Here is a 238341-nt window from a genome sequence, read left to right as displayed (position 1 = left end):
ACTAAGAAAACTGCATATAATGTCTGTTGGAATAACTGAAGCCTTTGACCTCTGACTTCCTGTCTGGTAACACTTGAGTTCTGTAATCAAATCTGCCAGCTCACACACCTCACTATCACCTCTTTCACTGAGAAGCCCATGCAGCTTCTCCCTCTGGTGATTGACAATTCAATTCAATCCAAGTAGCTTTATTGACAGACCATAATCACATACAGTATTGCCAGTATTGCCTTTCGACAATTACGACATCTATACATAAATATACATTTTGAATGTACTGTTGTGGTCATCGTACATTGTGCGTTAATTACGTGCCTGGCAGGATATGCTGTTTGTGTTTTTTGTCCTGCTCTTTTCTCTTCTCCCCCTTTTTTTACTGCAGGTAGCCTAATCAGCAGCTGATCAGTACCTGCCTGTGCACCAGAGACTGATGACTGATTGGATCCCCTCACCCTCATCTGGCCTATCAGCAGCCATGGCTGATAATAAAGGAGGCAATCCAGGAAGCCTTCATTCTTCAGATTTAGAGCTAGGCCTTATTTTGTTACAGTTCTTACTTTCATTTGGCACAATCTCATTTGACTCTTCCTCCACCCCCTCACTTAAAGAACATTTGTTGGCATTTTTTTTGGTAGGAATAAATACACGTGTTCACTTTCACCCAGACTCGCTCAATTGTATTGGTTGTTGTGTGTTACTGTCTCCATTTTCCCCTAGACCTTATTAGGGACATAACATTCATAAACTAACTAGGTAACAAATACAAAGTTAAGGTGGATGTCTAGCTCCCTCTGGTGCTGTTGATGACTGTAACAGGCTCCCCTGTTACAGTCATAACATTGTATGTATGGGACATAACATTCATAAACGAACTAGAAAATAAAATACACATGACAGTAGGAAAAGTTAAGGTGGTTGTCTCCCTCTGGTGTTCTTGATAGGCTATAGTATTGTGCTCTGTGACTTATTGGTTCTACAACATTTCAGCAATATGTACTGGCATTTAGAAAACCATTTCGTGGCCGATGTAGGTCTAATGTGAATGTTTAGAGTAAATGTCAATAGTAGAGTCAGAGAAAAAAAAAAAAAAAAACACTGGACAGCGCCCGTGGTTTCGATCCCGCGGAGGGACAGAGAGCATTTTCAGATGAGAAAGTTGTTCGAAGTAACCACTGAGCTAAACCAGCGCGAATGACAAGGCAGGAAATGAGCTATATAAACATGACTCTCGCGATGTTTCTGCCTTGTTTCCCTGGAAAGTATAAGATATGCATTACAGTTTAGCTTATTTTTAAACATTTTACACGATTCTCAACCGTTGGACTCAATTCTGTACATTTCAACGGTGCTATTGAAGAGTGGATAAGGATACATTAAGTGTTGGTTTAGCTCTTTTCAACTCCCACACGATAGGCTAGAGTCTAGACCATTGTCTTTATTAAGCTTATAAAACCACTGTTGCAGCATATTAGAGCGGTTCTTCAATAAAATACCGTGTTAAATGTGGAGACTACAAAGCAGACAAGGGCCGCCTTCATAATGTTAGTTTCCTACAATTGCACTCGCGCTGGTTTAGCTCAGTGGTTACTTCGTACCATAATCGTCAGATGCCGGTTCTGTCCCTCCGCGGGATCAAACCACGGGCGCTGTCCAGTGTTATTTCTCTTCCACTGAACTGCTGTCTTTCTCAGTGAATCGGCCTCAGATCAGTCTTCCCTGATACTACGACTTTTTAACTGAACCGCTAAATCAATAGAGCACCACATTAGCCGCAATGGTTTGACTGTAACAGGGCTGGAATATCATGCAGTGAACATTAGCAGATGACCACCAGAGAGAAAAGCTGGGTTTTTCAGTGAAAGAGGTGATGGTGATGTTGGTGAACTGGCTCTTCATGCAACCACCCATTGTACTGGTCAGGAAGTCAGAGATCAAAGGTTTGACTGTTCCCCACAGATTGTAGTTTTCTCTGTCTAATCTTCTTTCACGTTGCTGACTATTATCCAAACTGTATCTACACATTTATTTCTAACATAGCCTGATTAACAATAACAGTTACACAGCTGTTGGGTGACTTCATGTCACTCCTGGTTTTCAAATTCAAGCAGCTCTGCTTTGATTGATTGCTTATGGTCATCCCTCTCTGGTACTAAGATAAAAAAAAAAAGGTAAGAAGTACTTTATTAATCCCAAACTGGAAAGACATTTTTATTGTGTTTGAATTGAAAAAACCATCGCGAGAGTCCTGTTTTATAGCTTGTTTCCTGCTGAAACTGTCGCGCTGGTCTAGCTCAGTGGTTACTTCGAACAACTTTCTCATATGAAAATGCTCTCTGTCCCTCCGCGGGATCGAAACCACGGGCGCTGTCCAGTGTTTTTTTTTCTCTGACCTTAATTATTGTCGTCTAGTCTAACAATGCACAGTATACCTTCATCGACCACAGAATGGTTTTCTAAATGCAAGTACATATTTCTGAACTGTTTGTTTGTTGTGTTCAATTCATTCCAACATCAATCAACTCATTAGTAGGCCTATGGGAGAAGTGCATGGGTCAGAGCTGAAGTTGTGCAAAGATAGAATTCAGCTAGTATTTTCTTTATTCTGATCACATTAAACACCTGATCTCTGTAAAGTGCCTCCATAAGCATTCATCTGTTTGCAACTTGCAACTTTATATAGCTAATTTCCTGCCTTGTCATTCGCGCTGGTTTAGCTCAGTGGTTACTTCGAACAACTTTCTCATTTGAAAATGCTCTCTGTCCCTCCGAGGGATCGAAACCACGGGCGCTGTCCAGTGTTTTTTTTTCTCTGACCTTAATTATTGTCGTCTAGTCTAACAATGCACAGTATACCTTCATCGACCACAGAATGGTTTTCTAAATGCAAGTACATATTTCTGAACTGTTTGTTTGTTGTGTTCAATTCATTCCAACATCAATCAACTCATTAGTAGGCCTATGGGAGAAGTGCATGGGTCAGAGCTGAAGTTGTGCAAAGATAGAATTCAGCTAGTATTTTCTTTATTCTGATCACATTAAACACCTGATCTCTGTAAAGTGCCTCCATAAGCATTCATCTGTTTGCAACTTGCAACTTTATATAGCTAATTTCCTGCCTTGTCATTCGCGCTGGTTTAGCTCAGTGGTTACTTCGAACAACTTTCTCATTTGAAAATGCTCTCTGTCCCTCCGAGGGATCGAAACCACGGGCGCTGTCCAGTGTTTTTCTTTCTCTGACCTGAATTACTGTCGTCTAGTCTAAAAATGCACAGTATACCTTCATCGACCACAGAATGGTTTTCTAAATGCAAGTACATATTTCTGAACTGTTTGTTTGTTGTGTTCAATTCATTCCAACATCAATCAACTCATTAGTATGGGAGAAGTGCATGGGTCAGAGCTGAAGTTGTGCATAGATAGAATTCAGCTAGTATTTTCTTTATTCTGATCACATTAAACACCTGATCTCTGTAAAGTGCCTCCATAAGCATTCATCTGTTTGCAACTTGCAATTTATGTAATTTTTAAAAGTTATCACTGTAATAAACAATATTTAGTTTCATCTTAATGTACATTATTTCATTTTACATTCTGTTCTTGTATCGTGTCCTATTTACATGAACAGTATATCATATTCTTCTTGCACAACAAAACTATGTTTTAAATGTTTTGTTTTTATTGTATTTATTGTTACATTGTTAGAGGAGCTTCGGGATTTTTAGTTCCATTTCTACACTGTGCTTGTGTGCAAATGAAATTACCTTTGTATCTTTGAAAAAAACATTGCAGCAAGGAGGATGTTCAAACCGCCCTTGATCCAGTTGCCATCATGACTTATATTGTTATTCTGAAGTTGTTGAGTGACATTTGAAGGACTTGAACACAATTGAAAACCTCTGGTATGTGATCAATATTAAAAGGAATAAAGGAAGTCATCAAACAACTTGGGCTTTTTGAATTTTTGTCACCAGGAGTGACGCAACAGCAATGAGTTGATTGCAGATGGAAATTAGCAAACTGCTATACTCTGGTACAAGCATCGTATCTCTTTGATATTTATGTTCTTTATTCTTATTTTTTTCCAGGGCTGTAGCCAATTACCTTTTGCTCATACTCTTCATGCAGTATTCAGTAGTTTTCACCATAATATATCTTAAATTCTATAGGGTGCTGAAGTAACAGAAAGTTGCTTATAGGAATTTGAAACACACATTTCAAAACAAACAAAAAAATGATAACAATGTTGTTAAACATTGTTCACAATTATTGGTACATAAATGAGTTCATTACTGATGCATACATGATTCTAATTCAAATATATCTTTTTATTGGGAAATAAGCAGGGGTGAAAGTAGTTTTCATTTCTTACAGGTGCTACAATGTCCGGTGTGTCACTCACTGTATTATTTTTTAACTCCGTCTTACCCGGGGGGGGTATTCTTAACTACTTCACATTCTTGTGGGCCTACCTAAGTGTTCTATGTGAAAAAATGACATTACAAAATATTTCAGTTTGTAAATATTTTACTGTGAGTACTTTATTTTCAGTACATTTGGAACTGGACTGAAAAATGCAAAATGATGGAAAAAACTAAAAAAAATATTTTAAAAAATCAAAGTAGGCCTAATTGTCTTCTTCAGGGTGCTGGTGAGCCATGCCACATGAACAATTCAAAATGGTGGATTCCCTCCATCCAAACATATTAAAAACACATTCCAGATTAGTAACTTGACTGAAAAATACAAAATGGTAGAAACAAAAAAATCTATATAAAAAATCCAAGTAGGCCTAGTTGTCATCTTCAGGTTGCTGGTGAGCCATGCCACATAACATGCAAAATGGTGGATTCCCTCCATCCAAACAAAATATTTAAAACAAATTCCAAACAGGGCTGAAGTAGTTGTCCTCTTCAGGGTGCTGGCGAGCCATGCCAGATGTGGAATGTGCTGCTCTTCTCCCTTTGGCAAGCCAGGTCTTCACATATGGCAAAGGATTCCACTGGTTGGTTGGGGGGCCAACTGTACTGATGAAGAGAAGGTTTGCAGCATTTCTGGTCGTCAGTTTGCTCCTGTACTCAGTAATGATATTGTTCATCGCGCTGAACCCCCTCTCACAGTCTGCATTACTTGCTGAGAGGGTGTCTACTGCTATGCACAACTTTTTCATGTTGCTTGGAATGCTTCTCCCCCCACTTGCCTTATATTCAACAAATCCAAGGTGTGTTGTTTTCTCATTTACATGTAGAGTATGACACAAAGCCCTCACCTCATCCTCTCCATGTCTGGGATTGGCATGATCCCATTTCTTTGGGTCAAGGGCTGCCATTTGGTTCATCAGTGTGGTGTAACTTTCTTTTCTTTGAGCTGCAACACTGGCCTGTGCTCTGTTGGCTGTGGTTGTGAAGAGCCTCTCATTCAAACTGTATGCCACTGCTTGCATGAACTTTGATGCATCAATGATGGGGGACCTGCCGACTTTTAAATCTTCTTCCTTGAATTTCATGTCTTTCTCGGCCTGACTTGCCTCAACTGCATGCTGTCCTGGGTATGTGATAAGGCTTCCTATCCTCTTGGTGTATGTTAGCATGATGTCATGAGCTTTGGGCAGAGTGATCCCCCTGTTCTGAAGTATCTCAGAGAGATTCTTCAGTTCCATCAGGACATCAGCCATCAGAGCAAGATTTTTCACAAAGTTGATGGAGCACAACTTAGAGAGCAAGCCTTGAAATTTGGCCCTCTCTCTGCCATCTTTTGTGCGGTCTTCTGATGCTTCACGGAAGTGCTGTGCCAGTGCTCCATAGGAATACCAGACTGCATTAACAGCTCGCCATGAGGAGGCCACCCATCGGACATTGAAGACTCTTCCGATTCTTCTCAATGTGATATGGAGATTGTGGGCGCACTCACTCAGCTCCCGCATGCTTTTTGGGGACTGGCTGTATAATGTGTACAGGGCATCAAGGAACGCCTGGAAGTCCTTTGTCCCTCCAGTGGCTTCCAATGCCTGAGCCACCGCCAGCTCCAGCCTATGATTCAGGCAGTGCCATAGAACTATATTTGGGAAGTCATCTTGGAGCAGCTTCCCAACGCCTGACTTCACTCCCAGCATCACATTGGCCCCATCACTGCAAAATCCAATAAGCATCTCCTGCAGGAGCTCCATTGTGAAGCCATTGTTGAGGAGACAGTGCATTATCTTGCCTTTGATGTGAGCAGCAGACAAATTGTCCAGCTCAATCAAATCTAAGGGAAAAGCAATGGGCTCCATCTCGCCGTCAATGCTGGCCTTTAAAAACACAATCAGTGTCGATTTGTGCCCCACACTGGTTGACTCATCAGCCAACACAGTAATTTTACTTTTATTTTCAATTATCCTCCTCACAATTTGATGTTTCATTTGAGTTGATACATGGTCAATTATGTCAACACAGACTGTCTTGCTGTGCAGAATGCGACCTAAATTGAGTGAATTTGCTTCTTGAAGATCAATTAATTTCTCAAAATCTGTAAAAGGCTTGTCATGTTTGGCAACAAAATAAGCGGTCCTGAACACTTTGGCAGTGGCCTCAAACGCAGACTCCTGGCTGGTGGCATTCATGTTTAAAAGGATCTCTTTCTGTGCAGTTTTAAGAATCTTAACAGCTTCATTGTGGGCTGCAGATTCTCTGTGCTCATGAATTTTTTTGCGGAGAGATGACAGCTGCACGGTCCTTGAATGGCCACATGGGGCGATATTCCCCTCTGCCCAATTGCTTACGATATTAACACCTCGAGATGCGCTGACACCAAGGCCCTTAACATCACGGCATGAGATGCAGCCAAGCATGCCATTTTGGGCATACAACCATTCGTTTTTTGTTCTGAACTGTTCAAATTGCTCCTTTGACCAAACAGGGGGGTAAGCGGTAGACCTACTTGCAGCAGGCCCAGCATCACTTGTTGACGGTCCTGCACCTGCAACGTTACTCTCATTCGCACTTGCGTTCTCATTCACTTCCTTCGCGCAAGGGACTGCATGCACCGAGCCATCTGTTTTTCTGACTTTTTCCTGATTTTCATTTTCAATAACTCGGTCCTTTCTTTTAAATAGCTCGGTTATTCTTTTCTGCATTCTTTTATCTCTCCGTATCACAATGCTTTTCTTCACAGCACGCACTTCCTCAATCAGCTTCTGAAAACATTCCCATATATTGGCTGTCTAGTTGATACACTGTAGGCCTAAATATTTTAACACGTGATAATGTAAATATTACAGGGAGTGAGAGGGCTCATATGAATACTTTTTAGGGTGTCAGGAAAACGCTTGCTTACTTTACAAAGCATGCTCACATTTAAATCACAAGCTTACGGTCCTGTAGCCCACTAAAGCGGACGCTCTGCTCAGCTGTGCCCCCGTTACAAACAGCGTGAACAGCCTATTTGAAGAAGAGTAATTTATTATTTGTCCGAGTAGAAGACATGTCTCAGTATGCCACCCAATCACAAAAACATGAAGTTTTTGAAAAGCCGATATAACATTTCGCTGACACAGTTTTAAAGACGAGAGTCGAGACGACTTCATTCACTAGAACTAACTGCGGAGCAAGCGCGGGCAGGAGATGGAATCAAACGGAACGCAAGCTCCAGAAAGGCACCAACAGAAAGACCAAAATATATGGGATATTTGCAGACGTTTTGAAAACTGATTAGCCTACCATAGGCTACTGGATGGCTTTCCCATTAGTACAATTTAGTACCATTATTTCCAAATATTTTTTGTTGGGGTCTGAATAGGGGTGGATTTGAAAGCGTCAGTCGATGCAATTGGAAGCTGCGCACGCAGGAGATCCTTTGACTAATGACTATTTTAAGCAAGCCAAGCTGTTATCTTCATCGGAGCTGGTCAAAAATGACATATTGTGGGTAGCCTAGATATGTTTTCTTCTTAAAAGGCATGCGTTACTGCATTTTTTGGATTTAAAAAAAAAAAAAAAAAATGTATTCAACATAATAAACCCTTATCAAATCTTACCGGTGCGCCGCACCGCCGCGAAATCTTTTACAGGAACGCAGCACCGCCTCGCACCGGCTTACTTTCACCCCTGGAAATAAGCCATTTTGCGTAATGAGTACCGTCAATTTTGTACTTTAAAAACATTTTAAATGCATGACTTTATACTTGTAACAGTTGGGTCATTCTCCAAAAACGGTGGATATTGCTGTCACACACTTTTGTAGACTCCAAAACTGCCAAAGTTGTCCTGATAATCACATACATTATATATATTCAATTAATAAAGACTGTTTTGGTAATATAAAAATAAACTCTATTGGTCTAATGATTAATATTTAATTTTATCAACTTATTTAAAATGGCACATTCATAGAATCGCTGTGTCACAATTACAATACATGGAAGTGGAAGTGTATAATTTCATTTAAAAATACATTTTTTAATTAAATTAATCAAATTTATATGTTCATTAACATTACATACAATGACTAGGACATATAAATAGTTAAGAAATAGTTAAATATTATTAATAATATCAAATAAATATCTGTCACCCAAAATTATGTCATTGGTGTTATCGCTACACAAAACACTTTATTTTGAAATTTGCATGTCACTTCTTTGGACTTCCTTCGGGTCAAGAGGTAATTTCCTGTGGTCAAGTGGTCAAGCACATGAGGTAAGTCAGATGTCTTGCTTCATTTTTTAAAAAATGTCATGATTTCTTCTAGATTTGTATATGAAGCTGTGAAGCCCGTCATTGGTGTTACTCAGTTTATAGCCATGGGGTTGAGAAAAATTAAAATAAAACTTGAATACATCAAATAAATTTAAGTTTTTGATAACACTGAAAGCATGTGGTCTCACACACAGCAGCCATTTTGTTTTAATTGTAGTTTTTTCCCCAAACTGTCATTGGTGTTACTATCATTGGTGTTACTCTTCTTCCTGGCTAAACTGGTAACACCAATGACATTCCTGTATAAAAGGTCCAACAAAAACATCAAGTGGAGAAAAAAACTTTACCAAAACAGTTTAATTATTTTATAGTTATTTGTATTGTATAGTTATTGTATAGTTATTTTGTTTTGCTATTGTACTTTTCAATATTTCAGGTATGGCCAAATTGAGTGCTGCTGAAAAGCAGAAACTATACAGGCAGCGGAGAGATACAGACCCTGTACGTAGGGCAGAGTACTTGAAGAAACGGCGTGAGGGTTATGTCAGTGATATTGTCAACAAAAAAAGGAAGAATGTAGGAGAGTTAAGTGAAAGAGAGAGGAGAGCTCAGCGAAAGGCATGGCATGTGTACCAAGCCAGATGCAGGCAGCGAATGAGGGTAGTCCAGGCAGTCTTGACCCCAACCTCTTCTCCAGACAGATCACCAAGCATCCGCTCTGTGGACAGATTTCAATGCTAATGTTTTCTAAGAGAAGATCCCTTTAGTTTCCTTTCTCCAGACATCCTGAAGTCTGATGTCTGACTGCATGATGGGCAGCCATATCCTGGCATTATCCTGATGGTGGAGAACCATAATATCCAGATCAAATGCATGCACAGGTCAGGCAGGTATGACCTGAATAAGTTCTACTGGCCATCTCCAATTGAGGATGTGAACTGGTACGAAGATCATCAAATAATGTGCCTCATGCCAGAGCCAGTCGCTGCCAACAAGAGGTACATTGAGTTGGATGAAAAGATTTGGGCGTTCATCAAGGAAGAGCTGGGATGTTGAAGTGAGGAATGGAGAAAAGAGTTTATCAAGTTCAGGAAATGAGTTTATGATATGCAAATGAGTTCATGAAATGAGTTTAGGAAATGAAAATGAGCGTTATGAAATGAGTTTATGAAATGAACGTGTGTTTATGAAATGATTTTAAATGAGTTTATGAAATGAACGTGTGTTTATGAAATGATTTTAAATGAGTTTATGAAATGAACGTGTGTTTATGAAATGATTTTAAATGAGTTTATGAAATTTTTTTTTTTTAATGAAAATGAGTTTATGAAATGATTGTAAGAAATGAAAATGAAATAAGTTTCTGAAATGAAATGAGTTTATGAAATGACTTTATAAATTAGTTTATGAAATAAAAATGAGTTTATTTCCAAAAAAGTAGTCATTGTTGTTATTTGATGTTATTGCATCATTGGTGTTATGGCACGTCATTGGTGTTACTTAATGTTTTTTTCAGTGATCGCCTGGTACACATGGATTATTGTTATTGATCACCAACATTTTCTTTTTCATCATTTATTTATTCATGAGGTGGTATGTTTAAGTAAGTATCCAAAAACTTATATGCATATTCTTCAACTGATTTTTGTTTTATAACGAAAACATTGAAGGCGCAAGTGAAATGGATGTCCATAATGCTGATTCTGCACTTTTTTAAATTAAGTTTCATAGGTTAAATCAAATATTTTTTTTGTTTTATTGTTCCAAGTGTTTTCTTTTAATGGAATATTCAAGTTTTAGGGAAAAAATATTTTTTAGAAATATGCAGTATTGTTTGCATTATAGGTAACACCAATGACAAAAAAAACAACAGATGAATTATTTATTGAAATTTTTCAAAATAATAAAAATGCATTAAGGTGGACCTGGTTTGGATTAGTCAAGTTTAGATGTTATATATTGATATTAAAGAAGTTTCAAGTGTATTAGAAGGAATAATTTTCATCAGAAATATTTTTCCCAAATTCAACCTTTCCTGGAGAATGACCCAGTTACCATTATTTTAGAAGGTCAAAAGATGAACTATCTTTGTGGCAGACAAAGCAATGCGGAAAAGAAGATAAGGTATAAAACCTCAAAAAACATGTTTGACTGCTTCAGGAAACAAGTTATTACTTGATAAGAAAAGTAACACCAAAAGAGATCTGCCTTTCCTTGTAAGAGATAAAACTGGAAAGGCACATTTGTTCTGTAAGCCCATGTGGCTATGGACAATATGCCATACTGGCAAAGCATGACCCAAAACAAAATCAACAACTTTTATTATATTATTTATTTTCAGTACTAAATATTACAAAGGAATAGAGTGGAATGTAACTAAGTACATCATTTTAGTACTGTACCTATACGTGCATTTTTTATATAATTGTGCTTTATTTATCATTCAATATTCTTTATAGTAAATTATAACTGCATTACATTTTCCTAGCTTTAGTTATTTGTTACTTTTGACAATAAAGAATTGTGGTGTGTGTGTGACTGCGTAATTGAGTATAATCCCAAAGTGTAAATATATTATAATTAAATGTACTACTTTTGGACTTTTATAATGTTTTGATGCTTATAATATGTACTTTTACTTCAGTAATATTTTTTGAATGAACGACTTTTACTTGTATATAGTATTTCTAAACTCAGATATTGTTGAGAAATTTCCACCTGTGTCGGATCCCCTGTTAAAAGCATATTGGTGTTGTTTTTTTAGCCCATTGAATTTTAATTTGAAGGTGAGACCGGAAGTCAAGGTTGGCTCGACACGGGCGTGTAACAATTTGACCTGGCTAGTGTCGTAGTGGATGTGGACAGCAGCGCCGCAGACTGAAAAAGGACCAAACCTGCTTAGTTGTATTGCACTTGTTCTCCTACATTTACTGTAGAGTCTAGCATTCCTGAAAAACTAGCGCACAAGCTAACAGCTGTGGACTGATGGCGGCTGTGAGGAGTATGAACAAACTGTATGGAGTATGTTTCCATGCTGTTCGTCGAACGGCAGGACTGAAGGCATCACGGCTGCTTCAACACAGAGCCTTCAGAGTCGGTGTAAGTAAAAAAAGGAATGCAACAATGCTTGCGATGTAGCTGGCGTTATCTTAACAACAGGAAAGGTCGCTTTAGCAACCCTAAGATTGTTGGAAGAAGGGATCTCATTGTGGCTTAAAAGGTCAAACAGAGGATGCTAAGTTCAAATGTCCCCACGAGATATCTAAATCTAGGTAAAACGTGTGAAGTTGTTATTGTTAGGTTAGGATTTATTTGAGCTGTTTGACTTGAGTTGGGGAATGCATCAAGGATTCACCAAACGAGTTGCGTGACTTCTTCAGTTATCGCGATACGTTGTGTGGCAGCTAACTTTAGCTTAGCTGACAACCTTGCGGGAGCTAACACTGCGTAGGTTTGACAAAGTTACCCTCTCTCCAACGCAGTCATACGAAGTCAAACTAAAGGTTCCAATATGTCTGTTTGTTAAAAAGTAATCTGCAGCTTGACTGGGACGGTGCACCTTGTGTTTGGTGTTTTGACTGTGAAGCAGCTAGCCAGCCAGCTAGTTGAATTCTTATTGGTCGAACAAAGGGGAGTGAGGAGAGAGCTTCCGTCATGAAGTTCAGCTTGAAGTAGAAATAGATGTTACTAAAACCCAAGTAAAATTAAATCTGGTATTATCTGCTCCTATGGAATACAAAAAAACACAAACATTGGCTGGTCTTAATTGTGGTGACTTGTCAATCTGGTCTCAATGCCCAATGTCAATTACTTTTATTTTTCTATTCCTGACCATTTATGATAATCTGATTTATTCATAAAAACATGTTGTCTAGTGAACCGTTATTTAAGTGTTAAAATCGAACCTGCGTGCCACTACTATACTAGATTAACACAGGACATTTAGCTATTTCCAATGAAGTCACTTTGTATCATCTTGACATCATGTGAAACTTCAGTTACCTCTTAAGTCACAACAAAGCATCTTTTACAAAGCAGCTGCTTTTTCCAGCTGGGTGCCATTATTAAGAAAAATATACATCCCCTTTTTTGGTTTCTATTTAAAAGAGAGCCTTGCTTTGCCACATACTTAGTGGTGTTTTTTCATAAATATGGCTTGTATTCACTCTTTCAGGTTGTGCACCGTCAGCAGCCCTTTGACTCATCCCTGGAAAAACCACAGTTCCCTGGAGCCTCAGCAGAGTTTGTGGATAAGCTTGAGTTCATCCAGCCCAATGTCATCTCCGGAATCCCAGTGTACCGGGTGATGGACAGGCAGGGCAACATCATTGACCCCTCTCAAGACCCTCAGGTACAGACACAGCCCTGGTTAATAAAAGTGGCACTATGACCTCCACTCAGTTAACTGTTGGTTCTTCGTGTGCTTCTTCCCGACGAAGCTCTCCAAAGAGCAAGTTCTGAACTTTTATCAGAAGATGACTCTACTGAACACGATGGACCGCATTCTTTATGAGTCCCAGAGACAGGTAAGTGTTTCCTCTTGCATTTCCTCATGGAACAGCTGAAGAACATTCTTGTTGATTTTATTTCTCTTACAGGGTAGGATTTCTTTCTACATGACCAACTATGGTGAGGAGGGGACACATATTGGTAGTGCTGCTGCTCTTGACCCAAGCGACATAGTCTTCGGTCAATACAGAGAAGCTGGTAAGAATCAGACAGCATTTTTTGAAAGATCAAGGGAAACTTAAAACATTTTTTTTAGAGAGATCATAGCAATCGACCTACGTTAATTCACCTTTTGCATGTTGGTATGGTAGTTACACTACTGTAATAACCATCAGTTGCCCAGTTTTTCTCTTGTCTTGTGAGTTACCGTATTATAATTCTTCTGCCCTGCAGGAGTGCTGATGTACCGTGGTTTTCCTCTGGATATGTTCATGGCTCAGTGCTACGCCAATGCTGATGACCTTGGCAAGGGCCGTCAGATGCCTGTCCACTATGGATCAAAAGACCTGAACTTCGTCACCATCTCCTCTCCTCTGGCCACTCAGATTCCACAGGGTGAGCTCTGTACACCTGTTCAACTTTTGTCTGTTAGTGCATACATATACCTGTAAATGTTTATTAATGTCAGACATGTCCGTTTCAGCGGCCGGAGCTGCATACGCTCTAAAGAGGGAGAACATGAACCGTGCTGTGATCTGTTATTTTGGTGAGGGAGCGGCCAGCGAAGGGGACGCACATGCAGGCTTCAACTTCTCCGCCACCCTGGAGTGCCCAATAATATTTTTCTGTCGCAACAATGGCTACGCCATATCTACCCCCACCAACGAGCAGTACAGGGGAGACGGCATCGGTAAAAAGCCTTGATGTGGTTTACTGAGTTATCCGACTTGAATTACTTGGCAGCTCTTATTTACATATGTTTTATTCTTTCTGTTTGACCAGCTGCTCGTGGTCCTGGTTATGGCATGCTGTCCATCCGTGTCGATGGTAACGATGTGTTTGCTGTGTACAATGCTACAAAAGAGGCGCGCCGCAGAGCCGTGGCTGAGAACCAGCCCTTCCTCATTGAAGCAATGACCTACAGGTTAGTTATTGTTGGAACTATCTGAAACCATTCTGTATTTTGAAGTGTTTTTTTTTTGTCATTACTTTGGTTATTAGACTTTTTTATTTTTGCTACCTAAATGTGTAGGCATATTACACAATGCTACAAAAGATGTAAAATATTACGATAGTAAATACATATTTAGTCAGGGTCCTTTTTCTTACAAAAACAGAAATCACATTTGTCTTTTTAATCCAGGCATTCTTTATCCATATAGAAACCTGCTGTCTGCATTTCCCATAATGCAGAACTGCTGTTTGATTGGAGTTTTGGGTGTGTTTAGTCTAGTGACAATTTCTGTAGCCTTATGCTAGCTTGAAGCAGAAATTAGGTTACAGATGTTTGGAAAACATACTTCTTAGCTCGCTTTGGTGCCACAAAAGGCTTTATAAAGTGTAGTGAAAGTGAATACACAAACTTACAGAAGTTGAGTATTTACAGGAGACATCAAAGACATCTTTAATTTTTCAAATTAAGAGATAAAACAAGCTGTTTGAATCCTCACCACAATCCCACACACAAACCAAATACAAGACTTGATAGAATAGGGGAATAGTGGTTATGGAAATGATTGACAATCTGTGTATCAGATTTAATAATTAAAAACAGGTTTGTTTTTTTTTTCTGTTGTTCCAGCAACAGTTCAAACACACTAACCCGTTAAATGCGAATAAAAGCCTATGTAACTAAAACAATCGTGGTCACCCCTCAGAATCGGCCACCACAGCACCAGCGATGACAGCTCAGCTTACCGCTCCGTGGACGAGGTGAACTACTGGGACAAGCAGGACCATCCCATCTCCAGGTTGAGGCACTACATGACGGCCCGGAACTGGTGGAGCGAGGACGACGAGAAGAGCTGGAGGAAGCAATCCCGCAAGACGGTGATGGAGGCCTTCGAGAGGGCCGAGAAACGCCTGAAGCCGAACCCCGAGCTGATGTTCACCGACGTGTACCAGGAGATGACGCCCAATCTGAACAAGCAGAGAGATTCCATGTGGAGGCACATGAAGCAGTACAAAGAGCACTACCCTTTTGAGCTGTTTGATAAATAACCAGTTTCCCAGGACAAATGGTGTGATTTAATGCTGGAGTGGGTGAGGACTGGCATAAACCACTGCACACCTTCTACTGTATTCATGAAATTATAGATTTGAGGTTTGATTTCTATCTGCACAAAGAAGGAGAAAGATTGTGTTTTAAAACTAAATTGTATTTCATGCCTCTGGGTTTGGTGCCTTAAGTTAATAGATTTACTGCCGGTAGTAAAGCTCTTCTCAAAATGCTAAATCACTCGTTTCAGTTATTCTTCAGTCTTCATGTACTTTTTAAGTGCAGAAAAAACACCTGGTGCAGTTTGAATGCAGAAATATTAAATCGAGCATTAAATGGTGAGGTTTAACCCCTGTTGTTTTCACTCTCCTGTTACTGGTTTTTCCAGTGATCAATGCATTTACCATGGTTCCTTCTGTATCACTGGTGACTTGACTAACCTGTGTTAAAAAATTCCTTCTTTCTTTGGTGTACACTCATATTTTAGATGGGACTGTATGGGGTGATGCTGTTACACAATATACTAAATCCTTGAAATGTAAACTCATGTGACATTTGTGTTTTGCGTAAAATAAACGTTCAGAAGTCTTTGTTGAATTGTTTTATTTGAATTCAACAGCTCAATATGAACATTTGGTTAACAACACAATTAGAAAGTGTTCATTTTACTTGGCAGTGAAAAATCTCGAAGGGTCGATGGCTTGTCCCTGCAGTCAATGTTTCCTCTTTGTGCCTCTCCTTTTTGCTCATCATTCCTGTTCAACAAGTCAACAATGGGCTGTGAATGCCCCTCCACAGCTTCTTTATCTGCTGTGGGGAACGCTGGTGAATCAGAAACAGATCTTTATGAACACACAGATTCTCGCGATCCTGCTCCTTGACGTCGAATGTCTGAAAGCGCTTGTTTGCCTCTGGAGAAACCCCCAGAGCTTTAAAGCACATCCCAGCGTAGACGTCGTCGATGGGGAAAAACGGGATGACGTGTGAAACTGAATGTAGGGGTTGCATCAACGCTCCAGAGATAAGAAAACCGCCTCCGCCGGCGTAAGCAGGGTATGAGCCGTCATAGAAGCTAAGAGGAATGTAGTATTTGCTTCTCGGGTCCCTGAGGGGATTTGCTGTGCTTATGACATGTCCAACATACAACTGAGAGGCCTTGGATGGCTCCAGTGACTGCATGTAGTCGAGTAACCCTGGCGTGTTGACGAACACGTCGTCATCTCCGCTAAAGACGAAGGAGGAATTAGGACAGTATTTCAGTGTCCACTGGAAAAGCAGGTTCAATTTGAGCGTCAGGTTCAAGAGGGATTCATGGAAGTCCCACTGCACAACGTCCCCAAAGTGCCTCGCTTCAAACGAAAGCAGTTGGCTGAGGTCAGGACCCTCTGGAAGGGAGCTGCCCAGCAGAAACACAGTGCGTACTCTCAGTCCGCCCTTGACCGTCCCCTCTCGCCCCCAGGTCTCGCGCACCGCCTGCCTCCGCTCAAAGTTTCCTGGAGCCGATTTGATGGCAAAAAGCAGGAAAGTCTGGTTGTCTTCACCAGAGGGGCACTTGTTGGGTTGATTGAGCAGGACAGGAGGTGTCATGCAGTTCATGGCCTGCAAAAAGTCCTGGAATAAGACGGGGTAGGAGGTGAAGTCGTGCACATTGGTTTGCAGGAGCTCTTGATTTGTCTCCTTGCAGCGAGACCAATCGAGGTCATGGCTGATAAGGTTTTCTCCCTTGTCCAGATTCCTGAGGGCTGACCACAGCAGGCGGTTCCAGTACGCGCCGTTCTGTGGGACGCTTTTTCTGAAATCTTCACAGACAGATACATTGAGAACACTAGGATGAGGTGTGGTTAAGCTCTCCTGCTTGGAGGGTTGTGTTTTCACATCGCTTTCAAGGACATGGAGACCGGGATGCGTCAGGAGTTCCTCTGGTGCAGCCCTGCGACTGTAGGTTGTCTCCAGGTGTAGGGTTGAGTAGAAAAAGATTAGAAATAAAGACATGAGGAGAACCATAGCACTTAAGCTTCGAATATGTGCCATTGGTCTGACGTGAGTAAACAAAGCTTAATGGTGTTTTGTTCTTAGAAATGGATCATCTTTCAGTGGAGATGTTTCTGGGGCCTTGGATGTTATTGTATTCACGTTACACAGCAGGTGCCTCCTGCCAAGAGAACACAACAGAACACCATAATGTTAATGTACACATCAAACATCACAGCCTCAGTACAATGTACTTGTCACTTCAACAATGAATGAATGTTTTTGAAATCCTCATCCCGGACTTTTACCACATGTTTTTAATACTGAGAAAATAAAAAAAACATCTCCAGGATGACAGTGACATAATCAAGTAACATGCCTAAAAAACCGAATTGAAGTTAAATTGAATTATTTAAAGGTTGCAATGTGAGCAGCATTGATTTAAGTCTGACTTGTGAAATGTTGGCATTTATACTGTACATTTAACTGCATATTCTCATTTAAACTATTCCTGCATTTTTCCAGAAATAATTATTAACAAAGGTATACACATTGTATTTTCCCAGATGTATTGTTCTTGTATATGTTGTAGTTCAATGTACACATTTTTGCACAACTATTTCCCATAAGTCTATGTTTATATGCAGAGGTGGGAGAAGTACTTAGGTAAAAGTACAAGATAAGACAAGATAAGTTAAGATGTACCTTTATAAATTCCAGAAGGGAAATTCAGGAGTTTAAGCAGCAACAGAGTGCGAAAGAAAAACAGTACAGATTCACAAAAGGATAATAAAATAAAAATGATATACACGTAACTGTTCAAAACAAACTGTTAAAACAAAAAAGTAATTAAATGAACATATATACATTTTGAAATCCGTATTGTTAAATATATTTGCATGTATGTGTGCAGAAAATAAGTGCAAGTCAAAGTAAAAAGTGTAGGAATACTAGGCTACAAGTAAAAGTCCTGCAATCGAAATGATACTCAGGTAAAAGTATAAAAGCATTGGCATCAAAATATACTTAAAGTACCAAAAAGAAAAAGCACTCATTATGCAAATAGGGCCTTTTCAGAATAATATGTTTTGATTATAATTATCGATGCATTACAGTGTTATCAAAGCTGGTAAAGGTGCAGCTAGTTTTTAGACTTTGTATACTGCAGGGTAGCTTGTGAATTTACTCCTGGTGTAACTAACGTCTGATTTAAGTGTTGATTATATTTCACATCCTTAATCTGTAAAGTCACTACAGGTATTAAATAAATGTAGAGGAGTAAAGGTACACGATTTACCTCTGAATATAGTGGAGAAATAGTACAAAGTAGCATAAAATTAAATTACCTAAGTACCTCAAAATTGTTATTAATAGCAGTACTTAGTTACTTTACACTACTGTTTATACAGCTCCGGAAAAATTAAAAGATGCCACTGCAGCACTGTCAGTTTCTCTGGTTTTACTATTTGTAGGTATGTCTGAGTTAAAAAAATTTTTAAAAGTTTTTTGATTGTGTTCTATAAACTACTGACAACATTTCTCTGTGTTGGAATTCAACAGAAACTGGAATGGTTGCCAGACATGTAGAGATAAAGATTTAAGAACAATTTGGAGTGGTCTCTTAATTCTTTCTGGAGCTGTATGTTGGTCATTCCAGAATTGGAGGACATTTTGACATCACAACTTTTTTTTTTTAAATGAATCCTTTATTTTCGATTTTCTTTTGTTATGTATTTTATAAAAACAGGTAGTAAAGCATCACAATAAATGATTTGGCCAGCTCAGGCATCAATGGTACACTTTCTATTAGATATTTTATTTGTTGCTTTTCAACAGCGCTCAATGGGGGCTAGAACTTTAAAATCAATAGCAATCAACTTTAAATAAATAAAAAAAGGAATTCATAATCTGGGAAAAATTTAACACATGTAGATTATGCTGAATTATATGTAAAAAATATAAATTGTACTACTATTGCCAACCCTGTGTCTGCCATTTCCTATTGATTGATTGAATTATAGTAACAGGGTTGCCAATCAATTCTTATTTAAGCTTTATCATTTAGGAATTCATGCTAGCTGCAGAAGGTAATGCTACTTTCAAGGCAAGAACAAACTTAGTTATTTACATAAAGAAGGTTAACTTTGAATTCAATTTGTCTTATTGTGATAATATGAGTAACAGGGTTGAGTGGGTAAGAGTGCCAAAGTTGTGCTAGACTGAAAGAATACGATAAATATGAAAAACTACAAAATGCATTTCCTGCTGAAAATGCGTGCGAATGCTTTAAGCTGCCGAAAATTTGTCGCTGAACTTTGTGGAAAATGCATAAAAAGCTGAATATTTGAATAGCTGAATGGTGACTGTAGCTACAGCCAAATGTATAGCTTCAATGTCCTGAAATAGCTGAATCATTTAATAGTTTAATGGTTTCTGTAGCTGAAGGAGTTAGATATTAAATGTAAGTAGTAGTGAATGAATCTGTATAAAGAAGAGAAAAGAAAGTAAAAACGCTTTGGAAAAGCAGCAGAATATTTTAACAGCATGCTTTTGAATGAAAACCATACGTCACCAATAATGTATACAATATATGGAACATGTTGAAGTTCAGTATGAAGTCTCCATCAGACAGGATAGAATAGGCTGAGACAGTCTGTTAAACTCCAGTCTGAGCAGCTAATCAAAACGTGTGTGTGTGTGTGTGTGTGTGTGTGTGTGTGTGTGTGTGTGTGTGTGTGTGTGTGTGTGTGTGTGTGTGTGTGTGTGTGTGTGTGCCCAGAGATCAAAGGTTTCCATGGAGATCTCATCGATCAGTGAAAGGAGAGTCATTCCATTGATCTGAATGAGAAATAAACCTCTTACATTTTTAACTATTGTTGGAAAACGTTAGCAGCTATCGGTAAAATGTCTGAGATGCTCAGAGCTGATGAGCGGATAGTGTGCTTTTTCTGTATTTTGGGGACAATAAAGTGGCTCATTTGGCAGTTTATCTAAAGTTGTGCGCCTAGTGCTCTGACGAAAGACGAGGCAACATTTACAATGGGACCTAATGGAGACATGTGAAAAGTTTTTGTCACTTGATGCCCTCAAAAGACATTTCTTTCAAGTTCTTTGCTTAAATTTATTTTTCAACCTAAGAGAGGTTTTCCGACAATTCAAGCGTAAAGTTGTGTCCCAGGAGTATAGGGTTTGGGAATTATGGCAGGTTTAAAAGAAAAATCTTAAGGCGAATTTCAAGCTCTCCTCCACCCTAGCTGTGACATCACGCTCTCTAACCGTCAACGAGTTACGCAATATATCTAAGGAAGGCAAAATCTGAAGAAGGCTAAAGACTAAGTTAAATATCCCAAGAAGCAGCATTCCACTGTTGTTCTTCGGTAACAGGGTTCCGCGCATGTTGAGGGAGATTGATGATTTAACAAATTGATTTTACAAATAGAATAGAGATCTATCAACATAATAACAATTTTAAAAAGTTAAACAGCCTATTGTAAGTGTTATATTTGACCTGCAAATCGGTTACCAAAAAGTTGGGACAAAAAATGCCACTGGGGTGTTTTCGATCTATTTTAAATAACATTTTGGAACCACTTTTTCTACAACTTTATGTCCATCTTGTCTCAGGACAAGTATATTTTACACAACAAGTGCATGTTTTAGCATTTTGGGCATGGATTTTTTTAATTTTAACATGGGGGACTTAAAATGTTCTCCGATTCTGGAATGACCCATGTATATTCCTTCTTAAATTAAATAGTTGTAACACAATTTCCCCCAGGGTATCAATGACGTAATTTGGATCTTAATAAAGTAAGCTGATGTGAAGGTATAAATAAAGCTTCGAAACCTTTTTCCATAAAATGACCTGCTTTCAGCACGGGTGCCGTTTGTCTTAAGGTCTGGCAGAAAGGGAGCCTGAACACAGCTGTGTCCCCGGAGTCTAATCAGGAACTAACCAGCTTTGAACAAACACCTCGGTTAAATCCTTAGGGGGCTTCTTTCTTTAAACAGCGTCACAGTAAAGAACAGAGCTGTCCTGTAATCTCAGACAGGAAATGCGAAGAGAATGTACCAACTGTTTGTTTAACGCGTAAGACTCTGTTCACTGGGGAAAGCACAATACAAGGAGTGGTCATGGCAGGTGAGACCTTTGAACTGCCGATAAAACAGGAAGAAACAAGTCATTCAACATTTTTTGAAAAATACTTACTAAATCGAAGATGAATGGCCACCGAGCAGAAGTTGAAGCATGAGTCTAAAGCGGCAGAAGAACAAATATTATCCAGGAGCCGTCAGGTCCTACCGACAGGTACACACAACCGCATCATTTAGCATCCAGCCGCATGTTTTCACTAAAGGAATCGGGCCAGCGATGCAAGCGCATGCAGGTGCAGCTCTCTACCACAGACTGTGTGAAAAGGTGTGTTCATATGCAGGTTGTGATCACTTCACGCTCCACAGCATGCATTAGGAGGCCACGCCCAGTCTACTGAGACAGGTTTATTCAAACGTTTGATAGGAAACATGATGTGCAAATGATTTAAGACCAATTGTATTTTGACAAAATCACCAAGAAGGTTCATGAGCAGTGTTCAGATCAGTAAAGCTCCTGTTTATTTAATGAATTGCATCTCTTGCAGGCTTTTTCCCCCCAGCCTGGTTAGTTATGACAGAAAATAATAAACACAAATTAGACAATCACAAACAATAGAAAACAAAAGAGAAAAAAATCCTATACAATGGAAAAGGCTTGTTTTTTTACTCGTCCTAACCAAACCATGCAAATGTGACAAGCTTTTTTTTTTTAGATAAAAGCACTTTAAATGAAAAAAAAAAAAACAATCAGCAAATTTATGGATAAAGCTTCTAAAGCATGATTTTTTTCTTCCTCGGATTGAGCTGTTCTCGTCCCGAGTACTTTGCGATATAAGGCAAAGTGGGCATTTGCCGTGGCTCAACCTCAGAAACTCTTGGCCTCTCTGCTTGGAGAGGAGCTCTGCAGCTGAGATTTAGTGCGGTTTAATTAGAGGTGCCCTGATATGACCTATACTCGAGCACTCAAAAGTACCAATGTGTGTTCTTCTTGGCGTTTTGGTCAATTAAGTTTATTCCAAAGCATCTTCTGGAAAATATATTTTGTAGATCAAAGTTAATAAATTGGTATCCTCTCATCCATTTTCTAACAGGAGAAACAAAAATAAAACCTTTATTATATAAGTGTGGTATGCTGGTATGAGTTTTTAGAATTTCAGCCCATTATGAATATTTAAACGAATATTGGGCCGATACCCAAACAACAACAGTATACAAGCAACATCATGTGTGCATTGTGCACACGGGGAAAATAAGTCTTCATAGGAAGAGCATCATTTTTAAAGCATTGACTTGAGCGATAAAAGGGCAAGAACAAATACTTCAGATTTGTCGGAAAGAGCACAGAATCTGCGAGGGAATATAAGGGGCTAGAAGTAAAACTATTAAGACTGCTGCTAGAATGGAAGAGAGAGGCTCAAGGCAAAAAGGAGGATGCAAGTCGGCTGCTGAAGGTTTGACGTCACGAGCAGGGAGGGAAGTCAGCGGAGGTCGCTCTCATCGTCCTGTATGGTTTTCTTGATGCGGAGAAGCATGGTGGTGAGCCACTGGTCCAACCGGGAAATGGTGTCGAATTCCTTCACCTGAGAACATGAGCAGGAAATATAATTACTGAATGCAACTTGTATTACATACAGCTCTGGAAAAAATAGATCACTCCACATTTTTCTTAAATCTTTATCTCTACATGTATGGAAGCCATTCCAGTGTTTGTTGAATTTCAACACAGAGAAATGTTGTCAGTAGTTTATAGAATACAATTTAAAAAATCATTTAACTCAAAGACATATCTATACATAATAAAACAACAGAAAATGATAATGCTGAAGTAGTCTCTTATTATTTTCTGGTGCTGTATTTTACATCCCATACTATACTGCACTCTATCATACATTTGTTGTTATTGTTATACTGTCTAACTCAGGGGTCTCTTTTCAAAAGAGGGCCAGATTTGATCATTTGAATATGCCCGGGGGCCAAAAGTCCCTTCTGACATTTTTTAAACGACAATAATACACTGTTATTTAACAGCTTTATTTTCAAAATTATCTTTATTTTTCAATTGGCAATGTAACCAAACATAAGCCAGACACGCAGGCGTGAACAAGTCGAACAAACACAATTGTGACTTTCATTCATATGGAGAGTCAGATAACATTGAACAAACTATATGGAAGACGTTAAACTTTGTAGTGGGTTTGACCTATTTTTTTATAAAGTGGGGTGCCAGTCAGAATCAGGTCTGACAGTTCAGTCCGCTTTAGCAAACTGTCCAGTTGGTTACAATCCCAACATAAGTTCAATCAGGTTCATAGGCCCACAAACAAACCGGATAAAGGAGAAACAAAAGAAACCAGGAAATACCAAAACAAAAATACAGCGTCTTTAACAGAAAAGGCAAACGCAAATATCACTGGCTTAAATTGCCATCGTTACATTTGCCAATTCCCCGTTCTTTCTGTACGTCAACGAGCTAGCAGATCTTAAATAATGCATAATTAGACTGAAGCTGCGGGCTGTATTAAATCTGATTGCGGGCCGTGATTGGCGCCCCCCTCCTGAACTTTGGACATGCCTGGTCTAACTACATAATATACTAAACATGGCACAAAAAGCAAGCACATTTGTGTTTGCTAGATTATTTTTTTGTTGTAACGATGCTTCTTGGCAAAAAATGTTATACCGTTGGAAAACCTGTTTATTGCCTTTTTAATTTATGCCACATTTGTGAGGTACATGCATTTGTGAGGTACATGCATTTGAGAGGGACATGCATTTGTGAGGTACATGCATTTGTGAGGTACATGCATTTGAGAGGGACATGCATTTGTGAGGTACATGCATTTGAGAGGGACATGCATTTGTGAGGTACATGCATTTGAGAGGGACATGCATTTGTGGGATGAGCAGCAGACTATGTGGGTTGCGCCCATGAAACACTTTTAAAAGTGTGTTAGCAAGCTTTTTTTTTTTACTGTTAGATTGCCAATATGTCTTGTTTCATCATACTTCCATCATCCACTCCACCGAACAAAAGTCAACAGCAAAATAAAGCAGATTGGCGGAAAAGATAAAAAAAACAAAAAACGATATTCATCTTTACTACAAAAATGCTTTATAATCCTGACATTTTACTGCAGTCCCACCTTTACTCACAGATTAGACACAATGCAAGACAACGGTGTCAGTCCAGGATTTTTAAAATGTGCTTATGCAGGAACTCCTTTGCTCTGTTGAAAAAAAACCTGTGCACTCACCGAATCAGTATAGGCTTCCAGGTTCTGTTCTTCATAGGCATCTAGAAGTTTCTGGTTGGATAAAAACAATAATACTGAACATCAGGAAGGCTGCTAGACAAATGAAATGAAACTGAGATGCTGAAAACACAAAATAGATTATTACTTATACGCCAGATAGGCTTTATTTCCAATAAAAAACATGTGGGTTGCAGGTTGGTGCTTTTCTTTGTTATTTTTGAGGCAGATTTAGCATTGGGATCATTACAATCCCACTTTTGCTTTCAATTTTTAACACCGTAGAAGTTAGTAAATCATCTACTTTGTCTAGTTGTAAGGTTTATCCCAGCACTTTATCTCCTTTGCCTCTGTATATTTTTTTGTTGGTTTGTGAGTATCAAAGACTTAATAACACCAACGCCTACCTTCAACAGTTTGCATTCTCGAGCGTCTGAAAAAGCCGGGAACATCTCTTCATACTTCTGCACGGCGAGCTGGGAGACAAAGAGCATAATTATGAGGCTCGTGTTACACCTGGTATTGATGGAAACAGGTTCTAGTGTTGTTGCTTACTTTTGCATTGAGCATGTCTACGCAGAAGTGACAAAGCGCTGCCTTGAAGAAGTGATCCTTGGCACTGTATTTCAGGAGTGTACTGTCCATCGCGTGGGTTCCGACCTAAAATCATAAAAGTACAACTCATGTTTGTTTTTGTCACTAAAAGAGGGTAAGGAACTTTTTAAGAGAACGGTTCTGTTGCTGAGCACTTTCTCACCTGTTCATAGATCTCGATGGCTTTCGGGTACTGCTCCAGCTGAGCTGCGTACGTTGCTACTTTCAGAAGGCACTTGTTTGCTGAGCTGAAAAAGGAGATGTTAAGTATTTACAGACATCAAGGGCTCAAAGCAACCATTTGACCCAACTTGTTAATCATAAAACTTAGATGTAAAATAAAACTATAATGCTTTTATTAGGGGGAAAAACATTAAACGATTACACCCTAAAATTAGAGGAAACATCTAAAATAGAGCTGATCTGACACTCACCTGGTGGATTCTTCACCCTTGTAATAATCTGCCGCCTGTTCGTAATGAGCAATGGCCTGGAATCGAAAATACACATAAGATGTTAACCAATTTTTCCCCAAGACATTACAAAATAAGAAGTAAGAACCTACCCAGGAATGAATACAATGAAAGTAATAAAAGTGAAGACTGATATCTGACCTTGTCTATGTCCACCATCTCCGTCTCATATATTTCAGCTATGGTGATGTGGTGCTTGGCTGCGATGGTGAAGCGGCCCTAAAGCCCCGGAAAAACAAAGAAGGAGAGATCGAAGGGTCACATTAAGTAAATATTTGTATTAAAGGAATCATTTAAAGAAACAAAGAAGAGTTTGCACACTCACCATGTCAGTGTAAATCTCAATAGCTCTGTTTAGGCAGTTTATTGCCTCTGTTGAGAAAAAAAAAAGTATTCAAACACAAGAACACATCACTGCAGTGATCTCATGAATTCACACCGATAAAAAATTACTTGTAAAGGTTTAAAATGAATAAGCAACCGGTTGTACGATATGCAAGGCTCAAGGCGAAAGTCAATTGTAATCATCCGTCCACAATCCCATTTCCACACTGCAGCAGAAAGCGGCGTGAATATTGCTGTTAAAGCTCTTCGCCTTGGAGATCTTAACGACATCAGCTGACTTCATGGACATGGTCCCCTGGAACTGGTACAGCAGCCTTTGTGTGAGCTGATCACTCATATACTCCTGAGGGTGGTGATGATGAACAATGATTACCTTGTGGATCTGCTTTTTTGAAGGCGTTCCCTGCATCTATGAAGTTAGTCGCTGCGTCGTGTTTGCTCTGCATCTGGAGGTGGAGGCAAGCGGCCTGGGAGAATGCATTTCCGGCAGCTGAAACAAAAATAGAACATGTTAGCAGGATTGAAGGTTGTCACATACCTAAACAAGGAGGAAAGCAATCAATCCTTTGTCATTCAATCTGAAAAATGTTTTCTTACCACACCAATTTTTGGCCATTTTGTACATGTTTGCCGCCCTCACGAACATGTCACAGGCCTCTTCCAGCTTGGAGGATCCCCTGTGGGTCAACACGTGTTTAGTTAGGCAAGGCTCACACAGAGTATGACTGGGTGACATAAACAATATCAAGTGCCGTAATAGTTTATTACTAGATATTGATAATAAAGACACTTATTAAACTGATAGTTTCATTCCTTGATTGGCTGAGCCGTGTTCGAGGTTGTTGTACATTTTTTATAAACAAACAGCTGTGATATCATTATGAAATTAAGTGTGAAAGAACCACTCACACAAAACTGTCAAAAGACGTTCAGAAAGCTAATAAAAGTAGTACAAATATACAAAATGATGTCTTTATTTTCTTACTAAAAAGACGCGGTGGAAATTGTTTATACAGAGAAAGTCTTTATCATTAAAAAAAACTGTGATAACAAAATGGAATGAGCAAAAATGTAATATCAATACCTTGATATTGATTGAAATGGAATTACCCAGAACCGGCTTTACACATCATATACTGATGCATACAGAACCATTATATCATAACACACATACTCTATTACACATTATTTTTGTTATTATTTTTACTATAGTTTTAATCTATATCTGCACTGTACCATACTATTTTAAGATACTGTTTTACTATGTTATATTTCTATGATGCTATGCTGTTGCTATATTGATACAGTACATACAGAGAGCAATAAGTATCATTATCAAACCTGTACTGTGCAACACCTGTATTTCTCCTCTGGGGGGCTTATTATTGAATCTACCTTTGTGAATGCATGTAAAGTTTCAGAGTAAACAGAGCCTCACTTTAATCATTTAAGCTGATTTGGATTGTTCCATCCATGCTCTGATATGTTAGTGGGTAAGGGTTTCATTTGATTGTGATGCACTCACAACTCCTTCCCAATCTGTTATTGTAAACAAACGTGATGGACATGTGATCTGCACCTACAGACTGAGTGGCATTGCAGGATGTTCCCTGTAGATGACGCTATACCAGCAATATTACAATAATAATCAGTGTAAAATGTGAATTACTTAAAATACTATACGGATGATTTTGATCACTGCGCCTAATATAATACAGACTTGTCATTGTGTAAAGATGTCTCCTCCACTGCTGCACACAGCTACATGTTAAGAGTTCTTCTTTGTTTATCACTGATCTGAACCAAGATAACTCATATTCAGCTAGACAGCAGCGTTAACACCACTTGAATAACATTGACGACAAGAGCTTAGTTTGAGAGAAAGGCAACCAATTGTTACAGTTTTGTTATTTTGTCTACGTCCAACCTTTTACAGCTGGTGATAAATGGTCAGCTAACCATCTTCCGCTTAGCTGGCCTTTAGCTTTGACAGGTTAGCAAAAGCTAGCTGTAAAACTCACCCAAACATCGCTCCGAAAAACGACTGCGAGGATTTCATCTTTTTCTCAGCCTCGGCCATTAAAGCCGTGGCTTCTTTTTCTTTCCCGCTATTGTCCATTTTTCGTGTCACTGCTCTGTGTGCTGAATGGAGAGCGGGGAATTGCGAAAGTCAACAAACTTGCTATGAGTGCTAAGAGCAACGGGTTTGCCTCAGGTTTGCCTCTGTCACGTCACCTGCCGCAAAGTAAACCCTTGTCATAGGACACGTGAGCTGCTGCGTTCAGGTGCTGTGAAGAAAATCGGGCTTCCATCAATCTAAGATTAACAGTGGTGGAACAAGTACTGAGATATTCTTTATGAACTGAGAATAAATACTACGTGAGAAAAGTACAAACATCGTGATAATGGCTAAGTGGGCAAAAAGTCAGTGCATAAAATCCCATTTAAAAATAATGTATAGCCTTTTATTTTATCGCATTATCATTAGTAATGCATTGGTGTGTACGCCAATTCAAATTGGTCAAATAAAAGGACCTTGTTTCACAAACTTTATCTACTGCTAGGTAGCTTGGTGACATAGATCATGTTTTATTGTTGGTAATATTGTATATTATGAATCTGAACCTGAAAAGCAACAATTAAATATAGTTAGGAAATAACAGTAGTGTAAAAAGCTAAATTTGCCACAATATTGTGGAAAATAAATACGGCATAAAGTGGAAATATTTAAGTAAATTAAGTGTTAACATTGTTTAATTACAATACTTAATTTCCACTACTGATAGTGTAACATTGAATCAAAAATATGGGCATGTGGTTACCAATTTACAAAAAAAAAAAGTTAAAAGAGACGTAATAACGTAGCTGGTTAAGGAGTTATTTTTAATTACTCAATATAGTGCTTGGTAGCTAATTCATAATAACATCATTAGTTGATTTATATTTTGTATTTAATATCAAAATATGAAGTTACTAGTAACCAAGGCTAACATGTGATGGACTAAAAAGTGAAGTATTTGCCTCAGATCTGAGATGTTATGGGTTTGAAGTATAAAACTAGAATGGTATTAGGCTACTTTTAATACTTTCCAGTATAACATCTGGCTCAAGATGTCCTGACTACAGCACTATTTCCACCAGAAACAAAGACAGTCTTTTAGTATTTGGATGATTTTAAGCATGAGCATGATAGTCATTATGAGGAAAAGTCCCCAGATTTCCAACGTTCCAAAATGTGTCTAATTTGACAGTGTAATGTTGTGTCATTATTTTGTATTTTGATGCTTTGGCAACATTGTTTCTTTTAACTTTCATGCCAATAAAGCCCCCTTGAATTTAATTGAATAAAAATAGACTTAAAACTGTGCAAGCCTTTAGTCTAAAGTATATATGTGGAAGTATGATCTACTTCTACATCAGTACAGATGCTTAACAAACCAACGAAGCAATAACAACAACAACAACAATAATAATAATAATAATAATAATAATAATAATAATAATAATAATAATAATAACAATCCAGAGACCTCCTATATAATAGTTAAAAAGTGAAAGGGAACATATTACCGCATATTGAAAACATTACTTTTGACGAAGTAGAAGTCGCTTTTAGATCTTTAGCCTAAATACGTTTACCTAAGTAAGGTGTTGAGCGCAGGACTTTTAGTTAAGTACTTTGCTATCGTGATATTTGTACGATTAGTAAGTGATTTACCTGCGCAACACTAAAGAAAGTAAGGTTCATGTCGATAAGACACTCAGAGGAGGCACGGATTTCGATCAGGCAAAACGGAAGTCTCCTGTTTCCTGTCTCTAGTTGGGTCCTGTACAGCAGCCCGTGCGAGGCTGTCCTGGAGACCCCGCGCTGCCTGCACCTCTATCGTCTCGGGTGAGTTTGTTACAAATGTAGAGATTTCTCTATTTATCCGAAAAACCGTATCAACGCTGCAATATTCGGGTACTATAGCGAGTCCGCTAACTGCACAGCTATCACAACCGAAACGCCACATAGCTGCACGGTCATGAAAACATGGTCATTTTCCACCGAATTCCCAAGCATACCCCCTTCATCCCAGAGTATTCCAACATTTACTCATATTTTTCTTGGAAGCAGAGATAGATAGCTCGCTACGCAATTGCGTCCACACTTCTGAGCAAACAGTACTTTCACGTCTCGGTGGAGTTGTCCTGCCGCTGAGCAATGTTATTGTTAAAATAATGTCACTCGGTGGTTTGTTTTGAATGTCAAAGGCTCAAGCTAGCTGTGCGTCTGAATATTGTTGATAGCTGGGTTGGCTTAGCAAGCTAGCTAGCTATGCTAACGAAATTCAACCCTGATGCATCAAAATGCTGGAAATGTAGTTGAAACGAGGTTTTGAAACCAAGCGTTTTATTTAATTAGAGTCTTAAGTAAGTCACGTTGGGCTTTAATGCTGTGCAATGTTAAGAATCGGCAAATTATGCATGCAAAAGCTCTTTGAAAACAGCAGCTAGCTGGTAGCAAGCCGCTTGCAGTGTCTCCATTCATATCCTGCGCACTGGCTGCTCTGACCGAGCAATGGCTACGATCGGCTGCCTTTTTAGAGCGGCAACTGGGGATGTGTTGCTCTCAGCCGCGGTTAAATGGACATTTTGTTTACTTGTTGTTAAGGTGTTACTACAAGTGCTATGCACAGTTGTTTAGACTTGTTTGTAATTTAAGCGATAGCCCGGACTCTTAATCTTTCCAGGCTATGTGAAAACCGCGCGTTTTCAGTTTGTTGTATATTGCAATCCTTCTCGCTGTGTTGCAAACATAATTGCTGCTTGATTTCATGAGTTCATAACAACAGGTTTGTTTAGAATGTTTCTTTTTATTGAGTGAAAATATGAAAACATGACTTTTTACAAGATGAAGATGGGTTTATGTTAACAATCGAAACTTTTGTTTTATTTTTTAAGTTTACAATATTATTCATATAAAAAGGTGTCAGTGTAGTACTTTCCTTGCCTTAAAACAACCACTGCAAGCTCCAAGTGTCTACATTGGGACACTGGTTGAGTTTGAACAATTATTATTTAAACTAATAAACCTGTTATATAACAAAAGCAACTTGAAGGATTCAGAATCAGAAATCCTTTATTAGTCCCACTGGGAATTTTACATTTGGCACAGCAAAAGTGGAATGCCTGGTAAAAAAAAAAGGCATCCAATAACACATAATAAGCTACCATATTACTATATAGAAGAAAAGCATACATTAGTTATTCTAGAAAAAAAAGCATGTACACATCCATGGCTAAAGAAAATGATGAGCAGCAACTTCAGAACTTAGTGACATGTGTAATGTAAGGTGTTGAGACATTTTACAGATTCTGATTGAAGGTGGTGATTATTGCACAGTAGTTCATAACAGTGTCTATATTGCACATTGCCGTTTATTGAACAAGATCTCAACAGTCGGTGTGTGTGGGGGTCAACCGAGGGCCGTGGTGGTTGTATAATCTGACCACTGCAGGAAGGAAGGACCTACGGTATCTCTCTGAGACACCACAGGTGAAGCAGCCTGTCGCTGAAGGAGCTGCACAGTGCAGAAAGGGTGTCCTGGAGGGGGGGATAAATGTAGCATCTCACGTTTTATTAAGAAGATATGATAAAAGTTATTCTAAACAGAAGTTATACATGCTGAAAATCTGTGATAAGAAAATTGTGCAGAACTTATTCCAACAAATTTTATTTTAGGTTTTTGACTATGAAATGATCGTTGGTCATGTTAAACGACAGAAAACGTGTCCTTGACACTCAAGCATTTGAAAGCATTTGAAAAAGGTCATGGAGTTTTATAGTGGATCTTGATCATCTGACCTGGCCAGCTCTGGTCAAAATACAGCTATAAATCAGAAGTTATCCCCCATAACAACCAAATAACTAAATAGGGAGCCAACATTTTACAGAATATTGTATAATAATAATAATAATATAGAAATGTATCTGTTAACACATAGTTCAAAATATTATTGAATTCTTAAAAGTTTTTTTTTTTTAAGTCAAATGCACTTCTTAAAATGACTTCTTACAGAACAAATAGTATCTTTAGGTATATCTCTATTATATATATATATATATATTGTCAAATGTTTAGACTTTACTTTATTTAATATTCCATTCATTCCACTATTATTTACTGTATATAATATCCTGCTTTATATTTTGTTGATTTCAATAGTGTTTACTTGTCTGACAGTTTCATAGTCAACTGTATATATTTATACATATTTTCTCTAAGTCCAGTTTATTTTTATTTCTATTTCTTCTTTGAGGCGTTGACACTTTAGCATTGTTTATTTCTTCTTTTTTATTTCTAATTATTTTCTGTGCCTTGAATTGTATTATGCTGCTGCAACACAAACATTTCCCAGTTTGGCATTAATAAAGTAATTCTTATCTTATTGTATCCTACTGGAGTTAAAACATTTTTCATCTTTAACAGTTGTCATGGATGATGAAGATGGCAGGTGCCTTCTAGATGTAATCTGGTAAGTCGTCACTGACACATTGCAAGATAAGTTTGAGCAGTCACACTCCTTTCATTTAGTCCTGAACTGTGGTTAATAACATTGTTTTCTCCTGCAGTGACCCAGAAGCTCTCAATGACTTTCTTCATGGATCTGAGACCCATGTGAGTATGAGAAAACATGTTTTGGAAAGTGATATAAAGATCAAGAAAAGGGATTTTTAGTTGATGTGATGAGGAGTACTGGTTGTGTGCATTTGAGTTTGAGCTCTCATGACTGTGTACGCAAGTCACTTTCTAATTACACATCTGTGCACCCTGAAACCCTGATCCCTCACTGCTTTCATTTATCCCTTTTTATGGCTTCCTCTGCTTAATCGATGCCCTTGCTTTTTGATTGCACCATTTATGGTTTCAGCCTGCCTTCCCTTTTTATAAGGCTTATTCACAAATTGAGAAATGCTAATACTAACGCTTCCCGACTCCGTGTTACTCCTATCGTTTTGCCCTCTGTCGCTTATCTTTTCACTGGTTCTTTTCAATCTGGGTTTTTCTGGTCTGTCCTTTCCTTGCCCTCCTCCTCTGTTTGATGGTCTGTTTCTCTGTCCTGGTGGCTTTTGCCTGCTGGTTTGGGTGCCTTTGGTTTCTGTCTGTCCTATCCTGGGTGGGTGTGTCTGTAGTTGGACACTGACGACCTATTGGATGGTTCGAGTGACCCCTCCAGCTCGTTCTTCTCTGCCACTGGGGTGAGTAAAATCCCCCAATCCTCCTCCTTCTGTTTCCGATCCATCTATGTAGCATGCATCTCCAAATACCCTCCCTCTCCACTAACATATCCACACTCTACAAGCTTTGATCTGCTGCAACAACACGGTTCTGTGGGGTTTTCAATTCTGCATTTTTGTGTCAACTCAGTGAAACTCCTCGCCATCACATCTAGCAATCAACTGTATCTACCGCCTGGTTTCACTTTTTTCCTGATTTCCTTCAAGGGCCATGTTCCAGAGGTCCAGCCTGCAGTCCAGCTGTTGGCCAATGAGCCGACAGGTCTACCCAGAGTCAGCGTTGACCTGGACTTCCTGGAGGATGATGACATCTTGGGAGGATCCCCAGGTGGTGACGGTGGCAGCAATGGCATTGGGACAAATCACGAGCCATGTGACATCCTGCAGCAGAGCTTGGCTGAAGCCAACATCACAGAGCAAAGCTTACAGGAGGCCGAGGGGGAGCTGGACCTGGGCTCCTTTGGGATTCCAGGCCTTACGCAGGTGGTGCAGACACTACCTGATGCCGGCCTCTCCGGGGCCGGAGGTGCTGCTGTCGGTGTAGGCATAGGTGTTGGGGGAGCGGCAGCGATCTTTCCTGGGTCAGCCCCGAGCACCACTGCTGCACCTCCCAATGCTACAGCTGACATGCTGGGGTCAGTGCTTGCCCAGCAGGGCCTTCAACTCCAATCCCAGGTCATGAACAAGGCCATTAGTGTTCAGCCATTTATGCAGCCTGTTGGCCTGGGAAATGTGACACTTCAACCCATTTCAAGTCTCCAAACTCTTCCTAACGGGAGCCAGCCTGGACATTTGGGTATCGGACAGATTCAGGTTGTGGGTCAGCCCACAGTCATGACTATCAATCAGTCTGGGCAGCCAATCCTGGCTAAAGCCATGGGTGGTTACCAGCTGCACCAGTCTGGGCCAGATGTATCAGGTGCTGGTTCTCAGCCCGGACTTGGAGGCTCCGGGGGTGGACTTCTGATCCAAGGCAACAAAGCCACTTTGGGATCTCCAGCTTTAAATGGGCCAGCTGTTTGTGTCAGCAGCACCAACAGCAGCGGTGGCAGTGCTATGGCTGCTCCTGCTGGGCTTCTGGGCTTCGGCAGCACCACTCTTAGTTCAGGAATTGGTCCCCATACGCAAAATCACGGCCAAATCATGCAGAACGTGATCATCCAGCGCACACCAACACCCATTCAGCCTAAACCCCCTCAGGGGGGAGCCATCCAACCGAAACTTTTCAAACAACAGCAGCAGCAGCCATCTCCCCAATCCCTGCAAAATGATGCTCACAAGGCTCTCGGGCTGCAGCAGATTCCAGTTTCTGCTGCTCAGAATGTAGCCTTTCTAACGGGGAAGCATGGCTCCAATGTGGTCCTGAGTACTCAGACCACAACACCGGGCTCTCAGTTCCAACAAACCCTGTTCAAGCAGCAGGCAGCACAACAGTCTGGCAAGCCCCTCAGCGTACACTTGTTGAACCAACAAGGCAGCATAGTTATTCCCTCTCAGACGGTTCTGCAAGGTCAGAACCACCAGTTTCTCCTGCCACAGCTACAGGCAGGTGGGCAGATCCTGACTCAGCACCCTGGGGGGCACATCATAACCAGCCAGGGCCCCGGTGGACAGCTTATTGCAAACCAGATTTTAACTGCAAACCAGAACATAAACTTGGGTCAGATGTTGACCTCACAGGGCCATCCTGGGGCCCACATCCTCTCTGGATCCATTCAGCTTCAGCCGGGCCAGATGGGCACCCCCACCCTCTTTCAGATGCCTGTCTCATTGGCTCAGAGTGGCCACACGCAGACTCACACTGTCTCTGGTCATGGCCAGACAGTCATACAGGGCATGCCCATCCAGAACTCCCTGACCATGCTCAGTCAGGTGGAGGGGCTGAGCCCCGCGGTCAGCCTTCAGCCGGCCCTGCAGCCTCAGCCGGGGGGGGTCCCCAGCAGCGCAGGAGCAGCAACCATGGCTCAAGGCCAGCCTGGAGAGTGTGTCACTGTGCTGGGTAGCTCAACGGACCAGGCGGCTCATCCCGCTCAGCAGCATGCACCGCAGTCCTCCATCCTCGCCATGCAACCAGTGTCCACGGTTACCACAATTCCCTCGTCTTCTCCGTCCATGTCCGTGTCCACCTCTTCCCCTGTCACAGCAGTGGGGCTGGTCCCCCATCAGGCTCAGCACAGTCCAGGGAGGTTACTGTTCACCAACCAGGGCTCCAGCATGATCCTGAGCCAGGAATCCCTGCAGATGTTCCTGCAGCAGGTCAGTGTCCTCCGCTCTGTGTTCACTAAAGAATAAATAACATGCACGGCGTGATATCCTGGTCTGACCTCTTTGGTTTCCTATTTTATCCCCCCTTCCCTCCAATCCCCTCCCCCCCCCCCCCCTCCTTCGTCCTGAAATGGTAAATGTACTCCTATCAGGAGCAGCACCACCAAACAGAAAATGAGTCAACCCCCTCTGTGGGAGTACCAGCGTCCGTTATCGTCAGCAGCAACAGCGTCACTGCTCCGGCCCCCGCTGTCCATGACAGCCAATTAACTGACTCATGGGTGGGTCAGAGCCACAGCCCTTCCCCCGGCCCCTCCCACATGACAGCAGTGGTAAAGCAGGTAGAAATGCCCCTATATGTAAGCCCCGCCCACTTGTTGCTGCTGCTGCCGCCACAGTGTTAGGGTCTCTTCCCTTTCCCCGTCACTGCTCTGTTCCTCTTCTGCATTACTCACCGCTTCCATAGCTCTCACGGATGCAATGCAATTACTAAGCTCAGAAAATGACTTGCTTGCCGCCTTTTGTGTGTCTCTAGCATCGCTTCGTTTCATGTAAAGGCATGATCATTCCATTTGTCCATTTGTACTTTGTGCTTTTTTAATGCTAAGCTGTATGCATCTCTAAAGATTGTGGGACTGGCCAAAGAGCCCTTTTTCTTCCTACCTAAATTCGTTCAACTAATTACGTTTGTTTTCATCCATTCTACCCTATGTATTTTGTAACAGAATACAGAAACCATGCTCATGCTTTTAACAAAGACCAAGGTGCCAGGGGCCCTCGTTCCCCTCTTTACTAACCCTCAGCTAGAATCAACCAGCTCACCTTCATCTGCTGCATTCCTGACCAATAACACCTCATCCCTCAGCCCTGCACTTATCCTTTAGAAACCTCATGTGCTTACAGTGCCCCTACCCCTTGTTACCCGCAGTCTGACCAGCGTAATGACCCCCACATGGTAATTCATGCTCCCCAGACCCCAGTCCCTGAAGTCTTCAGATCACCCCCTCCTCCTCCATCACAGGCCCGCAGATCTAGACTCCTTGCTTCTTGTCAACTGTTTCCTTTTTGCCTCGCCAAATGATCATTGCTCCTTTTGTACGTTTAATTTTCCTTAAACGCTAGAACAAATTTGTAGGCTTTTACGACTTTTACTTCACCAACTACTGGTTGTGAAAGTTTAACTCTTTGCTTTTGTATCGTTTGGTGTTGTTTTACCCATGTTTGTGTCATTTTGTATCGGGGTTGGGCGATAATTCCATCTTATTGTATTATTAAGTGTGTGTGTGTGTGTGTGTGTGTGTGTGTGTGTGTGTGTGTGTGTGTGTGTGTGTGTGTGTGTGTGTGTGGTTTCCTTCTGTGTATTCTTGATTTAAATAAGCATATCCAAATGTTGTGATCCCACTTCTTTAGGTACCCTCCAGTGGACATCAGCAGTCCCTAAAGATCCAGGGCATGTCCCCCTCACCGGCCTTGACCACTCACGCCACAGCGCCCCCCGTGGCCGTCAGCCCCCAACCTTCCCACTCTCCTCTCACTCTGAGCCAGCAGATCCAGTCCCCGCACCACCACCAACAGCAACAGCAGTCGCGCCCTCCCTCTCAGCCTCAGCCCCAGTCTCTCACACCCTCTCGCTCGTGCACACCCTCGCCTCACCCTCAGCTCTTTATCGTCCACAACCAAATGGCAGAGTCCCCCCAACCCGCTCCACAGGGCCAGCTGCAGCAGGCACATATTCAAGTTCAGCTCCAGCCTCAGCCCCGACCTGCCTCTCAGCCTGCCCCCTACCAACAAGATATGCCTCCTCTGTCACAGTCTCCCAAGCCTCCTCCTCCCCCCGCACCCCCTGCGCAGCACCAGTTCACGGCTCTTCCTGTCAGCACTTCTGCCCCTGCTGTGGTTAAAGCCCAGGTTCCCATCCAGGGCCTGACAGCGGAGCAGCAGCATCACTTGCAGTTAGTCGGAGCGCAGATTCAGACCCTGTCAGGCATCGCCCAGCCCTCCCCACAGCAGAAGCAGCTGCTGGACAAACTACACCAGGTATTCTCCTAGTTCCCCTCCACCTTTCCTTTTGAAAGGATGTTATGGAATCTGTATCTTATATTTTGCATTTCTGCTACTTTTTCTCATGTAGAAAATGTGCGATTTAAAAATGTTAGCTTGTTTGCTGCATTTAGACAATCTACTCTAATATAAAATATAAATATATAAAATAATTTTACTGTAGTGTTTTTATAGTAGAATGTTATACATTATATGGTTGTGATTATTTTCTAAAATCAAAATGTATTTAATATACCGAAAAAGCGCAAAAACATCCAATAAGTTGTTTTTTAGGTGAATACATCTGATATGCTTCCAGGCTCCTACACACTGTTTGTCCGAATCCGCTTTATCTACACAAGTGGAAGATAACGGTCCCAATGTGTTTGCAGGTTCAGCAGAACATCCTACTGCAGGCCAAGCAGGCGGCTCAGTCCCAGTCCCAGGCCAGCAGTCAGTTCAGCTCCCAGCAAGACGTGCCTGTCGATAAAGTGGTGATCGCGTCATCAGCTGGCACCGGTTCACCGGCTCAGCTGCTCTCGGTGCTGCAGCCCACATCGGTTCTCGTCAAAACTCCTGCTACAGGTTAGAAAAATGGACACTATTGACGCATACCGACAGGACCCTGAACACACCACCATGTTTTTTTCTGTTTTGTAACACTTGTCTCTCTCTTCTTTTTAGCATCAAGTGACTTACAGGTATTCTCAGGAGCCCAAGGGCCAGCTGGAGCAATGGTGAATCAGACTGTCACTCCTGCCAGCCTTACACAGCCTGCACAGGTACAGCCATCCAGCTTAAAGGGGCCCTGTTATGCCAGTTGGGGTTTTCTCTTTCCTTTAGTGTGTTTTATAGGAATTTGTGTATGTAAATTGTTTGCAAAGGTAAAAATCCTCCAGAGGGGGTTTCTCTCACAGACGCAGACTGGGCTCTGGTTTCAAACAGAGCGTAAAAAGAGGTGCTGAGGCACAGGCAGCATGAGAAAAATAATATAGGTTTTTGAACATTAAATCATGGTCACAGTTCTCCGGGCACATGCATGGTGCATTATGTGGTAGCTGTTTTGCAATTTCAATAAATATGCTTTGTTGTATTTGTATGTATTATTAGAATGTTTTTAAACAGTGTACTCTCTCTGTGTCTAACCCTCCTTTTGATATCCCCCTCAGGTTCAGCCAAAGCCAGGGGTGATCAGCTCAGTCGGAGGGATGACTCTTGGGAAAGGTGGGATGCAGATCCAGGTGATAGGAACTAGTCTGACTCAAATGCCTGCTCCACAGCACCTAGCTCCTGTACAAACTCAGGTAAAGATCGAGAGTCACTGCATGTTAGTGGAGTCCTAACAGACTGCCTCTCATGTTTTAGCTTCAGCTTGGAATCTGTTGTTTTTAAATGTTTATTCACATTGCAGACTCCAACATTGAAGATGCCTTTCAGTGCCGAGCCCAGCAAAGAAGCGAGGTGTGTGCCGCTCGCGTTTTAACGTCCTATTGTCACTGTCTCATACTGTCTTTTTGTTTTAATATTGTTTCTTTTATACTCCTCTCTGCAGGATGCTAGAACAGCTGAGGAAACAGCAGGGCTCAGTGCTTCACCCAAACTACAGCGCTGCTTTTCACTCCTTTGAGGACACACTGCACAGCCTGCTGCCTTACCATCTCTACCAGGGAACCGCCAACTCTTCTCAAGACTATCAGAAAGGTACCCCCCCCGGAGCCTTAGTAGATGCAGTGTACAGTTTAATCTCAGTTTCATGATCTTCACACCTGTCCTGCTTCTTCCGACAGTGGATGATGAGTTTGAGACGGTCTCCTGCAATCTCCTGAAGAGGACTCAGGCCATGCTGGATAAGTATCGCCACCTGCTTTTCGCAGAGTCAAAAGTAAGTTTATAAAGCAGCATCCTCCCCACATGCCTTCTTGCCGCCTCTATGTCATGGATTGATGCTGAACTCATTTCTGGCGTTTGAACCCGAGCAGAGACTGGGGCCCTCGGCAGAGATGGTCATGATCGACCGGATGTTCATCCAGGAGGAGAAGATCGCGCTGAGTCAAGACAGGATTTTGGCCAAGGAGCGACCAGGTACCCTCCCAGTTCCATGGTCCCCTCTCATGGTTGCCTGATGTGAAGTGTGTGTTGATGATACCTTTCTCTTTCTTTCGTTGCAGAGAGTTTGTGGCAAACGCGCGCATGTTGGAGAGTGTCGTTTTATCCCAACAGAAATCATCATCTTCTGCTCCAGCGGGCGGAGGTGTAGCAGCTGCTGTCCCGGCTCCAGCTCCAGCACCTGCAGCTCCGGCCCCTTTGCCAAACATCACCCCGAACCCCCCTTCTGCACCAATCCCAGCTCCTGCTGTAGCTCCAGTTCCTGCTGCAGCTCCAGCACCTCCTCCCGCCCCTTCTGCTTCCCCTTTTCCCCCTACCAAACTAGTCATAAAGCACGGCGGAGGGGGGGCCTCGGTGTCCTGGTCCAGCAGCTGTCCCGCACCCCCGGCTGCAGCAAGCAGGCTCTCCGAACCATCCGGCCACAGCTCGTCCTTCAGCCGCACCCCAGCATCCTCGTCCTCTTTCTCCTCTTCATCCTCCAAAGCTCATGCAGCCGACGACGACGATGCTCTCCCGCAGAGAACCAGCAAGCCGCCGATGAAGACTTACGAGGCTCGCAGGAAGATCGGCTTGAAGCTGAAGATCAAGCAGGATCAGACGGGGTTCAGCAAGGTGGTCCACAACACCGCCTTAGACCCCGTGCACACGCCTCAGCCCAAGCAGAGCAGCCAGTCCACATCCCAGCCGCCGACCCTGCCCCAAGCCGCAGCTGCTGTCCCCCACCCAAAGTCCCACCCTGCTTCTATCCCCCCTCCTTCAGTCATCAAGACTCAGCCGCCCGTTTGCACTGCTTCCACTGCCTCCTCGTTCCCCCCGTCAATAACTCAGTGTAACCCTCTGAGAAGTAACGCTCCCCCCACAGCCTCATCTTCCTCTACGTCTTCCTCTCATACTTGGTCGTCATCCATTTCCTCCTCCTCTTCCTCCTCCTCCGCCACACAAATGAACGGGACGTTGGACAACCACGACCAGGGGCGGGTCAAACACAACTCTGCCTCCACGGCCCCTCCTTCACAGACAACCTGCCGTCTTCCCCTTCGAAAAACCTACCGGGAAAACATCAGTCCCCGAGTCCGACCTGGCGTCCCAGGGGGAGGAGACGAGAACCTGTCATACCCAAAACCCACGCCTTCCCCTCCCACGCGCGAGGCCTCCTCCCCTCCCTCAGAGCGGACAGTTATAGCCAGTGTGAAGGTGGAGAAGAGAGGCAGGGAGACAGAGTCCAGCCACGAGACAAGCCGTTTAGGGAGCGCAATGCAGGGGCTGGAGGAGATGGACGAGGTGTTTAACCGCAGCATCAAAACCACGCAGCACCATCACCTCCAGACGGCCCTGGACAGAGAGGGGGCGAAGGAGAGAGGGGAGGAGCACACAGACCCAGAGACTGATGTAAGTAAATACAAGAGGGCGAGCGGGAAGAATAGACACAGGGCGGGGGGGACATTCAGAATGGACCAGCATGCCCCTGGGCCTCCCTCCCCTGAGTCCTCCTTCACACGGGACTCTTTGCTCCCTGCCAAGCGCTGCAAGTCGGACTCCCCCGACATGGACAACGCCAGCTTCTCCAGCGGCAGCCCCCCCGACGACTCTCTGAATGAGCACCTGCAGTGTGCAATTGACAGCATCCTCAACCTGCAGCAGGAGCCCTCCACCCGCATTAAAGGGGGGGGCAGCAGGTCACACCAAAGCCAGCGCCCGGGGGGCTCGGCATCCTCATCCCACAGACCCTCAGTACCACCCTCCTCCTCCGCTTCCTCGTCCTCCTCCCTGGCCCAGCACCCTCAGGTCGGTGGCCGCGGTCACAATGGCAGCCTGGTGCCGCAGACTCACGGCAGATAACAGCCCCTCAGCCCCAGGCCAGACTGACGGGGGGGGTTCTGAGAGACAGATTTTGGAGGCAGTGAAAACAGTGTCACTGTACTACTCTGCCACGCTGTGTTTGCTTTGTTTGCCCATTTGAATTGTCCCGACATGTCTCTGTCATTCACAGCCCGGTGTAGCGGGGGTCAAAGGTAAAACTGCTCTGTCAAGTGAAGGCGCCAGTATTTTGTATGTGTTATCTCGGCTCTCAAGCTTGAGTAACAAGATGAATTTGTCACAGGATGATGTTCGCTATTTTTCCCTCTCCTTTTACACTTCAGATCTTTTCTTTGTTCTCATTCAGTATCCATGCATTCCTTCCATTCTCTGATTCACATAGTTCGTCTCCTGGTTTGAAAGGTGTCTCAAGCAGCTCATTGAAACAGTTAGAAAGTCCTTTTCATCTTGAAAATTGAGTACATGCATACAAGAAAATTGTCAAAACATGTGCAGTGTCTTGAATTTCTAACTAAGTTTGACTCAGAAAGATAAGGTTGCCCTGCAGATACATAGTGAATTGATGCAGACCACCTCTATTAGAAATACATTTCCTTAGACACAAAGGCTCTGATACACAAGGCAACTACTCCGGAAAAATCAATTGGCCTCCTTGCGTCGATTTAAAGTAAAACATGGTGAGGAAATCAATTTGAAAACAATGTTATAAGATGTGTTCTTATTTTAAATCCCCTAGGGTACAGTCAGACTGTAGATGTTTATGAAAGGTTGTATGGAAACTTTTTTTTCTGTTTCTGATGCCAGTTGATTTTTTCTGGTTTCCTGTTGTCAGAACGCACCTCCACACACACCTGCCTCCCTGTGGCTATGGTTCAGACTTTGTGCATTTCAGTCAGCAGGGGGCGGGCCAGTTTTAAATGTAGTTTTTCTGTCTCCTCAGCCAGTCTGTTTCATCTCCCTGCCACTGTACCTCCCATCTGTGTGTCTTATTTTCTTTCTTTCTTTTTTTTTAAAGCCTGGTGGACAATTCCAACGCAAACACAGCACAAGCATTGAAATGGAAAAAAAGGAACAATAATAATGTACAAAAAGACCGTAAGAGAATTTGAAGTATAGTATTACAGATTAATTTTGTATTGTATTTATTGTGTATAATGACACTTTTTAAAAAGAAATGTACATTTAGTAAAACTGTAAATTAAACCTTGCTTCTTTTATGAAACATTGCAACTTCTCCAGTCATTTGTCCAGCTATCAGCATGACTAATGATGACTGAGCATTATGTATGGTGGCGATAGTGGAGTTCTCAGGCAGCCAGCAGGCGGTGCATGGAAGTGGAAAAGTAGCGCTGGTTTGTGTGCTTCATCGCTTCATGGGGTTCAAAGAAGTTGGGAGGAGAAAGAGGTTCGACTGATGAGAGGAAAATATGTCACATCTGTGAACATGTTACATAGGCATGAAGGAGTTAAGAGAAGTGCAGCAGCAGGTTGTGATAATCAGTCAAAGTATGCATGAGGAGGACACAGGCTATGTCATGTTTTGTTTAAAAAAATTTTAAAAGACACCACCCAAATCATTTATTCACAGCCCCCTCCTCCAGGTCCACGCCCTCTGACCACAGCTCCGCTCATCCCTGCCCCTAGCCTACTGTTGCCCACAGTGTTGCCAGGCATCCCCTGCAAGAGGAGGTGCATTGGAACTTGGTGAAGCAGAGCAGGGGGGAGAGAGGAAAATCGTGTCCCTGTGTGTCTCACTGTTTGCTCCTTCAGCACGCAGAGTAAGGAACCTTTGCCAGATCTGGAGCTCATCTGAAATACATTAAGGTCAGGAGAAGAAGGACTCCACTGTAATCTAGCTGCGTCGACGCTCCGCAGAGGGCTCCTATTCGCTGTCAGAGGTACACCCATACATGTAGCAGCAGCTCCTCGGCAAAAGACTGTTTTTGTCTCCTCAAATATTTTTCCAGCCTCCAGAGGGCAAGACTCCAGAGGGAGATCGAGAAGAAGAAAAAACTTGGTAAATACTTCTTCTTTTTCTTATAACATGGTTTTAATTGTACACTTTTATTTAAACTCCAATAGATCCAGATTGTGTTAGAGTTGTGATAACTTATTCACAGTGGCATTTGAGTGCAATATCACAACTTATGTAAAGTAGGAAACTTTTTGAACAACTTTTTCCATTTCTCCATTAGGGTATTGCAGTACAACTCCCCTGATACTTGTTGCTGCTGCATGTTACATTTCCAAAACTGTGTTGCAATTGTGGTGCCCAAACCCACAAGGTATTTTCCACCATCCCTAAACTTTAGAAATTGATTCCAGATTTCTGAAACCAAGCCTTTTGATTCAGTGAAGCAACTCAGTTCGTTTGTGTGTAATGGCGGTCAAATCCAATTGTAATGTCTCTCCTGATGATCTCCAGGGTTCGCCATTTTGACATGAAGTTTTTTTCCACACACTGGTCTTGTGACATGTCAGGACTGTGTTGCCTATTCTGCTCTGGGCACTTTATTTTTTATCCTAGTTTGAATAGGATTAGGGAGAAGCTCTCCACAGATGAGTGAACGTCTGCTGACACGTGTCTTATCTTTCTACTGATAATAAGTAATGCCTTCAGCTTCTAACACTCTCTGTTTATAGAGACTAAAAGGGAAAAAAAGTAACCTAAATATTTCCTTTTATAGACTTCCCTATGAGATTTTTTTTCCTTAACTTAGCAGGGACACAAAAAGGAATGTCTTACTCATTTCACTGAGAAGAAAATGATGTGTGCCTATGCAAATTCTGACGCAGGGCTGGGTTTGCACGACTCCCAGCCTGAACACTAACTTTTTCCAGGCATGCTCTGACAATGCTTGGCAGACTCCTGGTGTGCTGAAGCGCCCTCCAGATCCTCTCTCCAGGCTGTGGCACACTTACATCACCAGGTGCAAAGAAGACTGGATTCATGTTTTTTTTCTGTCCACATTACAGGCATTAAAAGTGATCAGTTTGGGCCACAGGGGAACATCCAGACTACAAACGACACATCAGCCCTATCGTTCCTCTCGCCGTGTGCAGAGGAGGTTTCAAAGCCAAGTGAGCAGCGTTCACATAAATACAGGAAGCACCTGAAGCTTTTTTCCAAGGTACAGGAAAGACGACAACAGACACACTTGTGCGTAGTTTTGTAAAAATCATCGAGTTAGTCAATAAAGCGAAATGTCACGTTGGGGGAGGAAAAATGTGAAGAAGGCTCCTGAGGTGATCCGCACAGTGACAGAAGGCCTCAAGTCCTTGTATCGTAAGAAGCTGCTGCCTCTGGAGGAGTACTATGGTTTCCATGACTTCCACTCTCTCAGTATGGAGGATGCAGATTTTGATAATAAGCCCATGGTGCTGGTGGTGGGACAGTACTCCACTGGAAAGACAACCTTCATCAAGTAAGACGTTCCAGCCCTGCATCGAACACCTTTAAACTATGTTTGTTAGTTTTCCAGTAATGATAATGACATGTGTGATTGACAGGTATCTTCTGGAGCAGGATATCCCAGGGAGCAGGGTGGGACCTGAACCCACCACCGACTGCTTCACTGCCGTCATGCACGGGGAGGTGGAGGGCGTCATCCCCGGGAACGCCCTTATCGTAGACCCCAACAAGCCTTTCCGAAAACTCAACCCTTTTGGAAACACCTTCCTCAACAGGTGAGAGCGGGGGTGTTTGTTCACACTGTGGGTCTATTCCACACAGTGTTGTGTAATGTTTCCACTGAGGGAGCCAGATAGATATCAGCAGCAAGTGAACAGACTCTGTGAGAGAACCCGTGAAAGGAAAGATAACAGAAAGATTTTCAGCTTTATGGAATTTCAAGCCCTTGTGCCAAATTTCAGAGCAGGGAGGGCACTTTCCTTATTTGTGGAAAAAACGGAGAAAGGGAGCGACATCACTGGAGAGGTCGATGAAAGCTAACATACTCAGACAGGAACTGATATGTACGCAAGTTCAGAGTCGAGGTCAGAGGGCTCCACGGCCCCTCGGGGGGAGATAAATAAATGAAGTCACAGTGTGTGTGAGGCTCAGGAACCTGTAAGAGCAAGCTTACGTTCTTTCCAACACTCTGTTTAGCGTCTGGGCTGCCAGATTTCTGTTTATTTTTCCAAAATTGAAGTCACATGTTTCATAATAAAGTGCAGTTAGAAAGACATACAGTCGTACTATTGATGGTTCCCTTAAAGCTCTGATGCCAGTTTTCCGGAGTCCCACTCTGCCTCTGCAGGGTGTGTTTGTGAACGTATTTGCGTCTCCACTTATGCTTTGACTTCCCGTGTTGGGACCGGTGGGCTCGTTAAGCCCATAAACTACAGGAAGTGGTGTTGTTGTTCTAAGCCACACATCGTTAGCGGGACTTATTGTTTGATTCTGGCAGTGGTGGTCATTTTCCTTCAGGAAGCCCACAGCAATGAGAGGCCTACTGGAACACAATGGTCTGCAGAGGGAGGGGGGGTTTGAGAGGGCTGCTTCCAATCTGCAACTTAGATCACGTTGGCTTCTTTGATAAGAATTAACCATTTTCCACATGATTTAGATCCTTTCCCTTCTGTTCTAAACAAAACTGACCTCTGAACTTATGGTTGTTTATGTCTGCTGCTCAAAAATGAAACAGGTTCCAGTGCGCGCAGATGCCCAACCAAGTCCTGGAGAGTATCAGCATTATTGACACACCAGGGATCCTGTCCGGTGCTAAGCAGAGAGTGAGCCGAGGTGAGGGGCCTTACAAAGGTGAGGAGAGGGGATATGGGGGTCCTGCAGAGACGCACTTCCCTGAACGTCAGCTCACAAACTCATCTCCTTGGCACGCCTCGCCTAACTCATGGGACTAGTTTACTCTGTCACAATAACTCTTGGCTGCAGGGAGAGGAAACTCTCTAAAAGTACGCCAAGCAGCCAAAACAACATAATCAGGAACAGAGATGGTACAGACAAATATTCTGTCAACACATCTGCAGGAATGAACTGTTGAGAAATCATCATCATCATCATCCATACATCCACGCTTTAAGTAACCCCTTATTATCAAGTCAATCTGCATGAGCAACTAACAAGTTTGAACGATCAGTGCATCCAAATAGTGAAAAACAAATTATCTCACTTATAGATCTTGGTGTTATGCAGAAGGTTTTTATCTGCTGAGGAACATCTATGGGATTTCTGCTTCCACCTTAGAGGGGCCCTAAAGATCCCAAAGTTTATCTCCCACAGCACTTCGATTGTAGTCCTTTTTTTACTTCTGTAAACACTGGCTCTTCTATTGGCTTGCGCTCCAACACATTGTACGTGAAAGGCTAACATTCAAAAGAGCCGGTGAGCTAACCAATCAGACTGGGCTCTGGTTTCAGACAGAGGGTAAAAAGAGGTGCTGGCAGGCAGTATTAGAAAAATAAATAACTTTTTGAACATTAAAGCATGTAAACATGTAACAGAAGGAGGAATAAAGTCCAAATATGAGCCTGACGATGAGCGTCATAGGGCCCCTTTAAGTACAATGGAGGTGAATGGAATGTTGCTTGTGGTGCTCACAGCTCTGCAAAATTAAAAAATCAGCATCAACATGTCCTCACTGAGTGAATTCAAGTTTCTCTGAATAATCCAAACTATTTGTTTGGTAAGCAGGAGTTCTAGCACTAACTTATCACAGTGAAGATTGGGGGTTATTCGGGGTCACTGGAACAAAGATGATACTGTTCTCAGAGCACCACAAACAGTAGTCACATTGAGCAAAATCTCAGAGATGGATAACTTAATACCATAAAAACAAAAAGTTGCTATACCATAGGAGGTAAGTGAGAAAATGTGCTTTTATTTGTAATTTGGGTGAACTGACCGTTTTAATATGATCATGTTGACCGCTCAAAAATATGAAAATTGGTTGCCTTACACTTTTACAGTGGTTAAAGAATGATGTATTTTAATTTAGCAAAAGAAACAAAACCAGTGTTTAGATATACACCATTACAAGTAAAAGTCCTGTATTCAAAATCATACTGAAATAAAAGACCAAAAGCATAAAAATCTAGGAAATACAGTATTCAGAATGGGCCATTTTACATTACTGGATGATGATTATTGATAGACGCATGTACATATCACTTATTAATTAATATTAATATTGCAGATATATTTTATATTAGAAATCTGAAGTCAATTAGTAGCTGAAGTCAGCAAATAAATTAGCTAAACTGTAGCCTACTATATTTCCCAGCATAGGACAACAAGTAAAGTACGAGCATCTCAAAATTCTACTTCAGTAAAGTTCTTAGTTAGTTGCCAGCACTGGACTTTTAAACTGATATTTTCCATGTTAAAATTTCAAGAAATATTTTTACATTGTGGTATGTAGCATACACCGACACCCTGGGGTCTGCACATACAGATACGAGGTGTGAAGGGTTTGTGTCTGAGTGGACCTTCTTCCCTCTCCTGGTCTTTTTTTGTTCAGCACATAGCACTTATGTTTCTAAATATCTTAGTTATTAAACAAATTTCTATCTGAACAGGCTATGACTTCCCAGCTGTGCTGCGCTGGTTTGCGGAGCGCGTCGACCGCATCATCCTGCTCTTTGACGCCCATAAACTGGAGATTTCCGACGAGTTCTCTGAGGCCATCGGAGCCCTGAAAGGCAATGAGGACAAGCTCCGAGTGGTGCTCAACAAGGCCGACATGGTGGGCACCCAGCAGCTGATGAGAGTGTACGGTGCTCTCATGTGGTCCCTGGGGAAGGTGTTTGGGACCCCTGAGGTTCTGCGAGTCTATATCGGCTCCTTCTGGTCAGAGCCGCTGATGGTGGCGGACAACCGGAAGCTGTTTGAGCTGGAGGAGGAGGATCTGTTCAATGACATCCAGAACCTTCCTCGCAACGCAGCCTTACGCAAGCTCAATGACTTGGTGAAGAGGGCACGTCTGGTCCGGGTGGGTTTTATTGAGATGTGTTCGCTACATGATTACTGACAGGTTGAGATAACTGCACTTGTTAGGTTTGTTACAATCTTGTGTTTTTCTTAATCCCAGGTCCATGCCCACATCATCAGTTACCTGAAGCAGGAGATGCCCTCAGTCTTCAGGAAGGACAACAAGAAGAAAAATCTGATATACCAGCTGCCGGTTATTTTCTCTAAGATCCAGTTGCAACACAACATTTCTGCGGGAGACTTTCCAGATTGTGCTAAAATGCAGGTTAGTCTCTACTGGGCAAATCTGTTCGACCATGTGAAGACTTCTCTTTAACTAGTTGCTTTTAAATGCCCTGCCTAACATCTTTATCATTCCCCTTTTGAAGGAGCAACTGATGGTCCATGATTTCAGCAAGTTCAAAACCTTGAAGCCCAACCTGATGACAGCCTTGGATGAGCTGCTCTCCTCCGACATAGCCAAACTGATGCCCCTCCTACGGCAGGAGGAGCTGGAAGCAGGCGAGCAGCTCGGCGTTCAGGGTGGAGCCTTCATCGGGAACCGCGCCGGACCCTTCGGAGAGGGCGACCCCTTCGCCGAGGAGAACGGAGAGGGTGGCGAGGACGAGGAAGACGGGTGGGTGGTGACCAAAGATAAGCCCAAATATGATGAAATCTTCTACAACCTCGCACCCAACGAGGGGAAACTGAGCGGCAACAAGGCCAAGGACTGGATGGTGAGCTCCCGCCTGCCCAACTCGGTGCTGGGTCGCATCTGGAAGCTGTCGGACGTGGACCACGACGGCATGCTGGATGACGAAGAGTTCGCCCTGGCCAGCCACCTAATTGAAGTCAAGCTGGAGGGCCACGGTCTGCCCCCTGAGCTGCCTGAACGTCTCATCCCCCCTTCCAAACGCAGGCAGAAGGGTTCTGATATATAGACCCCTGAGCTGAGAGAGACTCTTCTCTATTCGCTGTGCTACTGTTTGTATTTGCTCTTATTTCCCCCCCAGACCCAAGTCAAAATGTTTGTATGTTATGTGTTCGACTTCTCCTGTGATTTGGTTCTTGCACAATGGAACATACTATTAAAGTGTGAGTCAAGCCTTTGAGACTAAGGGCTAACTGCAGATATTAAGAAGTCACATGGGTCTGGGTGCTTCTTCTTCCCTTAAGTTGCCTTTTTATGATGAGCTTTAAAAATATATCTTGTGTTTGCAGAGCAGAAGTTGGCCTCTAAGTGAGCTGTGTTGAGCATATATTTGGCAGCATACAGAAAAGTGTTCTGTAAAATATCCTTTCAATGTAACATTCCTGCGGTGAGTAGAACAGTGTTATCATGGTAATAATTTTGCGGATTATGCCATTCATTTTTCATGTCTGGTATATCCGATGAGGGGAACATCTGCAAGTGTTTTTACAAAGACTTATGTTGCTCATATGATTCGTTTATAGCATTTTTAACTCAAACTGGCAGCACACATCTATGAATAACCTGAATGCATTTCACTTTTTCATGCTTTATATGCCACCATTTTTGTGCATAAACTTGATATATTATTTTTGTAATTGTTGCTGTTTTGTATGTGCAGACCTCGGTTTTGATAAAAGAACATGACATGCTGAGATAAACTTTGGACGATTGACATATTTTCTGACTACTGTACACAGCTCCACCAACTGTTCTTATGTTAACGTTATTGTAATCGAATAAAAAAACCCTGACTGTGTTTTGTCTCTATGGTGACCCTTCTGTAATTTAAAAAAATATACCAACCTTGAAAGAGTTAGTAGAAAATGAGTCATTACAAATTCCTACAATCAAACACAACTATGTGATACAGAGTGGTTAGGTTTTGCACTCTTCTAACAAGATTTTCTTTCTATTTGGTCTCTCAGTGACGGACCAGATAAACAGTGAGTCACACTCTCCACTGCCAAGTCCTCATACCACCATTTTCCGAGGCTCTCCCCCCTCTTATTCCCTCCATCAGAAGCCTTTTCTATTTCAAACACACATATGTATAAACACACCATCCCTGTTCAATACCACATTCACTCCCTCAGTAGCCTCCCTGTGAATGTATTTGGGTTCAATACACTATGCGGTATAAGCACAAATATGTGTTTCACATAAGGCTTTCAAGGTTCGCAGAAGAAGAAGAAGAAGAAGAAGGGGTGGCCTCCCCGCCTCCCTGTTCCACTCCTCCATGGAAAGAAACACAAATGAGAACCAGAAGCAGGCAGCCCTTTCCCCGCTGCTCTCTGGCTCACAGTGACTCACATGTGAAGAATGTGGTGGGTTGGCCAAAGAGTTATTAATATCTCCTTTCCTAGGGTCCGCTAAGTTTCCTCAGGCTCATACACAGGATCTAGACACTGTACCTTTATGAAAGACTTTAACAACATCCCCCTATTAGGAGAATTCCTCAGCTAGACCTGCGGCGCACCACACCTTCTCCTGTGTGTTTGGGGGTGTGTGAGAGAAGAAGAGGGAGGTGATGGGTGGAAATAAGTCAAGTGAGGTGACACAATTCAAAAGGGATGTTCTTATCGACATAGATTGTCGATTAGATATGAACTTGTGATTGCTTCTTGGGGATTTTCAATCACCATAGCAGTCCAAACAATGCCTGCCTGTTAGAAAATTGCCTTGTGCTGAGTCATAAACGATCTCGAACATGTTTACTCGGACTATCACAGCGATGAGGTGAGGCTTGCAGCTGCAGATCAGAGCCCCCACCAACATCAGGAGTCCCCCAACAATGAAGCTTACTCAACGAAACCGGGGTCTCCTCCATACGTCACTCAGTGTTTACATGGGGAATTCCTCACTAGCAAACCTGCCTGTTAAAAAAATAAGGTCACCAGCTCTGGAGAGGGGTGACACCTGGTGGATACTGGACTCCTGACAGCCGTACACTGGAACTTTGTAACAGCATTGAACAACTGTAGAGGGCAGACTGGAGGCAGGCAATAATGCACTGGTTCACGGTCCCTTTTTTATCAATGAGCAAACTGCTTGACCGCTGACTTGATTGAATATTCCTTTAATATCTGGTAGTAAAAGAAACAATTTGGATGATTTTGGAGAAGATGATTTTGAGATTTTCCTTTAGTACTGTACAGTTCCTGTGTTGTTTTATAGCTTAATTTAAATTATCATAAGTAATTTATAGGCTTCATTCTATGCTTCTTACGTTCTGTTGGCTATTGTTTTATTCCCTCTCTTATGTGGTGTATGTGTACTTTCCTAATGCCAGACTTTGAAGATGTTTATCAGAGAGGATATACAGGTGATGTTCAGGTCTAAAATCTTGCACCTACTTGGTCACTTTCAATATTCTCTGCATCATTTGGCTTATTGTACTTCTTTATTTATGTATATAGTTAACTTCATCTGCACTACTTGTAGAATGCTCTAGAAACATAACCTGCAGTATTTTATTATAATTTATCCAACTCGGCTTCATTTTTCACAATTCTTTGTTTTATTTTTGTCTTATGTCCTATATGTTGCATTGTTGAAGGTCGGTACCTAAGATTTTCATTGCCATAACGACACTTTAGCTACTGTGCATATGATAATAAACCCTTGACTCTAAATCCCTTCAGTATTTTACAAAACCAAAACTTTAATGATAATTAAAACATGTTTGATTGTCTTACATTATTTCAGTAACATCCAGAAGGCCTTGCTACCCCCAGATTGTCACTAAAGGATGTTTTCTTTTACATTTTCCCCTAAGTTTGCACATATGAAACACTATTTAATTGTTCCTCCAGTCCAAAGCCCGTAAAGTGATCCATGCTGTGGGTCAAAATCCAAAGACCTCTTTCATCTAAAATATTTTAATGTTAAACTTCATAATGATGTCAGCTGAATTCAGGGATTAATTTATAGTTGCATTTTAAAAGGTTTTCTGTCAGAAGATTAATTACAGCAACTAATTAATTTCGATTTACATTGTGAGAATTGTATAGGGATAAAATTAAAATGTGAACCTATATTTTAACTTTCTTTTTCTGCTTTTTAAAGTCATGTTTTTTGCTTGTAAAACTTAAATGACCAGATATAATGTGTCACAAATGAGTAAAGACGGTACAGACTACTACTTTATTTATAATCCAGAAAGGAATCAAACTATGTTAAAGAGTTCAAAATATTTCCCATTTTCTGGCCTATAAATGACAATTTCTGCTCTAAATAACTGACTTGAACCATAACATTATGAAACATTGACTGAAGACATTAAGGCAAACATATCATATCCCTAATAAGAGACTAACAACATGTAGTATCAAAGGTGAAGATATATGACTGTATATAAAAAAATCATTCAATTCAAATACCCATTCCACACACAGCACGTTCACTCATGACAAAAGCAGCTTCTAATGTCACAAAAAAAGCCTAATTCTTTTTTAGTAGATGAACAAGCATTTGAATTATTTTCCCCATTCGTTTGCAATTCATATTTTGCTACAGCGATTAGAAACTGAAATGGCTTTTGATGTCTTTCATTTGTTTCATCATGTCACCGATTTGCTGTCCCTGTTCTCTGAGGACGTCCTGAACCACCTTCTTCTGCTGGGCGTTGAGCGAGACCGTCGCCCTGTCCACCGGCACGTCTTTGTCCACCTGTCTCTTCTGGTACTCCATCTTCATGTTCACCTGTTTGATGCAGTTGTCCAGGTGCTTCAGTTGATCGCTGATGGTCCTCAGCTCCTTCTTCATCTCCTTCTCGCTGTTTGACAGTATGGGCAGCTGGCTTTGCAGGCTGCCCAGCACTTTTTTAACCCTGTTCATGATGGTTTCCTGTCGATACTTGGCGTCCTCGTACTTGTCAGCCAACCTCTCCGCCGCCTCCCTTAGACTCTTCCTCTCCTCCCTGCACAGAGTCATCTCATCCAGCTGCTTGTTCTTCTGGCTTGTCAGGAGTTTTGCTCTCCTCTGCAGCTCTTCGCGGGCCATGTCCTGCTTGAGAATGTACTCCTCGCGGAACACCTGTGTGGCCCTGCTGAGGAGCTGCAGGCACTCTGGAGGCGGCGGTGATGTGTCCTTGTCCCCAGCCTTGAGAACAAGGGGATTGGTAGAGCTGCGTGCCAAGATGTTGCGGATGTGCTGCTCGAAGGAGTCGTTGGCCAGCCCACGCAGAGGGGAGCTACCGGAGCCTGGGCCTGGATGTGAACAGAGCAGGGGAGGGGAGGGGGGGCGAATGGAACTCAGCAGGGGCAACAGGATGCACTCGTAGGTGCTGGTGATGACGATCATGGTGGCGCCCAAGGAGAGGTCGGACACAATCAAAAAGCCAAGAACTGGAGACGACTGACTGGTTTGGAGGGGTCTGGTACAAAGAATGTGCTCCACGATGCAGCGCTTCTCAGCTGCCAGCTCCTGCAGACTGTCCTTATCTTCCTCGCCAGATCGGAGGAAATTCTGCAGCTTGTTGACCCAGATTAACCCAACACTGTGCACTCCTGCTTCATGGGTGCAGTGGTACCTGTGCTGGCATAGGGGGTCTCTGTGCAGTCTGATAGGGCAGGTGAAATCCAGCTCCTGAGGCTCCTCGTCCTCTGCTGTGGCTACTTTGAGAGTGAGCTCCAGCTCAACACACTCAAACACGTACAGAGCGGGGACAGCATCTGGGCCTCGGATCCACTTCTCCACCGTCCTTGCTTCCTCCTCTTCCTCAGACTCCAGCACCACACAGTGATACAGCGTGCCCGTTTCTGTGGCGATGACCAGGATGCTGGGCACACATGGCAGGCAGAGGATGGCACAAGCATCATAGCCGTAGTTATCCTCTGCTGCGGGGTACATGGGGAGCGGTCCAGCGGGTTTAGTTAGACTCAAACCATTTGCCTGGCTCGTGTAGCTCACATAGGTCTCCCCATTTTCGTAGAGGATGTACAGAGGGTAGACCAGTTGGTCTTTGGAGCCATGTGTACGCCGAAGGGGAGAGGAAATCTGTCCGAAGTCAAACGCCACCGCTATCTCGCCGAGAGAAGCTGCATAGGAGCGGACTGGGCGGTGGCTGGAACTGTCATCTTCAGACTGTGACACTGAAAGTACTTTGCTCGGTGTCTGGGGCGACTTCAAGCCGTAAAACCTTATGGCGTTGTCGGATGTGAGCAGCACCAGGTGTGGCTCGTCGGCCTCGCTGGGGTACCAGGCCGCCTGCCGCAGACTCACCGACGCGGAGCTGGTAAAGAAACGCTCCGCCACCGGGATGGTCTTGCAGTTGACTTCGCTCCGTCCCCCCTCAAACTCGGACCTCTTGCCCCACCGCTGAGGGAGCTCCAGCACCGACACCCCTCGCTGTCCGATGAGCGCCACATGGTGCTGGGTTGGACTGAGCAGCACCTGGCACAGGTCGAAGAGAGGAGGGTTGATGCACAGCAGGGTCTGGTGGTTCCCGCTACCGCGACCCTCATCCGTGTTCAGCTGTCGCAAGTTGGTGGTGTAAAACACGCGGTCTATGTCGTCCCACACGAACAAGTCCCCACCCAAACAAAATGTCAGATTTTTAGCTATCCCTCTTTCATTTGAGTAAGGATCTGAATCCAACTTCCCTCGTATTTTTTGGAAAATAGCATGGTTTGGTAACTCGTTCAACCACCGTTCAGCGCAGAATGCCGCCATCTTGATCTGCCGTCTGTCTACCGGAAAAGAATTCCATGAAAACAAGAAATTCACGACAGTCATTTAACGTATTACGGCGGCCGGTGTCGTACATTTTGCAGAATCACCATGGCGCTGAAAGAGACTGCTGGGCTATACGAGAATCTAAAATCAGAGTGGAATAAGAAAAACCCCAGTCTGAGTAAATGTGGAGACCTTCTGAGCAAACTTAAGGTAAAGTTGCACATGTGTAGGTCTGTTTTTAAGTCTGTTTCTATTAGTCTAATGAGGAGCACGGCTTATTTTGAAGCGTCGCCGTTGTTAGCAAATTAAGCTAAGTTTGCTAACCCTAGCTAGCTAGGCTAACGGTGTGTTTGTGTTTTACATTAGGTTAACTTTAGGGACACAGTTTTACTGTCTGTGTGACGATAACAGTGCGGTTCTATTTAGCTACTATATGGTAGTGTTTGGTTGATAAGGCAATAAATTAGTGTTCTGTTTCGAGAGTCAGGAAACAGTGTGTGTTGCTAACGTAAACCCAGTGTTGGCTGATTCATTCTCATCGACTTGTCATCCAAAATAAACATTTAAATAAAGATACGTTTAGGACGAAATTCCGCTTTGTTTATCATATTGTATGCTTTTTCTTGTTAATATTTACGTAGCAACTCCTCGGTTGAAATTGTACTATTTAGATGTGTTAGTTAGTGGAAGAAGACATATTCAGAACTGACTCAGATATTTTGTTCGAAAGCTTTTTCTTTTAAGTGTATTAAAAGAAAATATCCTGCTTATAGGACTATATAGTACAAACTACAAGAGTCAAAATATACCAGGTATGTCAAAAGTTAAATGACAAATGATAAAGAATGGCCTATTTCTCAATCGTATTATTTTACTTGGTTATAATGAGTGATGCTGGTTATGGTGGGGCTCATTCTAACAACTTGTTTACATACAGCTGGGTAGCGTATTTTCTAATATATCTATTTAGTTGCATTTTACCAATAATGAAAGATAAGTGTCATCGTCCGAGACTATTGTAGACAATATGATTATGACCGAGTAGATGTTAAATTTGACATTCAGTAGAAGATGACACCAACCCTTTTTACAGGTTTCATTACTGGAGCTGAACTTCTTACCTACCACTGGGTCTGCGCTCACCAAGCAGCAGCTCATTTTAGCCCGTGAGTATAGATGGCAAATCAAGCTGACAGATAACATTGATATTAATGATGTATAAGAGTTCGGCATAATACTATTCAGAAGATGGCCTAATAAAGAGATTTTGTGTGTGTCTTTCAGGTGATGTCCTTGAAATCGGAGCATTGTGGAGCATCCTCAAGAAGGACATCCCATCCTTTGAGAGATACATGGCCCAGCTCAAATGCTACTACTTTGATTACAAGTAATGTCACTTTTTAGTTTTTGAATTTGCTACATTGTACAAATGATGTTTCATTTCTAAATGTTCTCTTTCTCTTTTTTATTCAGGGAGGAACTTCCCGAAGCTGCCTACATGCACCAGCTGCTGGGACTGAACTTGCTCTTCCTGCTCTCACAGAACCGCGTCTCTGAGTTTCACACAGAACTTGAGAGACTGAGCGCACGAGATATTCAGACCAACGTATACATCAGACACCCAGTGTCCCTAGAGCAGGTGCTACATTAACCCCATGGAAATTACATTTGTGTTATGCCCTGACTGGGTATAGGGCTGGAATGTTGATATTTGTGTGTCCAATTAGTAATTTGTACCCTCAAATCAATATTTATTTACATAAGTGGTTGTGGATTGTCCATTCAATTAGGAAAGGAACACTCAAAGTTAATGGGATAACAGCTGTGTTTTGGTCTAGTTGTGCCCTCATATTACAAAATGTATCCCCTTAATAATATTATATTAATTGTATTGGTCATTGTCTACTTGAAATTGTCAGTCAACTTAAGTAGGAAAAGCAATATTCTCGTACTATAATAGACTTAAAGTACTCCATGTTTACTTTTGCCTGGCTAGCTTCGACTGCTACCTGCAGGCATGTTTTTAAAAATGATTTGTACAAATCTTATCAAAGACAGTCTTCATGGGTCACCAAGATTTTTAGTTTAATTTTGGTCTGAGATATATATTTGCAAACTAAGATATGATGCACTTTATGATGATGAATTTGTGTACAAATTGCTAATTCTTCTTCTTCTGCAATTCTTTTTTTTTTTAAACATCAAAAAGTGCATGGCTTGGTGGAATTCTGTCATCACATGTAATATGAAGCATGTGTCAATAATAGCCTGCTTGTTTACACCACTGTTTTGTTTTATATCCTCCTCTGACCTGCTCAGTACTTGATGGAAGGAAGCTACAACAAGGTCTTTCTAGCCAAAGGCAACATCCCCGCAGAGAGCTACACCTTTTTTATAGACATTCTGCTCGACACAATTCGGTAAGCATCGATATGGTAACCAAGCCTACAATAACTTCTACACACTTGCAATGATGTAGTCCTTAGTGCTTGATTAATGACCATTTCTTTTGATTTGCTGTAAAATGAATTTGTATATTTCAGTTCAGGTCCTACTAATGTTTTGGTTTAGACATTTTTCCCACGGATGTGAAAAACCTAGCATTCGGCATCATGAAAACCACCGTTAGCATAGGGAAAGTTATCAAAAACCTTTTAGTGTGTGATATATTATGCTGTAGGTGAACACAGCAACAAAGAATATCTAAAGTTTATGCAATCTTACTATGTTACAAATTAAATACAAGAATTTAAATAAATGACAAGGTCTTTTAAACTAAAACACTGATCTATATATTTTTTTATTGCAGTGACGAGATCGCAGGTTGCATAGAGAAAGCCTACGAGCAGATCCAGTTCAACGAAGCCACGCGTGTGCTTTTCTTCAGCACCCCGAAAAAGATGACAGAGTATGCCAAGAAGGTATGTAAAAACTCATTTGGGATTCAAATAAAAACACATGTCGGATTTCAGGTTTTATACAAAAAGGACAAGATGATATTCATCCAGTTTCTCGACTCTAAGCAACTGACTTAATAAAGAGGGTTATCATGGGGCTGGCACCTTAAACACACCAAGACACACAGCATGTAAATAGTAGATTTCTTTGGTCATTTAATTCCTTAAATTGAAACCCTCTTGCCTCTGATCATTTAATTACCAAACAACTCAAACTGATTGTTCCTTGTCATTTCAGAGGGGATGGAGTTTGAGCCCAGATGGCTATTACTCTTTCAGCAGCCAGCAGCAGCGGACAGAGGAGGTGACTATCCCCTCCACGGAGCTGGCACAACAGGTCATCGAATACGCACGACAGCTGGAAATGATTGTGTAATCCGCCCCCAGGAACACACTCAGACATGTACAAACACACTCAGACACACACGCTGCTGATCCAGTGTACACCCAGTCTAATGCTCAAATGCTGTCACCCTGAGGGGTAAGACTTCTTAGAGGGGGTGATTTGTTGCCCGTACTCCTTAAAATGTTTTTTTTTTGTATTTGAGTGATCAGCAGATCATCCTGTCTTGAAATTAGCATTCTTTTTTTAAAGATGGGGATACAAAAGGGATCACAGGTGTATTGCTCCATATCTAACTCTACATTAAACTGAGCGTTTATTGGGTTATTCCCAGCTGGTCACCACTGGGACTCGGCTCGATTACAACTACAGGAATGTGCATACCAAACACGACTCTGTGCTTTTTCTGTCACACATCAACTCAACATTCTCCCCCTTAAATTTAAGCCAACTCTTTTCTTTTTTTTTTGTATACAAAGTTTTTCCTTAGTAGAGCTCACGGAAATGTGTTGCCCTTGCCTTGTATCCTAGCAACTCCCAGAATCACCATTGCAGTTTGAGTGTTTTCTAAATGGTTAAGCCCGTTCCTCCTTACATGGTTTGTAATCCAGTTGATATTACAATGGAAATCTTTCTCTGCAATAAACGATTCAGAAAACAAGTTTTTGAATGACTGCGTGTTTTATTTATATTTTTACACTTGAAGTCTTTTTAAAAATGCCGGTTAAGGAAACATTAGTGAATGCCTTGTCTCATTGAGAGGGATCTTTCTCCTCTGTTTGTTTCAGTGCTATGCAAGCTGCGAGTCTCACTGTTGTGATCCAAGGAGGCTCACACAGCTGGTTTGGGCATTCATAAAACCTATGGAAGCAAAGAACAAAAATACAATACATACAATACAAACAGTTTGAGGTTATTTTCTGATCTTGAAGTTGTGATTAACATTAAAAAGGAAGTTAATCAGATCAGATTAGGTATATCGTGTAGCTCACCACTCCTGGACGTTGGATGGTAAACTGGTCCCCGCGTTATGACAGCGCTCCTTGTGGGAGCAGGACGGATTCACTGTAAACGGGTGCCAGCGACCTCCAGCAGGAACTGCCTTGGGAGCTGCTTCAGAGGTGATGGCTGCCCACTGTTCTTCTCTTTCAACCTGATAATCCAACCAAATCACCCCCCCTTCTGTATCCTGATGTAGCTCTCCTTTGGTATCCCCATGCTTTTCTTTCTCAGGGACATTTCCCGTATGATTTGGTTGGATGTATACTGCTTTGCACCGTTTCTTTGGCTTAACAGCCGGATCTTGAGGTTCCTGCTGGGGTCTGGTGCTTGTCTCTGGAGCTGCAGTTGTTGGGTTACGGATTGCAGCATTATTTTGGGCAGTTGTAGCTGTCCCTTCAACTCCTGGGACCTTTAATACTTGTGCTTTCATTTTATTTTTTTGTATGAACGTATTCCTGTCGGGTTTGGGTTGCTTGTGTGGCTTATTGTGTGTCTTGGTTGTGTTTCCTTCCATGGCAGTGCCACCATGCTGCTGTGAACTCTCTGGGACAGGGATGACCATCCCTCCAGCTGCTTTCTGGATGCATCCAACCAGATCTAGCTTATCCTGTTTCCTCTTAACTAGCTTCCTTCTTAACCGCATTTTGACTGCAATAGCACGACTCCTTTCTGATTTCGCACCTAGGCAAATCTTGAGGTCCTCTTCTTCTTCTGTGGCACCTTTGGGTTCTGCTTTTTTTCCCTTCTTGTTGACCTGAGCTTCTGCTGGCTTTTGTCCTATTGCAAGGCAGGTCAACTTGGAGCTCCCTTTGTTCACAGAACTGAACTTTTGAGCTGGTGATTGGCTGGTCTCTGTTTTGGGTTGTGCCTCTGCTTTTTTGCTGTCTAGGTTGCCAGTAGGTAAACGTCTGACCATCTTCTTGTATATACGCTGTCCAGGTTCTGGCTTTTTAGCGGCCGGAACTTGAAGCGTCATATCTGTTGGGTCCTTACTCCCAAAGCTGGTAAGGGGACACACAAGTTCATATGTTACCAATTGCAGTGCAAATAGTTCTTAAGAGGTGGAGGACAACACTGAATATGTCAGGTTCACTTTGCCAGTGTCATCATTTTATTGTTTTATATAAAACTTTAGTGTTTAATGTTTATGCATAACAAGAAGTCAACTCACCTCCATTCCGTAGGTGGCGTCACTTGGTATGAGGCCAGTGCTGTGGTTTCCTTCACTGTAGATTTGTTATGGTGAATTTCACCAAACTTCCCCGCTGTGTTTCCCTGATGCTGCACAGGTTTTGTCTGACGCTGCACTTGCGATTCTGAAGGTTTTGACTGTGGGCATAATGTACCACGTACAACAAATCCCAGTCCTAGGCCCGTCTTCAAAGCATCTATCCATTTCAGACCCTCGGTCTTATTATCCTTGGGTTTTGCCAGCGATGTGTGTTGTTGAGTCAGTGGTTCAGCTTTGGAAATAAATGGGATATATTTTACGGGGTCAGCATCCTCTGAAAAGTTCTCAGCCTTGTGGGTGCTTTGTTGTCCATTTGAAAGAACATAAGCAGGAAATTGTTCCATCCATGAGAGCATGGCTTCAGCTCCATGGCTTGGTTCCGTTTGATGACTAACAATTTGAACAGGGCCTCGACTGGTGTTGGCAGAGTTGCTGTGGTCTCCAGTAAAGTCATCCTCCTCTTTGGCAGCTTCTTCTTTTGAGGTCTTGTTTAGTTTTTCCTTATTGTATGGATGTTTTTCACTTTCCATCATCCTTTTTGACTTAAATATACCCATACTGCTCATACTGCTGCAAAGAAAAGTGATACAAGAGATGTTATCAGAAAACTCAAAAGTCAAATCTGGAAATATTCAGTTTTATTCAGTTGTCCGCAAATTTTACGAAAACCACACACCACATACTAAATGATCCTACTACAAAGTATGGTCAGTCCAAAGGTTGATATTTCTCTGCCACATATCTCCATTTTGAAATTATTTTTTAAAACACATCAGCCATAGGCAAAATGTCCTTTATTACTATACTAAAGTGACTGCTGCTTGTTTCGGTTAAAGTCATGTTTTGTTTTGAGCTATTTTTAAGAAATACAATAGTGCCTTCGTTTTGGATGTACTGTACATTTTGAATTTGTCATTTACCATAAATTACCAGGGGTGGAAAGTACATTTACTCAAGTAGTTAAGTTTTTTTTTTTACATATTAGTACTTTACTTGAGTATTTCCGTTTATGCTACTTCATACTTATACTTTTTTGAATATTGTACTTTTTATTCCACAACATTTAGTTTATCACTAACAGTTTCTAGTTTTGTACAGCTTTGGACGTAAAAGAAAAACACATGACTTGCTGATATGCTATAATGCATACTGTACTACTAATCTCCTTCTAGTTCTAAAATATTTGTACATCTTACATCATACTGCTGTACTTTATACTATTCTGAAATGAGTCATTGTGCAGAATGAGTACTTTTACTTTTGAGATTTTAAGCATATTTTGATACTAATACTTTTGTACTTTTACTTTGCACATTTACACATTTTACTTGTAGTGGAGTATTTTAAGATCATGGTATTTGTTCTTTTACTCAATTAAAGGATCTGAATGTTTGTTCAAACACTGATAATGATTAAGCTCATGATGGTAATTTAAGGCAAAAAAAGTGTGTATAGCTTAACTAACAATGGTTCACAATTAATTTTACTGACTAAGTGCTAGCAGGAACATAAGTTGTGTTCAGTTGTTCGCTTAAAAAAACACTGATTTTGTTAGAAGTTGTAGGTAGAAATATATACACGTACAATCAGAGGTGGAAGAAGTACTCAGATCTTCTATTCAAGTAAAAGTAGAAGTAGCAGAGTGTAGGAATATTCTGTTACAAGTAAAAGTCCTGTAACCAAAATGTTATTCAAGTAAATGAACAAAAGTATTAGCATCAAAATATACTAAAAGTACCAGAAGTACAAGTATTCATTATGCAGATTTCCGAATAATATATATATAATATGTTTTGTTTAAAATTATTGATGCATTAAAAGTTATTTTACACCTCTGCGTAACATCATGCATGCATCAAGTTGGCTAACGTAACTAAGGTAGGTTTGTTTAATAAAAAAAAAAGTAGTAATAGTAGCGCAACTACTTCACTTATGAAAAATAAACAGACAAAACGGTTATCTAGTTTTAAAAGTTATTCAAGAACACTAACCTGCGGCTGGCTTGCCGGTCTGCATGGACAGTTATCAGAGTCAAGGACACATTCACAAACATATTTTGATTTGAAAAGTTAAAATGTTCTGTCGTCAGTTCTACAGCAACGACCAGTACAAACGCTCAAGTGCTCATGTAGTTTAATTAGTTCCGTCAAATAACTGTGGGGCAGAGTAGGCAACTGTCCCACAGTCCCCAAACGCCTCACAGCTTTACTGCTTGCCAGTTGATTTTATGTCTACGTTATTAGGTAAAATGTGCCCTAATGTGTGACTCAAATCTAGTTTTAACAACCAAATTATTTATTTAGTTAATACTTTTTTTGCATAACTGAATTAAGTTTCCTCAAACTCATTTGTAAAGCCGGAGGGGGGGATCAGATGATAATTCAAAACTTTCGGTTTCTATGTACAACTAATGAAATCGAACTGCCATGTTTATTCTACTGTGTGCGCTGCGTTGATGGGAAATTGGAGGGTAGAGGGTAAAGTTGTGTGCCTTACTGTATTGTGATATAAGGGTTACAATAAAATATTTTTGTTCCATGTGGTCAATAGTTGTTTTTCATAAATAATTGGTTAGTTTCAACAATTCTAATGGGTCGCACTCTCCACCATGTGCCCTCAATGACTATTTTGTAAAAAAAAAAAAAGTTTTAGTAGTATACATTATTATTCATTGATGACGTCCTTATTAATACTTTTTGTATGCATTTTGGAATATTATGATAGGCTACCATGCAACAAGTATCATAATGTTGATATACTTTCTGTCAACAATCTGGGTTTTTTGTTAGTGCATTTGCAAAACGCTGTCCTTGGTGCTGAAATCAAGCTGGCCTTAGGTCCTCTAATTAATGTAAGAGACTATGAGAATTATCAGTTTAATTGGTAGTTTTATTACTTAACTTTCACAACGGGGTTAAATAAAACAAACTGTGCTATTTCGTTGATTCATGTAAGGGATATTTCTGTTTGAATGTTTTGCCTAGGGTCCAAGCCATGGAGCAGCATCCGTAACTAGATCCGGAGTTTTCCGGTATTAGGTAACTATCTCTTCACCATTTGATCATTTTACACAAGCACCCTGTGCAAAGGATCAGTGCAACACACTTCTTCCTGTGTTGCTTTTGCCCTTTTTTAAAATCCAGTTTAAAGCCATGTTATGGTAGACAAAAATTGGGCTCGTCCGGGATTTGAACCCGGGACCTCTCGCACCCTAAGCGAGAATCATACCCCTAGACCAACGAGCCATGTGACCGTGCCATATACTGCAAATTTGTATATGAATACCAAAATAGTTTGAGCAGTAACTTTGTACCACTTTTAACCCGTTGTGCAACATAAAATATCACTCTGGGTTGTAGCCTGTTTAGTTATTCTACGTGTATAGTGTATTTCTGCTACACATATTTTTTCCTATAAGTTTACTATAAGGAGGCGTTCGCTGTCCATTGTGCAAGAGCCTGAAAGTTAAAGCTGCCAATGCAACAATCGTAATCAGTGGTTTAAAGTAACTAAGTACTCTACTTAAGCACACTTTTGAGTACTACTAGTTGAGTACTTTACTTGAGTATTTTAATTGTTTGCAACGTTGTACTTCTTCCCTACTACAATTCAGTGGTAAGTAGTGTATTTTAACTCCAGTAAATGTATTGTATACCTTTAGTTAATTTGCAGATTTGGATGTAAGATATGACATAAAATCAACACTTAAACAAGACTTTAGTTATACCTGGAGTAAATGTAAAAGATAATTATACAACATTCATTGATTAAAATTAGCCGTACCTTTGCCACTTGTGATAAACACATAAATGCATCAATAATTATACTTGAAGTACCAAAAGTAAAAGTACTCATTATGCAGTTTGGCCCATTCCAGAATAATATGTATCATATAATTTCATTGCAATTATTGATGAAATACTGTGTTTAATACAGCTGGTAAAGGTGGAGCCTTGTTTTATTTCCTTCTTAGTGCCAGGTAGCTTGTGAATTTAGCTACTCGAGGTGTAACTAAAGTCTTATTTAAGTGTTGATTATATTTTTAACCTTTGACATAATATATTAAATTCAAGTCACTTTTTTATTGTTTTCATCGTATATTGGAGTAAAAATACATCTGATTTGTAGTGTGGTTACTGTGGTAGAAGTACAATGTAGCAAAGCATTGAAATACTCATGTAAAGTACATGTCTCTCAAAACGAAGTACAGTACTTTAATAAATGTACTTGGTTACTTTATACCACTGGTCAAACCCTATGGGCCACCTAAAGCCAGGATGCTGTCAATGATTGGTGCGGATGTGCTGGCACAGGGCAGGTAGAGAGAGAGAGAGAGAGAGAGAGAGAGAGAGAGAGAGAGAGAGAGAGAGAGAGAGGGGGGGGAGAGAGAGAGAGAGAGAGAGGGGGAGAGAGAGAGAGGGAGAGAGAGAGAGAGAGGGGGGGGGGAGCAAGCGAGGGAGTGATTTGGAGCGAGAGAGAGAGAGAGAGGAGGGAGGGAGGGAGAGAGAGGGAGGATGCTGCCAGCGGAAAATGGCTGCTGCAACCTCAAGCCTATCCTGATACACCGAAACGACATCAAGGTGGAGAGAGAGAGAGTGCAAGAGGAAGAGAGAGGGGAGGAAGAGAGAGGAAGATTAGGAAAATGAGAGCAGATAGAGAGAGGATGTGAGCGAGCCTGAGAGTGTTTCCTGAAAGGAGGATAAAAAGAGAGAGAGAGAGAGGAGAGACCCTGGGGTGGGCTGCTGCAAGCGGCGGGCAACACCGAGCCATGGAGGGCGAGTAAGTCCTTACATTTTCATTTTTAACATTGCACACACACACATATATATGTTCAGCCATCCGCCAGAAATATAGATGATAGAGAGAAAACGCCACCGCCATCAATGTTACACCAACCCAGCATCATGCACTCTTATCACAATCGGTGCTCTACAATTTAGCAGGCTGCCTAGAATAAAAACACCATTACGTAGTCTTGAATCAACAGCATACACCCCATTTCCGATATGCCAATATGTGATAAATGTGAAGCCACCTACATGTGGACCTGTGCTTTTAAAACGGCTGACACACAACCTAGAAAATGACACTGGAATAATAATGTAAAGCATATTAAACAAATAGCTGTGCAACAATTCTGAATTAAATGCGTGGTTCGCGGTTGGTAAAAACAGTCACGAAATGTGTAATATGTAGGGGGGGGGCGGGGGGGGAAAGCGAAATATGGCGAGTTTGGGGCCAGCATCGCGTCATTCAAGACATGGCTACATTGAAACGAGGGAGGGATGGAGGCGTTGTGATTTTTATCAACGTGTCTCGGGGTTTCATTATGATTTTTTAAAGCCAAACTTTATGAATGAAATGTGATTTTTTTTTCTCACTCGCTCGCTCTCCCTCTTCCTCACCCCTCCTCTCCTCCTTCCCTTTTTTCTAATCGGCCCCCTCCCCCCATTTCTCATTTCCTCTCCATCCTCTCACCCACTCGTTCCTTTTGCCTTCCCTTTTTTCACACGCGATCGCATTGTATTTTAGGCCTTGTGCATCTTCCGGGCGAAATATCTAAGACACAGTGAAGCCAGACTAGCTCTATCCCATTCATAAAAATAAATAAAACCTTATATCGGGGTGTGTTAATGAGTGCGTGCAGTAGGGGCGGAATGGAGAAAAGGAGCGTCTGTGAAACCCATTTCAACACTTATAATTTGGTGTGATTTGAGAATTACAAGAATAAACAACGGCTGAGTACGCATTACATTCACATTTTGAGCTGCGGTGCTGAATTATTCAGCCGACTGGCGAGGGCAGAGCTTATTTTTGCAAGAATGCCGGGGCCTCTGATGGCGAATGGGCGCGTTCATTGATACATCTATCTGGGAAACACTCATTCTTTCTCCTCCCTCCTCCCATTTGGCCATGTCTCTCCTCCTCAACGCTGGCTTTCTCTCTATCCACACTTCCTTTATTCTCAGCACAGTCAGCCAGGCCCAGTTTTATTTATCCTCCAGATATGTTTAAAATAACTCATGTTGTTTTACTTTGGTTTACCGTCACCTCATGCTAATTAAATCCGATTTACCTCAATCACGTGATCATAGATTGATACAAAGAAAACTACACTAGCTATTAGTGTGTGATTTGAGCTGTCATGTTGCAACACCAGCTGTCTTCTTGTGTGTTTCATCATTAAATTTCAGTTCACGGGAGTTGGAAACAGTTGCCTTAGCATCATCCTAGTTCTCCATTTTTGTTATTTATTCAGTTGAATCAAGGTGCTTACCATGTTTGCAGGTTTTGGTGTAAATCTGTGTACATCATGATCATTATATCATTCACAAGTTAAGATGGCGTGCATTTACCTGCACATTGGTCAGTTGCAACATTATCTTGCACCATTTTATTTCTGTTATCTTCTTACACAATATTTTATTGTTTATATCTCATCAACAGTATATTTATGTTTCATTGTTGAAGGACCCTGGGACTCATTGCCATAACTACGCTGTAGCTATTGTTAATATGACAATAAGACCTTTGAATATTGAATCAAAATCTTGAATCTTGCATTGTTTAATCAGCTTAGGCCTCTGCTCACTCTCTTGGCTTCCCTGACAGTGTGCGTGTTCGTGCAGTGGTGATGACACGTGATGACTCCAGTGGCGGTTGGGTGCCCCTTGGAGGTGGCGGCCTCAGTCATGTGGTCATATGTAAAGGGCGGAGTCAAGATGGCAGGGGGCGGAGAGAATACATCATACGTGGAGAACGCCTGCGAGATCGAGCAGTGAGTGTGTGCGTGTGTGTAATGGCTGTCACCACCCGAAGACTGTATGTTACGTAGGACCAGCAAACGATACTCCCTGATGAGTAAACTAACTTCCTGGGTTTGCCATTTGTGTCTTTAGCCAGTGTTGGAGTGTGCAGTGCAAAGGGGGTTGGTGTACAACAAGGTGAACCCCATCTTCCATCACTGGCGAGTAGAAGATCGAAAGTTTGGCCTTACGTTCCAGAGTCCTGCGGATGCCATTTCCTTTGAAAAAGGGCTCCAGACTGTCATAGACAAGCTGGACAGAGGTACATATGAGTCACATGTTAAAACTTTCATCAGCTGTACTCAAAGAGGCTTTAGAGAGTATCTAACAGAGCATAAACCCTCTCTATCCATGTCATCAAGGCTCTGACTCGCCCTCGTCCTCCACACCAGAAGAGGCCGACACCGAGGATGATGGACAAGCTGTGAGTATCTGAGCAGTCATTCACATTTATTCTCTATCTTAGTCTGGTTACCATTACCATTGGTCCGCATATGCAGGTACTGTTGTGTCTGACATGTAGCTTCTGCCAGTCTCATACAGGAAGTGAGTCGTCGTCCAACAGCAGAAAGGAGATGCTTCCCAAACCCATCACCATAGTGACGAGCGAGTCGTCGTCTACCTGCTTCGTTCTGTCGGAAGAGTTTAGTTTTGGATCCAGCCATGCTGTCACCACTCAGACGCCTGCTCAGGTAACATCGTCTGCTCAAAGTCCATTATATGTACCTTGCTGGGATAACAAACATGCTTCAATAATCCTAAATTATTCCTCTGTATGTGTTCTGGTCCCAGTTGGGGACAAAGAGCTTAAAGAGGGGTCCTACTTTGATCCAAATTAGATATATTTTAAAGGGGACATATCACGAAAAACTTGCCATATAGATTTGGCTCCCCTTCTTATGTCACACCTAGGCTCATTGGAATAGACCGCCCCCATCTTAATTCTTCTCGTAAGCCAATCAGAGCACACTTTTTGTGAAAGTGTACCTTCAAGAGACAGGCGCCTAAACAGAGCGTTTCAGACACAGGATGCATAAAGGCACACTCAGAGAGACGGTATGAGAAAAATTATGTGTTTTTTAAACATTAAAGCCTGTAAACTAGTAGACACTACAAATGCAAGTATGGACCTAAAAATTAACACAATATGTCCTCTTTAAATCCAAAATTATATATTAGAGCTTAAAATACAGAAGGTGGACTGGTTGGTCCCCCGCGTGTGTCCATACTTAAGTCTGCATCTTCGGATATAAAAAAGGGGAAATTAAAACCCCCCTCGACTGACACTCTTGTTTATATAAAGGTCCTTGATCATCTGTACTCCTGTTTGAGATAACCTCAGGATGATGGCCTCCTGTAAATGCCGCCACAGCACACACTGTTCCTGACTCACTCTGTAACTCTATACCCTCTCCACAGATCCACACCAGGCCGGGACAGCTCTCACAAATGACGACTGTGTTGAATCCGCCAGCGCCTCCACCACCGCCTCCTGCTCCACCTACTCCTCCTGTGGGTCCAGCGGCCTCATCTCCTCTGTCCCCCCTCTCACCCACCATTTCTCTGCTGGAAGAGGGAGACCTGCGCAGTGTGGACCCTTGCAAAGATCTGTGGGGTTCTCGAGGTTATGAGGACTACCGGCGGGCTGGGGCCACTAGGACTATGGTCGGGGGGCTGACCGGGGGTGTGGTTGTCGGTGGAGGAGTGAATCTTCAGGACAAGTCAGAGCTTTGCGTTGTTCGCTTTGAGAAGGATCTGGCAGGGGTGGGGACTGCAGGCTGCGACGTGACGGTGAGTCTGGACAGTAAAGCTGCCCAGCGGCTGTCCTCATCGTCGCCCACCTGCATGTCCATGCCCAACGCCGTGTCAGGTGTGCCCTCACCTGCCGGGTCACCCCAGGAGACCTGCAAAGGGTCGCCCTCCCCCTGCTGCATCCACACCTCACTTGCCACGCCCCGGTCGCGGACTCGTAAGAGAGGAGGAGGGGCCAGCGGTGGCGACCCAGGGGCAATCTCCCCCGATGACGACAGCCCGTGTCCTCAGGGTTCATCTTCATGCTCATCACGTTGTGTGTACTGCCGCTCTGTTTTCAGCGCTTCGGAAAACGGGCGAGGCCGCTGCAGAGACGCCCCGGACCCGGCCCTGCACTGCCTGCGCCAGTGGACCTGTGTGTGGTGTGCAGAGAGTCTACTCTACCACTGCATGTCGGACTCTGAGGGGGAGTTCTGGGAGCCTTGCTCTTGTGAAGACTCGCTGGGAGGCCACCCACACCCCCTGTGCTGTGCCCGCTGGTTGGCCCTCCTGGCCCTGTCCCTCTTCGTGCCCTGCATGTGCTGCTACCTGCCTTTGCACGCCTGCCTGCGGTGTGGGGAGAGGTGTGGCTGCTGTGGGGGAAAGCACAAGGCGGTTCGATGAGGCCAGGCTAGGGGGTAGGGGGGGGGGGTTTCCTGGACCAAGGAGGTTTGGGTGTTCGATGGAGAGAGCATCTGTGGGGACGGAGGAGGTGGAGTAAAGCAGGTGGTTCGAAGCTCTCAGGAGACCCAGACCTCTGACGTGGCCCCCCCAAAGCCCCACGGCCATCCACTGCATTCCGCTCTTTCTCTTTTTCAACCCGAGGCCTTCCTCACTGGCCCCTGCCTGTTGGGGGTGCACCGCACTCAGACCAGGCTCTGTGGGAGTCATCTGGAGCCTTCGTAGTGGATTTACTGAGGGTCAGCTGATCCACAGTCAGCGTGGAGACTTTATCACAGGGAGAGAGTGGCAAAGGCTAAGATGATGTGTACACTGTTTCAAATGTCTGTTTGTTTTTTTATTTATTTAGAAAGGAAAAACACAAAAAACTAAAGATGTTTATATATATGATTGTTATCATTTTAATTGTTATATTTTATTAAATGTAAAACATATTGACAGAATCCCCCGATGGCACACACTATCACGTATTCACAGACATGAGATCTTCTTGGGGAAGCTATTTGTTTCATGTTGGCCTGTTTATCAGTCAGATGAGCAGATGTCACCCTTTACCTCTAATTTTACCTCAGATGTTACTCAGCCCTTGTTAAGGAATGAAAAGAGAAGGGGAGGGAGAGGTTTGGGGGAGGTGAGCAAAAGTGAAGTGCAGTCTTCAGTGTGAACATCTGAGACCACTGGTGTTGGTTAACGTGGGAGACCACAGTGGAGGAAAGGTTATTAAATGCAAAAGGACAATTAATGTTAAGGGAAGTTGCAATGACAACCACAAAGACTTAAAAGTCATAATGTGTTCCATTATGGTCCTTTGTAACCACACAAAAGGTTATTTTTGTTTTATAAAAAAAGTAGAAAAAAAACAAACATTAAAAACTCGCTCACTTTTCACATATTTTTTCATCTTTCCATGTATTTTCAAATATTAATCATAGAGGACATTGCATCCCAACCACTGTACTTGTTGAATCAGTCAAGGTGCTTACAACTGAGGCCTCTGCACGAGTCTATTCTACCTAATGTACACGTACAGTCCCAACCCCAAAGAGAAAGGAAAACAGGACCCCACGCTAACCAATCCGCAGACGTGTCAAGGCCTTCGAATGAGGCGCCACCAAAAACATTAAGTGCAATGAACAATGTATTGAAAGAGTATTTTTGTACCCGTCGCTCACGTTAGGAAAATCAAAAAAGTGTTGGAACTGAAAATTGTAGTGTGTTATTGTGTTCGATATGGAGCAGAAATGATAAAACTGCAGCACGTAGCTCACAGGTGTGTTGCTGTAGACTGTCGACCCTGTGATGAGAAAAGAGGCACATTAAGCTGAAAAAAGAAGAATGGCGGTCGGTCTTTGTTTGGGCACAGTGGCAGATGTGTTTGCTGAATGTTGCTTTAATTATGAAGTTTAAAAAGCTGCTATTTTAAGTCCTGTCCTTATCCTAGTTAAATCCCCCCCCCCCTGCCTCGATGAGGTGTCGCGGCAGAGTCAAACAATCCCTCAAGTTGTTATCCCGCTCGAGGTGCTGAGGAAGTTACATAGGGTACATTTTTGATTTTAGAAATAGATTCAACTCAAGATATTTAAAAAGGAAATGCTGCTGGGGATGAACTTTGCATTTCTGTGTCTATTTTGCTGATTGGCTGTATATTTTTTTACTGACAGTGTATTGCTGGCCATGGTAGATTAAATGCTATGGCTCAGAAACAGAAATATTAATATGTCAACGAATCAAAGAGAAAAGCGCCTTTTTTTCAGCCTCCACTCACTACTGTTGAACTGTCATGCAAGGTAAAATATATTATAAGCGGCAGAGACACTTGCTACTGAAGTTAGCCTCTTTACTAAATTGCGAAAATCAGATTATTTATCACCAAAATAAAACAAACTATATATTACACCTGTTTTTAAAAAAGTTTTCTTGAAAAATCTGGAGGAAATCTGTAGCCTAGATATTGATTCGAAGTAAAAATAGTGAACACCGATATATAGATTACAGCAAATAATATCAAAATAAATCACGAAATGCAGTGATCATCACAGATTGATGATATCCTAACAGTTTGAGGGGAACTGTGGGGGGGTTACTCTCTTTTAAATCCTCTAAAATCAGAAAGACGGGGTTACTCACAGCACGCCGCCTGATAGACCTTGAACTACGGCAGAATGAACCTTTCAGAAGCTTCACCAGATTATTTACACTTTAAGGTTTAGCCAAGAACTCTTATCCAAAGTGACTTAAAGTGAGTGAACAGGCAGTAAGCAGGGTTCAGAGACAGGACACACAACTGCCGATGACCCCTGACCTCTCGGTTATGGGACGGTCATCGGTCCACATGCTGTCACAATGGCAGGAAACACACACAGTCCGTCACTAGACTGCCATTCCCTGATCCTAAATCCCCCTTTGTCCCCCACACACACAATCCTCACAGATCTGCGATGCATAGACCCGCACACCCACACACACACACACACGTTCACTCGATGGTGCAGACACACACAGAACTAGTAAAGCCATTGCACAGTTTGCTACTTCTGTTTCAGAGATGGTGTTAGAGTACAGTTCTGACAGTCATGCGGTCACACTTTGCAGGCCCCATTCTTACATCTTAATAAATGTGCCTTTTGATTTGAGTAATCAATAACTTATGATTTCTAAGTAACTCTGTGTTAAGTACTATTTTACTTTTTGGGGTTATTGATTTCTGCCAATGTGCATATTTTCAAATGTACGTATTTATTAGTTTCAAAGTAATTAATGAGATATTACCTGTTTATTTATTTATTGAGATATTTATTCTGATTCTTTATTTTTTTGAGACAGGTTTTTATCTTCCGTGCTGTCTTACTTCTGACTTTGTGCCAATGTGCTGCTTTGAGGTGTTACATATCGTGGGTTTGTATCATTATTAAACCCTCACTCTATATTTTAAAATCAGCGTCTCTCATGTGTCCTTAAGTCTGTGACTTTCCTAAAACACTGGATGAAAGTTATGTTAAACAAATAATCCTTGAACGAAGCCTTATAATGCTTTTTTTGGGGGGGTTCCCTTTCCTGTAGTGTGTTTATATAGTTGTGTGTGCATGTAAATGGTCTGCAAAGGCTAAAATCCCTGTGTTCCCTCCAGAGGGAGCTTCTCTCATACACACACTCCCCCCTGCCTGAAACGCCTCCAGTGGACTCCTTTGTTTACGTGTTTAAATTGGTTACATCACTACATAACACTTCTATTGTCTGGCTCTCCAACACATTGTACGTGATAGGCTAAGGGGCGGGACAACTTTTAGCTGTTGACCAATCAAAACAGAGTTAACCAATCAGAGCAGACTGGGCTCTGGTTTCAGACAGAGGGTGAAAAGAGGTGCTGCAGCATAGACAGTATGAGAAAAATAAAGAGCTTTTTGAACATTAAAGCGTGGACACATGTCACAATAGAGGCACAACATACAAATATGAACCTGAAAATTAGCATCATAGGACCCCTTTAATGCTATCTAAGGAATTTGAAGAAGCAACATCCTATAACTTTGTTCTTTTGTTGAATACGTTTACATTTTGAGTAATTTTGTGTAGTTAAAATGAAATCCTGCAATATGGATAGCTTGTTTTGCAACACAACTTTGAAGAAGGCTACAGCAAATAAATACAGAGGCTGTTAAAGGGAAGGAATAGCAGTTTAATGAAATTCCTCGAGTAAAAAGGGAAGAAAAACAACAACTTCATTCTATAAACTCAAATATGTCCTTGACAGAATAGACCCGTTGTGATGAGTTGTTGTCCTTAAGAAGATGTTACTTGGTTGAATACATGTGCTGCCTTTTATGTTTGAGGATCTCAGTGGAAGTGAGGGTCAGGTCTTCATCGCAGACATCACAGTGGTAAACTCTGGTGAGACTGGACATGGAGGAGGAGAAGGCTGCCTTGGCTCCTTCTGGCTCTAAAAAACAAAACACACAGTTAGGCTGAAATTATTCATCTCCTAATGAGACAGCTAATGCATGTCTTGAAGTATTGTAATCCCTACAGGTACACAAACATAAATATGAACACAGGCAGGCCCTGACCTTCCTCTGACTGCTGCTGTTCCCCTGCTGGCCTGCAGGAGGCCTCGTGCTGCATGCGCTCCAGTGGAGTGAGAGGCATGTAGAGGTCACAGTTAGGACAGCTCCAGAAGGTGCGTAAACACTCGCTGTACAGATCCTTAGAGTCCTGAAAATCAGAACACAGAAACACACGGATCAGTGACTCTTAGATAAAATGTTTCTAAAGGAGTAGTGAGCGGTGTATTTTATATATGATGAGCTGAACAAGGAAGACTGAAGGATTTAGTTAAAATTGTGAAAAGGTCTCCATACAGAATGGCATCAAAAAGTCATAGTAAAGTTTGTTTTTAACATGTTAGATAGATAGATGTACTTTATTCATCCCAAATTGGGAAATTATTTGGTTCTAGCAGCAGTGTTGTCAAGCATTACAGGACTTTAAAATGTTTAAAACAAACAGTAAGATACAAATATAGTACAAATATGTATAATAACATATAATATTATAATTCAAATTGACCCTAGCAGCAAGTATATACAAATTCACCATAGCAAAGACTTAAATAATACACAATATAACAAAATATTGATTACTTTGTTATAATACTTTACAATATATAGTCTAGGCTACAGGAATATTTAAAAGAAGTAATAAAATGTTAGAGTATTGTGCATTTAAAAGTCATAGTAAAGCATTTCATTAAGAAAGGTAAAAGTTTAGTATGTCATAAAAATGTAAAACAATCTCATAGAATAGTATTCCACTAAAAAGAGCGGTATCTCATCCGATATTTGCCATTAAAATGCATACTACATGTAATGTTATGTCATCAAAAAGTCAAATACCAATTATAGTATAAAATGAAAAATACAGAAACCATAATAAAGTATGTCTTCAACATCTAATAAAACATCATAAAAACACGTTTGGTTCTTGGTAAAGTGGACCTATTCAAATACACAATTTGCCAGCAGTTATTTTTCCTCTCTTTGTAATTTTAATAGAAAGCCACTCTTTCAGACTCACAGCGAGACAGTTGTAGGTAAAGAAGCTGGTGACTCGCAGGCCTCCTTTGATGGGGTCCGGCTTGGCCTCCACTCCTGGAAACAGCGGGTTCCCCTCTGGAGCAGGCTCCTGGGGCCGAGGGCCAATGTACAGGTTCTGAGTCTGGAAAGCTGTGAGGCGCCGCAGGCTGTACGTGATCTGGGAGGTAAGGTAAGACGACACAGGAAGTAAAGAAAGAGTTTATTAAATGAGATTGTGTTCAGCAATACGCGTTTGAGATGTACCATCTTGTTTTCAGTGGACCTCAACGACAATATAACCATAATTAGATTTATAATACTAATAATTACATATTAAATAGGTATTCTTTGAGTGGAAAATGTGATTTGAGCAACTGGAAAGAAAAATAAGCAAAACAATCCAAACAAACTGAAAATCAAGAGTATGTGTTGGAGCTACTTCATGTTTCGCGGAGCATCCTACCTCAGTGTAGAGCAGGAAGCGGACCAGGCCCTCGCTCAGCTTCTCCAGGACTTTGTGGGACACCCCCTGCTCTGCTCCCATGGTGCTCTGTCCCAGCTGGGCCAGCAGGAGGCGCTCCCACTCCCCCCTGAGGGCGAGGGCAGTTGACAGCACCTTCAGGGCCTCCTCCGGCACCCTCAGCTCCAGCTCCAGCCAGCTGTCCACCACCAGACGCGTGCAGTCAGCGTTACTGTCCACACTGTTGGCCACCAGCAGCAGAGCCTGGAGAGCACAAACACACACAGGGAGGTACCACTGATGCATGATGGGTAGAGGGACCCCAGCTGGGTAAAATGAAATAGGAATGATACACTGCCCAGCCTAAAAAAAGGTCACACACTCTAATATTCATTGGACTGCCTTTAGCTTTGATTACGGCACACATTCGCTGTGGCATCGTTTCCACAAGCTTCTGCAATGTCACAACATTTATTTCTGTCTTGCATTAATTTTTCGCCAAGATCTTGTGTTGATGACGGGAGATTCAGACCACTGCGCAAAGTGAAAATGATGTCTCATGCTCCCTGAACCACTCTTTCACAATTTTTTTCCGATTAGCCTCACTGACAAGTGGTTTTCTTACGGCTACAAAGCTGTTTAGTCTCAATCCCTTGAGTTCCCTTCACATTGTGCGTGTGGAAATGCTTTTACTTTTACTGTTAAACATAGCCGTGAGTTCTACTGATGTTTTTCTACGATTTGATTTCACCAAACGTTTAAGTGATCGCCGATCACGATCATTCAAGATTATTTTTTCCGACCACATTCCTTCCTGGAAGAGGATGTTTCCCCACTGTCCTTCCAGTTTTTAAATAATGCGTTGGACAGTTCTTAACCCGATGTTAGTAGTTTCAGCAATCTCCTTAGAAGTTTTCTCTGCCTGATGCATGCCAATAATTTGACCCTTCTGAAACAGATTAATATCTTTTCCACGACCACAGTGGAAGTCTTTCGACATGACTGTTTAACAAATAGGCTACTCACTGGATCAGTTAGTGTTCAATAACTTGTTGCCAGCTGAAACATAATCACCCATGCAGTAATTATCCAATGGGAGGCTCTTACCTATTTGCTTGGTTAAATCCAGGTGGTGACCTTTTTTTGGGCCGGGCAGTGTATATTGGCCGCAATAATGGGTGACACATTAAACAGGTGGGATTTTTCATAATATATAAATATGTGAAGTTGGGTAAATTGTTTTCAAATGAAATACTAGAATAAAATTTGCATAGACTGCTTTTTTTGTTTATCTGTGGAAAATACCTGTTTTGTGGAAAACCTTTTTCTAAACAGGAACCATTGATTATTTTATTGTCCATTATCACACACATTACTGAAATTAATGCGTTTTAATCTGTGAATAATAACTTAAAAACAGAAAACAATAAGCAAAACATTTAAAAAAGCGAACCCACTAACCTGCATGTTTTATCAGAACTGTGTACAGAAGTAATTAATATTCAATACTGGAAGCAGTGAATTAAAAATGTATCACACTATTTAAATAATTTTCCTAGTTCTTTAACTGACTTAGGAATCACATCCACCCAAAAACTGGATCATATAAATAGGTTTATAGGTTAAACATGCCTCTGTTAGCTTACTTTAATATAACAAATAATGTTTTTAGACTCATCCAGAGACTCGCTGTTTTGTAATTCTCAGGGGCATCCCACATGTGGTACTCACTTGCAGTGCTGGAACCCGAACACAGTTGGACAAATACGGCTTGTTGGTCTCCAACAGAGTGACGAAGGCTAGCAGCTGGTGTCTGCTGCTGTCCCTCCGCTCAGGCCCTGTAGGCAGGAGACACATGAGACATGATGAGAGACATGCACAACAAGAGGAGAGGAGGGAACAGACATATGAGGACAACAATACATTTATTAGGGATTTTTAGGAAACGTTATCACAAATAACAGATAGTCCCAGTAAGACACACTTTCATCCTGATTCTTTTTTTCTCTTTACGTCATTTTAAAGAAGTTATTATTGGTTACCCATTTCTCCGTTGTCACCCTCAGGCACTTGTAACACCTCGGGGTCGCTGGCAAACACACTGGTCGGGTGGATCACCACTCCCTGCTTATTCCTTGTGTGGAACACCTAAACAATGTGAAAGTCAGCAGTGTTTCCCCATTATTGTGTTGTTAAAATGTTTGATCTGGGGTGCAGCCTGACCTGCTCTGAGTCCTTGCGGGTGGAGTTGTGGTCATCGGGCAGAGCGAGCTGAGGGTAGAGGCCTCGGCAGAGCAGCAGCTTGAGTAGAGACTGCTGACGGGAGGACATGTCCTGACTGACGCTCGCCGCCTCCTGCAGCTCCGACACGTTGTGACGCAACTTAAACTTCACCTCCTGTTTCAGCAGCACACAGAGAAAGATCACACACAGAAATACAGACATATCTGGCTCTGTAAAGAGAAAAAGCCTGATGCAATATGTGCTGCCCTTTTTCACAGAACATAATAAACTAGTTAATTGCTGCCAAGAATTAAAACGGTTGAAACCAAATTGAAATTTGAAATATTGCAGTTAAAGGAGGCTCAATTTGAGAAGTGTACAAACATTTTTTACATTGTACTCCGACCTTTATGAAGGCATGTCACGATTTCATTTTTTTACATGTATGTTATCCTAGAAATAGTGGCAATAAAGGATATTTTTTTTGACATCAGCTTTATTCTAATACTGATATACAGTGCTGGGCAAGTAACTTCCAAAATGTAATACAGTACATGTTACTTATTACTGTCTTTTTAAAGTAATAAGTTACATTACATTATTACTGTCTCTGAACTTTAATGCGTTACACTACTTTTGCGTTACTTTGAGTTATTTTCACCAAAATAACCGCAAACGTATGGCTTTAAATGCTAAAATGTAGTTTATTGCAGCTCAATAATTAAAGCTATCTATCTATCTGGCAGTACATGCTGAAAATCAGGAAAAGGCTAGAAATTAAACTCATGCTAGAAATTAAACTCATGCTAGAAATTAAACTCATGCTCCGTTTAAGTATGCTAAATAATATTTGATACCGGTAACATTACGTCTCTGTGTGTTATTAATAACATGTTAGTGGAGCCTCTGCACGGCCCCTGTGACCTGCTGTATATGAACGAGTCTCTATGGCAACGTTAGCTCACCTTGTCATTGGTGTGTTAATGAGGATTTTGCTGACAAACTTTCAAAAAGGCGGCGATTCCACAGAGGACAGAGGCTGCATATCTTCAACACTCTGCCACGAGTCTCTCAACTTCTCGGAGTTCAAGCAGCAGAGCCAGAGAAAGTGACCTTCTGTTGCTTCGGCCTGCGCGCACTCCTGTCTTTCTATTTTATTTTCTCCGAGCCTGCAGCTCTGCATTGCGAGCCTGCAGCTCTGCATTGTGAATCTGTTTCTGCAGCTGTCCTAACCAATAGTAAACAGGCTTACTGAGTTACCCGCACAATTGTTTCTCTGTTGTCGGAATGCCCTGCGATAATTGTGAATTCTTAAAAACAAAACACCACATAATTTCTGGTTAAAATGTGTTGTAACTGCGTTAATGAGAATTGTAACGGATATTATATTACCCACATTTCAGAAGAAATGCGTTATATTACTGCGTTACAGCAAAAAGTAATACATTACTGTAACTCCGTTACTTTTGTGACGCGTTACACCCAACACTGTTGATATAAGTAAATATTATATTAAGGCATAATAATGCAAGTACACCCTTGTAAAGAGTATTTTTATACTTTCATTCTTAGGAATATTCAGTAATCGGAAATAGAGTAAGATGTTTTCAATATCCTAAATAAATGTAACACTAATAAAATAAAACCACACAATGACAACAAAGAATAAAATGGACTTTTCCATTCTGTTCACGAAATGTGTAAAGTCTACCCAACATTTAAGTAGGGTGACCAGATTTGAGTTTGTGAAAAAGAGGACACTTCAGCGGGGGTGGGGGTTGGGTCACATATGCCATTAGGGTGACCAGATTTGAGGTGGCGAAAAAGAGGACACTTGCGATTGTTGGGGGGTGGGGGGAAGCGCCAGTCAATTTAAGTACACGCTTAATGGTCCCAACAGTGAAAACCGGACGTATTCATGAATTTATAAAACCCCCTGGACGCTCCGGACAGGACGTAAAAAGAGGAAGTTTGGTCACCCTAATTTAAGTCTTATAACGGAAGGGTAAACACTGCTGTTTATTCTAGCATCAAAGTTCAAAACATGCTTTTGACTCACTGAACCTCTACAACACCCGCCTCACCCGCAAAGCATTGAGGGTGACCTCTCATATCTCTCCAACAGCCTCTTCACTCTCCTGCCTTCAGGGAGAAAGTTCCGCAGTCTGAGGTCGAGCTCCACCCGACTAATAAACAGCTTTTTCCACCAGGCTGTCAGGATGCTGAACTCTCTCCCCTCTCTCCCACTCTCCCTCTACACCCATTGCACCAGGATTTCAACATTATATTGATGGCTCTTAATGTGGGAATTTGTATATACTGTATGTGTCTCTGTTTGATTATATGCAAAAGAATTGTGGATTGTGGGAAACAGCGACTTTGACAGGCCTACCTGTATGTCCACGTTCTGTCCTGCCTCGTTGTCCTTCTTGCCCCTGCCGGCTCCCTCTGTGTCGGATCCGGAGCTGAACTCCTCCTCGCCCTCCTCCAGCCTCAGGACTTTGCGGCGGCTGCTCTCCTGCTGCTCGTGGTCTCTCTTCATCTGATGCAGCTTCTTCCTCTCAGTGAGCCTCAGCCGGCGCTGCCCGCGATCACCACTAGAGGGGGCGCTGCTCTGAGGCTCCAGCAGGCCGTGGCTCCTCAGCAGTTCCTGATAACCAGAGAAGAAGATCAGATTGTAAAACAGTTTTCTAACATCAAAAACTGTTCTTAATGTCTGACCTGCTGCGTGTATCCTACCTTGAACTGTCTCCGTAAGTTGACCATCTCGTAGAGTCGCTGCTCCTCAAGGCCTCTCCTCCTGCACCACTTCCTGGAGCCGCCACCTCTTTCTCCTTTCACCTGTTGGACAGTTTGAAGTATAATGGAGACCGTCTTTTATGAAACGCGTCCATATTAAATGGCTAGAGTCATCATAATTCCATTTCTGACCTCCACCCAGGCATTGAAGGTGTTGAGCAGGGTGAAGGGGTCTCCGTGGTTGCTGTGTAGGGGCTGGCGGGCGGTGGTACAGTCTGGGTTGTGCTGTGCGCTGCGCAGGAAAGGCGACTGAACGCTAAGGGCCGCCGCCACCGTCAACACGGGATCCACCAGGTTAAACAAAGAGCCCAGCACCAGCATCTTCCCTGAACACACACACACACACACACACGCACAAACACACACACACGCTACTGAATGTACAGCACCTTCCAACTTTAAAACATATGCGCAATAATGACACTACAACATGGTTTGGTTTGGAGAACCTTACCTATGACCACATCCACAGGCAGTTGAGCCAGCAAGCTGCCAATAGAGGTCAGTTCAGACCGGCTGTCCAGCGCCCCCTGCTCTTTCAGGTACGTAACTGCAGTCTGGATACTCGCAGCAGGAGGAGGATCAATGAAGACAAAAGAAAGTGGATCTCCAAGACTCATGCTCTTCATCTAAGGAAACACAAAACAGCATAAATAAAGCCAGAATCAGGAATTAAAAAGAGGATTTTCTCTCCTGCTTTCTTCAGGGTGTTGTTACCTGAAGAATGAGCGAGTCCAGAGCCACTCTGTGGATTTCAGGCACAGGATAAGGAGCGAACGCATCATAGTCAGACTCTGCATACAGTCGGTAGCAAACTCCTGGACCTGTACGGCCGGCTCGTCCTTTTCTCTGCTCAGAGCTGGCTCTGCTGATCCAGAACTCCTGCAGACGCTGCATCTTGGCCTTAGGATCAAAACTCATTTCCTTAACCTTCCCTGTAAAAGAATGAATAACAAAACAATAATTTAGATGATTCTTGTTTTACTTTTTGGCCCTGTATTGTTTTTTTTGCTCTTTTTACTACTCAAATGCCTTCAAAGTTAAAAAACATAGACAGCTTTTTGGAATCTTTTGGATCTTCCAAGAGGAATATGTGCTTTTGTGTGTGAATAGGTTTGTATATAAGGTCTATCAATTGTGCTTTATATGTGCTGCAAATGTGCATCAATGGTGCCTATGTGTTAAAAATGTGCACATATGCTTTTGCCTGTGCTTATTTATTTAATGATTTTCATTTTCACGGTCAACTTTTATATTTAACCTTTTTACTTCAGTTTTATCTATTTTGAGATGTTTATATTATATAATTTATTAATTTCAACTGTGTGCAATACTTTGTTTTACTTTGCTTCAACGAAAAAATGTATTCCCAATTTGGGATTAATAATGTACATCTTATCTTATTTGCTCTTGCATGTTTTCTTTTATTGCCGTCAACCTGCCAGAGACTGCAGATGAAAGTTAGCCTCCGTGTCTAAATCGGACCCATTGACATGATGGACTCGAGTGCTCATGTTAATAAATGTGTATTGTCATTTTTAAATCATACAAATTCAAAATAGAGAGATATTGATATGAGATTTTGAACTAAACTTGACTGCACAAAATAAGGTTTGTAAGTATTTTAAAAAGTGAATCCCCATCTATGAGGGTACTTCCAGTGCCATACCTGAGTCTACAACGAAGCGAACTCCATCTATCGTAACGGACGTCTCAGCAATATTGGTAGAGATGATGCACTTTCTCACCCCAGGAGGAGAAATGTCAAACACCTGAAGAATTACACGACACAGAATTAGAACTGATAAACCGTTGCTAGCATATCACATTCTAACGTAATATCTCCACTGTAATCCACTGAGAGGTGACCGTGCCTTATCCTGCTGGGCCAGAGAGAGCGTGCTGTGCAGCGGCAGGACGATCCACCGGCGTGTGTGTGTGGCCAAAACCTGACAGGCCTCCTGGATGGTGGAGATCTCCGCCACACCACTCAGGAACATTAGCAGGTCGCCTCGCTCCTCAGGGGGGTAGCGCTGATCGATGCCCTGCAGGATGCGCAGGTAAGGTCTAGGATCCAGTTTCTCCGAACGCGAGGGTTGCTCATCAGGGGGAATGGGCTGGTAGATCACCTTAATACAAGAAGGAAAACGTCAAAAATAACTTTGTAAAGTTTAATCTAGTGGCTTTTATATTTTACATCTGTGATCAGTGCTCACCTGTATAGGAAACAGCCGGCCTGGGACCTGCAGCACAGGAGCTCTGCTGAAATAGTCAGAGAACAGTTTGATGTTGATGGTGGCGGACATGAGGATGAGACGCAGGTCTGGGTTTTCAGCCAGTAGAGAGCGCAGGACCCCCAGAAGGAAGTCGCAGTGGAGGTGTCTCTCATGGACCTCGTCCACGATCAGCACCTGGTACTGAGCCAGCGACCGGTCCTGCTGGATCTGCCGGAGCAGCAGCCCCTCTGTCAGGAACAGCAGTTTGGTGACCGGGGTCCGAGTGGTCTCGAAGCGGATCTGGTACCCCACCTGCAAAACATGACAGCATTTTGTGATATTTGCATATGTTCTTTGCGCGTTTATGATGAAATTATTGCTGCAAAAAGAGACTTTTTTGACTAAAGCTGCAAATAACAATTTTGTACCTCTGCAATATATATTTTTACATGATTTCTGGCTATAGCCCTCCACAAATAATGAGAGGAGATACCTTCAAATGTCTTACTTGATTGCTTACATGCTTGGAAATAGAAGAGAAATACCCTATTTTGCATGGAAAACAAGGACAGTTTTCTTTGGTTTGTACGTTCAAAATCTACTAGTACTATAAATAGTTAGTATTCCTTGACGTCCCCAAAAATCTGTAGAACTGGTGGGGAGGACAATAATATTGGATTAATGGAAATACTAAGGGCCAGTACTTCTAGTCTATTCTAAATTGAGTGTTTGATTCATGTTCATCGACTGTGTTTTTAACATGCCTGACAGATCAGCTGGTGCTTCAGCTGAAGGTGAGAGCTTGTGATGACAAACCTTAGAGCCATACTGATTGAGACTCTCAAAGCTGACCCTCTTGGCGAGTGATATACAGGCAATCCGTCGAGGCTGAGTGCAGGCAATGTGATTGAAGCCAGCTGCAAGAAGATACTGAGGTACTTGGGTGGATTTCCCACAGCCTGTGTCCCCTGCCACCACAACTACAGGGCTCTGTCGCACCAGCTCCACGATCCTGTCACGGTACTGGAAGATGGGCAGGTTCTTCTGCTCCCGGCGAAGCTTGGCCAGCTTTCCAAAACTCTGTCTCTGGCTGAAGTCCAGGAAGTGCAGCAGAGCCAGGCGGCAGTCTGAGATCTCCTGACTGCCTGGTCCTGAGGATCTCTGGCTGCCTCTGCGCTCTGACTTCCCCAGGCGCTCCTCCACATCCAGGGTGCACACAGACACATTGATCCTGTACCGGGCATCATACTCTTTAGGGAGGCCGAGGTCTACCTTTCCAGAGCCAGTCTTTTTCCTGTCCTCTTTAGCCCCTGGCCCAGACATTTCCTTCCTTGTTTTAAACCTCTGGAAGCGGTCAAAGAAAGCCCAGAACTCTCTGTGCTCCGTGCTGCCGGCCTGGATGTAGTCGTGCCGGCGGAAAAATACCTCATCCAGCTGGGCTCTGCACTGCGGGCTGTCCCAGTCCCAACTCCGGCTGTCCCTCCTCCGGTCTGAGTCCATGTCTAATGGAAGTTACTCGCCCCCAAAACAACCGAAACGATTTACTGCTAATACATTAAATTCCCATTTAAGGCTTTACAAAAGCTAAGTAGTTTATTAAATCTGAGATTATTTAATAATAATGTGCTAAGACTGTAAAACAATTTCAGAAAGTCATTTAAACCAGAAAAACAGAGCTTTCCCTGCCGCGAACACACATGCATGAATTAAGAGAACACCAGGGGGACAATAACACGGTGGGACTGTTTCCGGTCTGCTCGCTGTTAAATATCTTCCGGTGAAAGTAATGTCCTTTCTGTTCTGTTTTCTTTTTTGTTCCAGGACGAGAAAAAAAACTAACCAACAAACATTTAAAGCAGAATGACTCATTCTGTATTTTCATTCTGCACTGTGGAAATCTGAATACAAATATAATCATAAAAAGTATACATATCCTCTTCTCAGATTGCCCAAAGATGAACAAGGGGAAACATATGAAATGCAAAAATATAAATAGCACTAAATATAATGTATGTCTGGACCAGAATTAGCATTACCTTATGGCATCCCAAATGTCTCTATTTTGGTTGTGCCATACACAATCTATACAATTTTATAAAAATAATACATTATTTCTATAAAGGTGAAATAAAATACAACGTAGATGAAATGCATGTCAGACCATGAAAATAAAAAATGCAAAGAATGTCAGGTTTTATTAGAAATATTTTATTTTAAATACCTGCAATAAAACTCACACTTACAATAACATGGGAATAATCACATAATCATATTAAACATGAAAGATTTAACTCCTACTGTTAAGTTGATGTGTTTAATGCAGATAGAAAAGCAATTCACAGCTGTTACAAAGAAATGCTATTCAACATGAGAAGGGTAATGCTTCTGAAAAGGAACAGTCACATCACTAAACTTTGGGGATTTCCTAAAACTTTAAAACAAAATGTGTAATATACCAAGCCATAGGAGGTAAGGTGGAATTAACTTGCTGTCATTTTGTTTTTAATTTATAAAATTCAGAACAAAGACAACAAGGATGGGAAATTCTAATCATATCTACTGATAAAACCCCAGACAGTTCACAAGGACGCACAACTCATGTGTAACAATCACGCTTAAAATCTGTTTCTTGTGTAGCACATAACATTGTTCTCCATCAAAAAAACAAAAAACCCACACAAATAAAACCTTTATTTACATTTTAAAACATTTCATCAACCCCATCCTCATAAAATCACAGTGGACATAACATTATGTTGCAATTGCTCTTCAAGATAACAGTGTTTTTTTCCAGCTGCGACAGGGAGTCAAGGCCACTTCACCACAGTGGTGAAGCAAAGATTATCACTGTGCTACCTGTCATCAGTCCGTGTTCATTTCAATATGGCCTCGTTTCGCCATTTTGCTGTTATTTACACTCCTGTCTTTTCTTTGATCCAGCCACGGAATTTGGTGACTGTTGTGTAGATGCCAGGTTTGTTCCTGCGGGCACAGCCGTCACCCCAGCTGACCACCCCCGCCAGGAAATTGCGACTGCCGGAAGGACTGGTCAGAGGGCCGCCAGAGTCACCCTAATAGAGACAAATGGGTACATGTGTTAGGAAAGTAAACTGGGCATCATGTCTATTTTTCACATTTTTCCTTGTCTCTCTGCTTTCCCCCCCATTTTTTCCTTCTAAATCTTATTTTTTATTTCTTCATTTTCAGATTTTGTTTTTCTGTGTGATCAAATAAATTGTAAGATAATGCAACTGCTTTTCTGAACTAAACAAGCCCAACACTGTAACCAAAATCCTTAAATCAGTACAGTATAACTAGCTAATTTCTAGCAAAATTCTCTTGTTTTTAGAAAATTATGCGAGAAGGCTGTTGTTCAGAGAGAAACAGAAAGAAAGAAAGCAGGGCCGCCTTTGGTTAAAGTGCCTTTTATTACCTGACAAGCATCGACTCCTCCCGTCAGCACTCCGGCACAAAACATCCGAGACGTGATCTGCCCTGCCATCAGATCGTTACACACCGAGGGGTTGATGATACGGACCTGGGCTTTTTGGAGAATTGTTGCAGCAAATCCTGAAGCACAAAGACACAAAAGAGGACACCATTAAGTTTCTGTTTATTTCTAACTGTCATTTCATCAGATTGAGGCTCTAAAAGTCACTCATCTTCCAGTATGGTAGGCCCTCGTCAGAGAAAAGCTATTTTCTATTGGAAGGAGCTCAGTAAATGTGTTTTGTGTGTTAGCAACTACATGATAATTAAAACATATTAGCATATAATTTAATACTGGACCAACTGCAATAAAGTGCTGACATATTTTTCGGCCAAGAGTGACAATGGCCGAAAAATATGAGTAAATATGATGGTTTAACAAGTTTGGTCCTTAGCATATTATAATGTTTCATATTTTACGAAGAAACAGTTAAAGGGTTTATCTTTGAAAAAGGGAAATCTCACCTCCTTCACGAGTTGCACCCCACCCGGTGATCCACACAGTGCTAGCCGTTGGAAAATTGTGTTGGGAAGACGGCAAGCAGATGGGCTGGATGTAATCTGAGTAGGTAACGGGACTGTCCAGCTCCATCAGGGCAATGTCGTTGTCGAAGGTGTATGCGTTGTAGTTGGGGTGGGATATGATCCGCTTCAGGTTCTTCTTCACCACGTCGCTGTCAATCTTCCGCTGGGTGTGAAGGCCAAGGTATGCCTCCCAAGTGCCGGGCTGGGAGTATCTGAGAGAACAAGAACACATTGCAAAGGTCAATCTCAATGCAGGATGATTTTTAATAATTACATCATGTGGCAAAAGCATCACTATTCGAAAATATGTTTGCAATATGTTTCACAGTGTTACGAGAGATGCATTCAATAACACTGAGGGCCTGGAAAGGTTTCATGCAGGCTCAATTATTCACGCACACACCCAAGCATTAAGTTGTCAGTATAAACACAGAGCTCTTAGGTTTCCCTTTACATGTGACCAACTGTTTACACTGCATTTCAAAGTCAAACAACTGAATTGCGTTAGATTTTTTCTAATGATTCAAAGAATTTAAAAGCACTTGAGGCCTGTCAGCAGAGCTGGAGTATCACACCGTTTGGTTTTGTGTAAACACTATATTTAACTGTTATTGAAACTATTAAAAGTAATGAATGATGAACAAATATTTAAAAAAAACACTTGCAGTATTTGGGGAAACAAACTTTTATTGTAGAATATTTGTGTTGAATGTCTTAAAAATAATGTTGCCAGGAATATAATAAAATGATAGAAAACTTTAAAGAATTATTTCCCGGCTGCTGTTTTCATGAATTGTTGTGCCCTATTAAATATATTTTATTCTTATTTTGTGTACATATGTATACTGTATATACACATACATGTATATATTTTGTAATTTTTGGGATGGTTGGAAACGGAATTTCGGTCTCCCTGTTTGTACAACACTCAGCGATGTTGATAGTTAAGTTGACTGACTTTAATGGCATTCTGTATTTGTACTTATTTTTTATGTCTAAGAGCATGTGCTACATATCTGATATTTAAAAAGGGAGATGATCATCAGGAATCTAAAGTTGGTGAGCTGCAAATCAATCTCTCTTACCTATATAGAGCTGTGAGTTTGAGCCCTATATTGTCATGTTTTCAGAAAAATACAGCTTTCAAGGTTGCCAATGAGAACTAGAAGCAAAATGCGTACTTTGTCTTGCCGTCATCCTGCACACAGTGGGCCGCAGTGACCAGCCAGCGTTGACTGATGATGGACGCTCCACACACGTGACCGTAACCTTTGATGTGCAGGCTGACCTGCCAGGGGTACTCCCCTGGCTCTGTATCCTGACCGCCCACGATACGCGACATCTTGAACTTACTCCTCCCGCATTCTGCAAAGAAAACAATCAGTCACCGGGCTGACATGTGGCAACTTGTTGTTGTAGTGCCCTGAAGCGGAAGTTCACATCTGTTTTGGCATGCAAAGTAAACAATGCAGGTGGTGCTAATTATTTAATCTGAGAAAGTACATGCACCCATATGGAGGTATTGATCGTGACATACCGCAGTTCTCCTCGTCTGATCCGTCTTCGCAGTCTGTTGTCCCGTCACATTCTGGGTTCACTTTACTGATGCATTTATTGTTCTTACATTTATATGTGAGTTCAGTGCAGTGAATGTCAGTACCTGCAGAGAGAGAAGGAAAGAAAAAAAACGTATTTACACATTTGCAAACACAGTAACTTTTTGAGAGAGTGTTTTTGAAGCTGCAGTTATTGATTGTTTGATTTCTTGTTGGTAAACATCTCTGACATACTGTAATTCCCCTTTTAAAAGGGTATAATGGCTAACATCCTTTAAACTCAGTTTAGTTCTCCAACAACAAAAGGGATACAATTTGGTAAATTAAGTGTTTCACAGGGCCCCATAATGCTATGCTGTAGTGTGATATGTAGATTTTTATGAATGTAAATAGTCTGCGAAGTCTAAAATCCCAAAGTTCACCCACTCTGTTGATTACTTCTGTAACATAGTGACCATAGACTCCATGTGCTAATAGTGACATTATTATTCAACACTTACACACTCTACAGGCGAGCGTTTCAACACATTGTAAATGATAGGCCAAGGGGCGGGGTATCTCTAAGCAGTTGAAATAAAAATAACAACAGAGCCTGCTAGCTAACCAATGAGAGCATACTGGGCTCTGGTTTCAGACGGAGGGTGAAAAGACAGGCAGTATGAGAAAAGCTAAGCAGCTTTTGAAAGTCGAAGCATGTAAACATGTCACAGTAGAAGCAAAAAATACAAAACTGAAAAAGATCAAATAAGGGACCCTTTAAGAACTTAGTAAATGTGCTGTAGAACCAAAGTAATATGGAAAGATTCCAATACGACCTAAAATACATTAAATATGTGGCAGTGCTCAAGTCCAGTGGCAGTTTATGACTCTCATTTCCTGAAAATACATAAGACGTTAGATTCCGCGACATATGGTTGGTGAAATGTATGCAGTAAAAAAAAGTCTTACTTCTGCTACAGTCGAGCTCATCGGACCCATCACCGCAGTCGTCCCTGCCGTCACAGCGATTCTTCTCCGAAACACATTTGTCGTTCTTACATGTAAATTGTTCAGATTTGCAACCGCCTTGGAAAACAGAATAAACAAAACGGCTTTAGAAAACCGACTGAAAGCCTTTCAGTGTATGTGTGAAATGAATCGTCCATCGGTATCAGCAGGACTCACCACAGTCCAGCTCATCGGTGCCGTCTCCACAGTCATTCACGCCATCACACTTCCAGAACATGGGCTTACACAGGCCATTTTTACATTTGATATCCTTCGCATCACACTCTGGAGGAAGGCACATTAATGTAGAGAGTAATTAGACTTCTAATTTTCACAACTCTTTTAGAATATAATCTGAGTAAATATTACTTACTGCAATTCAGTTCATCACTCATGTCCCCGCAGTCATTCCAGCCATCACACTTGAGCTCTGTTTTGATGCAGCGCTGGGTCTTGCACTGGAACTGCTTTGGACAAGCTGTGGATGACAGGGTTAACATGAGTTACACTCGCATTGTGTCAAAAATTCATTGTTATCTGGGAGAAATCGTGTCCCTTACGGTCTTTGATGTCGATGGCCTCATAGGTTGCTTCGAAACCTCGGTCCACATACGAAGAGTCGGAGGAGAACACCACGCTCATGGTGTTGGTTTGGCTGGTTTCTGTCAGCGTTGCAACCGGATGTTCTCCACACAGCCTGAGGATGAGACGTAGAAGTATTGACATGTCTGTTCTGTTGTGCAACTCTGTGTGATTTTAAGACAGTCAGCGCGGACTCACTTCTTTCCGTTGACCTCCACGTAGTCTTTGCGACAGTCTTTAACCTTTTCCTGCCCAGGCTCAGACAAGAGGAACTTTTTGAACGTCACCTTCACCGCCTTACCAGTAGGGACCTTAACGGTTGACAGAGACGAGAGAAAACGTATTTAAAATGTTGACGTGTGACCCTTTTTGAATCAGGTCGCAACAAAAAGCTGTGTGATCTGCCTGTTCAACAGATGTCTCACCGTGATGGACCACTGGCATGAGGTCTGAGGAGGATAGTAATTTGGGAAGTTGGGAGAAGAAAAGGTGCCTTTACTGCCCGTCAGCTGCCCCCCGCATGTTGTACCTTTAAACATGAGGTTAAAAAGTATGTCAATACATTTCTGACAGGGTTGCTTCAGAGCTATCGGTGCCATTGTCGGTGAGAGCGCCTGCAACCATATCAACTCTCCTGCTGAATGACTTTTCTACGCTTTAGACTGCGGTTTCTGTCTTTTGTTTGTTTTGTAAGGGAGATGTATGAATGTTCTTTTCATGGGGTATAGTAATCAACGACTTTTATGAACATGTACATGATAAAAGCTCTAGTCCACTTACTCAAACGTTTATTTACACTTTCTCTAACTCCACTATAGGCCACGACCAAAGACATTCAAGGACACGAAAGACAATATGGTGTAGACCGCACCAGCGGGAAAACAACATGCAATTAGTAAGCAGCTAATGTGATGAAATCAACTTGTGATAGCAATTGATTATAAGAACTGATCAAATGATCATACAACCACCACCTGCTAAAATCACTCTCATGATTCCTGGCCCACGCAAGTTACATCTACCCAGTGGGATTCATAACTGATGCACATATATCTTGAGCAAAAACTTCCGCAGGAATACCACACGGGGGGTCCATCAGTGAAGAACTGCAGAGAGCTGGTACCAAAGTAACAAGGCTCTCAGAACACACACGCGCCAGGACTTAATATTCTCAGCTGATTCAGACTTATCCACTCCTCTTAAGCGCATCAATAGCCACCAGGGTCTGAGTTTGCTAAGGTCATTTTGCAGTTCCTCAGAACGATGAATTCGAGTGATGACATTGGGTCAGAACTCAAGCTGCCAGGGAAGTTGGGGGGGTAGACTTGTTGGGAAAAACTGACTGTCCCTTTGGAAAATGGTTTGTGGTTGCATCAAAGAAAAACCCTGAGAACAGAAACATATGCTTATGGTCATGTTTTTCTCAAGAAACCAAAAAGGCTTGATCCTGATCAAGGATATATAAAGTAAATTATTCATGAAATCTCGAAATTTGGTGCAAACCTCTTCCTCACACCACTGAAGAATAAGGTGCTGAGCTTAAATGACAATGTTCCACAACGCTAGTTGCAACAGGTTTGTTTCCTAATAAGATCATGTTGGAAGTGTGTTGTCGAACTCACATAGATAAATGTTGGAGATTTAAAGCGAGTTCTGCCTGAAGCACAAAAACATCCGTTTCAAGGGCTGTGGAGGAAGCCAAAAATCACTTAACAGGTTTGAAAAATATTCATTGATCATACCATACTGTTCTTGGTTTATGCCGAAATATGCAAATAACAAATTAGATCATTAAAAAAATATATGTGAATGGTAACTTTTGTAAAAGGCTAAACCATTACGTAAATCTAAAATGTGCTTGAATGTCCTTAAAATAACGGAAGACTAAATGGTTGATTTATAACAAAGTGGCCTTTAGTGGTTTGTTAATAAAAATAAAACAAATTAAAAGAGTATAACGTCAAACATCTCCAGTTGAACAGGAAAGAGTTCAAGTGCTGCCCAAAAGTGACCCCAAACAACACCAAATATCATTTGGAAATGTACGACATGGCAGCATAGTAAAAGTTTGCTGAAGATATACATCACTAAAGCTGAAGGCATATAGTTAACTCAACGACGTGTGGGTTAATGAGACTAAATATGAATACATTGATAGAAGCTGTAGTTCCTACTTTTACTTCCACGTTTGATTTGTGACACTTTTGCTCTGAATCCTGGGTAGTTTTTCTTATCGTTGGAGGCCATCGTCACCAGCATGACATTTCCAGAGGACAGAAAGGTCAATGGTTCACTGGGTGAGTAGTACCCGCACATCCTGCAGGAGAAAAACAACATCATTTAGTAACTGCACAACTCACCAATGTGATGTACAATCTAATTTTGTTTAGATAGCATGTTGATTATACATGAACTGATTCCACAACATCTTATTGTCATTCGATCAACCACCAATGAGGTTTTTCCTGCAAGTAAAGAATCACAATTCTCATGGATTTTTACCTTTGACCGAAACACGGCACATCATGTTACACTCTTACAGTGCTGATTCCTTATTTTTAACTGCCATTGCTAGTGCTATTTCTCTGGCATGAAACTTAACACAGGCAATGTTAGGCAACTGCACCCATCAGTGGATTAAGGGTCCATCAGAGTTACAGATACTGGCCAGTAGAGGGCTTACTTAATGTTCTCTCTATCCAAAGTATGAACAATCTGGCTCTGCATGAAAACAAACACTGCAGGAAGGCATTCAAGTTATTTTTTCTCAGCTTGAATCAGTACTTAAATCACTCACTCTTCCATAACGCGGCTCTCAATAGCCACCAGGGAGTCGTAGAGTTTCACAAAGTCATTCTTGCAGTTCTCTTCCAGATTCATCGTATCGAATTCGAGCTTGATGACGTAGTTGGAGTCTGCTCTCAGCTGCCACTGGATGAAGGTGTTGGGGGGGTACGGACTGTTGGGGAAGCCAGGGGACTGGATCTGTCCCTCTTGATTGGTCCTTGTGTGTTCTGCATACTTGAAAAACCCTGAGACAGAAACAATGACTTATAGTGTTCACTTTCATCTTCAATTCAAGAAACAACAAACATGGCTTGTCATGATCATTGTGTTATATACTAAATGTAAGAATTTACTTTTCTGAACAATCTCGAAAAATGTGTTGCAAACCTTATTAGCCGTCACCCAACTGAATGTAAAAAGTGACTAGCTATGATAATAACATGTTCCAAACGTTAAGTTTTGAACATGGTTTCCGTTTCCTATTTATACAGATCAGTTGTGACAGATGTGTTGTCGTGAACTCTACTAGATTAAATGATGGATGAAAGCTGAGCACTTACTGCTGAATGACGTTGATAACAGTCGTTCATCAAGGGCTGTGAGAGGAAACACAAGACAGATCACTTAGACAGGGCTATTGATAGCAAAACAGAGGGAGTGAGTCCACAACCAGACATAACCTGGCATGCTAAAACAAACCAAAAGCACAGCAGCACAGAGGATGATGGATTGAATCATGTTTGGCATGCAGCTGCTTTGAATTTACCTGAAGACACCACATCCGCCACCACCAGAGAGTTGCCGGGTCGGGACATGGAGCGCTGGAAGTTCTCCACCAGCTTCTCCATCGTTGCCATGGCGTGGTCCACAGACGGCTCTTGGCCCGCAGGGACTTTGAACTCAGACAGGTAGTAGGCAATAACACTGCCTTCACTGAGGGCAAAGAGGAAAGACTTGAACATTGTGAAGGTGGAGTCAAGTTAAAGGAGTCCTACTATGCTTTTGTTTAATATTCCCTTTCCTGTGGTGTGTTATAAAGATTGTTGTGCATGTAAATGGTCTGCAAAGGCTAAAATACCCAAGTTCCCTCCAGAGTTTCCCCATGCCTGAAACGCCACCATTGGACTCCTTTGTTTACTTATTTGAGATGGTGACACTACTACCCTATTCAACACATTTTTAATTGGAGGACAGGGACATCTCTAAGCAGTGGACCAATCACAACAGAACCGGCCAGCTAACCAATCAGAGCAGACTGGGCTGAAAAGGCAGTATGAGAAAATCATTAAAGCATGTAAACGTGTCCCAGTCGAGACACAAAATACAAATGTGAACCTGAAAATGAGCCTATTGGGGCCCCTTTAATCGAGAATTGGAGTAGCTTCACAGTTATTACAGTGATTTAAAAAAAATGTATGATTCATATTTTTTTATTGGTACTACAGCTTTATGGCCAAATTGCCCTCTGGGAATATGGAGCAGACTGACACAATTTTTAACTGAATTAAACAGAAACATTTGGCCACGGAAATCTTCTTAAAAGCAACATCACTGGAATTCAAAAGCAGTTAGTGCATAATGTACACTCCTCTGAACTGGCCATTTAAAAAACTGGAAATGTTGCAAATGCTGCCACTATTAGATCTGCGTGCATGCACACCAAACAACAACACTGGTTCCTTTAACCATAGCCTAGTTCTCAAATTTCAATTTAATCTGTTTGTGAGATCCTCTGCTAACCAACACACAGACACAAGGAAAGGGAACATGAGGCTCTTGGTAGAGCTAATATTAAAAGCCTGGTGTTTACCTGAAAGCCTGAACTGTGGATCCAACGTAGTATTTTTTCAACTGTGGACTTTTGGAATAGATGGATTTAAGCTGAAAGAGATCAAAATCACAACAGAGCATGAATTAATGCTGCTTGAAAACAACAGAAAATTATTGTAGACATGCAGACTAATTTAAATTTTGGCTCGAGCAGCAGTCTCACCTGTGAGGTCACCTGCTTCGCCAGCGCTGTGAACTCGGAGCTGTTGGAATTCTCGTAGGCGTCTTCGAACACCTGGTTGGTGATCCGCATGGAGCCGCTGTACATCCTCCTGTTACGCACATCTTTACGGACTGCGGGAGGGAACACACAAGAGTGATGAAGCACATATGCTATTACAGCAATAAAGTTTACAAACATTTCCCGCTTGTTTTTAAGTTTTAAGCCCTAATGTATATTTGTTCCAAGAAACGTAGCTTTAATCTCTCCTTTTAATTTTCAATTATTTCTATGTGCAAACAATCACAAGACAGAATGAACAGCTTTAAGCTCTAACTTGCCTATGAACGTTTATTATGTATCAAAAATGTGTCGGCTTATGCATTTATTGATATAAATCTAAACACACACGTTCTTTTCTTCTCTTTTGACACACACACACACACACACACACACACACACACACACACACACACACACACACACACACACACACACACACACACACACACACACACACACACACACACACACACACACACACACACACACACACACACACACACACACACACACACACACACACACACACACACACACACCTAAGTGTTTCCGTCTTTCTTTTTTAAGGTTCTTTGTACATTTAAGCTTACATTTTGTGTAAATACTTATCTTTAGCATTTTCTTTTTTAATGCTAAATAGTTTCTAAAAAATACTTCTTTTTATTGTCTTTATATTTTTGACTTTTACAACTTATTTTCTTAGATTGTTTATGCTCGCAAAAACAGACAAAAAAAACCCTAGTATGTGTAAATGTGCCTGGCAATAAACTTGATTCTGATATATATATATATATATATATATATATATATATAATTTATTTTAGGTTTTATACATATATAATTTATTTACATTTTTTGACCTCCTTTAAAAAATGTTTTATTGGATCTATTTAAAAATTATTTTTAAAGTCACAATAATTACTGCAGATTTCAATGAAAAACAACAGGCATTTTAAAGAAGGAAGTCCTTTAATGTAGACCATATAATCCTTGTTAAGAATGTTCTTAATTATTCGAACTATGGTCTCATCATCTACTGAACTTGCTTGAATGAAAGCAATCTGGCACATACACAAAGAACAAACAAATAAAAAACTTAAAACACATAAAAATAAACAAATCACCATACTACAAAAGCAGGACTAAACATTGCATATCTTGGTAGAGAATTCTTTGTCATTGAGATCAGGTTACTTACATTTTACACCCTTTTTTATTTACTGCTTACTATTGTGTTTTATAAATCTATTTAATATTAAGGAAGGGGATCTTACAGTGGAAATGCCAGACCAGCAGTCCGGTCATAAGCGCTACAACGGCTGCGAAGACCACCACACCGATCACAGCCCCGACTTTCCCCGGACCCTTTTTCTTCTCAAGCTTCTTGTTATCCGATGCTGGCAGGAACTGGACATTGGTGTCCCAGTCTTTGTCCTAAAAGACACACAGACAATTGTTAAGGTGAATGAATGGTCAATAAATAGAACTCAAGAGCCTATTTAAAAAATAAAAACCTCATAGTGATAACGACCACCATTTCACAAGAGTGTGAAGACATTTGTTGACGCAAGTGTTTCCCGCAAGATGTTCCTCGAGTGACATTGTAAAATATTAAGAACACAATAGAAGTCGCTGTGTTTTATTTAACCTAGTAGATAATCAACTGAAGATAAGTGAGAGACAGCATGTAAGTACTTGTGTATTTGAGGAATGTCCCTGCCTGTGGTTACATATAGAACCAGATAACTTTGCTCTGAAATATGACTCAATGCTCTCCTTTGACTGTAAGTATTTTAAGGTAAATACATCTGAACATGTTCATTCAAATAAACCCAATAAAACACAGAAAGGACAGTTTCAGGGTCGTGAATTGTGAATGAATTAGAAGAGAAATGTGTGCATGAGTCACAGCCCTGTGGTTAACCTAAAGAGGTGAGAGGGGGGGGGGGGGTTACAAAGGTTTCACCATGCACAATCCTGTCAAACCTGCTGGGAGCAAAGCACGCACAGACCTGAATAGGAACACAACAACTTTCTGTGCATGCTCACTGTGCTGTAGTGGTGAATTAAAAAGGTAGCTGAAAAACTGGGCAACTGCACAAGCAAACTAAATATAATCAAAAAAGGTACTAATGACTCTGATTTATAAAAGGTGCTCACTGCTAGATGGGCTGTAGTGCCAAACTAGGACTCCATTAACGGTTTTTATTAAACAACAAGCTATTCTTTTATGCCCGTTTAAACTTGATACTCCGGCTGGATTACTAGGAATAATTGTTCTGAGGGCAAGCGCTTATTCCTAAAAAGCAGGTTTGACATAGGTCATTAAAAACACATTTAAAAGGCTCATAACAAATTGAGGAACAGATATGCATTGCTTGGTTGTGTTTGTTAAAAACATTTCCACACTTGAGAGATCACACATTTACAGACGGAGGTGTTTTATTTGAGTATCTTACAAGATAAAAATGAGTCTCAACTGAGAAACACTCCATCTCCTTAAAACAAAATTCACCTGGCTACAATTCCTTTTTGAAAATAACCTAACTGTTTACTTTTATAGAGGCCTAAAATTAAAGGATACATTTTTAAGCACTTGTTAACAGTTTCAGGCTCTAATTAATGTAAGTTTAGTCACAAAAGACCATGAAATATTCAGATATATTCCACAAAAATGTAAATACCTGAATTGTCTGCTTTACCAGGAATATATTCATATTCTTCTGAAAATGTAGATCTTCATTTACTTCATTTAAATCATAAAACATTAGAAATGTAACTTAATTATTACCAAGCCTTACTGTCAGTGACCAGAACATGCTTAGCAGAGCAGCTTTGCTACTAAAGACTCCTCATTTCTGTGTCATTCTTCTAAGACTGAAGGGCTTGTTCACATAACGCCTTGTGTTTAGCATCGTACTGTGATGCTGTGGAGTGATATATAAATAAACCAGCTGTTAGTGTACGGAACAAGTCACAACAGGGCAGAGGAACCAAGGAATTCAGCTGTAAATAGCTGACTTGCTCTCTGAAGACCTTCGTTGACGGAGATCGAAAGAGATTAGTCAATATTTTAGAAACATTTTAAAGCAGATTTATTTACTGTATGTAGCAGAGAAAGCAGAGGCCTCAATATGTTTTTTTTCATTGTGCTAACTTCTTGGACATGTGTCAGTGGGTTATCAAAATGCCTGCAACCTTTTCAAGGAAGTTTGGTGAAAAGTCAGACTGTGTGCCAAAGAACATGACACCTATGTTTTTCTCATGACTGTCCTAATTGAAAGGGGAACAAAAATTCTGACATGTATATCTGATATCTGTTTATCACAATGAGATTCATTCTTAATCAGATAACAGATTTTCTTGCATGAAAATAATCCATTTGGGGGGGATAGTGTAGCTATTTATCATCATAAATCTAAATATGCAAAATACTTGGACTTTTTGTTATGTTTTCAACATGGGAATAACAAGTTTAAAACTACTCAGTACGGAACAAGCAGGTTTGCAGAGAAACGAAAGCAGGACTGCTGGATTTGTATTTCACTTGGTAACATGTTCAATGCTCAATAGTGTTTTTGTGAAAAGAGCAGGTCAGTCTGTTGAGATAAAACAAACAGGTAGGGCCACAGTGACATCCTTTCAAAGTATTGTATGCATGTGTGGAATGAAAACACTAAGTGACCTACTACTTCATGTGTGACAGGTTTGCTACGGGAAGGTTCATATAGCTTTAACTATGCATCACTTCCCCATGATTGATATATACATAGATGCTTTGTTCATCCCAAAATGGGAAATTATTTTGTAACAGCAGCATTGTGTTGTGTTCAGGGATTACAATATTTAAAAGGTGAATTAAAAAAGTATAGAAGTAGAGTGGAAAAGTATAAACATATTAAAGTAAACAAACAGCAAATATCTACATATCTACAGTAAAAAAGACACATCACAAGAATACAAAATATTCTAGATACATTTGAATGTTTTATCAATCACTAATATACTACAGCAACAGAAACGTATGTACATATAGTATATAAATTACAGTTGTGCAAGATAGCTGTTTTGCACCAAATATTAGAAAAAGGTGTCATTTAGGGTTACACCTTAACACTTTTATAAAAACACTTCAAAAAAATGTGCATTATCAAGAAGGTAACACAGTAAGAAGTGGCGTGCCTGTGTGTTTCTTACCGACTTTGGGGTGTATCTCGTTCCACTGTCCATGTAATCCATTAGGAGCGAACACGGACTTAAAAATAAAAAACCGACCTTAGAGCCCCTGAACTATTAACTATCTCCTTAAATGATCCTTTTCTTGTTGCTTTCCCGAACTGAAGGTGCTTTCCGAGGTGAACCTGCAGGCCCGGTCGCCAAGAGAAGACTCAACGTATTCAACCTGCGAGCAACAATAAATAAATATATAAATAAATATAAACTACGAAACAGAGAAGCAGGTTACCACGACGAAGTGTAAGGTGGTTTCTTTAAAAAGAAAGCTCCACTCGGGTGAAGTTGTTCACAAACGTCGTTGTGGTCTGAGTATGTCGGACTGCGACGGAGGGAAACTGGACTACACAGGGAAAAAAAAACGTTTTTCCGGGAGCTTCAGGTTTCTGCGGGCGTGTCCCCGCACCTGCAGCGACTTCCTGTTTACCTGCCACAGGTAGGACAAGTGTGTTTTTGTTTGTAGCGTTCAAAAGCAGCTACACCTTATACTTTAATGTGTTTAAGAACTTGTATTTACAATTAAATTCAAACACTATCTATTTTTAAATCTTGATATAGGAAAGCTTACATATGGCCTATTTTTAGTATCAGTCATGTGATTTTTCCGCGCACCTGCTGTTTGTTTTTGGGCAATGATGACTCACTTCTTAATCACCTACATTTGTATGATGAGCCATAAGTTTCAGATTGAGTAAACGGCCTCCCCCTAATCTTTAATGGATAACATGAGTCAATAATACCATTTTGAAAGTTATTTTTCCAGACTGTATTATCCCCTGAAGACAGGCGGATTGATCCAACCAGGCATCAACAGAGGTTGGAGAATTATTTAGATCTTGTACTCAGGTAAAAGTAGAAGTACCAGAGTCTAGGAATACTCTGTTACAAGTAAAAGTCCTACATTCAAAATGTTATTGCTGTAAAAGTACAAAGTATTTGCATCCAAATACACTTAAAGTACCACAAGCAAAAACACTTATTATTCAAATTGGTCAATTTGAGAATTATATATTTGATATGTTTTATCATTTTTTATGCATTAAAGTCTTATCACAGCTGGTAAAGGTGCAGCTAGTTTGAATGACTTTGTATACTTGAATAATATTAAGCTGTTCATAAGTAATATTAAGCTGTTTTAGGCTCCGTTCTGTGACTTTTGCAAATTTCCCCCCTGTGGGACTGATAAACGTATTCTGACTTTGATTGTGATAGTGCAGGGTAGCTTGTGAATTTACTCCAGGTGAAACTAAAATCTTAATCAAGTGTTGATTTTATTTCACATCATTAATCCAAATTTGCAAAGTAACTAAAGGTATTTCATAAATGTAGTGGAGTAAAAGTACACTATGTACCTCTGAATTGTAGTTCAGTAGAAGTACAAAGTAGCATCAATTTGAAATACTTTACACTATTTTAATATTTGACACTTTCCAGTCGGAAATACTGACTTAAGTAAAGTACAAGTATCTCAACATTTTACAGGACAGTACTTAAATGTACATAATAACTACCCACTTCTGGACATCACTTCTTATTTTGTACAAAATATGGCATCTATTATAAAATTCCAATTAAAAAGACTTTTGAATGAAATGAAACAAGAATCAATACCATTTCAATGCAAACACACATGCAGTGACATTTCGAAACGATAACTTGATGAATAAATAAACAGTATACTAATTAAAGTTTCTTGAATGGGAATTGCCTTGTTCGATACTTGAAAAATATTTGTGGGTTTTGGGATTGTCTAGCCAAAAAAAATCTAATGTAAATATGATGAATTGTACAATTATTTCAAACAAATATTGACCTGAAAATAAATGTTATTCAAATGTACTGCAGCCCTTAAATAATGTGTATCTTTAATTTGTCTTGGCACATTACATAATGAAATAATTGAACATTTTGAAAATTCAAAATCAATAAAAAGACGACACATTCATATGGAAGTTGTGAGTTTATTGATGTGTATCCCCCATGTAACCACAAGTCTGTTCCATTGGTGTCAATCAATTTTATTTTTCAAAATCACTAATATACATATTAGTTCCCAGTCCCTTCCCACAATCAAGCAGGCAGTTACAAGATTGAAGCCGTTTGGGTGCATAGTGAGACAGTCACATACAGAGATACTGTCACAGGAAGAGGAAAAAATAGAAAACAAGAAAACAAACTTAAAAATATATATCATATCATTTCATATAAGAACAATGCACACCACAGGTAATCCTCCGGAAAAAAGCCATGATTGCAACATCAACTATACAAGCATACAAAGACAATACTGAGAGAGAGAGAGAGAGAGAGAGGGAGGGAAAGAGAGAGAGAGAGGGAGGGAAAGAGAGAGAGAGAGGGAGGGAAAGAAAGAGAGAGAGAGAGGGAGGGAAAGAGAGAGAGAGAGAGGGAGGGAAAGAGAGAGAGAGAGAGAGAGAGAGAGAGAGAGAGAGAGAGAGAGAGAGAGAGAGAGAGAGAGAGAGAGAGAGAGAGAGAGAGAGAGAGAGAGAGAGAAAAGAAGACTCTAAGATTCAGTACTCGTTTGTGTAATCTCTACCTGTAAAAACACACAAGTTAGCCTTTTATCTTCTTTGTAAAAACCAGCTCTCCAAGCCTTTTCTTTCTGTGTCTCTGTCTGCCTGCACAGCCCTCCAGCTCCAAGTTGACTTCAATTGGCTTTGATCCAGGGCCGGCACAAGCTTTTCTGTGTACCCAAATCTAAAAATCTACATTGTTTATGTTCCCAAAATACTAAAAGTATCCACCAGAATTGTTTCTATCAATCCCCAAATTTGGTATATTCAGGTTCAGGAAACTTCACATAATTAGATTTAGCAACTCCAAATCCACCAAATCCTGTAAGCTACATTTTCTCTCATTGGGGCCCCCCTGGTGACAGATGAGCCCTCTCTGTGGTGCTGCTTGTATTGTTAGTGCCTCTGGGCCGGCCCTGTGTTGATCTATCAGACTGTTACGCTTTATGACCAGCAAAGCCAACAGTTGCTCCAAAATGTGTGTGTACATCATACCTAAATTAGTTTTTTAAGTCATTTTTCTGGTACTTGGTTTTTGCTACAGATAATTTGTGCAAAAAACAAGAACAAACAATATGTCATCGCTCACTGTCACTAAATCAAAGCCACATAGCATGGAGAAAAGGTTCCAGGATACATTCAACTTTGTAACACATGTCAATATTTAATCTACCGATGTATGTTGTTTCCCTATTGATAAATGGTTGTGTTTGTAGGGGGGGGAAATGTTATCACATTCACTTAGTAAGGGTTCAGAGTAGGTTTTGTGTGATGTGTTTGAGCTGGGGGTCTGTGCACACCTTCCCCCTCCCCGACTCTTTCTCACAGTGTGCCTGCAAACACGACTCAGGACCGCTAATCTAAGAACCCCAAATTGACTCATTACCTCTTCCCTGGAAAAACAAAAGGTGAATTAAAAACATCTATTCTTATATATATATATTTAAACTGTATATGTATATTTTGTCTGTTATCATAACAAAGAACGGAAAGTAAATGATTCATGATTTCATTTTTTTTCTCATTTGTTGTTTCACTATACATTTTAATTGGTACAAAGAACCTTCATATACAAGCAATCTACTGAGAGGAAAAAAGAAACAAAAATAAAAACACCAATTATTTTTTGAGAGAAACCATCAGAAACTGCATGGATGACACCCGCATGATGAAAATTGGTACTGTAGTGTCTGGTATGCCGGTTTGATGATGGCCACTCAAATACATTTAAATGTTGCTTGATTTGCCTTTTACTTAAAAAAAAGAAAGAACATGTCTGAAGAAGTGTTAATCATCTTGATCTGAAGAGAGTTGTATTGATAATTACAGCGAAATCTGCAGAATTACATTTTCCGTAATGCAAAAATGGCAGATACATCACCTTTTTAAAAGAAGTATGATCAAAAAGAGCTCTATAGTACAATAGAAGCAGTAGCAGAAGTAGTAACATTATTTAAGGATTGTTTCTAACAAACCAGAAAATGGAGTTTGGATGTACGCAAATGATTTTAACAATAGCATATGTTATTGGTCAGTAGTATGTTCCCCCTCTGCCATGTGGCTCCTGTAGGCTCTGGTTAGATCTGCATCTGCTCCAGGTATTTGTAGGTGGGGTTCTCGTAGCCGTGGTTCTGCATCTTGCTGAGGTGGCGTTCCTCCGGTGTCAGCATTGGGTCCACCTGTGTGACAGACACATTGTCAAGGGCTGGACTTAATAGGGGCACCATCATACCATGCCATTTTCAAAAAGGAGCCCTACTATGCTTTTTGGGATTTTCCCTTTCCTGTAGTGTGTAATATAGGTTTTTGTGCATGTACATAGTCTGCAAAGGCTAAAATAGCAAATTTCCCTCTTGAGGAAGTTCTTCTCCCACACACTCCATGAAACGCCTTGATTGTATTGAATAATGATGAGCTGAAATACTGTGAAACTTTTTTGAAACAAAAAAAAACTATTCAAAAATCCAATTTTAAATGGACTGATGATTTCTGGATAATTTTTTGTCTTTGACGATTTCTTTTTAGGTTTACCTGTAAAGATTATTTGATTAATATTATTTTTATAAAACGAGGCAAATATCACGCCCACTGACAACCATGAACTGAACTCTGTATGACTTTTGACTAGCAATGTTTGCTAGAGGGGGTAGGACTAGAAACGTTTTTATGCTTCTTCTTGCACCTTTCAAACATGAATTTTATTATTTATACTTTCTCAAAAAAATCTTTGTTAACATGTTCAATACATTGACTTGTAGCACTTCTATTGGGTAGCAGTCCAAAACATTTTAGACTAAGGGGAAAGACATCTCTAAGTAGTTGACCAATCACAACACTGCCGGCCAGCTAACCAATCAGAGCAGATTTGGCTCTGGTTTCAGACAGAGAGTGAAAAGAGGTGCTGCAGCACAGGCAGTATGAGAAAAATAAAGAACTTTTTGAGCATGATTTATTCTTTCTCTGCTTGATTGTCTTTTTATTATTGTTAACTTTGTTTTGTTTTTTCGGTTTTGAAATATATAAAAATTGTAATGGAAGACTTAACATAAATGTTCTTAAATAAGATTTCTCCATACTAAAATGTTTATATATTTTTCAATATGAAAAAAAAGTAAAATAACATCATCACTATAATTAATATAAACATTGTAGGAATGGATCAACAAAATCATGTGTAATCAAATGTAAATTTATGTTAACTTGCACTCAAACAAGGTCAGAGTGCACTAACAACATGCTGTGTGGATCGTATGCAAATGCTGCAGGGACAATAATCTAATTTGCTTTGCATCGACCCATACACCATTTACATAACCCCTGACGACTCTATCGAAATCTGACACCAGGAATAAGACTGATCGCACTTCCTTGAGATCCAGGCAACAGGTGGCTTACCTCCACGATGCCGTGACTGATGGTGCCGTATTGCCTCTTCCTCAAAAGCACCAGACTGATCACAATCACGGTTGCTATGGCCACTGCAATCACCAGCAGGCCAATCAGTGCAGTGCTCCCGAAGCTAAAGTCCTCTCCCAGGGGGCGGTAGGACTCCTAACGGGTGAAACAGGTGGGAGAGCAACAACAATAATGTCAGACACAGCAGAGGCAACCACAGTTGTGTTTTATGTAAAAATCCAGACATATCAACATTTATGTGAAGTCTGACTCATATTCTTTTTCTTCTATTATGACCAATGATCATAACAACATGAATATCCACTTGTACTATTTGCAATCTGCTGTCACTAGGAAATACATGATATGAAAATGTAAGGTCACAGCCAAAGTAATCTACATATTATCTTGATTATGATCACATTATGCTTCAATCTCAAATGGCACTAAAACATAATTGGAATCACTTTAGCTTACGTTACGTTACGAAAACCGTTCATAGCATCACATATAGACACATAATAATGCTTAAGGGCCCTCTGTATAAGGAAAAGGATGAATAATTAAAACATATTGCAACTTTGTGAGAGTCGGTTCTGACATAATACATTAGTGTTTTTAAATCAGGTTTTATTTTCCCCTTTTCTTCTATGAAAGCACGCTAGTCAGCTTTTGCAAATCATTCCTGAGGATAATCATAATTATCTCCAAAATGGATATTCCTTATAATCAACTTATTTTATGGGATTTATATCTTGACACGTATTATTTTTCTGTGTTTGCTGCTACTTTTCTAACACGCACAAAGTGGATTTGCAATGCTGTGTAGTTCACTTCAACAGCTACGATAAATGGATTCCCTCTGCACGACTGTCTTTGTTTAATTTCAGTCACAGAGAAGCTTGATTGCTGCGGTGGGTCCGCACTCCTCGGCCGGATCAATATTGTTCTGGCTTGAATCTGTGTTTCCAAATATCTACAGCGAAGGCTATGAGTTAACTGTTCTCAGGATCAATAGTCATAATAGAAAAGAACATAAGAGCAGTACCTATCTCTACACGTACAAGAATTTCCCTTTAAAATATAAGCCAATGTAAGACATGACTGACTCGTGATAGTGTGTACACATGCATGGAATGTGTCTTTGAGGAAGATTCTTTTCCAATTCAGTATAAACACACAACCTACACTCACAATGAAATCTGGCACATATGACACAAACTGATCATATGTAGACAGCCACTGGGGGGTATTTTCTTACTGCTCATTCTCACACATAAACTGAGGACACTCAGTTTGTGTGGATTCACATTCATCATATCATAATCACTAGAGATATTCAATGTGTACATTCCGATACAGTCACATTACAAACATGCACTCATGCAGAAATAACCAAAACATATTAGCCTATACAGAAAAAAAAGGGGATTTGGGATCTTTTCCAAAGCTGTGTCTTTTTTTAATGTATTTTTTACTCAGCTGGTATATTTGCACACTCCCTCCTCCTTCCATCTTCTCCCCACTACTCGTAACTACAGTTCCCCCGAGAGCCCTGTGGAGGGCACCGCTATACTCACCAGCTCATCATCATGCATAACTCTGACTCTCTCTGCGCTGTAAATCACTTCTTTAACATCCAGAGACTCATCAATCACCTGTCAACACAGACAGGGGAGCCCAGGTTACACTCACCGCAAAGTGTGTGTGTGGGAGAGAGAGAGATGGTGAGAGAACGAGGGAGAGATAGGCAGGCGGAGAGTAAGAGGGTGTGAATGTGGAGCGAAGTAAACTGTAGAGATTATCTGTGTTTATGTGATGATACACTCGGAGCTGTCTTGTACAAACTGGGAGGAGAGGGGGAGGGGGGGGGGTTGCAGGCATCAACAACAGACTTTCCCCTCGGCACACAGTTTACTTTCATTATTGAGAGCTCTAGTCTAAAGAAGAAGCGCTGTGAGTGGAAGTGGGTGTGTTTGTAGAGACAGAGCAGTCCAGTTTAGTCGTCAACGCCATTTGTTATTTTTAAAACCTCAGATTGCTCCATCTTAGAAGACTTCCAAAAACATAAAAAAGAAACATGCATGCATTCAAAAACATATTTGCACATACAAACACACAGCTTTGCAGTTGGTGTTGGATTAGCATGCGAAACACAGCATTCTGCAGCCAAGCAGCATTTGAAAATCCACAAGAAAGAAAGGTGTGTCTGGCATATAATAATTTAAAACAGTAGCATGCGATGAGGATAAAGGGTGCCGATGATCGGGATAAGGGTCGGTTTGTGGAGGCCAAAGATAGACATGCAAAAAAAACCCAGTGTGAAGCTGTAACTATGACAACATAGCTACTGGAATAATCAAACTTATTAAAATACTGAGAGAGCTATGTGAAAGCACTGTGTGTACTTTTTCCTGATCTGGTCCTAATCTTAAAATTGACTATTATGAAAATAAAATAAACTGTTATGATATTTAACACAGGAATTACATTTTAATATATGACATTATATCTCCTGCTTTGACAATGCTGCTCTCAGTTTGCGTGTTGTAGAAAAAGCTTCAAAGCACAAACAGAACGACGAAGGGGCAGAGAAGCCCTTACCACATTGTTGCTGATCTTGGGTTTGCTGTTGATGATTCTCTCCTCAGCACCTATCAGACCGTCCAAACCAGACATGGCGGAGCCTGCGGGAGGTAAAGGAGCACCGTCAATAACAGCAGAGCAGCACAAACAAACACACAAACAAACAAACAAATAAACAGGGACGGTGGTACTGACGGTGGACAGCTGCACATGGACATCCAGCTCTATTCTTCACCACTGTCACCACAGTCTCCTCACTGCACTGCTGACAACAAAGCCCTTTCTTCCATTCAGCACAGTGTGAGCACTGTCACGCCATCATGACACTGACCATACTTTTTCTCTAGGGCCCTCCCAAAGTATGGCTTAGCATGTTCTATAAACATCCATTGACTTATTCAAGAGGCCCTATTATGCTAATGTTATGGTTAATATTTATATTGTGTGCCTCTTCTGTGACATGTTTCCCTGCTTTAATGAACAAAAGCTCTTTATTTTTCTCATACTGCCTGTGCTAAAGCACCTCTTTTCACCCTCTGTCTGAAACCAGAGCCCAGTCTACTCTGATCGGTTAGCTGGCCGCCTCTGTTGTGATTGGTCAACTGCTTAGAGAGGTCCCGCCCCTTAACCTATCATGTACATTGGCTCTAGACAATAAAAGCATGAGTGTTACGTAGTGATGTCACTATGTTTCGATAGTTAACAAAAGAATCCAATCGAAGTGTTTCAGGCAGGGGGGGAGTGTGTGGGAGAGAAACTCCCTCTGCAGAGAACTTTGGGATTTTTGCCTTTGCAGACCATTTACAAAAACCTACGCAACACACTACAGGAAAGGGAGAACCCTAAAAGCATAGAAGGGCCTCTTTAAATGAAACTGTTCTGAACAATTTACATCCTGTTTTTTAATATCCCTCACTTATCTCCAATTTCATGGCCAAAACTCAGCATCAATGTAGTTCTCCATCTAGAAGTCCCTTGACATTTTGACAGATGATCATTAGAAAAAAACAACAACTTGGGTTTCTGGAAGTCACTAAACCAAAAACTGGGCCAGATATTGGAATATGCTTGTTAGACTGATTGTCTCTGACTAGGCATGGGATCTATTAATATACACACTAAATACGCCATGAATAAATCAGGAAGTGAGGGAACAGACGTGGCAGTGAGGGCAGCGTCATGAGTGATGTACAGCAGCGATGAGTCCACTGTCTGCTTATTGCCTGCGAGTCAGACGATGCCAAACACTAAAGATTGGTACAGTTGCCTTTGGATTAAGTGAGGAACAATGGTGTGTGGTTACGAGTCTTGCTCAAGCAAGAGTGACGTCTGCAGCTCTGGCAGGTTATCAGATGGTACTGCAGGGTGAACACAATAACACACAGCACAATGGGTGGGACCTCTACGGGAGCAATCGGACTTCTCCTCTTCATGGAATTGAAAAAAGTGCTGAAACAATTAGTCCATTAACTGATCGGTCGATCGTCAGAACAACTGAATCGTCTATCGAACACATGCCATTATTCGCTGTGTTGAAAATCTTGCTGATTTTCTTTCCTATTTTTCTATACTAGTACTAAACTGTACTATAAGGCTGACTGGGATCACACGGTAGAAAAAACACAAATCGATGTGTATAAACATACAATTCACAGATTACCGTTGGGTTTCGTTAATGTAATATCACCTTACTGTTTGTAGCATTTTATCTAAAGGGAATGAGTCTGTGTTACTGAATAGTAGCCTTCATTTTGTGACAGTTTTATACTTTACGGGATTTTCTTAAATTCTGTATCAACTTTAAAAAATGGAGTTATATTTAATCATGTAGTGAGTTTCAAGTTTAAAGGGGCCATATTATTCCCATTTGGTTTTCAATGTCTGCTTTTGGTACAACAGTACATTTATTTTGGTTATTTTTTATATTGAATTGTTTATCCAAAAGCACAGATTTACACATTGATTTATTTCCTACCGTATGACCCCGGAGGAGCTCTGGAGACTATTACAACACAAAAGCAACAGCATTTCTATGGATCAAACAGCAGGGAAGGGTGTGCATCCATTCAAAGAAAATCAATATATATTTTAGATTAAACAATTAGATAAAGGTGTCTTTGTGTTCCCTGAGTCAGGCTGCAAGGTTAAGCCCGGATCAGACAAAACAGGTGACGTAACCAAGTCGCTGTCTCAGACCTTGGAGGACAAATTGGGCCAAATTTAGATGGGGCTGTAGGTCAGCGGCAGAAACACGGAGTCGCAGACAGGGCCACTAAATCACACAGCTCCTGTCAGAAAGAGGCCAACTGATGAGGGGAATGAGTGTGCGGGAGGAGGAATAATTAAGAGGTGGTTTGACAAATGTACTGAGGACGGGCTGACAGCCAGCACACGACTGAAGATCTCTGAGAGGAGAGCTGGCTGGAACCAAATCGACCAGACTTTAGATGTCACTGCTTGACTATTCAGCATGAGGTGATAATCCCAGTATGATGAAAAGCATAAGAGCAACTGAAAAACCCAAACACGCAGCCAGTATGAGTCATCGAAAAAAGAGAAAATTAACTACCAGATGGCATTTGATAAAATATAAATGGTGGTAGAGAGGGGGAGGATACCAGAGCACCAAGGGAAAGGAGAAGAGTGGAACAAAATAGTAAATGAGGAATGAGGAGTAGGTGGAAAAAACAAGACGCAACAGAGGCACCAACCTTTCTTGAAGGCACGTGGGGAGTCTGATAGATCGCCTTGGCATTAGAATGAGCAACAGAAAAAAAAGAAAAGGGGAAGGAGAGAAGAGAGTTAACTTAGGTGAGAAGAGTAAAAGGATTATCAACCTGTGTTAATTGATTTAGGAAGAGAGTTCAGCAGGGAAGTGTCCGAAAATAAATTTTCAGAGAAACCAAAGTCAAAAAGGGAGCCATTTCAAATCTGTCTGGCTCTGTCTAAACCCTCTGGGGTGTTGGCATGTATATTAAATATTCCTCTGGGATTGATTTGTAATGTGCCTTCCATAATGCTGGAAGCTTTCCATCCATCACTTTTTTTTTTCTCTCCTTGAGGATTCATCTTTTGTTTGGCACAAATGTGACAAAGAGAGCCATAACTGCTCATTTTCTTTCCTAAGCTTTTGGCTCCAGCTCAGCACCAAAGCCTGAGGCATTGTGCATTTATCTGAGTTTCAGTAGCGCTGCGTTGAAGGCAAGGCCACGGGGAACTGTGCAGGCACAGATAAGTCCGAACACCATGGCTCCACAGCACATTTGCATCGCCATAAAACACATTGTAGACCTCACTGTGCAACAGTTCTGGCGTGCTTTGTCGCCAATGTCCTTCAGCCTGACTTATGTGTAGGCACTATTGTCCAGCACACAGCCACAGGGCTGTTCTTGATGCTGCTTGTGTCTGAGGCTGGAGCTGCTCACCTTCTGGTTCTGGACGGGAACCCAAGGATGTGACCTGGATGGGCCGGTAGGGTTTGCCCTGGGACATGGGGACCTCCACACTCTCCTCTTCCTCCTCTGACGATACGGTGACATCTGGCTGCGACTCAGAGATGGAGGACAGGAACTGGTCCATGTCGGCTTTCTGCTCCTGGAGAAGCTCGTCTGCAGAAAAAGGGGCAGATAAGAAGACGGCTTGGTACATGTGAATCACCTGTCACCCTGGGACATGCACAAAAAGGCAGACTTTCACTAAATTATTGTTGCTGGAGAAGACTGTTCCCATTCCTGCTAGCGGCTAATAACTAATATTCTGAGAGCTATTTTCCATGTAAATCTGCACATCTCCCCACAGGATGCTGCCATGATGACCCAGTTCTGTCAGTGCACCAGCTTTCCTTTAATCTGCGCTGCAGCATCATCATGCTATGATTCCTTTAATGAACCATAGCAAACAAAAACAGACTTGTAGCACTGGAGATAAATATATCCCAAATACAGGTTCCAGACCTAATAGTAAAAACTAGAGCTGGCGAGCTGAGAATTCTAAGAGTATTATATTTCCCTGCACAAACTCATACTGAGACAAGAGACAATAGACTCTGATAATTGGTTTAGAGACAGCGCTAAAGCCCTTCTACTGGTCTCCTCCTATATTTGTGTTTCATTCTGAACAAAGAGAAAACTCTTTTTTTTTTCTGTTTGCACCAAATATGAGAACAAAATATCACAGAGTCAGAAGAAATGTAATATACTGACTTTATCTTTCTGGCACACGTGTGAATTCCATCAGTGTTTTCATTTCACTTTATTCTTATTACACCGTCGATCCTCAAAGCTGCCTCGGGGCTTTCGACTGAACAAGACTCACCAATTTCATCCTGAATCTCCTCGGCAACATAAGGTACTTTGTAGAGCAGAGATAGACTCTGGTTCATCCGTTCCTCAATCACACGCAGGTGTGTCATCACCTGGGGTCGGAAAAACAGACAAAAATCCGGCTTTAGGAGGCCATCAAAGTGAAACTGCTTTTCTGTATGGAAATGATGTTGGAAAACAAGACTTTTAATGACCATTGTGCAATTTCCCTCCAGAACAGAGGAGTCATTTACGATAAAACAAATATAATTTAGTCTATATAACGCCATTAAATAAGGTCAAACGTCCATTTAAGCTCCTAAAGCCCAGGGTGTTGTCTTGGTTTATCTGGACAGCAGTGATAAACACATTCTAAAGATGTTTGTAATGATATGAATTGATATGAGAAAATCCTTACATTAGAGACGCTGGGATTGTTTTGATTAAATACTTAAAATGAAAAGTCATTCATTAAAATTGATGGATCATTTTATAGCGTTTGACAAATCCATTAAACTGAAAAATCGTTTCGACACTAATCCAGTGACAACTAATTACAGAGTGATTTGGTCTCAAAATGTTCATCCCGACAGTATTTATTCACAAGCTTACATGAATGAAGCAGAAAATACACCCTTATCCCGGAGAATCCCCCTGAAATTCTCTCGAGTTTATTGATTTACTGCTGAGGTTCACACGTTTTGTCATCTAACAGTATAGTAGAATACAGACTGTAGGCTCATCTGTTTGGGGATTTGCAAAGGGAGGCAGGAAAAGCGTGCTGGTGTGGTGAGATAACGGAAGTGAGGAGAGAAGGAAGAAGAATCTGATGCATCCTACATCCAAGACATGGTTCAACCATACACTCCAGGACGTGCACCCCAACAAAGTCACACCTTTTTGCTATCCTGGCTCCCAAATGGTTGAACGAGCTTCCCACTGATATCAGGACAGCAGAGAGTCTACATATCTTCTGTCGCAAACTGAATGCCCACCTGTTTTGCTTATACCTTGGCGAATAATAATTAAAAAAAAAACGCACGCAAGAGTTTTACTTATAAAGCAGCACTTATATTGATAATGCGCGTTTGAAATAAATATGTCAGCACTGTTCTTTTTGTCCTTAGTTTGAATCTTTACGATTTATTTCACTTATTGTAAGTCGCTTTGGATAAAATGCTATGTAATGTAAAAGGAGTAAAAAAAGGAAGAGTTATTGTGTCTAGAAGCTTCATTTAGTAATGTCATGATGTGATGATACATGTGCAAAACAACTCTAAATCAGTATTAATAGACTGTAACATTTCATAAATGTAATAAATGACGACTCAGTACAGATTTTGCAGCTAGCTGTTCTGAAAAATAATGTTTTGAGGTGACAGAGTTGTTGTTCTTCTTCTCAGATGTAAACAGAAGTGTCAAAAATGTGCTTTCTGCTCGGGAACATATTTTCTTAAGATGAACTCATGCGCACACACAGCCAGCTATCTTGCAGACATAAAAGAAGTTGCTGCATGTAATATTCAAATCAGTGTGGAAGCTCTGAACCACCACGACAGGATCCACTGCCTGTCAGCTCCAATGATTACCACCACATCACACTTTGGGTAAAGCAACAAACCCTATTCCATCCAATAACTTCCAAAATGTCTCCTGCTTCTTTTACAGTTTTTACCAGCAATTTGAGGTCAACAGACTTAATTTCCACATTTTGCTGCCAAAGTTGTTGGCAGGATATAAAAAAGTAGCAGCCACTGACAAAGCTCACCAACATTTGGCAGGTTACTGGTGTTTATTCCAAATCCAGCTCTGATGATTGACTGTGTTCTGATCTTCCTACACACTTGCTGCAGTGCACCGGAGCCAGCAACAGATGGCAATAATGCACCTTTTCAAATTAGAAGCATTACGCAGCGCCTGTGGCACCTTCATGTTGATGTTTGACAAATAATCCTGATTTAAAAAAATACAGGAGTATATGTTTTTATTGTATCAAGGAGCCTCGCTCAGAGAGAGGAGTCTTTAAATAGAAATCTACAATCCCAGCAACAGTCAAGCACAGCAAGCCTCCTGTTTAGAAAAAAATATTTTGTAAAAGAAGTCACATGTCAAATCCACAAACAGTGGATTGTAGCAAATACTACAAAAATGCATTTTTAACGTGCTGCAGGACTGGCTGAGTGGAGAAACACAGAGGAACTAGGCTGCACAAATAAACATCGTGAGAGCATAACAAAGGGATTTGCTTCCCATGACTGAGCAGAGAGGCTCTCCAACTCCCAGATAACCACCATTCATCTAAATAGTAACCCTCCAGGTCCTCTCCCCTCTTCGCTATGTTGTTTCATCCATCTGTAATGTTGGAGGATGGCTTTAAACGGTGTCGGAGGGCAATGACACAAGCAGGAGCGTACATCTAACGGAGCAGCTTCCAGCCAAATCCCTGAGTCCGGCGTTACACAAGACCTGCGCAATGTTAATCTTCGGCTGGGGCTTAAGTGAATGAAACAAGCCACCCTCCCTCTCTGTCAGACGATCCAGCCTACTCACTCCTCCCGGGCTTCAACTCAGAAAAACACACTCTTTCTACCTCCTACACACTTAGAAAACAGGGCAGAGAGGAGCAGGCTGAGAGATCATTATCCCTCCCTGTCTGAGTGTGAGATCTCACAGTGCCTCCGAATGAGGTTTCATATTTACTAGCACTAATGCTCAGAAAGGATGCAAAACCTCAGATTATTGACAGGTAGCAATTAACCAAATTGATTATACTGAGCTAAAGGACTACACAGAGGATAATCAATACATGGTACAAAGCTGAGATAATGTATTCCAACAGAAATGTCAAACCTTTGCTTGTCTCAGATTCTGAAATGTGGATGCTTTTTTTGTTTGTAAATGGAATATATTGGATATTAGGTTGGTTGATTGGACTAAACAAGCCATGGAACTCCCTGGGCCTGTGGAGCTTATTATGGGCATTTTCACCATTGTCAAATCAGGCTCATCGGGATCACAACACTGACCTGGGACTTCATCTGAGCAGCCTTCTCAGGATCCACAGCCAGGACGTGCTGGTAGTGGCGGATGGTGTGCTGGCGGTCCTTGTTCTCGGCGCGCACGTAGCGTCTGAGGGCTTGAAGGATGCGGTGGGGCTGAGCGGGACAGAAGGAGCGGTTATTAGTAGTGTCGGGTGGTGAAACACAGCCTCATAACCATTTCTGTGAACCATGATAGATGGATCTGAAAAAGTCTAGTGTTGGTGTAACTAACATTTGAAGCAATTTCTTCTCCAGATTTTGTATCTTATGGCCATTATTCTAAATAAAAATGTTTTTCACTTTAAGCAGGTTTTGTAGGCCATGATGGAAAGGAGCAGGATGTCTTATTTGTTGCTCATCCTCTGTATTTACAACCAATCATTATGTATATGTTATGGTCATTTTAAGTGTGTAGCTTTATGCACAACTAAGGAAGTCTGTAATTCAATTACACGTTTAAGTTTGAACAGCCCTGACTCATTAAACAATGTATTTGTTTGTTCAGTTTAAAAGGTTATGTTTGTTTATGATTGTACTGTATACATTAATTAAAATATGGCAAATTCAATCAATCCATTTTATAGTTATCAATCAATTTTCTTTTAAACATCATGATTATTAGTCAACCACTAAATGATGAAACAATACGACCAAAAAACCACTGAGTCTCAAGACACATGCACATTTTTTAAATCTTTCCCCAACCTTCACATATCTCTTAGCTTTCATTGCATATGACGTGACATTAAACCTTCTGCAGCACCTTCTGAAATAACACCACACCACAGATGATGCAATGAGCAATTTCTGAGGCGTAACGGAAGCAGGATTAGAAATGACTGCTCTCAGGTCAGGTTACAAAATGTAAGTCTTCCTTTTTGACTGACAAGCCCAACACTGGTGGTTAGAGACGCCAGCTGAACCCAGTGCCAAACTAGGCTGGCAAAGGATACAAAGACAATTAGACAAGAGGAATAAATGACATAGGGTTGTCAAATATGATTGACATCATGCTCATGGAGGATTTGGGGCTGTGTGTTTTTCTGACTGCGGTAATCCATTCTCCACATGATGAATTGCGAGTTGACAGAGGGTCTTTTGACAGAATTTGAGATTATCTACCGACCATGAGTAGGGCTAGGGCTTGAACGTGGTCTGACAGAGATGTGTGTGTGACTGAGGCAGGGTAAAGCAGTACACAGATGGAGAGAGGTGAGAGAGGATAGAAGATGCTCTCAGAGGCCATTGTTTACCCGGGGGGGGTCGGCCTGCAGGGCAGCCAGGTAGTTCTCCAGGGCCAGACGGCGCCGGTCATTCAGCATGGCTTCCACCCGGGCGAGGTGAGTCTCCACCAGCTGCTGCTTCTCGCTGGCTGCCTCCTCCTCCAGGGACTCCACCATGGCTTGGAAGTGCTACAAACATAAACGTATACAAATATTTATATGCAACAGTAAAGCACAAAACAGCTCCTTCAACCTCTCAGTTATAATCCTGTCGCCTCTCAGGCTTGACTCATTTAGAAGTCTCCCCATTCAGACAGTGCCCTGATTTAGCCTTAGTGATAAAGATAGAGCAGCCAGGGAAAAGAGATATTTAATGGCACAGGGAGTGAGGGACCCGAGGCAGTAAGCCATCATATCTCACCCAAACAAGGAGACAAAGGTGGGACTCCCCGCGGGACGGATCATTGACTTACCTGAATCAATGTCTGCCGCTCAGCCTTGGGCAGGTTCTTAGCCTGACGATCAGCTTCCTCCCACTCTTTCCTCACCTGCAGAGAGAGAAACGGAAATGAAGAGAAATATTAAACAGTCAGTCAAAGTCAGTCAAGCAACCATGTTTTACACTTTGATCCAGTCCAATGCACAAAGGAAAATGACCCTTAAAGTATGACTTTGCTTTTTTCTGGTATTTTTTGGGTGAACTTTTGGAAATACCAACATTAGATATCATAATGTTTAGGGCCTACAGCCCATTTACAGCTCCTCCCAGCTGATCACCAACTATTTCTATTGAATGAGTTTTCCACACCAGAAAAGCACAAGTGATCCCTGATTATTATTGAACCACAATAGTGATATTGTGGTACTTTTTCATTTGGCCCACTGCAGTCTACTCATTGGTTAGATTAGAGGTTTATACTGAGCTGGTATTCCAATAGTGGAATAATCTTCTTCTTTCATTTTCATTTTGAAGAAAGGCTTCGATCAAGCAACATGTAACCTGTTCATTCCAGCTTCTTTAAAGGGGCCCTATTATGCTTTTTGGGTTTTCCTTGTTCTGTAGTGTGTTATATAGCTTTTTGTGCATGTAAAAGGTCTGCAAAGGCCAGAATCCCAAAGTTCCCTCCAGAGGGAATTTCTCTCGCACACACTCCCCCCCTGCCTGAAACGCGAACGAAACGGAACATCTCTAAGTAGTAGACCAATCACCCCAGAGCCGCCCAGCTAACCAATCAGAGCAGGCTGGGAACTGGTTTCAGACAGAGGGTGCAAAGAGGTGCTGCAGCACAGGCAGTAAGAGAAAGATAAAGATGTTGAACGTGAAAGTATTGAAACACGTCACAGTACACAAAATACAAATACAAACCTGAAATAGAGCAGAATAGGGCCAATTTTAAGGCATAATTGTGCACTTGACACTGACATGAGAAGCTCTTTCTTTTCAAATTTGTTGATGTTAAGTTCTCTCTTTTTTTGTGTGTGTGTAAACGAGGTTCATACATTTCAATTGAGCAGGTAAAAATTGTTCTAAATGCTCTTTAATTAGCAGTGTGGTGGCCTGACTGGACTCGGTAACACACCCTCTCCATGCGGTTGCGGTGCCTGATCTCCAGCTGCTCCTTGGCCTTCTGGAAGCGACTGTGCTCCTTGTCATCGGCGGGGGTCTCAAAGTAGATGTCCACATCGTCGGTGGGCTGAGGAGTCGGTGACATGGCTGCAAATATAGAAACAGATGGTGAGTGGACGATGCTGCAAAATGACAGACGGACGAGGGGAGCCGGGGAGACAGAGACTGACAGAAAACTGGGCACAGAGAGAAATCGTGCTGAAAGCGAAAGGTGGATTGAAGTTGGACCAAGATCCTCACAGAAGCACTCCTCTCATTGGCGTTCTTCCACCCTCAGTAACTCTGATAAATTTAACAGAATCTGACAGTCTTTCCTTTCGAATTCCTTTCATCTTCCCATCGGCTTTCTGCTGACAAGTCGCGTCTCCAACACTAATGGAAATTTCTCTGCGTTTGACGGCTGGGTCATCTGGGGCGAGGCCAGAGGGCTCCGTTCTGGGTTCCTTGGTTTACAGTCACGCAGGACTCGATGCCTGCCTCGATGCAACTCGCAAAAAAAATAATGCTCCGAGCTCGCAAACTGGACGAGACCTCATCATTTCACCTCACTGTCAACAACAGGAAGTTAACGGATAGACGGATTGTTCCTGCTTTGAACTACTGATTCAGCTCTTAAAATCTTTTTTACTTGACAAAATGTGAAAGAAAAAGCCAATTGGATATGACCGTGAACTGCTTTTGAACTGATGAAATGTGAGCCGTTCTAAGGTGCAAAAAAGATGCTTGCTGACATGCTGGTGGGGTTCTAGCAAAAGTAGTGGCAGTGCTCTGTGAGGAGACAGACAGACATAAAGACAAAAACAGGAACAAATGGCAGGAGTAAACACTGACATGCAAACAAAGAAGAAAGAAAACCAAAGTCTGTTTGAAGCAAGCATATGAATGAACCCTTTATGAAAGAAAAAGGAAGAATGTTGTGTATTTTTCAAATGTGACGTTTTTATACCAATCAAATAGGTATTTGTATTAGCTTTTTAGGGACATTTGATCATTTTATTATTTAGAATTAGTTTCAATACAGTAGTTTTGGTACCCAAATCAATATCATATTTGGATTTTTTAACAATAAATTAGGAAGTTAGAATGCAAAATTCCTTCCTAAATTTAAGAAACAAAGCAAAATGTCTAACATTTCAAACATTCTCTAAAGAAATGAGATCCAGTCCAAATGTGGCAGAATTATGATTAAATTATGATTAAACCTATGTCATTGTAAGTCATTGAATTATCCATAAAACAAAGATAGTCTAAAATGAGCAAAATTCTGATAATAAAGTAGTTATTGAATATTTTAAATACATAATAATAATATTAGTGAATATTTTGATACATTTTTCAAGCAAAAATACCAAATAAACTCTGTTCTAAGTTTATTAAATGATGAAATGTTTTAATTAATCAATTGTTATAATAATAACAAATGTGTCAGTTGCAACACTTAGCATATCAGCTGAATAATAAACAAAAGATGTGATTTTATGTGAACAGTGATTGTTGTGTTGAAAGGGGATATGAAAATAACAGCTGTGCTGTGATGACTGACAGCTACAGCTGCAGAACAGGTGTTCTGCTTGAAGTCTGTCACAGACTAAAACTATATTATCTAAAGTGTTTTCAGCGGGGGGTCTGCAGCAAGGACAGAAACAGAAAGCGAGGAGAGGGGGTGCTGTCGGACCAGCCTCGGTCTGTTGAGACTTACTCAGGCGCTTGCACACGGCCATGCAGTACTCCTCTGAGTCGAAATTGTTGCGGTTGCCGGCACAGCCCCCGTAAATGAAGCGCACACACTTCTTCTGGCTCAAGTCGAAGTGCCAGCGGGGCATGGAGGCGCGACAGGGGCCGGTCTCAGCCTCCAGGGTGCACACCGCTGCCAGGGGACAGCTGGTTAGATCATCCAGCCACTAGGGGCAGCACTTAATTCCAGTCTCGATAACAAACACAAACATTTGAGCAACTCCTTTAAGTTAATAGCAGCAGTTTGGCTACAAATGAGGCAGGGTGATTTGTCCTTGCACTCTGATGCAGCAGAACAGAACTGCTGCGAGCTGAGGAAAGGGCATTGCTGATGCATACACTTATCTAATTACAGTCTGGCTTAGATTAACGCAGAACTGCCTATAGTGTAAAAGTTAAAAAGGTTTGATAATATTTAAGTGCTGGGCAAAGTGCCAATATGGGAGCGGGAGAGTTAGAACCGTGTATTATAATTTAAAACAGCTCATTACAAACCTTTCACTTCCTGCAGAGTCTTGTCGTCGTCCTGGCTCTCTGGCATTTTGCGGCTCTCCTTCTTCTCATACTCGTCCTCCTTGTCGGCCTCCTCGTCCTCATAGACGTAGTGGTACTCCTCCTCGTCTTCCTCCTCCTCATCTTCGTCGTCGCCCAGCGGCTCCTCCTTCTGTGTGGGCTGCTCCTCAGTCGGTGCCTCGCTGGGGAAGAAGAGGGGGGGCGGAGGTAATTGAGTGAAGGAGGTGGAAGCCAGGAAGGGGAGTGATTTATCAAACAAGACAGGAGCAGCTGCCATAGGTCAATGTCACAGCACTTTAATTCATCCAGATGGCTAGTAATACCTGCCCTTCGCAGATATTGGGCTAGTAATATTTCAAAGACATGCCACGATGGTGCACACAACCCTCAGCCTGCTCACCTGTCCTCTACAGCGTACTCTTCTTCCAGGTCGATCTCGTCAATCTCCTCATCCTCTACCTGCTCCTCTTCATCGTCCTCCTCCTCGGTGGGCATGGAAGGTTGAGCGGCCTCCCCGGAGCGGGAGGAGGGGCAGCACACGTACTCGGTGCCGTGGAACTTGTCAATGCCGCAGGGTAGCAGCATGCCGTAGCTGTGCAGCATCATGGTGCTCTTGGAGCAGGCCTGATGGGGCAGAAGGAGGAGTGTTGGACATGGCTGCAGACTCAAGAAGCAGCTTGTAGGCTGAAATCATTATTAGAGATCAACTTTGACAAGGTGACAATGGTTTGAACTTCATTCATCACAGGAAGGTTAAGAACTACATTGACAATAAGGCCCATGCAGGATGCATGTGAGTTGCAGTGGGAGAAAATGATAATGTAAGGTTGATATATTATTTTAAGATACTGTAGATCAACAGCTGCCCGAATTTAAATTAAAATTAGATTTTCATAGATTTTATGTCTCCACAAATCCAAAGATTCTTGCGTTTCCTGCTCCAGAAATACACTACGGTTTTCCTCTTATCCCTCAAAGCCAGGGGAGTCCAAATTATGGCCCAGGGGCTAAATGTGGCCTGTGGTCCATTTTGAATTGGCCCTCAGAAAATTCAAAAAGTAGAATGAAAAAGGACCCACACATGAAACTTGTGCTTGTCTTATATTGTAAATCTTAAATATATATATGTAAACATATGTTACACAGTAGTATTCATTTGTTAATGAGCGCAATGTCAAATCAATCCCGTCATTTTAAGTTGAAAATGTTTTCTAACAAATCTTAGATAATGAGAGAGCCCAATAACTTATATTTCCCCTTAGTATTAGCAATCTCAGGCTTCTGTTTTAAGGAATGAGCTGCCAACTAAATTAATGAAACCCTATGAAGAGCTGTGATGTAGGCTGTAAAGCATTTTCAAGTATCAAGCATAATTTACCAGCATCTGATTGATTTTGTGAACTCATAATTTAACTTATGAGGCAATAAACCTCACCTCTGGCCCAGCCCTACGTTTATTTTTCTGTATGTGGCCCTCAGTGAAAAAAGTTTGGACACCCCTGCTCTAAGCATTTAATGCACAACAAAATGTAAATAAACCCCAAAATATTATAATTATTACGAATTAAGAAGATATTCAAAATCAACACATAAAAATATATAATGTAACAATACTGAGCTTATTCCAGTTTGTACATCAAGCTTGTTGACATTAATATGGTCCTTAGTTTTAGGACAATTTTACATTTCAGCCTGTTTACTTTATTGTGCCTGACTTTCAAATGTATTTTTGTAATATTTGAAATGTCTATTATGTAAGATCTTATACTAAGTCTTCATTCGTTATACTTTGTTTTACCAAACTTGGCAGATGTATAAAGCCCCAGAGGTGAAACCAGTTTTTACTTTAAGACTTCGAGGAGCCCCTGCCTCTATCCCCCTACAGAATATAGCCATATCAATATGGCTATATTCTGTAGGGGGATAGAGATCTGGCATGATGAATGGGCCACACTTTACAAAAGTCATGCAGTCCTTTTACTGGTGTGCTATTTCTCAACAATGCTGTGCTTCACATAGCAGCTTGGAGGTTTCGAGTCATTTCAGTAGTAACTGAATGTCGGCTAAGAAACTCCACTGAAGTAGCGAGGATTATCCACCCTGCTGAACAACATCTCAGTGGCCGTTGGTGAGATCATTTTTTGAGACATTTCACCTACCCAGATTTCCCCACTGGTGAGATTCATTACTGCTTGGCTGTAACACATTCCTTATTGAATGTGGGTTGTTTGTGCCTCGGGATGTCACACTATCTGTGTGTGCGGATGGTACTCTGATTCAAGCATTTGTGATGTGTTTGGGGAGAGAGTAAGAGTCATGAGGCGGGAGCAGACGGTTGATGTGATCCATGAGCTGCTACTGTCCTGGTCATAGTTGCCCCCCCGAGGGCCGGTTCTGGAGCTGCCTGGGGGGGATTAGCTGCATTACGGCCACAACACTAATCTGATTAGCAGCTGAAATGTGAGGGCTCCCAGCCAGCCTGTGATCAGAGGGCCTCAGAGACTCCCGGAGACAGGTGGAGGGACATAAGGGAGCGGATATTGGACGGTAATAAAAGCTGACCAATATGACAGGGAGCGGCAATGAAACATTTGTTAAATTGATGATTAAGACTTCCTTTTCCACTCCCACATGATTTTTATTTTGACACAGCCTCCCACTGTTTCCTGTGAAGTCATTCCTTCCTTACCTCCTTGGCCACGCTGTGCCACTGCTGATGGCTGACGCACATGTCCTTACGCTCCTTGTGGAAGAACTTGCACTTCTCTGGAACCAGAAGCACGTCACTCACGAACTCACCCACTGTAACATCAAATCACACAGACCCATGTGCCTGTTAGTCACACCTCAAATCTGTCTTTAAAAAAAACCCCTGCCAGGTCACTGCTCAACAAAACAGGCAGGGTTAGAAACAATAAATCGACTGGAGGGACTAAAAAAGGAATAGCTGATGAGATGAGTGAGAGAAAATTCATGCGTAAATAATTCATAGCTGCCTGGTCCTTTACATTTCATCACAGCGGTATAACAGAAAGGCCATTTGACACTGGAACATCTGCCTGTGCACCTGATCCCGAAACAGCTTCTGTAACTCTTTAATGCAATCAAAATGGCAGTGCAGAAAATCCGGTTTCACACTGTGACTCTTTTAAGGCATCCAGACACTTCCTTCAGGTCAATGATATCATTTGCCTGATGAATTCAATTTGATGGATGTTTTATTCATAGGACGGGGTGATAAAAAGCAGATCTGGGGGAAATAAATTACATGAAAGGCGTCTTGTGAATTCCTATGAATAGTCGCAGGTTGGAAACCAAGAGCCTGTAAGCATATGGTGCGGGGGTCATAAGAATGATTAAGAAGGACGGAGACTGCTGATTGGCTGGCAGTGTGACGAGTCGCTCAGGTAGAAACGCTGCTGTCAGAAATAGATGGAAAGCCGGAGGAGCGAAGGAGGGATGAATAGAGGGTTTAAGTCCACATCAGAGTGGCTGAAGAATGAAGGTCTAAAGGTTTCACGACCCAGGGCTGGGAGTCGTCCTATAACTGGTCATTTAGCAGTTTGTCACGACCTCGGCCTGAGGCAGAGCTGCTGGAGGGCTTCAGACGAGCCAGGCAGGCAGAGGTTGAAAAAGCAGTGTTTTGGAAAATGAGAGGGTAGGATAGGAAGAGGAGAGGCTTGAAATAGCAGAGGACTCGGCAGCTGCTTCTCATCTCCGCCCAGGAGATACAGTAACACCCCCTCCCCAATCCCTCCAGACCCCCATTCTGCTGCTTCTCTGATTTGTGCAAACCACCCGGGAAAGTAACTAAATACATTTACTTAGGTACTATACATATACCCCTTTTTCAAACAAGGGGGAAAACCACTTAAAAATAGGAGATGGACATTGTTACTTTTAACCAGAGTAAGGGTTTGTATTAACATTGAAAAGGCAGTTTTATGAGTTTAATTAAGTTTATGTATAAAGCTGTTTTGCAATAATTAGCCCGGTAGTAACTGTTACTGTTAATGGAGTCCTGTGTCTTCTGGAGAGCATATTTAATGTATGCTTGGTAAGTTAATAAATCATAATAATTGTTCAAATCCTGGGAAAGAAATGTGATTATATACTAAAGACAGAAGACTGAAGGTAGCCGGAAAAGATATGTTGAGTTTATTATTACAGTGAAAATGTTTAGCATTCATTTGGTTTCTTAAATTCACTACTTTATTTAGATTTGAATATCATATATTTTGGACTATAAATGTCATCCTCGGATCTAGGAAATTGTAAATGATGTTTTTCTAACAATTTAGAAACCAAACACGCAGTTATCTTTTTGCTAATATGAATAATTCACAACATTTAGGATAGTAATATTGCATTTTTTACTATAGCTTTGCAGATTTTTTAATATATTTAAGATGTAATCTGCCTTTAAAATATAATGCCTTATTATAGCCTGCCTTATACCCTGAAGTAGTTGAAATCACCTCCATCTTGACTAGATGGGACGGAACAATGGAATAAAATAACACTCTTAAAGTGGCTATTCTGCATACTTTTACGTTTTGCTGGATTTCTTTCCTGTACTTTTACATAAGTGAAATCTTTAATGCACAGCTTACTTTGTAATAGAGTAATTTTTCATTGTGTTATTGCTACTTCAGTAACACCTCTCTCCATCTCAAGTCTTCCTCTCCTCACATCAAGAGAGACTGACAGACCGACTCGCAGTAATCTTCAGCTCTATATCCTGCACAGGGGAAGCTAAGTGATACATTCACTCACACACTCCCTCTTCATTTCATCTTTCTCTCTGTGTCGTTCTCTCACACTCACAGGTTGGTTGCGGGGAAGGGTGGGTTTGGAGGGGACGCCTTTACAGTCACACTGCAGTGGGTGATGGATGGTGGTGTGTGGAGAACAGCTGCGCCTCGCAACCACTCCTGCTCAGTGTGTTTCTCTGTGTGTGTGTGTGTGTGTGTGTGTGTGTGTGTGTGTGTGTGTGTGTGTGTGTGTGTGTGTGTGTGTGTGTGTGTGTGTGTGTGTGTGTGTGTGTGTGTGTGTGTGTGTGTGTGTGTGTGTGTGTGTGTGTGTGTGTGTGTGTGTGCGCGTGTGCATCTATGAGAGCATATAGTCCTCTATCTCTGTGACCTCCTCTCACAGACTCTATTCATCAGACTTTCCTTTAACCTCCAGTCTATCAGACACCCTCACTAACACTCTCCAGGCCCCGGGAAGTGAAGGTAAGAGTACACCAATGATATCTTCAGCACCCGGCGGAGGGTGAATTAAATTAAGCAACAACTAAGATGTGCTCCTTGAAGGCACGGCTATTGTGTTTCAAGGACTTTCCAAAGGAAGCCTGCTGTAATGAAATTTAGTGTAACCAATGTGAGATCTAAAAATCACATTTTCACAGCAATTATGATTAAATCTGAAATACATTATATTAAAGGGGCCCTTTTTTTGTTACTTATTTCGGTTTCCCTTTCCTGTAATTTGCTATAAAGGTTTTTTGTGCATGTAAATGGTCTGCAAAGGCTAAAATCACTCCCCCCTGCCTGAAGCACCTGCATTGAACTCCTTTACTTCTGTAACATAATGACATCACTACGTAACACATCAATGCTTCTATTGGCCAGCGCTCAAACACATTATATGTGAAAGACTAAGAGGCGGGACACCTGTAAGTGGTTGACCAGTCATAACAGAGCCAGCCAGCTAACCAATCAGAACAGACTGGCCTCTGGTTTCAGACAGATGGTGAAAAGAGGCTATGAGAAAAATAAAGAGTTTTTTGAACATTAAAGCATGTAAACAAAAAGAGGCACACAATACAAATATAACCGAAAATGAGCATAATAGGGCCCCTTTAAATATGTGTATAGGCTTAAAAATGTCCCTCCACTGCCGAGCATCAAAAATGCCCAAAAATATATTTTAAAAAAAAAGTTATTTCAATAATAATAACTTTGACGTTATGTTGTTTCCTGTTCGTTCTTACCATACTTGATGAAGACTATCGGGTTCCACTCTTGTGCTTTGATTTTTTTGGCAACCCTTTTGTCACATTTGCATCATGGATTGTGCCTTTTAAGTGGAAGAAATCTGATCCGCCACCATGAAAGGATTACATGAGGGAGACATGACTAAAACCAGGAGGAAGCTGGAGGTTTACGTTACATAATGGAGATAAAATGTGCTTGTACATCATGGTTGTTCAGCAAGCGTTTCATATTTTAAACCAAAAGCAACACTTTTGCGTTAACCAATTCTGAATCACTTGCCTATAATTGTTAGGTTCAGACTCATGTGTAAAACATTTAAAGAAGCAATAGAGTGCATAGAGTCAGGGGAATGGTGCTCGATAACAAGCCTGAATTTGTCTCTCTTATCAACATATTCACCACAAGAATCAGCCCCTCTGGTGATATCAGGAGTTGTCATTGTGTGCCGTTCCCTTTGTTAGATAAACAGAATTACTTAACAGGAAAGGCAAGGTACAGTATGTGTCATGTCTGGAAATGTAACTAATTCAAATCAATTTCTTGTCAAAACACGTCCTTAAAATACTTCCACAAGGGAGAAAATAGCTCAAAGATCAAAATCAAATCACAGAATAAGCCTCAACATGCCTCAAATGAATATAATAGCTACTTTGAGCAATAGAAGTTAAAGAAGTGTATATAAAGCCACATGAATGAAATGTGAATATGCCTTAAGAAAGATCTATATAAATCTGTGTTTACCTAGAGAATCCTTTCTTTGCAAACAAGCATATTTTTCATCAAGAAGCTGCTGCAGCCTGCGTTGTAGCAGCTGAATTCCCTCCCACATTTAGGTCTTGTGTAACAGATACTCTGCCGTGCACACTAACCAGCACCACAGCCACACATCTGCCGCTGACTGTTCTCACCACCCCAGACATAATAATAAAAAAGTCTCTCAAATAATCCTCTGCTGTTTCGACAAAGACATCATGCTGCAGGGATTACAGTGCCATGGTACAAAAATCACATTCATTTGCAGAGCCATTGTTTGGGGACGGGAAACATGGAGGGATTGTGGCTCTGTGGCTGAGCCTCTGCGTGGAGCGATGGGATCTAGCATAACCCATCCCTCTCTTTCTACACTGAGCTCCTTCCTTTTGCACTTGCATTATTCATATAAACCTATTAACTTGACATGGGTTCTGGCCTGGCCATTTTAATCACATCCTTCAAGATATAGCCCACCTCCCTTTGGTCTATTTCCTTTCTTTTTGTTCCAACCATAATTAATGTAAGCTGATGATTATAACGGCAGAACCTCTGATGTCCATTTTTCTGGAACACTATGTGAACATCACAAACAATAAATAATTCAAAGGCGCTCCTGATTGCGCTTAATATGATTGAGAGGCCTGGCAAACACTCGGTTGGAGAGGTGAGGCGTGGCGAGGTGCAGGAGGCATGCCGTGGCTCGCAGCATATGATCAGAATCCCCCAACTAAGGCCCTAACATGCTCCATTACATAATTAAGCAGAATCCTTCTCAATAGCTTCCTTTCGCCAACACCTTATGTCTATCTCCCCTTCTCCATCTGTCTTCCCTGTTCAGACTCCTCATTTGCAAGCCAGCAGAGCAGCAGAGACGGCCTTTGTAATTTGATGAGGCATGAGTGCGCAGACCTTTAACTATGATGACAAAAAATGTGCAAGAACAAGCGGGGCAGCTATTTAATTATTCTAGAAGAGGTAATGGGATTGTTTTTAATTAAATGGCACTGTTGCTGAATCACAATGAGAGATGTAAGGGTGTAGCTGCATGCAACAGGCTGCCAGAGTAAAGAAAAAGAGGACAGAGGGCATCGAGTGTGGCAGGTAGTCCGAGGGAAACAGCCTCAGGATGAGAGCAGAAACATTTTGGAGATTGATTCTGCCTGTGGAGCTCTCATCTATATTCCTGTCTCAGCCACAGAGCAGCTCACTCCAGTTGTGGTGTTTGCTGTCCCATGAATTTCCCAAAAGCCTTCTCTCGGTGTATGCCAAAAATGCTCCTGAATGGTCGCCCCAGTCCAGTGCGCCTGCTAATGACTTTTTCATCCCGGGAAAGCGACACAACTCAATCAGCAAGAAGCTTTCGGACAGAGGAACGGCGTCCGAGAAGTGTTTGCGGCATAGAGGAAGGTATTTTTTTTCCTTCCTGACATATCTGGACAAGCACAGAGAGGAGACTTGTTTCAGAACTGTATTTCTCTGTTATTGCAATCCTCAGAGGCAGCAGGAGCGTGGTGTGGCTTTGTAAGTTTGGGAGCTCAGAGACATGTTGCCTGCTTAGTCTGTGGCTCTATCTGACATTTAATAAACCAGAATACAGCCATGTTGCCACTGCTGATTACAGTGATGCTGCAGGAGACAAAGGAGCAAGAGAGGTGCGTATGACGGCACAGGCGAATGGAGAAATAGGGAGTAATAAAGCTGGCCTCCCCACAGCCCTCCCTCTCACTGACCCGGTGTGTCTGTGTGAGTTTATGGCCACTGTCTGAGGGGGGAAATAAGATTGTGCTTTATTGCTCAACAAGCCTCCCCAGCAATAATAGATTCCCCCCTTTAGCCATCCGTTCTGAGAGACATTAGCTCCCATCCAGCCTGGATCTGCTCAATCCGCAGCTCAAGGCCAGGATTAGTCAACTGAATCAGACTCTGATATTGCTCTATGTCACCACTGCCTACAGCAAAAATGTATCATAATCTCTCTTTTCTCTACGATAACTGGAGAACCAATTTAGAAGAGGGCAGGGGTGGGGGCAGTGGAGAGCATCTGATATGGAAGGCCATTTACAGTCCTCTAAGTGATTTCCCCAAGCCCTTCAACTCGGTATTAGTGCACAAGCTTACCTAAGCATTTGTAAGGCACCACAATGTGGGCGTGCCCTTTGCACACCTTCTTTTCCTTCTTGCACCAGTTCTCGATGCGAATTGGCTGGTTGGCCTCCACCACGTTTGTGATTTGGAGCTCTGGATACATCTGTTGGAAGAAGAAGCAGAACGTGTAGAATGAGTATTCTGTATGTGTGTATGTGTGAGAGAGAGAGAACGTGGGAAAAGTAGAGCTTCAATGGGAGCCTTTAATCTACACTTTATGCTCTCTAGATACCATCTGCTCAACCATGAAAGAGCACGCAACTTACTTTCCCCAAATGCCATCAAAATGTCATCAATAAATGCAACTGAAGCTTGCGGGGAAGGCTGCTCGAGAACGTACAGCCCTGCTTTTTTTCTTGGACAGCTACAAAATAAACCATGGCAATATACCAGCAGCATATTTACTTATGAGATATAGTAGTAGGAAGAAGTAAATGAGAGCGAGGATATCCATATCAGGAAAAAAACTTGCCTTTATGTAGAGACAGCTAGCAGCTAGAGCCTGCTAATTAAAATGCCACCCACTGCACTGTAAGTAATGTCTGTCTTTCAAGAACAGTTCAATAGCCTTTCCAATGATGAATACCAGAATTAAAACTGAGTTTTCAAACTTAGTAGATACTTCCTCTCAATATAACTTGTTCACTTTACCTGAAACTACCACCACTGTTGTTTTTAACACAAAGCAGCTCGACTTTATGTAAAGAAATTGCCTGCTAGCACCTCTCAAGGTCAACCATTAACATATTATCCACTTTATTTAAACCAGTAGTTCTTCAACTAGGGGCAACTATGTGGCACTACTTCGGGGGTCTTGAATATGAATATAATTTATGTGTTGACATAGACAAATGTGCTATCCGGCTAGCAAGGCTATCTTGCTAACCTGAATCTTTAGTGAATTTAAATAAATTCAGCTTTGTTTAAAAAGTAGTTTCACCATTATTGTTCATGAATAAAATAAAAACAAAGTCAGTTTTTCCTTGGATTGAATCTAATAGATTTTTATTAGCTTCTGGAGTAAGTCATGCTAAAAAAAGTTAGCTAACCAATGTTTTACTAAACATTTTCTTTTTTCTTTTTAGCGTGCAGAGAAAGAAGTTATTTGTATTTTCTCAATTAACTCTGTAAGTTTATCTCCCAACATTTCATTCTCAGTAAATAGCATGTAAAACACTTCCTGGGTGATGGCTCTGGTTTGAAAGATACTTTGTTAGCATGATTAGCTCAAAAAAAGCAAGCTGCTGAATGGAGTAATGACTATGAACAGCAGCAGAAACCACAGATATATATTACATATTTTTCAATGGTTTTGTATTTCAGTTTGTTTATTCGTTTATTATCCTGTCAGACAATGCCTTCCCGTCTGTGTATTTGCTTCACCTGCTCATTGTGATTGTCTTTGTGCCATGTGTCTTAGCTTTCCAGCAATGCCCCTTTGTTTTCAATCCTGATCCAGTTTATCCTTTTTATGGTTTACCTTGCCTGTGTACTATGGATTCAGCATCAGCCTAACCCTGTTTGTCTGCCTGTATTTTTGTATCCTTGAACACTGTTTTTGAATCTGCCTACGGTTCATACACTTGGATTCTATTGTCTTTGAACAGTGTAAAAAGCTACTAATGTCATATAATAAAATGAACCAATGATAATGTCACATCTGTATAGCTGAGGACTTCCACCCTCAGTTCTCCCAGATTAAATTTCATTGGTCCATGACAGCCCACTTGGTCTCCCCTTTTATGACTGACTTTGGTGCTTGAATCACTATTTTTCTGAAACTGATATGATGCAGATTAGAAATGTGTCACAGTGACTCACCTCCTGGCAGTACTGCAGCACGCCCTCTTTGGTTCCTACGCAGCTCTTGGTTCCGGATGGGTCTGGCTCCCAGCGGCCGGTCTGAATGTTCACATGCATGTTGAGCTTCTCGCAGAACATGGCCACCTGTGGCTCAGCCACTGCAAACCCTGTGCCTGCATTGGCTGCTAGCGCCTGTAGAAAGAGAGGGAGAGAAATAGGGGTTAATGCGGTCGATCATTAAAGAGCCCATAAAGAATTGGGGAGTTTTGAGGCTGACTTGTCTTGAGACACTCGCTTTTTTCCCATAAACTTTGTTATAAGGCTGACTCAGTAGTCTGTACGCATTTCAGCTCATGTACTGCAATGGATACTAGGTGTGATGGAGCAAAATCAGAACAGCCTGTCAATGCTTGGCTGCTTCTGCGGCTCCGTGCTGCAGTGCTGAGAGAGCAGAGGGGCTCAGACAGGAGACAATTTAAATGCACCTCGGGAATGTGGCCCAGTTGATGGTTAAAGGAGTAGGGGTTTGATTGGATTTGTGCACAAGTTTATTATGCTCTGATGCCCATTGAGTGACTGAGAGGCTGCCCACAGAGAGCAAGAGAGGAGAAACAACCCGCAGTCTGTCATGCCTTACAAACCAGGACAAACCAGCTCATCCACGTCTCCTGGGATCAAAGTCTTTCAACAAATAATGGATCATTTATTTCTCAAACACAACATGTGTGCTGTACAGACTAATTGGTTAGGTAAACGATGTGATTTCTACCAGATTTTCCCATCTTTGTTTACCTACCAACCCTGTGAACATGACAGGAAATCTGCTATCAGTACCCTCAGTTTTCCTTCCTGCATTTCCTTTACAAAGCGGGAACACCCAATCTGCCTGTCCTTGACTCGAAAAACATACTACCACTCTTCATGGAAAATGGACATCTACTGTGTAATCATCTCTCACATTATTGCCTTTCAAATGACACAGCGTAGTCCTAGCTTCAGCCAACTCATCAGCTCCTCATTGAAACAATAAGTCACGGCCTGCTAACACTCGCCTGATGTTAGGGGAGTCACATCACGGGGAGACTCTAATGAATCAGTGAGGCGATGTAGCTGTGCATGCCAAACTATTCCAAACACACACCAGGGAGCCTCCAGACAGGAAGTGGAACAGAACTGATCCCCTCTTGATTGTCATAATGTCATCAGTCTGGGTAAACAGGCTTGCGCCCCAGAGAGAGATCAAGGGAATGAGCAAGCAAGTGTTTGACTCTAATGTCTGACCGTTTGCTCGGTCCTCAGTCCCGGCAGAGGTGTACTCTGCAGCAGAGAGCCAAGGAGAAAACAGCTGAAGAGGGAAACTTGAGTCGCAGTGTGTTAGACAAAGCTCTCTAATTCTGCGCAGGCTCCCGGGCTGATAATGGGTGCAGAACAGAGTAGAGCGAAGACAAAACAAGTGCTGTGTAATCAGCAGTTGGCTGTAGCGTGTGATGAGCTGCAGAGCCAGCCATAGCTGAGTCTGCACACAAACACACACACAAACTGAATACAGCACTAGCCACATGCATATATTCAGCAGCACATTAACGCCCACACAAACACGCTATCATAAAACACACAAAACAGCCACACAGGCACATGTTCATCCATGTAGCCAAGCAAACACACTGGACTGTCTTGATTTGGTCTTATGGGAATAACAGCATCAGATTGAACCTCATTTCTACTACTTCCTCCATCTCCATGTCTTTGTGCGCCACTCTTCCCTCTCTGCACCACCACAGACTTGTTTGCTCTCCTCCCTCTCATTCCTTTGTGAGATTGGCTGACGGTGTATGAGTAGCAGGGAGGTGGGGAGGAAATGAGGGACGCAGAGAAGCAGTTACGGAGGAAGACAAGGGAGGTAGTGACAGCCTGACCACAACTAAACTCTGTGGCTGCAGAAAAACAAGTCATGGGGCCTCCTCTACGCCCCTTTCACTCCACTAAAGGGATAAAGCGGCAGTGTGTCTCTTAATCTTCAAGTGCAACAATCAAAGTGGACGTAGAGTTTTTACCACTGCTTTAAATCTGCAGTCACGTGCCAGTTAGAACTAAAGAAAGGAGCTTCTCTGGCCTGGACTTTCACAAAAAAGAGCCAAGGGGGGCAGCAGAGAGCGCAAGGAGTGAGACCAAGGGCTAGAGGGGAGCAGCAGTGCAGAATACATTTGTCCATTCTGTGGACCTGTCTTATCGCCATTTCTACCTTTACCAAAAGAAGAACTGGCCTTGGGTAAACAGACTGGACAGTCACTTCTGCTCACTGTGACACCCCTTATAATCTCACTCTACTGGAAGGAGAGATAATCACCTTTGTTCGTGATAAAAGTTAAGAGATTGTTCCTGGGTCATGATTCAGTCTCAGACATCCCGGATGTAAATGTATTTCAAGAGCAGTTGAGAATACACTGGCCAAACTGAAGTGTCATTGTCACAATTTCTTACATCATCCTAGACCAATTTATTTCATTGGGGAGCAAAGGCTGATGAAATGGGAAAAGAAGAAGAAAAATGAAAGGAAATAGAAGTAACTCTTATGAAACAATTTCACTGCATGGTTCTACCAAACTCTTGGTAGCACCTGGTATCAGGTCTGTCCAGTTTCCCATTTAGTTTAGCTTATATGAGAAGAGAGAGTGAAAAAAGAGGACGTGTTTGTGTGTTTGGTTGTAGATTAAAGGACTCGAAGGGGATGATCTCATCAGCCTGCTTACAGTGAAGGGGTAGCCTATCCTCATTGTTAATGAAAACGGAAAATCAAAAGAAGAAAAATAGTATCATGCAGTGAAAACACACCAATAGATTTAGAATGGTTCTGTGCTTAAGATTTGAGTTTTGGTCTTTTATTCTTTTCGCTCTGATTTAAATTTGTGTGAACTCTTCCTTAAAGGCCACAAGAGAAAACTTTGACAGTAATTTGCTTCTGTGGATTGTCATGTTCCCTCATGAAACAAAGGGTCAGGGCAGGACTAGATGGATGCAGGCGTGACTTTAATTTAAAGTTTAAAAGTGGAGAGGCGAAGACTGAAAAACTAAACTGAGGGTCAGTTGTGTTCTCAGACTGCCACAATCCTTAAACATGCTTCTGTGCACTGTTGCCTTTCTGCATGCAGCAGGTGTCCTGTTCATTTTTGTCACCCCAGCCCCTCAAACAGCCTGAGTCCACCACTGCTAATGCTAGCCCCGGAAGATCACTTGTCTTCTTGTTTATTTTTTGTTACTGTAGTTCTAGTACTGAAGGCTGTTAATCACATATATGATCCTGTGGCCAACCAACACCCAGATACACACCTTAACTCATGTAACTGCTAGTGCCGATCCACCTTAAAGGTCTTATGTTGCGGGAAGGGATGGCTGGATCGCCTTAAAATCTGTTATCACATTTGACTAACTGGGAACAAAAAGTTGAGTCATCAACAAAATAATGACAGGTTACAGGGAGAGCAGAGTGAGGAAGGGCGGATTTGTCTTTTGAAATTTATTCAACAGATAATTATAGCCCTAAGATACATATAACAGGGTCTTGTTTATCCTCTTATAAGAGTATTCCAACACATAAACCACATGTAGAATTGTATTGTACAGACCGGATAAAATCTGGCGCTGCTTTGGAATGCAGCACGGATACACAAAAACACACATTAACTAGAAGAATATGCTGCCACGCCTCACAAGCGTACGCATCCATCTCTCATTACTGACTCACCATGAGTTGCTATATTATGTGGTAGTGTGAACACCTGCCGCTATGTGGAGATTTAGGAGTGGAAGTCTGGAAAAGGGAGAGGCGGAGAGACAGAGGAAAAGCACTGACGAATACAGTAAATACACAACGGCAGCAGGGGACGTGCGCTGATTGGCTTACCGCCCGGCTTGACATATTATTCTTAAATGAACGCAGACTGTAATGCAATAAAGAACGGACGGAAGGTGGCGTGAGCACAGGGGAGACAGGCCTGCCACCACAGACGCTTGTCAAAAGCAGTGTGGGCTGAGGATCATTTAGCTCGTATTCAACCTTTAGTGCACACACACCAAACACACACCAGTCTGCCTCCAGCACACAAACACGTTTTATTAGCCTGCTCTGTGTTGCAAGCCAAGTTTCACATAAAAACAAGTTGAGACACGACAGTGAAAATCACATGGAACATCTCATGCACACACAAACTAACACTCCCTTTTATCCTTGTAACGGATAAATATACCTTATGAGTCTGGATCTCTAATGAGAAACCCACACACACGTACACACACATTAGAGGTAAATCTGTCTTCATTTCCAGTGGAAAGCATTACCCAGTGATGTTATTTTGAGTTACAGCTCGTTTACTGTCCACATCTTGTCTACATTACACCGCCAAGCATTTTGTGAGACGCGTTTATATATATTTAACTTGTATTTTTTTGTTGCAATTTAAACCTCTGCAGTGTCACATCCATATAGGCTGCATGTGAGAGGAAGGCTTCATTTTTTTGCTGGATTATTTCCCAGTGACTCTCATTTCCTGCTGTGGGTGATTGGCAGTGAGCAGTGTGTAAATTAATATGAGAATGCTGAACGTCTGCAGAGTAGCTATGACAAAACCAAATTACGGCTTTACATTTACTGTGATAGATTGTTTAGCTCGGGCAATTTTCCAGTCTGTGAAGGCAGTTTTTTCTTTAAGAATGAAAGGCTGAAATTGAGATCCGAAAGGGGGGAAAAGAAGCCTAGTGTCTTCAATAATGTTGATTGTTGGCAGAAATAATGGAAAATAACTATGAATTCTTGCTTAAACTTATAAACATAACACTGATAATGAGTTTTGAGTAAGATCCCCCTGGACTGGCACGGGTCAGTTATTACATGACCTTACCACACAGCATCTGGGCAAGATCCAAAGAAGCTAATCCAATCTGTGTATGTGTGTGTGTGTGTGTGTGTGTGTGTGTGTGTGTGTGTGTGTGTGTGTGTGTGTGTGTGTGTGTGTGTGTGTGTGTGTGTGTGTGTGTGTGTGTATGTGTGTGTGTGTGTGTGTGTGGTCTCAGGTCAACCACTCAGGGCAGTATGATCAGCAGTGTGTGGACACATTACAAGAATATAGTGAAAATAGAAATAGGGGAGTGAGTCCTCGTGATGATCCTCCAACACAAACACTCAAAAAGCCAAAACAAACTGTACCCAGAATGCCTCTGTGACAGTCTAATGAACAGGTTAACTGGATATGCCTGGCTGACATTTCTGACAAACATAATTTCTGGTAAGTGGCCCACATTACATACAACAGCAGCTTGACTGTCTAGAAACAGATCAGGCCTCACTGAGCAATGGCAACTAGTCTAATTTTGGCAGAGGTATGGCGGAGCCATCCTCACAGTCTGGCCTTTATAAAAACAGCTCCAGAATGAGGCTCCGGTCAGGAGGACACGTGGGTTCCCAGAATGCTTAGTGTCCATGTGACTGTGCAGAGAAATGCCTGGCATCGTTAATCCACCTAATCCTTCCCTGTGGTGACTTATACTTACACAAGACAGTTAGTGGTGAGAACACATACAAAGGGGCTCCTTTGTGTCATTTATACAATATTTAGGGACATAAAATCAACATTGATTTCCTTTTCTTATTGCATGCAATAAAAAGTGTTGTATGAGGAAAGCCATGATAATGACAATAACAGTGTTGTGCTAATCTGGAGGGGAGCAATTACAGCATTTTTATGTCTTTGTTAGATTTTATTATAGCATATAGTAGTGTGTTCGTGTTTATTTTGTCTTGCGTTTGCTTCTGTAACTACTGTATTACCCAGTAGGATAGTTCAAAATGGCCAATATATAAAATTGAATGCATCACAAAACAAATAAAGCATAAAGTTGTCGATCAATGAATACTCTGCCAGGTGCTGAGATTTCTGGTTGCTTAAGAAATAAACTGAATACACGGTGATGTAACTCAGGTGTTCAAAAATAGAGGATGGTGAAAAGCACAAATGTTATATGTGTTAATAGCATCATTACAGTCAGTAATTCCATTGCAGAAGAATTGGGGCAGCCTTCAGCCAATGTGTACTCCAAAGTAAATGTACAGACTTGTGTGTAATGTTTCTCACGTTCAAGAATTCAGAGAGCAGCTTAACTCAAGCTGCATTGATTGCAACGCCAGTGGTGAAAAGAAATCTGCTATGCTGTCGCTGCACAGAAACAAGCTATTTCCCACAACTTATATCCATGATGCTATTTTCCAAACACAGCCGATGCATTTGATTCACTTTGTGATGAATGTGGCCAGACTAGAATCACTATAACAGACACAGATAGATTTTAAATACTGATGAGTATTCAAGCTCAAATCAAGTTTTGCTTATTCGTGGGTTAAATGCGAGAGACTACGACAAACTGAGGAGACAGGTAAAAATCTAAGTATATGTGTAAGTATATAATGTGTCTCGGAGAGATAGGGGTATAACATGTCTATCTAAAGGAATGATAGCTGGTAATTGATACACATCTCGGTTTTATGGAACCAGAATTGAAATGATAGGGTTCAGGAGAACTGAATGCTAAACAAGACAGGTGCCAAACTGTCACAATTAACTTTCATTATCTGAAAATACACTGAAAATGATGTGAGTAAATAATACCGAATCGATCAACAACATGGTGGCACTGGTCAATCACAAGGTTGCCCTGCCTCAAAGCATAATGTTTGTTTGGTCTGTTTTAGTCTAAATGGAAAGATGGTTTACGAAATGAACATTATGCTGTATTGGAAAGGATTCAACACAAGTGATTGAAACTATTTTCATATCTGTCAGGGGATTGTTTAAGAGATAATAAATCTAGTGAGAAGTAGGAGCATTTTTTCATAGACTTCTATGCAATCTGATTTTATTTTTTGAACTCATTTAAGCCATTTGAAATAATGCACTTCTGCATTGGCTTTACATTTTTGACCCATAAGTTGCTCCATTATATTAACTAGACTATTTTGTCAGTGTTAATGCCAAATCTATAGAATCTTGTTATGTTTTGACTACAATATTTTTATCATCAGCCTTTTATCTGTCTATCAATATCCACACACAGACACACAGACACACAGACAGACACACAGACAGACACACAGACACACAGACACACACACACACACACACACACACACACACACACACACACACACACACACACACACACACACACACACACACACACACACACACACACCAAATGAGGTTGTGTGACATTGTTGTGATTCCTCCCAGAGGTAAAGTCATCACCACACTTACAGTTCAACAGATGAGAGGGGGAGGGGGACATTCTGCGACGGAGGGACAGAGAATACCTCTATCACCTCCCACCCTCCAAAGGGCAGGCAATGAAAAACAGAATAATAAAAAGAAAAAGGTGTCATGTTCTTAGTCCCGGAATCAAAAGGGCAACCTCTCACTGCAATGCAAATGAGCTCCTCTGTCTCAGTGAAACGGCCTTTTGTCTTCTCCATTTGAAGTGTCCTGGGACTACACTGGAATTGCCCTATGAGTCACCGCTCCTACCGATTTGCAAACAGAGGGGTCCAGTCAGTGCCACTTTCCCTCCAAAGGAAACAACATAAATCTGTGAAATTTACAGTGTCACACAAAATTTGTGTGGGATCTCTCACTTCTTCGCACAGAGCTTTCTCTTCTTTTAAAGGGGGTTGAATACTGTGTTCCAAAACTATAAACTAAACGTCGGATGTGAATGAAGAACTCAGATCCTTTACTTGATTGACAATTGTACTAAGTTCTTAAAACAACACTGTTATAAGTAGTCTTAAGTGCGAAATGTAAAATAAGTAGTAGTACAGAAGTAATATCAGCTTAATGTACTTACAGTATCAAAATGGTGCCTTTGACAATATAATATTTTTTAAATAGTATTATAATATCCAGTTTTTATCACTAACAAAACTATATCAGGGCATTTTAGTTTTTGTCAATGCAAAGCCAACTTTAGAAACTTAAAATTAAAATACTGGTTTGTACTTATGTATGTTGGTAGTGCAGTAATGCCTTGTATCATATAAGGAAAATACATAAAAAGTTAGTCGTAACTATGAGTGTTAAATAAATGTAGTAGAGTAAAAGTACAATCTTTGCATTCAGAAATTGGGGTAAGTAAGGATAAGATGAAAAAAAAGTAAAAGTATGTCAAAATAGTACTCAAGTATGGTACTCTTCCAAATGTACTTAGTAAATTTCCACCTTAAAAATTGTAGGCTTGTGTGTTGGCTAGAGTTTGATGTGACAGGGAGATGCTCCGCAGAAAGCCGAACATTATGTTTCTGTTCTGTAGCGGCCACCTCTTCCTGACTCATTAACCTCCCATCATTCAAGCAAGACGTGACCGGACAGAAGAGTAAAGTTCACTGTTCATCCTGCCCCGAACTGTCACAAGGGAGCGGAAAAACACTGTCGCCACACACCCAACGCCCACCATGGTAGATTGCACGGCCATGACACGCCGGTACCACCCCGGTTCAGACTGTAAGCCTATTTGTAATCCTTTCCGCTCAACCTGTGCTTGATTTAACATGTCCTTGTTAATGAGACTGTGTGGAGCTGTTCCAAAGTGCGAAACACTGGCTAGACCATTGACGCAGCCATGTCCTATATTCTCCTTTGATGTCTCGAGGCACAAAAATTAAAAAGAGGATAGGAGTTGATCAAGCCTGGGGACTTCAAAGTGATGAAAGATCTGAGAGAGAAACTCAAGACATTTCTACCTGTTTGACAACTGATATCGGAAGCTTATGTTTGGATTAGCTCCATTCCCAGTAACTCATTCTGAGTTTGGCATTATTTGATTTTAACTATACTGCTCTTAAGTGCAAGCACACGTTTATTTGTCAAGATATTTTTGTATGCATGCTTGAATAGGTCTCCATTGTTTAACTGAACAAGGACCTAATGAATTTAAAGGACCACTGGTGGTTTTTCCACTATAAAAACAAACACGAATACAACTAAATGTATACTTTTATTATTCTTATAAAAGATTAAAATGAGAAATGACATTGCGGTTACGACCCCAATGTTCAAAGGGTCCTAATATACAAATTTTCAGGTTCATATTTGTTTTTTGTGCCTCTACTGGGACATGTTTCCCTGCTTGAGTGTTCAGAAAGGTCTTTATTTTTCTCAAACTGCCTGTGCTGCGGCACCCCTTTTCACCCTCTATCTGAAACCAGAGCTCAGTCTGCTCTGATTGGTTAACTGGCCGGCTCTCTTGGGATTGGTCATAACAAGAAGAAGGAGCATAAAATTCTGGAACTCAGGAAATGAAAATGGAGTAGGGTTGTGCATTAAGTGGAAAGTCAAATTGCATCCTGCTTAGTGGTAATTACTTACTGGTGTTAATATTTTACGTTTCACCTTGAAACAAACATCCCTATAAGTTTCAAAGGCAAACTAAAATTAAATGCAACTTAGTCTCACTGAATGTGGCCCTAACGCCACCCTTCTCAGCAAAGGTGGTTGAACGAAAGCGCTACGTGTTCGTAATTAAGCTCCAGCTAAAAGATGCGCAGCAGCTTGCTGGTTGCAGGGTAACAGTTGCGGAGATTGAGTGGCGTAGGTCTAGCTGCCAGGGGGAGATAACTTGGCCTCTTGCTAGCTTCCAGTGAGCAGACGTGAATGACAACTTCTTCAAATGGCCCGTCACTATGGAAACCTTCTACAAAAGCATCCCAGCTATTCACAAAGAGGAACACTGAGGCTGCAGTCGAAAGAGAGGCAGTGGGGAAACAGAGAGAAGAGGGGAAAAGCGAGGGCATGAGAGAGAAACAGATTGAAGAAGTGGAGCAGGGAAGAGCGAGGGGAGGAGGGAGAAGAAAGACAGATAATAAGAAGCTCACAGCGACAGAGTGGGAAGACAGGAAGGAGAGGCAATTCAAGAAAGAGAGAGAAAAATAATGGAGAACAGGGGAATGAGGCCAGAGTTGTGAGAGACTGGCATATGAGGCTGTGTGTGTGTGACAGTGAGAAAACATCACTCCCCATAACAGCTCTGGCCTGTTTGGTGCATCCGACAACACACTGTACTTGTGTGCAAACGCCAAAGTGACCCTCAGCTCCATAGGACTTCACATATGTCCCCTGACACACACACATAGCAGACATACAGTACACAAAGCTATGTCTGTGCTCAGTCCCCTCCTGATCACAAAAACAACACCAGTTGAAAAGCCATTGCCATGGCAGTGAGCATCAGAGTGTTCAGCAATGTCGCTCCCCATAACGAGCAGACACTGCACCAACTGTCACTTGTTTCTTTTTAAATATTTACAAGACAGTAAGTTACAGCTTGACTTCAAATTGGAATTATGATCACGGAAAAATGTAACGTTCTAGTGGTTTTTAGGATGTGTTGGGGTAGGTTGAATCCCAGGTGGAAAGGCCTGAGTCTGGGTGACAGTCAGTCACTGCTTCTGCAACTTTATTTAAGCAGATTAGAAGGTGAGGGATTGTGGGAAGTATTGGGTCTAATGTAAGGCCAGGGTTTCATGCACTCACAATATATCTTCCAAAATTAAAATATAAATAAAACGTTTTCACCTTTCACAAAAATGATCTTGCTCAAAAAATAATAAACCGGCCTTTTGGTTTTACACGTAGATCCAAATGTTCATAAAACTAAAGCTCAGAATAAAATGCAGAATCAAAACGTCCTTATTAAGATGGAGATCAAATGTCTGACCTAGATTACAATTACCCTATATCCTTAGCCATCCCTATTTTATTACATTATTAACCTTGAAACTAAATGTATTCTGAATATTGCCTTGAAGCAACTCACTACAAAACCAGCAGTACATTTTATAATTTAAATAAATGCAGCTCTCTTTTGGGAGTTACAGGGAACACAATATGTCGAAACACATTATCGTATTGTTAACATCTTATTGTTACAATTATAGTTTGAAGGTGAGGTCAAAGGGTATAAAACGACTAACAGCAGCAATTAAAGCTACTTAAAATGTTACTTTTCCAGAGCAAGTATTGCAGAAGAACTTTACTTTGAAAGAATCTCTCTCTACCAAATTTGACACAAAGCATCCAGAGAGTGTAGCACTGTCAAGCAGCATTGATCTTGTGAGTGGACCTTCACATTCACTCCACATTTGCGGCAAAGCCTGCAAATTCATCTCTTCAAAAAGAACCATGTCACCCTCACACTGCTCAATCATATCCCGTCTCCCTATTTTTTCTCCCTGTTATCAATTGCTCTCCCAGTTTATTTATCTTCCCCTCTTTATAACAAGCACTCCGGTCTGTAGTAGCTTGAGTGTCGACTAAAACCCTGAGATGAAATGGAGATATACTAGGCTAAGAGAAAAGAAAATCAGGGTTAATTAGAGCAAGGTATTATTTTTTTCAGACTGTGGCTAACTGCCTTTCCCGCGGGGAGAAGGTGTGTCCGGGCTATTTATAAGCTCCAGTTGGTGGGCCAGTGGGGTCTTGTCTTCCAGGCCTGCCCTCGCCAGTAGAGCTTGTTCAGAGCTAGAAATAAAAAACCTGAAACCATGAGGATAACGCTACTTTTTGTGGTATGATCCTAATTAAAACCATATTTCATCTGAAGAGGTTTTGAAAATGAGAGCTCAGAAGGGATTTAAGGCATAATAGATCTAAAGGTAATATACTCCATTCTCATTAATGGGAAATTCTGTCTGAGACTTATAAAAAAAAAGAAGGTAATAACCTGCTGGCTTTTTATTTTCAGTGTCAAATTAGAGATTCAAACAAGGGGATTCTGATAGGAGACGGTATTATGTTACAGTGGGTTCACAATGCCAGTCTTATCGTGGGTAGTGCAACAAAATCTATATAATTATAACATACAACTAGTTTTCAACCAAACAGATTAACACAACTCTTGTATCTCGTATGTTGTAGGTAATATTGATTTGTTAAAAAGTGGAATGCTTGTTTTGCAACCATTGAAGTGCAGATATTGGGCGGTTGTGTCCCACTGTTACAACAACTTCTTTTCACCTGCCAGTGATAAAGTTTAGGAGGCGTTTACACCTAAAACAGCCTGATAAAACAAAACAAAGGGCTGCATTAGTGGGAGTGTGTTGCTTCAGGGACCCTTGACATGAAATACGATCCAAGAAGTCCAATTTAAGACAAAGATCCTTGAGTTTGTCGATACTATTCTAGAAGCGTTTATTGTAACTACTAGAGTAAACAGTCAAATGAAGAATCAAGGAATTTGTGCTTGCATGTATTTGCCCACTATAGATCTTTCCCAAATGATGTCACGTTGCAGTCCTTCAACAATTTAGACTGGTTGACTATTTTTTGTTGCCAGACCAACAGCAGCCCCCACCTGTTACCCAGGTGAGGACACAATCAATTGCATTTGTTGAGAAACACAAGCAGAGCAGAGCAGCCTCTAATGAAAGAGAGCAAAGGGGAATTCAGCCATTGATAGAGAAAAGTTCACCTTTGTTGACATGTTTACAAGCCACACACCAGCAGAGTGTCCTTGGTCATTCAGCTCTGACAGAAATGACTTCAGGGTTCCTGGTTTTCTTGTGTTATCTCCACTGCTAATGCACAGTTGAGTTATTAAAGAAAGTCTTTGTGGAGACATCCTAGAAAATAGCTTAACTCTCATAAGAGAGGTTGTCCTACTGTGTTTTTACGGACAAACAAAAGAACCCATTAACCCATGGGAAGTGTATCTTACATACATATAATGTAAGTCCATATGACCAAAAGGAAAAAAACAGGAAAAAAACAACATCGGTGGGACAGATAGCTAAGCCACTCTCTGCTCTCTCATCACAGGGCAAAGGTCCTCACTTCTCCTCATGCTAATCCCTTCCCCTCCCTCACATCACACACTGTTGCCCTTTGACAAATTTCCTCACACACACAGTGTTGTCGATATTGTGTGGTGTCCGTCTCAGCTGCTATCTGCGGCACCTCTGAAAGACAGGTGCTGTTAAGACGCCTGCTTGTGAGGGATGGCAGACATTAGGATGCATGCTTCCAGTTGTGCCTTATTACTTTTCTTATTTTGCAGACAGGGGGTGAAGAGAGGAGAACAGGAGGGGACAGAAGAGCCATTTCCCCTATGGCTCTTCTTGGTGTACAGATTTCCCCCCATCTCCCTGGAATAATACTCCTCACAGTCCATCTCTACAGCCTTATCAACCCCAGCCTTAAGGGCTCACCCACAGCCATCATAACATTGTATTTGTTAAGATACAGAGCAAATTGGTTTCTAGCTAGCTGAGGAGCATCAGGAATGGAGGAGAGAGGGTGAAGAGGAGTGAGAAGCAAGGGAACATATTTGTTTTGAGTCTGCTCAGGGTGCATTATTTGCAGTATACAGTATGCCGCATCATTTTGGAAGAGACATGTAAATTTATATTAAACAATTATGTAAAAATGTATAGCAAAGGCTTGACTTCAGCGTCCTTGTTAGTCCAATCATTGTCAAGTCCTGATGGCAAACGACAAAATATAAAGAAATAGAATATGGGATTAAGTGTAGAAGCTGATGATTTTGACTTTAACCCAATAAAACATGAACTCCGTAATCTATCGCTGAACTATCTCAGAGTTATCCTATCTGCTTCTCCTTGTTGTTGGGTGCTAGCCACAAGTTGTCACAACAGCTGTTAAAAGAGAAAGAAAGACAGCGTAAGGCTCTCTAAATTGTTAATAGCTACCGTGGCTCCCTGAGGGGTTTATTAAAGGGGTAATTGAATTTGAGCCAATATCAAACGATATGGAAATACAATAAAAACAAGCAAGACAATGGTAAACTGTGAGGTGTGTTAGCAAAAAATACATTAAAGTCAGTCAATGGAGAAATAAGCGATAACTCTGAGCTGCGGCGATAAAGAGATAATTACACGGAGGGATTTACCAAGAGCTTGTTGTTTAGTTGCTAAGTTACACAGTTGCACGCTTGCAAAAATAAGGCCCCGGAGTATAAAAACTATTTCTTGCAGGAAGAAGATAATTGTTTTTCATTTTGCGTTAATGACCCAAGGACTGTGATGATTGAGGTCCATTTTTAGGAGATCTTTTTCAAAGCAGCATAGGTGTGCTTACAATATGTCTGACCATGCCTGCATCTTCCTCCAGCTGCTGTCAGTACAATCACACATTGTTCCCTTCTGCCCACTAAAAGCTCTCTGCATGAGCAACCCCTTCAGTGCTCCATATCCCTCCTTTCATCTCTATTCTCTTCGAGCACTCTGGTAAACTCTTTGTGCTCCCATCTCCTCGTGCCACTGCTATCTCTATACATTTACCTCTCTCTACTCTCAGTCTGTATCTAGCCATGTGAGTCGGCGACCCCCTCAGCCCTCTCTATCCGAGCTTACCATCCACGTGGCCTAGAGCGGATTACATTCTTGACATCACTGTGCCAGATGTTTATGACTAAAATAGATGGAACAACTAGCCTCACCACTAAGTGCAAACAATGCATTTAGCATAAAATTGACACAGCATTTCCCCATTTATTCTTCGGATCATTAGGCAAAAGACTCGCTTTGCCTAATGATCTCCCCTGTTTCCTTTGTCTCTCTTTACTTGGAATCAGAGCTGCTGTCTTCATTACCTGGATCACAAGACTAAATTGTCGAGCTTTCTCTTGTTTTCACTTCATCGCTTCCATTCCCCCCACGCTTGTGCTTTTCCCATTCTTCCTCCTGCAGCGCCTGCTTCCAGAGCGGATATGGAGATCAGCTATCCGATAAACCGCCCACTGTAACATACACATTAGCATGATTAAATTGGCCATTGCCTGTCCCATTTATTAAAAGACTCTGTGCGCTAGGTGGGAGGTCTATAGCCGGTAGGAGAGGGATGGGCTTTATTTGTGTGTGTGTACATGGTGTGTACCGCTGTTGTGTGTGTCCAAGCCTGGCGGTACTACAGCAGAGAAGCTAATGAGGGTTGCAGGGGTGTTTCTGACACAGTGCTGGCTTCCTGTGGGGGAATTTCAGGTGATGTGATGGCGAGAGCGCCTGTTGGGGAGCGATAGCTGGGCGGGAAAAAGTTGGCGGTGGGCTCAGCTCCGTCGTTGGCTACAATGGAGATTTAGGGGCTTAGGCAATGGTTTAGACGGGGCTCAGTTTGTTTTGAACTATGGGCCTGTGTTTTCCACAGGGCCCTTTATGTGGACGCTGACTCTTCCCCCCACTTTGTACTGCACTCTCAGCAGTTTAAAAGAGGAGGATTAGACACAGGAGTGTGCCTCTCTCTCGTCGGCCGGAGAGCACAGAAGCCTAATCTCTCGCGCTGACGAGAGGGGATTTGGAAGGAATGACCTGTGCTCACTTCCCTCTCGCCTGCTTCTCTCCTGCTCATACCCGACAGAGGTGGGGAAGGTACTCAGATCTTGTACTTGAGTAAAAGTAGAAGTACAGAGTGTAGAAAAACTCTGTCACAAGTAAAAGTCCTGTATTCAAAATGTTACTCAAGTTAAAGTAGAAAAGTATCAGCATCAAAATATACTTGAAGTACCTAAAGTAAAAGTACTCATTATGTATTAACACTATTTACCCCTGACTTGTAGTGGAGTAGAAGTAAAAAGTAGCAAAAAATGGAAATACTTATGCAAAGTACCTCAACATTTTACTTAGTCCAGTACTTGAGTAAATCTACTTAGTTACTTCACACCAGTGGGACCTGCCAAGTTGAGTGAAAACACATTGCCGCATCCTTCCTTCCTCCCTTCCTCCCGCCACTCCCTCTCCTTCATTTTCCTGCTCTATGACTCTCATCAGCATGCAGCACCACGCCGCTGCTCCTCAGGACCAGGCGGGCTGGCAGACTTGTCAATAAAAGGGACAATAGTAACAGGGAACCTCGGCGAGGCCCCCAGCCCTGTCACTGACGTCTCATTCAGCCGCACCGACTCCCTCGGTTAATAAGCACGTAATTGTTGAGCAAGCAAAAGAGAAATTAGGGAAGCGAGGGGGGAGGAGAGGGCATGAGGTGAGAGGTGCAATAGAGAGATAGTGGAGTGATAGGAGACAGAGGTGAGGGAATCACAAGGACAGAGTGTTCCAACAAAGACATAATATAGACATTTGGTCCTTAAGTGTGTGCTGCAGTAGAGTCAGCTGCATGAGAAGAGGGGTGGAAGCACACTGTGTCTAAATTGAAGGGACTGTCGGGGGAAAAGCTGCTCAGTGGGATGTGACATTGAGAGCAGGCGGGGGAAAGCGGTTTCAAGGACACAGTGGAAATATCACATGCAGTCGCTACAAGGCAGCCATGAGTTGTGGCGAGGGCACGCTAGAGCAGGAGAGCAGCCAGAGAACTGCAGGATAGAGGAGGGGATCAAGGACATGCAATGTTTCCATGATCTGCCAACATGAAATGATAGTAGGTGACAGATGTACAGCGTGAGAACGCTGAAAGGAGAAAGTTGTTGATCTTACTAGTGATGATACAATACCAGGGGTTAAACTTTGATGCCGGAACTAATTTTAACATCTTTGGATTCGATACTACCAAACCACATCAACAAAGCAGCTACAAATATACTCGGACATATCTGAAAGTATGATGCACCATTAGTCCAAAGATTTATGGACAGGATATAATTGACATTTTGGATAATTATCTCCTTCAAGGAGGTTGAATTTTCGATTTTGACAGCATGATTATGGATAAGGTACTGGCCCGATTTACATGCAATTATTGGAAAGAACCAGGAATTACCTCTTGCTTTTGACCTGCATTCATTGATTGCTAAATAATCTGAAAAAAATAGTTCTCCACTAGGTGCATAAACAGCTATCAAATATTGAGCAATTAAAAACAGTATGTCTTTTTTGTAGTGTCCATGTAATTTCATTATAACTAATTAAAGCTCATGAACAAACCGCCAAAGAAAATCCTCCCGACTCCGGAAATGGGAACACCAAGATGCACACGAGTGCCACATTGGCCTCGATGCAAGTCTTCTGTTTTTGAGTGCCATTCTAGTTCTAAACACCAAATGTTGGCCGACTTTCTCAATTTATAACCCTAACAATCTTTCAAATCTGAATGTTTTTGTCAAGTCAATGCCATTGCTTTTATCATTCACATTTCCCTATTCCCTTGCCCTGTCGAGGTGATATTAAAACGTTGTTTTCAGCTTGCAGAGCAAATTTCAGAGAAAATATTGAATGTTTCAAACTTTCTTTTCAAATTCCGGGAAAAACATAATTTTTCAACACCCTCGTACAAGGTTGTATTACAATTTTCACTCAACCTGACACTGATTACCACCTGGAGGTAAGTTGTTGAGGGCAGCTGAGTTTGACTGCGTGCGGTGCCACTCTCCTGTGACCACCCAAGCTGATTTTAAATGAGTCTGCGCTCTGATTGCAGAGCCCCCTGCTCCTTCCTTCTCCCCTGCAGACACCGAGCAGGGGAGCAGAGTCGCAGCCCACGTGTCTGCATTAGCCTGTGATGGTCACGGCGATGCAAAGGGAGGCCATCTTTACCAGGGGAAGATGATGGATGTAATGTAGATATGCTTATCTGTCATTAAGCCTGGCCCTTCCCTCTCTTTGCTTTTCTTCTAGGGGGGAGGGCAGACTAGTGAGGAGTATAACTGTAGTGAGACATGCTGAGGCCTAATTAGTCAGGTCTCTACGAAGAGAAGACACAGACTTCACAGCAGGAGGATCCACCTCTGAGCCTCACTGCTACAATCCCTTTTTGTCAATCGATTGACATTGCTCCCCCACCTCCTGTGTCTTTCCCTACAGTGTTCAGCACAAGTCGGACCCCGCTGCTGAATCCTTCTAGATCCTAAATCCAAACCAGCACGACGACAGGCAGACAAATCCCTGTGCCCTCGCATGACTGGGCCGCCTGTCAGCTTCCATGCTTCAATAATAGCGCAGTGGCGCTAAATAGGCTCCTGAAACATAAGGACGGGATGTGATGAACACTGAAGGGAGCGGTTAGAGGGTAGGTGGGTAACTGTGGGGGGCGAGTCCGGTGAAGGCGGCTCGCTGCTCAGAAGGCTCTATAATTAGCCGCAGAAGATCAAATGACTTTTAATGGGTTTGTCTGAAAACAGCAGACTATTTCAGATTTGCGCTCAGAGCGATATTCATATCTCATCAAACTAATGGAATCCTCCCGAGTGCTTGATTGGTTTTTATCTCAGATCATAATGGCTGATAGAGGTGCACAGCTGCAGCATTCCTGAGCTGCAGCTTTGTTGAAAAAAGTACTTCTATAATGTTAAGTGGAAATGGCTGTAAGAAGGAATTTACACAAGAGGTCAAATAACATGAGTAGTCTTTCAGCAGGTGATCTGACAGCACGTTCATGGTTTGGTGCACAACAATTGCTATAGGAGTCATTTCCAACGGATGTTCCAGTGCCAATGCTCTTATAATAACTTCTTGTGATACATAATGGAATCCTCTACTGGTCATTAGTTTCAGAATTAATTAAAAAAAAGATAAGGACATTACTAGGATAATATCAGGGTCATAGCTCAGCCACTGCCTGCTCTGGGTGAAGGGAGGTCTGTTGCAGAATGCTAAGTATGTTGCCTACCATTACAGTCCCTTGAGTGTACACGGCACACAAATACACACTGCATGTGATATGCTTGGGAAACATTACAGTGCATAAAGTATTTATTTGAAAGATGAGTCAATCAACAGACATAGCTGGTCATTTTGAGTTATTTATCAAGCAATAAAAGCCAACTATAAACTGGTTACAGCTTCTTAAACACTAGAATTAAATTAGTTTCTCGGTTGTTATCATGAATTGAATATCCTTGGGTTTTGAAAACAATAATGTTAGCTTGCAATCACGCCTAATGTGCTAGAGCTCTAGCTAAAAGAAGTGCGAGTAAATAAAGGAGTTCAATGGAGGTATTTCAGTCTGCAAAGATTTTAGCCTTTGCAGACCATTTACATGCACAAACACATATATTACACATTACAGGAAAGGGAACACCAATAAAACATAATAGAGCTTCTTAAAAAAATGATACTGCAATAAACTCATCAGTGTTGAAATAAAAATAGTCTGTTCTACTCTTTTGCAATGTTGATGTTGCTGCATATTAAAACTGCATTCCTGAAAACGGATGTACAGTTGATGCAGGGGAAATAAAGGGAAATACACACAGCATAGGGAGTCGATCATATGCTCTCAGTGAACTTATACAGCGTGTGTCACAGCCTGTTTGTATCTAAGAGCGTCCTTTATTTCCCAGGGTTTCCTGCTAGCATTCAAATTACATTAATTTCACCCACTCAGTCATCTGGGGCTTTCTATTTTAGACCGAGGAAATTATGTCCGATGAATTCCAGCCGGGCTCTCACTCTCATTTACATTTTTGCCTTCTCCTTAAAGTATACAATGCACAAGCCTTCTTCTTGTTATTGCTTCTGAGAGTGCAGGGAGGGGACCTGAAGGCTTTAGCTCTTGATTATGCATCAACACCTCTCATCGAATTAATTACAGTGCATGCAGGTAAGAGCTTAAAGACTCAAAGGAAAAAAATGGCATCTTATTGCTATTACATGAGAAAAAAAAATCAATTTTTCCTCAGACGTTCAAGGTGGAACGCTAGCGTCTCCCTCCTTTGACGGTGAAGTCCCCTCCTTGATATGTCTGTGTCCCAGGTGGACCACCATACAGAGCTGCTGTTTGTCCTTGGCCACCTTCTCCTTGAGAAAGTGCTGTATCAGACAGGCTGCTAACAGGCCCGTCACATTGCTTGAGTACCGGCGGCAGCAGCACAGGCCTCTCTCTGGGGGTATATGGTTACACTGCACGGCTTCTATCTCTTACTGCTCTGACATTTTCATTTCCCCCTAATCTCTTGAGGAAAAAAGGATAAACTTTAGGGGGGGGGGGGAGGAAACAGGATGGACTGGACTCCATGCCTATGCTGGTTCCAGTCTGGATGATACCATTTCCACTACAGGCACGGGGGGGTAAAGAGAGCAGGAAAAAGAAGGAAGCGCAGTAAGAAAGGGAGGAAGCAGGAACTAACATGCTCTGTTTTCCCTGGCAGGGTGAGGTGTTATTTGTGCAGTGTTGCTCAGCAAAACAGAGCACCATAACAGTCAGGCAGCCTGCCAGTCATCCAAACAGCAAATCCAGGCAATAGCATTGCCTCCTTTCCCATTTCCCTGAGCTATACAACTATGGGACTCTTTGATTATACCTGTGCATGCAGATAAGTAATGAGACGGACTTCTAATTGATCTCAAAACACCACAAAAACAGCAACTGTGGCTCGGTCAGTCCTCAATCATGGCCCAAAGCACGCCAAGACACAAACAAATCTAAATAAATATCCTTCCAGCGTGCATTCCAACAAAAAAAAGAAGCACAGCTAGACACACAGACCCATCCAGCTCTCACACAGCAAAGGGACAAAGAATTCAACAAAGCGGTACGAAAAAAACATATCAATTATAAGTGAAGATTGGGAAACTGGGTCTGATTTGAATGCTCTTGTATGACAAGACAGATAAATTCAGTGGAAGATGGGTTCAAACACAAGTAAAAACAGCCATTGAGTAATTTATGCTCTTAGATGTTCTGGTACAGGAAACAATGCCTGGCTCACAGTTAAACTGACTCTTTGATTTTGTAGCTGCCGTCCTCCATTCTTTTTTACTTGAACAAAAACGCAGACAAATCAGTGCACAAGCTGCGCCAGAGCCTGCGTGTGACTCACTGATCTAACAAAAGGGAGAGCTACACACCTGAATAAGAAAAGGAGGGGGGACAGTAGACGGCCCATGTGGAGCAACAGGGACTGAGGAAGAGACCGGTGCGGCCATAAACAGAGGTGCAAGTGCAGTATAACTCATAGATAGCACAGCAGATATTTTATTCATGGGAAGAAAAACCCAAGCAGCTAGAGTGACTCACTGAGCCACAGGGATGCACACACGCACACTGGGGGGGGGGTGACAGGGTTTAACCCACCTACGTTGACTGTCTTCTCATTCTCAAACAGAAAGCACATTTTTTAAAAAAGTCTGAAATGCCAGGTCTCCTTTCAAAGGGATTAAAGAGGGATGCTTTTGTACTGAATTAGCAAGAGTGTACAGTCCCTCTTTCACTCTCCAAGCGCTGTAACAGGGAGGGAGCAGCACAATACAGCGAGCCGTTTGCACTTCAGGCTATGCATTCCTGGGCACTGTGGCATATAAACTGACAAAAGGAATTCTCTTGCAGCCGTGCTGAGCCAAGCTATTGTCAAAAAAACACAGACTCAGGTGTAGTGGCGCTCACATTGGCTGCGCACACACGGGAGGATTGTGGAGGCTGTGCAGATTGGCCTACATATGGCAGGAGGCCTGGTGCAATTTAAGCGCTGTGCAGTCATGAGTGTGTCGTTTTGAACCCACTCACTCCAAGTCCCAGCCTAGGATCTCTCAGTGAGAAAAACTGACTAAATATGTGATGAGCTTAGCTGCAAGAGCATTCAGACACACACACATTAAAGAGACAGACACACGAAGATTTCAAGTTGCAAAAAGAAGCAGGCAACTCCGGCTCACGTGCGATAATTAGAGACTGGGGGACAAAGCCTTCCATCGTGAGAACAAGGCCTGCCTGATGAGGCCTCTCTCTTTAAATCCCCGGGCTGAGCCGAGAGTGTGTCGGTCGATGGAATCGCTCCAGGAGACATGCAAGGGCTTGGAAGGAAGAAACAGCCATGGCGTTGAAAAGAAAACAGAGAGACAGACGGAAAAAGAGCAGATGAACCGAGTAGAAGGAAGGTGTCTTTTAGGAAATGAGGCTAGTCAATCAGACAATCCTTCCTGCACTGGAAAAATGTAATGGTTGATTTTAATTATATGTATTATGTCAACAGATTACACATCATTGTATTAGGTTAGGTGAAATCAATAATATTAAGTTAAACGTAAACATTTTAATTTAAAAGTAAGACTACTGCTTTCGACTAACCTAATGCAATCATGTGTAACCGTTGGATGTAATAGATTTAATTAAAGTCAACGCTTCAAGTTTTTTAGTGTACTTTTTAGAGACTACAATAGTGCACAAATACCACTGATATTTTTATTTAAGTCATTTTTCCCTCACCAGGGCTTGGAAATGAAGGTTTGACTGAGTGAGTGGGGGTGTGAGTGTGTGTATTAGCAGCGGGAGAAAAGGTAGGGCTCTGGGATTAGTACCTTACCCCGCGCAGATCTATAAGCACCCAGTGTTTCTTGTCACTAAGAGGATTCACAGGGATACGGGGCTGTCCCAACAATTGAAAGCGCGGTTTTAGACACTAATCTACGATTTCAAGGGCGAGCGACGTTGATTCTAAGCTGATGGGGCACGTGCTGCTGCCTTCAAGTTGATTGACACGGCAGAACGTGGAAGTCAAAGAGGCCATCTGAACATCTAGAGGTGGGTGGAAACAGCCTCCGCCACCCACAACAATGTATTGAGAGATCATTATCAAAGTGCTTCTCCTGGTTGTTTTTTTCAGGCGTGAAAAGTCACCAACTGTCTGTCGTTGCCTTCTGCGCCCAGTATCTTGATCACCTCTGTATTGTAGCGACGCCCTGGGTTGTCCTGGCTATTCAGGGGCACACAAAAGGCCCTCATACGGAATCATTCAGCCTTACTAACGGACAGCCCGATAGCACCCGCCCCGACAATCACAGCCACCTCGGGGAATTCATTCACATGCAATTGTTCACTATCAGCCCATATCCTGAGCAAACACATGGAGGCAAACAGCAGCTCAATTTAATATCAACGCTCGCCTTAAAGCACGCACACAGACTTAAGATGATAAGAGGAAAACTCTGCTGCAAGAGGACTGAAACCAGAGACCAATAAGCTGCTCAAAAACCAATTTTGTGGGTTTTTTTGTTCTTCTCCCTTACACGAGTAGGATTTCTGCACTTCTGGTGATTGGATCTGCTTGTCCACTTCTCAACGGCAACTTTGAATCGCTTACATTTGATATGAAAGCCTATAAAGTCATTCCTCCAGCATAAAGTCAGATCCATACAAGCTCCATCTTGAATTTAGACATGTGTTTACATAACTTGACACCAACATTTTCTTGATGTTATGACAGGCACAAACATCTGATTTTGTGTTCATAACGCTCTGTCGTTTTCATACTTTTTGGGTCATGACCTTGGTAATCTCTTATGCTAAAATCAGCAGAGAATAAAATGTACCGAAAGCATTAACTGTTCCAGATATTCTGTATTTCATTAATCCAGTGGGAATCATATGAGCGAATGTCTCAGTATGATGCAATTCCCCTGGTAAACCTGCTGTGGGGTTCTACCCTGCTCCTTATTTCTGAATAACACAGCTGCTCACCATGGATGTTCCTCAAGTGAGTGAAATTTAAATGAAACATTTGCTTGTTTTTGAGTTCATGCCGGGATATTAAATTATAAGGCCACAGCCACTGCAGATTGTAAATCCTATTATACAGAGATGCTCAGATGAGATGGGGGGGAAACACAGCTGAAGAAATAAAAGCTCACTATCTGGAACTCTCACAAGTATCCGACAAAATAAATCAGTTACACAGCTGAAGTAGCCGCAGAAGGCTTCAAAAAAGGAGAAACAAGAGGGCCGCTCCGGTCCAATGACACCTCGACAATCGCAGTGCACAAAGAGATGAGGGACAATGAGAGGAGAGAGGTAGAGGAGAGGGAATAAACCATCCCTGTCCAACAGCCAGTGTCTCCCAGGAGCTCTAACCGGCTCGTAAATTTCAGACTCAAGGTCCAGGGGAGTGCATTCAGTCTGCGTGTCAGCACAGAAATATCTACCTCAGTCCGCACACACCAGCAGCTTCACTGACAACAACAGCAGGTGGCTAGTATCGGGCTATCCAGTCGTAACATGGTTCAAAACAAATGAGGAATACACAGGACAGAGAAACACAGCTTTGGCTTCTTGTTGGGAAAATGACACGTTGAGGTTCAACGTGATGCTTGAATGAAGTAGCACTTGAATGTGAAACCTTAAAGTTAAAAGGAATACTTCATCCACAAAGACCATTTGTATATCAATTGCTCAGTCCTGTGTAACCTTGAATTTATGAAGAACATGTCCCATACTTAAACAGTGTACAAAAAAATGTATAAACATTTCATGAATTCAAGTCAATTTAGGACACTAAGCTTTAGTGTTTAAAACAGTTTTGCATACAGTATCACATTTGTGTTTGAAATAGCACGATTTGAGAGAAAATTCCTGCCTTTGAGAAGTAGTGAGTATAGAGGGAATAGTGCTCTTTGAGAGATGTAAACTGATGTTTTGGTAACGTTTGCTGTTCAAATGAGCCCAATTTACTCAAACTCAACAATCTCAATCTTTTTTTTTTTGTTTCATTGTCCCAGAACAACCATTCATGAATAAACAACATTTCCATCAAAACTTCAAAATAACACAGGGTGAGTAACAAATGGTAGTTTTAGGTGGAGTCGTCTTTAGCTGTCCTTATATCATATGCAACCTAACATAAAGTCATCTCTTTGGATGTGTCCTCTTCTTTGTCTTTCTTCAAGCTCAGATGTGCTCATGTTTGTGTTCTACCTTACGGATGCTAATGGCTCTTAATTTCAACATGAGCATCTAGGCCTCAGTTTCCCATAGAGAAGTACATTTGGAGGCAAATGAGGCTGGAGCAAAAAAGGGAATATCCATATTCTATGCAAATAAAAATGCCATATCAGACAAAGAAAGCCCTGTCCTGCAGGTCAGCCATTGACTAAAACCACAGGAATCCTCAGCATGTGCCCTAAAGTCAAGGCGCACGGCAGCCAGCCTACACTTCTCAATTTCATCTGGGTGACTGGTCAGGAAAAAGCATTGATTTCATCATCTAATCATCTCAGGAGAGTCTGTCCAGTGTCGATCAGCACATCTGTGCAGTGAGTACAGGTCTTTTTTAGATAGGCTACTGAGTGAAGCAGCAGCATTGATTTTGTTGAAGACATATAATAACCATTATTACCCCCCCAACACAATAGTGCCACAAAATGGCCGAGGCTTTTTGTCGCAAATGCGGGAGAGGGAGAAACATTCCCTGATAAGCACTTTGCACAACAGTGGCAGGAGGAGACGTCTTGTTAAAGTGTTTTGTCATGGCTGCTTCAGCTGTGAGCAGGAACACTTGTGTTTACTCTCTGGGGGGTGGCAGTGGGGGTGGGGGGATTTGTTTGCTCTGAAAATGGGTGCATTGTTACCCGATGACACACATGTCTGACACTGCAGGCACCAGGACAATAACTGGTGAGCCAGCAGGGAAATAAGACATCAGGTTAGAAAGGAGTGTGTGAGTCGGTATCTGGCAAATGGACCCATGTGCAGAACTCCAATGGTTCAACTTGTAAAAAGGACTACAAATATATCACAATTAAGTAGAAAAAGGGGTCTGCCAGCATCACAGGGGACCAACCTGCTGACACAAAAAGGCTGGAGTATGAAAATGTATCAAGAAAAGATTATCCTCTTTGATTTGAGAATTAAGTATACACACACATGATGGACACCACTGTAACAGAGCAGGAAGTATAGGCTACAGTTGTGATCCAGTGCAGGAGTCCTGTGTGTCCCCAAAGGCCTGACAAAGCGCCTGCTGTCTTTCATTTGATCTCTGCAGCAAACCCTACTGTAATTCTACCAATGCACCTTCAGGCCGCACATTGCTCCACTCACATCAACAAACTGCAAATCAGAGCTGAAGAATGACCTGAAAGCAAGCCCATTAATATTTAACTGCATCTCCGATATGATGCCTGCCTTAAGGAACACGTTTGAACCCTTTGAACTATATAGCAAACGTATTATGTAAATAATGTCATGAGTAACATAAATCAATCGGATCTTTCAATCTGATTTTTTGACTAGAGTGTGGGAAACATCAAACGAGATAAAACTGTTCTTTATATCCACAGAGCTTATGCCTCATGGGGATAAATCCAGGCCAAAAACATTTGCTTTTGCATGCAACACTGGTGTTTTGATCCGAGTCAGAGAAGCATGGCACAGAGTGGACCAGAAAGCATTACATACCTCAATGTAGCCGGCCAGCGCTGGAACCACAATGCCCAAAATAAGGACCGATATCGCGGGGAATGAACCCATCTTCCAGGATCTCCGCTTTGCTGCTGTAAATAACTTGTATCCTGAGAGCAGAGTGTGAGTTGACGTCCCGGAGAATAAAGAGCGGACAGCGTCCTGTAGAATAATCAGATAATCTTTCCCGGAGAGCCGGACGGGTCCTGCTCCGCTTGTTTTGTTACCCGAGCTCGAGAGAAAGGTTGGCTGGCACACTCGACTCGCTGGGTCTCCTCTGGAACTGTGGGCTGAGAGTGTGGCGCCGCTGCTCTGCCTCGGCTGCCTCCTCCCTCCTCTGCTCCGCTGGATCCACCGCAGAGAGCCACCGCGCCCCCCGGCGGCAGGACCATTGTAGTGACACACAATTTAGGACTAATACTACTACTACTACTAATACGGATAGTACTACTAATACTGACACTAATACTAACACTAATAATACGAATACTAATACTAAAAGTCCTACTTCTACAAATATAAAAAGGCCTAATACTACTAATACTTATTCTACAAGTCCAACTACTATTAATGATAGTACTAATACCAATAGGCCTACTGGTAAAACCACTAATTCTACTACTACTACTACTACTACTACAACTACTAATAATAATAATAATAACAACAACAACAATAATAATAATAGAAATAAAGACAATAATAATAATATAAAAACGGTGCTAAATAAAAAAAGGTGACACTGAAACATTTGCAATCTTTATTTAATAGGATTATATTTAAATGTTGAAGTTTTATTTGTCACATGAGCTTTTTCACTGTGCTTGACATAATGGAATAACAAATAAAATGTCCAAACATAGCGAGATATAGTAGAAACAAACGGATTACTTATAAAGGGTGCAGGCCAATATCAAAATGACCGTTTACATTTAGAGCTGTCGCTAATAGATAGTTTTCGCCTCAAGAAAGTAACAATCCATTTAGATAGATACATCTATTCAAGTAGTGAACCCAACAACAGTTATGAGGTATTTTTACTTTCCTTACATATTTAAATTTACGCAACATTTTAAGGGGGAATTTTGAAACTGAAATTGTTTGTTCTGACATCTTTTTGGTTTCCTGAGGATATTTAAAAAACGTAATACCGTCCAATACCAGCATACAATACGTAACAGTGTTATAGTTAAAAATGTAAAATATTTGATAGATAGTTTTTAATGAAATGTTAATCTTCAAAAATCAATGAGTAAAAGGTGAATCGTAATACAGTCTGTTTGCTTTGATGGTATTTAAGAAAAAAGCAGATTCAAAAGAAAGTCATTTGATATCTAATCTATTGGCTGCTCTTCTTTCATTGAATAAACACAAACACATTCTGGATGTCATGAGTAGAAAGACTGAGCAAAGGATCCAACCAGAGGGAACATTTTGTTTGTTCTGAAGGTAATGTGATGGACAAAGATTTAATATTCTTTGTACAATTGGTTGTAATAGGGACATTATACACCCACACAAACACACAGAAGCACACATGTACACCTACATTCACACATCATCAGCCTTTTACGATATGATTATGTTGTCCCCAACTCATTTCTGTTTCGTCCTATTGTCAGCTTTATTTATCTTTGATGGCTTATTGAAAAACAGCATCATGCAAATTTGACGTTTGCTTCAGGCAGGGCACTCGGAGTATTATTAATTTTGAAACATGAGCCGGTAGACGTGTTTCAACGAGTTGAATTTGCACATGTAAAGTCTTATCTTGGGACGCGTTGATTTGATCCCAAGATACCTCTGTAAAATGCCTCAGGAAAGAAATTAAACAATGCTGAACAAAAATGTTCTGTTTTAGCTCCCTAGGGAATAAATGTCCAGTGAAAACAGATCAAACTATTCAAGTCTTACCTCACCTTTAATTTGGCTATGGATCATTCCCTCAAATACTCAAAACATTGTCAACCACCCCTTTTATCTCAAAATGTTGAAAAATGATCCTAAGAAACATGTCATTAGTTAACAATATTAATATGATCATATCCACAATATCGATTGTATGGGTTATAACACAACGTTCCTTAGTGATGTAGTTATCAGTATAGTCAATGATATACTCAAGAATAGTCTTCTGCTTAGTTTTCCATAAAAACTCTTTCAAAGATTGGTATCGTGTGGTACATGTCAGTGGTGTAGGCCTTGGGAACAAAATCAAGAAACACTCATATGTAGTCATTATCAACTCACTAGAGTAATGACAGCCAATGCTAAGGATAAAGTATCCATGTGGCTCCCCCATAAAACCAAGGAAATGTATTTTTAGCAAATTGATGAACCATAATGAAAATCTAAGCGTGATAGGCTATCATTATCATCAAACACCCTTCCAATGGTTCAAAACGTAGCCACACTCTTTTAATTGTTGTTTTTAACCCGGAACTAATATTATTTCTTGCTTAGCGATGGTGGGTAACTAACTGTGATTTGTCATTTGCATTTGGGAACAGGTAAAATGATATATTCTTAGTTTACGTTTGCTTTACCGGATGTGCTACAATTCATGTCTTCATTTATGCCAGCTTCATAATTATAGATATGAATCAATTATCACGACTTGGTTATGTTGTCTTTGTTAGCTTCGCGCCAAAAAAGCATAATAAACAAATGATATTCTTGCTTGTTTTGCTGTATTTGAAAATGTAACCTGAAATGTTAGCTTGTCTGATTACTATTTTGGCTATTACTTACAAAATCATTGTTTGCCATTTAGGTGCTTTTGAACATCAATAAAACAAAACAAAGCAAGTTATATTAATATACACAATCATTACGTGTGATAGTTTATTCTGAGTGCTTCAGTTTGGTAAATTTAATTTGAAAGTATTCAGCGGAAGTGTTAGTACGCTGTCAGGTCTGCATTGGTGCCCACTTGACCATACTAATGTTGCAATTCCTGTCTGTGAACACCGGAGGGCAGTAAACAAGCATGATTTAGATTTCGGTCAACTGTCATACACTTCCATTTCTACCTTTACGGAAAATAATCACTTTAGATAAACGAGAGATATATATTTAAAAGGACAAAGAAATGCAACTGATGTTACGCTTGAATAGCGCTATATACATTAAAGTAGGATAAAGCATTAATATATCAAATAACTCTTTAGGATCACAGCTTTCTTTCAATTGGGCACTTGCTGTTTTCATTTTTCTGATTGGCTGAACTAAAACTGATCACTACGTTTATACCACGAATGTTAAAACGTTGGCGGTACCATCCACAATTGCTTCAAATAATACTCTTTAAATGTCGATGAATATATAGGCTGTATCGTGAGGATAATGTTTTTAAACATCATAAATTACTTTCACTGCCGAATACACAACCACCAATCAGAATCCACGCTCCAGCGTGTTGCTAGGCAGATTATGTTAAAATATGCAACGCAGCCATCTCTGCAGCTACCATTCTGAGGTAAGAACAACTTGTACGCTTTCCACTAAATGTAAGAAACTAGGGTTTGCTTCTCGACTACTTCTTTAGCTCGATTGCTTGGTAGTCTTTCAATTTATAAACAATAAATGTGCGGGCTATTTTAGCGCATTTGAACCGGTAGAAGATATACGCTTTTTCTGTGGGTCTCTTCGGATGTGGTTGTTGTCGTTAGTCCCACCCAAAATGGAGCCCGTTCTTCCTTGTTCACAGCAGACTTGAAGGGCTGGGCTCAACTAGAACGGGGGGACGGGTGGGTCTAGCCAAATAATGCCGGCTTTTAAACGCTTCAAAAACACATGTGTTATGAATCGCATAATGCAGTCTGTGTCCTGGGGCATAATAAGTTATGTTTAGCTCCAAGGTCGGCCTTACATTGCGACTATATGACCGTAATGCTAATGTTGCGGTGCAGCGTTGCCCGGGTTTCTATGGCGCTGGTTTGTGTGGTATAGTCCAGTTGGGACTGAGAACCTGCGGGGTTAAAATAGGGGGGAATTTAATTTATTATTGATTATACCAAGTACATTTATGAATTACTTTATATAGTTGTGATATTTCACCGGGGCTTTTGTGCAGACATACGGTTGTATTTAGATACTGTTTCCAGGGCGGCCTTGTGAGCAAACGTTAACCGCGTTTTCCCTCGTCCCCCCGCTGAGAGCTCCCGTGTGAGCGCTCTGAACACGAAGTGACATGCTGCTTTATTTTGGCTTGCATGTCCTGTCAGCCGAGCATGACTTGTGTCTGGAAACACGAAAATCTGGGTTGCAGGTTGCAGATTCCCCGTGGGGTTGCATTCAGAGCCACTTTGCCCAGATATGGCTGCTGCAGTGCTTCACTGTTGCAAACAGCTTCAATGTGTCTAGTCTAGTGCATAAATATGACTTATAAAGCTGCACTATCCATCATCCATTCATCAGATGACACCAGACCATATGCACATTTCTACAGAAAACCCACCTTTGTCCAAAATCTCCTAATTGTGTGCCATGATTATTAGGATGATGCATCACCTGAAAGGCTGTAATACATGTTGAAATCCATCGACTCACTTTGCATCAGTTGTCATCACCATGTTGCATTTTTAATTATAAAATTATAAATCATCCCCAATCCTTTTGTCTGTGTTGATTACAGGCGTCTCAAGAGCGAAGTGTTAGGTGACGTGATTGCCGAGGGGCCTGGCACCGTGCTGCCATGGAGACCAAACAGGAGGAACCCTCTGCTGTGTGGAGTCAGACATCGAACAGTGATTCAGACAATGGCACACAGGTCTGAACTGTCTCTAAAGTGCTCTATTCAATCAGTTATAAGCAAAATAAAAAAATGCAGAACACTTGATACATCAGATAACAACTAAGGAGAGTTGGAATTGTTCAAAGTGAGGTGGTATGACGTAGATCATATCATATCCAGCTTTAATCTCGCCAAAGCTACCAGACTTCATTTACACAGGCACATAACAGGTGGATTGTAGGTCTACAGCTGCCACAATGATTTGTTTTCGTTATTGAGTGACTTTGGTGAAGCCAAATGAGCAATATCACACAATGACCAATCAAGGCAGCAAGGAAATTCCTGTGTTCTGCATGAAATTGCTTTATTTTTTTGAGTCTGTTGGCTTTGAATAGATCACAGATAACAGTGTCAGTTCCCTGTTAGAATAGGCGCTTTCTTATCCCAACCTAAGCAGTAAAAATATTTGAAAAAGTGCGTACACTTACACTTTTTTTAGGGGCTAAGTACATTTTGCAACAGCCCCTGTAAGAAGCAGTATATTGCTTAGCCTCATGCAGTACCTCCTGTCTTCTTATCCTAACTCCTGGAGTGCTGCCATCTATTGTAGGTAATATGCTGACTGTGGTAGTACCTCATACAACCCTACTTCAAACAATCCGATCTATCCCTTTCGGCATCTCACAATTCGTCTTTCAAAAAGTTGATGCTAAATCCTAGCAGGTGATTTTTCAAGAATTGGTTTATTACGCTCCAAACTCCCTTTAGGACAAACCTAAACCATTTTGATGGGGGGGGGGGGGGGGGGGGGGGGAATGGAGTGTAATGATGTTCCAGTTGGTTCAAAGCCTTTGTGTCTGGTGCATGTGTGTTACAGGTGCATTTTGAAGGCGGCACAGTTGCCCAGATAGTGTACAGTGGTGATCAGGCGGACCGCGGACAGCAGCAGGTGGTTTATACAGCAGACGGGAACTCGTATACCTCTGTAGAGTCTGCAGAGCACACACTGGTTTACATTCACCCTGCAGATGGCTCTCAGGTAGGAACAAATCTCACAATAGCTACATGCATTTATGGGCAGGTCGAGGCCCTGCAAGATTTGCTCACACATCTGTATTCATCTTTTCTTTCAGACTGTGTTCGCTGATCAGCCACAGGTGGCTTACATTCAGCAGGATGGCACCACACAACAGGTACATTGTCATTCAGGAACTGTGTTGTCATTACTCATTTGCTTACCATCTGGTTTTTATTGACTTAAAAGCGATTTTAATCTCATTCATAGGTCACAGTTTTGCTGCCCAGTGGACAGAACATGAACGCTGCCAACCTGCATGTTCTCAGTAATGTAGCAGAGGATCCCCAAGCAATGCTGGAGCCCGTTTCCCAGGTGAGTACACACTGTGCGAAGTAGTAACATTTTAATTTGAACACACATTATGGCCTAACGAAGGGGAGACATTATTATTTTGTTATTCCAGCAGGTCCCTGGTCCTTCTCTGCAGTTCATTTGTCATTTATTTTTTTCTTAAATATTTTTATTGAAGACACAGAAAAGACATTTGGTACATTAATAGGAACCACAGTTACAAATGTCACAACAGTACAAAGCTACTAGTGATCAGCTTAATCTCTGCTATTGTACAACAATTGACAAGCCATACATAGTTGATGTTCACATGAAGGCGTACAATATTTAAACCACCTTCATAACTAGAACAGATCAGATAGCAAAATGAGAGTGATGTACCGACTAACAGAACCAAACAAAAAAATAAATAAACCATACAAAAATAAGAATAATACTATGTCATGTCATTTTTACATACACATTCATATATGATACACAAAAATAATCTCTCCTAAATATCACAGGTTATTATTTTGAAATGCAAATGTCAAAATGAGTCCCTCAGATAAAAAAAATAAAAAAATTGCTTCAAGACTTAACAACCACAAATTAGTTTCTACATGCACACAATATCATAAATAAACAATACCATACACACATCATTTTATCCAGTGTTGCATGAACAATATTAAACTTCTCAATCCTCCAAACGCAAACAGGAGCAGCTGTCTGTGGCCAATTCGCTCCCCTCCATGGCCGACATGGTGGACCCCCCATCCAGCCCCCTCGGGGCCACAGACTCCACGGAAGAATCTGACGAAGAGGAGGAGGATGAGTCTGACATGGATGACTGGGAACCTCGTCAGCCTCAGTCCTTCAACCCTCACAGCCTCTGTGAGTGACCTCCACTCTCACACCATCAGTCAGCAGCCACTCATGTAGACCCCCCGGCAGAGGGCAATGAGTCTTTCTCTGCGTATGGACTTCATAAAATAATGATAAATAAATACACTCATATCGCTGAGTTGGTCATGACTTACTAGCATTCTTCTGGCAGCATTTTTTCAAAACAAGAACCCAAAACCCATGTTATTTTTTAGAAAATACAAGAAAAAAATAAAAAACACTTCTCCCTTTGTTTGGCATTCTGATTTAGTCCTGCTCCACAAAATTCACCAATTTCCTGTGGCACTGGACACTTTTTTTTAACAAGAGTAAACCAAATGAACAACTATGTCCCTTTTTTAAATCAGTATGTATCTGTTGCGGTGCTGATTTGTGTCTTATTGTTCCCTTCTCTCAGGGTGTGATGAGTGTAATAGCGCCAACCCCTCTGTGTGTCCAAGGCACGGGCCCCTGCACCCCATCCCAAACCGGCCCGTGATGTCCAAGGCCCGTGCCAGCCTGCCTCTGGTCCTCTACATCGACCGCTTCCTGGGCGGTGTGTTCTCCAAGAGACGCATCCCAAAGCGCACACAGTTTGGCCCTGTGGAGGGGCCCCTGGTTCCTCAGAGCGAGCTGCAGGATCACTACATTCAGCTGAAAGTAAACCAGCGTCACCGATTCGTGTTTGACTGCCATTGAGCTTTGTGGGGGTTTTATTTGAGCATTTAGCTGCTGTATGAGTCTTTGTCTCACTTCTAATTTTTGTGTTGTTTGTAGGGATGTTTTAGCTAAAGAAATTCTTAGTCAGCTAACACATTGTCAGATCTGTTTCTCCACAAAGAATCATGCATGAACAAAACTTTAAATGTTGTTTTTACCACATATATGATCATTAGGTATTTGGAAATAAATCAATTAGCATGACACTTACTTATCAATTCAATAAATCGTAGTCCTCTAAGATCAAAACCACAATTACTCGACTATCGATTAATAGTTGGTGTCTTCAGTTGTTTGATTAAAGTCTTCACAAAGAGCTATGAGCAAAAAGGGCAACACTTATAATTATCCTATCTCCATAAAGAAACAAAAAGGAAATATATTTTTGTTAATTCTAATGTTTTAAAGGAAAGTGTTGGGTTATTAAGAATAGTAGAAAACGTTTTGTAAGTATATCTGATCAGAATCTGATCTCTGTTACTCTTTGCTTTTGCTTAGTTGTGCGCGCTGGATGCAGAGAAGGACCGGGAGAAGTCAGACGACCTGTGGTTGGACCTTTCTGATGAAGAAAGCTGTAACTGGCTGATGTTTGTGAGACCTGCTCAGAACCACCTGGAGCAGAACCTGGTTGCCTACCAATACGGCTCGGAGATATTCTACACCTCCATCAAGAACATCCAGCCCAAGCAAGAGCTCAAGGTCAGCCTGCTGTTTGTGTGGGGTGTCGTATATGTAGTACGCTCATTTGTCCCGCTTACGTGTGCACAAAGTAATGAAACTAGGCTTCAACACTTTTATGCTATCTGTCTAGAACCAAACAGCAGACAGGCTTAGCGATTAGTTGGGGAGGAAATCCAATTAAATCAAAATTCCAAGTAACTTAAGAGCCAGTTATTTTTCTCAGGAGGTTGTGGAGACTAACCAGAGTTTAATAAAAAAGAGTGAATCATTCAAGTAAATACACCATTTGAAAAAAAGCTAAAACTTTATTTATCAGTTTATCAAACGCCTAACCTCACCATGTATGATGAGTTTTGCAGTGGGTATATCTATACAAATATACAAAATAAACAAAATAGTCCACTTATCAATAGTAATATGTTTGTTATGCGTGAATTAGTTAATAAATAAGATATACTGTTTATTTATCTTATTTATTAACTTTTGCACGTAAAAACTATTAAATAAAGATAATTATAAATAAATAGCATGTTGATATGTACCGTATTCTTTTTTACTGTTGATGTATACATACCTTTTCTGTTTATTTTTGTATTTTATTTTATTTTTAATTAAAGTGCAATGCCTTATCTAAATGCTGCTGTGACCAAAGAATTTCCCAAACTGGATCAATAATTTATATCTAATCCAACTTGAAATATTGATGATAATAAAATACAGATAAAATAATAAGCAGATGTAAATATTTTCTGATTTATAAATAGGCAATTGTTATTTGTGTTTTAATAATAACTCCCTGCGCAGGTGTGGTATGCGGCGTCATACGCAGAGTTTGTCAATCAGAAGATCCACAACGTTACAGAAGAAGAGAGGAAAGGTGAGTTACTGCACGTTATACTTTATATTAACTCGTATCAACTCAAACTAGTACAACAGTATCAGTGTCGTTGCTGGTCCTCACTGTCTGCTGTCCCGTCAGTGCTGAGGGAGCAGGAGAAGAACTGGCCCTGTTACGAGTGCAACCGCCGCTTCGTGAGCTCTGAACAGCTGCAGCAGCACCTCAACATGCACGACGACAAGCTCAACTCTGTGACCAGGTACAAGCAGGTTTTATTTCTCCTTATGTTATACCTACGCTTTAATTTCTATGGAGACCAAATCAAATTTCAAAACTTTATTTATATAGCACTTTTCATACAAGAAGGTGACTCAAAGTGCTTTACAAACCAACTACATAGACAATTTACCCCAAAAAATACTACAGAACTTACATATTTATGATTTGAAAAGAACCCTTATTACCAATGCATAAAAATAAAAAGATGGAGACGTTGTGGAGACTAATTCTATTTTTTACTTTTTATTAGTCCATTTATTGAATGTTAAAAAACATAACTAACTGAAAAAATTAATAAAAATAAAAATAAGCAAAAAACCTTAAGGCTTTACAAGGTATACAAATAAATACTCAAGTAGTTTCCTTAATGTTCGAAAAGGGGAAGAAGAAGCTTAAAAACATTTATGGTCCTACCCCCTCTAGCATACATCGTTCATGAAAATAAAAGTTATAAAAAAAAACTACTAAAAAAAGTAACATATTTGTGATTTGAAAAGAACACTTATTACCAACGCACAAAAATAAAGAAAATAAAAATAAAATCACAATGAAATAAATGCCCCGTTAACGTTTGCTTTCCTCTGTTAGATCCAGAGGCCGGGGTCGAGGAAGAGGCAGGAGGAGATTTGGGACAGGAAGAAGACCTGGACGCCCGCCTAAATTTATACGTTTGGATCCCCCAGTAGACGGCGACAAGACAACAGTAAGAGAAACATTAATACATAACATGTTGATTCATGGATTAGTCGATTGCCTCTGAGAAATTTCACATTTTCCAATCAGGCGATGCATGAACTAACGGAGAAGCCACTGGAGGAGCGAACGGACGGAGCTCAGAACGGGCTGAAGGTGGTGGAGATGGAGTCGGAGGCAGAAGCTGGGACTGAGGCAGAGGGCCAGATGATAGCTACTGCGGGGGAGCCGGTCCCAGAGTCCAGCAGCCCGCCCTCCGGCACCGACCTGCCAGCTCCACTGAAGGAGGACCCGGCGCAGAGCAGCCAATCAGACACCCACCTCACCTCTCAGGACATGCGCCGTGCCAAGAGGATACGGGTAAGACCGCTGCGTTCACTGAAGTGCAACAGAGTTGTTTTATTAGCCATGATTTGCTTTACAACAGTGTGTCTCTCTTCCTCAATGTGTGCTTCCCCTCCAAGATGGATGTGCAGGTATGTAGGAGCTGGGGGACGCCACCGAGACATTCACTTCAAAGATTCCTATTGTCATTCTACATCAGGGATGTCCACACATTTTTACTGCAGGCCACACGCAGAAAAATATACGAATGGCTGGGCGTGAGGTGTACTGCCTCATATGTTAAGTTCAGTTATAAGTTAGCAAAATCAATCAAATCTAAGTAAGTTATGCTTGAAACCTGAATACGCTTTAAGAAACAAACAGCCTACATCACAGCTCTCCGTAGGTGTTGCAACACATCACTTAAAACAGAAGCCTCAGACTGCTTATCATTAGGGGAAATATGGAGGGTGTATTTCAAGCTTGTTCAGCAAATACATTTAAATACATTTTTATCAACTAAGATTAGTTAAAAAAGTGTTCAACTTTAATTGACTGAATTGATTTGAAAATCGGGCTCATTAAGACATGAACACTACTGTGTAATATATGTTTACATTTGTATTTAAGAAGTATAATATAACAAAAGCACAAGTTTCAGGTGTGGGCCATATCCCATTATACTTTTAGAATTGGCTGAGGGCCGATTCAAAATGGACAACGGGCTGTAGTTTGGACACCCCTGCTCTACATGGTGTTAATGCTTTTGTGACATTTCGGGATACTACCCTTTGCAAACCCTGTTGAATCCATCAGCCTCTTCCAGAGTCAGTGTCTGTAATCAATGTTGCCGTTTGCTTATGGTAATTCTTCTCTCTCTTCCCTCCCAGAATGCAGCGCTGCAGCACCTTTTCATTAGGAAGAGTTTCCGTCCCTTTAAATGCACACACTGTGGCAAGGCCTTCCGGGACAAAGACAAGCTGGATCACCACCTGCGGGTCCACGGCCGGGACGCCTTCGCCTTTGCCTGCCACTTCTGCAACAAGAGCTTCATGAGTGACTCGGCGCTGGAGGACCACCTGCTGCTGCACACGGAGCTCCGCACCTACTCCTGTCTGTTGTGCACTGAAACCTTTGATAGGCTGGAGCTGCTCAAAGAGCACGTGAAGGTACACGCTGTAAATGGCTGCTTCACCTGTCCATCCTGCAAGAAGACCTTCACTGACTTCATCCAGGTTCGTTATTTACCTGACTTATATAAACACGGTTACAAAGGGCTTACCAAATACCAAAAAAATACCTGCACAGTAAAAACGGGGACCATTAGTTACTTTAAAAAAGTGTGGCAACAGAGTGACAATTAATATAATTGAATAGATTTTAATTACAAGAATCTGATGAAAAATGACTGAATAAATTGAGTTTTTATTAACTAATGATTTGAACAAACTGAAGTTAGATTTACTAAATATCTGGTGGAATTTTATATATATCTACTAATTATAATTAAGGAGAAATTGATTTTAATTTATTAACATTCTGGGAAATAATACTTTACATTTGCTGTCTATCTGTGTGGAATTAATTTATATTTGCTAAACCTCTGCATGAAATTGACTTGAATATCTGGGTGAAAACTATTTGGCTTTACTAAATAAAATAAGTAATAACAACTCGTGTTTTTGAACATTAATATTAATAATTAAATCAACATATTTATATTTATAATGTTATTCTTATTTATATGTACCTTTTTTAATGTATTGTTTAAACACAAGTGATTATTTGTATCACAGGACTTTAGTTATACTTAATAATATTAGATGTTCGTTGCCATCATGTTTGTATGTCTAATCTACTCAATGTTTGTCTTGGTAGAACTACAGTTTACATACATTTAGTCAAAAGATCACCAGTCATATAACGTACAGAAGTTTGATTTTGAAATGTGTGAGAGTGTTAACGTCATTTCACATGGTGTAGTTATTATACATTATTTTATCGATGTATAATTACAAACGCACCATAAATGTTTAATATATGTTTAAATGTTTTGAGTGGCTTCTTGGATGCCAGCGTTGTGTGCAAGTTGTAAAGAGAAAATAAATATCTTATTTGGATGATTTTCTTTTTGCCAATGTGTCGAAAATGTTATCGTCTTTGAAACTAGTATCGTTATCCAAGCTGGTATTCTGGTATTGTGACAGCCTTAGATAGCATGATAAAAACAATGGTGAGAACTAAACAAGTGATAGCCAGAATACAGTTAGCGTAACCCAAAGCAATGATGGAATTTTGTCAATGAAGTGAACAGAAAGGCAAAACTTAAAATACAGCAACCAATGTGAAGAATTAGGCATTTTTGGGGAAATATTTCATAAACAACAGATATTTATTTATTACTGCTTGTAATAAATGTCTCTTATGCGGATCGTCTTATTGTTTATTTCTGCTCTTTTTATTTCTAATTATGTGCAAGGCCTTGTTTTGTTTTATGCTGCTGCAATGCACACATTTCCCAGTTTGGGAGTACCTCTTCTCTTATCTTATCTTATCAGCCAGTGTAAACAGGTTTAAAAATTGAATTGACACACTTTGTCTTCCTTCTAGGTGAAGAAGCATATCCGCTGCTTCCATTCAGAGAAGATCTTTCAGTGCCAGGACTGTGATAAGGCCTTCTGCCGGCCGGACAAGCTGCGTCTGCACATGCTACGCCACTCTGACCGCAAGGACTTCCTGTGCTCAACGTGCGGTAAACAATTCAAGGTGAGCATTGGAAGATGATGGTGTTAGTTTACAGATATGCGAGCTGTTATTTGACACTTATTTTTCCTGTGACATCCAGAGGAAAGATAAGCTGCGTGAGCACATGCATCGCATGCATAACCCCGACAGAGAGGCGAAGAGGTCGGACCGCATCCACCGCTCCAAAACCCTGAAGCTGAAGGTGCCCACCACCGACTTTGAGAGCTTCATGTTCAAATGCAGAGTGTGCATGATGGGGTTCAGACGCAGAGGGATGCTGGTGAGCAACAACGCGCAGAAAAATGTTTTTATTTGTACATTATATTCCAGGATCTCACTTTTTGTTTCTCCTGGCTACAGGTGAATCATCTGTCCAAGCGTCACCCAGAGATGCGTATTGATGATGTGCCTGAGCTCACCCTGCCAATCATCAAGCCCAACAGGGACTACTTCTGCCAGTACTGTGACAAGGTTTGTTTCCCCATCCAGTTGTGCGAGTTTAAGAGAAGATTACTTATTGGTTTATCATTTCACGGCTTAGTTGATTAACTTAACTGTCAAGTCAGAACTAAGTATTTTTTGTACGTTTTTGTGTTTCTCTTATTTTCCTATGACCGTTCTGAAAACATGAAGGACAGAACATCAATTTCTATTTTTTTATTTTGAGAAAGGGGCAGGTACTATGCTCCTTTTCGGGTATGGTGTGTTACAGAGACATGTTTTGTAAATAATTGTGATACGTTGAGTTTGTACATACAATAAATGGAACAAATATAAATGAAATGAAATTACTCGATTCCGATAGGTCAATTTCAGAGGTTGTTGATGTGAACAGACCGTTGCTAAGGAGTGTCAAGGGACTATTTGCTGTCGTATCAATCCGCAGAAAGAGGTCAGGCCGATTAACACCAGCTGTGGACAACAAAAATTCCTTTTGTTCATCAGAAAATATGGAATATATTCATTTTTATGTTTACGGAGAGCACACAACTTTGGAGGGAAAAGAGAAAGTGGTTAAAAGACAGCTTGTGGATGTCAGATAATACCACAGAAGAAGACAGACAGGAAGTAAACGAGAAAGACAATGTGAACAGACTTGGACAGTTGCAGAAAACATCTGTCAGTGATGCTCAGTGTTCTTTTTTCATTGTTGTGCCCCTACTGTCACATTTTACCTGCTTTAATGTCAAAAAGTGAACCTGAGCTTTGGGTATTATAATGCATCGATCTCCTGCAGGTGTATAAGAGTGCCAGTAAGAGGAAAGCACACATCCTGAAGAACCACCCCGGGGCAGAACTGCCTCCCAGCATCCGGAAGTTGCGTCCCGCAGCTCCTGGAGAGCCGGACCCCATGCTGAGTACACACACACAGCTGACCGGCACCATTGCCACGGCACCGGTGTGTTGCCCCCACTGTGCCAAACAGTACAGCAGCAAGGTCCATATGAAGATCCTTTTAATATCATACGGGGATTGACTTTATGCTGTGTCCTGAACCGTCCCATCTAATGTGTCGCTCACTTCTCAGACTAAGATGGTTCAGCACATCAGGAAGAAGCACCCAGAGTTCGCCCAACTTGCCAACTCCATCCAGGCTCCGCTCACTACAGCTGTCATCAGCAGCACTCCTGCTGTCATCAGTGCAGACGGAACCACAGCGGAGGCTGTAGTGGTAAGCACAAGTTGACAACAAAAGAAAAAAGCAAGTGTCACCTAATGTTCACCAGATTTCATAACGGTACGATATTGATTTTCTCCACAGACCACAGATCTGCTGACCCAGGCCATGACGGAGCTTTCTCAGACTCTGACCACAGACTACCGCACAGCGCAGGGAGACTACCAGAGGATCCAGTACATCCCAGTGTCTCAGGCCGGGGGGAACCTATCCCAGCCGCAACACATCCAGCTGCAGGTGGTGCAGGTGGCTCCGGTAAGATCCAGGATCAGGTTTAGGACTAAGATCTGTTTTTTAATCTTCTTTATTTCCATGTAAGGCTGACCGAGTTAAAAAAACAACAATCACAGTGACAAAGCTTAAGAATATAGGAGTTGCCTGGTAAAAATATAATATAATAATAATCTAATTGTCCTTGAGATTTTATTGGCTTGTATAATTTAAAACAACCACCAGCTGCTGTTAAAAATATAGAGAATTACATCTTTGTTGTATATACGTTTCAGCAGGTAAAGGACCCTCGACTTCCTGCCGTATTTTAAACATTTAGTGTTCAGATAAAATAGTTACAGTAGCTTCCTGTGTGGTATATTGAGATCAATAAACAGTAAATGTACAATATTTCTCTTTCTGTTTCCCAGGCTTCCTCCCCACATTCCCAGCACCAGACGGTAGATGTGAGCCAGCTGCACGACCCTCACGGCTACAGCCAGCATGCCATCCAGGTCCAACACATCCAGGTCAACGAGCCCTCAGGCACCGGACAAGGAGCCAGCCAGGTAAACATTCAATACTTCTCCGGAGTTAAGTTGAGGAGTAATTCATGTAATTACAAATGTGGGCCCCATGGAACAGTTGACCCTAACTCGAGTACCATCTAGTGCTACTATATCCAACAAGGCAGACTTTTCTACATCCGACACCGCCTTACACTTGGGAAACACACATTAAAAAAGCTAGCTCTACACGTCGGTATATTCCTTCTACTGTTGTGCTGTCTTTTTAATTTCTTCGTATCATTTTTTTGGGGGGTGGATTTATTTACTTATTTATTATTATTATTATTATTATTATTATTATTATTATTATTATTATTATTATTATTATTATTTGTATTTTCTTTCTTCTACCTAATTGATGTATACTTTTATTATTTTATTGCATGTGTGGAGAATGTGTTCTGTGTTTGGGATATGTGAAAAAAAGAGGGTACATGGTATCATGCCCCTTCCATTGTGTTACCCTATGAACATTTTAAAATATATTAAACATATAAAATAAAAGCTTGATAAGTAGCACTTACAGGTAAAAGAAAAGTATATAGAGTTTGGAATTAAACTGTCCTTTCAAGCTGGATAAGAGAATGCTTCTATCTCTGCCCTCCTCTTTAGGTCACCGGTCAGCCTCTCAGCCCCACCTCCCAGCAGCCCAGTCAGGAGCTGAGCCCCACCCAGCTGACCCCTGTGACCTTGGCTCAGAGCCACACCCTGCAGAGCAGCAGCAGTCAGCAGCAGCAGGGGTCCGTGCAGCATGCCTACATCCCCGGGAACTGGAACTACAGAGGCTACTGTAAGCCACACATGCTCCTATAGGATCAATTCTATACCATTTTGATAACTGTGTAGAGCTGGGGTGATTTTATCTCCAGTTAATGTTTCAACTTTCCTACTCTGGCAGCCTCTGAGATCCAGATGATGGCTCTACCTCACGCGCAGTATGTAATAGCCGAGGCCAGCACACCTGTATCTGGAGTCAACAGCAACCAGGTGAAAACGGTGAGTGATGGCGCCTGATACCTGAAAGGGACCAGTGCAACCTGCTGTTGTGTAAATAATCGCTGTTGCAGTTTTATTTGTTCTACTAAACTAAAAGTGGCATTTATTTTTAAACAAAACATGTACACTTAACACAAATTGTATAGTACATAGTGGAAAGGAGCAGGGAGAAGATAATCTTATTTTACCTGCCCCTTCTTTATAAAAAATGAAATAACAATTAAAAAATCAATAATAAGCAACATTCTGTCAGTCACAGTTGCTTACAAATACCTACAGAAACACAACACCAGAACACAATCTCTGTGCCACAGTGGTATGTAGTTAAAAAAAAACATGCTGAGGGCTGAGAAATAAACAGAAGGTATATCTAAACACCGTTGATACAACACGTACATCTCATGTGGGAGAATAAATACTGTTTATAACAACTTTGCTGCACCCTAGACACTTCTTTAAATGTATTTCAGCATTTTGTATTCATCTTAAAGCTGTAGACTTACTGTAACTCTAAAGTTAAAGTAGGGTGTGTGTGCAGCTTTCATGCTGAAATGTGTTAATTGCTCTTCCAATTCTTGTAAATAATCATAAAAAAATCTGAATTGAACATTATACCTTGTCCTCCCTGTCCTGCAGACACACTACGTCATCTCTGAGGGTCAGACTGAGCTGGAGACAAAACAGAACGTTTCTCAGAACACAACCCAGGCCCACGCTGAACATCTGGAGCAGCAGCCGGCCAATCAGCAAGCCACCACGCAGTACATCATCACCACGACCACCAACGGCAGCGGCACAAGCGAAGTTCACATCACGAAACCCTGAGCTGCACAGGGAGGAACTCTGCAAACCTGAAGAGTCCTGCATGTATACCTCAGCAGCTTGTATGCACACAAGTGGACACGCAGTCACATGGAGACAGACTTTTATAAATAGGAGGATGGACTGATGAGCAGCACAGTTTTATGTGTCTGTAAAGTGTTTAATGAGCTGTGGAGATGCAAGCTCACAGAAGTTTGTGAGAGAATAAAGAGCAAAGGTTTGATTTGATCAGATATAACTGACAGAAACTAAACTTGTTTTAAATGCACAGCTCTGGAGAACATTTTAAAATAAAAACAGGGACTTAAATAAAATGCAGTGTTCCTGTTATAAGGTGTGGACAATAAACGCAACACGCAAAGTCCTTCTGTGTGACCTACTGGAGTCGGAAGTGGTGGAAATAGTTTTGTTGTTCGGTCCTTGCACGGCTTTGAGTGTCCATTAAACATATTTGTCAAGTTAAAACATTTCTTAAAGTATTTGTAGATGAAATTATGGAAGAATATACAGAACTGGAAAATATTGTAAGTCTTGCATTTGTCCTGACATAACAGGTCATTGTCATTTTGCCCAACTCACCATCTGTTGTATTGAGTGTAACCAACTTACTGCTGTGATCGGATGTGATTTGTCTATTCATTTGCTTTTGGTAAATGACTCAGACATCTGTTTTATTTACATGCTGGATTGTCCTTTTTCCCCCAAAATATATTTTCCTTTGTCATGGTCACAACAACACCTGTGATTTTATGGTAAACATGCAAAAACATATCATAAAACATAATCAATTTTCCAACTATAAATAAGTACATTTGGTTTTACAAAGATAACAGGATAAAAAGAATATAATGATCACAGAAATATGGTGAAAATAATGTAACTACGTCCTGGAGAACACAAACACACCACTGCAGTGAGAAGAGAAGTTAGAACGCTGGAAATCAGAAACAGATTTTCAGTTCTTTAGTTGCTCTTTAAAGGTGAGAACATGCTTTCACTTCAAATTCTTTCCCTTTTTCCTGATTCTATCAGTTCTCCACCGTTTCTTTGCACTGAAGATATGTCTAAACCTGAGCCACGCAGCAACAAGCAAACATGATCCTCTTTGATGACAGGTGAACACACCTTTTTGTAGAAGCTTGACGACAGACATGTGAAAATATTTGGTAATAAAATCAAGTCTTACAGTTGTAAAAAATAGGGACAACTCGGAAGCTAAATAAGATGCAGTATTTTAGGATAATAAAGGCTTATTCCACTCTATTAATCTATTAACCTTCAAGCATACACAACAATGTGAGGGAGTTAGTATTGGATAACACAGGCTAAATGAAGGGCCTTTGTAAAATACAGTTCAAGTGTTAGGCAAGGTACGTTTATTTATTTAACACATTTTCCGACACAGGCAATTCAAAGTTAATTATATCTGTCTATGACAATAGGCCATGCTGTGTTCAATTTCAAATATTGCTGAAATGTTATCAGTTTGATCAGGTAGAGTGATGATTGTCCTTGTGTTCAGAAATTACATTATTTTATATCTGTACATTGCATTTTCTGTTTACTTTATTTTGAATGTATTGACTCAATAACCCAAACTATTCCATAGTGTTTTTAGGTTCGATCTCAGGTAAAAGGGGCCCTATTATGATCTTAGGGTTTTCCCTTTCCTGTAGTGCTATATAGATTTGAAATGCCTCAATTGGACTCCTTTGTTTACTTACTTAACATAGTGACATCACTAGCAGACTGGGCTCTGGTTTCAGAGGGTGAAAAGAGGTGCTGTAGCACAGGCAGTATGCCAAAAATAAAGAGCTTCTTGAATATTAAAGCCTGTGAACATGTCACAGAAGAGGCACAGAAAAAAAATATGAACCTGAATATAATCATAACATATCCTCTTTAGGTCCGGCTTGATTTATCTGGATGTCTTTCCTGCTATCACCGCTAGATGGCGATGTGGCCTCATAATTCAGAAACAAGTTCTACAGCATCTAACAACTCATTTAAAATGTTACTACGGAAACAGCCGACATTAATTAGCGTGTATATGATTTAAATTGCCCCTCTTCCATTTGTCAACCTATCTGTTTAATGAATGTAATGCTCTTCATATTCCAACAGGTTGTTGCTCACCTGATCTAACAATAGCTCAGTGTTATGTGTGCCAGTGATTCACTGAACAGAAACGTGATTTTTGGAGTGGTTGTTGTTGGCTCCCCGTGTACCTGGGTGCAGCAGTTCTCGTCCTCAACACAATAGTCATCAGTATGTGTAAATATTCCTTCATGGAAAGAAGGTGGGAAAAGGAGAGAGCCACTATACCTACTTAAAAACCAATCTTCCGGTAGAACCAGTTTAACAAGCTTGTCATTTCACAGACCTAATAACATACCAAGAGGTGTGTATGTTTAACGTAATTGGTCTGCTGCACTTTCAGTCAGCATGCGTGTGTGTCTGTGGTGCCATCCCTTAGCTGACAGTGGTCCACTCTGAAGGTAAAAGGGGTACGGGACAGGGAGGGAGAGCATACCGGGTCGGGGCCTGTAAATGGATGGAGGAGGTCAAAGAGGACGAGGAAAGGAGGAAAACTCAGCAGAGGTAGGTGTCTGTCTGCTTCTGGCCTTTCCTTTGAATCAGCGTCAGAGTGGCAGGTCTCTGATTACCTGCTGCTTCAGGGAGGAGAACATTTCTGTCGACAGTGTGTGTTTTACTACTCTATTAGGAAGATTTCTGTCAACATGTTACACCTCAGGGTCCAACTGCTCACCAGACATGAGCTAAAAGACCTAAAGTGACTATCATACAGTACAGAATGGTGTAGGGAGTACCATCTGTTGCTCAGCTGTTCCATCGTTATAAAAGATTTACCAAATTGTGGGAAGAGTGCGCAATAAATCTGTAAATGTCCTACGCCTGGCATCTGTTGTTCTAAAAGTATCTTCCTAGATTGGTAAGTCAAATTGAAGGGGCATTTCTTTCAGGGACTTTCTTAGTACCAATATGACTTATATGTTTATTCAATCATGACTGAGTTTTCCTTTTAAACTAAATGTTCAGTCAAACTTATGTTTGTACACACAGTTGCGTTGTCCGATAGTTACTATGTTTAGCATCAAGGGCAATCACATAAAGAGAAAATAAGTACAGATAAAAACACTGTAAAGATTTTTCTCAATTCATAATTAAAACATTTCAGCACCTTATATCTTAATAATCTAGAACAATCAACAGACACTTATAACAATCTATTTAGATACTCACCATCTCTATTACATTTATAGAGAGAAATCTACAAGCACCAACCAACATATAAATCCAGCAAAATCCTCCAGGGCAAACTATCAAATTACAACTCATAACAATTTAAAAAAAGAGCTGAATCATGTTCAAATGAATGTTGGCAAGAGTGGTTGCTGAATATTCTTTTTGAAGTTTTCACACCATGGGAAAGAGTGAAAGTGTGTGTAAGCTCAACCAGAAGAATATTCAGATGGTACAGCAAGTAAGCCCAATATTTAACTATCAATAAACCAGTTCTGACTCTGTTCCCCCTTTATTTAGCATTCTACATCAAACCCCAGTTGTTGATCCGCCCCAGCACACACATTGGTCACAGACTCTGAAGACACTGCGCCCCTGGAAAGGCTGCTACAGTTTGGCTCCTGTGGTGGTAGTGTGGTCTGTGTGCCAGGTGGAGGCGCCGCTGCACCCCTCTCTGCTGCTGCTGGATGTGTGCTGCCGGCTCCTGTTGGTGTGTCTGCTGTGGATGCTCCTGGGAGGCTGTGTCCATGCCCTGAAGTGCCGCCTGCAGCAAGGACAGCACCAGGTGAGCGCAGAGGCCTGAAGTGAATCACTCCTGACCATGCTGCTGCGTTTAATCATGTCATGCTTATTCAGTGAGTTTGCGTTTCTTCAAGGGGGAGCTTCCACTGAGGATACAGCATGAAGTTGTTATGGAAAAAAGGAATAACCAGTATTTATGGTGAGAATGAATTGTATTTTTTGATATTTTGGAGATTTACACAAAAAAGACATCAGAGCTGATCCTATGAAAGTTGGTCCAAACAGCTTCTATATGTTCTTTGAAAGGATGCGTATTGGGGGGTTTCTACTGGGACAAGTTTTCATTCTTCATTGTTAAAAAAACAACATTATTCTTCTCCCGATGTCTGTCTGAATATACCTGTATTCACCCGCAGTCTGAGACGGTCTGTTTTAGCACCTGTCTCTTTAAGCCCAGTCTGCTCTGATTGGCTTTGAGAATAATACAATGCACCTTTGTTAAGGTAGTTCCCACGTTGTTTGGCGGAATATTCTAATGAGCCTGCATGGGACATAGGAAGGAGAACTTAATCTGAATAACTTGTTGAATCCCAAGGCAGCGTTGGGTTATTCCAAATTTTGTGGGTTGGTAGGCACTCCAGATACCACACGAGTTCACATGAGCTCACATGATGTCTAAAAATCCATATCCATATTTTGGGGAAACCTGTCATAATCCTCTCAGTAATTTGTAATCAAATGCTTAATTTCCCTTTTTCCTAAGACACTAGTACATCTATAATCATGAAGCATGGACAGATTTCTTTATTTGGCCCTATATTCATCAGCTCAAACGACTGTTATTTGAAAAACTAATTCCAACAGAATAATAAAAAAATTATAATATTTTCAGATAAATCCAGACACATGCTCACTGTGCTCTCATTATTTCTCCAGCATGTCCCCGTCGAGCAGCCCGGGCCTTGACGATGCTCTGGCCCATGCCGTGGCTGACAGCCTGGTGCTGTGTGTGCTTCAGGAGCCGCTGCCAGACCCCAGTGTGCCACACATACAGGCTCTGCTCTCCAGGCTGGAGGTAGGGAGAAAACCTCCCTGTAGAATCGAAAAACCCTCTCAATCGCTCCCTCTCACACACAGAGCTGCCTCCAGCAATACCTGTCATCTCCTGTGTTTTCAGCCTTAGTTGGTGATATTAGATCAGAGCTAGCACTCAGGCGTTCACAGATATTCTAGCCCGGGGCAACACACTCTGCTGCTGTCGTGTGAACAGGAGAAAAATATTAATGCTATGTCTCCTTCTGTATTTCCTGTCTGCACATTTGCAACTATGAATGTGTTCCTATGATAGCAGTTAGCCTGTTTCGCTTAGGTCCAGCGGTGCAAAACTGAAGTTTATGACAAAATATTTTCACAACTAATGATAGAAATCAGGGTATTTTTGTCATTTTAATTCTTACAAATGTGCCAACATACTGGGCCAATAGGCCCTCATTTCGGCACTGCACTGAAAAAACTGAAACGTTAATTAAACGTATTATGTCAACACATTTCACATAACTGTATTAGGTTAGTTGAAATCAATAATATAAATAGAACATATTAGGTTCAACTTAATATTTTGGCTTTCAAATAACCTTATACAGTTATGTGAAAATTGTTGACATTAATGACATTAATTAAAGTCAACGTTTCAGTTTTTTCAGTGCAATATCAGACTACTTGATGGTTGCCAGGAGAATTACACCCACTAAAGAACATCAGTAAAGCTATTCACTTTTTTAAATGGTTTTGATCAAAATCCCCCCCTCCAATTGTTCTTTTAAGAGGTCATTTATTTCAAAATGGTCTTGTGTTATGGTTCTTTTCTTGGATTAACTTTTTTGTTATTTAATCTCAACTACAGATTATTTTTGTATGAAAACATGTCCTGATACAGTTTCATGTGTACAACAGATGTGAACAGATATAAAAAAATATAAAATGCAACAAGTAGATTCCTTGCACACATCTCCAAAATATGGTATGCACAAATAAATCATGACTTTAGCTTGATGTATTCATCCCGAGCCACATGATGCATATATTTTAAGTACCAAAACAGACAAACCCACAAACTAAACCCTAACCCTGTCAATCCTCCTTTTCGCTGTAGTCAGTGTCTCACACACTGGAGAAGGCTGATATCAGTTCAGAGTTGCACCAGGACTCTGTTCTGGGAGACAAAGTGAAGATTATCCGCACCTACCTGCAGCAGAGGTGAGTTCAACATGTGTACATACTGTCTGCTTTCTTGGAAACTTTGCTCAGTTGGATTAACCTCTCCACTCCTTTCTGTTAGAATGAGATCACTGTGTAGACTCATCCAAGTGCAGGGGGATTTCGAGGCCAGTGTGAAGGACATGCTGGAGGGTCTTGGAGGCCTCTGGGCTCAGCTGGAAGAGCTGCACACCGGCGTCACGCTCACCAAAGACGGGAGCCCTGGAGACCCGACCTCGGCCCAGACAGATGCAGAGGTAAGCAGGTGTGAAGGTGTAGTTTTCCAAAGTCAAATGGGAAATATCATGAAAAATCACTTGTTCAGTGCACACACACTTGGGTATGTGGAAGGCATACTAATCCACAAATGGTGAAATAAAGCAGCCCTACATTTTTTTTAAAAATCGTTGCTTAAAGAGACAGGCGCTCAAATGAAGCGTTTCACACAAAATGTGAATCTTGTTTGGGTATTTTCGAACAGACATAATGTTAAAAATATGAGCGTTTCAACATTAAACCATGTAAATATATAAAGAAGAAACCCAAAATAAAAATATGATTGGGATATTTACAAAAACAGTGACTATAAGAAAAAGTTGTCAAAAGAAGACGATGAATCAGTATGTTCACAGGTGACTTTAAATAGCCAGTGACGAACACATACACACCTCTATAGGGGCGTGCCGACAACTTCACAGGGCCCGCACACGCCCACATTCACCAACAGTGACTAAGTGACAAGCCTACAACCTACGTAAACACATTCCTTGGTCTTTAATTGTAGTCTACAGTAAATCAGAATCAGAATCAGAATACCTTTAATAGTCCCACAGAGACAGAGAAAACAGCTTTATGTTGTGTTCCATGAATTGTCCTCGCTGTTTCAGTGTTGTTTGTAATACTCTTGTTTCTTTGGCAAAGAATCTGTTTGTGGTCTTGGGGCACTACAGAAACAGACTGCAATGCTGCCAGGCTCATCTGAAGGACAGCACACAGCTAGTGCAGGTGAAGTTCTCCTCATGTTTATAAAAGAAACCCAATTCTGGTGTTATCTTCTGTCTTCACTCAGATATTCCCTCTGCCCTGTCCTCCAGGAGTTAACCTGGAGTCACACTCATATAAGAAACAGTGTAAGCAGCCGCAGTGAGTCAGTCTGGCCGGAGCTGCTGCTTCAGACAAACATTGAGCAGGTACACTAAAACTCAGACACTGTTCAGGCGTTAAAACAACGCACCACGACTAAAAACTCTCTTTTTCTTTGCAGTTTGACAAGGTGCAGGAGGGTTTCCTCTCCCTGGAACAACAGACCTCTACGTTCCAGGCCCACCTGGAGGGACTCGGTAAGGAGAGCCAGGAGGGACCTGCAGGGCCCCTCTTTCATGCTGATGGGGCCCATTCTCGCTCAGTCTCTCCACAGACTTCTCCACAGCTCCACAGTGATACGGAGCGCAAGAACTCAACCTCTGCCTCCACCTCTGTCTCCTCTATGGATGTGAACACAGACACAGAAATGGACGGTCCTCTGACACTGTTTGAGAGGTCAGCGCTGCACTTCTCCTCCACCGTCAGACGGCTGCGTAAATCTGGGAAGAGGAAGTGACTTTTATCGGACTTGTAACTCTCACTTTTATAAAAGAACGTTTTTAATTACCAAGTAGAAATATCTTCAAATGTTGATCATTTGCTAGTTGCCTAAACAATCGTAATTATTGCTTCCTGTGTTTACATTCTGTGGCTTTTTTGATTTTGACTACTTCTGTTGCTTTTGTTTTTTGCATTTCAAATACTCTTGGTAGGAATAGGCCACAGCAGCCTTTTCAAACACAAGGGGGCGCACTGTCACCAGATATCACCTTTGGTTGTTACAAGCATCAACGACACCTCACATCACCTATTCCATTATACTATCAAACCTATCATATACCATAGAGCCATTTTTGCTCTGCGTTGAGGGAACGTTTTCCGAACTTTTTTATTTCAATCAACTCTTTAGTAGGCAGTTGTTGGACATGCTTCTCCAACATGTGGCCCATAAATGAGTTTATGGAAGATCAGAGCAGTCAACCACAACATGCGTCTGAAGAATTTCATAATGTGACAAATGAGACTCAGGCATATGTTTTTTACAGTAAATTATTTGCATGTATCGACTTCATTAAGCATTTGTACTTAAACAAAGTCATGTAATATTGGATCCGTTGATTGATTTTTCATTATTATGCTTTCAAGTCTCATCAAATGTCTGTTACAACTCATTTATTTTGTTTATAATTTCCTATCATTTTATGTTATTCTATGTGACGGAGAAATGGGTTACAGGTTAAGAAATCCATCCTTTGCTTTTTGTACTGCCTCTCTCCATCAGACTGAGTGGCCGCGATGGCTTGAGCCCTTCAAAGTAGGGATTTCAGGGTGAGGGCAGAAGGGGGGAGGGAGGTAGAAGGGGGCAGTGGAGGTCAACGCCGGAAGCGTTTCTGTTATTACTAAAAACTGAGCAGCCCTCTAGACCTTTTTGAAAGACATGAATGTCTTTGATCCAAATTCAATTACCCTGCAGCTCCGCCACTGATGGCAGAGAAGTGGACATAGTTTTCCCGGTCAGATTCCAGAGGTTTCTGATCGAACCGAGCAAGATTTCTGATTAGTAGTGATTCATTATTGTTTGCTGTTAAGTGCTAATTGTAAAGGCAGAGTATGTACAGTATTCCTGACGTGGATGCCATTGGACCATGAACTTGCCTACCATCTGCCGGATCCTGCATCTGTCTGATTCCCTCACACTGAGGCAGTGATTGGGAGAGGTGGGGCCAACCCCTTGGGGGATCTGGGATGAAAGGAATGCAAGCTGAACGCGGCAGGATCCGAGCTGTCACAACACCAAACACTCCATGTCTGGACAGACGCAGGGATGAAGAGACGTGAGGGAGGAGAGATGTTGTGTGTTTGGTCATTTAAAACAAGTGACATAGCGTTGAGTAAATAAAAAAAGGGGGAATTTTATGACACGCCACATGAAATCGAAACACTTTCCACGAATCAGTCATGAAAACACAGCAGTCTTGGATGCTCGTGCACAATAACAATGACCACATTTACTTTGAGGTCCAACAGTCAAAAGACACGGAAGTTTTTGATCTGATTTATTAAGTGCTTTGATAAACGACTAGTAGAGTTGATTCTATGTGAATGAAAAACAGTGCTTCAAACACAAAACAAGCCCTTTGCAGATGGACTCATGCCTCACATTGCTGGCATGTGATGTCACAGCCAGCAGAGGGATGGCGTCTCAGGGAGCACAGGGCACCGGCTATCTGCTTGCTGAGAATGTAAGAGTGGTTAATGAAATTACCGCAGGCTTTGTTTAGTTACAATAAAAAGTTGATGACTAGCTTCCTCATGGGCCACTCCAGTCCTAGAGGAGAGGCTATTTCAAAGCTAGCTCAAGTGTGTGTTGTTTCAGAAAATACGGTTCATGGCAGAGGTCAATCCCTCGCCTTATCCTGACAATTACTCAAGATCGGGTTTCACTGGTGTACACATTGCGCACATTTGTGCTGATCCCTGCTCTGATGGCACTGAGAGACACCATGAAGTCGTGTGGACGCCTGATGTCTGATATAAACAAACACGAAAGCTTGTCAAAAAACTTTCATGCAAGTACAGTAAACAACAACATTAAAATCCAATTAAGGGTTTTGTACAATGTCTACGTGCATTATAAGATTACCCAAAATGGTTAGCAGGAAGTTAGTATGTGGGAAATATAATGAATGCACAGCTACTTATTGTCCCTTGAGGATGAAAAATTGTTTTCTTTTATAAAATGAACTTAATTTAATTTTAAATTCAATTCAGCTTCTCTTCTCTGTGTCATATGTTTAATGTAAATTAAGGCATGAAAAATGTTTGCATAACTTTGCTGTCCTTTGAGGAATGTATTCATATTTGAAGAATTGACAGAAAAACAAACCTGCAATCTCAGGAAATAAACATTACTATAGACAGATGGTAGAAAAATAGGAAAAGGGTGAGTTTCAAATGCACATATTTAACTTTGAGAAATGTTTATATGTTAATTTAAATAGTTTGTGTGTTTATTTTAAACAGTTTACAAATCTAAAATGTATTGGTTGTTAGTCAAATTACCTAAATACATTACATTACTTGTCACTTGTGAAACGCTTTTATCCATGCAACTTACATACAATCCCCACAGGAGCAATTTGATTGACACCATTTAGGTAAATGTTGATTGGCTTCCATTTTTCAGGTCCAAACAACCATCCCTCAAAAGTGTGTAGATGGTGTGTAGTGGTGTTCCTGTTTCCCTTTTAACTTCATGGCATTTTCCAGATTTAAAAAAAAAGTTGAAATACAGACATCATTTGAAGTAAATACACAAAACGGATGGTTTTTACTAGGAACTGGCAGACATACTGGCTGGTGTTGTTGGATTTAAGGACTCAATAATGGACTTGTTGGAAACTCTGTAGCAGCCACAAACCACAAGTTTGGGACATAGCCGGTTCCAGTTTGACTCGATCTCGATAAATAAATGAGAAAATGTGTTTTTCATGAAATACTGGCTCTTATATTCTATGTTGTTATTGTGTATATTGAATGATTAATTACGATTTTGATTATTTTGTGGGGCTGTAACATCAGTATGAAGAACAATAATCTGGATACAGAAATACAATATGTTCCAACATACAAGTTGACTACATATTGACTTAAAATGATTCATGTTTGTTTCAATGCTTGCTATTTGTTTATATCTATGTTCCATCATTTAAAGTGGCATGGCTCTCTGTTTGTGTACAACCTGAACAGGCCTTCCTGCTTTTGAGTGTCCGCTTGTTATTATAGCCTACATAAAACCATTGAATGGCTTGAGGCTTAATGTGCATATTTCCTTACTTTGATTTTAGCCAATAAATTAGCTGCGCTGAGCCTGTAAGTCAACTTTAAGACTTTATACAAAAGGCAAAGTCCTCCTAGTGAATCACAAAGCACGTGCGTTGCTTCTATTTCAGGGCTGGACACAGATAACAGAGGGCCATGCCACTCTTAACCAGAGGCTGTTGGAAACGGAACGGACAGCTGCACATTGAGACAAAACATCAAAACACCAGCCACAGATGTACACAATTAGCAACATGGTAGACATTTGGGGAGCAAAGGTCCATAAACTCGCAAGTTATTACGGTTGATCTAACATTGCTGGAGGGAAGTCTAAACTCAGCACCATTAATGGGCTCTTAGTTGGGGCTGAAACATTCCACCCTTTAATGTCAAAGAAGGCTTCTCAACAATCCTTTAATGTCAGTTTTCTCTTGTGATGCTACAATTTATTCCAAAGCAGTGCATATGTGTGTGTGTGGTATAAGTAGCGCCCAGCGTGTTCCAATCATTAGGAAATTCTAAGCTTCCTGTTTGTGTAAATATTTTCTTATTTTGTTTTCCAAGAGAACAGGGTAGAATAATCAAGCCTGACCTCTCTGCCCTCCTGTTTCCTGATCGTCACGTGGACGCGGCTCACCTTCCGCGTGCACACGCCTGAGCCCAGAGGTAGCAGCCTGTTGTGACCCGTCTCTTGCTGGTGGGAGAGGTTACTCAGGAATGGATGGATTCTCCAAAGGTCATGAGCAACCGCCATCGATACCAATGCAGAACAGCTGTGGGGCGAGTTCAAACCCAGCATGGCCAACTTTTTAAACTCCACACAAAGACAAAAACACATAACTCATACTGTTCGGTGTACAAATGTTTTAACTCTATCCTATTATTCCATGGATTGATATATATTTGGCAAATATATTTATTATTTTTTTACCAATTTTAATGAATAATATCAAACATCTTTTCCAGATCTAGCTGTCAGACACTTTGAAATATAACGTGATAAATCATTTAAGCCCAGTTTGTTTCGTAGCGTTTTGAAATGCTTAAAATCCTGCCTCAGCTGTCTTTCATTTTTCCTTTCTTTTTGTCAAATGCACTGACAGTTGGATTTGTCAGATAGATACTGTGGCTCTGAACTCTGAATTCCTTTCTTTTAGTTGTTGAAAATGTTTTTGATAATAGGCCTGCACTTATCCTCACTCTGGGGTTAAAATAAATACTGCTTAGAGACACTTTAATTAAGAAATAGTTAGTTTATTGTTTTCAAATTGGCGGAAATGTCTTTTCTGCAAGGTTAGTTTTCTTTCCTCCTCTCAAAGCCTGAGCATGTTTCCTCAGTCCTCCGTACGAGGCACCGATGTGTGAAGCAGCTCTCTGAGGAAAGGCTAAACAAACAGGCTGGCCCAGGCACAAAGAGTCCGCCACTCAGAGACATGTGGCAGCAAAACCCTCTCAATCCACGTCCCCGTCTCCACCCCCCCTGCAAGCCACAACTCTGAACCCCTCACACTCCTACCAGAGCCACACATAGCCTGAGCATGGAGCCAAGAGAAGGAAAGATGGAGGAGGAGGGGGAGCGAATTCTGATTCCCATTCACTGAATGTCACCACCTCACAAAGGGGACCGCATGACACTGCCACTAAATCAGAGTTAATGGACTCCTTTCTCAGTCCCACGAACATGACAGGGGGCGTGTGTGTGAGAGCGAGGGGGTGTGGGAGAGGGACGGGGGCTGGTGAGGGTGCCTGTTTGCCCCATTGAAGGGGGCACATGGGCCAATGAGCCTTGTGTGATATAGTGAGAGCAGGTTGGCGAGGGGAAGTGTGTTTTCCAGGGGCATTAAACAGCTCGGCCAAACGGAAAGCCTCGTGTCCCATTCAACACGTATTTGTTTTGAGCAGGCCATAATTCACAGGATTTACTGGCTTGGTGCTTTCTCTAAATTTAAAAAAAAGGTGACTGTTAATCTTGTGGTTTGTTTGACTGTTCTGTCACCACTCTCTCCGCACAGCTGATTCTCGTGTAAGAAGCAAAACAACATGACATCAATCACCGGCCACTTAAACTGTAAGCACAATATTACACAAACCGTGTTGCTTCGTACATGCAATCCATCAAACCCCTAAAGTGAAGGTTTGGGGGAGCGACGTCCACGGGGCGATTGTTGATTTGCATGTGAACACTTATTTGACAATGAGGAGCCAGACTGGGGGACAGCAATTTCGGAGCCGTTTGTTATCGTCCCAACAGGGCAGAAACTAATATGAGTAACCCCTTCCCATCGGGCAACCGCGCTCCCCTGTCCCACATTCAAAAGAGCGTAGCTTGGAGGCCGGGGAGGGAGATGAGTGAAGATGGCATTGGTGTCACTTGGCAGGCATTCATGACCGCCGCTCCCCCCCCGCCTACGACCACGCAGGGGAGACGCGGGGAGACAGAAGCGGAGAGACACGCAGACCACAGGTACCGACCTCATTAGCAGATAAAAGCAACCTTTCCCCGCGAACCCTGACCCCGGAGGTTGCCATGGAGCCTTGGAGTCGAGAGCGAAGATGGAGCATGCTGGGCTGCTGTGAGAATGATTAAGACCCCCAAACCCCCCCCCTCGCTTGTACACAAATCCATATTCGTCCGCTTCATGCCCCTCTGAAGTAACGCTGCAGCTCATGTGCTGTTCTCGGCCCGCTTCCTGCTTTGTTTCTGCTCAGTCGTCTTAATACCAGTCAAACAGTTAAGCTCATTACATCCCAGAGTTCACCTTTGATGTGCATGGAGGGGAAACGTGTGATAGTTTACATAGGGAAAGAAATGATCAGACTACCAGCAACTCTTTCTCGGTTTTTTTTCTGTGGTGTTTGAAGTTATTGTTTTTTTTCATACTGTGAGCCATGTTCATCTTTCTGAATATATTTTGATATGTAGACTTTGATTTGCAGAAAAGCAAAGAAAATATATGATTTATTAGTATTATTATATCTCTACCTATAAAAAAAACAGCACAGCCCTCTTTTTTATTATTCATTCTACTTAACTTTTTTGGTTTCTTTACTTTAATACTTGTCTTTATTCTTTTTCAATAATACATTTTTCTTATATTTTCTTTTATAATCGTTACCTTTTGGACCTTCTCTTACAACTTATTTACTTATTTTTTATGTTTACACCAAGTAAACATACCTGGCAATAAACTTGAATCCGATTATATTTTCAACTTAAGTGCGGCACAATTGATGCTGTTTTTTCTTGTTAGTTCTTATGGTGCAATAACAGCATACATATATTGTATTTAGATATTTTCCCCAACTTTTTCTCTCTGTTATAGCACTTGCTCACTTTTATTGTTCTATTTTTTATTATTTGGTAATGTGCTGATACAGTACATTAAACCTCGGGTTCTTGTATCATCATTCATTCGCTTAAAGGTAGAACCCATTGGACAGAGCCATGTGTGTTCATGTATGTATCTGTGTATGCGTGAGTATGTATGTGTGGTTGTGGAGAAAGGGTTGGGGGTGGGGGGGGGGGTTATGTCTTGGTCATGCTGACTGAGTTTTATAAGCTGTGGCTAACCCAACTCCCCACAGCTGACTGAATATTAAATAAACAGAGCCAAGTGGACGGTTTCAGAGGAGGCAGTGCTCAGAGGCTGGAGAGGCACTGCTTTACCAGCCCCCCCCCCGCCCCCCCCCCCCCCCCCCCCCCCCGAGGGGCCTCCACATCATCCAGTCTTATTCTTGGCAGCTGCAGTGGAGAGAGCCAGCCTATGGGGCGGATGGGGTGTGTACGGGGTAGCAGGGGGAGTCACCTAAAGATGTGGGGAGTTTGGGGGTGGATGGGAGGGAAAGTTGGACTGAGTGAGGAAAGGGGGATGTGGGTAAAAGAAAACTGGGAGCTGGTGTTTGTTGCCGCGCAGCTGTAGGATGAAAATCACTACCAGCAGCAGCAGCAGCAGAAAACGTAGCGTCATGTGTGTCGACGCCGGCTAATTTTTCTTGCGGTTTTGTGGAGTTGTTGGAATCTGGGAAAGTGTGGCAGTGTGTCAAACTATGAACAAGCATCATGCAAGGAACACAACATTAATTTCAAATTGGTTCTCATATGTGATATTTTCAGAGCAGACATTTCATATTTTTGGGATGTGTCTGATACTAACATGAATAGATGCTGAGCAGATTTGCACCTTCAACTGTCATAAATGTTTTTTTAACAAATTTGATGTTGTTTTGATGACTTGCTCTTCTCTTGCAGGTACATTTGATTTAGTAAGTGAGGACAAAAGCTATTTAGTTATCCAGCACCCCACCACCTGAAATAAAAAAAAGATATCTATATCAAAAATGAAGAAAAACCCCAAAACATTAGAAAAGAGTTGAAAAGAGGGGAACCAATAAAGAAAAAATAATAAAAGTGAATGACCTAAATAAAACTTGGACTGACTAAGCAACTACAAATAAATAAATAAAATAGAAAAATATATAAAGAAACATTTAAATAATTAACAAATAAACAAACAGACAAATAAAGAAAAGAAAAATTAAGTAATGTGAATGAGCCCCGACCTAAACATTTTTAAAACTTTAGTTTTCAGGCAACAGAAAATAAATAAGTAAAATAAAAATGAAATAAAATATAAAAACTCATAAAAATACAGAAATAGATAATCAGAGGTGAAAAATAATGAAAATATAAATATGCTCTAAACTAAGTATGCTCATTCTCTCCATGTGCTTTACGGTGCCTTATCATTTGCCATCCCAACAAACTACATACATGTTATTTTATTTATGTTGTCAGCGTTTTTGCCTTTTTAGTCTTTCAATTTCTTATGCCATGGGTCATTTTCAGGAGAGATTATTTTTCTATTTCTATCAATCAGAAGCAGACAAAATAAGAAAAGCACATGTTTAAATAATTACATTAACATTTGTCCTGTGTCCAGCAGTGTAGACACCATCTAAATTGAACACAGCTATAATTATTATTATCACCGTTTTTTTTGTAAAGTAATAAAGTCTACTGAGATAAAAGGCTTACAGCTCGAACACAGCAGGCCTATTTTAGAGAAGATGTTTTAATATTTGGAAAAGTCGCAGGTGTAAATAATAAAATGAGCGGTGGCTGAATTCCATTTTGCTCAAGGCTTACAGGGACACTTGAACACAACAAAGCCATCGTTTATGTGATTAGCAACACCTGTACTTATCCTGGTATGACGGTCCAAATGTCTGCTGTTGAAAGGTGTTGTGCCATGTGGTTCATAGTTAGAAAACAATGTATACGACATGTAAACATCAAATGGGAAAATAAATCATGAAATCATACTCTTTCTGCTGCAGTTTGAACACAGCAAGTTTCGTACTCTCTAAAGCATTATGTCAAGGTAGTGGAATTCCTCAGCTCTGGTTCTTAAGTAAAAGGTAGAAGTGTAGGAATATTCTGTTACAAGTAAAAGTCCTGCATTCAAAATGTTACTCAACTACAAGTAGAACATTCTCATCATTAAAGTATACTTAAAATACCAAAAGTAAAAGTATTATGCCGATTTCAAAATAATATTTATGATATGTTTTTATTATAATTATTGATGCATTAAAGTGTTATCAAAGCTGGTAAAGGTGCAGCTAGTCTTAGATTGTGAATTCACTCCAAGTCTGATGTGAGTGTTGTTTATATTTCACATCATCAATCCAAATCTGTAAAGTAACTAAAGGTATTAAATAAATGTAGTGGAGTAAAAGTACAAAAGTAGCACAAAATTGTACTGAACTACTGAAGCACAGTACTTGAGTAGATGTGCGTAGTTACTTTATAACACTGTAAGATACACACACACACACACACACACACACACACACACACACACACACACACACACACACACACACACACACACACACACACACACACACACACACTACACACTGCTGTGTCTGGAACCCCCTCCCCACCGTTCTTTCCAAACATTACTGTCTCACACCCTTGAAAGTTTCCTCTGTTGAGTGTTTTTTTTAAAAATCTGACAGTTGAAATGTGATCTATGGCTCAACCCAAGATTAACCCCCAAACACACACACACACACACACACACACACACACACACACACACACACACACACACACACACACACACACACACACACACACACACACACACACACACACACACACACACACACACACACACACACACACACATACACTGGGTACTCCATCCTTTGGGAACCCAAAACCGAGCATCCCAGCCGGTGAGTTTTAGTCATTCCAGACAGTGAATAAAAAACATTTGATATGAAGCTCCTGCTTGATTTATAAGGCGCTCCCACATGAACGCTATCGAGTCGCAGAGAGCATCTGTGTGGGTCATGGGAGCCATTTTTTGGATGTAGTGAATCCGCCGGGCTCCAGCCTCCCACACCCTGCTTTATAAACACAGCTGTCAGTCTCGTGTCTCCTGTCAATACCAGCTCTCGCGTTTTATTCTCTCCTCTTTCACATCATTTGAGCTTTAGGGCTGAGCAGGCAGAGCGCTCCCTGTCAGCATCATCCTCTGTTGTTGGAAGAAGCGGGAGAGTTTCGCTTACTTGCTGACTGAACTGATTACGCAGCAAAGAAGTAGACTCAATATGCTCCCATGTTTTTACAGAGCGATTTACGCCAGGAAAGTATATTGCCGCGAAACGTTGGCCATCTCTAATGACTCACACCAAAAACCAGCAAAGTTCAGCTAATTGAAGCCAGTGTTTTTTTGACGAATTGTTGTCCTCTCCGTATCCCTCCCTAAGCGTCATCTCACACTTTAGACCTCCCACAGAACACCACAAACACACATTCACATGCACATATTCACACACTCAGCAGGGCAGGTAGGGGCTGTAGTCAGGGGAAATGGCGTTTCATCTTGACCCCAGGAAAGCAGAGGCACGAGTGCAGCTCATTGGTTTTCAAAGGGGTGAATGAAAAAGGAAGCAGACAGATTGAGAGTGATAGACAAAGAAGGAAGTATTGGTGTGTGCGGTGGAGGGTGAGAAGGAGAAGCAGAAGGAGAAGGAAGGAAACGGCGAGAGGTAGTAGGGACCTTCCTAAGAACACTCTGTGGACTCCCGTCTGCTTCCCTCTCCTGCAGCCCCACGCAGGTCGGCGTTCCCCCTCGCTCTCCTTGTGTGGTCCGGAGCTCCGAGTCATTCCCAAACAATCGGCATTAATCCAGGGAGCGAGGGGCCTTGAGCACTGCGCTGCCAGACTGCCAGAGCACCCTCACCCTGGCCTGTACTGACGCATGCTACACTACACTCTCTGTACAGACACACTCATCGACTCATGCAGCCTTTAATCAGAGTCGGTAGTGTGAAGAATGGCACAGAAGACTTTGACTTAGCATGACCAACATCACACAGTACACCATCACACACCTCCATAAGGAAATGGCAAGTCGAGATGCAAAAGAAGATGTAAATTACCAATGGCTTTGCTGGTTACGATCATTTTCTCCAGTTCAGGGTTAGGATTCGTAGTGGTGGTATGCGTCCACCTGCATTTCCCTGCTTGCAATGTATTGTCATAATTGCAGATGTGTTTTGAGAGATGGGGTGACTTATTTTTATGAAGTTACATTTTGGCTACTTCATGAAAGTCTTTTGTGTCCAGCGTGACTTCCAGACTCTTGAAACTCACTAAATACTTTTGAAGTAGCCGTTGTTGATGTAAAATAAAGAACAAAACGGCATTGCTTATTCTTGGGACACTGTGGGTCATTGTTTTCAGAAACTGTAACAGAAAAAAAGTTTCCAAATAAGTCGCCTAGTTGGTCTCCTTTAATGTCACAGTACAGCATCCCAAAAGAAATGTGTTGCAAGCTCATCATGAACACAGTGGTGCCACCCTGAATGCAAAAATGCCCCTGTGAACATACCGTATACTATCCATCCTTACTGCATCATATGTTCACTTTTATTCTAAATTAAGCTGCGGCATCACCATTCTAATGATCTTCAGCATGTTCAACAGTATGTGAAAGCATATCGCAAGTTCAATTAATATTTTGTTTAGCACCCGAAAAACAAAACGTGCAAATGACTGAGCTGACAACCACGCAGTCACACTAAAAGCTAGGGCTAAGAGAAAAGCTATCGAGATACAGTATAGTCAGTTAACTTTGAAGAGGTTGATCGCCTATACTTTTATTTGTCACTTTCCTTGTTGACCCGCTGTACTTCCCATAGTTAATTTAAACATAGTCTTACTTGGCAATGAGGGATATAATCTCCAAATGAAGAGCTTCAAATAATCGGACAACCTGTATGATTGTCCAACTGCTCATAAATAAATTCAGACCAAACTTGTAATAAACTTTTTAAAGACTATGCTGATGAAGTAAATTCCATATTATATAATGCATGTTCTTATTCAGAGTTATTTGTGTTTCACTTCCTTGACAGTCCTGCATTACCCAGTCAGCACCTCCGTTCTTTACAGGTGCATTCGTTTCCTCACAGCTTTTTTGAATGACCACAGCTCTATTCTGGTACATTGCATCAATCCAAGGGTTTATGGTTTGTTGTGCACTCACACTCCGTGAAGGTCTCACATTGACCAGAACCTGCTCCACTCCCATCCCATCCCACCCCTTCCCCTCCTATGCAGGCCAAGGCATCTGGGATTAGCCAGCACTGTGCTGTGGCCTGGAATGTATATTCCTGGCAGTGCTCAGGGTAAATTGCTGTAATCGGCCATTACTCTAATTCAGTCATTTACCTGCCTTTACACATTCATCACTTTCATATAGTTCTAGGCACACAGATGATGAATTGGACTGTTTGTGCCCCCCCCCATTGATCGCCCTGCTGTAACAGCCCAGAACACACGTCTCGCCAGGGGACCAAATGTGACTCCCCCCAGCCTCTAACAGCCTAATCACCCGCTCCGACCAGCCATTAGTCAGTCAGTTCAGACGACCTGACAACATGTCCGGTCCCCCAACCTCACCGCACCATGCTCCCGAGCACACAGGCCAGAAGGTGGGTGTGCTGCTGGGAAGTTAGCTAGATGGAGCTGTGGCGAGGAACCAGGTCACTAGCTCCCTTACGGCCATTACTGTAATTATAGTTGGCGTGTGTTAATTGTTTTTTGTTGGGTTTAATGAGGTGGGGGGGCCGGAGCAATGCAATTAAGCAGGCTGAAGGAGGCTGCGGGAGACGAGGGAGTTTTGGTTGAGACAGAGGGTGAGTGGGGAAAGCCGGGATGGGAGGAGGGAGCAGGCGATGGAGTGCGGGATTGAATTGTCAGTCCAGGTTATGATTAGGAGGCGCAGATGCGGCCATGTGAGAAATGAATTTCATGCCTGTTGATTCTGCGATTTCTCCTGGAATGCAGGGGTTTCGCTGCAGAGAGAGAGAGAGAGAGAGTTCCTCAGACGGAGGACAAACCTAACGCTGTGCTCTGACGCAGAGATGAGGAAAAGGCTTAATCTTTCCCTTAAATGTCTTCTTTTGGTTAGTGGTTATAAGGGGTGCAGAAAGAATTTAAATACCTTCAATTAGTTTTATTATATTACATTTTTCATCAAGGCATTTTAAGTATTAACTGTTTTTGTAAAGCATGTGTTTTATCCTAATAATTATTAATGAGTGCAATTGGGGTGTCCTTAAAGAACCCCTGAGACAAAGCAGTTCTGTATTATTAGCCATACGTGGGAAGACAGGTTACTCCGCGAGCTTGACCAGTTATGTGACAATTAATCAAGGAACGTCAGAGAAATATTCCACAGTGTTTGTGCAGGGATGCGTCAGTCTGGATTTCAGGGCTGAGTCTAAAGAAAAGATGAGAAACATTATGTGGGAACAACAGAGCCTTATGTACACTTCTCTCCCCTTTGACTCATGTGAGCACATGTTTTCCATTTCTGTTTGGAGTGTCAGCAAAATCGTGTGACACAAGGGGAGTGTGAGTGTCTAGGGAGGGTGTATGTGTGGAGATGGGCTGCCAGGAAATGTTTTCTCTGGCCAGCACAAGTTGTGGATACCTGCCTGTAGCCGACTGCCAACCAGCCATCTCAACAGCAGTTCCCACCCGATGTTCCTTCACCACCCTCACTCTCACTCTCACTCTCCTTGGCCAAAGCTGGATGTAGTCTGCATGATTACTTGGACCATACAAGCAGTGTAGATGCTGGCCAAGCAGACTCCACATCAGGAGAATGCAGGCCTCAAGGTTCAGGTTCATTTGCAGTTATTGCGTTTCCGCATAAGGAGAAACAAAAGATCAAAAACAATCCAAATGAAAAATAAAGTTCTTCATGTTGGAAGTGATTAGGACGGTTACAGTAATTCAAAATTACACAGAATTTCCCGTTGTGGTGTTGGAATAAATTATGCTTGTGATTTTTTGTGCTGACCAGAGGAACCAGAGCATAGAGGCTGGAATTAAAAGTGAAGGTTGAAACGTTTGGTTGAACTTAATGACATGATTTTCATGGCCTTTTTCCTGCCATTGCTCTGTAGTACACTGAAAAAACAAAACACGGCTGTAAAGCCTTTTGAAAATAAAAGCATTAAATGACATTTAAACAGCAACAGGATAAAAATAAATCAAACATTAAGAACAATCTTTGTCAAATAAATGCTATTATCCTAAACTAGGCTAATCCAACAGCCATAATTCCATTAGCCTAGGTTAGCGGCCACTTTTTCAAACTGCACAGCTACAGGTTGGCTTTTTGATTCAAACATATACATGCAGAGCCACAGAAAAACAATACCTTTGTCAGTTAATATCTTGTGAATAAATGGATTTACAGCCCAACGCCCCTCAGTTCTTAAACAAGCAAGTTCATAAACCAAAAATACTCACTTTGTCACAAGCCTTACCCGTCCGTTGTCCTTAAGTGGATGCACACTTCTTTTAATACAAAGGAAAATAGTTCCTACATGAAACTACTCAGAATAAAGTCTGTGGATCATCTTAAGTAACCAGGTCATGACTTCTCGAAAGATATAATGCTCTTGAGATTTCAAATCCTCCTTTAAACTTTGAGCAACAAAAACATACAGCACTTCCAATCCCATTTAATTTGAGAGAAGGCCGACATCTTGCCAAATGTCCGACTCATGGCAACTCACACCAAAACTATCTACAGTTAAGAGGAATAATATGTATTGATTTGGGGGTGAACTTTCCCTATAAGTGTTATTGTAACAAAACATGTAAAGGTTAATAGGTTACGCTTGAGTAGGATGTATGAATAAAACGTTTTGAAAAAGTAGTATTTTTTCATCAATGATATACTACATTTGTTAGAAAATGTCTTAACTGACACGTCTCACCAACCTTCTGCTGGGTACTCTTGGCCCAGTCAGTCAGGGGGTGGTGAGAGTATGAGCAGTGGCTTCCTGAGCTGTGAGGTAGTGCACATGCTGTAATAGGGTGTCACAGTGAGACGTAGTGTTGTGTCTGTCCGTTGGGGACATGGCATCATGGAAAACCGAGCACAGAGCCCAGCCTGTGCAGAGCTGGACATTTCGTAAAGTTTTCGGCCTTGTCGGAAATTAGTCAACATGTATCCCGAAAGCGTTTGTTGCGCCCTCGGTCGTGTCTACACCTCCCAGTGTGGGAAAATGCACAGGTTTAGAGTGCTGTGTTGGTCTGAGCATGTGACCGTTCACAGGGCACTGTTTGTACCCCTCCTGCTGGGTTTGTTAATGAAGTAGTCTAATTGGATTCTTGGGGTTGGTGCTGGGCCGTTCAGGAGAGGGCGGGACCGGTCCGAACCCCCTAAAGAGAGGGGAGATAAGGGGAGCAGGCTGGATTACCACTGTGCCTCTTTCTGTCTTGCCCTGTCTTCCCAGGGCAGGGGATTATTGCCCATATGAGCATGGAGGCTAGTGAGTGAGCATTTCATGAGTTCAGCTTGTTGAGATAAATGGCAGGCTACACAAATTCAGCTTTTAACGAGTTTGGTAAATGGTCAGCTGTTGCTTTTCCAACTTCTATATAAATCATATGTACTTGTGCAAATTTATACCCCAAGGTAATTTTATGCTTGCTGAAAGAAGACTCATAAACGTAGCAAATTCGATTTTTATGATATCAAACTTATGAAACACTTGTGTGTCTAAAGTCAAGTACAGATGAATTAACCTTACATGGCTTGTTCATTTGCTGAACTGTTTACTACCATGTCCTTTTCCTGTTCAATTAACTAACTGAATAAAAAAATGGAGGTTGATGCCACGACATTGGTAAAGAGAGGAGGGAGGTTCTGTAGCTTGGTTTTTTTCATCCACAAAAGCAGTGAAACACAGGGAGACGTGGAGTGAGGGTGAATGCAGGTTCACTGTCCATCACACTCCTTCCCACCCTCCCTCGTTCCCTCTCCCTCCGCTGGGCTATTGTCCACTGTCCTCGACCTCCCCGTCTTCCGGCTGGGACTGGAGTAGTTCCCGATGGCTGCAAACAGGATTAGGAGCACCCACGGATCCGGTCATTCACTGTGGATTTGGGAGTGTTACTGCAGCTTGGCTGGACTATGGTACTTTAATTACCCCACCACCAGGGGGCTCAGAGCGGCCCAGCGGGTAACAAACGGAGAGCGGGGGAAACACTTCTGTCTTTACATGGGAATAATCCCCGAGCCCCTCTCATCAGGTCAATTTGTACTAAGCACTGACAACCATTTTTAACCCCGACTGCTCGGCTTAACGGCAACTGCACGTTCGTTAATAATATTTTAAAGGTTCAGAACTTTACCAAACTAAATTCTATTTTACGTCGGTAACTTAAATTTGCTACATAACTTAGGGCGCTACCCAAACCCATTAGCACACTTGGTTTAACTGCGAAGTTTGTAGCTTAACTTTGTTTTAAAGACGCTTCAGAGTGATGCTGTTCACTAGTTACGATAAATCTAAATACAGTTCAATTACATTTACTGACATTTATAAGGTGTCAAACACACTTTAATGGCACATTTTTCCATCACTCTGTTGTCTGCATGAGAGAACTCCACTTTCTCACATTTCTGCCAACAAAAACAGGACAATATTTAATTTAAAAACATTAATCAATGTCATATTTTTAAGGCGTCATAATAGTGTGTTTATGTTATTGTGTGTAACATGGCAACCGTACCACAAGCTGTTTGTTTGTCTGATGTCAACGTGACAAGATCCAGGCTCCAGTGCTCAGTTCCAGAAAAATGAATATACTGTATGTTTGTTTTCTACTAAATGAGGTGTATGATCAGGTTTATCTTCTTGTGCCTTAAATGTCCAGACCAGACCAGGAGCACCTGCTAATGATTGACAGACTTGGTACAAACAGAAAAAAAGATTTCTTTCTGTACAGCCAACAATGATGTCACACCATAGGAGCAGCTGTGAACATAGCTGATTTGATGCATTGTTTTAGGTGGTAATACAAAGATACACTAATATTTGTTTTATTTAAAAAATACAGAGGTGTTAGTTAACCTAAATAAATTGTATTTATGACTTTTCTTTACGTTTCATGGATACAACATATAGCTTGAGACCAAGTGGTTGAGAACGAAATGAGAAAATACGGTACAGACTTAAAATGTCAACATCTGGACATGGCTAAAAGTCACTGTTTGCTGTGTATGAGTGTATTTAAGAGTCAGTGTGATGGCAGATACTGTGTATGTGTGTCTATGTGTGCTTGAGGGAGCAGGGTCTGCCGAGAAGGAGGCAGAGCGCGGGCACAGACAAAGGTAGGCCTGTGTGCCCCTTCCACTGTCGACCTGTGGAAAATTCCCCGTCAGCGCTGTGCCAAGATGCCTGGCCCTGCGAGGCGGGTCTTGGGAGGAATGTGAGAGGCAGACGTGACCAGGAGTGCCAGCATTTAACCAGAGCCAGAGAGGGGGCACGTCCTGGAGGGGCGGTCAATTTCAATTCACAGGTTTCTCTTTGTGATGGAAAAAGGTGTGATGTTTTCATTTTGTGAAGTAAGAATCGAGAAGGTGGCGGGAATATTATGATTTCAATCTAAGTCCATAGAACTTGTGCAAAATCCAAGATTGCACATCATTTTTACACACTCAGTGCTGCCACAGCTCGGGTTGCAAAAAGACATACTTCAAACGTATGCAACTAACATATAGTAAGGAAACTGTCATGCTGGATCATGGGTGTGTTTCTGTTGGCTGGCAGAGCTAATTCACGGGTCAGATTCACCCAATTTGAATTATGTGAAAGTAAAAATTGTAAAATCAATACATAGACTCGCACAATCACAATATAAAGTAGAATCAATCTTGATGAAGAGCGGCCCATCTGGTTTTGTGCAGTTGACTGGTTTGTCACAGTGTATTCATTTTTTCCTTACAGTCGCAGTGTATGAGTTATTTAAGAGGCAAAAGAATAAACAAATAGGACTAAAGTTCAGAAGGGGTCAATTTAAATATTCTGCATCATTGTGTTTTGTGTCTTTAGTGGCAGGTATACAGTGTTTTCCATTGCTGTCATTTGACTTCCAGCAAACCCTACAAAAAAAACTTCTGAGTTTGCTTATTCAAACAGCTTAAAATCTCACATCTCTTTCTTTTGTACCGCAGCCTCCTTTTAGGCAACTATCCTCAGGTAGTTCACCTGGTTTGCCTCGCCCCGAGGTGTCAATTTGGACCAGGTGTCAATTTTTACCCATCACTCCTTTAGCCAGACATGTCTGACCTACAGGAAGTAGCCAAAATGTCACACCCCACCTGCACTAGAGGCCTGCATTTCCTCCAACTCCATCCCCTCCACCTCTGACGGCTGGAAGATACGCTGCAGTGACTGCAAACTTCCAGGAACGGAACTGCTTAAACGTGCGACTCTGCTAATGAGCAAGAGTTATTGCCTTGGATGGACATTAATAATGAGTTATGAACCATTATTAGTACATGGCGGCATAGTGATTAGAGAGCACGTCTTTCAAGCAGAAACTGAACCCAATCATGTTAGACATCCAGACCCCTGTGGGTGCCATTCTGTAGCTGATTTGGAATGAGGTTAGCAAAATGACAAGATTGTTCCTCTCCTAAAATTTCACAAAAACATGTAGGTGTTACTTATATGTCCCTTTATGGTCTTCTAAGAGGTATATCTTTCCCAGATAATCATGTGATCAGGTGCTGTTGTATTCATTGTGCTGTAAGGGGGTGCAGAGAGGAATTTGTCCCGTCTGCCAAGCCTCTGTGAATCCTGTCAGAGGCTCCACTGGGGCTACCGAGACTCCTTCAATCAGGCCCAGGAGCCGCCAGGACCCTTGCATCTGGTCCTGCTTAGGGCATCCCCCAGCCTCTCCCCAATAACATAACAATCATTTGCTTTTGCTCCAGTTTTCTACCACAGCGAAGCTGCAGAGGGGCGCTAAGAACCACTGCTGCGTGTACTTCTCTGCCGTGCAACCAAAGCATGCGTGAAAACAGTCAGGGTTTGGAGGAAACACATGCGCAAATATATAAATAAACACACATATGGAGACTCACATACACAATGGAGAGAGAAAAAGGTCAGCTCTGCCTTGCCCCCCTCCCTTGTAGACATTCCTTGAGCACCTGCACTCACTTAATATTTTGGCATGAGTGGAAAAAAAAGCTCCTCTGCTCAGAGCCTGTCATGTTTGTTCACTGAAGGAAACAAGTTTGGTTTTAATTAGAGTCCCTGCCAAGGGCTGAGGTAATTGCCACTCCGTATGTCTTGCTTTCTTTTTTTAAATGTCTTTTCTCTCTTGTTTCCTCACATGCTTTAAAACAGAGCTGAGTGGAGCTTGTGTTCCCAGAAAAGACAGCATTTGTCTGGGCAACATTTCATTCTGGTCTGTGAGTGCATCACGCTGGAAATACACAAAAAAGAAAGAAAGCCAGGAGCCACAGAGTGTGTCTAGGCCTGTATATTCATTAGGACAAACTGTGTATGATAAGGAACATAATAACATGGAAAATAGCTATGTTCATCCAAATCACACCTCCCTATGTCTGTATGTCCACAAGTTTTGTATGTCCAACAAGTTTTGTCCCACAGGTCCGGAGGTTCCACCACCGCAACCTACCCACCCCCCCCCTTCTCCCACCTGTAACCCAGCTGTGGCCTTCTGCAGCTCATGAAAACTCCCACCAAATTATTCTGACAAAACACCAACATCTGCGCTGGGAGACACCCCCTTTATCACACACACACACACACACACACACACACACACACACACACACACACACACACACACACACACACACACACACACACACACACACACACACACACACACACACACACACACACACACACATGCTCATTTACACACAGCTGATCAACTCTGATTGGAGTTATTGTTACACACATGCTAACGTGCCTACGGTGGCCAAGCTAAACATTTGTGTTATAATTCAACCTCAATGTGTTGTATACAATTCAAAGCGTGTTTGTATTTTGCTACGCTACAGATGGGTTTCCTTTATTTGCTCGTGTTGTATTTCTTTACTTATGTTACTGTACGATGCAATGCGTCAATCCCTCTATCTGACCCTTTTTTTGTCTGATGCATTGATTAAATGTAGACAAACAGTCAAAAATATTTTGTTTGTTGTGTGTCATCACACCATTAGCTTCTGGTGACAGTGCTGAGATTGAGAGGGTGTGCTTCAGCCTGGAAGACCCTTTTGATTAGTCTGAGTGTCAATATGTGGATGGAAATAGGGGATGTATTTTCTCGACAGGGCCTCAAATGACTTGAGCACATGCTGGGTCTTTTTGGAGGGGCTTTTATTTTGATTTGCACCAGCAGGGGGATGGAATGGAGCCTGCTTGGTCTTTCTCCAACCAAGCCCCCGAGGACCCATCAGAGCAGCGCTCCAGTCCAAAGATGAGACGCCACTACGCTGATTTTCTATTCAGGGGTTATTCATCGCCTGTGGATAAAAAGACAATTGAATTATGTTGTTGGAACATCCAAGGCTGGCCCAGAGCAGTTCGGGACGGATGATCTGAATGAGCCGAGACGGAGAGACAAGAGAGAGAGGCAGATACAGAGAGATGTCTGATCCTTCTGATTGCTTCAGGCGACTTCCTGTTTTTCCTGATGTGCCGATGAAAAACAGAAATCGGAGTGCTGTTCGCAGTCAAGGCCGCTGACACTCCCTGAAGTATCTACAAAAAGTAACACCTAAGCATTGAGAACACAATCGAGTTCAGGTGTGTTTTTCAAGTGAGATGGGAATTGTTCGAAAAAATTTAATGAAACACAGCACTGGAAAAAGGTCTTTGGAGTGACCGATATTGACAAAGTTTTCTCTACAAGATAGTTAAACACACTACTACTTGTACCACAATCTGTTCATCACCTCTTCGTGGATGATATGCTCCAACAGGAGTAGCTTTAAGTATGTAGTATGTATTATACTATTTAAGTATTAAGTATGTAGTGTTACATTGCTATTCCATTGTTTGTTAGTGTCATGCCATTGTTCCAACACTTTGATTCCAAAAATCCCAATATTTTAAAAATCGTCCCATATCTGCCTCTGATTGACAATTAAGTTCTCCTCAACTCAACCAGAAGAAGAAGAAGAATCGGAGGATGAAACCCTCTTTATTAGTCACATACATGCACACAGCAGAGCACACACAGTGGAATTAGTCCTCTGCATTTAACCCATCCTAGTACTAGGAGCAGTGGGCAGCTATCGTGCAGCGCCCGGGGAGCAATGGGGAGGGAGGATTGGAGGTGTCCGGTACCTTGCTCAAGGGCACCACAGCAGGGCCTAGGAGGTGAACTGGGACCTCTCCAAGTAGCAGTCCATTTTCCATATTTCAAGTCTGTTCGGGGACTTGAACTGGCGACCCTACGATTCCCAGTCCAAGCCCCTACTGACCGAGCCACTGCTGGACAATCGCACTTCTAATTGTCTGACCCTAAACAACCCAACATTCATGGGCACTGAATGAGAGGCAGAGTAGCAGGGAGAGTGTGTATTTTTAAAACAATGGGCCTTTGGTATAATGGGCGTTAGTGTTTGAGGTAACAGGCTTTCAGTACTGAAGGAACATTTTCTGACTATTTGGTTTTCCGTAAAATGGGCCAACAGATCAATGGGCAGTCCCTTTGATTTATTGGCAAAGTGGTTATTGTTTGCAATATGTTTGAGAAGTTTCTATGGCCATATTACCTTAGTGTTAGCCATGATTGTGTCAATTAGACTTTATTAGAACCTCTTTGAATCCAAGTAGAAAACAGTTGCCATCTTTATAGAGCCACCTCTTTGGCCTTTAAAATACTAGGCGGTTGATTTTGGAATAAAACCTTTAAGAACATAAAATACTTTGGCTGAAAGAGAGGCCTCTGTTTAGTCACGTATTGCTCCCTCTGCACACACTGAGCTTCTTATTTATTGGACATCATGTCATATCTGTAAGATGTCCAACATATATACAGTTGCCGCTGCTTTAATGAGGCACGAATGCTGTCAAATGTAGGCTCCAGGCCCAGCAGTAAAACTACGTCTTGTTAGTTCTACTTCCTCGTCCTCAATGACGCCAGCGTTGACCTGCAGGGAGTGCAGCAGAACCTCAACTAAGGAATGTTCTGCCATTTGCTGAAGATTAAACCCCCAGTCATGTCTCAGGTGGAATAAACCACAAGAGACGCCCTTTGGCCAAGTTCTCCATGTTTCCTATGAAATCCCTTATTAATCACTGCTGCAGAAATGACTATGGCAGATGCACTGAGGTGTTGGCAGGACATCCCTCGATTTTGAAGGACAGGGATGTTTTACCCATTTCCCATCATCCATGTGTGGATTCACTGATATTAAATTGAAAATACACATTGAAATCCCGGGACACACACAAAATGCACAAATTTCAAAACATCAACAAATGGAAAAAACATTTCACAGCGCAATTCTCTGTATCCAGTGGTCCAGTCCGTTGGGTGGCCTTTGCTCAGGGGGTGGCCCACCGTGGCATGTTATGAGTGTTGATTGTACACAGTTTGTGTATCAATTGTAACACCCCCTCCTCTGTTCGCCAAGGGGAACATAGCTCCATGTGCCCCTAACCTCCCAGGACAGAGAAGGTGAGCTGGACACTGGCCCAGATAAATGTACCGCCTGTTCCAGCTGGGGTTGTGTCAGGATCTCCCGGGCGGCGTGGACAGGCCCGTCTTTGTCCAACAGGAGCTGCGTGTGGTTCAGTATCTTAAGAGAGTCATAATCACATCGCTGACCGGGGTGTTAACAGGCCCCCACAGCTGTCAGAAAGCGATGCACCCTGGGAATGCATGACCAAGGAACCGCTGGCCCTCCGCGTGTGAGTCGCAGTATGCGTTGAAGTCCGTATGCACACAGCATGCACATGTCTACTCATCTCGCCGAGGGTAATGTGGGGGGGGACACTTAATTTCTTGTCCAAACATACCAACAGCTATGACAGCACATCAACAGCTTCATCCTGTAATTACAGTATCTTATGAGAAGCATCTGTTTGGGACGTTGTGTCAAGGCATTCTGAGCGTCGTTGGATATCTCTGAGCGAATGACGAAACACAGTAAATGACTGGATTCAAAAATAAACATAACATGAAACAACAATATAATTTCAGAACCAAAAAAACCCACAAGACATCATCTGCTTTAAATCAACTGAAGACATTCTCTCCTCACCAAAGAGACATTTGGAGGCCTTTTGATATGTGGAGAGGGACCCAAAAATAGCCTGGTGGTTAGGCAAGGGGATCTATAGGGCATTGCAGGGAACTCTGTTCACGACCCATGCTCAAGTACCTCCTGTCTAGTGACTGATTCATGAGCAGGGGTCAGTCCTTCAGAGTATATATCAGGTTCTCAGTTTGTTGCTTTTAGCAGCTGTTATTGCATTTAAGAGACTAAGCTGCCCCTGCTAAATCACAGGCGTGAGTGCAAGAACGGGGGCCTTGCCCTCATCGCTCCCGATGTGCAGGCGGAACAGGAGGCAGGACCTTAAGATGACGATACGGTACTACGGCCCGACCCAGCCCAGGCTGGCATATGTTAACACAGGTCCATGCCAGGCTCTCTCAGAGCTGCCAGGCAAAGCAACACAGGCTAGGTGGTCCGGTCCTGTTTACCCATTCAGCCACATGCACAGGCTTGTTTAAACAGTGGGTGCCTTCACAAGCTTCCCCGCAGCCCGTGGACGTCATCAGGCAGGCGTGTGTTGATGTGGCCTTTCCCTGAAGCACCCTGGACTCTGTCCTCAAGAGAGGGAGGGAGATGTTGCCAGCTGCAGGACTCAGACCACAGCAGCCTCTGTCCCAGTTGTTTGACCATACAACTGTAGGCCAAAAAGATGGTGGAACAGCAGGAAAATCTTGGCTCTGTAGCAGCCCTGATTAACATTTGGATCGTAAAGTTGAACTCTCCAGCCAACAATTCAACATTTTTCCACACAACTGGCAGTTCTTTCTGTGATCACTGTATACTCACTCCATCACCTGTTGCCTGCTTCTTACAGGTGATCCTACCTGAAACCTTGATTCAAAGTGCAGTTAGGCAATTTATCTAAGAGATAAATTAATAAGAAACAAAACAAAAGTGGTTAAGTGTCAAACTTAAAGGCTGGCCTGCACAGGTGTCTTGGGTTATCCCGATTGTCCTCAATAGTTTTTGTTTTGAAAAAAATACATTCAGAGAAGAACAGGTTTTTAATGGGGGAAACTGCAGGGGAACAGCGTATCATTATTTATTATAAATATCATTGTAGTTCAAGTAGTTGTAGTTTCAAATGGTTTGTTTAAATATGCAAATAAGACAACCTCTTAGCAAATGTGTCATAATTTGTAAACATTTCCATCAGAAATCTGAACATTGGATAAACCAGGTTGAAAATGATTGTTTCATTTTGTTGAGTGATCAGACTGAAAGGTCTTTACAGAATGAATTTTGGATATGTCTTAAACTGTACTGTAACAGCCATCATTTTGTTTTTTTAATTGTCATTTCATTTAGAACAAGACGTAATATAAATCAGACTATGAATGAAATATACACAAACCTCCTCGTAAAAACCTTCTGTATTGAAGTGTAGTCTATGTGCTACTGAAGTGGAAATTTTAGGCTCAGATGTTGATAAAAAATGTTTTTAAAGACGTGTTTTAATTTTATGTTTTACATAATAAAAGAATAGGGTAGATAAAAAAAGGCCTGTAGTTACAACCATCAAACCCAAAATGATTACTTACTATAGCTTGTAGTGTCTCGCCTTAAAGGAGATTGGAGGTGCTGTACTGTACTGTATCTCCAGACATATGGTCTAATCAGCAGCACCATATGACCTGGAGTTTTTCACTTGAAGATAGGACGCTGCTATCTAGTCATGCTGAAGCCTTTTCACTTTGGAATTTAAGCTGCAGAAAATCTCCTTCTGCTGCACAACTGTCATAGATACCAGGCCACATCCATATCAGTCAAGAGCAGTTGAATGACTCATTAGTAGCTGCCATGAAGGCCACTTGGCTGCTCACTTTACCATTATTCAAAGCACTGTGTCCCTTAGTGGCAACCAATGGAGTGTAACAAGCAGTGCTATCTGAGCGCTTTGATCAAGCATCAGCCTGTTCTCTATCACCCTGTTGGCCCCGGGTGACCTTGTGTGGCCTTGTCCATGGGGACAGGGTTTAGAAAGGTGGCTATCTCAGATGTCATCCCCCTCCTCCACCCGTTCTTCTGCACCCCCTCACCCCCTGTTTCTCCAGCACATGAAAGTTAACAGAGGGCACACTGGTCTGATCCCAGCCGCTGACATGAATTTTTGATCAATGGCTGGTGCCTCTGAAGGACCTTTTCCAACACTGCTCTCCTCGCCAGCCCCCCCACTCTCCTCCCCTTTCCTCTCACTCTAAAGCTTGGGCAACTCCAAATGTCAATGATGTTAGTTTAGCCATTGTACACGGCTGGCCGCATCTGAATGGCTGACTTGTCCCCAGGCCAGCCCCCTACAATGGCCTCCTTTCTCACTCTGACTTGTTCTCAGCATTTTCCCCCCTCCATGAAGAGAGGGCTCTCTCTCTGGCTCTCTTAGCTCTTTGGCTCTGCTGAGAATCCTGGAGCCGGAGAAACTGGAAGAGAGGGAGCAGAAGATCAAGAGAGAAGGCCAGAGAGAGCGAAAGAGAGGGTATGAAGGAAGGGTAGAGGTTGGGAGGTCAGTAGGGAGGTGGACCGTGACAGAGCAGTAAGCGGTTTTATAACCAGAATTGTTACAGTGTGCTCTGCCAATAATTACCAGCATAGAGGAACGGCGGTAAATCTGGCTTTCACACACCGGCTAAGCTTGTTAGTGTGTTTAATCGGACAGGGAAAGAGTGTGTTGTAGCGCTGAAAGCTTTGGGGACTGAGAAAATGCGCACCCGCTTTCCTAATGAAGAGTGACGAGAGGTGGAGGGAGGGAAAAAGTCATACATGTATGGTGAATTTACAGATCAGGATGGGTTGAAATTCCTCATCTGTGAGAGAGCACAGCTCAAGCTCACTGTATGGACTGACAGTGATACGGAGAAAATAAGGCAAGGAAGAAGGTTGGAGCCCTTATCCGGGCCCCGTTTTCTGGGAGCCACATAATGTGGTCAGTCAAGACCATTTTTCAAGACTTGCGGGAAGTTCATGACGAGGCAGTTGGACAGGTTCAAGTCTGCTGTGTTGACAAAGTAAACTTTCGTCTTGCGTCATTCACTCGGACTTGACCACCGGACCATTTGCAGTCCTTGTTGATTTACCCCAAACAGCCTTCAGCTGAACTAAACATGCATGGAGTTTGGCTGTCATACTCTGTTTGTGTCTCACCTCAGCCAGGCCTGAACACTTTATTTTCATGATGCAAGTTTAACTTAAGTCAGTTGGAATCTGCTTTACCATCAGGCCTTACATTGCCACTTCCCTCACTGTCTACTGAATAATTATTATCAGTGTCAATATGTAAGATATGGTCCAAATGTTAGTTTTAAAACACTAAAAAAGTGAACAAACATTACCAAAAGATTATGAAGAAGTATCCATTTTGACGTCATGTGCAAAACATGTACAGTATGTATTATGATGCACAGATATCTGCTGAGATGCCATCTGATTAGCCGTGTCCCATCCCGTCTGCTAATGCTCTAAAGTGAGTATCCAGTATCTTCAGTCCAACATAAGAGGATGTAGAGCTGCCAGAGGGCTTAACAATCACGTTTTTTTTTATCGTTGCTTTGTTGGATTGATTCCAGGGTGATGGAAACAAGAGAATGTGTTGTTGGTTTGTCCTCTTCGCTGCCAAGAGACTTTCTCGACCAGGCTCTCGAGACACACATTCAGTTGGTGTCCCAACGAGGACGAGGCAAAGCGCGAGTTGTTTTTCTCATTTGCGCCAGTTTATATTTAATCCAATAAACAAAGTAAGCATACACGGACAATGCATACCTGGTAAGTGCCACAGTAATCAGTAAACAGTATACAATAAAGTATATCTTATCTTATCTTTATCTTACAAGACACTTTTTACTTTGGCTCTCAGTTTCAGCCGTTTGGTTGAATTTCGTATATTTTTGGGTACCTGATGACTGTAAATTTAAAGTGTATGAATTAAGCTTTAGAGGTGAAATGCTGCCCTCTATTTCTTTGGAAACTGTGGCTAGGCATTACACATTGTACCTTCAAGTATTGTCCCTAGTTCTTCATGTGGAAGAGATTTATTTTAACACGCTTAGAGAATAACAATGTGGATGTTAAATATTTTCTTGAACAGCTGCTTGCTGGGACCAGATTTTTGGAAAGGAAACACACACAAAAACAAAAACTTACCCACTTTTTCTTCAATGAAGGTTTTATAGACACTGAACATCTGGAACAAGAAGAGAAGTAATAAGTCACATGTTGTCACTGACTTTTCTGTTCATTATTTTGGCTTGAATTGTGATTACCTTATCATTTTTCTGCTTTTATGCCTACTCATTCATTCGGTGGCTGTCATTCTGCTCTCATTAAAAGATGATTGACTACAGTTAGAACACTGATAATCAGTCACATGTGTAGGGGCAAGCGTTCCAAACAATATGGTATTGCCAGAGATTCAGTTCCTAAACCAACTGTTTGTCATACAGTTGCAGAAACACAACAACATAATTGCTCATTTTCTTTCCTGCATGTAATCTTTGTGTGCTGCCATCTACTGATGCCTTATTGAATTGTTTGGATTTGTGCCGTCTGGGAGTCAGGCACGTCCACATCTGGAAGGCACATGCCTTCTGAGACATATGTATGAGGGGTCATGGGTCACTTGGGCCCTTTAAAGCAGATTAAAGAAGAAAAGTGAAGAACAACAGAGATGAACAAACCTCTGAAGTGGATCCAAGGCTGGACGGCAGAGAGCATCAGTCAGGTATGCATGTGATGACGGGCTGGTTGATTGTGCAAAATGACAGGCTAGAGGCTCCAGAAACTGTCCAGCACTAAAAACCATGCATGTGTTTTTTTACATTTATAACAGAGATTAAACATTTGCACTTTTTTTTTACCCATGTTTTTAGCAAATGTTTGATTCTTTCCTACTTTACTGAGAACTCCTGTTGCTCTTTTAATGTAGATGTGTTACGTTGCGTGCTGCTTTTGTCGAGTTTTTGTTCCCTCGGCTCCTCTGCTCCTCTCTCTGCTCAGACATGTTTCTCTCTCCACCCCCAAATTCCCTTCTTTCAGAGAGAGGTCAGAGGCCAGGGACTACGACCTACCCTGGGGGTGGGTGAAGGTTTCACCCCTCCCTCTCATCCTTGGAAGATGGCCCATTCCTCCCCATCTCTTTATTTTGTATACACCTGAGTCCCTTATTCTCTCTTGGATCAACTGACAGAGTGTAGAAAGAGCTGCAGTATCCAGTTTCCGGCTCTATTTAGGATTGTTCGGACGGATCAATAAGTACTCCACAGGCATTGTATGGGAGCATTGTGCTTGTAATGAAAGAGGGAAGAAACATGGAAAACTTTACTGATCATGCAGCTTAAAATAAAGCAGTTTACAAATCCAATGGACATAATGACGCGTGTGTAGAACTAAATTACGTTCATTTGTTTGCTCATTTTTTCCCAAATATGTTTCTGGTTAGCACTAATCTCTTTAAATGTTCCACATCCTTAAAAGAGGTGTTCCCATCATTCAGGTTCAGGGAAGTTATTTCAGATGAAGTCAGTAACATCAGTGTATGATTGTCCTCCATGTGTTTTGATGTTAACCCTCCTCCCTCCTTCCATACCCCCTGCATCCCCCTTGGCACCGGTCCCGCATGTGTGTTGGCTTAAAGGAATCCTTCACAGCGTCTGTGGGAGAAACGCGTTGCATTACGTGCCACCGTCTGTTGCTTGCTGCGTCCAAATCAAAGCGTTGCTGGCCTCTGTCTCTGCTTGTGCTTCTCGAAACACGTTTAAACAACTTGCCTTCTCAATGCTCCTCATTCCACATGTTGACAAGCCAGACAGGCAGTGTGTTTGGGATGAAGCTGGCCGTGTCTCAAGCTTGTGTCTCCAGTGATCTGGACAATTTTTACTCTTGTGCTCCGTATGTGCGTGCAGCCTGATATCTACATTTCAAATATGAAGTTTATACACATGATCCAGTTTAGTTTAGTTTTTTTCTTATTGCTTTCATTACATATTTTTGGCCACTTTCTTAACATAGGTCTTTACAAAACCTTTATCAACTACCTCCGATTCTTCGTTCTGTGATTTATTTCCTAACCAATAAACTAGACAGGTAGATTCATAGAGTAGGTTAAGAGTCCCTGTAAACTGTTGAATGTATACATTTTGTGAGGTTTTACGAGCGGGATATGAGATTCTGCCCTTCAGCTGGCGGCATTCCCTTGCTCCTCAAATGCAATTATCTTTTCCCATTTGTCTGTTTTTGTTTGCCCCATCCTTCCCTCTTATACTAATTTCCTGTTTTGAGCTACACAAGGCCTTTAGTCCCCCCTCAACCTTCCCCCTTCCCATAAGTATGAGAGCATATCTGTTATTTACAGCCCCGAGGGCTACCTGTCATTCTCACCGCTCCTTTGTGATTGCCATGGTGACACCCAAATTCCAAGTAGCGCAGGTCCCGACCCCCACCCGCTCCGCCATAAAGCTCTGACCCCTCACCTCCACACCTGGGGATGCAGGTCACAAAATGTATTGCTGTTGATCAGAGAGTAGAGGTGGAGATGGAGCAGACAGACAGATAGAAACAAATAGATATAAAGTATATTTAGTTTGTTCACTTCTTTGTTATTTCGTTACAGATGTGTTTCTCTTTTTATTATATATGATTCATCAAACATAATAAGATGCAAGATACTAGATTCCTGACCAAATAATGGCCTTTGGGAAGTATTCAGAACTCCATAAATTAAAGTAACTATTCCTTCTGTTTGCCAAGTTTACTTGTGATGCCTTGCTGATCAAAAACAGGATTTTATAATGTGAAAGCCAGTATGCAAATGTTAAGACAGAGTACTTGTTCATGTCAAAGCCTGCCCCAGCACTAACAAAATAAAGGAATGCGATGCTAGCAGTTAATATTAGCACAACTGTAGCGCTGCAACTGGCAATGCTATTCTTCAAAGGTGCTCAAAGAACGCAAACCTCTACCAAAGACAAATAACCTTCTTGCTATTTTAATGAACGTGAAAAAAACTATTTGTGTATCAGCCCAGGGAATCTGTTCCACTCCAAAATATCCACCAAATTTTTTATTTTTCATAACAATAAAAATGGTTTGCCTAAGAGAAATTAGCACAGACAATTAGCACACAACACCACCGTGACACTGAAGCACTTTAACATAAGACGTTTTTACGCTATAGGTCATTTTACAGATGTAACACACAATATAAATCTTATTAATAAGCTTTATTGAGCTTTAAAACTTGTTTGCATGTGGAATTTGAAACATTTTCTTACAGCGCAAACTGTTCCAGCTCAAGTTTCTTATGCTAAGCTAACTCTTTGCATGTTGTAGCCACATGGCAAAGGTATTTATCTTCTTATCTCACCCTAACAATAACCCTGACTCAGCAACAAGGTGAATGAGTGTACTGTTATTTCAAACCTAGAATTGTTTTGGTATAATTTAAAACAGTTCATTTTGCTTACTGTGCATGTCTTTAATGTTCACTGGCCTGCATGTGTTTGTACATGTTCCTTTGTAGTGTGAGTGAACACTTCTCAAGCCTCCTTTCTTTTCTCATTTTGTGTGTGTGTGTGTGTGTGTGTGTGTGTGTGTGTGTGTGTGTGTCTTCAGTTCACCATTGTGGACCTGTCGCCATGGATACCAAGGCAGCTTGAAGGAGAACAGACATCAGAAGGTGATAAGAGGCTGCCGTGAACTCGTGACCTCCTGTGGGAGGCAGAGTTACAGAGTAACAGATTGGCGCTGGGTTTAATCTGCGAGCAAAGTTACAAATTGTAAAGATATCATCTAATATCTCCCATTTAACACTGGAAAATCACCCAGCGGGGGATTCATTTTCTGACTCATGCTGCTACTGTTACTAGAAATAATATGTCTGACTGTTAATAAAAATAAAAAAACCTTTCCCATTCGCAGGCACCATGAAAGTCTGATGTGTGAATGGAAAAGAGATCTATACTGTTAACATTTAAAGTTTGGGGGAATTAGTCCTTCAGCCCCTCAGGCTGCATTACTCCATAATTACATGGTTTCATGAGATCCCTTAGCCTACTCATATTTAGTATGTAATGGTTTACTTCTGCAAATATTTGGGTCCAGCTGGCGCTATAGTGTAACTGTAGAAGGGGAGCGCTGTAGGGGTGCACTCTTTATACTTGTGAATGGACTGTATAACATTTGGGGAAACCCATGAAGACATAATAAAAGTCATAGAGATAACATATCAGGGACAGAATGAAAAACATGTCACATTAAGGAATAAAGTGGAAGAGAAATATTAAACTAACTCTTTTGTGTTGACTTGGAAAACAACTTTGCTATAAAATCCCCCATCTGATGCTTTGACACTGTTGTCTTTGATGTTCAGTCTCCGATCAAATGATTTTCTGTTTTGAATTATCCACTTTTGTTTCTTTTTCTCCTTGTTTTCCGTTCTCCAGTTTCTTATTTATTCTCAATACTTTTTGATATCTTGCAGAGAATGAAGGCTGAACTTCTATTAAAGGCAAGATATCCAGCTTTTCAAACACAGGGTGTTCTCTGGGTTTGTTGCATCAAGGTTTATTGTGGCCTATAAGATATATCTAAAGTTCTATAATAGATATATTGCATCTAGAGAAAGAAGTCCAATGAAAATCAGTTTAATTCTCCACTGTACCGTGTTTCTCTTTATTAGTGAAGCTCTTTGTGTAGCTCACTCCAGTGTTTATATTTCGTTGTGGTTAAGGATCTAAACCAGAAATATAATTATAAGTAAAATAAGAAAACTTTACATAACCATTTATCGCAAATAGTCCTGTTTCAATCAATTCAATTTGAAATAATAGCATGCGATTTAAATTAATTTCCATAAACTGGTTTTAAGCTAATACACTGGGAAACGCTAGTTTATTCAGGAATCAGCCCTAAAGCTTGCTGTACGCTTTGCCTGTAATCCAACAGTAAACACAATAGCAGATGCAAAGGTTGTGAACCGGATAAAAAAAAAAAAAAACGTCGCCTTAACCATTTTACCAAACCGCAAGAGAAAACGAGGAAGGGTCTTCAGGAAATAGAGCAAGTTTTAATTGCTCATTCATGTCAGCTTTCAGGCAAAGAATACATATATAGTTCAAATGTTTCCTTTGAGTGTGAAATAACTGTTTTCATTTGTTTGAGAAATATGTTTCTAGGCAATAAAAGTGACTCCTTAAATAAGTCCCAGTTTTAAAGAGGTTGAAATAATACCACACAGTGTTCGTCATTACCATAAAAAGTAACACAACTCTCTACCTTGGTATTTTACAGTGTGTTAACCCATCTGTTACGTTTATAAACTTTACAGTCCTGACCAGCAGCCTCCACAAGCTCTTTCCCCTCTGGAACAACTGGTCAGCCTCGTGGTCCAGATCTAATGAGGCAGTCATTATTGTTGGCCGGGAGACTTGCTCGTGGGTTTAACCATTTGTGCCAAGATGCCAATCAGAATCCTCCGCTGCTGCTTCCCATCTGACTGCCATCCTGGCTGCTCCGCACCGTGTGACACCCACCTGTCCATCACTGTTTGTTTGCCTGTCTTCAGAGCTGTCCACTGTTGGGCCAAACCACACAACCATCTGCCCTCTGCCTGGCTCGTGTCCTCAGAGACATGGATCATCTAAATGTTATTCCAGTGTAAACCTCAGCAGAACTACTGGAACCCCGGTGCTCTGGCACACTCCCGTATTGTCTCAGAGAGGTGAAGAGGGAAGAGTTGGAAGGAAGCTATACTGTAAGAGCGATTCCCGCCCTGGGAGTTCTAAAGGCTTCAGTGAGAGCAGGACGTCGGGTCAGAGGGCTCGGATTCATCTGTTGTAGAAACAGTGAGAACATGTGACACACAACACTACCCCAACTAGCTGTAATTTCCATTAATGAATATCCCTTTAACCTGCCTTTTGCTCATGGGTACTGCTTTTATTTTTTTAACGCTTATGTATTCTTGGTAACCTTATTCCTATCTTTTTATGTGATTTATTCTAATGCATTTCTTTTATTATTAATATTCTTGCATGGATTTGTTGGATTTTAATCACTTCTGGTTATGTGTTTACAGTTATTGAAACATCTGCTAATGTATCATGAGTTCAGACAGTTTTCTCCAGTTGTTTTAGTTTCCATCCCACATAATAATCTTTATTTATAAAAAAAAAACCCCATATTTAATAGTACTTTTTTTGCACTCATATTGTGAATTTGTTAGTTTTGTATTTTATAAACATGCCTGGGTTTTGCCAAAGACAGAATACATATGCTGTGTTAATACAAAGTATATTGGATGTTTTAAAAGATATAGTATATTAATTTATAGTCTCTTACTCTTATTCACAGCTTTGTGTAGTTTGATGAATATCAAGTTTACCAGACTCAAAGGTTATCTTTTTGTAATGATTTACATAAACCAACACTTTAAAAATTCAACCTCACCTCCCCAAATTTTAGACAAACTTTACTTACAGATGAAGTCCCATTACCAATCTCGGACAAAGTCCATCAATGAAAAAAGAACAAGAAATTAAAATGTCACAGCAAATGCACTTAGTGGACATGTGGCACTCTCTAGTCAGCATGGCTCTGATTTAAAAAATGTAATCATTGTAACTATAGTGAAAATATAGATTCACTTCACTAAAGTAAATCTCTTAACATTTTTAACCTAACACGTCTCCATCCCCCTTTTTTCACACACATTGCTATTTTTTCGCAGTGTCTTTGCTCTTCTCTCCTCTGTTGTCTTTCTTTGAAAACAGCTTTCAATTTCCTGGGTAGCCGTCTTCAAAGGGAGCGGGCGGGGGGCGAGAGGCCGAGGAGGCTGCCAGAGGCGCAGTGACAGCTGGGAGGCAGGAGACTCCGAGAAGAGATCAGAGAGTTCGAGTTTCTGCCCGCCACAGACACGCTGTCATTCTCTGAGCTCCTGCCCCCGCTGCTTACACACACACACACACACACACACACACACACACACACACACACACACACACACACACACACACACACACACACACACACACACACACACACACACACAGAAGTAAAGACAAACACAACTACAATAATATACAGTTATTCTAACACAAACATGTGCTAGCGCTTTGGCACGAGAACACGGTAACTTCACATACACACAGAAACTGTTAAACAACCATTTAGCATACTGTATAAACAACAGGCGGGCATAAACATGAACACACATACAAAAAGTGCTGAAAACATACAGTAAATTGTTCACAAATTAGAAGCTGCAACAAAGCAAAATTTCCCAAAAGCACCTGCCCTGACTCAGCGCTTCATCCCAGCAGTAGAGGTCTTCTGAGGATGCAACTCTCATTGCAACATCGAGCCTTTATTCCCAGGTGATGATGTAAGTGTTGACGGAAGAACGAAAATGATCTTATTCAATTTACATAATGTGTTGACTTTGGAACGGATACCATTCTGCTGGAAGGAACGCAGGCTCTTTTTGTTGGCAGCGCTCTCGCTCAACACATTTTAGTGATTAATGCACTCAAACTGACTTGAAACATCTGTCGTACTTTCTCATCTAACTGTCTTTTGGCTCTGCAGCTGGATTGCCAACTCGATATGGGTTTCGGCATGTCTGATGTGTGGCAGTTTGGTCGGCGTTCAAAGCCAGGCCAGGTAATAGCACTTTGGCTTCTGTGATGCTGCCACAGGCTCAAAACTAGGAAGAGCTTTTGAAGATTCTGGCGCCACATGACAACCATATCTCTGCACTGTTTAATCATACCTTTGTAGTGGCCGGGAGAGCTCACGGTGAAGGGAAACTATTTAAGTCCTGATAGCATTGGGTAAAGTGATGCCAGGCTGTTTTGTTGCTGCCTGACATGTGGCCTTGCAACCCCTGGAGTGAAGTGACATCAGAGACCACAAGGCTCCTGTGAGCAGGGATAAACAGAGGATCTGTTTGGAAAGGCCCTGTGACGCTTTCCGAAGTCTCACCTCAAAAACCTGAGTGTTGACTGCTCTCGTATTCCCAGAGCATCTCGCACTCTCAAGGAAAAATATGCAGGAGTGCCGGTGGAAAGCCTGAGATTGAGTATGAAAGATTGCGTGGAAGAAAACGAGACAGTAGGGACTCCAGCTAGAGGGGGGAAGGATTAAAAGAGTGAGGGTGGGAGAAGGAGAGGCAGAGTGAGGGGAGAAAGAGAAGGGGGATTGGTCTTTGTTAATCCCTCCACATCTGGCTTCTATTAGGATGTGGGGGCCGCTAAAATAATGTTTTTCACCCTACAAGCCTTTCTGTGCTATAAATTACCCACCAGCCACTGTGCCTTCCTGACTGAAACTCTTTCAGTGAACCAGTTTCCATTTCTCAGGCAGTCGGCTCGACTCCTCCCCCCTCCTCTTGACCTCTCTGCTTTCTCGATTTTGAAACTCCCTCTTAGCGCCAGCGCAGTAAAGTCAGGCCTGTCTTCCTCTCAGCCTTCCTCACTTCCAGTGTTGGGTATTACGCGTTACAAAAGTAACGGAGTTAAAGTAATGCATTACTTTTTGCTGTAACGCAGTAATATAACGCATTTCTTCTGAAATTTCGGTAATATAATACACATACCGTTACAATTCTCAGTAACGCAGTTACAACACATTTTAACCCGAAATGATGTGGTGTTTTGTTTTTAAGAATTCACCAACATGGCAAAACATTCCGACACCAGAGAAATAATTGTGCGGGTAGAATAGTAACTCAGTAAGCCTGGTTACTATTGGTTAAGACGACTGCAGATTCGCAATGCAGAGCTGCAGGCTCGGAGAAAAGAAAAGAAAAAGATAGTGTGTGCAGGCCAAAGCAACAGAACGTCACTTTCTCTCGCTCTGCTGCTTGAACCCAGAGAAATTCAGAGACTCGTGGCAGTGTTGGAGATATGCAGCCTCTGTGCTCTGTGGAATCGTCGGCTTTTAGAAAGTTTGTCAGCAAAATTCCCGTTAACACACCAATGACAAGGTGAGCTAATAATTTAGCATGTTGTGCCAGATAGATAGCTTTAATAAATGAGCTGCAATAAACTATATTTTAGCATTTAAAGCCATACTTTTCCCCCATAATGACCGCCTGGCTGCACATTATCCCTTACCTATAAACTGCTGCGTGGTTGTGCCACCTGATAAGCCTTCAAACTGGACTACCTCAAGGCAAGATCCGTGGCCCCCTTCAGTCTCTCAGCAGTGAGACGGTCAGCCAGGTCTTATCTGTCAGACGCTCATCGCGGCCAGGGGTTAAGCAGAGTTCAATGTGCAGAGGTGCATAAAAGTAGCAGTTTTGCATGTATGGAGCTGGAGACATGAGGTCTGACGGCCGCTGAGATGGCCGGGGTCTCGTGGAGGAAAAGGGAGGGGGGGCTGGTGGAAGGGGTGAAAGGCGGCAGGTCAGTGCCTCTTCACCACTAATACCAATTAGATAAATGAGAAGTGACAGCCTAGAGGATGAAAGGGAGAGGGTTGACTAATGCGCAAATTGAAGTGGTTACGATGAACTGGCCGAACTTGATTTTATAGCCATTAGGCACCTGTTTTTATGAAGGCAGCTGGTCCTGCCAGGAGGCCAAGGCTTCCCCAGGTGATCCCCGATACCCGGGCACATCTGCTGTGAAACCAGAGCTAGGATATGTCATGATCCTTGTTTCGTGTCTGTCATGTCCTTGTGTTGTGTTTTATTTTGAAATGTTTTCCCCTCTTGTGTCACTCGTTAAACTTCACTTCCTGTCTGCGTTTCCCCAACCCTGACAGAACGACCGAACCCAAAAAATGGACCCAGTGGATGCTCCTGTGGAGTTTTCCTACAACATTTTATGTATTTATGGAGAGTGGAGGAGAGCAGGTTCTAAAGAGGCTCAGGATGCACCTCTTCTTCATTCACGCCGGGAATTGGCAGCTAAGCCATGGTTCGAGAACTCACTGCTGGACTATTTAAGGACATTTGTCAATTCCCCAGAAAGCCTGCATCCTTTCCTTAAACCTCGTGTCACAGCCATGACGCTTCCTGCAGCCAAGCCTCCTACAGCCACGCCTCCTGCAGCCAAGCCTCCTGCACCCACGCTTCCGGCTGTAGTTTTGGCGCTAGCAGCCGCGTACCCGTCTGCAGTTCCGGCCCTAGCAGCCATGTATCCAGGCCAAGCCCTGGCCGCCATGCTCCCAGCTGCAGTCCGGCCAACTCCAGCCCCACCTGTCCTGTCGGCGGCCTGGCCGACTCCAGCCCCTGATGTCCTGTCGGCGGCCCGGCCGACTCCAGCCCCTGCTGTCTGGTCGGCGGCCCGGCCAACTCCAGCCCCTGCTGTCTGGTTGGCGGCCCGGCCGACTCCAGCCCCGCCTGTCCTGTCTGCGGACCGCTCGACTCCAGCCCCTTCTGTCCTGTCGGCGGCCCGGCCGACTCTAGCCACGCCTGTCCTGTTGGCGGCCCGGCCGACTCCAGCCTCCCCTCTCCTGTCGATTCCGGCCCGGCCTGTCCTGTCGACTCCAGCTTCCCCTGTCCTGGCGACTCCGGCCTGGCCTGTCCTGGCAACTCCGGCCTGGCCTGTCCTGTCGACTCCGGCCTGGCCTGTCCAGTCGACACCAGCCTCGACTCCGGCCTGGCCTGTCCTGTCGACTCCAGCCTCTTCAGTCCAGTCGACTCCAGCTTCGCCTGCCCTGTCGGCAGCCCTGTCGACTCCGGCCTCGCCTCCAGTCTCGCCAGCTCCTACTCCGTTGGGGGTCCCGCCGTCACCTGTTCCGATGGGGGTCTCGCCAACTCCTGCTCCGATGGGGGTCCCGCCATCAGCTGTTCCGATGGGGGTCCCGCCAACACCTGCTTCGTTTGGGGTCCCTCCGTCACCTGTTCCGCCGGGGGTCCCGCCAACTCCTCACCCCATCAAGTCGGTGGTCCCTCCGACACCTGTTCCGTTGGTGATCCCACCAACCCATGTCCCTGTCCAGTCGGGGGCCCCGCTGACTCTAATTCACGTCCCGTTGGTGGTTCTGCTGGCCCCTGCACCTGCCTCTTCGGGGGTCCCGCCGACGCCAGTACTACCCGGGTTCCCGCCAAAGCCATCTCCTGCCTCTTCGGGGTCCTGCCGGCCTCCAGCCCGCCGGCTTCCAGTCCGTTGTCCAGAGGCGTCTCGCCGTCATACAGCCCGTCCTACAGTCCGTCCTACAGCCCGTCCTACAGCCCGTCCTACAGCCCGTCGTCCAGAGGCGTCTCGTTGTCCTCTAGTCCGTCCTACAGCCCGTCCTTCAGAGGCGTCTCGTCGCCTTCCAGGCCGTCCTCGGGAACTTTCTCGCTGCCCTCCGGAGCTATTCTGCCGTCCTCCAGAGTTGTCTTGCCACCTTCCAGGCTGTCCTCGCCGCCCTCCGGAGCTATTCCACTGTCCTCCAGGTCGTCCTCCAGAGTTCCCTCGCCAGGGTCTATGCCCCTGTCTCAGGCCCCAGCAGTTCCCTTGCCACAAGCCCTGTCCATGCTCTGTCTCGTCCTCTGCCTTGCCCCCGGGTCGTCCGCCCGAATCCCGCCTTCGGACCCCCTCCACCCACTCTTTTGGCCTTGGTCATGCGTCCCTCCTCCAGACCCCCTCCATCCACCCTGTTGGATTTTTTTGGACTTTGTTGGGACGTCTGGAATCCGCCCTTTGAGATGGGGGTTCTGTCATGATCCTTGTTTCGTGTCTGTCATGTCCTTGTGTTGTGTTTTATTTTGAAATGTTTTCCCCTCTTGTGTCACTCGTTAAACTCCACTTCCTGTCTGCGTTTCCCTCCTGCGCCTGATTGTGTCATTGTGTTCACCTGTTGCCCCTGTGTTTCTCCTCCCCCTTCCAGCTGTCTCTCTTCTCGTAATTACCCATGTGTATTTAGTCCCTGTTTCCCTCTTGTCTGTTGTTCGGTCGTCGTCATTTTTTCCCTGATCCCTTCCATGTTACCTGCCTGTTCCTGTCGCCCTTCATGTCTGAAGCTAAGTTTTTCATGTCCTGTGTTCCGCTTGATTCGTGATTTCATCAACAGCTTTTGAATAAAGCTCGCTTTTGTTTTTGACCTGCTTCCCCTTGATTTACTGCACTTGGGTCCAGTTTCCCCAACCCTGACAGGATATCTTAAGCACCCTCCGACTTTGACGACGGCCTGATCTCTAGAGAGATACTCCTACAGATCAAACCAAGCAAACTAGAGGTCCGGCACACTGTATTGATCTTTTAATCAGTAGATCGTCTTTAAATAGGACAAGTTATCTTACCTGATAACCTGATGGAGTGTGAAGGATTTTGGCTTCTTCTCAGTTTGCAGAGATCACATAAGAAAGAGATCTCACACCTTACATCACCCAACCCTCTGACACTGCTAATTCTAAGGGATAGTGCTGACATCACCAGGGGAAAAACTCTGAGACATAAGGAGGACAGAAATGAAAGTATCATATATACAGTGGGGCAAAAAAGTATTTAGTCAGCCACCAATTGTGCAAGTTCTCCCATTTAAAAAGATGAGAGAGGCCTGTAATTTTTATCATAGGTATACCTCAACTATGAGAGACAGAATGAGAAAAATAAATCCAGAAAATCACCTTGTAGGATTTTTAAAGAATTTATTTTCAAATGATTGTGGAAAATAAGTATTTGGTCAATAACAAAAGTTCATCTCAATACTTTGTTATATACCCTTTGTTGGCAATGACAGAGGTCAAACGTTTTCTGTAAGTCTTCACAAGGTTTTCACACACTGTTGCTGGTATTTTGGCCCATTCCTCCATGCAGATCTCCTCTAAAGCAGTGATGTTTTGGGGCTGTCGCTGGGCAACACGGACTTTCAACTCCCTCCAAAGATTTTCTATGGGGTTGAGATCTGGAGACTGGCTAGGCCACTCCAGGACCTTGAAATGCTTCTTACGAAGCCACTCCTTCGTTGCCCTGTCGGTGTGTTTGGGATCATTGTCATGCTGAAAGACCCAGCCACGCTTCATCTTCAGTGCCCTTGCTGATGGAAGAGGTTTTCACTCAAAATCTCACGATACATGGCCCCATTCATTCTTTCCTTTACACGGATCAGTCGTCCTGGTCCCTTTGCAGAAAAACAGCCCCAAAGCATGATGTTTCCACCCCCATGCTTCACAGTAGGTATGGTGTTCTTTGGATGCAACTCTGCATTCTTTCTCCTCCAAACACGACGACTTGAGTTTTTACCAAAAAGATCTATTTTGGTTTCATCTGACCATATGACATTCTCCCAATCCTCTTCTGGATCATCCAAATGCCCTCTAGCAAACTTCCGACGGGCCTGGACATGTACTGGCTTAAGCAGGGGGACACGTCTGGAACTGCATGATTTAAGTCCCTGGCGGCGTAGTGTGTTACTGATGGTAGCCTCTGTTACTTTGGTCCCAGCTCTCTGCAGGTCATTCACTAGGTCCCCCCGTGTGGTTCTGGGATTTTTGCTCACCTTTCTTGTGATCATTTTGACCCCACGGGGTGAGATCTTGCGTGGAGCCCCAGGTCGAGGGAGATTAGCAGTGGTCTTGTATGTCTTCCATTTTCTAATAATTGCTCCCACAGTTGATTTCTTCACACCAAGCTGCTTACCTATTGCAGATTCAGTTTTCCCAGCCTGGTGCAGGTCTACAATTTTGTCTCTGGTCTTCTTTGACAGCTCTTTGGTCTTGGCCATAGAGGAGTTTGGAGTATGACTGTTTGAGGTTGTGGACAGGTGTCTTTTATACTGATAACGAGTTCAAAAAGGTGCCATTAATACAGGTAACGAGTGGAGGACAGAGGAGCCTCTTAAAGAAGAAGTTACAGGTCTGTGAGAGCCAGAAATCTTGCTTGTTTGTAGGTGACCAAATACTTATTTTACAGAGGAATTGACCAATTAATTCATTAAAAATCAGACAATGTGATTTCCTGGATTTTTTTCCCCCATTCTGTCTCTCATAGTTGAAGTGTACCTATGATGAAAATTACAGGCATCTCTCATCTTTTTAAATGGGAGAACTTGCACAATTGGTGGCTGACTAAATACTTTTTTGCCCCACTGTATATTAAGCGTGTTGTAGTTGGTCAATTGTGGCAGCTATGGCCGTATTATTAGAAAATGGTTCCTGGGGACGGACAAGCAAAAGGCTCCATCAACCTTAAAGCGGACTTGCATTGATCCCAGCTCCGAGGGCATCGGGAAGTTGATGTACGTTTCTGATGGACATAACTACTGTAGTTCAGTCAGACTCAAGTGTTTCATTGATATGTTTATTAGAAGCAGTATATAGTTTGAGTTTGGGGTCTATGCTCGGGCTTCATCACTCCACATATTTACATGGAACATTGAGTGATGATTAAATAACTAACCCCCAAGCTTACAGGTGGATGCTGGGGTGGTGGTGGGGCAGGCGAGCATCTGCAACGTGACTGCATTAACAGCGTGGAAGCAGCAGTAGCAACAGCAGCATTAGCGAGGCAGAGGCAGGTAGATCTGCCAGCATAAACAGAGTGCTAGACTTAGGAGACTGTGTTTGGTCGGTTTCACGAGTGGCGAGGGGCGTCATGTGCGATTGTATCATCGGTGCTTGAGTTGACTACCTGAACTAGCTCGCAAGCTTCGCTCAGTTCATGAGAAGTGTCCTGCTGAACTGCTGCTCTTCATTTTTGGTGGCTGTTGTCCAGAACAGACTGAAAGAAAAAAGGTTTCTAGCTTGCGGGGCATTTTGGTTAATGAAACTTTTCCCATCATGATAGCCTAACATCTGTTTTGTTTCAGCATAGGAAAATACAGTTCTGTAAGTTGACCCGTACATTTCTTTAAATGTTCATTTAAGCATATCCTGTTGGCTTTCCAAACTTTCTGATTTGTGTTGTGTGAATCCCAGCGAGACGAAACCAGATACTCATATTTGGTATTATTTTATTATTATTAATATTAATAATAATAATAATAATAATAATAATAATAACAATAATAATAATAACAATAATAATAATAATAATAATAATAATAATAATAATAATAATAATAATAATAATAACAATAATAATAATAATAAGGACTACAAATATTTTTAAAGATTCTATTAGCCAATGCCTCATACAACCTGCTGATGATTCAGGTTTTCTCTAGACTTGTCCAAGGTCACCGACAGATCCATTGTTGTTTGTTGCATTTGTCTATAAAAACCTTGAAACCTTGAAACCTTAAAAACCCAAGGCTGATACGGTTGATTTAACATTATTAAATTAGTTTTAAAACACACCACAAGTCCGGCACACTTTATTGACAAGTTATTCAGTTGACCTTTTTCAAGCAGAATTCAGGTTATGTTACCTGTTGACCTGATTGATTGTGGAACATTTCTGGCTTCTTCTCAATTTGCAGAGATCACATAAGACTTGAAAGAGGTTTCATCCCTCCCCTCTGATCACCACTTCACCCTGTGAAACTTCTAAGGGATTCTGTGGGCATCAGCGGGAGATATTGTAGTGACAAATGTAATTATAAAATATCTGTTTAGCATTATGATGTAGCAGCAATAAAACCATGAGACAATGGACAAATGGCAAATGCAAAAAGTATGATCATTTTCCTACATAGGAGCAAGAAGCAGACTTTGGTTGTTTTGCCTCTATTTTTTTTGTAGTTTTATGTCTCTTTGTAGACATTTAACATTTATTTGTAGTACATTTTTGTCTCTTTGTGTCCTTTTGTTTTACTTTGAAGTTGCTTTGCATCTCTTTGTAGTCGTTTTATGTTTCTTTGTGGTCATTTTGCATCTCTTTCAGGTTGGAAAGTGTTTCTTCAAGTTACATTTAGAAGGTGAAGGCCAAAAGGGCCCCTGACAGTTTGTGCTCTTCGGCCTGTGCCCGGTAGGCCCGTTCAGTAATCTATCCATGGTGGCAGCGCTTGGCAGAGTCAACCAGACTTCAGACTGTCTGAAGTTGTCCTGAGAAACAACAGGATCATATGTGCCTAGAGGGTTGAATGTACGTACATATTTCAGCACGGCGTAATCCTAGATGGTCACGGCCTATGATCTGGATGGAGTGGATGACATCCATGTGCCGGTACCCATTGTGTCAACGGGCCCTTTGCCACATATTTCGCTGTGCCCCCTGTGTCTTCTGTCTGTCCCTCCATTACTCCATCCTCATAATTACATTCTGCACTTCACTCAGTGAACCCAATCCTTCCTTTGCCTGTCTGCCAATTCCTCAGATGTTCAGGGAGAGCCATGTCATTAGCGTGCTGAGATGGGATGGTCAGAGGATTGACTGTCTGGGTCGTTCGTACTAAGCCGTCTGGTTCAGTCCAACAGTCTCTGTGTCTGTTTTCACAAATAAAATGCAACATACAAATTCACTAATCTACGGACAGTGATTTATTATGCATGAGTTATATTTCTGTGGTCTGATTATCTTATATTGGAAAACCACTGTTGCTATGTCTATCTACTTGCATGACGCCTGAGTATCCTCAGGCTGTCAGAGTTTATCTCGGCTTAGAGCGAGAATGCCTAGATAAGAGATGAGTAACGAGATAGACGGTCTGAGCTCTGATGTTGCAGATGAGAGCCGCCTCGCCGGCAGGGCCATCGAATTCCAGCATGGGAATATCCCAATTTATCCCATGAAAGGTAACAGAAGAAAGGACACAAACAACCCTTCAAAGGGCGTTGTAGATGTATGTCAACCATGCTCAGGATACTAAAGCCCTCGTCATTTTTCTGTCATGATCCATGGGATTATTTGTGTGGAGGTGGGGTGTGTGTGGGGGTACGAACAGGGGAGGCTATTCCTCCACGCAGGGGTCTAAGATATCAAAGCCAGAGGGCTGTGGGGAGGATGGAGAGGGTGGATGCAGCAGGAGGGTTTCTGGGGTGGTGGGGGTTGGCTTTTGTTCCGTGCCCTCCACCAGGATCGCTTGAAAAGATCACCTCGCAGGACGATTCGTCGCGGCTCCGAAACTCTCCCCGCTGATTGGTTACAACGAGGCAAGCAGATGTTGGTGCTACAGCAGGGGGTTCGGATGATTCCAGCTCCTCGCTCTCACACCGCGGGATGGTCTCACAGCACCAGCAGCTCTCGCACACAACCTGCTGAACCTGGGGCCCACAGGCAGACAACACACACACACACACACACACACACACACACACACACACACACACACACACACACACACACACACACACACACACACACACACACACACACACACACACACACACACACACACACACACACACACAGACACACACACACACACACACACACACACACACACACACACACACACAGACACACTCGCTCGGGTGACTCTCAAAGACAGACTCACACTTAGCACTGTTCACTCCTGTGTGTTTACATCAAAGATGAACATAAACACTTCCCCCTATTTAAGTGTGTTTGCTTCTGAAATGCATTATGGTTGTTCACTGAGCGTGTATATATCCACTTCAAGGCGATATTGACAAACTAGATATTTTGTCTAAAGGTCACAGCTTATCTCTTTCATGACAATGGACTACGAAATGCACATTGAGTTTTTTGTTAATACATACAGTTTCTCAACCAAAAACACCCGCAAAAAAGTAGTTTTTACAATTGAAGTGAAATATTAGTTTTAAAAATAGTTTATAGCTCCTGCAGCGTTTCCTTTATACCTGTATGTTGAAGAAGGCAAGTGTTAACAGACATTGGGTTAGTCATCATAAATGTGTCTAAGTTTTTCACGTAACTTTTTCCAATGTATTGAAAAATGAACATTAACGGATATTTAAATTTCTTTGCCCAAAGAAGATGTTCAGTACGGTTATAGTGTTTTCAGTCACGTTCAGGTAATACTTGCTTTTTTACGCTAACTGCCAAAGATAAAAGGAAAAGTCTGCCTCAAGGCTGATATTTAGACCTAACCCCCCTTTGAGTGAACTAATTAGAGTGATTAGGGATTACTTGTCTGTGTGTCATTCGAGTGATCCTGTTTCCTGTCCCAGTAGCTCTGTAGCTCTTTACCCCTATATTTCGTTTCTCTGCTGCAGCAGATTAGAGTACAGCCTGTACACCGTAGTGTTGTGAGGCAGAGTCAAACCCACTGGAGCCTCAGCTTGGAGAAGCAATGACTTCTGCAATTTGGGCAGGAATTGTAATTGCTCTGCTATGCATCAACAGACTAATGCTTGCTGAAGGGTTTGGGTCCCATACAAACCCTTTCTGGCAGAGTTAAAGAGGCAGATATGCTATCTGGAAAAATCTGCAGGCCTCTGAGCTGCAAACAGTTCCCATACTGTCCTTAACTCAGCTTGGATAAAGCTGCAGACTAAATGGGCATTTGGACGGTTTCCTGGTTTTCCCTTTCTTTTTTGACATGGCTTTTTATAGACAATGGCAAAATACACAAATGGATCAAAATAAGGGATTTTGACGAATGCCGCAACTAGGCGATGAAAAGATGGACAAAAATGTAATTTTGTGATATGGTGACCTGGAACAAGACGCTTCTCATTTCTAGTCCTTTATTTTCTATAAAAGAATGCAGTTTCTGGTTTCATCTTGCTATGATCTGCATTTATAGTTCTGGCATGGAATCATAAGTATATGTGCATGTGAAAGTGTACTTAGCTCTCACACAACACAAAACATTTGGAAAGCCAACAGGGATTGTTTGAATGAGCATCTTCATAGATTAATGGGTACATTTACTGGTTGTATTTTCTTATGCTGAAGCAAAACAGATGTAAGTCTATCATGATGGCAAAGGTTTTATTGACAAAAGTGCCCCGCGAGCTGGAAACCTTTTAGTCTGACCTGGACGACAGCCATCAAAAATGAAGAGCAGAAGTTTGGCAGGACATTTCTCATGACACATGACACACAGCAACGTCCCGAGGCCCCTTGGAGCTAGGGTCAATGCAAGTCCGCTTTAAGGTTGATTTAACATTATACCATTTGTTTCCTGTGTTTTGCCGTCTTCGTGGCATATTTGCTGCTTCACTAACTTGGATCAAAATATCTGTGTGTCTCTTCCAAATTATGTTTCATGTTTTTGATTTTCCTGCAGTTCCTGAACCATGCAGTTAATGCTGAGTGATTTAAAGCAGGAGGCGCACACAGGAAGGAATTTCTGATTGATTGAAATAATGAACAGTTCAGTTTGTCAAAGTTTAAGCCACAGGGTCAAAGGGCAGCGCTTCCCGGAGAACAGACAGGAGTTGTCTTATCCTCTAAAATCAGCCCGCTGTGGCTCTGTTGCTATGCGAGTTCGCTCTCTTTGAAGTTGGGCGCTCCCGTAGGTATAGCATGGCGTGACTCGAGCCGAACAGGGTGAGGAAACCTATGAGGGGAGATGTTCTGGTTGTGGTTATCGGTGTGCTATGCTGGCATCCAGGCAGCACAGCATGTTGGAGAGATAACAGGCCTTCAGGAGGGAAAGAGGGGGGGTTGACAGAGTCAGACCATCCACGCTTTTAATACAATGTGACCAGGCCTCCGCCCAGGTTGCGGACAATTGAAGTCTGAGCCGGTAATGCACATCTGTGCCTTATTTTATTGCTGTTCAATTTTGCATCGGTATGTGCAGAGGGCAACAAACAAAGCACAGTTCCACCTTGTTCCCATATCCCTGACTGAAAACTCCCTGCCCCCCCTCCCTCTGCCTTCCTCTCTCCCCCCGTGCGGAGACCCATTTGGACACACATAGGCATGCATTACAGAGAATGCAAAGGTACAGATCTTATATTGAAGTAGCATTCCAGCGCAGCCCCCACGGGGTAGATGACAGGGTTTTACTTAAAAGAAAAAAGGCATGCAGCGGGAGACTTCAAGTCTGAAGAGGATATTAGAAAAATACATTGAAAAAAGTCCCCTCTGGCTATACTCTTTTTTTTTTTTTTTCACTTTCAGGAACAATTTTGTACCGTTCCCTCAGAGGGAAAAGTGCTCAGTTGAGAGGGGGCAGGAGGAAGGGAGGGATGCTGTTTTTCTGGGTAGGTCTGAAGTGCAAAGGATGTAATGAAAACCAACTGGCAGGCCGTCACTATCTATCTATCGTGGTGCAGGAGTGCATTGACATGTAGAGGAAAAACAGGCCTGCTCCTAATCCAGTCAAGCCTGCACTTCTCTTTTTATTCCTTTCCTCTCCACGCTCCCCTTGTGATTCATTTTCAGGATAGAAAAACAGGTCTCATAGTAAGTTAATGTTTTTACAGAACAATATGATGCAGCCTCGTCCTGGAAAAATGTCCTTTTTCCATACAACAAATCTGCACCGTAAAAAAAACAAGGGAAACTTTTTTGGACGTATCACAAGTTAACTTCTAAATTGACCTATGGGAGGGGGTATTGGTGGAAGGATTGATGGATAGATGGATGGGGAAAAACAGCACTTTTACCAATGTGAGCGCTATTAGTGTCCGTTGTAAACCAAACATTAGGGTTGACCTCTTTTAGGTCACTTATGTAACAAATTCAACTTAAGTCACATACATTCCATATTTAATTTACAAAACTGACTTCAGGTACGTAAGGAACTGACTTATTTTAACCCAAACCATGAGTTTTTACTAGGCCAAGTTCCGTTGCGAACTCCAAACATTTGTCTAATCTTACATTTTGTTGTTTTATTTTGGTTTACATCATACGGTATATTGGTTATGAAGCACATCATATTCCAGTACATTAAATACAAATGAACCAGGTGGGATATGTTGTCCTGGATATCTGTGTGAATGAAGGGATTCAGGACTGTATAGACTCTTCAGATATGCTGTGTCCCACCTGGCTACAAGGTGAAAGCAGTCTTTGGGTCGACTCCGAGTGTTGCCCTGCAGCGGGAGGGGTGTTCAGTCCGCGGGGCGATAAGTCTCTGAAGAGAGCTCTTTCACACCCATGCTGCTTTCTAATCCAAACCGCGTCAACCAAACAACCAAGCCCAATATTAGTTTTCCTGCAGCTGGCCGGTCCAGGTAATGAATATGAGCATGTTTGTTTGATTGCCTGTGTAGTGTTCCTGAGCTCTGAAAGGCATATGGATCCACTACTCTAATGCAGATTTGAAATTTGAAGAATCCACCAGGAAATATTTGCTGTGCCCTCTAATTTAAGTGTAGTTTCCAAGGGTTTGCTGAATCTTAGATCGGACACCAATCAATTATTATTTTCAGTATTGAAAGGGGGTCTTTATGCAAATGTATAGGTCTTTATTTTTCTCATACTGCCTGTGCTGCAGCACCTCTTTTCACCCTCTGTCTGAAACCAGAGTCCAGTCTGCTCTGTTGTGATTGGTCAACTCTTAGGGATCTTCCGCCCCTTAGCCTATCACATACAATGTATTGGAGCACTAGCCAATAGAAGCATGAGTGTACATAGTGATTTATCTATGTGGGGAAGTAAAAAAAGGAGTCTGATGGAGGGGTGTATGGCAGGGGGGAATGTGTGGGAGTGAAATTCCCTCTGGAGGGAACATTAGGATTTTAGCCTTTGCATGCAGACCCCTTTACATGCACAAACACCTTCATAACACACTGCAGGAAAGGGACAACCACAAAAAGCATAATGGGGCACCTTTAATGTTTTTTCGTTTCTTTGTAATTGATCAATTATTTGAGTCTTTATTTGTTTTGCCTACACACATTTATTACAAATGAATCAGAGAAAAGAACAAAGGCTTCACATTTTTGAAGCTAGAGCAAATGTGTACAATTTCTGCCTAAACATTAATATTAAGTATTTTGCTAATGTCACATGCCAGTTTATCACACCATAATTTCAGGACTATTTTGGGAAGTATTTTAAATATCTGTCAAAAAGATAAACTTAGAATGGATGTAAACCCCCAAAAAAGAAATAAAAACAAGTGAAATGCATCAGTAGAGCTTTTACATCAGTATTTATTGAGGCTGATCCGAGCTTTTCACTGTAAACTTGGATTCTGCATTGTCATTTTACAACAAACACCTTCTTTGTTCTTAAAAAAATATGATTTATGTGTCAGCTTAATGAATAGAGAGACTAGCTTTTCCATTAAGCGAATGTCTATCAAGGATACAAAGCCAAAATCCTCTTTAGACAGCTCAGCCGCTGTGGTTAACTGTGACATTTAAAAGCATAAACATTAAAGTAATAAATCAGTCATGATAAAATATAAAAATCTTGGACTGAATTGTGATTATGAATGCGTCAGATGTGTATGCAGTCAAAGGAAGCATAGTGGTGCCTATTGTCGCTGTGAAACATTTATGACTACTGCTCTGCAGTTAAACGTTTGTTAACACTCCATCTACCCTTTCCCTAATCATCAGCCATTAGTAAAGTGCAACAGGCTCCTCTCATTAAGCAGCCCAGGCTGACAGGTAGAGAGAAGCCTTTCATTCTCTCCACATTTATTACTGCCTGCTTTAATGAGCACTTAGGACCATCACCTCCACTCTGTGATTTATAGCGTTTTCAGCAGAGATCAGAGGCCTGGGCCTGCTCTGTGCCTGTGAAGCCGGCAGCCTTTCCTGACACCCCAGGCCAGCCCGGGCACTGGGGAGACACAGCTGGGCCCAACATGGCAAGAGGTGTGAAATCCCTGGGCTTAATGAGCTGATGGGAGAGGCGGATTACAGAGGGGGTCAGAGGTGATGTGACCGGGGCCGCAGAGGCTGCTCCTAATATCCATGAGCCAGATTAAAATACAACAGATTAATTCCATCAATGTGCAGTCTCAGAGAATTCCTCAAAACCAAACACTCATCCTGGGACAAGTTGACAGGTAACCTTTGTGTCTCCATAGAGCAACACATTGCAGGATACTGACATATATCCTGCTGTTGTTCTAACTGCTAAAATGAAGACATTATTCTCTGTGTCCAAAATATTTTCCAAAAGCAAATAATCATTCCCCTAAACAAACATGCAGTACAATCAATGTCCTCTGTAGCCAAACCATTGCACCACGGGTCCAAGAGACTAGTATTTATCTCATTATCTCCTAAATTTCCCTGAGTTGACAGCTCTCTGCTTACAAACATACCATACGGTAGCAGGCGAGTCTCTCATTAGACTAATTATATGTGTGCAACCACAGCATAATCAGTAGTTAGTGCAGTGGTTCAGCTATTAAATGTTTGTATCATGCAGCAAAAGCCGTTACACAAGGTTATCCTTTTTAAACTCTTAATGAATGATCTTGTTGTCTTCAACGGTTGTTCAGAGGGTTGAATTAACTCTCTGAGGGATAATTTGGGAGTTTGGGAGGATGAGCCTCAGTAAGGTTTGACTTTGGGTCAAATAATAAACTGATAGCTGAATGTTGATGAGCCCATATGACATATACAACATACAAACATAAATATATAGATACACTCAAGAAAGAAAGAAACATTATTAGATATAATATATTAAAAATAATGTTTTAATGATTAAAAGGAAGAAAATAAATAGTTCATTCTCATTTTCTGAAATTGTTTTAGTATACATTTCTTTTTTTATTCTGTTCAGTCCAAATTTTAGGACATTTTGAACATTTTGACCTTGCTCGAGTCCACAGGAAGCACCTTTACACAGCATCGGTAAAAACATTTGAGATTGACATTATTTTTAAGTGAGTGGAGGAGCAGGTGTTCAAAGCACTGACGTCACATGGAGCTTGTTTTGACAGTCACAAAGGTAGAAACGATTCTTTCAAGAGGTCAGGGTCGGGTTGGCCACGCTCCTCTGCCTCCCTGACCCTGAGAGTAGCTCTACCCATGAGCACCTGGGGGGAGATCAGTCATTATGAAAGCAGGTCTGTTCAGGCAGGTATGACACTGTACCTGAATCAGCCTCAGCTACAGCTCTGCATATGCCTGACCCTGAACAGTCTGGTATCACAGAAGTGAACCTTAGCTGCCTGAATGTTCCCTGTTGTGCCATCAATCCATCCTGAGAGCTGCACATTTTAACTGAGTCCGTGAATTTGTCCTGGCTACTCAGATTTCCTTCATAGCTAATACTCAAACAAAACAAAATATATCCACTTTCTCACAGAATGTGATTCTGTGTATAATCTCCACACAGCTTCCCTTGGGATGATTAGTCTCTGTTGTTTGCAATGTATTAGTGCTTACTTTAACTGTGTAAGGATAAAGGGCCTAGTCTTTATTTGTTTGGCCTAATGAACACAATCCTTATCAGAGTTTTTAAAAAAAATAAGCATGACCTCTATACAGTGTAGTTTAACAGATGTGTTGTGCTACATTAAAGGGGCAGTATTATGATCATTTTCAGGTTCATATTTGTATTTTCCTCCTATATTGTGACATGTTTCCATGCTTTAATGTTCAAAAAGCTCTTTATTTTTCTCACACTACCAGTGCTGCAGCACCTCTTTTCACCGTCTGTCTGAAGCCAGAGTCTGCTCTGATTGGTTAGCTGGCCTGCTCTGTTGTGATCGGTCAACTGCTTAAAGAATCAACCAAAAAGTCTACAGGAAAGGGAAAACCCCAAAAAGCAAAATACAGGCCCTTTTATGATTTTAAGTAACCTACCACACAGTCTTAGAGGAAAAAAGTACAATATAGTTTTAGTTGTTGTCTAGTAAATTTAAGAACGTTTCGAATGTTGGTAATGGCTCAACCAATTTTTAAAAATGTTGATCTCAAACTTGGTCTTAAAGTGACATAACCATTGAACAAGAAATAAAGCCAAGATAATTGTAACCCCATAATATAACATTGTTAACTATTTACAAAAAAGCTTTACACAAGCTGTTACTCTGCAGCGATATAATCAATTATCAATGCTTCATTTATCATATAAAGCCACAATTATTCATGTGCTGACACACTACATTTCATTTCTCCATTTCTCTGCACTCCATTTCACTTTGAGTAACAACTGTGCAGTGACCTCGGCCCATCAGGACACGGAGGCACGACGAGAGGAAGTCCAGCGAACTCACGCTGCGCTGGGACATTAACTGTGAGAGCACACAGGCCATGAAATATATGCCTCTTTAGAGAGAGCTTTTTATTCGTCTTAATGGGGCTGTAAACCGCCTTTCTGTGCGCTGATCAGGAGACCACAGTGACACCAGCTCCATCGCTGCTAACACACTATTTCTCACCTTCCAGTGTCCGTCCACACCCCTCTACGAAATGGAATACAGGAAGTAGATACTGATTCAACTTTGGGGTCGAGGGGACTTTTGTCCAGCAAGCCTAATTTGAAACAGGAGCCTTTTCAGACAGCTCTATCTGGCTCCTGCTTGTACTGTCTTTCCAGCTGTCCCTAGGGAGCAGGATTTATGGAGCGGAGAAGGGGAGCGGGATGGAGCAGATTGTTCACGGATCTAACTTGTCTCTCCGACATGAGGGGGAGAAAAATATAAAGGGGACAGGCAGAACTGGGTGAAATAGCATGAGTTACAGGAGGGGGGGGAGCAGGGATCATTATGAAGACATCAGTGTCTTCACTTCACATCTGTGCATCCTGTTACGGGGGGGGAAGTCGCTCCACTGAGGTTTGATTGAACCCAACAAATGTCTGATTAGATAGAGGACATGTCGCAATGTGGTTGCAGAGGCAAAACATGCATCCATACATGAAACATGCTCAGACATAGGTAAAAGTCGATAGGCATGCACACACACTATGTTTACTCTTTGTACATTTCCCTGTGGCTCCATAGTGACTATCTGGTGATACACTGTGATTGTGCACCTGCGGGGCCCGGAGACTGAAGTTCAACATCTGAAAAAGCGGAAGAGTGAAAGATTGTATCCTCCTGAATGGTGTGTTTGACTTTTAACAAAAGTGATACTTCTCCAGAGATGAGGGTTCTGTCTGTGTCTGGCATTGTGAAGAAACGTGATGAGGGCAGCTCTATCACACCCTGACATCCTGTCCTCGGCCTCATAAACAAACAGTCATGGTGAATTATCCTCCGGAGGATCACCCTGCATCACTCAAGGTTTAAACTGATACCAAAGCTACTCTGTTTGTGGATTATTTTAGCACATGTGGGAATGCCAATAACTTCCAAAGGCCACAATGAGATATGTTTAAACATTCAAACATGTTGGGCATGCGCATCTCCTCAAGGTTGACAAATGTGCTCTGCATAAGCTGCGTTCAGGAATGCATGCTGACAGCTTCATGGCCTTGTCTAAAACAGAGCCGTGATGGATGGTGTCCTTCTTGACAATGCCAGCTGGTATATGTTTGTGTATTTGCGTATTGGCATATATTTATATATTTGTGTGTGTGTGTCACCGAGGGACAGTAAATGAGATTACTTTTTGGCACCTTTTTGTCTTTTCACTAAATCAACGCTTTATATACTTTTTATCCTTACTTCTTGTAGGTTATTGTTTTGTTTCAATAATTTGGAAGCACAATATTCAGATGTCCACATGTATATTGGAAGATTCATTTGTCGTTGTAACTGTAACCGAAAAGAAATGAAAGTGATAGGCAATAACTGATGAGGGACAAAGGTCTTTTTGTCCAGTGGAATCTTTTTGTGGACAATGTTTGCCTACTGGGAGGAGACACACAGTTGAAATGTTATTCCACAATGACCGCAACTTTAAAAAAAATACCAACTAAATTGTGTGCTGTGGGCTTACTTTTAATGAGCTATGGAGTATTATTTTAAACAGAATGAGGAATACGTTTTTTCTTCCCTCCATCAGCAGCTTTAAAAGGGGCCAAATGAACAATGTACTTGTCAGCATGTGAGTTTTAAGAGATATCTTAGGATGTATTGCATGTAACAGTGATTGTTCACTTGATTCTATTACATTCAAATGGTTTCAAAGCGGATGTAAAAAAACCTAGAAATAAAGCTGAATTTTAAACATTTCATCATTTCAAGTTTAATATGCTAGGGGTGGAAAACAGAAGAAATACAAAATTGCATAAGTTATTAAATACTCAACTTCCTATAGTCTCAACTTAATGTTCTTTAGCTCTGAATGAAGTCCTGCTTAGATCATTAAAGGGCCCTGAATCTGTGCGCTGTAATGGCGAACAGAGGAGCACCACATGCACAACTCGCATAACAAAACAAGGAAAAGGAGCTTATTGAAAAATCAGCGGAGAAGTTACTGTGCAGAGAAAAAAAGATGCTGAATGTGGAATTCAGGCTGGGTCTGTGTGTGTGGAGGTTATATGACCAGACGGGGTGCGAGTGAAAGAGAGTGTGGTGACCTGTAACAGCTCCATGACTGCAGTCTGGGGCTTTAAAATCCACAAGCCGGGGTCCTGGTTTGAACCCACAGCAGACCTCACTTCAGTATAGACAAGGCCGCCCCAATGGGAAACTGATTGTTTATTTAACTACTGTTTTATGGAATACCTAGTGACAGGAAGTCCTTAAAACAGCAGCAGTTACTATTTATATAGTCCTTTTTGGAGTAAACACACTCGCTCGCCCCTCCTCCCTCCTCCGGACACCCTGCCGCTGAGGAATGCGCCCATTCACAAGCTAGTGGCCATCTTGGACGCTTGCCTCTCACTTCCTGTTTCCATGGCTACACTCCAGTGCTACAGGAGATGATAAGCACTAGCAGTCTCGGATCCTAATCCTCTCCATCTAGCTAATTTTCTACATCACTTCATGCCATTCAGAATGAGCTGCAAAAGCCAGTTTGCAGCAACAAGCGTCACATTTTTACGCTCATAATCCCTGGATTGAAGCAAATATACACAAAAGAAATGGTTGTATTTATTGTTTTATTATATTTGTAGTCTACTAACCTGAGAACCCAAAGCTTTATTGAGTTTGAATGCAGAGCAAGGCTAGCAGTTATGCTTGAGTCTGGTATTCACATGTTTGTGTGCAGCTATGGGGCAGCTGTATTCTGATCTGCTCTTCCAGCACCGCTCCATAAATCACAAGGTCACCACGGGCCTGTGGGACCAGAACAAACATCAGTGTTAAACAAGAATGATATTTCACTTCAGCCTCTTCCTGCTCCACAGCTCCCCAGATACCCACTACACCCAACTCCCGCATGCTTTATCATGACAGCTTCACGTCAGTGCCGATTCGGATGTTGGGGATGAGACCGGAACAACACGTTCATACGATTTGGGGATCCGTTATAAATCTAACCCCTGTGGACGTGATATAGTGCAGAGTAGCAGAGCAGTTTCACATCAGCTTCACATCATGAGTTGTTTAAAAAAACGGTATGGTAGTAGATTTTGCTACATCAGTTGAAGAACATACATCTAACCCATACAATACATGTTGTCATGCAAGAAATGTTCCAATGTTTAGTCATTAGATTAACACCTAACTATGCTTTAAAACCCATGCTTTTTGTATATTTATTTTTAATTGTATACATCAATGTTTTTATATCATTAAGCTTTGGATCCACTCCTTGAGATTGTGAATATTTCGCCATTTTATCAAGAGATCTTTTTTTTTTTTTTTTTTTTACCGAGCAGATCTCTCTGTCCTATAGGATCATCAATTTGGAGCTCCGTAGGTATTTAAAAAAAATTACTTTTAAAATGTGAGAGATTAATCTGTATTAAAATCCTTTAAGTTTGACTCTTTGTTTTCTTTAGTCCCATCCCTGTGGGAGGGGCAGTAGCTGTTTTCATGTATATAGTAATTTAAATGGTTGAGTTGTTGAAATCTGAGACAAAACAGTGACAGTGTATGACAACTGGAGTTTGGACAGTTTTATGCTCTTTACAGTTCTCACAGAGGCATGATATCAGACAGGAGAAGGTTTTAAGGAAGGTCAGAGGATGTGCAGGGTCGCTGCAGAGTCAGGAGGGACACTCAGGACTGTTCTACATGATGCAGCCCAGGGAGACGTGTGAATAAGTGAGATGTTACAGACCGATGAAATTCCCAGAGAGCCCTACGAAGGATAATGTGATCCCACCGCAGTGATGCAGAAACCAGATGTAGAGAGGTGCCTTCAAATTTCATTTTCTCTCATTTTTTTACAAAACCACACACACAACCAAAGGCGAATACCCAGACCAGCATAGAGAAAGGGACAATACACACACACACACACACACACACACACACACACACACACACACACACACACACACACACACACACACACACACACACACACACACACACACACACACACACACACACTCATTGCACACACCTGTCTTGGTGATGAGATATACAGCCCTCTGAGGGGGAATCCATTTACCCTAAGTTGTAAAATATTGTGATTTTTCTCACTCTCGTACATATTTCTTTGCCCTGCACAAAGTTTTTCTTGTTTTATAAAAATGTATAAACTTTCCAAATGAATGTTCTTATATTGCAGGTTAGAAAAAAAAACTGCTCCATGTCTGTAATCGCTCTAGAAAATGAAATGCAACAAGTGCTTTTTCATGGCATTTTACCCACCACATCTGCTTTAAAGTAGTTACATAAAACTGGGCATCAGATCTAACGAATACAACAAACACCAATTAAGCCTTGGTATGTTGTCCTGCTGACGAATCCACAAATCCTGACTGGCTCCCACAGAGGGATGGTACTCCTGTTATCTGAAAGTGCCTTTTAATAGCACTGGGAGTCAGGCGTCCCTCAGGCCCCTGCTGACAGAGTCAACACAACCAAGGGCTGCTTTGCAGGTCATAAACACTCTGTTGACAGTGGTTGGAGGCTTATTATCCTCAGAGCAAAGGACAGCAAGCTGGAGTGACAAACTCCAATCAAACCCAGCCTGAGTATTCAGACAAAGCCCTTGTTAGATGGTCCTACCATTTCCCCTCTTAAAGCTAAATATAGTCAGTTTTTGAATGTGTAAAGTGTAAACTGATCTTGTTTTGCCGCCTCGTCATGTAATCTTGTATTTGCTAAACAGAGGTGGAAGAAATATTCATGCTTTACTTGAGTAAAAGTACCAATACGTTGTTTTCAAAATACTTCATTACAAGTTATAAAGGTTAAAAATAAAAGTAACCATTGTGCAGAAAAATGACCTTTGCATGTGTGTATAATATTTATATGTGACATTTCTAGTTAATATTGTTGCATCACTTCATTTATTTTTTGTTCAAAGAAGCTAAAAGTGTTTATAAA

The 238341-nt window shown here is 41.9% G+C and overlaps 13 protein-coding genes and 1 non-coding gene across 24 annotated transcripts; 7 read left to right on the top strand and 7 right to left on the bottom strand.

Moving 5' to 3' along the window:
- The first annotated feature begins 11477 nt into the window (after positions 1–11477).
- On the top strand, positions 11478–15927 carry bckdha (branched chain keto acid dehydrogenase E1 subunit alpha). Its single transcript, XM_063906296.1, has 8 exons — positions 11478–11771; positions 12847–13023; positions 13112–13198; positions 13271–13379; positions 13575–13736; positions 13825–14031; positions 14124–14265; positions 14999–15927. Exons 1-8 carry the CDS (start codon positions 11658–11660, stop codon positions 15339–15341), a joined length of 1341 nt encoding a protein of 446 aa, XP_063762366.1. The 5' UTR covers positions 11478–11657; the 3' UTR covers positions 15342–15927.
- On the bottom strand, positions 15926–21785 carry b3gnt2l (UDP-GlcNAc:betaGal beta-1,3-N-acetylglucosaminyltransferase 2, like). 2 transcript variants are annotated; one of them, XM_063906298.1, is made up of 2 exons: positions 21517–21785; positions 15926–17491 (listed from the first exon to the last, which is right to left on the bottom strand). In XM_063906298.1, exon 2 carries the CDS (start codon positions 17368–17370, stop codon positions 16099–16101), a length of 1272 nt encoding a protein of 423 aa, XP_063762368.1. In that variant the 5' UTR covers positions 17371–17491; positions 21517–21785; the 3' UTR covers positions 15926–16098. The 2 variants fall into 2 exon arrangements, with proteins under 2 accessions (XP_063762368.1, XP_063762367.1); XM_063906297.1 differs by having other exon boundaries at positions 21521–21785.
- A 116-nt stretch (positions 21786–21901) lies between these two features.
- On the bottom strand, positions 21902–28343 carry napab (N-ethylmaleimide-sensitive factor attachment protein, alpha b). Its single transcript, XM_063906299.1, has 11 exons — positions 28090–28343; positions 26666–26745; positions 26442–26558; positions 26049–26095; positions 25865–25942; positions 25685–25740; positions 25414–25498; positions 25212–25316; positions 25064–25132; positions 24660–24710; positions 21902–22985 (listed from the first exon to the last, which is right to left on the bottom strand). The coding sequence occupies exons 1-11, from the start codon at positions 28185–28187 to the stop codon at positions 22884–22886; spliced, it is 888 nt and encodes a 295-aa protein (XP_063762369.1). The 5' UTR covers positions 28188–28343; the 3' UTR covers positions 21902–22883.
- A 1559-nt stretch (positions 28344–29902) lies between these two features.
- On the top strand, positions 29903–42801 carry bicra (BRD4 interacting chromatin remodeling complex associated protein). Its single transcript, XM_063907729.1, has 15 exons — positions 29903–29960; positions 32542–32587; positions 32685–32730; positions 33246–33311; positions 33558–35606; positions 35768–35956; positions 37026–37652; positions 38048–38240; positions 38340–38437; positions 38825–38959; positions 39067–39116; positions 39208–39356; positions 39443–39537; positions 39632–39737; positions 39826–42801. The coding sequence occupies exons 2-15, from the start codon at positions 32547–32549 to the stop codon at positions 41598–41600; spliced, it is 5619 nt and encodes a 1872-aa protein (XP_063763799.1). The 5' UTR covers positions 29903–29960; positions 32542–32546; the 3' UTR covers positions 41601–42801.
- A 425-nt stretch (positions 42802–43226) lies between these two features.
- Positions 43227–50237, top strand: ehd2b (EH-domain containing 2b). Of its 2 annotated transcripts, none has more exons than XM_063907084.1 (7): positions 43227–43596; positions 44556–45004; positions 45090–45266; positions 46226–46323; positions 48117–48529; positions 48629–48793; positions 48897–50237. In XM_063907084.1, the coding sequence occupies exons 2-7, from the start codon at positions 44784–44786 to the stop codon at positions 49446–49448; spliced, it is 1626 nt and encodes a 541-aa protein (XP_063763154.1). In that variant the 5' UTR covers positions 43227–43596; positions 44556–44783; the 3' UTR covers positions 49449–50237. The 2 variants fall into 2 exon arrangements, with proteins under 2 accessions (XP_063763154.1, XP_063763153.1); XM_063907083.1 differs by having other exon boundaries at positions 46226–46341.
- A 2372-nt stretch (positions 50238–52609) lies between these two features.
- Positions 52610–55189, bottom strand: nup88 (nucleoporin 88). The gene has a single exon (XM_063906863.1). The coding sequence runs from the start codon at positions 55151–55153 to the stop codon at positions 53000–53002; it is 2154 nt and encodes a 717-aa protein (XP_063762933.1). The 5' UTR covers positions 55154–55189; the 3' UTR covers positions 52610–52999.
- Positions 55190–55211: 22 nt separating this feature from the next.
- On the top strand, positions 55212–59117 carry psmd8 (proteasome 26S subunit, non-ATPase 8). Its single transcript, XM_063906864.1, has 7 exons — positions 55212–55366; positions 56250–56322; positions 56441–56543; positions 56630–56795; positions 57476–57576; positions 57966–58077; positions 58352–59117. The coding sequence occupies exons 1-7, from the start codon at positions 55262–55264 to the stop codon at positions 58487–58489; spliced, it is 798 nt and encodes a 265-aa protein (XP_063762934.1). The 5' UTR covers positions 55212–55261; the 3' UTR covers positions 58490–59117.
- A 4745-nt stretch (positions 59118–63862) lies between these two features.
- trnap-agg (transfer RNA proline (anticodon AGG)) lies at positions 63863–63934 on the bottom strand. The gene has a single exon. It is a non-coding gene; the product is annotated as a tRNA-Pro (tRNA).
- Positions 63935–65249: 1315 nt separating this feature from the next.
- spred3 (sprouty related EVH1 domain containing 3) lies at positions 65250–69910 on the top strand. Its single transcript, XM_063907691.1, has 6 exons — positions 65250–65468; positions 67302–67467; positions 67589–67757; positions 67858–67919; positions 68029–68187; positions 68915–69910. Exons 1-6 carry the CDS (start codon positions 65458–65460, stop codon positions 69908–69910), a joined length of 1563 nt encoding a protein of 520 aa, XP_063763761.1. The 5' UTR covers positions 65250–65457.
- A 3712-nt stretch (positions 69911–73622) lies between these two features.
- On the bottom strand, positions 73623–84459 carry dhx34 (DEAH (Asp-Glu-Ala-His) box polypeptide 34). Its single transcript, XM_063906218.1, has 16 exons — positions 83551–84459; positions 82735–83046; positions 82393–82647; positions 82188–82290; positions 81236–81453; positions 80973–81147; positions 80651–80844; positions 80459–80560; positions 80112–80369; positions 77720–77893; positions 77539–77644; positions 77228–77334; positions 75500–75760; positions 75038–75214; positions 74032–74176; positions 73623–73904 (listed from the first exon to the last, which is right to left on the bottom strand). The coding sequence occupies exons 1-16, from the start codon at positions 84232–84234 to the stop codon at positions 73759–73761; spliced, it is 3417 nt and encodes a 1138-aa protein (XP_063762288.1). The 5' UTR covers positions 84235–84459; the 3' UTR covers positions 73623–73758.
- Positions 84460–84921: 462 nt separating this feature from the next.
- st14a (ST14 transmembrane serine protease matriptase a) lies at positions 84922–99297 on the bottom strand. Its single transcript, XM_063907511.1, has 19 exons — positions 98911–99297; positions 95988–96147; positions 94654–94784; positions 94471–94541; positions 93427–93593; positions 93221–93256; positions 92671–92905; positions 92048–92190; positions 90299–90402; positions 90072–90184; positions 89852–89988; positions 89665–89769; positions 89469–89576; positions 89253–89369; positions 88286–88408; positions 87930–88113; positions 86689–86960; positions 86168–86304; positions 84922–85805 (listed from the first exon to the last, which is right to left on the bottom strand). The coding sequence occupies exons 1-19, from the start codon at positions 98950–98952 to the stop codon at positions 85647–85649; spliced, it is 2544 nt and encodes an 847-aa protein (XP_063763581.1). The 5' UTR covers positions 98953–99297; the 3' UTR covers positions 84922–85646.
- A 1590-nt stretch (positions 99298–100887) lies between these two features.
- aplp2 (amyloid beta (A4) precursor-like protein 2) lies at positions 100888–156497 on the bottom strand. 5 transcript variants are annotated; one of them, XM_063906663.1, is made up of 18 exons: positions 156197–156497; positions 130116–130289; positions 128268–128397; positions 122087–122199; positions 119798–120021; positions 119380–119579; positions 118850–119017; positions 117104–117237; positions 115997–116071; positions 115554–115712; positions 114286–114414; positions 111273–111372; positions 110384–110566; positions 109670–109705; positions 106977–107059; positions 105953–106030; positions 104373–104528; positions 100888–103156 (listed from the first exon to the last, which is right to left on the bottom strand). In XM_063906663.1, the coding sequence occupies exons 1-18, from the start codon at positions 156266–156268 to the stop codon at positions 103055–103057; spliced, it is 2316 nt and encodes a 771-aa protein (XP_063762733.1). In that variant the 5' UTR covers positions 156269–156497; the 3' UTR covers positions 100888–103054. The 5 variants fall into 5 exon arrangements, with proteins under 5 accessions (XP_063762733.1, XP_063762735.1, XP_063762734.1 ...); XM_063906665.1 differs by lacking the exon at positions 105953–106030; XM_063906664.1 differs by lacking the exon at positions 109670–109705.
- A 3150-nt stretch (positions 156498–159647) lies between these two features.
- prdm10 (PR domain containing 10) lies at positions 159648–174626 on the top strand. Of its 4 annotated transcripts, none has more exons than XM_063907688.1 (23): positions 159648–159677; positions 160836–160970; positions 161812–161973; positions 162068–162127; positions 162220–162324; positions 163005–163179; positions 163589–163830; positions 164389–164589; positions 165376–165448; positions 165551–165668; positions 166277–166391; positions 166472–166741; positions 167596–167940; positions 169316–169471; positions 169551–169730; positions 169811–169921; positions 170688–170888; positions 170979–171122; positions 171213–171383; positions 171770–171907; positions 172520–172697; positions 172806–172903; positions 173540–174626. In XM_063907688.1, the coding sequence occupies exons 2-23, from the start codon at positions 160896–160898 to the stop codon at positions 173726–173728; spliced, it is 3507 nt and encodes a 1168-aa protein (XP_063763758.1). In that variant the 5' UTR covers positions 159648–159677; positions 160836–160895; the 3' UTR covers positions 173729–174626. The 4 variants fall into 4 exon arrangements, with proteins under 4 accessions (XP_063763758.1, XP_063763760.1, XP_063763757.1 ...); XM_063907690.1 differs by lacking the exon at positions 159648–159677 and adding an exon at positions 159690–159708; XM_063907687.1 differs by lacking the exon at positions 159648–159677 and adding an exon at positions 159884–159948.
- A 1531-nt stretch (positions 174627–176157) lies between these two features.
- On the top strand, positions 176158–181959 carry si:ch211-151h10.2 (uncharacterized protein LOC567699 homolog). Of its 2 annotated transcripts, none has more exons than XM_063906420.1 (9): positions 176158–176326; positions 177293–177554; positions 177646–177710; positions 178448–178586; positions 179664–179767; positions 179850–180024; positions 180689–180772; positions 180862–180957; positions 181032–181959. In XM_063906420.1, the coding sequence occupies exons 1-9, from the start codon at positions 176280–176282 to the stop codon at positions 181365–181367; spliced, it is 1308 nt and encodes a 435-aa protein (XP_063762490.1). In that variant the 5' UTR covers positions 176158–176279; the 3' UTR covers positions 181368–181959. The 2 variants fall into 2 exon arrangements, with proteins under 2 accessions (XP_063762490.1, XP_063762489.1); XM_063906419.1 differs by having other exon boundaries at positions 177290–177554.
- Positions 181960–238341: the final 56382 nt, after the last annotated feature.

The sequence above is a fragment of the Eleginops maclovinus genome, chromosome 18 (genome assembly GCF_036324505.1).
Source record: "Eleginops maclovinus isolate JMC-PN-2008 ecotype Puerto Natales chromosome 18, JC_Emac_rtc_rv5, whole genome shotgun sequence".
NCBI lineage: Eukaryota > Metazoa > Chordata > Actinopteri > Perciformes > Eleginopidae > Eleginops > Eleginops maclovinus.
This window is presented reverse-complemented; position numbering and strand designations above follow the sequence as displayed.

Coding starts and splice junctions, on each gene's coding strand:
- dhx34 (XM_063906218.1), bottom strand. CDS start 84,234: ATGGACTCAGACCGGAGGAGGGACAGCCGGAGTTGGGACTGGGACAGC. Junction 80,845..80,972: donor GCCTGTGGATGTGGTCATAG/GTAAGGTTCTCC, acceptor GTGTGTGTTCAG/GGAAGATGCTGGTGCTGGGC. Junction 77,335..77,538: donor GGGTGACAACGGAGAAATGG/GTAACCAATAAT, acceptor TCCTGCCTACAG/GGCCTGAGCGGAGGGACAGC.
- prdm10 (XM_063907688.1), top strand. CDS start 160,896: ATGGAGACCAAACAGGAGGAACCCTCTGCTGTGTGGAGTCAGACATCG. Junction 166,742..167,595: donor GCCGTGCCAAGAGGATACGG/GTAAGACCGCTG, acceptor CTTCCCTCCCAG/AATGCAGCGCTGCAGCACCT. Junction 171,384..171,769: donor AGGTGGTGCAGGTGGCTCCG/GTAAGATCCAGG, acceptor TCTGTTTCCCAG/GCTTCCTCCCCACATTCCCA.
- ehd2b (XM_063907083.1), top strand. CDS start 44,784: ATGTCACGTTGGGGGAGGAAAAATGTGAAGAAGGCTCCTGAGGTGATC. Junction 46,342..48,116: donor AGGTGAGGGGCCTTACAAAG/GTGAGGAGAGGG, acceptor CTATCTGAACAG/GCTATGACTTCCCAGCTGTG. Junction 48,530..48,628: donor AGAGGGCACGTCTGGTCCGG/GTGGGTTTTATT, acceptor TCTTAATCCCAG/GTCCATGCCCACATCATCAG.
- b3gnt2l (XM_063906298.1), bottom strand. CDS start 17,370: ATGGCACATATTCGAAGCTTAAGTGCTATGGTTCTCCTCATGTCTTTA.
- si:ch211-151h10.2 (XM_063906419.1), top strand. CDS start 176,280: ATGGAGGAGGTCAAAGAGGACGAGGAAAGGAGGAAAACTCAGCAGAG. Junction 178,587..179,663: donor CTCTGCTCTCCAGGCTGGAG/GTAGGGAGAAAA, acceptor TTTTCGCTGTAG/TCAGTGTCTCACACACTGGA. Junction 179,768..179,849: donor CGCACCTACCTGCAGCAGAG/GTGAGTTCAACA, acceptor CCTTTCTGTTAG/AATGAGATCACTGTGTAGAC.
- nup88 (XM_063906863.1), bottom strand. CDS start 55,153: ATGGCGGCATTCTGCGCTGAACGGTGGTTGAACGAGTTACCAAACCAT.
- psmd8 (XM_063906864.1), top strand. CDS start 55,262: ATGGCGCTGAAAGAGACTGCTGGGCTATACGAGAATCTAAAATCAGAG. Junction 56,544..56,629: donor TGCTACTACTTTGATTACAA/GTAATGTCACTT, acceptor TTTTTTATTCAG/GGAGGAACTTCCCGAAGCTG. Junction 56,796..57,475: donor ACCCAGTGTCCCTAGAGCAG/GTGCTACATTAA, acceptor TGACCTGCTCAG/TACTTGATGGAAGGAAGCTA.
- spred3 (XM_063907691.1), top strand. Junction 67,758..67,857: donor CATAGACAAGCTGGACAGAG/GTACATATGAGT, acceptor CATGTCATCAAG/GCTCTGACTCGCCCTCGTCC. Junction 68,188..68,914: donor CCACTCAGACGCCTGCTCAG/GTAACATCGTCT, acceptor CCCTCTCCACAG/ATCCACACCAGGCCGGGACA.
- napab (XM_063906299.1), bottom strand. CDS start 28,187: ATGGACAATAGCGGGAAAGAAAAAGAAGCCACGGCTTTAATGGCCGAG. Junction 25,741..25,864: donor AGATGGTGGACATAGACAAG/GTCAGATATCAG, acceptor TTTCGATTCCAG/GCCATTGCTCATTACGAACA. Junction 22,986..24,659: donor TGGAAGCCTATACTGATTCG/GTGAGTGCACAG, acceptor TCATGTTCTCAG/GTGAAGGAATTCGACACCAT.
- aplp2 (XM_063906663.1), bottom strand. CDS start 156,268: ATGGGTTCATTCCCCGCGATATCGGTCCTTATTTTGGGCATTGTGGTT. Junction 128,398..130,115: donor TGCTGCAGTACTGCCAGGAG/GTGAGTCACTGT, acceptor TTCTTCCAACAG/ATGTATCCAGAGCTCCAAAT. Junction 115,713..115,996: donor AGCGGCAGACATTGATTCAG/GTAAGTCAATGA, acceptor TTATGTTTGTAG/CACTTCCAAGCCATGGTGGA.
- bckdha (XM_063906296.1), top strand. CDS start 11,658: ATGGCGGCTGTGAGGAGTATGAACAAACTGTATGGAGTATGTTTCCAT. Junction 13,380..13,574: donor CGGTCAATACAGAGAAGCTG/GTAAGAATCAGA, acceptor TCTGCCCTGCAG/GAGTGCTGATGTACCGTGGT. Junction 14,266..14,998: donor ATTGAAGCAATGACCTACAG/GTTAGTTATTGT, acceptor GTCACCCCTCAG/AATCGGCCACCACAGCACCA.
- st14a (XM_063907511.1), bottom strand. CDS start 98,952: ATGGATTACATGGACAGTGGAACGAGATACACCCCAAAGTCG. Junction 93,594..94,470: donor TCCACAGTTCAGGCTTTCAG/GTAAACACCAGG, acceptor CTTTGCCCTCAG/TGAAGGCAGTGTTATTGCCT. Junction 92,191..92,670: donor GAGAGCCGCGTTATGGAAGA/GTGAGTGATTTA, acceptor TTTCTCCTGCAG/GATGTGCGGGTACTACTCAC.
- bicra (XM_063907729.1), top strand. CDS start 32,547: ATGGATGATGAAGATGGCAGGTGCCTTCTAGATGTAATCTG. Junction 32,731..33,245: donor TTCATGGATCTGAGACCCAT/GTGAGTATGAGA, acceptor GTGTGTCTGTAG/TTGGACACTGACGACCTATT. Junction 35,607..35,767: donor TGCAGATGTTCCTGCAGCAG/GTCAGTGTCCTC, acceptor TACTCCTATCAG/GAGCAGCACCACCAAACAGA.